Source organism: Schistocerca serialis, chromosome 2, assembly GCF_023864345.2.
Source record: "Schistocerca serialis cubense isolate TAMUIC-IGC-003099 chromosome 2, iqSchSeri2.2, whole genome shotgun sequence".
Lineage (NCBI taxonomy): Eukaryota > Metazoa > Arthropoda > Insecta > Orthoptera > Acrididae > Schistocerca > Schistocerca serialis.
The window spans coordinates 818037811-818326168 of NC_064639.1; the positions used below are offsets into that span (position 1 = coordinate 818037811).

Consider the following 288358-nt stretch of genomic DNA (forward strand, 5'->3'; position numbering starts at 1 on the left):
ATTAAATTCAATATTTCTTCTGTTACCCAAGGATTTCTACTAGCCCTCACCTTTTTACCTACTTGATCCTCTGCTGCCTTCACTACTTCATCCCTCAAAGCTCCATTCTTCTTCTACTGTATTTCTTTCCCCCATTCCTGTCGATTGTTCCCTTATGCTCTCCCTGAAACTCTCTACAACCTCTGGTTCTTTCAGTTTATCCAGGTCCCATCTCCTTAAATTCCCACCTTTTTGCAGTTTCTTCAGTTTTAACCTACAGGTCATAACCAATAGATTGTGGTCAGAGCCCACATCTGCCCCTGGAAATGTCTTACAATTTAAAACCTTGTTCCTAAATCTCTGTCTTACCATTATATAATCTATCTGATACCTTTTAGTATCTCCAGGGTTCTTCCATGTATACAACCTTCTTTCATGATTCTTAAACCAAGTGTTAGCTATGATTATGTTGTGCTCTGTGCAAAATTCTACCAGGCGGCTTCCTCTTTCATTTCTTAGCTCCAATCCATATTCACCTACTACGTTTTTTTCTCTCCCTTTTCCTACACTCGAATTCCAGTCACCCATGACTTAAATTTTCGTCTCCCTTCACTATCTGAATAATTTCTTTTATTTCATCATACATTTCTTCAATTTCTTCGTCATCTGCAGAGCTAGTTGGCATATAAACTTGTACTACTGTAGTGGGTGTGGGCTTCGTATCTATCTTGGCCACAATAATGCATTCACTATGCTGTTTGTAGTAGCTTACCCGCATTCCTATTTTCCTATTCATTATTAAACCTACTCCTGCTCTACTCCTATTTGATTTTGTGTTTATAACCCTGTAGTCACCTGACCAGAAGTCTTCTTCCTCCTGCCATCGAACTTCACTAATTCCCACTATATCTAACTTTAACCTATCCATTTCCCTTTTTAAATTTTCTAACCTACCTGCCCGATTAAGGGATCTGAGATTGCATGCTCCGATCCGTAGAACGCCAGATTTCTTTCTCCTGATAACGACATCCTCTTGAGTATTCCCCGCCCGGAGATCCGAATGGGGGACTATTTTACCTCCGGAATATTTTACCCAAGAGGACGCCATCATCATTTAATCACACAGTAAAGCTACATGTCCTCGGGAAAAATTACGGCTGTAGTTTCCCCTTGCTTTCAGCCATTTGCAGTACCAGCACAGCAAGGCCGTTTTGGTTATTGTTACAAGGCCAGATCAGTCAATCATCCAGACTGTTGCCCTTGCAACTACTGAAACGGCTGCTGCCCCTCTTCAGGAACCACATGTTTTTCTGGCCTCTCAACAGATACATCTCCGTTGTGGTTGCACCTACAGTACGGCTATCTGTATCGCTGAGGCACGCAAGCTCCCCCACCAACGGCAAGGTCCATGGTTAATGGGGGGGTCGAAATTCCTATATCAACGAATACAAAAATGTTCTAAAATCTTGGAAGGGCGATGTGCCTGCTGATAGTATTTACGTGCCATTTGATAGTTACTTTTCCACTGCAGACAACATTTTCGTCTCCGAGTGTTATTATTTTTGGGTTTCGTCCTCTTTGTATGCAACTCTTGTCACAGCTCTAATGCCATAACTGCATTATAACATTCATAGCCGCCCATATCATTTCAATTGAAGGCATATTGGAAGCTGTGCAACTACATAGAATTTGTGACGTCCTTTATGAACGGTAGCTCACGATGCGCTACAGAAAGCCACAAGCTGTGGCGCCACTTTAGATGCGTGTGTGAACCCAGCTTTACGCCAAATTTTGGCAACGGTGCTAGGCGCACCGGCCTGCACGAGACAAAGTTGGCAGGCAGCGCGAGCTGGACAACGCAGCGCGACACACGTCTCCAATGGTTCTCGCCGCCGACCATGTGGATCGAGTTAAAAGGACTCCTCTCAAACGCGCTCGTGAAATTTTGCTCATTCTTTCGTTTAGTGGTGTCTTTCATCCGTCTGCGAAAGACGCGACGATCCGCGAGTCGCGCCTGTACCGACCATTGAGAGATGCGACCTTTTGTTTTGCAGAATTTACGCGGCAGCGCATCGTTCTTATCACAGGAGTTTGTACTCTCCAGAATCGGTGATCAAGTCGTAACGCCAACACAATGCGCCAGGACGGACATTAAAGAGTTTGTTTGCAACATTTAGCGAAGTATGGCAAAATAAATTTATGTCACTGACAAAACAACTCTCATCAATTCCCGTCACCAAGCATCTTCCTTGGACATAGTGCGCGGGTGCGGCATTGAGGCCAATTCACTGAACGTCTGCACTGTAAGCGGCGATAACACACGCCCACGCTTCACTATCTACCACCATCTTGGAGAGTAATGCAGCGCAGGAAGGACGAAGAGTACATAGTCTACTTTTCTCAAAGACCATCAAGAGAGAGTCCGAACTTAACGTGCTTACCCGACGGAAAGGTTACCATGAAATTTGGTTGTCATCCCGTCCGTACGCAGTACTAAATCGTACGATGAAAATTTCTTCTATCATTGTAAAGTGAAGCGATTATTTTCGGGTTGAGTGCTCATGGACAAGTGTGCGTTACTTCTACAACTTGTTGTCAGTGTAAGAAATTAAGAGAAAATAAAATTATGCACGTGTTTTTCTTCATTATTCTTCAAGGCAACGCTGGTGTTTGAAAGAGCACCTGGACTACAAAACTTTATTCTGTAGCATTCAAGAGGCACTTCAAATTCCTAACTGCAGGATCTGTATCCCCTATAGCAACATACTTATGATGGCACTAAGCGACATATTTTTACTTAAGGACAAACTTAGTCCAAAAGACGCATTCAGAATACTATTAAAAAAAGTCATGTAGGCAATAGTACCCTGTAATTACTTCAATTTACATTTAGTTTTGGAAATATTTTTAAACAGTTTTTTTTCAGCCACACTCATACAAAATTTCAATAAATAATCACTGGTTTTGAAAGTGACCAGCTATTTCCTACACTTACATGTATACTCCACACACCCCTGTAAAATGCATGGCTGAGGATGCTCCCCATTGAACCAGTTATTAAGGTTTTATTCCCATTCAATTCACGCATGGAGCGCGGGAAGAATCCTTTTTTAAATAGCTACTTTTGTACTATAATTAACCTAATATTGTCATCACGAACTCTATGGGAGCGATATGTAGGGGGTTGTGGCACATTCCTGGAGTCACCGCTAACAGCTGGTTCTTGAAACTTTGTAATAGGCTTTCTCGGGATAGTTTAAGTGTGTCTTCAAGAGGCTGCCAGTTCCTTTTTTTTTTTTTTTCACCATCTCTGTAACACTATCACACTGGTCAGATACACCTGTGACCATTCGTGCTGCCCTTCACTGTATGTGTGCAATATCCCCTTTTAGGTCTATTTGGTACGGGTCCCACTCACCTGATTAATATTCCACGAGCGGTCGCACGACTGATTTGTAAACAGTATCCATTGTAGGCTGATTGCATTTCCCTAGTATTCTACCAATAAACTGAAACCTACCAGCTGCTTTATCTACGACTGAGTCTATGTGATCGTTCCATCCCTAAATTCTTCAGATGAACATCAAAATATCCACGGGTGTACTCCCGGTCTACAGTGTCCAACGGGTACAATATTTCGGCGATCATACATGTGGCCATCATCAGGTGAACTGACGGACTGAGCTTCTGTGAACGTGCCGGTACGGAGATCCGTACGCTATGGCAGATGTAGATAGCAGGTGACGGCCGAACAGGTAATTCCATATAGAAGTTGTGTGTGATGGTGCTGAAAAATAGACTATATCCAAACAAGCATATCTTCAGTGTTTACCAAATCGTTTATCACGCATTATGCCATAATGATTGTAATCGTCTGCTAGAGGGAGTATATTCCCAACAATATCTTAGGTGTCGATTAGAAAGGAGAAGGAGAATGTAAACACTTTGTTGTTGTGGGTTGAAATTCATGTTTGACAGATGTGATAAATGAAGTTATTTCGTGTTCTGAGAGGCTTATGTGGCTTATTAATGTGCGAGATGTGTAACCAAAAATAAGAAGTACTAAATAAGTAAATTAATACAAGATGGCCTTCCTAGAGGTATGATATGACAAGAATTGTTGTTTTCCCTCGGCCGTCGCGTAATCGAAGCTCATGTAATATCACTAATAACATTCCTATTAATTTCTCCAGTTCACTTGTAGGTGTGATGTAGCCTATATGACAATACAGATCGATGCCGGAACGGAAACAGTAATTCCTTGTTGCAAGATATATTTAGGGCAGCTTAAGAAATTGATTACTTGTTAATGTGTTCTTTTGTGGCGCTGTTAAAACTGCCAACCTTACCTATCGTGACAATGCAACAAAATGCTTTCTTTTTTACTGAAGGGTTTCTCACCATTTTGTATGTCGTTATTAATTGAAATCAAAATTGAAATATCATCCTATCCTTTTGAAGGAGCTATAAAAGTTCAACTGTGTGCAAAATGTTAACAGCAGAGATGTTATACAGAATATTTATTAATAAAAGCAGAAAATGGGAGAGGGGAGGGAAGGATAAAGTACTAGTGAAACGATAGATTTGTCATAGCGTGTGCATATGAGTGCCAAATTGGAATGTAAAAGACTCTTAATTACCAGCAGGAACTGCAGTATCAAATAAATCTTATAGATGCGCTCGACAATAACGTATTTCAGTTGAACGTGAGTTTTTAGATGTATTGTTGACTTTTCCATTCAGGTTTCAACCAATTTTTTTTTTTTTTTTTTTTTAAATTATAAGAAGTGTAGGCTATATTATTCTGTTCAGTGATCAGGTTCATTTTTTGTGTGTCAAGTATTAACATAGTGAATAGTTAGCTCTGTGTTACTAATTACAAATCCCTTGAGAGAATGTATGTACTGAGATACCTATGATGTTAATATCCCAAATGCTGGAACATCAGCTATCTTAAGATTCTGAACTGACAATGTAATTGTTACAAAAAAGGTAGCTATTAGACTTTTGTTGAGTAGGGATAATAATTGGGACTGCACACAATAATCCCAGAATTATAGCATAGAATATAACTGAGGAAAATGAGAGAACTTTCTCATTCCATTTTGATGGAACAGCATTATATGAGAAACTTAAACATTCTTGCATTTCAAATAAATATCCATCATTTGAGACAATGTTTCATAATCTGCCTGAATGCTTCCCTCTTTTCTAACAGGTTCCATCAGTTCAATATTTTCCATTATATGGTATTCTAGTGTACATTAGATCTTTGTGTTTTAAGGAGGCTGCAGTGTCAAGAGTGAACTACAGAGTAATATGAAGTATAGCTATGGATGAAAGGTGATAGTTTGGTTTTGAGATTGTAACACCAATATTTCGTGACAGAAAGGTGGTTTATAGAGACAGTCAGATAGCATGAGGCTTGGATTAAGTTTGAAGGTGGCAATTTGGTTATGAGTTGGCAAAGCCTGTGTATATGTCATAATACTAATTTTCGTTTGTGTATGGCTACTGCGTGCATTCCCTAGTTGCAGCTACATCCTCGATCAAAATCCCAGGTTTATCACTGTGGTCTTTATTTCCAAGTTGTTAACATGTTTTATGGCATTAATAACAAGAACTCTTCCAGCCCAAAACCATCTGTTCCCATGAAAATCTCATTAGGGTTTGTAGTTTAATGTGATAATGCGCTGTTGGGGGCAAAAATTGGCACACTCTTTTAGAGGTTTCCAATTCCTGCAGGATGTATTGCAACACTGCATATGCAGTACATGAAATGATAACATTTATATTTCAGTAGCACAAGTGGTTCTGAGGTACTAGGTATCGACCCAACCATATTAGTATGTGGTGTAGCCTCCACAGGTGGCAAAGCAGTCTGGAGGTCGTGCTGGCCAGGGATGTTGCTGACTGTGTTGCAGAGCACTTTGAGATACATGGGCGATGTCTAACAACATTGTGCTTATAATGAGTGCTGATTAGTGTCCCCTTCAAAAATACTAAAGTTGAACAGGAATTGTAGATTATCACACACCATACCCTAAGGCCTGCAGTGGGGCCAGTGTGTCTTGGACAAATGTGTTTTACGAGACTGCACTCACCAGGTCTACATTGTATGTGCTAATGACCATCACTTGCATGCAGGCAGAATCAGCTTTCATCACTGAAGGCCACAGTGTGCCATTCCATCTACAAGTGATCCTCCAACAGCACCAATTGAGCTGTGCACATCAATGCTGTAGTGTGAGTGGAAGACGGGCTAGAGCTGTGTGTGCACCTATAGTTCCACTACTAATAGCCGGTTAACAATAGTTCGTGTTGACACATCTGGGCTCACAAGGTCTCTTGTCTGTGCTGTGGTAGTTGTATGATTTGCTACTGCTGACTATACGGTATGACGAACCTGGCAGGCTTGTGTGCTGTGTGGATGCCTAGGACCATGTCTGTGGGTGTGAAAATATTCATGTGACCACTGATATCAGCATTGTTGCACAACTGGGAGAGTTTGTTTGAACTGTGCATGATTGATTTGTTTCCCTATTATTAGAAAAAAAATTATTATTTAACATTCCAAGAGGAAACTTCTCCACAAAATTTTTTATTTCTGTCCCACCATCAAAAGGTTCTAAAAGATTGGCCTTATTTGCTACAGCAGTCAACCGCATTATCAACTGTCTAGCACTGAGAATATCAGGCTCTCTCTCTTTGTCAATAATTTCATTATGTATTGCAAGTCTCGGCGGATCTGTTTACTTGAGTGGCAAAGTCAGCACTGGCTCAACCACCCCTATTTGTGGAGCATAGATAACTGCTTCCACATATGCAGCAGAAAAACAGTCTGTATGAATATCTGGTGGTTGTAGTTCCTTGCTGGTCATCCTTACATCTCCAACCTTCTGCTCTTCCATTTATCAATACCACAAAATTTTTGGGGGTTAATGCTTGATAGAAAAATTAAATGGGCCTCCCTTATGTGATACCACACTGTATCCTTTCTCTGAAGGTCATATGTATCTAAGTGGCACCTCATTTAAAACAGACAGAACAGTCTTTTTTCGTTTGTATCAGACTTTAGTCCAATCAGAACTTGATTATGGGGATATAGAATATTCGTGTGCATGACCATACTATCTTACATTGTCATAACACCATTCATCACCACCATCGCCATATGATCTGTGTTGCCACAGGTGCCTTTTGCTCCAGTCCAGATATGAGTTTAGGTGGGAGCTTCTGAACTACTGCTGTCATTTAGGTGTGATGTTCTACTCTGCAGATAAGCTTTCAGATTGTATTCTTTGTCCAGTCATCCACCTTATGCATACATTTTAGCACATTCTGCTTCTTTGCAGCCTCCTGGAATCTGCTTTTGTATTCTCTGTGAAAACTTCATTTCACATTACCTGTCACATTTCTAAAGACTGAAAGTCTTTCCTCCCCTTGGCTTCTTGCAAAAGTCCATGTCCATCTTATTTCATTTCTGAAGAACAGTACTCCAGCTTTGATCATTTGTCCAAGTAGTACCTTTAGGATACCATTTTCATTTACTCTTGTTGCTCTAATGGTGACTACAGTATAGGATGTGCATTTGTTGTCGATGGAGAGTGTTTTAGGTTTTGCCTTTTAGGCCAGTGCTTGATTTTTACTGTCAGGCTTTTAGCCCCTTAATCTGGCAGCATAGATTCTCTAAATGTATTGTGTGGCCAGATTCCCTCAGTTCTCCAGAACCTCTGTGCCCTTTAGTAAAGTGAAAGTAGGATTGCCATCACTCACCTGCTGATGCTGGTGCCAGCGTATCATTCATAGAGGCTCCTGGGCACAGCAACGTGTCGGGAATGGGGTTGCTAATGCTGCTGCTAATCTTTCAATTAAGGTACCTGGACCTTGTAGGTGTGAAGTCCGCACACATTACATCAGCATTGTTAGAAACATTCGATGGCTCTGGTACGAACAGTAGTTGCCTCTCTCTGTGTACAAACTCGGAGAGTTTGAAACCCCTCCCTCCCTCTACAACTTGGAAAATTTCTTGTAGCACATGTCCTCACAAGGAGATAATTTTAGCTGCTGTATCTATTGGGCACTGTCTTTTCAATCATTGTCATCTGATAAGTGACGACACACAGGGTTTGAGCTCGCTGTAGTGAACTACATATAATACTTCAATTTCTAATCCTGTATCAGTGTTTTAATCCTTTACGTCTTAACGTGTGTGTGTGTGTGTGTGTGTGTGTGTGTGTGTGTGTGTGAGTGATCTGATCTCTCGTTTTTATGGCAGATACACCATAAGTTGTAGAATACATTCTACTCTTTACTCACCTTAGCAATATGACGAAGAAGGTTTAATATTTGTGTGTGGGCACTGGTTGTCTTAAAAATGGCATGTTCATCATTAGTCATAGTTTTTGCCGTTAGTCGATGTAGTTTTACCCACCAACTAATTCCGTTTAGTCTCCAGTGTGTTAACTAACGTCAAGAACCAAACAGTGCTTTACTCAGAAACTGGCTCTTTGTATTTTATGATTTGGGCACTTATGGCCACAATGAATTTATAGCAAAAAGATTTAAAAACTTCCTTAGTTCATATTTTGAGTCTTCATCACATAGCATCAGATTTAGATCATAATTTTATTACATTTTCTAACTTTCATGTTAATGTGTAGTTTGCATTCAAGCTGTTTGTCTAGAATAATGAGTGTATTTATTTTGGTATGTGACTGGCAGTTTTATACAAAGATTCCAGTTTCTCACTTGTTGTTATTTGTTTGTAATTGTTGAAAACATGATTTTGTCAATGTGGTCTGTGGTCAGTATTTAATTTACTTACAAATGAGATGTAGCAAAGGAATTCCACCGAATGTTGAATTAATATTTGCCAATGGCTTTATTATGTGTGAAGCAATTTTTGTTATGACTGATGTTGGTGCTTCATTTACACAAACTGAAGTTTTTTAGTGTAGTCTTTTGATCCCCTTTTAATACTCCATATTCATTTATTGAAACAGTTTTCATACTGCTGGCAAATCTTTAATGTTGTGATGTGTGTCTACTTCTGAAGGGGTGTAAAGTATGAAATGCACTTACGAAATAATTATTTGAATTGTTTGACAAGTATTTTATTTAAATATTGATACAAGAAAATTGTAATTAATTGTCTGCTTTGTATGTTGATTTCAGTGGAGACGATTCAACTTTTTTGAGTTGATTCAAGATGTTGACAATGGGAAAATAGCTGAGACACTGAAGGTATGCCACCTGAATGGCTTTCTTTTTGTATTCAGCTCTGTACTGATTTAGCTAGTAATAGTTGGTAATAGAAGAGTTAAATTAGATCAATTAATTCATATTTGATAAGTATGGCATCTCTCATAGACTAAGAATATTGATCAGATTGGAGTTATGTTGTGTATCATTTTTGCAATGTTCCAAAGAAAATACGCACTAAACCTATACACCTATCTCTCCCTCGAACCCTCAACCCCACCAACATGAAGTTACATATAGTGAGTTTCTGGCTCCAAGAGGTGAAGTACTTGGTACTTCCAATAAAACTTATAAGATAATCGGTTGCTTATCATAAACTCAAAGAAACCTGAGATAGACATGCTCTTTCATAATTCAGATATGCCCGACTCCAGGAAAGCCAATGATTTCATAGACCGAAAAACTTTTTGTAATATGTTAGAGAAATTTAAAGTTGGTAAAAAGACAATGAAACAAACTTGTAACAGCAACAACAGCTAAATTTATGAAAGAACATTTTTAACTACGGGAAGTCAATGCAGGTGTCAGAGAAGGAGGTGATTTGTTTGAGCACGGTTCATTTTAGTGGTTAAAAAATGGTGACTATTAGTTGATGACTCAAAGAAGAAGAAGTAAAAAAGGAGTTCCGTATTCTGTATGAGGCCAGACCTTTTCTAAACTATCAGCATTTAATCAGCATATTTGCAGACCTATGGATTTAGATATTTAGGTGGTATTATTAAACTAAAGATGGCGGACAGTGCAGTGCGACATATTGAGAACACTCTTATGAAGATCGGAAAAGTGGCAGGAGGAGGAGGATATATGAAGAAGGAAATGAAGAATGAATTATTAGATGCGGTGAGTGAAATAAGAAAATGCTTAGAATCTTTGAAAAACGAAACAAAAGCAAAGGAGGAGGAGAACAGGAATCCTATGAGAGAGGTTAGGAACATCCAGCAAGAGGAGATGAGCGAGGAAGAAGACAGCTGCACTGCCAGACAACTAGCAACATCTATCGGAGAAACACAGGAAACAGCACGTAGCGGACAGTGGACTGCTGGACACTTAGTGACATCTATTGGGGAAACGCAGGAAACAGCACATAGTGGACAGAGGCAGTCAGAAGAGAGACCTACAGAATCTGAGAAGAACTTCAGCGGAGACATCTTCGGAGTGGGTAGCTCTCTGGAAAACGCAAAAAAAGACGAAAATAACACGGAAATGAGAGAATTGAGGCATAAAATGGAGGAGGTAACTGATTTCCTAAAAAACCAACTAGGGATGTTAATACAGGAGTAAATAAAGAAAACTCTAGAAAAGGAAAGTCACCTAGAACCAGGGAAAACCAAAACTGATGGAAACAACATACAAACTAAGTACAACAACAAAGTTAAGCCAAGGGGAACAACAATATACAGAAATCCTCTGCTCCAGCAACAAAGGCAGCCACAAGTCCAAATCAATGCACATGAGCAGCATAATAAAACCCGAAATCAGGTTAATGAACTAGAGGAACCAACTTGGAGTACTGTGGTAGGAAGAAGCTAGTACAGCAGAAGAAACCAGAGTAAAAATAAAACCATAATGGGTAAAAAAAAAAGAAGGAATGTAAGCATCAGAAACAACAGCATGGCTATATATCAGTAACTTAAAGAGAACCACCACAACTGATACAATAGTGAAATATCTCAACAAGAATGGAATACTGGGACAACTAGAATGTGAAGAACTGTGCACACTGGGCGACAAAAAAGCTGTCAGAGTAGACATTCCGTTTGAAGATCTACAAATCACACAAGAACCAGAATTCTGACCAGAAAACATAAAAGTATGTTGATTTCGTTTCCCAAGATGATCAATGAAAGATGGAGCAGAGCTCAACTAAACTAAGAAGAAAACCAGAAGAACAAGAAATAAAAGCAGTCTTGTGGAATACAAAGGGAATAAAAAGTGCTCTTAACCTAACACCAACAGACATTGTGCAAAACTCGGATGTTCCAATTCTAACATGAACCTTCCTGATAGACAGCTGGCAACATAAAGATTTCTACAATTTTCACCTAATGGCAAAGAAGGGAGAAAGAGGATGGCCCTTGGGAAGAGTATCTATCCTACTGAAACCCTAGATAACCCCCACAAAAAAAATTCATAAAACAAGAAAATAGTATGTTAGTAGAAGCATCAAACATAAATATAATTGCAGCCTATTTCCAACTGCACACAAATGCTGTAGAAATAATTGATGAAATAGTCACACTCATCAACCAATGCGACAGCTAACCCACCATTATTGCAGGCGATCTCAACTGCAGAATAGACACGGAGAACTATAAAACAAGATAAGTCGTTGAAACCCTAGAAGAAGATGGTTTCATGCTGCTGAACGATAGAAAGATACCTACACACACACACACACACACACACACACACACACACACACACACACACATATATATATATATATATATATATATATGCCACAATGGTAAAAGCACCATTGATAATGCACTAACAAGAGGAGAAATAAAAGGAAGTATTCAACCAATATGGCATGACTCCATGACGTCTATACGAAAACACATTCCAATGAAGATAAAAATAAATAATGTCACGCCACCACCAGCAAGAATGACCCTCCAAATCACACAAAGAAAACTAGATAAAGAAAAACTAACAAACCAGCAAGAACAAATAACACAAATAGAAACTTTAATAGAGGAAGGAAACCTTGAAAAAGCAACAAACAAAAATAGAAGACCTCCTAAAAAATTTAGTGATACAAACAAACCCAGAAACAAGGGCGGCAAAAAGATGGTTCGATGCTGAATGCTACAGCAAAAGGAACACTGTTCTAAGAACGCTCCACACATTAAGAAACCAGCATGACAAGGAAACACGAAAACTATACACAGAAGAGAAGAAAATCTACAAAAAAAAAGCTAATAGAAGAGAAGAAAAAAGAATACATAGAAAGAGAGGCAAAAAGAGAAGCGGATGAAGCAGAGCAAGACCACGAAGACTGGCTCATACACCAATTATAGACATGAAGGAATGGGAAGACCACTTCAGTAAAATACTGAACAAATTAGGAATCAAAACACCCCCAAAGAAAGAGAAACAACATCAAACAAAGGAAAAAGACAATGTATGGGAACCTCTAAATGAAGAAGATGTAGAAGAAGTAATAAAAACACTGAAGAGCAAGAAAGCAGCAGGACCTGATAATATATATAATGAACATATATAAAAGATGCGAAAGAGGCTCTCCAACATGTGTGAATCAAACTATTCGACAAATGCCTGGACCTTTGAAGAATTCCGACCTGATGGACACACTTGATAATAAAAGTTCTCTACATAGGTAGAGGAGACCCAATGGACACAAACAAGTACAGAGGCATAGCCCTGGAAAATACTCAGTTAAAGATGTTTTCAAAGATAATTATACAAAAAATCAAAGCCTGTGTGGACAGTCACCTCCCAGAATGACAAATGGGCTTCAGATCTGGAAGATCAACCCTTACGGCAGTCAGGCTTCTTCTAAACAACATCGACGAAGGGCTACAAAAGAAACAAATGTTCTACACAGTGTTCATAGACTTTACCAAAGCCTTTGACCTACTGGAAAGAGATTTCATAGTCCGAAAACTGGAAAACGCAATGGGAGAAGATAGTGTATGGGCAAGAATAATCAAGTGGATCCTCAAATACAACTTAATCACAATATCAGACAACCTCTCTTTTTCGAACCTCATTCTACAATCAAACAGAGTCTTACAGGGTGGCCCAATGAGCCCTTTGCTGTACATTCTTGCCACTTAAGAAGTACTGCGAATTGGAGAAAATGAAGATGATGTATACATATATGCATACGCTGACGACATAGCCATAGGATCAACAGATATACAGAAGCTGCAGAAAATCATTGAGAAAATAGATGAATGGTGCAGTGAACACAAACTACACATAAGCATAACAAAGACAGAAATAGTGTTTCTCAGAAAAGGAGGCAGAACACCCAAGAATGCGGAAATCAACATCAGCAGACAAAAAATAAAAATCTCATCAGACTTTAAATACCTGGGGGTGACATTGCAACCAACAGGCTAAACAAAAATACATCATAACGTGCAGCCCAAGCAATAATAGCAATACAGGACATCAAAAACATCCTACTACTCAGTCTAGAAACGGCCATGAAATTATTCAATGCAAAAATCTTGCCAATCCTGGCCTATGGGATGGAGGTTATATGGGACCATCTGACAGAAAAAAAATCCAAAAACACTGTTCTTGTTGCGGTCTTCAGTCCAGAGACTGGTTTGATGCAGCTCTCCATGCTACTCTATCCTGTGCACACTTCTTCATCTCCCAGTACATACTGCAACCTACATCCTTCTGAATCTGCTCCATGCTGCCCTCCAATACTAAATTGGTGATCCCTTGATGCCTCAGAACATGTGCTACCAACTGATCCCTTCTTCTAGTCAAGTTGTACCACAAACTCCTCTTCTCCCCAATTCTGTTCAATACCTCCTCATTAGTTATGTGATCTACCCATCTAATCTTCAGCATTCTTCTGTAGCACCACATTTTGAAAGCTTCTATTTTCTTCTTGTCTAAACTATTTATCATCCAGGTTTCACTTCCATACATGGCTTCTCTCCATACAAATACTTTCAGAAACGACTTTCAGAAACATCTATACTCGATGTTAACAAATTTCTCTTCTTCAGAAACGCTTTCCTTGCCATTGGCAGTCTACATTTTATATCCATTCTACTTCGACCATCATCAGTTATTTTGCTCCCCAAATAGCAAAACTCCTTTACTACTTTAAGTGTCTCATTTCCAAATCTAATTCCAGCAGCATCACCCGATTTAATCTGACTACATTCCAATATTCTCATTTTGCTTTTGTTGATGTTCATCTTATATCCTCCTTTCAAGACATGGTCCATTCCATTCAGCTGCTCTTCCAGGTCCTTTGCTGTCTCTGACAGAATTACAATGTCATTGGCGAACCTCAAAGTTTTTATTTCTTCTCCATGGGTTTTAATTCCAAATCCGAATTTTTCTTTTGTTTCCTTTACTGCTTGCTCAATATACAGATTGAATAACATCGGGGATAGGCTACAACCCTGTCTCACTCCCTTCCCAACCACTGCTTACTGCTTCCCTTTCATGTCCCTCGACTCTTATAACTGCCATCTGGTTTCTGTACAAATTGTAAATAGCCTTTCGCTCCCTGTATTTTACCCCTACCACCTTCAGAATTTGAAAGAGTGTATTCCACTCAACATTGTCAAAAGCTTTCTCTAAGTCTACAAATGCTCCAACATTTCTATGGAATCCAAACTGATCTTCCCCGAGGTCAGCTTCTACCAGTTTTTACATTCGTCTGTAAAGAATTCCTGTTAGTATTTTGCAGCCATGGCTTATTAAACTGATAGTTCGGTAATTTTCACATCTGTCAACACCTGCTTTCTTTGGGACTGGAATTATTATATTCTTCTTGAAGTCTGAGGGTACTTCACCTGTCTCATACATCTTGCTCACTAGATGGTAGAGTTTTGTTAGGCCTGGCTCTCCCAAGTGGTTCTAATGGAATGGTGTCTACTCCTGGGGCCTTGTTACGACTTAGGACTTTCAGTGCTCTGTCAAACTCTTCACGAAGTATCATGTCTCCTGTTTCATCTTCATCTGCATTCTCTTCCATTTCTATAATATTGTCCTCAAGAACATCAGCCTTGTTTAGACTCTCTGTGTACTCCTTCCACCTTTCTGCTTTCTCTTCTTTGCTTAGAACTGGGTTTCCATCTGAGCTCTTGATATTCAAACAAGTGGATCTCTTTTCTCCAAAGGTCTCTTTAATTTTCCTGTATGCAGTATATCTTACCCTAGTGATATATGCCTCTACATCCTTACATTTGTCCTCTAGCCGTCCCTGCTTAGCCATTTTGCACTTCCTGTTGATCTCATTTTTGAGACATTTGTATTCCTTTTTGTCTGCTTCATTTAGTGCATTTTTATATTTCCTCCTTTCATCAATTAAATTCAATATCTGTTCTGTTACCCCCCCCCCCTTTCCCCCGATATCTAGTCCTTGTCTTTTTGTCTACTTGATCCTCTGCTGCCTTCACCATTTCGTATCTGAAAGCTCCCCATTCTTCTTCTACTGTCTCTCTTTCCCCTGTTCTTGTCACTCATTCCATAATAGTTTCTCTGAAACTTTCTACAGCCTCTGGTTCTTTCAGTTTATCCAGGTCCCATCTCCTTAAATTCCTATCTGTTTGCAGTTTCTTCAGTTTTAGTCTACAGTTCATAACCAATAAATTGTGGTCAGAGTCCACATCTGCCCCTGGAAATGTCTTACAATTTAAAACCTGGTTCCTAAATCTCTGTCGTACCATTATATAATCAACCTGATACCTACTAGTATCTCCATGGCTCTTCCATGAATACAGCCTTCTTTCATGATTCTTGAACCAAGGGTTAGCTGTGGTTAAGTTATGCTCTGTGCAAAATTCTATCAGGCGGCTTCCTCTTTCATTTCTTCCCCCCCACCTCCCCCCCCCCCCCATCCATATTCACCTACTACATTTCCTTCTCTCCCTTTTCCTACTATCAAATTCCAGTCACCCATGACTATTAAATTTTCGCCTCCCTTCACTATCTGAATAATTTCTTTTATCTCATCATACATTTCATCAATATCTTCATCATCTGCAGAGCTAGTTGGTATATGAACTTGTACTACTGTGGTAGGCGTGGGCTTCATATCTATCTTGGCCACAATAATGCGTTCACTATGCTGTTTGTAGTAGCTTACCAGCATTCCTATTTTCCTATTCATTATTAAACCTACTCCTGCATTACCCCTCTTTGATTTTGTATTTATAACCCTGTATTCACTTGAGCAGAAGTCTTGTTCCTCCTGCCATCGAACTTCACTAATTCCCAGTAGATCTAACTTTAACCTATCCATTTCCCATTTTAAATTTTCCAATCTACCTGCCCGATTAAGGGATCTGACATCCCACACTCTGATCCGTAGAACGCCAGTTTTCTTTCTCCTGATAACAAAGTCCTCCTGAGTAGTCCCCGCCCGGAGATCTGAATGGGGGACTATTTTACCAGAAACACTAGAAAAGGTAAAATCAACTTACCTAAAAAGAGCGCTAGGTCTCTAAAAGACAGCAAGATCTAGACTACTGTACCTGCTAGCAAGTGAGACATTCCTAATTGAAGACATCAAACTTTGTTATATGATGCCACACACCAGAGCTTCCAGAAGTCAACTGAAGATCATGGAGGATAAACGAGAAAAAGTATGGCCGGAGTTCTATGGCACCAAAGCAATGACGAACCGCTCATGTACAGCACCAAACTTCGAACTGTGACATATTGTAACTAGATTATCTGTTCACGGCTTTCATCATGTTATTTGCAAAAACGACCCAACCACAACATCTGTATGTGAACTGTGTAACAAAGCCTGTGAATGATATCACGTAGAACTGTGCGGTAAAAGAGTGAAATCTATAAATGAATATGCAAAAATGTAAAATGTCAAGCAAAGTAACTGTATATGACTATTTGGCTGCAATTTTATTAAATAAAATTAAACTATTAGTACTAAATCAGTGATCAAACAATGAAAATTCTGTAAAACTACAGAGGACACACAAACTCATGTCTAGTAGATACAACAAAAAAATCTGAACCAGAAATGCAAAAGTACGGCAGTATAATACAACTGCCTGAATAGATACACTTTACGTTACTTTTTATGACAAAAGTGCCAAGAGTTCAAATTAAACTTTGAGAGAAATTTCTGGTATAATGTGAAATACTTACAGATATCAAATTAAGTGACTAAAAAATACCAAAACAGGAGAGGAAAGTTTGAGGACCACACTGATCCGGCTGAGGGAAAAAACTATACAAATGCTGAAAAGTAATGCTTCTTAATTTTTTTATTCTGCCCTCAATATAATATTTTTTTTTTTTTTTTTTATTATTTTTTTTTTGTATATATACTGATGCGTGTTGCAACCCTCTTCTGCTAGGAGGACTCTAAATTGTTGTGATGAACATGGCAGTGTGTGTAACATAACTATGTTGATGCGTTGACAACAGTGTGCTGTAGTCAAATTTAACATGGCAGAAAATGTGCCACCAACTGAAACCTATAGAAGAACGAAAGCTTTGCATGGTGCTGAAGGTGTTGACATCAGTAATGTGCAATGTTAGGTTCTTTGTGCTCATAATGAAGGACGTGGTGGTGCTAACGTTGACGTGCATGACAAGAGTTCAGAGTGGATGACCTCGTGTGACAACCAACAAGACTCATTGGAATCGTGTTGATGAACTCGTCAGAGAACATCATTGGATGACACAGATACAGCTCTCAGGTAAGTATGACATGTCGTGAGAGCATGTACAGGCCATCATTGCAGAACTGCAGTACAGAAGACTGTGTGCATGATGAGTGCCTCAAATGTTCACTTCTGAGGAACAGAGGAGATTGGATATGTGTCAACAATTTCTATTGCATTCTGAGTCTGAGGGTGATGAGTTTCTTAACAACACTGTTACAGATGATGAAAATTGTGTTCACCAATTTGTCTCCCAAAAACAAGAGATCATCAAAGGATTTCTGCCACGAAGGCTCGCTAATGCCAAAAAAGTTCAAGAACATGCCATCAGCAGGCAAAGTCATGCTCACAGTGTTCTGGGATGTTCAAAGTGTGGCACAGTTGGAATTATGCATAAAGGCACCACAATAAACTCTGCAAGGTACAGCGAGACTGTAAGAAAACTGAAAGCCGAATTCAAAGACTTCCTCCATACGTAGAGCAGCCTCTCCTTCAGCATGACAATGGCCCACCACAAACAAGTCCTGCAACATCTGCAGCAGTCCGATGCCTTGGGTTCACTGTCATCGGATCATCCTCCATACAGTCCCAAGTAGCCACATTTGATTTTCACGTTTCCAAAACTTAAAGAACGCTCTCTAGGCTGTGCTTTGATAGTGATGAAGTGATGCAAGCAGAGGTGAGGTTGTGGCTCTTTCAACAAGGCCAAACATTCTACAGTGATGGTATCAACAAACTGGTCTTTCATTGGGAGAAATTTGGTTCTTGCTAATGTGTGTCTATCGTGAAATAAATACAGTCGGACAATGGAAAATCCAGGCTGGAATAATGATAATACATTGAGGTGACAAAAGTCATGGGATACCTCCTAATATCACGTTGGACCTCCTTTTGCCCGGTTTAGCGCAGCAGCTTGATGTGGAATTGACTCAACAAGTCCGCTGCACAAATATTGAGCCATGCTGCCTCTATAGCCCTTCATAATTGTGGAAGTGTTACCAGTGCAGGATTTTGTACACAAATCTATCTCTTGATTATGCCCCATAAATGTTCAATGGGGCTCATGTTGGGTGATCTGGGTGGCCAAACCATTTGCTTGAATTATCCAGAATATTCTTCAAACCAATCATGAACAGTTGTGGACTGGTGACATGGCACATTGTCATCCATAAAAATTGCAGCACTGTTAGGGAACATGAAGCACGTGAATGGCTGCAAATGGTCTCCAAGTAGCTGAACACAACCATTTCAAGTTGATCAGTTCAATTGGACCAGAGGACCCAGTCCATTCTATGTAAACACAGTTCACAGCATTAGGGATCCACCATCGGTTTGCACAATGCCTTGAACCCTACCACCAGTTTTTACCATCTGAAATTAGGACTCATCTGACCAGGTCATGGTTTTCCTGTTGTCAAGGCATCCAGCTGATATGGTCGTGAGCCCAGGAGAGGCACTGCAAGCGACATTGTGCTGTTAGAAAAGACATTCGCATTAGTTGCCTGCTGCCATAACCCATTAATGCTGAATTTCACTGCACTGTCATAATGGCTACATTTGTCATATATCCCACATTGATTTCTGCAGTTATTTCAGGAAGTGTTGCTTGTCTGTTAGCACTCACAACTTTGTGCCAACACTGCTGGTCTCGGTTGTTAAGTGAAGGCCGTTTGCCACTGTGTTGTCCGTGGTGATAGGTAATGTCTGAAATCTGCCATTCTCAGCCCACTCTTGATGCTGTGGCTCTCGGAATATTGAATTTCCTAATGATTCATGAAATGGAATGTTCCACATGTCTAGCTCCGACTAGCATTCTGTGTTCAAAGTCTGTTAATTCCAGATTTGCGATCATAATCACTTAGGGAACCTTTTCGCATGAATCACTTGAGTACAAATGAAAGCTCCGCCAATGCACTGCCACACTGCCCCTTTTATACCATGTGTACGCAATACTACTGCCATCTGTACATGTGCATGTCACTCTAGACCTGAAGAATAAAATGTAGAATATTAATGAAATGTCTTTTATTCGAAAAGCTTTAAGACTTTTCACATAAAAAATTTAGAAGCGTTACTTTTCAGCACTCCCTTGTCTATGACATTAGGAAATTCTAAGGCTACATATGTAGTGTGTATAAGAGCAGACTCTCAAAAAGTGACTTAAATCTTGCCATATCAGTAAAAATCAGAATAATTGGTTTAAAGAAATTAATGAAGACCAAAACAAAATTGGCATTCATGATGAAATCGGTTAACGTAACTCAAAATCCAATTCTCTAAATCTCAAAAACAAATTTGCTGAGAAGCCCACTGGACAAAATGCAGCAGCAACTGAAAAATATAAGAAGAAACACATTGAAAACACAAAAATATGTTGGGATGCTAAGTAAGTTCAAACACGCGATGCTAAGTAAGTTCAAACACGCTCCTCAGTTGGCCGTATTGAGGAAACAACTAAAAAGAAGTGCTTGCTATCTTACCTGTGGAAGCTGAGAAGAAGGAAAGATACACAATAAGATAACTGGCAAAAGAGAGGGAGTATAAAAAATGGAACTGATTGTGTTTCTATTGAAATAGAAGTAAGGAGTATTTAATGATGGAATATTGATGGGAGAAAGGTGAGGTATGGAGTGGGGGCAGAGAGTGATTCTTTTTCTTTTTTTGGGGGGGGGGGGGGGGAGGGGGAGAGAAACAATGGAGGAGGTCATAGATAGCAAAGGTTGTGAAGAGGTATAAAAAAACTGTGTGGTGGACCTGGACTTATCCATCATGAGCAATGTTCTTAAGGGCTGAACTTTCCAGGCATCTGTCAAGATATTGTGGCAAAATGACTTTAGTCACAGCCTTTCTTTTCAGTATCCTTTCTTCCGGGAGTGCTAATCCAATAAGTATGGAGGAGAACTTCTGTAAAGTTTCTTAGGTTAGAGAGGTATTGGTGAAAGTAAAGCTGAGACATGAGGACGAGCAGTAAATTGTTTCGAGTTATCTTAGTTGGTAACAGCATTGTCTATGGAATGCAAAACTCTGGGTTTGAGACCCGATCTGACAGAATCTGCAGGGAAGTTTCAAAACCGAGCAAATTGTGCTGCAGAATTAAAGATTTATTCTTGAAGGTGTTCAGTCTATGTATGGGAAGAGGTGTGGGAAACTTATATCAAATGATAAACATGTTTTTGTGCCTAATAAAGTTAAGAAGTGTTGTAGAAGCTCATAATTACTGATGGGATCAGCTTGTATAATATAAAGTATTTGGATGTTTGAGCTGTGCTCCAAAAAATACATTTATTTTAACATGTAGTAACTAATTCAAAGTGTATGGTTTGACTGACTACTTTGAATATTTGAAGTGTTAATGTCTCTTTAAATGTCTGTACATGTTTGTTTAGGCTATTCTGAGGCTCTGTTCTTTCAATTCACAATATCTCTTCAAGAATTTGTCTTGTTATTTTGATACAATAATAACTTTACCTTGTAACAGTTGGTTCATCATTATTTGTTGATTTACTTACATGCATTTCTAAAAGAACAGTCACTGTTGATGGTCCAGAGCTCTATGAAATACTTCAGAATTAATTTGCTGGCTGCAAATATATTGACATCAATTTGATTTTGTAATTCTTATTTTCAGTATATTTGTAATTTAAAGTTATAAGAAGGCAGAATGTCTGGCCAACACTTGCCTTCAAGAGACAAAATTTTAAGTAGGCCTACTGCTAATAGACAAACATAAAATTACAAGATTATCTCATATCCTTCTGACTGGTAGTTCCTTCCTTATAGAGGAAAGAATGAAAAGTAGGGATATATCAGTAAGGAGGGATAAGTCACTAAAGCCCTCTGAGGTGAGGGACTCCCTTGTTTTGAGGATGCCGTGATACAGACTTGGGTTCATAATGATACTTTGCTTTATGTCATTGCGGTCTTGGTACTTAGTTATGTTCCATTCTGACTTTCCTTTCTATATGCTCACTGCTTTTTAGCTTGTTGTTGGAATATTTGCTGACACTCAAGTGGTTAATTTTCATAGAATCTGAGTACGTTTAATAACTTCCGCTTCTTTATACCTATTTTACAGTATTCTTTCCATACATTGTTATCTTTTTAAAGTATCCTTTGTTTTCAGTCCCAGTTGCACATTTTTTTATACAGTTTCAATCTTTCAATCTCCCTGGACCATCTCCAGATCTAAAAACAAAATAAAGCTAGATATGTACTTTCTATTATTTTACAAAATTTGTATGAGTATTTTATATAGATGTGAAATTTTTCATGTATATTTGTGTCAGCAACCTGTTTTGTATCGAAACCAGACTCAGTTGTGATATGCAACTATGGTCCATGTTTTAAATAGGCATCTGGTGGAGGTAAGGGAGAAAAATTGGACTGAGGAGGTATTGGGAAAGAGGAAGGAAGCCAGGGAGGAGGAGTGGGGAGAATGTAATGAGCATAGTGGATTTACGTTCGATAAAACATTGTATTAACTCCTGTAGAGTGCACCACTGCCAAGCAGAAGCGAATCCAATTAACTATAACTGTCGCTCCTGTTCCCTGCAATTTTAGTTGGTTCACGTAGTTTCACTTTTATAATGTTACTGTTTTATGCCTTTTATAAATTTATAATTCCTTTTAATATTTTAAGACATTTCATTCAATTTTAGTGACTTCATGTAATTCAACATTAATAATTTTACTATTTTATACCTTTTACAGTGTGCACAGGCATTGTTCTACAGTGTTAACATGTTATCGATAATTTTTATGCTATTTTACTCTTATAATTTCAGCGTAAGACTCCCTCTTCTACACAAGTTTTTACAATGTTTTATCTAATGTAAATTTGTCATGTTCACAACATCCCTCCCTTTGTTTTCACACTCTTAATGTTTTAATGATAACTTTTACATAATTTCACCTTTTAAAATTTAGTGTAAGATTCTTTTTTTCTATACATTTTTCTACGATGTTATATCGAATGTAAATCTGATGTGTTCATGACACGCCTCCTCATTTTTACAGACTGTTAATATTTCAACAAAAAAATTCATAATATTACTTTTTATAATTTTAGGGTAAGACACTTTTTTTATACAAAGCACAATAATGTTACTGACTGTAAATCCATTACACTCATCACATCCCTTCTCTTTCCCCTTCCTGCCTTCTTTCTCCTTTCCCAATACCCCCTCACTCCACTTTTACTCCCCTCCGCTCTCTCCATTTTGCCCCTCTCCACTCCCTCCACCAGCAGCCTATTTAAAACGTGGACCACCGTTGCTTACCACAATACTCTGATGTATGGTTCCGATACAGATACAATGGTTGCTGATGCAACTGCACAGGTAAACTCTGCAGCTGTGTAAAATTGTAAAGTAATAGATAATACGTTTAATGTTACTTTTTTCAGATCAGAAAGTGAGCCAGGGAGATAGAAACTAGTCATACTATGTAAAAACCTACAACTGTGACTGAAAATAAACAAGATTTTAAAATTGTTTTAAATATTATTAAAGTTTGCGACTCTTTTGTGGTGAATATGTTGGCAATACAGGATTTTCACTTACTCATTTTGACACCCAAAGAAGGATCCTTGTTCTAACGTGGATACCAATGTCTCTTTTTGTGCTGTTCATATGACACGTCATGTGGTCCCTCCCTTTATAATTAAGTGTTCTTTTACCAATATTCCAGGACAGAAAAATTACTGCATCTACTAGTGGCCATGGGCATCTTGTATTTGGAGACTCTGAAGGAAATATTCATTTAGTAAGCCGCTTGTTTCATGTGACTTCTTTCCGAGCACATGAACTGACTGTTAATTTTGCAGAGCAGCTACGGCATTCTGCTATACTTGTTACTGTTGGGGTAAGTGAAAGAGAAGTTTCGAAGTTTACCATTGGCAATTACTGTAAATTAATTTTTGTGTGTAACCATCTTCAAGTGTAATATGGAGAATGGTAAAGTATCACTGTTCTGATATGCCAAATTGCAGGTAACAAATTCTTTGTACTGTATAGAGTTGGACGTATAAAGATATATGGGATTGATCTTTACTTTCATCCTGAAGCATTGGTGATTCCTTAGAGACAATCATGTTGCAGAGAAACAAATGGGTGAAAAACAGGACCTGGCAGAAATCTGTGCATAACACAGAAGATATTGAATTTTATTGATGAAAAAGGAAAATATAAATATGTAAACTGTAGAAGCATGAATGACTAGGAGAAAGATAGATGCTGGCTGTAGGAAAACTAAAGAAACCTGTGAAGGAAAGAGAAGCATCTGTATAAATATTATGAGCTTAGGTTGCAAGCCATCACTGAGCAAATAAAGTAAGCCTGAAAGGTTGAAGGACACAATATAAGGGCTGTACAAGAGAAATGAACTTGAATACAGTATTGTAGAAAGGAAGGTGTAAGCAGATGAAGGTAATGGGAGATGTGGTATGGGAGAAAAATTTTTGAAGAGCACAGGAACACCTAAGTCAAAACAAGGTCCATGGAGTAGATGACATTCCCTCAGAGTTATTGAATCCTTGGGAGAGCGAGTCATAAGTAAACTATTCCACTTGGTGTGTAAGATATATGAGTCGTGCAAAATACCCCCTGACTTAAAGAAGAATGTAATAATACTAAGCTCAAAAATGCAGATGGCTATAGGCATGACTATTACTAAATTTTTGGTTTAACAAGCGTTTGCTACACAATATGGTAATAAGTTATTTACAAAGAATGGAAAAACTGGCAGAAGCAAAAATCAGGGAAGATGAGTTTCAGTTCTGTAGAAGAGTAAGAACATATGAGACAATACTGACCTTACTATTTTTCTTAGAAAATATGTTGATGAAAGAGAAACCTACATTTATAACATTTGTATATTTAGAGAAAGCTTATACAGTGTTGACCGGAATACACTCTTTGAAATTCTGAAGGTAAGAGACATAAAATTCAGGGATAGAAAAGTTATCAACAACTTGTGTAGAAACCAAACTGAAATTAAAGGAGTTGAAGGACAGAAAAGGGAACCAATAGTTGAGATGGGAAGGAGACAGTTTGAGAAGTGGTATTGGAAACCAATGGGAAGTTTGGAAAGGGAATTAATGTCCAAGAAGAAATAAAAACTACAAGGTTTACTGATGACATTATAATTCAGTCATTGATGGCAAAGGACTTGGAAGAGCAGTTGAACAGAATGGATAGTGCCTCGAAAATACATTATAATGTGAATATCATCTGAAGGAAAACAGGGGTAATGGAATGTGGTTGAACTAAATCAGGCGATGCTAGGGCAACTAGATCAGGAAATGAGACCCTAAAAGTAGTAGATGAATTTTGCTCTTTGAGAAGCAAAATAACAGATGATGGCAAAAGTAGAAAGTGTGCAAAATCCAGACTGGTAATGGCACGAGAAGCATCTCTGGAAAAGAATATAAATTTGAATGTTAGGAAGTCCTTTTGGAAGGTATTTGTCTGGAGTGTAGCTGTGCACGAAAGTGATACATGCGTGATAAGCAGTGACACATTCTCTTCATTTCCACTGAATATTGCACACATAGAACAGTCATATACTACATTTATTTGCATACTCCACATGCTTTCTTATGGTATGTGGCGGAGGGTACTTCTCACATCACATCATTTCCCTTCTTTTATGTTGCATTCGCAAATAGTGCATGGGAAGAATGAGTGTCAGTAAACCTCTGCATCAGCTCTAATTTCTCAGTTTTACTCATTCCTGTTGTTTTGTGAGGTATATGTGGGAAGAGTTGCTTGCCTCTTCCCAGAACTTACTCTCTAGGAATTTCAGTACTAAGCACACCACCTCTCTTTTAGTGTCTTCCTCTGGAATTTGTTGAGAATCTCTGTAATTCTGTTGTTCTTTACATTTAGAAATTTAATTGCTTATCCTTGCTTGAGGAGGTAGGCTACTTGATGTAGTACATCAAAAAATAACAGCTGGAGATTTTTTTTACTATGTATGAAAGAATTAATTCTTAATATTCCTGCATTATTAATAGCCACTCCATTGGTTTGGCAATAAGTCCTAATATTCCTACAGTTTTACTAAGCATCGAATGTAACAACCTGTAACTGTAATGTTCTTGTCCTGCATCAGCATTTAAAGGAAAATAAATAGCAACTGTATTGCTAGGAGAATACTGACCTAACAATTTATCTTAGAAGATTGGTCGAAGGAAGGGAAAACTTACGACAATATTTACTGGAATATCCTCTTTGAACTTTTGAAATCCAGTAGTAGTTTTATAGTTTGTCAGCACTGCAAATATTGCTTGGCCAATAGCCTGCTTTCATCTTTCATTGTCCGAGGGTGAAACAGAGGCTTATGTAAGTCAAAAGATACGTTTTTACACCATGCTGTTACAAATATATAACTGTCAAATCTTAATTCAAATTTCTTTTATATTCTTGGTTTTATATTTTATCTTATGCGACATTAGTTGTAAGTATTTTGAGATAATTATTGGACCTGTGAGCACATAAGCCTCCATGGCCTTTGTCAGTATCATGAAAATCTTTCAGGGTGTACTGCTTTATCATTAGCATGTTAAATACAAGGTGTCCATAAATAAAGTTCCAGTTCCAAAATGCTGTGGAAAGAGACCCACTGCTCAGAATGACTTCAAATCTGAACAGCACATTATTGATGCAGAAGGAAAAGTCATAGAACAAAACATGATTTAACAAAAATTTTACCAATAGGTGGCACTGTAAGCATTTTAACATAAATGGGAATGGCTACAAACGATAGACGAATCGCAATACAATGGTTATAGTTTGAGTTGCACATTACACCGTCCATATTATTCAGTGTGCACGAGAGCACAAGTTTGGTAATCAACGGTCATGGCGCTGTTGGGTAAGACCATCTGTCACAGCAAGATTGTACCACATTGGATGAGAATAATCAGTTTGTAATTGTCTTGAAGCCAAAAACCACATAAAAAGCAAAATGACATTGGTTTTCAATTTTCCTTAGGCCAAAAACTGAATAAAAAACAAAATGACATTGGTTTATAATTGTCACTAGACTGGCAAAAGACAGGTTCACTATGCTGTCCACTGTTTTCTGACAAAAGTTGAAATCGAGAAACAGCATGTTCCACAACTGATCAGTGTTTCTCGGGGGTCACGTTCAAAATGTGTTGCACAATGCATGCCTTCAATTCAGCTATATTCATAATTGGAGCACAGAACACATCATCTTTCAGATAACCACTCAGCCAAAAGTCACACGGATTAAGATGAGATGATCTGGATGGCCAGGCTGTAGGAAATGGACAGAAAATAATTATAGCATTTCAGAAATGCCTCTCAGTCAGTTCAGTAGCTGTGCAATTTGTGGAGAAGCACTGTCTTGCAGAAAAATGATTCTACCCACACATCCATACTGTTGAACGGTTGGAATGATGTGGTGCACAAAGGACTATCAAAGCATTTACCAGTGATGGTATAGGTAACAGGACTTGCAGGACTCATCATCTTGAGAAAAAAAGAAAAAGAAGGTCCTGCAATAAATGATGCCGTCAACCTGTAGCGGTGCTACCTGCTTTATTTCGTTTGTTGTCCTCAGTGTCAACATACTGGCTAAAAAAATAGGGGGTGAACGTGCAGTACTGTCTACTGTAAATGATGTAGCCGACAGATGCACAGTTGCGTTTCACAGTCTTTTACTTTCACTTTTCACAAGTTACTTGTTTAAATGATGAAATTAACATGTATCATTATGTAAACAATACTTTTGACAAAACTGTTAATTACTTTGGAATTAGTGAAGGGCTGGTTTTGCTAACATGTTTTCGATTAGAGCCAAATAGATACTTTAAGATTACTAGTATTTCATCTTCCAAATGTTTATAATGATCACACAATTTATCTTTGTTTGTAAGTCAACAATTGAATTTAAGTTATGAAACAATTACTGATTTCGCCCTATAATGAATGCTTTACCAGCAGCACATGATAATTCATAAAGAGAGTCATGCTGGGTGTCTCAGACGCAAACTGAGGAACAGCCATGTGTTGCGCATATCTATTGGTACGCATGTACGCATATTCTAGTGAAATTTGTGTCCCCCCCCCCCCCCCCCCCCCCCCTTCCCCCTTGCGTCAGTAATATGCCGTTCAAATTTGACGTCATTCTGAGAAGTAATTCTCTTTCTACAACATTTTGAAGCTAGAACTTTAATTATGGACATCTGATATTGTGTATTATATAAAACCAATTAGTTTTTTGCTGCACTGAAACTAGCATCATTTGAAGTAATTATGCTAATGTAAGATAGTATGGGTAAGTCATGCGATACCAGTACATTTTATTGCAACTGAATTGTGGTGTCTGATCCAAGGAGCATTTCATCTCTGAGGACATGCAGGCATTAGAGTTTCCACGTGCTCTGAGTACCTCTGTCACCAAAGCCAGTGGCAACCGGCAACAATATGTAGCAGACAGGGATCACAATTGACTTTTGCAGATTGTACTGCTAGTTAAGTGGACTACTCTGCAGCAAATTACTCAACAGTTAATAACCAAACATGAACAGTAATAGGGCAGATATGCTATCCAGAATCATACCTTCACTATGGCCTACAGGAGTGACTGCTCAGTGCAAACACCTGGACTGATGAGCTTTTCTTAATGTTGATATATACCAGTGGCAGAATATGAGTACATCAACCATGTGAGATAATGCTCTCCACTTGTCTGCATTGCATTATTCTGTCAGTTTGTGCAGGTACTATCAAGTGTAGATTGAAATGAGGCTACTGATAACTATCAGAAGTTTTCATTCGCCAATGCTAAAAACTATATACTTTATTTCAATATAGAAATGCATTGTACATGCTAAATAGGCAAATAAAAGAAGTACTTTCTCTATATATCATTAGGTACAATACAATATGGTTTAGATTTTAGCCTCTTCAAAGTATCCACCCTTGCCCTCAAACAGCTCTGCAAACTCTTGGTGTTCTGGAGATAAGGGTCATTCCATGTCAAGTGTCCCAGTTTAGAAGATGATCCCAGCTCGACCATCTTAAATTTTGATGAAATTTGTACAGGATGTACCTGAGGGCCCTACGTGAACTTATGCAAAGTTTCAGGCCCACCTGTAACTTGGTTTAGGTGCTAGAGCCATTTTCGTGAAGACCACTTTTACAGAGACCGAAAACTCTTGAAGAAATTGTCAAGTTTGGCATTCCAGTTTTCCTAATGTAAAAGAGCTAGACTCTTGCTTCTGGGTATAGTGGTACAACTTTATGTGCTCCACACACAAATGTTGCAAGTAGAGTTCAGAAAGCAATGCATTTGGCATAATCTCAGTTCAAAGTGGGTAACAAATCATGTCGCGAGAAATTTGCCCCATAGTTTAACGAGGCATAAGTAGTGGAGAAAGTGCGCTATGGACCTAGTCTTTTGCCAAACTACTGTCTGTCTGGGTGTTTTGTACATCACAAATTTTGGCCTGGCTTGTGTGTTTAGTTACTGTAAATTTGCTAAAAAACATGAATGTATCAAAATATACCCGTGTCCAAAGTCATGTTCTCAAAATGGACGCCTACCACATTACATTAATTAACACCATTCAACAGAGCACATTTCATTCTATTAGAAAAACTTATTTTCATTTTGGTGTCTCTTTGGGTAAGGTGCAAAAAATTCACCTGAACTATTGACGTTTTTGGTAATTCGGAAAATCCTTGCATTGGTCCATGGTGGCTATGCCACTACCAATCTCAAGACTGGTAACCCCATCGCCCAGGGGCCACGCCCGATAGCCATGCAAGGTCAGCCATGGATGGGTTTCTTTACTGCAGGTTCCCAAGTCTGAATGTGGGTATCTAGCAGGTCTCCAAGCCTGTTTTGGGTGTCTCTGTAGTTCCCAAGCCGTAATGCAAAATTCTTCAATTGTTAAATGTTTCAATTGTTTGATGATGTACAAAATTGTTGCTTCTGGCAAACTGTATTGCCGCCCCATCATTGAAGCAGCTGGGACTGGTATGACTGCAATTATCTGTTGTTCTGGGATCCAGCATATGTCTTTTCTAGTAGGCCAATGAAATGATTGAGCAGCTCCATGAGGTTGCATGAAATTAATCAAGGCATCTCTTTTTTTCACATGGAACTTCACAGATATTTCCTATCCACCATTTTCCATCATAAACACAAGCAACATACAGGCCAGGCTGTAATTCATTAATGGCAAAATGTTTAGTAGCAACTTTAGCAGGTCGGTTAACATTTTCTATAAAGGACAATGTATCATTTGGTACTCTGTTAATCTTAAGTCGCTTTTCATCAATTGGCACAAAATGGCGATGGTCTCTTGTACCAGACACTGTACATCCATCCTCAAAACATTTCTCTTGATCAAGTTTTGCAACTTCAATAATTTCTTCTTTAATATAAATAAATTCAATGCCATGAACATTATTTTTGCAATATTCAAACAGATCAGTTGCTGTTAAGATTTGATTGTCAATTGGGCGTTGAAGGCTAGCTCTTACTGCTAAACGCTTAACTGTGCCCCCAATTCCGTCACATAGTGATTTCTCATGGCTTGTTCCGAAAAAATTCCATTCTGCAATAATGCCAAAATCTTTTTGATGATGGCAAAGATTTAGGAAGCTCTTAAAATTTTTGTACTGTGCTGCAGAACCATTGCTAAAATAATGAATGTGCTTAATTTCTTTAAAAATGCGCTTAAGGGATGTGATCAAGTACATTAAAAACACGTGCACTGCAACTGTGTCATGTCGGAGGCAGTCACTGATTATGCAGTGGCTGACACACTTTTGGTCTTCATTACTTTTGTAGAAAATGACAAATGGATGTATTGTAGCTTGACTATTTTCCCAGTGGAATCCCTGCAATGTGTCTTGGACAATAAGGGAGCAATTTTCTGTGAAATACATTAACATAATCGATTCTCATGGTTTGAGACCTTCTTCAGTGAACTGCAAATGCTTGCTCTGATGCTTTGCAATGTAGTGGTGAGTAGAAAGGGCCAACAGTTTTCTATGAATTCTTCCACTGTCATTTCTCTGGTTTCAAGTGTATCTGTATCAGTGTGAGTCAATTGTTTGAACTGAATTGTATCCTCAGGATCAATATCTGCAAAAGCACTTTCCAAATATTCATTTAGAGCTTCTGTTCCTGAACATACTTCACAGTGATGCAGCATGTAATCCTGTAATCCTTTGTTTCCAAATTATAGACAATTTTGCTCAGTAAAATTTTGTAATCTTCTTTATTGGGCTATGAATGTAATGTGGTCGGTGTCCATTTCGAGATACATGGCTTTTAACATGGTTATATTTTGATACATTCATGTTTTTTTTTTTAGCAAATTTACAGGATGGTAGCACAGTAATTAAACACACAAGCCAGACCAAAATTTGTGATATACTAAACACCCAGACAGACAGTAGTTTGGCAAAGGACCAGGTCCATAGCACACTTGCTCCACTACTTATGCCTCGTTAAACTATGGGGCAAATTTCTCACGACATGATTTGTTGCCTACTTTGAACTGAGATTATGATGCATTCCTTTCTGAACTCTACTTGCAACATTTGTGTGTAGAGCACATAAAGTTGTACTACTATACACAGAAGCAAGAGTCTAGCTCTTTTACATTAGGAACAGTGGAATGCCAAACTTGACGATTTCTTCATGACTTTTCGGTCTCTGTAAAAGTGGTCTTCACAAAAATGGCTCTAGCACCTCAAACTAGTTACAGGTGAGCCTGAAACTTTGCATAAGTTCATGTAGGGCCCTCAGGTACATCCTGTAAAAATTTCATCAAAATTGAAGATGGTCGAGTTGGGAGCCCTAGGACACTTCATGTGGAACAACCCATAAGATTTTGTAGTTTTAAAAAAGGCTGGCAGCAGCAGTCGTAAACACATTTTCATTACCTAAAGTTTACAGCCAACCAATTTCATAATTTTAATGTAAGTACCTTAAACTGGTTTTGATACTACTAAGGATATCTTGTAAATTGTCTTCGCGGGTTTGCCACTGGATGATGAACCACAAATTCCACAGTATTTCCTTGCAGCAACTGTCTGACATCTTCAGTTGTTTGAACCTTGCTGGTTGCTAGGTACGACTGAGGGTATCCACACGTTGACGCCCCATATATAGAACATGCGTGAACAATGCGCAGGTGTGGAAATCGTGCATGTGTAATGATTTGCAGATATATGGTGCCATATTCAAATGCCCTCTGTCGAAAATCACAGAGTGGCCCTCCTGCGCGTGCGCTGTACGCTATGTTTCTTCGCACTCATGTTCTGTATACTGGGTGTAAACATGCGGATACCATCTGTCGTACCTAGCAACCAGCAGGGTTCAATCACCTGTAGATGTCGGACAGTTGCTCCGAGGAAATATTGTGGAATTTGCACAATGTCGTCCGGCAGCAAACCTGTGAAGGCTATTTACAACATATCCACTGGCAGAGCTTGAAGAGTCACATAAGGATATCTTCTTCAGAAGAAAGGCACCTTTAATGTTTAAATATAGTATAAAATAAGTGTCCAAGATACTTAATACTTGAGGACATTGAGAAGGAGAATATGGAATAAAACTGATACTTACATAAATTACGTGACGGTAAAATTGTGGATTTACAAGGTGAGATAAGGAGCTCAAGTCAAACAGTGGAAAATAGTCCATGGGGGGTTTTATTTCATATTTTATGCTGTTTACTTGATCTTCTTAGCTCATCATGTATATGTACAATTTTAACATCATGTAATTTATGTAAGTACCAGTTTTATTCCATGGTCTCCTTTCCAATGTGAGCAAATATTGAGTATTTCAGATGTTTCTTTTACAATATGTTTATACATTATAGGTGACTCCCTCATGAAGAAGATATCCTTATTGTTACTGAAACATGGTTAATGTTTTTACATTAAACTTATGCAAGTGTTTGGCTGTAAACTTTACATATTGAAGATTTTGTAGTGTTTTTGAAGATATTGCAATCCAAAATGTTTTTAAACTATTCCAAAGGTCTCCAACATTAGATGACCTCAGTTTCCTGACCTCCCTGCTAAGTTAATCCCATGAGAGTTCAAAGGGATTTAAGTCAGGTGACTGACTTTGCCACATCATATTTTTCAGTCCCTGACACTTTCTTTTCTATTGACGTACCCTCTGCACAACATTGAAGCTTATTTGGGATCATTGTCCCGCTGCAGAACAAATCCAAAACCAATAAGTCTCTTGCATTATTGATCAGTATCCTGTGTTATCCTTCCTGTCTTAATGTTCTGTTGATTCTCACCAAGTCACTGACTTTATCACCTGCAAAGTATCCTCACACCATGACCAATCCTCCACCATGCTTCATTGTTGGCTTCACTCACTGACTGTTCGTACGTTTAATGCAACATCAATGAACAAACATTCAGTGATGAATTCCAAATACTTCTGACCTAGAATTGTCCATGAATAACAAACAGCTCTAAGCACTGTGGGACTTAACATCTGAGGTCATCAGTCCTCCATGAATAACACCATGGACCATTGCTGCATGCTCCAGTTTTTATGTTGCTGTGCACATTGAAATCTTTTCTCCTTATTTTGTTTGTGTAATAAACATTTTTTTTATTTATTTTTTATTTTCTTTACCTCTAAGCAGCCCTTTAAACCTTGTTCATGAAGACGATGTTGCACTGTTGAGACAGAGGTTGCGGTTGCTCGCATACCATTTACTTCCTGATGAATTTGAGGTGCAGTATGAATCTCTGGCATTTGCTCTGTACTCACATGAACTGATCTTCCATGTATGACGTTACTCGGAGTCTTCCAGATCGCGAAACACTTGCGTTGACACCAGTTTGATGTGTTGCAATGTATACACCTCTGTAGATTGGGTTATACCAACTTTGGTTGCTATTGTCCTACTGAAGTAGCCTTTCTGTGGCAGAGCTACAATTAGAGCATGTTTTCAATTCCCATCTCCTGCTTCCATCCCATTAGGAGATAATATGGTATGAACCTGATCAGGTGTATAAACATACTGCTAGAGGCACACAGTGTACTGTAAACCATTGAAAACTGGTTGTTACACAGACAGCTGAATGAATGAAGCCTATTCAGATGGAATAGTCCTAGGTAAAGGCATGTCAGTCTTATGAACTCATCATTCTTACTGCTTCTCCCCTTCCCACCCTTCGCCTTGGCTTGCAGTCAGTGGTACCATCGCTACTTGCTGCTAGCCTAGCAGCTGCTGATGAGAGGCTGGGAGGCACGGGGAGTGGTTTGTTTGGATCTGATTCTCAGAGATTGTTGATGCAGTGGCCAGAAGATTGTTGATGCAGTGGCCAGAGACAACAGTCATGTGTGCGTGAGTTGTGTCTGAGTGATTGCATGAATGTGTATGCACTCTCATTTTGTGACAAATGCTGTGGCCAAAAAATTAGTTATGAGAGTGTAATTGTCTTTTCTGTGTGCCCGTCAGCGGCTCAGCAATCGTCTTTACGTGAGTTGCTACCTGTCCTCTTTAGTATTGATTCTCAGACTATTGGTGCAAGTTGTCTGTTGCGTAGGTGATCACTGCGGTCTCATTTCATCAACACGGTGTCTGTGACACATGAATAACTGGCCACATGAGTGGATATCCCTGACAGGCCAAAACTGCAAGCCATTTCTGTGGGTATGTCTAATGGATCAAGCCTGCCAATCTGAAGCCCATAGTTTCCCACTAACATGCAGACCCTGCCCATTGGATCTAGTCTCAGCAATTTGCCTGCAGGCCGGGTCTGTCTGTAGGTGTTTTAATGCGGCGGATTTTCATGGTTCATCCTTGGACGCAGGACTCTGGTGCTCCTCGGCAGGCCAGAGGCCATGGGTGATGGATTTCAGGAATTGTGGCTGTCTCACTGCAAGTACATTGTACAGTGCAGTGTTTTATAGACATCTTATTTATTGTAGTACATTTTGGCACTTCAAAAGTAGTTTATATATTAGAAATTATGGACAATAAGAAGAAGAAAATTGTGGCAGTTGCTGGTAGTTTGTACGCTACGTACTCATGTATTTCTTGAAAGAAAAATCACATAATACCTGTAGAATAATAGAGATAACACGGCAGGTAATAACCGACAATAACGAACATAGTAGAAGCGACATTTTATTGGTGGTCACCTATAGTACTGGTTTACACAACTCTTCCCCACCTTATACATTTTTTCAAGAGGCCTACTTATTTCTGAGGTTATTTCTGAAAGCAGTGGAGGTATTTTAAATCTGTCTTGTGAATCAAACAAAATGTGTGTTTTTGTCATCGCATGTGTTTCGATTTATTGAAATAAAATAACATCAGTGGTCTTAATGAAACATTTATACCATTTGGTTTGTTTTTTCCATCTAAAAATAGTTCATTACGGAAGATGTTGATGTTAGTACTTAAGATTTTTGCTCAGATGAAAAACAGAAGTCCTTACATTGTTTTGTCAACTTATGTCTTTGCTTACCCTTGAGATTTCAAAATTTGTTGGAAAAATGGTAAAACTTGTCTGGAAATCAGGGAAATATCAGGGAATTCCTCTTGGGGAAACTTGTGGCAATCCTGTTGATCCTTACATGTTTATACTTCTCTTATTATCATAACAGAGATATGATAGTTACCAGAAGAGGAATATGATAGAATATTCAAAATGAAATCTCTGTTTTAACCACAAATCCATTGTTATGATAATAAGACAAGTATAAAAATGTAAGGATTAATTGCCTCTATTGTTTGTGTATTTGACTGGTTATTCGCATGGAGGGATGCTGATGAGTTCATAAGACTGATATGCCTTTACCTACAATAGCTGTGATTTGTGTTGGAAATATTTTGACCAGGAATAGTATCTCCATCATCTTTAATCACATGTACTGTATAGGAACATACTGTCTGATAATGTGCAGGAGTTGTTCGCCTCCTGTGCGTGTCAGGTAACCTGGACTTTCAGCAAGACATAGAATGGTGTGGACATAGTTGAGAGATTATGGATTAAGATGGCTTCTAAATGCTTTCAATGTGCAGTGGAATGCATGCTGTGAGACAGTGAACCTTCATCACAATGAGTGACCTGCACACTACTACATAGGCTGTATCTAATTTAGTTGCCAAGGAGAGTATTTTGATGCTAGTAGAGGCCTTCCTGAAGGAGAAACAATGTGCTTTTTGTGTTTCTTTGTTTGGTACCCAGCTAAAAGTAAGAACATTCATGATATTCCCGTGCCGGTTCTTATAACAAAGATAACGAAAGAAATTCTAAATTAACCTCCCTAGCTAATGCCCTAGGATTGAATATAAAAATATTTGAAAGTAAAATGTGAAGTATCACACTACTATCAGTTTTGGGCTTTCCAAATGAAACTTTAACTGTATCCTGGATTACCATTAGCAAGTTCTGCTCTCTGAAAAATTGTCATTACAGCCCTGACATTGTTTGGGTATTCATTATGATGTAATTGATTCAGTCAGTATAGACAGAACTTAAAGTAGTAAAGTGTGGAAACAAGGCCCCGGGAGTAGACAACATTCCATTAGAACTACTGACAGCCTTGGGAGAGCCAGTCCTGACAAAACTCTACCATCTGGTGAGCAAAATGTATGAGACAGGCGAAATACCCTCAGACTTCAAGAAGAATATAATAATTCCAATCCCAAAGAAAGCAGTTGTTGATATATATGAAAATTACCGAACTATCAGTTTAATAAGTCACGGCTGCAAAATACTAACGCAAATTCTTTACATACGAATGGAAAAACAGGTAGAAGCCGACCTCGGGGAAGATCGGTTTGGATTCCATAAAGATATTGGAACACGTGAGGCAAAACTGACCCTACAACTTATCTTAGAAAATAGATTAAGAAAAGGCAAACCTACGTCTATAGCATTTGTAGACTTAGAGAAAGCTTTTGACCATGTTGACTGGAATACTCTCTTTCAAATTCTGAAGGTAGCAGGGGTAAAATACAGGGAGCGAAAGGCTATTTACAATTTGTACAGAAACCAGATAGCAGTTATAAGAGTTTAGGGGTGTGAAAGTTAAGCAGTGGTTGGGAAGGGAGTGAGACAGGGTTGTAGCCTATCCCTGATGTTATTCAATCTGTATATTGAGCAAGCAGTAAAGGAAACAAAAGAAAAATTCAGAGTATGTATTAAAATCCATGGAAAAGAAATAAAAACTTTAAGGTTTACCGATGACATTGTAATTCTGTCAGAGACAGCAAAGGACTTGGAAGAGCAGTTGAACGGAATGGACAGTGTCTTGAAAGGAGGGTATAAGATGAATTAGATTAGGAAATGAGACACTTAAAGTAGTAAAGGAGTTTTGCTATTTGGGGAGCAAAATAACTGATGATGGTCGAAGTAGAGAGGATATAAAATGTAGACTGGCAATAGCAAGGAAAGTGTTTCTGAAGAAGAGAAATTAGTTAACATCGAGTATAGATTTAAGTGTCAGGAGGTCGTTTCTGAAAGTATTTGTATGGAGTGTAGCCATGTATGGAAGTGAAACATGGACGATAAATAGTTTGGACAAGAAGAGAATAGAAGCTTTCGAAATGTGGTGCTACAGAAGAATGCTGAAGATTAGATGGGTAGATCACATAACTAATGAGGAGGTATTGAATAGAATTGGGGAGAAGAGGGGTTTGTGGCACAAGTTGACTAGAAGAAGGGATCGGTTGGTAGGACATGTTCTGAGGCATCAAGGGATCACCAATTTAGCATTGGGGGGCAGCGTGGAGGGTAAAAATCATAGAGGGAGAACAAGGGTTGAATACACTAAGCAGATTCAGAAGGATGTAGGCTGCAGTACGTACTGGGAGATGAAGCAGTTTGCGCAGGATAGAGTAGCATGGAGAGCTACATCAAACCAGTCTCAGGACTGAAGACCACAACAACAACAACAGACAGACAGAACTAGCTGTCTAGATGTTAAGCTACATTCTTTACAAACTAGTTAGTGCAGTCCTGTGATGAAAATCCCACATTATAAACAACAGTCAAATTGAAGCAACCTTCCTCTGCACCTAAAGTATGCATGCCACCTATGTCATGTGTACAGGTATAGATTTGTTAATAAGTTTTGTGTAATGTTTGCAGCATAGTCGCACTTTTTAAAGTTTTTAGTGTTTCACATTTTCTTTCTCGTAAGTATTATTTTAACACACACACACACACACACACACACACACACACACACACACTTCAATTAAAAGAGAACAGGCCCCAGAGAGAGAGAGAGAGAGAGAGAGAGAGAGAGAGAGAGAAAATTAAGCAACTATTACTTTCCTACCGTGTTCATAAAATCTTCCACACTGTAATAAGGTTTTGCTTATTGTGTACATTTCAGTGTTTGCTTCTGTAGTTTCTAGCTTGTAGTCCTGGAACTCAGTATGTTATTGCTAAGCTTTAAAACCACATAATACAGGGTATTTTCAGACAAGCTAAGTCCATGACAAGGCTACATGAAGCTTGATCTGCGCCTTGCTCCACATTTGTTGTTGTGTTCTTCAGACCAAAGACTGGTTTGATGCAGTTCTACACACAACTCTATCCTTTGCAAGACCCTTCATTTCTGAATAACTACTGAAACCCATATTCCTGCTTACTGTATTTAAACCTTGATTTCCCTCTACACAATTTACACCCCCCCTCCCACCCCACCTGCCTCCCCCCCACACACACTTCCTTCCAGTGCCAAATTAATGATCCCTTGATGCCTCTGGATAAGTCCTATCAACTGATCCCTTCTTCTAGGCAAGCTATGGGACAAATTTCTTTTTTCCCCCATTTAGTTCTGTACCTCCTCATTAGTTATTTGATCTACTCAATTAATTTTCAGCATTCTTCTGTAGTACCATACTTCAAAAGATTCTGTTCTCTTCTTTTCAGAACTGCTTATTATCCACATTTCCCTTCCAGACATGTACTTTAGAAAATTATTCCTGACACTTAAATTTGCATTAGATGTTATCAAATTTGTCTTTTAAAGAAATGATTTTCATGTTATAGTCATCTTCATCTTGGACAGTTTTGCACCTCTGGCCGCGTCTGTATGGAACCTCGGCCTCTCCATCGTCTTCTGTCGTGGCACCATCTCTCCGTCTTCAGCTTGGTCCAGTCTTTTCCTTTTTTCTGGACGCATTCCTCTACTCCTTTCAGTCATCTGTCTCTCAGTCTTCCTCTTGGTCTCTTTCCTTCCAGTTTCATCATTTGTATCCTCCCAGGTATCCTCTTCTCCTCCATTCTCTTAACATGTCCATACCATCTCAGCCTTGATTTCTCTATCTCCTCCTGTAATGGCTTCACCTTCGTTAACTCTCTGATCCTCTTGTATCTTAACTTGTCTGTCTTTGTCACTCCAGTACTGTTTCTCAAGAATTTCATCGCACTAACTTGTACTTTGCTTTTCTCACTTCGTTTCAGAAGCCAGGTTTCTGATGCATACGTCAGGATCGGGACATAGTATGACCGGTATATAACCTTTTTACTGATTTGGGGTACATCCTTGCTCCATGTCAGGCTTCTTACACACTTCAAAAATGCTTCTGCTTTTCTCCCCGGCTTGTTTATTTCTCTGTCATTTCTTCCATCTTCCTGTATACGGCTTCCTAGGTACTTGAAACTCTCCACTCTCCTCAATTGTTACCCACCAATTGGAGAGGGGAACAACAGGAACATGTTATAGCCAACCTGCATTTAATATCCTTTCTACTTTATCAGTGATCAGGTATTTTGCTGCCCAAATATCAAAATTCCTGTACTGCTTTTAGTGTCCTCTTGTTTCATAATCCTGTGCAAAGGAATTTCCTTCGAAAAGTTGTAGCTTCTCTAACACAAAGTGGAGCATTTCACTTATAAACAGACAAGGCATTGTAAGTAAAGGCTTTTGAATGGTGTTTTGCATGATTACCTATTATTTGTTCCTATCATAGTTGTGATGTTTTTTTCCTACAGTTTGAACTCTCTGAGGTAGTCTGATTTTCAACACCCAAAAATTTATGCCATATGTAACAACTGGTGTAAAATGCATGATAAACAATTTTCTTGACAGCTATGTCATTACATGATTTAGAACTCATTGCACAAACAAAACTGTTTAATTGCTTCACTAAGCACTACATGTAATCAGTCCGTGACAAGTTTTTGTTGGTACTAATTCCAAGAAATGTAACATAGTCTGCAGCGATCTGTTCTTTGCCCTCATAATTTAACTGGAATATACAGGGTATCCCATTTATCTTGACCACCCTAAATAACTGTTTGTCCAGATGCAAATTACAAAATGTTTCAAGAAAATTCTCTTTAGCCGTTTGGGGGACATCAATCAGCATGATTGCCTTTGTTGCAGCTTTGTTTTTTACAAAGCGGTATGAATTTTTAAAATGGCACCCTGTATTTTTTATTCAGTAATTCATTTCCTCTCCTAAAGACCTATTCAAAAATGTATCACAGTGTACCATTCTCTGAAACACAATGTTATTAATTACATAACACAACATTGACATTGAATATAATAGAGGGAAACATTCCACATGGGAAAAATATATGTAAAAACAAAGATGATGTGACTTACCAAACGAAAGTGCTGGCAGGTCGATAGACACACAAACAAACACAAACATCATCTTTGTTTTTAGATATATTTTTTCCGACATTGACATTGACATTGACGCTCCCAGCACTTAGGCAGGTACTCGGGGTAATGGAACACATCCACGTGCTGACGTTGACAGAGGACAAATGTAAACATAAGTAGAATGCACACCCGTCATTCTGTCAACCATCATCAATTGAAGAGTTGTGTGAGTAGAATGTACACCAACGAAGAGAAGGTAGAAATGTTTCTCATTTGTGGGGAATGTAAGTTAGCAGAACAGTAATTGCAATACTGTTTTCTTATGTACGGGTACATTTAGTACAGTAGTTTAGTCCTTTTTAATACTGTTGTGCAGAGTATGCATACAGTAAAGGCTGTCCTTCCTACAAGCTGCATCGACATAACGTTTCTTTTATTGTGTTGTTGAAGGTAAGCGAAACGCTATGCAGGCAGCAGAACTGTACAGAGAGCGATATCCTGACAAGAACCCACCTTCCCGATATATGTTTTCTCGTCAAAACGCTTCAGGAAATGGGAATTTTCAACCCACAACAATGCAATCATCGTAGCATTCGCACAGACGAAGCTGCCGAAGTTACTGTTCTCGCTTCCGTTGTTATGAATTCACATATGAGCACACAGCAGCTTGAACACGATATTGGCATTCATAAAACCATTGTACATCGTATTCTTACACATCCCCAGTTCCATCCTTACCATATACACCTTCATCAAGAATTGCATGGTGATGATTTCCAGAATCGTGTACAGTTCTGTCACTGGGCACTGCAGCAAATCCTCGCCAACCTGAACTTCTTCTCCAATGTTCTATTTATTGATGAATGTTCCCTCTCAAACAAAGGACAGGTAAATACAAAGAACATGCATTATTGGTCCAGCGACAAGCCACGATGGCTTAGACAGGTGGAACAACGACGTCAATGTAGAGTTAACATTTGGTGTGGGATGCTTGGTACTACAATTATTGGTCCTTATTTCATCAATGGTAGTCTAATCGGCACAGCATGTGCCAACTTCCTCAGACAAATTTTTCCCCCTCTTCTGGATGAAGTGCCGCTAAGAACCAGAATGCTTATGTGGTGTCAACACGGTGGATGTCCAGCACATAATGCCTTATGTGCACGCCGTGTTCTGAACCGAAGGTATCCTGCCAGATGGATTGGTCGAGGAGGAACAGTTACTTGGCCTGGTAGGTCTCCTAATATAAATCCTCTGGACTTTTTTCTTTGGGTATGCATTAAAGACGTTGTATATTGCAATATTCCAACAACTCCAGAGGACATGCAGGAACGTATCGTGCTTGCTTGTAATTCTCTTCACAGGCAACACTGGAAGCAGTAAATAATTCTTTCATTCAACGAGTCCACCAGTGTATCGGTGTCCAGGGTCAACACTCTGAGCACCTTTGAATGTTCTACTCCTGGTAAATGGTACAGCAGAGTCAAAGTCAATTTTGTGTTGTCTTTTTACTTGGTTTTCATTTGTTTTCTGACAACTCCATCAAGTGGACGAGTTTGTGATCCCGGCCTCAAAGTCAATGTTGTGTTATGTAATAAATAACGTTGTGTTTCAGTGAATGGTACACCGTGATACATTTTTGAATAAGTCTTTAGGAGATGAAATTAATTACCGATTAAAAAATACAGGGTGCCATTTAAAAATGTCATGCCGCTGTTCATATCTTTGTAAAAAACAAAGCTACAATGAAGGCAATCATGCTGACTGATGTCCCTGTGATGGCTAAAGAACATTTGCTTGAAAAATTTTGTAATTTGCGTCTGGACAAACAGTTATTTAGGGTGGTCAACATAAATGGGACACTCTGTATAGCAGTCTGCTTGATCCTGAAACATGCAGTTTGTGTTTTTTTTTTTTTTTTTTTATCTAATAGCAATATTATTTAATCAGATTTAAATTCTTGAAAAGTTTGTTTGGTAATCTTTGCTAGTTATTCATTGTTTTTACAGCAAGCTACTACTCCTGAATTGTTTGCACCTACACTTGTTTCTGAGGTTATCCTACATGGTGTGTCATTTGTGTAATACAGGAACAGTAACAGGTCTAGTGCGGATTCCTGGGATACACCTACTTGTGTCTCCTTCCAGTTAGAAAGTGCTCTCATGTTTTTGGTGTGTAAATAAACTGTTTTTTTTTTTTTGAGGTAGGATCGGAACCAGCTTAAAGATTTTTCATGAAAACTATAAGCAACCATTTTGCAAAGCAGTAACATATGTTTTACAATGTTGAATGATTTAGTGAGGTCACAGATTTTGCGGCGTGCAGTGCAGCTGTAGCGGTTATAAGCTAAGTACTGACAAACTTATTTGTGCTCTGTAATACAGTTATTAAATTTAATAGATTTCAGCGGTGTTGCATGCCATTTGTGGCGAAATAACAACTTAATAAACTTTTGTAATCGTTCGCTCGCTGTGTTTTTTAGAGTTTTCAGTGTGTTGTAGTCGTTTAGTAAATTTCTTGCTTTAGTTTTCAACTGATGTTTATTATTCTTTCTAGTGAAATATTTCAGTAAAACGTTCATTTAGTGTTTTAACTTCGCTTAGTGTTACAGTGGTCGTTTTAATTTTTTGGTTTTAACTAATAATTTTGTGAAGTTTTGCTAGTATTGGTATCGGCTGTGTTGTAGTAGTATTAATACAAGTAGCTGCTTTCTTAGTAGGCAGAGAATTTCGAGACCGTTATTGTTAGTTCTTAAATAGTTCTACTGGTGTAACTGAACTTTGGTAACGTAGACTTATAGTTTTTTTCAGTAACTGTAAAATTTTACCATGAGTGAAAAGTGTGGGCTCTGTCGTAGGTTTGTGGGTAGTGGATTATGGTGTGGGGATTTGTTCAGAGTATTTTCATTGGGGGGAATGCAGTGGGGAAGCCAGTGGTCATTTTAGGGAGATCCTCTCCTGGGAATGTAGAATCTGAAGTAGAAACGAGTTAATAGAGGAGCAGGAGCGTAAGATCTGTGCCCTTCAAGTGCAGTTACAATGCACAAAGGAGGAACTAGATAGGTTGAGGAGGGTGAAGGGTGGTGGGGAATGGGAACTGGCAGTTGGCAAGAAGGTAGCTAGGAAGAGGAGGTATTCAGACAGTTTTACTTTGCATACATGCAATAGATACGACCAACTGTCAGAGTTGAGTGGAGAGGAGCCTCGTGTAGCCATAGATGTAGGTAACTTGCAGCAGTCCTCAGCAATTAGGAGGCCTAGGTTAGTTGCAAAGTCTAGCAGAAAGAAGGTTCTGCTGCTAGGTAGTTCCCACGGTAGAGGTGTGGGCCAGCAGTTGCAGGAAGTGTTGGGGAATGAGTACCAGGTCACCAGCATTGTGAAGCCTAGTGCAGGGTTGGCTCAGGTGACTGAAAGCATAGGGGAGTTATGTAAGAATTTTACGAAAGAGGATGAGGTAGTGATAGTGGGTGGAGCAGGGAACAGTCTCGATAGGGACGGGGAATATGATGTCAGTGGTGACTTGGTTGAGATAGCTACTCAAACTGGTGGCACTAATGTGCATTTCATGCAACTGTTTCAGCGTCATGATCGGCCTCACCTTAATGCGGCTGTTAGGCGCGTTAATGTGGGGCTGGGGAGGGCACTGATGGCGGAGGGCATGGATCACATCTCTCTCAATGGTGCCAGTTGGGTCTATCAGTAGATGGGGATTCACTAGGCATGGCCTGCACCTCAATAGGTATGGGAAGGGGAGGCTGGCTAAGCTTATAGGTGACAGAGTAGTGGGTGGTGGTGGTGGTAGTGGTATCACTCATGGAAAAATTCCTGTAGTAGTTTGTGTTAGAGCTGCACCTTTTTTAGACTGAAGTCAGCTGATATGTATACCTGCATAAAGGAAGTGCCTCTAACTAAGGGCTCACCTCCAGAGGATATAATGTTTCCAAGTAGAGAAGGAATTAGCATATTTCATTAAAATATAAGAGGTATTAGAGATAAAGTTAGTGAACTGCTAATAGATGTTAACTCTGAAATTATTGGTAAATCAGAGCTCCACTTAAATAATTTGATAATTCAGATCCTTCCTTTTTCCAGGCTACAGATTAGCTGGCTGTTTCTCAAGGAGTTCCTTGCGGGGTGGGGGAGTGGCTCTGTACGTAAAAAACAGTATTTCATTTGAGTCCATAGACGTATCACGACACTGCACTGAACAGATATTTGAAAGTTGTGCAGCATTAGTTGAATTTAGTGAAACTAAACTTCTAATTGCTGTTGTTTATAGGTCCCCTAACTCCGACTTCAGAGCATTTTTGATTAAGCTAGAGGGGGTTCTTGATTCACTTTGTAGGAAGTACCAGAAAGTAGTTATCTTTGGTGACTCCAATATTAATTTTGTACATGATTGTGCAAGAAAGAGGATGTTGGTAGATCTCCTAAATTCATATGATCTGATGCACACTGTGTTTTTTCCAACTAGGGTGCAGGGGAACAGTAGCACAGTCATTGACAATATTTTTATTCATTCTTCATTACTAGATGGGCATTCTGTTAGTAAAAGGGTGAATGGCTTTTCAGACCATGATGCACAAATTTTAACACTTAAAGGTTTTTGTGCTCAAACCAATGTCGTATTTAATTACAAACTACGTAGGAAAGTTAATCCAACAGCAAACTTGTCAAGGAACAAGAGCGGCAAGATGTTTATAGTGCCTATAATATAGATGATAAATACAATGCTTTCCATAACACATTTCTCATGCTCTTTGAGAGTTGCTTTCCATTAGAACATTCTAAACGGGGTACTAGCAGTAATGGACAGCCCGGTTGGCTGGCTAGTGGGATAAGGATATCATGTAGAACAAAGCGGGAATTATATCAAAATGTTAGAAGTAGTCACAATGAAGCTACAGTAGCCCATTACAAACAGTATTGTAAGATGCTTAAAAATGTTATTAGCACGGCAAAAAATATGTGGTATGCAAATAGAATAGCTAATTCACAGGATAAAATTAAAACCATATGGTCAGTTGTGAAGGAAGTGTCTGGTCAGCAGCACAAGGTTGATGATATAAAGTCAGTTCGCAGTAATAATATTTCTGCTACTGATAAATCAGATATATGTACAGTATTTAACAACCATTTTCTGAGCATTGCTGGTGAATTAAGTAAAAATGTAGTTTCTACAGGGAATCATACAAATTTCTTAGCAAATGCCTTTCCGAGATTGGTGTCTGAAATATTCATCTGTGATACAGACAAGAGGGAGATTGAGTCAATAATTAAATCACTGAAGACTAAGGACTCTCATGGTTATGATGGAGTGTCTAGTAGAATATTAAAGTACTGTGCTGCACATGTTAGCCCTGTATTTAGCCACATTTGTAATTTTTCCTTTAGGAATGGTCAGTTTCCTGAGCGATTAATGTACTCAGTAGTAAAGCCGCTTTATAAAAAGGGAGAAATGGATAATGTAGATAATTTTAGGCCTATTTCTATGCCATCAGTGTTTGCAAAAGTTACCGAAAAGGCTGTGTATGTAAGGTTAATTCATCATTTTGTGTCACAAGATTTGCTATCAAATGTACAGTTTGGCTTTAGAAGTCGTTTCACAACTGAAAATGCTATATTCTCTTTTCTCTGTGAGGTACTGGATGGGCTAAACAAAAAGTTTCGAACGCTTGGCGTATTTTTTGATTTAACAAAGGCATTTGACTGTGTTGATCTCACAATATTGTTCCAGAAGTTGGACCATTACGGAGTAAGGGGAGTAGCTCACAATTGGTTCACCTCTTACTTTAGCAATACTTTAGCAACAGGCAGCAAAAGGTCATTATTCACAATGTTGATAACGGCTGTGATGTGGGATCTGAGTGGGGTACTGTCAAGTGGGGAGGGGGGGGGGGGTGCCCCAGGGATCAGTGTTGGGGCCGCTCCTGTTCCTTATTTATATAAATGATATGCCCTCTAGTATTATGGGTAACTCTAAAATATTTCTGTTTTCTGATGACACCAGCTTGGTAGTGAAGGATGTTGTGTGCAACATTGACTCGGTTTCAAATAGTGCAGTACATGACCTCAGTTCATGGCTTGTAGAAAATAAACTAACGTTAAATCACAGTAAGACTCAGTTTTTACAGTTTCTAACACATAATTCAACAAAACCTGACGTTTTAATCTCACAGAACGGGCATATGATTAGTGAAACTGAACAGTTCAAATTCCTAGGTGTTCAGATAGATAGTAAGCTGTCGTGGAAAGCCCACATTCAGGATCTTGTTCAAAGACTTAATACTGCCATTTTCACTATTTGAACGGTATCGAAAGTGAGTGATACTTCGACACGTAAATTAGTCTACTTTGCTTATTCTCATTCACTTATGTCATATGGTATTATGTTTTGGGGTAACTCTTCCCATTCTAGAAGGATATTTTAGGCTCAGAAACGTGCGATTTGGGCAATAAGTGGTGTGAGTTCACGAACCTCTTGTCGAGCTGTGTTCACGAGTCTGGGTATTTTGACATTGGCTCTCAATATGTGTATTCCTTATTGTCGTTTCTTGTTACCAATATTAGTTTATTTCCAACAATAAGCAGCTTTCACTCAGTTAATACTCGGCAGAAATCAAACCTCCATTTGGATCGGACTTCCTTAACTCTTGTGCAAAAAGGTGTGCAGTATACTGCTGCATCCATTTTCAATAAGTTGGCACTCGAATTCAAAAATCTTAGTAGTAATCCACGCGCTTTCAAATTGAAACTGAAGAGTTTCCTCATGGGTCACTCCTTCTATTCTGTCGAGGAGTTCCTTGAAAAATTAAGCTGATTCTCATTGTATTGCTGATAGTGTTTGCTTAAACTTATGGACTGATTTTCTTTCAGGTTCATGAACTTTTTTTTTATCTGTTATTACTTTTATGTTGTAAGTTCATGTACTGACACGTTCCATGACCTTGGAGATTTGCTCCTCAAATTGGTCCTACGGAACTTGACATGTAAATAAATAAATAAAATAAAAAACAGAATGTATCGGATTCACACAGCTTTTTAGCAAGACTGTAGTGTAAAAGACTGAGATTCACATGTAGTACTATATGATACATTTCATTAATAAACATCACAATAGTTTATAATTTTGTTACAATAACATTTTTTAAAGGTTCATGTCTTGTACTTATCATTTTGAAATAACATTAGGAATTATAATTGATCTGCAGTAGAAAGTACTTAAACAGGTTTCTGTAAAAAGATGAAATCAATTTTTCATTTATTTAGTCATCAGTCTTCTGTCTAGGTTGACACAGCCTACCATGAATTCCTCTCCTGCACTAATCGCTTCATCTCAGAGTAGCGCTTGCAACCAATGTCCTCAGTTATTTGCTGGGTATATTGGAATCTCTGTCCTATCATCCTGTCCCTTCTCCTTGTCAGTGTTTTCCACATATTCCTTTCCTGTCCGATTCTGCACATGAGCTCCTTATTCCTTACCTTATCAGTCCACCTAATTTTCAACATTTATATGTAGCACCACATCTCAAATGCTTTGATTCTCTTCTGTTCCAGTTTTCCCACAGTCCATGTCTCACTACCATGCAATGCTGTGCTCTGAACATACATTCTCAGAAATTTCTTCCTCAAATTAAGGTCTTTTCCTGATACAAGTAGACACTTCTCTTGGGCAGGAATGCCCTTTTTGCCAGTGCTAGTCTGCTTTTGATGTCCTCCTTGCTCCGTCCGTCATTGGTATTTGGCTGCCAAGGTAGCAGAATTCCTTAACTTCATCTACTTTTTGGCCATCAATCCTGATGTTAAGTTTCTCACTGTTCTCATTTCTACTACTTCTCATTGCTTTTGTCTTTCTTTTGTTTACTCTAAGTCAATATTCTGTACTCATTAGACATTTCATTCCATTCAGCAGATTATGTAATTCTTCTTCACTTTCACTCAGGATAGCAATGTCATCAGTGAATCGTGTCACTGATATCCTTTCACCTTGAATTTTAATTCCACTCCTGAACCTTTCTTTTATTTCCATCATTACTTCCTTGGTGTACAGATTGAACAGTAGTGGCGAAAGACTACATTCGTGTCGTACACCCTTTGTAATCCGAGCACTTCATTCGTGCTCATCCACTCTTATTATTACCTCTTAACTCTTGTTCATATTGTATATTACCCGTCTCTCCCTACAGCTTACCTCTGCTTTTCTCAGAATTTCGAACATCTTGCACCATTTTACTTTGTCAAATGCTTTATTCAGGTCTACAAATCCTATGAATGTGTCTTGCTTCCATTATCAACCACAATGTCAGAATTGCTTGTCTGGTGCCTTTACCTTTTCTAAAGCCAAACTGATCATCATCTAACACATCCTCAGTTTTCTTTTCCATTCTTCTATATATTATTCTTATGAGCAACTTGATGCATAAGCTGTTAAGCTGGTTGTGCGATAATTCTTGCACTTGTCAGCTTTTGTTGTTTTCGAAATTGTGTGGATGATATTTTTCCAAAAGTCCGATGGTATGTCACCAGTCTCATACATTCTGCATAGTCATTTTGTTGTCACTTACTCGAAAGATTTTAGAAATTCCAGGGGAATGTTATATATCCCATCTGCCTTATTTGGTCTTAAGTCCTCCAAAGCTCACTTAAATTTTAATTCTAATACTGGATCCCCTAACTCTTCTAAATTGACCCCTGTGTCTTCTTCTCACACATCAGATAAATCTTCCCCCTCATATAGGTCTTAAATGTACTCTTTCCATCTATACACTCTCTCCTCTGCATTTAACAGTGGAATTCCCATTGCACTCTTAATGTTACCACCCTTGCTTTTAATTTCACTGAAGGTCATTTTGACTTTCCTATATGCTGAGTCCTTCCCACAGTCGTATCTATCTTTTTCAAATTCTTCACATTTTTCATGCAGCCATTTCCTCTTAGCTTCCCTGCACTTCCTATTTATTTCATTCCTCAGCAACTTATATTCCTGAATTTCCCTTAACCTTTTTTTACTTCCTTCTTTGATCAATAAATTGAAGAATTTATTCTATTACTCATGGTTTCTTCACAGTTACCTTCTCTGTACCCATGTTTTTCTTTCCAACTTCTGCGATTATCCTTTTTAGAAATGTCCATACCTCTTCAGTGGTACTGCCCGCTGAGCTGTTCCTTATTGCTGTGTCTATAGTCTTAGAGAACTACAGTCATATCTCGTCATTCCGTTGTACTTCCACAACCCGCTTCTTTGCATATTGATTCTTCCTGACTATTCTCTTACTTCAGTCTACTCTTCAGTGCTACTATATTGTGCTCTGAGTCTATGTCTGCTCCTGGGCCTGCCTTACAATCCAGTATTTGATTTCAGAATCTCTCCTTGACCACGATGTAATCTAATTGAATTTAAGTGGTGGCAGGTTTTGAACCCGGGACTGAAGACGTTTTGATTACTAATAAAAGATGCTACCCCTAGACCATGGGTGTGATACACAATTTTCATGTTACTAGACTTCAGTATAATTTGGAACTTTGTTTCATGTATAGAATGATAAAGATTTGGCATTAGTTATGATTATTGTGCAGAGTTGAAATACTTAATTTAATTTTAATGAAAATTAGGTAATTATAAGAAAACTCATAACATTATTCTGAACAATCAATATGGTTTTAGTAAGGGTAGAAGTGCTGTGATGCTATTAACAAACTAATTTATTGTCAAAAGGATTTGTTTTATGTAATTGTCACAAAAAGCTTTGCAATTCATAAAGCAGTTGATTGAAAACCTTTTAATTTTCTGTTGACTCTGATGTCACATGTTAAATTATCTGTATTAATCTTTCTTCATTATGCTTAACATGAAACAGTTGTGATAATGCTCAAAATGTGATGCAGTGCCATGATTTTAAATAAGGGTCAGTGTTAGGCCAAAACAGTTTGTGGGTTGTTAGTGGTTATGAGGGAGTGATTCTCAGTTGCAGATGTTGAAAGGATGGAACCCACATCTGGCCATTGAGATTTAGGTTTTCCGTGAGTTCCCTAAATTGGTTCAGGTAAATGCCAGAATGTTTCCTTTGAAAGGGTACATCAGATTTCCATCCCCATCCTTCCCTAATCAGAGCTTGTGCTCTGCCTGTAATGACCTCGTTTTTGACAGGATGTTAGACACTAATCTCCTCCTCTTTGAAAGTGGAAGACCTATAAATAAATGAAGAATGTTGTGAAATTTTGTTGTAAGAAGATTATTTAAAAGGCAACATTCTCACTACCATGTGAGACTGCAGAATGTTACAAGAAAAACATCTCAGGTCATCTGCAGTGAACGAGAATCAAGGATACTCGCAATTCGGCAATTTTAGTATTAGTATGTTAATTAATTTTAGTATTAATTAATTAATTTTAGTATGAGGATAAGTCAGTTATTATCCACAAAGTAGTTATAAAATTTTATTGTAATCAAATGGGAAACTTACAAGAACATCATTTTTTGACATAGTCCCCTTGCATTTCAATGCACTTGGTCCATCGCTGTACAAGCTTCGTGATGCCCTCATAAAAGAAGGCTCTTGGTTGAGCTGTGAGCGAGGAATGCACTGCTTCTTTCACTGCTTCGTCCAAGGCAAATTGACAGCCCCTTAATGTCTGTTTGAGTGGACCAAACAAATGATAGTCTGATGGGGCAAGATCAGGACTATGTGGAGGATGATCCAGTACTTCAAATTTGAGTTTCTGGAGCATTTCAGCAGTGTGGGCAGCAGTATGCGGACAGGCATTATTGTGCAACACCTTTTGACAGCAATCCTAGGCATTTGCTTCGAATTGCAGGCTTTAGCCTGGCAGTAAGGACCTCACTGTAATGTACACCATTTATTGTTGTGCCCTTTTCCCCGAAATGTTCCAGTACTGGACCTTGTGTGTCTCAAAAAACCGTAAGTATCAGTTTTTTTGCGGACAGTCGGGTCTTGAACTTTTTATTGCACAGCGAATTTGGGTGTTTCCATTCCATACTCTGCTGTTTACTCTCCGGCTTGTAATGATGGATCCATGTTTCATCACCAGTAACGATCCTGTCTAAGAAGTTGTCCCCTTCTTTACCATAGTGATCCAAATGTTTTTTGCTGATGTCCAAGTGTGTTTGTTTATGTAACTGTGTGAGTTGTTTTGGGACCCATGTTGCACAAAGTTTATGAAATCCAAGTCTGTTGTGGATGATTTCGTAGGCGGAACCGTGACTAATTTGCAGACGATGTGTCACTTCGTCACTGTTTAATCATTTGTCTAAGAGAATCATTTCATGTGAACGCTTAATGGTTTCTTCATTTGTGGTGGTAAACGGACGTCCAGCTCCTCCATCGTGCGTAACACTTGTGTGACCATTTTGGAATTTTTCAATCCATTTGTAGACACTCAGTTGTGGCAAAACACTGTTCCCGTACTGTACCAAAAGTCTTCAATGAATTTTGGCCCCTGATATGCCTTCTGACCACAAAAAATGTATCACTGAATGGTGCTCTTCTTTGGTGCAAATAGACAGCGGAGCACCCGTGATTAACAGCATGGCAGTGATAACGAAACTAACCTAGCAGCTTGAAAATTGCAAAGATGTAAGAACAAATAAACAAAGCATGTGTCATCAATGTAAAATGACAGTATTATCAAAATAAATAAAAATATAACTAAATTGTGGATAATAATTGACTTACCCTCATATTAATATGTTAATTTTCTGCTCTCAAACTTTTTCTTATCACTTGCAAGTATATTAATAGAATTAGAGTACAGTGGAATTTGTGAGCTGAAATTTACAGATAATTCACATAATGTATGCAAGCAGGAACATTTCAAGGTACTTGATTATTTTGGTGATTCTATTGTTGATAGCAGCATGGTACTGTACGTCTCCTTTTTCTAAATCTGTGTTATTCAGAATAATGTTATGAGTGTTGTTATACTCATCTAATTTATTACACATTGTTTACTGAAATATTTCAGAAAAAATTGATAATATTGTTACTGGGCAGAAATTTCCTATGTCACCAGCTGCCCTTTTGTGGAGAGGTCCAGCTTCTGCATATTTGTCTGCTGGGAGAGCAACTCTCATCAAATAATTATTTTATTATTTGTCAGTGTTGGAGTGCAATATTATGACAACCTGCCCTTATTTATTTTTGTTGGAACTTCATCTCAGCCCATATATTTAAAATTTTCAAGATGGGATACTGGTACATGAATAAATTTAAGTTCTACTAATCTGTGTTGCACTATGTGGGTCAATCCATATGAAGTGGTTCAATAAAAATTAAATTGGTTGCTTGACCATTTTTAAATATTTTAATTTTTTTATATGTGGTTATCCTATAATTGAGAAGTTCAAAACAGTTTTTAAAAAAATTTTACATTTTACCTTTGCTGAATGGCGGCCATTTTCGTTTGTAAGCGCGCGGCGATGTTTCAGTTAGCAAAAATATGAATATCTCTGCACTGGGTTAAGTTACAACATTGTAATTGACATGATTGTTTTTAGAAAAGTGTCCTCTACAACATTGTCTATTGCACAAAATACCCTAAATTCAAAAATTACCTCCAAAGTTTGGTATCCAAATTTTCAGAAATTCACTTTTTAGGCCCAAAAATAACAAACAAGGAGTGATTTATGAGTGTCTATTTTTTTCCTATACTTAGATATCATACACTACTAGCCTCATATAGAGCAAGAACACTTACAAATGTTTCCTTAAATTTTTATGAATTTTTGAAATTTGAAAATTTTCATTTTTTCAAAGTTTGGGGTTAGTTACTCAGGTGGGACTGAATATAAAAATATGATTTTTGCAAAGTTTGTACATCTATATGATAGCAATGTACTGTAAAAATTTCAACATTGATATGTGACTGTGAACAAAGATATGAATTTTTGAAAATGAGGAGATAATTCACATTACTCTGCAACTGATCTTATGGCTGTTGCCTATTCATGTGTGATATTGGCGGGATATAATCAATTATTATTGAAGTAAGATACTGAATTATACACAAAAAGTGGAAACATCACTGAAATTAACATGTTACAATTTAGGTTATGAGTAGATAAGTCATCTGTTTTATTTGAAATTATAATTTTCTCTTGAATTATTCACAGATCTGTCTGAAGTTTGTAACAGTTTGCCATTCAGTTCCCAATTTAGGGTTTAAATGGGAATTTTTCTCACCACCTACTTCACTGTTGACAATCCACCACACAGATTTTGATTTGTTTATGCCATTGTGTAAATGAATTTACATTTACCATTTATTTGCATGTTTAACAACACTGTCAGATATTTTCCTGCATTTGTTTACATACATGAGAAGCTCTGCGTCATGGTTGTTCTTTACTTCCATGTGCAATTTTCTTTCGAATGTTAGAGATCTTGATGCCTGTAGTTATACAAAAGTTTGTTGTACTTAGTTTGTCAACTACTTTGATGAAAGGGAAACATCTCATTAATCCTGATACAAAAGCATTGTAATTAGTGCTTACTGAATGTTGATTGCTGAATAATGGGGAAGTTTCATTCTGTTTTGAGACAAATATATTCACGTTTAGGTGATTTAATGGCTCCAATGGCTCTGAGCACTATGGGACTTAACATCTGAGGTCATCAGTTTCCTAGAACTTACAAGGGAACCTCCCCATCGCACCCCCCTCAGATTTAGTTATAAGTTGGCACAGTGGATAGGCCTTGATAAACTGAACACAGATCAGTTGAGAAAACAGGAAGAAGTTGTGTGGAACTGTGAAAAAATAAGCAAAATATACAAACTGAGTAGTCCATGGGTCACATAGATAACATCATGGAGAGCGGGAGCTCAGGAGCGCCGTGGTCCCGTGGTAGCGTGAGCAGCTGCAGAACGAGAGGTCCTTAGTTCAAGTCTTGCCTCGAGTGAAAATTTTACTTTCTTTATTTTTGCATAGTTATTATCTGTCCGTTCGTTCATTGACGTCTCTGTTCACTGTAATAAGTTTAGTGTCTGTGTTTTGCGACCACATCGCAATACCGTGCGATTAGTAGACGAATGGATGTGCCTCTCCAATGGGAACCGAAAACATTTGATCGCAGGGTCATAGGTCAACTGATTCCTCCACAGGAAAACACATCTGATATATTCTATACGACACTGGTGACGGCATGTGCGTCACATGACAGGAATATGTTGTCGACCCACCTAACTTGTACACTTGTCGAATGGGTAAAAAGATTCTTCTATCTTGCCCGATTTAGGTTTTCTTATGGATGTGATAATCACTCCCAAAAAAGTGATGAAAACATAAGAGTTTGTCACATAAACTGAAAATAAAAGATCAAACTTTTCACTCGATGGAAGATTTGAACCAAGGACCTTTCGTTCCACAGCTGCTCACATTACCACGAAACCACGGCGTTCGTACGTTGTCAGCGTCCTTGATGTTACCTATCTTCCCATGAACTTCTCAGTTTGTATATTTTGCTTATTTTTTCACAGTTCCGCACAACTTCTTCCTGTTTTCTCAATTGATCTGTGTTCAGTTTTTCAAGGCCTATCCACTGTGACAACTTATAACTAAATCTGAGGGGGGGTGTGATGGGGAGGTTCCCTTGTTAGAACTACTTAAACCTAACTAACCTAAGGACATCACACACATCCATGCCCGAGGCAGGATTCGAACCTGCGACCGCAGCGGTCGCGCAGTTCCAGACTGAAGCGCCTAGAACCGCTCGGCCACACCGGCCAGCACGTGATTTAATGTCTTGACCATTTTCACTGTCTAGATTTTATATAATTTGTCACTGAGAAAAAATGACTGAATGTTCATATATTCACCAATCTAAAATTAACTTTTCTGTAGCAGCATAATTAAAACTGCTTAGAATATTACCTGTACATGTTGCAGTAGATGCTGTTATCATGGTATATGCACTAAAGTTTAGTATTAGGCTAGTTGTAGATAATGAGGCCTTCAGGAAAATGCCAAATTTGTTATCAGCTCTTATACCTTCGTAGAAGTAAGCACAAATAATGACATCTTTATGCAGGGTTTCTGTCTGCGAGCTACTCAGCAAGGTTCCAGATTATTGTGGAAATGTGCATGTGACTGAATAGCAGGGGTACAATGTATGCTAATAACTAGCATATGATATATGCTAATAATTAATAGGTCATATTCCAAAAGTTCTTTGCAGCAGCATTCAGGTTATAATTCCTCATTTAAGCAGTTAAAAGTTTTAATATTTATCATCTAATTTTTCTCAGGTTTGTTCTCAATTATGGTCTGACGTCAGCTGTAATTATCACATTTTACATTGTCAAAAATGAAAGGTGCAAATGTGTTTCTCAGCAACATGGTGAAGTAGATTACTCTGTTATGTGTCTGATTGATTACTTTTCAGAGTGATGAGCCTGGCATTAATCCAGTGATCAAAGTATGGAATTTGGACAAAACAGACAAGCAGGGCCATCCAACATGTGTGCGAATTTCTCGTGCAATACCAAACAACAAGCCAGAAAATGTTACTGCACTGTGCGTTCATGAAAATTTGAATTTGATGGCTGTTGGCTTCAATGATGGATCTGTAATACTTTACAGAGGTAAATACTGTGAGATATATTTTTTCTTATAATAAGGAAACAATGAGTATGTGATTAGAGAAAATTTAAGTATGGTTAGAGAATATTGTGTGATTATTCTAGTTTATTATCTTTTGCCACAGACATTCTATAAATAATTGGCAAGTTTTTATTATTATTATTATTATTATTTTATTACTTTTCCTCCAGCTGTAACTTTTTCTGCCAAAACACAGTCATCATCTTGAGTTTTCCTTATCATTAAATTTCAAGTAGCACTATGTCTTATCTGGTGTTAATTCTGAAATGTTATATTTTCATTATTAACTGTCTGTGTTGTTTCATCTCTTGAACATAAGGCAAGCAATAATACAATTAAAACTATTAACTAATGTCAGGACTTAGTATAGTCACGAAATGCTTTATACAGCAGGACAGCGATCTGCTATTCAGAATCATATACATTGTATGATACACTATAGTACAATTTATGCGAAGTGGTTACAGGTAGTAACAGAGTTCAACTGATAACAGTGAGCCTCGATCATGCTGTGAAAGACAATTGGGATTAAACAGATCAAGTGATAACTCTTCTAGGTCTGTCACCCACTTTCCTGTCTGGTGGTAATAGCACATACCTCCTTCTTTCATATGCACTTCATCATCGGACTGATTGACAGTACATTACAACATTACAAGCACATTTTCCATGTTCATTGTCAATATGCTTAATAATTTGTGTTGGGACTGTCGTAGATCATCCTGACTACACAATTGCTCCAATATCACTCTCTCTGGGCAACTCGCTGTAATTCGCCAATTTACACCACTGTCTCACATGCTTCTGAGTACTAACAAATTATTGTGTGTGGACACCAGCAAACACAATGCCTGTACTCTTTTATATTTATTATTACTCATTGATTTATAGCTACAGAATTATTCAGCTGTCTATAATAACAATAGTCACTTTCAGGTCATGTTATCATGTTTATACAGGCCATAGTTTAACACCTATATGTTAATTATATTCAGTATCACTTGCATCGATAGGTCATAACTTTAAAAAATTCTAAGTGTCAGATCAAGTGTGCACGGCATCCAGCCAGTCACATTTGACAAACTAGTTTATTGCTTGTACTTGACAGCTGCTCAGCTGGTACATTCGAAATCATTCTAGTGGGAAATTTCTATCGATAGAACTATGAGTACTGAAGTGTTCCATGTTGTGTATGCCAGTTAGATTGTAAAAAAGTTTTCAGCCACATTTGTTTGTTGATTCTTGTGTTTGCCTTAATTTGTATGGCAATCCACTGGCAGAATGCCTTCACCAGTGCAGCTTCTTCTATACTAGCTGAAATGTCATTCTAGAAAAAACAGTTTCTATGAAATGTTGTCCACTTGCTCTTCTTAAGAGATGTCTATTATTGTATCTTGTGTTTACATTTCAGAACACTTCAAGTACAGATCATTTACAGTCTTTTATGTGGACTAAGATTGTCTTTACACATCCACCAATACACTTGTACATCTAGTTACTGGATGTGGACTTAATTTTATTGTGATGTTATCGCTATTGTCACGATCTTCTAGATAAGCGAGTGTCAGTTGTCGTTAACTACCAGTCGTGTATGTAGTGAAGTTTGTAAGCCTTGTGATTGAGAACAGGTCACTGTGGAATACACACGGGACATCACTACCTCAACTTACATAGGAAACTATAGTTGCAGAGGACATGAATGTAGAAGCTAAGTGGAAATGCTAGTAATAACTAGCAAAAAACTTAATACTGTGTGATCAGATTTATTGGATATGTAATGTGCAGTGTACATTGTGTAAGACTGTTTAAAAAATTCTAGCTGTATTTGAAAACAAATTTGAGAACAACCTAAATATATGCTAAAATCCCATATTGACTAGGTCTGCTAGATCACCCTAGTGCAGCGTGGTGGCAGAAACAGTACAGATCTTGGAAAAAGCACACATTGTAATATTTTTTTATTGAGTCTTCTGCTCTTTTTATATGTCAGTGACAGATTGCAAGCAGTCCATTAAGTAAGACTGTTTAAAAAATTCTAGAAACAGTATTTAAAATAAGAATTGAGAAGAATATCTTCAACCATACATTCACCTTATAAAACTAGTTTGCTCTAAAGTACTCAAATTGCTTTCATTCATGCATTTCCCCTGCACAAAAGAATGTCATGGAATCATATTGGATGGAATACGCTGCATGACACCACAGTTCTCACTGACGCATATCGTCAACTGTATTTATTGGCACGTAAATCCAGCTGAATGGAGTGTAACCATGTGTGGAAGTGAAACATGGATGATAAATAGTTTAGACAAGAAGAGAATAGAAGCTTTCGAAATGTGGTGCTACAGAAGAATGCTGAAGATTAGATGGGTAGATCACATAACTAATTGAATAGAATTGGGGAGAAGAGAAATTTGTGGCACAAGTTGACTAGAAGAAGGAATCGGTTGGTAGGGCGTATTCTGAGGCATCAAGGGATCACCAATTTAGTATTGGAGGGCAGTATGGAGGGTAAAAATCACAGAGGGAGACCAAGAGATGAATACACTGAACAGATTCAGAAGGATGTAGGTTGCAGTAGGTACTGGGAGATGAAGAACCTTGTACAGGATAGAGTAGCATGTAGAGCTGCATCAAACCAGTCTCTGGACTGAAGACAACAACAACAACAAATCCATCTGCCGATTCTTCCCCATCTTTCTCAATTATGACGTTGTGTAACCAGCATATACATTCATGCATAGTGTCAACATTATCAGGCTTATCAATTTCAACACTTTTTTTGCAGCAGTTACCATTTACTGGTAATTATTCCAGACACATTCTATCACTTGTTGAGTCTTTGAGTGACACCTGTTGGAAGTAGTTTGTGTTGGTCCAAGTGGGAGTGGTCTTATCAGGTAAGTCTTCAATTCAGTTGCCTCACGACTGACTGGCCTCCAGCTGTGTTGAATGGGAGTCCGCTGCAGTGAGTGACCTTCATCAGTTGGCCATAGTCTTACAACCATAAGGACAACCTGTTAGATGAATATGGCCCCAGTGGACATAGAGGCTAAGAACACTGGACATTTCACAGCCCAGAAATTCTGGGTCGACAAAGAAAATCTCACCAAATTCAGCGACCTTTTAGAATCAGTGCTGTTAGAATAGAATATGCGAGTGAAAGGCAAGAAGATGTCTATCATTGGTGAGACTTTCTCTCAACAACCATCTTCCTGCTTGAGTTGTTTGTACTAAACTGCAAAGGCACACTGTTTGTGTGACACATAAGGAAAGGAATCAAGCTTAAAAGTGACTTCTGTAGTGGATTTCTAACAGGATCTGCCGTCCGTATGGCAGACTCTGGCTATATAAACAGAGAAGCATTTTTTGCGTGGGTGAACTAATATATTTTTTTTTTTTTGGGGGGGGGGGGGGGGAAATTAAAGCCAATGGGACCTGGAGTTAATAGCCACACTGATGCAATATTGATCATTGTTCTTGATTGTCATATTGAACATGAGTTTTGACTCAATGCCTTTCAACTCCAACCTTACGACAAGGCAGTTTTCAAGCCCATGAACACATTCTATAAGCAGTGTGCCATCAGTGAGTGTTCAGCCATCCACACTAGCTGTCAGTGAAAATGCACTTTGGGTCTCTCTTGAAAGAAGGCTGGAGATATTATGCCACAGTCCTAAATGCTATAGGAGTTTCCAGAGGGACAGGAATCTTTCCTTGAGATTGACTGGCAATTTTTTGAGTGAAGTTGATTTCTGGAACAGCAGTAATGACTAACTTCATCAGCCAACTTCATCACATGCAGTAAGAAGCATACCGGTACTGTTGCCTAAGAACATGAGCTGAAGCAGGGCAGAAATATTTGCAGTTCATAAAAGAATACAAAACATTGAGATTGAGAAAGGATTGTCTTTTTCTCCTAAGTCTTCTGAAGTGAAAAAGAGCCTTGATTGAACAAATCTGGATCCAGATGTGTGTGGATTTTGTGACAGGTCCTCAGTTGAACACAATAGCAGTCGATTTTGGGTATGGATTATATGCAAAAAACATGGACAGGAAAAGAAAAAAAACTTAGTTTTTGTTAAATATGCTTAATATTCACTTCATCACAAGCAGGAGACTCTTGATAGTCACTTTACCCAGTGGTTTGGGATGATGTGGATGATGCAATACTAGAGTTGGAGTCACCAACAATGGCGGCTGAATTTAGGATCGTTTTGCGCACCTATGCCACACATTCTCAGACATCCAATGAGCGTTCAGTAGTGTTCTGAGTGCTGTGTTGGGAATGTGTTTGTATTAAACATGATAGAGTGTTATTTACTCAATTTTTGTTCAATTTGTTGTGAGTCATCATGGCTGATGGTGCTGGTAAGCAACAAATTCTATGCAAGCAAGTGAGACACTTAATTTGTATAAAGCACAAAGCACATGTCTGTGCATACCACAACTCTCACCTGGAATCGACAACAATGAAGTCCCTGTCCGTTTCTCGACCTGCACGAACCACCATCCTTTGTGGAGCCAATTACAGTCGGAGGCAACTTTAGTGTATGGAGTATAGACTGGGATGTCTATAGATCTGCTGTGGGGGGGTGTTTACAAACAAACAGTCATGTAAAATACTTTTGAAGGCATTTTCTGAAGACTGGCTTGAGCAGCTAGCTTGGTAGACCTCCTGCAATGGAAATATCTTGGAACTTGTAGCTACAAATAGGCCGGACATTATCAACAGTGTCAGTATAGAAATGGGAATTTGCAGTCATGATGTCATAATCAGTCAAGAGAGCTAGGAGAGTGTTTCTGCTAGGTAGAGCAGATAAGCAGTTGTTAGCATCTCACATAGTGAGCTGACTTCACTTAGTGCAAGTGAGATGGGTGTAGAAGAATTATGGGTAAAGTTTAAGCTGATTGTAAATTGTGGTCTGGAGAGTTATGTGCCTAGTAAGTGGATAAAGGATGGAAAAACCCGCAATGGTTTGATAACGAAATTTAGAAGATGCTGAGGAAGCAGAGGCTGTTTCACTCTCGATTTGAAAGAGAACACACAAATGATGGTAAGCAAAGGTTAGTAAGATTCGTGCATCTGTGAAAAGATCTATGCATGAAGCATACAACTACCACTGTCACACCTTAGCAAAAGACCTGTCAGAGAACCCAAGAAAATTATGGTCCTATGTAAAATCAATAAGTGGGTCTAAGGCTTCCATTCGGTCCCTTGTTGGCCAGTCTGGTGTGGCAGTTGAAGACAGCAAAACAAAAACCAAAGTTTTAAATTTCACATTCAAGGAATCATTCACACAAGAGAACCGTGCAAACGTACTGTCATTTGACCTTCCGACAGACTCCCATTGGACGACATTGTAATAAGCATCCCTGGCGTAGAGAAACAACTGAAAGATGGTAGGCCTGAATGGTATCCCAGTTAGGTTTTACAAAGAGTACTCTACGGCATTGGCCCCTTACCAAACCTGCATTTATCATGAGTCTTTTGGCGAGCACAAAGTCCCAAGTGACTGGAAAAAAGTGCAGGTAATTCCAGTATATAAGAAAGGACCTGCAAAATTACAGACCAATATCCTTAATTTTGGTTTGGTGCAGAATCCTTGAACATATTCTCAGTTCAAATATATTAAACTTTCTTGAGACTGAATAGCTTATTTCTGAGAATATGGCTTTAGAAACCATAACGTGTGCAGAACTCAGCTTGCCCTTTTCTCATATGATAAATTGTGAACTATGGATGAAGGGCAGCAGGCAGATTCCATATTTTTGACATGGTGCTCCATTGCAGGCTGTTAATGAAGGTTCAAGCTTATGGAATAAATTCACAGGTATGTGAGTGTTCCAAGACTTCGTAAGTAATAGAAGCCGGTCACGGTGGCTGAACGGTTCTAGGTGCTTCAGTCCGGAACCACGCGACTGCTACGGTTGCAGGTTCGAATCCTGCCTTGGGCATGGATGTGTGTGATGTCCTTAGGTTAGTTAGGTTTAAGTAGTTCTAAGTTCTAGGGGACTGATGACCTCAGATGTTAAGTCCCATAGTGCTCAGAGCCATTTGAAGTAACACAACCCAGTATGTTTTCCTTGATGACGAGTGTTCATCAGAGACAAGGGTATCGTCAGGAGTGCCACAGGGGAGTGTGATAAGACTTTGTTATTCTCTATATACATAAATGATTTGGCAGACATGTGTGCAGCAATCTGTGGTTGTTTGCTACTGATGCTGTGGAGTACGGTAAGGTGTTGAAGTTATGTGTGTGCAAGAAGATACAAGACAACTTAGACAAAATTTCTAGTTGGTGTGATGAATGGCAGCTAGCTGTAAATGTGGAAAAATATGAGCTAATGCAGATTAGTAGGAAGAACAAACCTGTAATGTTCGGATACGGTATTACTAGTGTCCTGCTTGATGCAGTTAAATTATTTAAATATCTGGGTGTAATGTTGCTAAGCGATATGAAATGGAACGAGGATATGAGAACTGTGACAGGGAATGTGAATGGTCGACTTCAGTTTATTGGGAGAATTTTAGGAAAGAGTGGTTCATCTGTAAAATAGACTGCATTTAGGACACTAGTGTGACCTGTTCTTGAGTGCTGCTCAAGTGTTTGGGATCCATACCAGGTCAGGTGGAAGCACAACAATGAAGCAATTCAGAGGCGGGCTGTTAGATGTGTTACTGGTACATTCAGACACACACGTAAGTGTTACAGAGATGCTTCAGGAAATCAAATGGGAATCCCTGGAGGGAAGGCGACATTCTTTTCGAGAAGGGCTATTGAGAAAATATAGAGAAAGAGCATTTAAAGCCAACTGCCACAGATTATACTGCTGCCAATACACATTGCGCTTAAGGACCATGAAGATAAGATACGAAAAATTAGGGCTCATACAGAGGCATACAGACAGTCGTTTTTCCCTCACTCTGTTTGCAAGTGGAACAGAAAAGGAAATGACTAATATTGGTGCAGGGTACCCTCTGCCACACACCGAATGATAGCTTGCAGAGTATCTGTGTAGATGTAGTTGTAGATGTGAGTGAAGTGCAAAGACCAGAATTTTTATTTGTTTGCTGTGTAAATATAATTAAGAGCTTCATTCAGTTTGTGTACAGAGGAGACAATTGGTGTTTTTGAAACTATGCCGTATAGTGTCCTTTGTAAATGCATCGTAAAATCAAAAGTACATGAAAGACTCTATAATTTTAAACACTTGCTTCTTCTGTACAGCTTCCGTATTGGATGTGAGTTTTTTGGCTTTACTTTTGCTTTCCTCAGACGTACAACAACTTTTACTGTGTGCTTACATAACTTTGGTAAATAATTTATTTTTTTGTCTGTTTTATAATCCTTATTTTCCAAGCTGCTGAAATTGTTACTTAATTTAATTTAGTGTATCGTCTGCCACCTTGTTCTTAAATAAATCCACACAATTGATCTTCCTGATTTCCTTCCTGTCGAGCCTGTCACTTTCTAACTTGGTATTTGTTTTTACTCTGCATCATATGAGTCTCTGATGACTTGCAATTCAGAAATTTTTTAAGACTATTATATCCTATACAGTTTCTTTAATGTTTAATAAAATTCTAACAATTTAATTCTTAGTTCGGTTTTGTCTTTTCTGAGTTCATTTTTTGTTTATCTTCTTGATTATTGTGTTAAGAATAAATTTATTAAATGATGACTAACTGAAACCCTCAGCTGCCGACAGGTGTTGTTGATATACCTCGATGTGGACAGCTGAAAATGTGTGCCCCGACCAGGACTCGAACCCGGAATCTCCTGCTTACATGGCAGACGCTCTATCTATCCGAGCCACCGAGGACACAGATGAATAGCGTGACTGCAGGGACTTATCCCTTGCACACTTCCCGTGAGACTCACATTCCCAACTGTCCACAATTCTACATATGTAATGTACCTTGTAGACTCTTATGGGAATTGCCAAAGCGTGCGCGAGTAATGAGTGAATGGGCAGATGTCTACAAGGTACATTACATATGTAGAATTGTGGACAGTTGGGAATGTGAGTCTCACGGGAAGCGTGCAAGGGATAAGTCCCTGCAGTCGCGCTATTCATCTGTGTCCTCGGTGTCTCAGATAGATAGAGCGTCTGCCATGTAAGCAGGAGATCCCGGGTTTGAGTCCCGGTCGGGGCACACATTTTCAGCTGTCCACATTGAGGTACATCAACAACACCTGTCGGCAGCTGAGGGTTTCAGTTAGTCATCATTTATTCCAGGAAAAGCTGCACGGTCATCAGCAGCATTATGTACTTTCGAGAACAGTTACTGTCTTCATATATATAGTAAATTTATTGTTAATCTCTGCAAATTTTATTAATGTATTGCCTCTTTATCATATCTAGAGTCTTTCTACTTAAGAATCATTCTTTAGTTTTCTTCTATTTTTACATTATAAACCCTAGTTATCATCTTGTAGTGGAGTTTTCTGTCATTTATCAGAGTCGGTGTGTCGTAATAGCGATTGTCTACAACCTCTTTGGGATGTGAGCATGTTAGTAGATAGGTCTCAATGTTTCCCTGTTTGTTGTGTATGTGTCAACTATGCCATGGCTGTGTTTGTCATCACGTCTGCCATAATGACCAACTGCCACTGATATAACCTGCCAGTCCTCTATTGTAGCCAAGTTTATATGTTGATAAATGGGAGTGTTTATTAATGACTGCAGGAGTTTTTTTGTCAGAGACAACTGAACATACAAACTATCTAGTTACTGTAACTGCAGTTATTAGAACCCTCAAATGGAATGTAGAACTCTGATATAATGGGATATGAATAGCTCTTCCTGCGAAAGTTAACTTCCAATAACTAAGTCTGCCACCTGACGTATATACAAGTCTAAGAGTTCATCTTAGAAGTCTGTATTTACCAACTTATCTTCCAAGATGACTTCCTTCAGGACCACTGTACTGGCAGCAATACTGCCCATTGACTTCTGTAGACAGTATCTGATTCTCTTACTAGCTTGAACTCCTACAGTTGACTAATTGTGTCCCAGTGAAACTGGTTATTTTGTTACACAGATGAGTACACTTAGACTGCATGATTGGCTGCCGGTCAGGTTGATGAGCAGCTTGCTCATTAGGTCTCCTCATAATGTGATGTCTTCCGGTTGCTGATTGGCATCTGCGGAAGGCATGGAAAAGTAGTTCCAAAGACCATAGTGTCCTCTTGAGGCAGCCTTGCCTGTCAGCCTTCCCAAATTGCTGCTCCTGCAACCGGTAACACTTGGCTGTGCAGAGGGATGTCATCCGATGGGTGCCGAAGGGCATAATACTATGAAATTAACCGTAAACAATTGATCTAAAATATTACGTCCCTGCTCAGAACAAGATGGAACGCTGCTTCATGCGAGAATGTAAATAAGCGGAGCAGAGGTGAATGGGAAATCACTCTAGCAGTGTTGTGGGCTGCAAATGGAGAAATACACTGGTCTAAGCAACTTTGACAAAGGGCAAATTGTCATGACCCAGCACCTGAGAACAAGTGTCTCAGAAATTGCAGTTGCAGAAATGGCATGCTACTGTTGTGAGCATCTATAAAAAATGGCTGAAGGATGGTGAAACAGAATAGACAACAAGGTGCTGGACATACATTCTTCATGGATTTTGGAGGTTTGCCCACTCTGTAAAACAGGATAGTTGGTGATCTGAGGCATACCTGACAACAGGTGCAGGCAAATGTTGGAGCCACATGTGTTTTGGACCACACTGTTCAGTGCACATTGTCGAACATGCAGGTTTGCAACAGACAAGCCCTATATGTACCTGTGGGGACCCAGTGACACTGTCAGTAATGATTGCAGTGGGCCTAGGGTCATTGAGATTGGACTGTGTATCAACTGAAACATATTTCCTGGCGAGATGAATCACATTCCTGTTTAGAGAAGTTTGATGGTAGTGTCCAGTTATGTCATCATCCATCTGAAGGACTGCTGAAAACGAGCACAGCGCTGTGGTCGCAGGCCTATGAGGGCATTATTATGCTATGGAGTACATTCACTTGGGCTTCCTTGGAACCTGTAATAGTAATCTATGGCACCATTGCGGCCATCAACTACACAAATATTATTTCAGGCCACCAGCATCACTTCATGTTTCACATCTTCCCTAATGGTGATTGCAACTTCTAGCAGGATTATAAGTATCCATGTCATAAGGCCAGAATCATGCTACAGTAATTTGAAGAGCATGATAGTGAATGTACTTTGATATCTGGAACAACAAATTTACCTATCTGAATTCGATGTAGCGTGTCTGTGACACCATCAGGCACTAACTTCATTCTGACAAACCACTGGCCCATAATTTATGGAAATTGCATGACCTGTGACACCTGGTGCCAATCCCTCCAGAAACCTACCAAGGATTTGTTGGATCCATACCACACAAAATTCTTGCTGTATTGTGTACCAAAGGTAGACCAATATGCAATTAAGCAGCTTGTCATAATAATTTGCTCATCAATGCATGCCAATTATGTTTGGCCTTTAGGCTGTAGTCACACGTCTCATAAAGCTACTATGTTCCATTATATGTATATTTAACTCCTATTCCAATTGAAATATCCTGTCTTTGGATCCTAAAGTTATGCAATTTTTTGTTCTCAAAGAAATGGTTGTAGAAGCAGTTATGTTTCTAGGATATTTGTTTCATCTGTTTCATCAAATTTTGCGTAGAAAACATGTAACTGGATGATCTGCATAGCCTGAAGCCATTGCTTGAATTACCTCAGTCCATTATTCCCAATCTTATTTCACTCAGATCAGAATAGTGATGTCCCTGGAGTGTGCATATCCCAGTAAGGCTTCTTACAGTCCCACCTGCAGTACACTGACTTGCCAGAGACCTAAGAGTTTGACAGTGCATATGAACTGTGTTGAACTTTTGCAGACCTATACTCACAACAGTCTCAGCCCTGGCCCTACTGCTGTCATATCTCAGTGTATATATATGATGATCTCTTGCTGATAATGTGCCAGTTGACTCTTCACGCTGATATTATCATTTAGCAGCTGTTCATTCTTTGTTTGACCCATAATGCATGTAGTTGGTCTTAGACTTTCCTCACTCTCTGATGTGTGAGTTAGTAAGCAGCCGATCCATATTTGCTCCCTGTGCACTGAAGTGACAAAAGTCTTGGGATAGCGATGTGCGCATATACAGATAACATTAGTACCACGTACACATTACATGAAAGGGCAGTGTGTTGGTGGAGCTGTCATTTGTTCTCATGTGAAAAGGTTTCCGACATGATTATTGTGCAAGGTGGGAATTAACAGACTTTGAATACGGAGTGATAGCTGGAGCTAAAAGTATGGGACATTCCATTTCAGAAATTGTTAGGGAATTCAATATTTTGAGATCCACAGTGCCAAGAGTGTGCCTAGAATACCAAATTTCAGGTTTACCTCTCACCACGGACAGTGCAGTCGCTTATGGCCTTTAATTAATGACTGAGAGCAGCAGTGTTTGCATAGAGTTGTCAGTTCTAATAGACAAACAACACTGCAGAAAATAACCACAGAAATCAATTTGGAATGTACGACGAACACATCCATTAGGACAGTGTGGCAAAATTTGGTGTTAACAGGCTGTGGCAGCAGAAGACTGATGTGAGTGCTTTTCCTAAGAGCACAATATCACCTGCAACACCTCTTCTGGGATCGTGACCATATTGGTGTGACCCAAGACAACTGGAAAACTGTGGCCTGGTCAGATGAGTCCCACTTTCAGTTGGTAAGAACTGATGGTGGGGTTTGAATGTGGGGCAGACCCCACAAAGCCACGATTCCAAGTTGTCAACAAGGAACTGTGCAAGCTGGTGGTAGTTCTATAATGGTGTGGGGTTGTATTTACATGGAATCGACTGTGTCCTCTGTTCCAACTGAACTGACCATTGATTGGAAATGGTTATGTTTGACGTCTTGGAGATCATTTGCATCCATTCATAGACTTCACGTTCCCTAACATGTCATTGGGCCACAGTTGTTTGTGAGTGGTTTGAAGAACATTCTGGACGGTTTGATCAAATGATTTGGTCTCCACCCAGATTTCATGACTTGAATCGCATCAAACATTTATGGGACATAATTGAGAGGTCAGCTCATGTAAAAATAAAGAAAAAGACATTCCATAGTGTTATGCCCTTTGGCACCCATCGGACGACATCCCTCTGCACAGTCCAGTTTTACTGGTTGCAGAACCAGCAGCTACAGCCGTCTGGGAAGGCTGACAGCCAAGGCTGCCTCAAGAGGACACTATGGTCTTTGGAACCACTTTTCCATGCCTTCCGCAGATGCCAATCAGCAACCGGAAGACATCACATTATGAGGAGACCTAATGAGCAAGCAGCTCATCAACCTGACCGGCAGCATCCAATCATGCAGTCTAAGTGTACTCATCTGTGTAACAAAATAACCAGCTTCACTGGGACACAATTAGTCAACTGCAGGAGTTCAAGCTAGTAAGAGAATCAGATACTGTCTACAGAAGTCAATGGGCAGTATTGCTGCCAGTACAGTGGTCCTGAAGGAAGTCATCTCGGAAGATAAGTTGGTAAATACAGACTTCTAAGATGAACTCTTAGACTTGTATATACGTCAGGTGGCAGACTTAGTTATTGGAAGTTAACTTTCGCAGGAAGAGCTACTCATATCCCATTATATCAGAGTTCTACAGTCCATTTGAGGGTTCTAATAATTGCAGTTACAGTAACTAGATAGTTTGTATGTTCAGTTGTCTCTGACAAAAAAACTGCTGCAGTCATTAATAAACACTCCCATTTATCAATATATAACCTTGCCTACAATAGAGGACTGGCAGGTTATATCAGTGGCAGTTTGTCATTATGGCAGATGTGTCGACAAACGCAGCCATGGCATAGTTGACACATATAAAACACATAGGAAACATTGAGACCTATCTACTAACATGATCACATCCCAAAGAAATGGTACACAATCCGTAGTAAGATACTTTTGCAATTTTAGATGGCTGTAGAGGCAGCATGGCTTAGTATTTCTACATGGGACTTCCAATGGCTTGTTGATTCCATGACTTTTGCCACTTCAGTGTAAAGCTACCTCAAGATTGTCACCTTATGGTTATGGTTTAAATGTGTGGATTTGACACTTAGATGCACCCTGATTTGTTTCCTTTATTGACACTAATGTGTAATTAAGGCCCTTCCTACAAGCACTTAGGTGCAGTCAACTTTTGCCCATGTATGACATTTTTAATGACCAAATAACTTCTCTGCATGACTGTAATTGAAGAAGTGAGGTTTTAGGAAAACCATGACTACTGTTGGTATAAAGAAAGAAATACTATCTGGATCACTTACAAGATATATTATTTTGATGGTCTTTTTGGCCTAATAAATAGACTAACTTCGGAGTTATAACATTTTATTTTCCAAAAACTTGTGTAACCTAGCTTTACAATTCAAAATACTGTGTTTATCATCTCACTAATTTTACTGTATCTCGTGACAGTTTTACAACTATTGCATCACAAATTTCTAACAAAATTGGAGTATTATAGTTCACAGAAATCTATGTTAACTGCAATTTCTTCCTACCTGAACAACGAAATAGACATTACCCCTTAGTAAAAATTGGTATGGATATTCCATAGGGCTCTGTACTTCGGTCCTTATTTTTCATTGTGTCTGTAAATGACCTGCCCCATTGTGTATCACTGTCTGTAATCTGTTATGCTGATGGTACAACTTTACTCCACATCATGACATTCCAACTCTCGATAAGATTACGCAAGAAACTGTTGACATTGTCTTAAATTGGTCTGCAGCCAATAAACTTGTTTGCAATCCAGACAAAACCCAAAAGCTTATGTTAGGACTGTCTAAGAACTTAAAAAATAAATGTGTCAGAGCCTTAGCAATACATATCGACACCAAGCTCAGTTAGGAGAGCCACATCAACCAAGTCTGTAAAAAGATTTCATGAGTGTCCTTCCTACCTCATTTGGAAACTAAGAGATATGGTCAGTAATAAGTATCTCCATATGACATATTCACCCTCTTTGTCACATATCTCATATGGCCTACTCATATGGGGACATTCTCCTCATATGAGTAACATTAAGAAAAATGTTAACTGTATAATATGCAGGGATGTTTCTATAGAACACTTGTCACTTTTTTTTACCTGGGTTAGGGCACTAACAGCTGTGAATCTTTATATTGTGAGTCTGCGCTCTGTGTCAAGAACAGTATTAGAGAATATTGTATCAGGAAACAATTCACAAACATGACACTAGAAATGAGAAAAACATTTAAATTCAAAGGCACAGGCTACCAGTGACAGAAAACTCCCATAAAGTGAATGTCCTCAAAATCTTTAGTGAGTTTCCTCTTGCTATTTGATCCTTGCCATTTAAAAAATTCAAAATAACTATAATATAAAACAGTTCTATGATACGGACAATGTTGATACTAATATTTAAGATTTAGCTGTGAATAAGATACATAATTTGTATGAGCACATGTGAAATGAATATTAATTTTAATGCTTTGATTGCAAATGTATCTTCCTATCACTGAGAAAAACTATTCATTGTATGTGGTCAGTGGGAAATTAAGTCTCTGAATCTGAATTTACATATGCGGAATGCAGCTTTTCTGTTAGTGAAATCACAGTTCTGGAAGCATCAATATATTCCTTAAGTTTTCCTTCAAGTGCATGTAGGAAATACCATGAAATTTACCACTATGTCAGTCTCCTTTAAAGACCTTAATTATAACTGTCTATACATTTCAGTTTGAATACCTGGACATTAGTAAATAAATTAGTTGCATGTCTTAACCACCCCTTCTGTGACTTAACTGATTGTCTAGAGGTTGAAACTCCTTGTTAGTTGTATGATGGGTATCAGTGTCCATAGTAAATAGGACTCTGTTGGGTACATGAAAAATATAACACACTGAAACGTGGTCTATCTGAAACACTCTCTTGAGTTGTTAAGTTACAGCCATGGCCTCTCTTCCATCTAGCTATGTTTAAAGTTAAAGTACATGAAATTGAGATTTACCAAAGTACCCATACAAACTTTAAACAGCTCTAGTGGATAAACATAAATTAATTAGTGGATTGTTATGACCACCCCCCCCCCTTTTCCCACACACACATGCGCACACACACACACACTTCAAAATTTTGTTTAGCGCAATTAAATCATAGCATATTATTTGTAGTCATGGTAATTTTCTTAAATAGCCTCTCGTAGCTACTTCACTCTGTCCTTTTGTACCCAAATTCATTCCACGTTGTGAAAGGATGTGCATTGTAATGGAAATGACAGAATGCTATTAATTAACTAACTGTACTTTGGGACATCAGATAACAAGTCTTAATTAAACTGTTAACTGAAATATTTAATTGATTTTGATTTGAAGATCATTGTTTGATCAATAGCTCTTGTGTTCTACAAAAAGTATACTTAACATTGCTTAATACAGCTATAATTTATCACATTATTGTACAATCCTGGTTTGATTCATTGTCATGATACAAAAATTCATTTTTAAACTATCAAAAGCTGTTTGTTGTTGATAGCTGGATATTGTTTGAGTGAGTACATCAATTGAATGAGTGGAATCCCATCAGTACATGAAATATACTAGGTTTTCTTATGCTTCTTTGGTTAATTGTCAGGAGTAAAACACCTGTAATATTTTTTGTGTGTGAGAGAGAAGGCAGTTGCATTATCATCATTCACCTTCCTGAAGTGTGTTTTTATTATGAAATGTGAGAAAAATACTTTGTAAAATTAAAAAGGGATATGCTAATTTGAGATATTTATAAATTGTATTGCATTTTCCTAAATAAAAGCCTTCAGATCTAATGAAGTTTATCATTTGGCCACGAAAACTGCAACATCATGAAGGCAACATGCAACAAAAATCTGATTGACATATGGTAAGTTTACTACATGCTTGATTATGCAAGTAATGATCATTTCATTGCAACTGCACAAAGTGGGGGGGGGGGGGGTAATGTAAAATACATTGTGCATATGCACAGAAGGTTTCTCATACAAAAATCACATTTGAATGTTGTAACAAAAAAAATCAGGTTTTGAAAACATGATGTAATTGGATAGATAAAAAATCTACTCATTAAGCAGCAGTAGGAGAACTCACATATAAAAGATATTAAAGTTTGCCATTGGCTCCTTCTTCTGGCAGAAGGGTTGGGGAAAAGGAAGAGGGGTAAAGATAGAGGACTAATGAGGTTTAGGAAAAGGGGTAGAGTTCAGAAAAGGTGCCCAGAACCCTGGGTCAGGGGAGACTTATCAAACAGAATGAGAAGGAAAGACTGATTGTTGGTGACTGTACCAGACAAGATTTGAAAACCTGAGAGCTTAAAGATGGATGACAGGTACTTTTCATGTACTTCAACTTTAAACATAGCTAGATGGAAGAGAGGCCATGGCTGTAACTTAACAGCTCAAGAGAGTGTTGCAGGTAGACCACGTTTCAGTGTGTTATATTTTTCATGTTCCCAACAGAGACCTATTTACTATGGACACTGATACCAATCATACAACTGACAAGGAGTTTCAACCTCTAGACAACCAGTTAAGTCACAGAAGGGGTGGCTAATAGGACATGTAGCTAATTTATTTACTAATGTCCAGGTATTCAAGCTGAAATGTATAGACAGTTATAATTAAGGCCAGATGGATGGCGCGAACCAAGGATGTTGTAGTCCCAGTTCCCACCTGCAGAGTTGTAGGAAATTGGTGTCTAGGGAAAGAATCGAGATGGCACATGTGGTGAAACATGCATTGTGGTCACATCCGTCATGTTGTAATGCATTCTCTGACAGGTTATTGTAAGTTGCCAGTATACATCCTCTGCCTATACCCGTTCATCCTAACTGATAACTTGGTGGTGGTCATGCCATTGTAAAAGCAACTGTGTTACACGACATGTGGTATATGACATGTCATTTCACAGGTGGCTCTACCTTTGATAGTGTATGTTTCGCCAATTACAGGGCTGGTATAGGTGGTGGTAGGATGGTGCATGGGGCCAGCTCCAGGGCTAAGAGCCAAAGGGTAGGGTGATGGGAGCAGAAGGAGCATAGGGTCTGAAAAGATATTGAGGAGATTGGGAGGGTGACAAAAAGCTACTCTAGGTGTCGCGGGAAAAATGTCAGACAGAATGGACATCATTTCAGGGCACGATTTTAGGAAGTCGTAGCCTTCTCAAAGTAGCTGATTAATACATTCAAGACCAGTAAAATAATGAGTGAAAAGTGGTGTACTCAATTATATCCATTGAAGGCTGAGGTGAGAATGGTGGTGTCTCGTAAAGAGTCTGCAATGAAAAAATATGTTTGCCTTGAATCCCAAGGCTTTAAGGGAAGGAACATTTGACATGGAAAGGATGGAAACTGTCAAAATGTAAGTACTGTTGTTTATTAGCAGGTTTAATGTGAAGTGTGCAGCTAAACCTTAATGAGGATGAGGTCAATGTCAAGGAAAGGGGCGTGGTTTTCAGAATAGGACACTGTGAAATTTAATAGGGAGAATGTATTTAAAGATACCAAGCATTGTAACTGGTCAGCCTCATCTTCAGTCCATATATGGAAAAGATGTCATCAACGTTTTGATACCAAACAAGCAGCTGAATGAAAGCCCGTTTCAAGTGGCCCATGAAATGGTAAGCATACGAAGAAGCCATCCTGGTTCCCATGGCTGTGCCACTGATCTGTTTGTATGTCTGCCACTGGCTCCGAAAACTTGCAAAATTTTGATGCCTCTTATATGTGTATTCCCCTGCTGCTGCTTGGTGAGTTTGAATATTGGTTATCAGTGAGAAGATCATGTTATCGCTTGTGTAAGAATAACAAACATTTATTAGCATACGTCTGAATTTGTCAGGGGCACGATCGTGACCTTTCAAGATGGTAGTTTATCATTCTGCAATATTTCTGCTTGTGTTGGTCACCTTCCCATGACTGTCATGTGAACATGGAAGCCATGGGTTCACGAGGGCCATAATCAGTGCCATGCAGGATCTCAACCACCCCACACGACAGTGCCTGAGAGGACACACACATTGCTTGCTCTGCCATACAGGATCAAACAGCCTCGTCTCATACCTTGAGTCTAAAAATGGTCCTGTTTGCAATGAGACAAACATTCACACAGATAGTGCAGTGGAGTCTGAAGCACCGTGAACTGTCGGCATGCCAACCATTGTTGCGGCTTCCATTGACATGGCAGCACAGAGTAACGCCAACAGTAGTACACCCAATAACAACTCTGGTTACAGGAATTACACGTCTTTGTCTTTTCAGATGAGTCCTGGTTCTCCTGACAGTATCATGACACATGTCACCATGTATGTAGGCTCCAAGGAGAAGAAACATTTCCAGATTGCATTTGTCGTCTTTGTCATATGGACTCAGCACCTGGATGTGGGGTGCCATTGAGTTCCCATAACTGGGCCTGCAGGAATTATGTTTCTGTTATGTTAAGGCGGGTAGTTGTGCCATATCTTGAAGGTCTCCTGTGGCTGTGCCTGTGCCGCCCTGACTTTCCTTGATCTGACGGGTGTTCGACTCTTGTCTCGACCAACATATTCTCCAGATCTCTCACCCATTGAAAACATGAGTTTGCTGAGAAACAAGCACACCACCACGCTTCAGCCACTACAATTAACAAGCTTTGGCATAGAGTTGAAGCAGTGTGGAATGACTCACCGATCTTTTTGTCATCCAAGCTAAGTTTAACTCATTGCCCATTCGGGTTAGAGCCTTTGCCGCTGCTACAGGTGGCAGTTCTGAGCAATGAATTTTCTTGCTTCTATCCCCCAAATCACCTACATATTTAATCATGTGTTCTTCATAGTATAATGTGATGAGGTCTACCCAAAATATCCAAGAATTTCATTGTAAAAACCAGAAAACTATACTTGTATCCTAATGACCTCTGTCACCTTCTAAGTAGTCATCTGTGGCTTGTATGCAACAATCCCAGCATTGTTATCATTTTTGGAAGCACTCCTGGAAGACTGGAGGATGAAGGACTTGTTGCAGTTCCACTTGGATGTCTTCAGTTGAGTCAAAACGTCACCCTTTCAACGCGATTTTCATCTTGAGGAACAGATGGAAGTCATACGGGCTATAGCTGGTGACTAGGGAGGTTGGAGACTGTTGTCCTATTTTTTTTGACCAGGAATTCCTTCACAAGTGAAGTGTGTGCACATGTGTTGCCATGATACACCAATCAGTCTTGCTTTCTCCACAAATCTGGCCATTTGCATGGGAAGTGCTTGAACCACTCAAATGTTCTTGTTTGACTCAGTGCACTCTCACCGAATGCCTCTGGCAGCATGTGGTGGGTTTCAGCTATAATTTTCTTCAACTTGAAACAGAATTTGATGCAAATCTGTTGCTCATTCACGTTATCCATATCACAATTTGCAGCAGCATTGGAAGATGTCTCCTCACACACCATTGCAACTCGCAGCTGCAAGCACCAAAGAGGGTGCAACTTTTTGTCGCAGAAACTAAGATGTGTACCTCAAGATATCTAGTGGCAGAATGTTGTACTGTTATTGGTTCAACCAGTGCAATGAAATTCTCAGATTTTGAGTAGCACCTAATATGTGCAATACATAGTATTTTGTTATTTACTATCCTTCCTGGTGTTGCAATTTTAATGGCCAGCAGTGTAAATGAGTGTATACAGTGAAAAAAAATTCCTGTATGTGTTACTCAGGAACTAACAAGTCTCACTGTCTGCAAATTTTTTGCAGGTGACATAACAAGAGAGCGTACAAATAAAACAAAAGTACTGAAGGATGGAAATGCAACAGTAACAGGCTTGGCTTTTCGAACTACATCAAAATTAAGTCATCTGTTTGTTGTTACAACGAATTCCTTATTTTTGTACAATATCACTGTGAGAGATAAAGAACAGAAGGTAACTATAATTGTCTTCTACAATTTCGTACTTAATACTAGTAATTACATTAAAAAATTGTTCTGTGTGCGATCAGTTCTTTCTCCCATCCTTTGTTAGAATACTGCAGCTTAGAATGATATAATCCTTCTTTCATGGCAGAAAGAGCTGTTTAAAGAAACTTGTAACTGGAACTAACTTTTAGAAAAGACAATGCTTCATTTTGTGTTTGTAGAAGACATCATAAATCTCTTCTGTCAACAAGAGAAAATGAACATTCTTTATCGTTTTATGTAAAGTTGGAAAGCACAGTATGGAAAATAATATGATAAGAGAAGAGATGATTTAGCATCAAGTAGATGTGGATCGAAGGCACAAGGCTTTGGTAGCAGGAGAGGCAAAGTTGACAGACAACAGTACTGTTTAGCTTGATTGGCTAGCAAAATTTTGTCATGGAGGTGGCCCTCAAGTGAGAATCTTGATAGATGGAATCCTTGTGTGATCGGCGCCTGGCACAGAAACACTGACTCGGAGTGAACTGATCTGGTCTGGCTCATGTGCTGCCCTAAATACCTTTTGGTGCTAGGATACAGCCAGGTCTATTTTTGATCATGTCTCTTGCAGAAGAGACTAGGTCCATGTGGCCTGCAGCCTCCTGGTGGACACTTGTAGCATGGCCACCTGTCTTCCGCAGAACTGTCCTTGTGTGTTAGGCATCTTCGAATCACTGATGAGATGCTGATTTCTGACACATGCAGGCGTTAAGACTTTGTACAGCCCCCACCCCTTCCAGAGGGGAGGAGATGGCGAAGCTCATCTCTACATCCCTTTAGTAGCCAGATTCTGTCCAGGCAGCCCGGGCAATTGGGGGACGATGTGCACATCCATTGGTGTTGACCCCCCTGCGGGTCCGGGTATTAGAATAGGCCCACAGTATTCCTGCTTGTCGTAAGAGGCGACTAAAAGGAGTCTCACATGTTTCGGCCTTTATGTAATGGTCCCCTGTAGGGTTTGACCTTCATTTTTCGAAATTTTCCCAAAGAGTGAGCCAATTGGGGAAGGGCACTTTACATGGCGCATAGTGTCCATCATGCGCTGAAACCTCTTGCATCCTTTGTCGACGTGGATCTGCACTTCCGCTCATTCTCCAGCTGCTGGGTTAGGTCACCCTTCTGGGTGCGTTTTCCTCCATCCTCTGTGCAGTATTGCTTTCTGTGCTGTCATTGATAATGGACTCCTTAGCTCGTTTGCACCTGATATCCAGTGGGGTGGCCAGTCTGTTGTGGTGGGGCTGCCATGTACCCTGTTGGTTGTAGCCCCCTGATCACATAGCGATCGCTCTGCTGATGCCTGCACTGTTATCTAACCACGTATGCCAAGGAGTAGATGCCCGTCACCCTGGGGCATCAGGACTCCCGGCAATGGCCATCCTGTTGTTAGATGGCCTTTGCTGCGGCTGGCACCCATGGGGAGGGCCCCTGGACGGAGTGGGTGGCATCAGGGTGGATGACACGTCATGAAGCATAGTGCGTCATCTCTTGCTGGTGGTCAACCACCAGCAGTCTCCAAGTGATCAGGGTGTAACTTCAATGCTAAGAAATATGACCCCAAATCATTCCTCCCCCCCCCCCCCCCCCCCCTGGCCACACTATGGGAGGAATTTCAGGCTAAGGATAGCAGCGAAGTTTATTCACCCCAGTACCTCATATGTACGAGAGTTCATGGGGAATCTTTCTTGTCAATGAACCCTCAGTTTTTTGTGGAGCATTTGGAGGACAAGTTTGGGGAGGTGGAGGGCTTTTCCAAAATGTGATCAGGGGTGGTCTTGATCAAAACAGCACCCTCTGCCCAGTCACGGGCACTACTTGCCTGTGACAAGCTAGGGAATGTTTCTGTTTCCATCATGCCCCATAAGAGCTTAAATATGGTCCAGGGTATCATAATTCACAGGGACCTTCTTTTGCAGTCTGATGATGAGCTGCGTGCCAAATTTGAGTGGTGAGGTGTCTATTTAGTCCGGCATGTCCACTGGGGTCTGAAGGATAATCGGGTTGCCACCGGTGACTCCATCTTGGCCTTCGAGGGTGACACATCGCCCGAGAAGGTCATGGTGATGATCTACCGCTGTGACATAAAGCCAATTATGCCTCCCCCAGTGCGGTGCTTAAGTGCAGGAAGTCCAGGCACGTCTTCCCACTGTACTTCCAGCGTCACCTGTCGGGGTTGTGGACGTCCTTCATGTCCCAATACTCCCTGTGTCTTGCCTCCCATCCATGTCAACTGTAGAGAGCACCATTCACTTTTATTGCCAGACTGCAGGATTCTCCAGAAAGAAAGAAAAATAATGGACAAACTGACTTACACTGAGGCTAAGAGAAAATATGAGAGGCTACATCCTGTGCATGTGATGTCAACCTATGCCGCCGCTACAACAGCGGTTCTATCATCTTCCGTTCCGCCACGTATAGTTGGCTCTCAGAACTGTCAGACTCCACCTGCCCCCTTGATGGTGGGGAGCACTTCCCTCCCTGTTGCTCCTGCACAGCCTACTTCAGGAGCAACACCCCCCTCCCCGCCCCCTCCCCAACCATCGGGGACATCAGTCCCCACTTCTCAGCTGGAGAAGCGTAAGTCTTCTTTGGCTCCACTCGCCAGGAAGGGATCCCTTGGGTCACTCCCTTCCCAAGTTCCTGCCAGTGGGTGAAGCAACCACAGGAAGCTGTTCGTAGGGCTTCACTGTCCTCCTCAGTCTCCCAGAATGAATCAGTGAAGCCCTCTGAGCCAGACAAACGTAAGGAGCAGCAAGAGAAACCTTTAAAGAAAAAGACTCCCAAGAACCAAGGCACTGCAGTGGACCCACACCACCACTACCTACAATCTCTGTCTCTGAGGATGAGGTGGAGATTCTGGCATCCACGGAGGACCTAGATCTCGCTGTGCCCTCAGTCACAATGGATGTCGGTCACACAGGTACACATCTGGTGGCAGCAGGTGACCCTGAGGCATAGACTGCCTCATTGTGTGTTTCATGCCCTCCCAGTCTCACGTTAATGTAATCCTCCAGTGGAATTGTGGTGGTTTTTTCCGCCACCTGGCTGAGCTATGGCAGCTATTAAGCTTTACACCTGCTGTCTGCATTGCCCTCCAGGAAACCTGGTTCCCTGCAATGCGGAGCCCTGCCCTCCGTGGCTATAAGGGATATTACAGGAACTGTTGTGGCTATAATAGAGTGTCAGGTGGAGTTTGCGTCTATGGCCCGGAGTCGGTATGCAGTGAGCCTGCGCCCTTTCAAACCCCTCTTCAAACTGTGGCTGTCACAATAAGGATGACGCAGGAAATAACTGTCTACAATGTATATCTTCCTCCAGATGGTGCAGTACCCCTCAACGTATTAGCTCCACTGATTGATCAACTCCCTAAACCTTTCCTACTTTTGGGAGATTTTAATGCGCATAACCTCTTGTGGGGTGGCTCCATGCTTACTGGCAGAGGTAGGGAGGTCGAAAATTTACTGTCACAACTCGACCTCTGCCTCTTAAATTCAGGTGCCCTCACACATTTCAGTGTGGCACATGGCACGTATTCGGCCATTGATCTCTCGGTTTGCAGTCCTGGCCTTCTCCCATCTACCCACTGGAGAGCACTTGATGACCTGTTTGGTAGTGACCACTTCCCCGTGTTCCTGTCACTCCCCTGGCATCATGCCCACGGACACCTACTCAGATGGGCTTTAAACAAGGCAGACTGGGAAGCCTTCACCTCTGCTGTCACTACTGAATCTCCCCCGCATGGTGCCATTGATGTTGTCGTTGAGCAGGTCACTACAATGATCGTTTCTGCGGCGGAAAATACGATCCCTCATTCTTTAGGGTGCCCCCGGCAAAAGACAATCCCTTGGTGGTCGCTGGAAGTCACTGAAACAATTAAAGAGCATCAGCGAGCTCTACAGCGACAGAAGTGGCACCCTTCCCTAGAGCATCTAATAGCCTTTAAACGGCTCTGTGCTCGCGTTCGCCAGCTTATAAGAGGACGGAAACAGGAGTGTTGGGAAAGGTACATGTCAACTATTGGGTGCCATACGTCACCTTCCCAAGTCAGGATGAAGATCAGGTGTCCCTGGCATTAACATCAGTGGTGTGTTATCTACCGACACAAATGCGATTGCTGAGCACTTTGCTGAGCACTATGCTCGGGCCTCTGTGTTGGAGAACTACCCTCCAGCCTTTTGCACCCTCAAATGGAGGACGGAAAGGAAAGTCCTCTCGTTCACTACACACCACAGTGAACCCTATAACGCCCCATTTATTCTCATGGTCAGCCAGTCATGGTAATCTCCTCTCTTATTTTGATCTATTCTACATGTTTCTTGTGTGTCTCTGTGGTTTTCTTGTCCAATTTTGTCCATTTTAGTGTTTGTTTGCCCTTCCTGTAGAATGAGCCTCTTCATTACATCACACCTCCTTTGTAATTTTATCGCTCCCCAGCCCATCCCTCATTACCAGGTAGCATGCCATGTTAGATTGAGTGCTGGCGGGACACCCTGTTTAAAGAACCCCAAGTCATCTTTCACTGTATCTCATACAGCATATGTTTTTGGAGGTAGACAGAAAAGACATTTAATCTTACATCAAAGCAAGATTTTGCCGACTTTCTTCGATACTTTGACAACAGTGGCAGATTCACCATTGTCTTATCCTCTTAAGGTTGTTGAGCTCCCTTGACAGGTTTTCTTTAACTGATATTGCATGGGCTCAGTGGACCAGTGTACATAACATACCCTCATGCTGTGAAAGATGATGGCAGCTGGAGGCATGGGGATACATATCACTGAGAGTGTTTCTCCTGTGCACACTGTGTCTCATAGTGTCACGGTGCTCAACTAGGATGTCCAAAAAGGGGAATTCACCATTCTCGTCCACCACTGTAGTGAATTTGATGTTCGAATGCAGTGAATTCAAATGCTGGAGAAGCTCCTGAAGCCTCTCACTCCCATGTGGTCACACCACAAATGTGTCCATCAATATATTTGAAAAACAGTGTGTGTTTTAGGGCACCTTTTTCCAAGTTTTTTCTTTGAAGGCCCCATGCAGTATCAGGCAAAGATAGCCTACCAAGGAAACTCAACAACCTTAACAACATATTCAAGAAGAACGGATACAGTGGGAGGCTAACTGACATCCTTCCAGATGGAAGGTACAGATTCAGTGAATAGAACACAACAAGGAAATAATGACAATGGCGTATCTACCATATTCAGTGAGGTATCGAACAAAATTGGAAATGAAATGTAAACAAATGGAAGTGGTAAGACAGGCTTCAGCATTTTGGGAAATACAATTTGCCAATGTCTGATCAATAAAGACAGTGACTTCACCCTCAGTAAAGTATGGGACCCACAGCTGAGTCAACTGTAGTCACAACATCAATTGAGAATGACATCCATGTCTGAGGGGGCAGCAGAAAAATTAAGGAACTGGAGTTTGCACCCATTGTTTGGTGATCGTATTCCCCCACCGTTCCACTTGATGTAGCATGTGCAGCTTCTCCTGAAGTTGACAGCAAGGTATGCTGTCAAAATATTGTGTTATGTAAACAACTGCACTTGGCTGGACACCTGAGAACAGTTGATTCGCCAGGAAAGCTAAAGATCACACATTTCTTGTGTTATTAATAACCATTCAGCAGTTGCATTCCCAGTTGCTAAGTTCATTTTGTTTGCAGTTTACACAAATGGTATGAGTAATACTAACTCCAAAATGATTCTACTAGCAAATGATAAAATATAAAGGTTTGCAGATAGAAAAATTGACAACATTAAATTATTAAGATTAAAAGTGATAATAAATTTACTTGGAAGCATACCTCGTAACTGTGGGAAATCATAATGGAATCTTTCTTTGCGACAACAATATGGTTCATATTAGTGGCATGAAAATAAAAAAAAATAACATTTTATCTAGTTTAATTCTACAATGATATATGGTATCATACTTTACCATATTAAAATTTTCATAAATCAAAAATGTATGATTTGATTTCTTGTGTGAATTGCAGAATTCCTTGTAGAAACAAGTTCAAAGAATTGAAAATGTCATATCCTCCTCCTCAGTTTATTCATTCATAAATGCAAATGTGTGTAGACAATATACCATTTTTTTCTTTCAAGAACAGATCAGTTCACTAAATCAACAGTAGGAAAAAAATATGTAAATCCTGAAAGGCGCTTGCTTTGATCCAGAAAGGTATCAATTATTTGGTAACACACATTTTCAGTAATATATCAGTCACAAGAAATTCAGATACTATTAATTTACAATTAAGAGGAATTTGGATTTATTCTTTTCCTCTGTCAAATAATTTCTTAATATTACTAATTTACGTAAATTGGTAACAGTAATGTACGTATGCAGCCTACATATTTATGTGTTTATAAACAATATTTTATAAATCCATAAACAGAAAAGTGTAATTTGTTTTTTTTATTTTCTTCTTACAGATCATTCACCATCATGTCAGTTATGACTTGATAAAAACACTTTACTATTATCCATTTCTTAATGATTGACCCCTGACTTATATGCTCATTATATCGCATGCCAAACGTGGATGTGTTGTACCTTCCCAAAATCGTGGAAATGTCTACTTCTATTTGGTGTATGAATATTACATTTTAGTTGGAAAGGGGGCGACAGCATGCTCTTTTGAGCGTTTTTTTATGAGTGTCAACTTTGAGGAGTCATAGAATTCAGTTTATAATTAGGAGAATAATTCCCTTTGCACAGTTCAAAGGTACAACCATTTTCTACTGACAAGTGAATTTTTGTTGCTCTCTGATTGATAATTTTGTCCTAATAATGGTGGATGTGGATTTCTGCAGCTTGCCTTGTTGTAATGAGTTAACAAACAAAAAGTGTAGATGCAAGCTGTGTTGTTGCCTTTCACAGCAGTTATGCTTTTATGCACTTAACTATACATAAAGCACTAATATCGTGAGTTCAATTTATTTGCTTTTGTATCGTTATGCTCCCTGTGCTTGCATGTGCTATGTTTCCAGACCTCTAAACAGTATTTCCACTTCATTATTCATCATTGCAGTCTTTACTTTATGGCTTCCTGTCAGATAGGAAACGATCATGCAACCTATCTATGTTTTGTACTTATGCAAGACAGTCTTCGTGATGTAATGCCTTGTGCGTGTGTGAAACCATGTATCATTTATGGAGTTGTCAAAAGTCCATGGTGATCAGCAGCTTTCAGTGCATGTGCTTACTTTGGGTCTGAAAAAGAACAGGGCATGATCAGTTCCTATCACAGATGGTAAAGAGAACTTCTGAATATGTCAGTGTTAGTGAAAGTCAAGCAAATTTCGAGAGAGTGTAACTTTGTCTTGGATAACTGAAGAAGTGTACTGGTAGGTGACAGAAGTTTGCATTGGACGAGTTTGCACAGGGAACCATAAGAGGGAAAATCCTGGACTTCCGTGTGGAAAAAGTAGTTTCCAAAAGTAGCTGTCATATTGCAAAAGTTAGACTGAAGTGGAAGACTTTCTTGATGTGAATGAAATGACCCCCTGGTGTTCTATTCAGAAATTGGGCTCCAGAGACACAAAGTGGAACAAAAACCCTGTGCTGATGGAAAATAACCAAGTAGCAGGAATAAGAAATGAGTCAAACACTGAACGGACTCATTATTACACTGATGAGAACTGTAGCACCAATCCTTCCAGAAAGTTTTTATGGCGGGAGCAAAAATTGCCTTATGCATCATAAAATATTTATGATTATCACAGACGAAGTATTTGAGAGTGGAATGGATGGAAAGGAGGAATTCAAACACCATCCAGTTCTTGAAAAACAGATTATAAGGTGCCGCATTGGGAGCAAAAATGAATTTGAGTAAAATGCTCTCTTATGTTTTACTGGGCAACAAGGAGGTGCAGTTTATCATTCTGAGATGAATGCCTGACCCTACAAAGAGTGGTCTAGGAGTGTAGTGGTGTAGGAGTGTTCTCGGAAAATTACCAGACAGATTGGCCTCAGTATCACTCAGTGATAAAATTGAGGAAGGATTCTATTATTGAATGGATGTAAAACAATAATGTAGAGCTTCCATCAAACTCCCCATCATAGGCAGAATTTACTAAAGTAAGCCCACTGGAGCCCGTGCGACTTTACTTCAGGTCACAAGAATACCTTTTAGAAATGTACGACATTTGTGAGAAAAGTAATGAGGCTGATTTTTTATGTAACTTAAGTTTTTATTTATTTATTTTCAGACAATAGTATTGTCCCCTTCAAAGTAGTTCCCTTTTGCAGCTGTACACCGGTGCAGTCATTCCCAGTCTTGGTAGAGGCAATGAAAGGCTTCAGTTTGTAGGGCCTTTAACATTCAGTCACATTTTTTTTTAATGTTCTCCAGAATCACAAAATGATGTCTTTTAAGACATTTTTCAATTTCAGGAAAAGAAAAGATCAGGTGAATAGAGGGGCTGTGGAACAACAGGAATGACTTTTGAGATAAAATATCTTGTTACGGAACTGACTGGGGCGTTGTCATGGTGCAGCATCCACTTGTCTGCAGTGACATGTCTCACTTGATTCACCCTTTTCCTGAGCCTTTCAAGCACATCTTTGTAAAAAGCTTGATTGACAGTTTGCTCTGGAGGAACAAATTGTTTTTGCACAATACCCCTTCTGTCAAAACAGAAGATCAGCATTGTTTTGATCTTTGATTTGCACATTTGACCATTTTTTGATTGTGGAGGTGACTCAATGTGCCACTCCTCAGTTTGCTACTTTGTCTCAGGATCATATGAAAAATCCAGAATTGATCACTGTGGTCACACAAATGCTCCATTAATGGTCATTGGCCACCATGTCGAGAAGATCAATGCACACATTTCTTCGATTGTCCTTCTTCTCAGTTGTGAAGCTTTTCGGCACTATTGTAGTACAAACCTTCCACGTGTGCAAAACTTTGGTCAAAATTTGATGTACAGTGAAACTGTTTAACGGATCACCCATCATCTTTATTGTTAAATGTCAGTCCGATCTCACAAGAGCATGGACACGTTCGACATTTTTGATGGTTTTTGAAGCTGAAAGTTCACCTTCAAAGTGTTCTCAGCCTTCCAAAAATGATTTGTGCCAGCGAAAAGCTTCTGTGATTGATCAGAAATGTTTGCCATAGTCCTATTTCAACTTTTCAGTGGTCACATTCGCAGATTCCCAAAGTTTCGTACAAAACTTGATGGCATAACATTGCTCTAAATTCCGCTGTTCCATTTTTCACAACACACAACAAAAACACAGCTTCACTGATGGTGCCCTCAAAAATCATGTGATGGCTACATGGAGCTAAAACTCGGACTGAGCGTAAGGAAGGGATGAGCACACCGGTCCACACAAGTAGAACAACACAACATCACCATAGTGCTTGCAGTGTTATCAGTGTCATTACTTTTCTCACATACCTTGCATTGTACTCAGTTAAAATTAAACATCTGTTGTTTCCTTCGGTGTACTGTGAATTAAACACAATTGAATTTATTTGGGCATCTGTCAAGAAAAAGGTAGCAAAGGAGAATAAGAATTTTAAGATACACGATACTTTGCAGCTGTGTCCCACCACTCTGGAAAGTGTTCCCCAAAGTATCTGGAGGAATTTAGTGAAACTTGAAAATAGCTATGGACAAAGAACTCACTGTCTCGACACAGGAATAGAACTATTGTTGGTCCAAGTAGATGACTGCAGTAGCAACAGTGAGACCTCAACCTGCAGTGAAAATGATTAAGGTAGGTTTTATTTCATTCATCATTCTTTCCTGCAGAATGTATTTGAGCCACATGATTTTTCATTAGCGATTGAGATAGGTTTTATTTCATTCATCATTCTTTCTGGCAAAATTTATTCGAGCTACATGAGTTTTCATTTACTGTTAAAATGTACAATTCATTTCATGGTTCGTTTATTCAGAGCTTTGGGTATATTGAGTGTTCACTTGCAAATTCCTATGTTATTGTAGTGTATTTGTAACAGCAACTGAGCGCACTAATGCTGTATTGGAATGCTAGTACGAAGCTGCCATTTTTCACTGGTGAATAGGTGCTTGGTTATTGCACATTACAACAATGGCAATGCACTGGTATGACAACGTTGCTCCTCCACAGCCTCACATATATTGCAGCTGCTAACACAATTGCTTTACAAGCTCTTGAGTGATAAACATGGGGACCATTCATTGGTAATGACATACGATGTAACCAATTAGAATTCAAGCTTTACACCTGTTCTTTTTCTGCCTCAGTTGCTACAGTGGTAAGCTCAGTCTCAGAGTCTTGCATTTGACATATAGTGATGAAACGACTAACCAGAAAGTAACAAAAATCTGTACGCAAATAGAGCAAGGTTTTATCTTTAAACTGTGCAAAGGAAAAATTTCTCCTAAGTGTGTTCTGACTTCTATGACTCCTCAAGGATGACACTCACCAAACAATACTCAAAAAAGCACGCTTTCTCTTAAATTTTACTGCGTATGTCGTTACCATTTCAACTAGTGTAATATTCATACACAAAATAAAAGTAGACATTTCCACAGTTCTGACAAGGTACAACACATCAATATTTGTCAAGCGATGTATCCAGAATATGAGCTCATAGTCAGACGTCAGTAATTATGAAATTGATTGTAGGTGTGGTCCTATTGAAGGTGGCATGTCATTGTCTCCCTTTGAGATTAAGTACTGACATGGGTTACATGGGGTCCAATAGTTTCAATGTGGACTCCAAAGCACATTGCAGCTTGGTGTTTTTTCGCATTAACAAATCACTGAAATCATTCGGAGCGATGGAAAAAGCAATAAATGGCAAAAAAAAAGGTCTTGGGCTGACTGGGGATTCAACCCCAGATCTTCCAATTTTACTGTGACTCATACCCATTTAGCCATCAAGTTAAATCTAAGAATATCAGTTTTTATATGAAAATTGTATTCCATATCATGTTTAGTTACATGCACCACACCCATGATGATCTCTTCAGTATGAGTCTTAGGAGCAAACAGTGTAACTAATGTAACATAATGTAATTGTATAAACAAGGGCATAAATAAAGAAAATGAAGTATTAAGCCACCATTTAATACGTTAACAAGAAGCTGAATATTGTAGCTGAGTTTTCAAACTTGCATCTTCACTCATATTGCAAAAACAATTATGGTATCTTTGAAAATGGTTATCAGTGTAGAACTGTATTTTGATGTTAACAGTTATTCTTGTTTTGCAATATAAGGCCCCTTCTTCAATAACCAACACATGCTTTGCGTAGGTATAGGGTGAAGGTACTGTTATGAGAGGACGGTTAATCTGATATTTAGAGAATGGAAATGCCATCAGTTTCTATACATGGAATTTAAGATATAATTTTATGTTTTTAACTTTTCTTTTTCTAGGTCCTACTAGACAGCATGGGATGTAGCAAAAAATGTTCTGTATTTGCTGATGCCTCACAGGACAGCCATTTCATGATTGGCAGAAATGATGTAAGTCATATTTTAGATAATCTGTAATTGGTAATGCAGGTATTATTTAATTCATAAGTTTTGTACATTTTGTGCCTTATTGTATGCTGTCAGGCTGTTTATTGTTATACACCTGATGGGCGTGGACCATGCTATGCTGTTGAGGGTGAGAAGATTATGCTGCAGTGGTTCAGAAGCTACCTGGTCATTGTTGCCAAAGAAACCAAAACAATAACTGCAGTATCAACAGTATCTCCAAAGTAAGTCTGTGATTGTGGGTACTTACTATGAGTTGCCACGGTTTTGTGTAGTGTGAAGTTTAGTCAAAAAAATAGGGTGTATATTGTAACCTTATTTACTAATTATTAGTTAACAGGGACAGAAGGTTTCGCTTATGGAATGTGTTGGATCCACCACTCAGTTTGCGTAAATCATATCAGAAAACATTTCAGTGCCATCTATGGTGCTATTGTATCGGCACGCTCTGAAAGGTATGCTATCTGAACCAGAAAGCTTGCCTTTAGTAAGTATTTTAAGCTGCTTCGCTACACCAAATATAACTAATTTTAAGTCACTCGTTGTGGCAGTTGTTCTTGATTCAAATTCTGGAATATTTACTTCACCTTCTGTGGCGAAGAAATTTTGGAAAACTGTGTTTACCAACTCTGCTTTAAAGGTGCTGTAATCAGTAATATTAATGTTGGTATCACACAGTGAAGTTAGTGATTGTGTCTTGTTGCTGATGTACTTTACATATAATGAGAATCTCTTTGGATTTTCTGTCACATTTCAAGACAGAGTTTCATAGTGGAAGCTATTAAAAGCATCTTGTATCGAACCCCATGCTAAGTTTCGAGTTTCAGTAAAACTTCACTAATCTTGGAGATTTTGTGTTCTTTTAAATTTGGAATGCATTTTTCATTGCTTCTGCAACAGTGTTCTGACCTGTTTTATTTAGCATGAGGGATCAGTACCATCTTTTATTAATTTATTCACCCTAAGTCTCTCACCTCCAACGGCCTTGCTACAATGGTTTCCATCAGATCACCTAAGTTAAGTGCTATCAGGCTTGGTTAGCACTTTGGGGGGGGGGGGGGGGGTGACCATCTGCCAAGCATGTTGGCAAGCGTGGTGCACGTAGCTCTTTTGAGGGAAACTGAGGAGCTACTTGATTGAGAAGTAGTGGCTCGGGTTTTGTAAACTGACACACGGCCAGGAGAGCAGTGTGCTGACCACGTGCCCCTCCATATTCGCATCCAGTGACGCCTGTAGGCTGAGGTTGACATGGCAGCCGGTCACTACTGTTGGGACTTCGTGGCCTGCTCAGGTGGAGTTTAAGTTATTTTAGGTCTCTCAATTGGCTCAGACACTATTTTGTTGAATTCAGGGCATATCTGCTCTACACTTACATTGTCTGTTGTGAAGGAGTGGGGACTGTTTCTTAGGAAGACATCAAACAAATTTTTTGTATGCTCTCTTAAATAGATATATTCTGCATTTACTTTTGGTAGATTTGTATGTTGTGGTTGTAAGTCTCATTACAAAGACCTTGTGGTCACTAATCTCTGTATCCGTCATGATGCTCCTTATTTGCTCAGGATTATTTGTTATGAAGAGGTCAAGTATGTTTTTGCAGCCTTTTACACTTAACATATGGCACAATAAAGAGTAACATAACTTCCCCATTGCTTCACAATGATTTGTAAAATGCAGACATTACTACTAAATGCACTTCATTAATAACATGCATTTATCACTGTTGTTATCATTGTGAAGCAAATAGGAAGGGACATTGCTCATTATTGTGGCATATGTTACATTTGTCCTTGCTCCATTTGTAGACAGACGGTAAGCAAAGTGACTGCTTTTTACCTGTTTGAAAGTTCTTCATTTTTTCCTGTTGTCTAATGTTTCCTGATAAATGGCAAAGTTCAATCAAAACTCAAAGTCCTTGTAACTAAATACAACTAATTTCTGCTCTTCACACATGAAAGTTGAAGTTTACCAAAATGTTGGAGTACCACAATATCCCAGATATTCAACTCCAGCAAAATGTTAAAGGGTCACAAACACACAACTCATGAAATTTTCGTGGTAACAGAATGGCACGACCTTCTTGCCACACAGGAATGGAGCACCAAACCAAGAATCCAAGCAAAAGTCAAGGCAAGTAATCATGTCATCGAGCAATCAAGAGTTCAAGTGTTATAAGTGTCCATACACTGCGTACTCTACCGCCTCCAGATCCCACAACAGCTGTGACTTTCCAGAAGACAAAATGGCCAAGCATTTCAATTTGACCAATGTTGGCATAATAAATTACGCGTGGACTGACACATTTTTCACCCATCTTTTTGAGCCCTCACAAATTATTGTATATCTGATAGCTTTCATTGAAACAGTAAAACATATTTTGGATTTGCAGCTGAGTGTCATTTTAATCTTTGCACAATATTTCAACAACTTCCTTAGTTGTCTCCATTGGCCCTCTGGAAAACTTTTATTGCTCACTGTCTAGATTCCAACCTATCTGTGAACCATACATGCAGCATATTACCCTAGTGATTGCTTCATTGTTCTTTAAACAGTAAACCAAGCAGTAGAAATTATAACTGACATAAAGGCTGTAAAAAAAATTAAAAAAATGTAAGTTAGGGAAACAACTTAAGATAATACACATTGCCAAAAATACGTCTTAATATAACTTATCTGTTCGTTTGGGGGTGGGAGAGAGAGAGAGAGAGAGAGAGAGAGAGAGGGAGGGTGAGGTGGGGGTGAGGGGATTGATACACAGACAGACAGAACATTGAAATGTGTTCTGATGTGATTTAAGCAAACAGAGTGGTGCATCCCACACTTTCCACAAGCCAAAACTTCTATCACTGTTCTGGTTTCTTTGTTTGTCTTTCCAAGCGACTAAGTGATAGCTGATTTAATGAGCTTGATTTGCATGTAACAATGTAAGGAGTGCTGCTATAATTAATGTTGTGATGTAATGATGATGTACTCCTTACTCAATGCTGGCTTGTGGAATTCTGGAAGCTAAAAGTATGTTAGTGATTTGGTTCATTCACGAAAAGGTGCACGGAACTATTTACGAAAGTTGAGAACAGAGCAGCATAGTGTTTCTTAATCAGTAACTTCTGTGGTGGAACTACTAGTACAAAATATTCAAGTGATTACCTGTTAAATTAACATGGAAGTGCAGTATGACAATGGTTTCTTTTCAGTAGAAATGTGAATTGGGTTTAACTAGTGATACAAGAGTGGAAGAGGCTAGATATTGTTAGGGAGTGTGTTGCGTACTGAATGGATAATGAAAAGATGTGGTATTGATTTCTGTTGGTATTATTTCAAAGTGACATTTTCCACCTTACAATTGAGAAACTTTAACACCTGAGAAGTATAAGTGGCATGTGTTTGTATTAGAGACACAGTCAGGTTTACTTAGTAACGAAGCATGTTCTCTCTGTAAGGCTCCTTACTTGAGTCTGACTGCCATAAAAATAATCAAAATAATGTAAAAGGAGCATTACAGTTGTTCTGCAACAGGGTGAGATGCTTTACAGTTGTCACCATGAGAGGGACAATAATTTTACAATACATGTCTTTTTTCCATAGTTCTTGTCATCTGTTCAACATAAAACATGCTACTTTCACACAATATGTATAAACATAGCCAAAGCCTTGCAGACAAACAAAAATTACGTGAAGCTAAATGTAGCGTGAGGAGGGCTATGCGAGAGGCGTTCAATGAATTCGAAAGTAAAGTTCTATGCACTGACTTGGCAGAAAATCCTAAGAAATTTTGGTCTTACGTCAAAGTGGTAGGTGGATCAAAACAAAATGTCCAGACACTATGTGACCAAAATGGTACTGAAACAGAGGATGACAGACTAAAGACTGAAATACTAAATGTCTTTTTCCAAAGCTGTTTCACAGAGGAAGACTGCACTGTAGTTCCTTCTCTAGATTGTCGCACAGATGACAAAATGGTAGATATCGAAATAGACGACAGAGGGATAGAGAAACAATTAAAATCACTCAAAACAGGAAAGAGTATGCGAAGGAACTTGCCCCCCTTCTTGCAGCGGTGTACCGTAGGTCTCTAGAAGAGCGTAGCGTTCCAAAGGATTGGAAAAGGGCACAGGTCATCCCCGTTTTCAAGAAGGGACGTCGAACAGATGTGCAGAACTATAGATCTATATCTCTAACGTCGATCAGTTGTAGAATTTTGGAACACGTATTATGTCCGAGTATAATGACTTTTCTGGAGACTAGAAATCTACTCTGTTGGAATCAGCATGGGTTTCAAAAAAGACGGTCGTGTGAAACCCAGCTCGCGCTATTCGTCCACGAGACTCAGAGGGCCATAGACACGGGTTCACAGGTAGATGCCGTGTTTCTTGACTTCCGCAAGGCGTTCGATACAGTTCCCCACAGTCGTTTAATGAACAAAGTAAGAGCATATGGACTATCAGACCAATTGTGTGATTGTATTGAGGAGTTCCTAGATAACAGAACGCAGCATGTCATTCTCAATGGAGAGAAGTCTTCCGAAGTAAGAGTGATTTCAGGTGTGCCGTAGGGGTGTGTCATAGGACAGTTGCTATTCACAATATACATAAATGACCTGGTGGATGACATCGGAAGTTCACTGAGGCTTTTTGCAGATGATGCTGTGGTGTATCGAGAGGTTGTAACAATGGAAAATTGTACTGAAATGCAGGAGGATCTGCAGCGAATTGACGTATGGTGCAGGGAATGCCAATTGAATCTCAATGTAGACAAGTGTAATGTGCTGCGAATACATAGAAAGATAGATCCCTTATCATTTAGCTACAAAATAGCAGGTCAGCAACTGGAAGCAGTTAATTCCATAAATTATCTGGGAGTACGCATTAGGAGTGATTTAAAATGGAATGATCATATAAAGTTGATCGTCGGTAAAGCAGATGCCAGACTGAGATTCATTGGAAGAATCCTAAGGAAATGCAATCCGAAAACAAAGGAAGTAGATTACAGTACGCTTGTTCGCCCACTGCTTGAATACTGCTCAGCAGTGTGGGATCCGTACCAGATAGGGTTGATAGAAGAGATAGAGAAGATCCAACGGAGAGCAGTGCACTTCGTTACAGGATCATTTAGTAATCGCGAAAGCATTACAGAGATGATAGATAAACTCCAGTGGAAGACTCTGCAGGAGAGACGCTCAGTAGCTCGGTACGGGCTTTTGTTAAAGTTTCGAGAACATACCTTCTCCGAAGAGTCAATCAGTATATTGCTCCCTCCTACGTATATCTCGCGAAGAGACCTTGAGGATAAAATCAGAGAGATTAGAGCCCACTCAGAAGCATACTGACAATCCTTCTTTCCACGGACAATACAAGACTGGAATAGAAGGGAGAACCGATAAAGGTACTGAGGGTACCCTCCGCCACACACCGTCAGGTGGCTAGCGGAGTATGGATGTAGATGTAGATGTAGATGTAGATGTAGATGTGGCATACACCCGACTTTTGGAGCCCTAAATTAGCTTTCACGTAACTTAGTAGAATTTTTAATTTTGTTGGAGGGCTCAATATACAGGGTGTATCGAAAAGAACCACCCGATTGGAAAAAAAAAAAAATAATAATAATAATTACTATGTTATTTGAAATATGTGCATGAGAAACACACTGTTGGTAAAAATGGTGTCAGGACAACAGAAAGCGTATCATGTTCTACATTTTACTCAGTGCGGGTCAGCAACAGCTATTCAGTGTGATTTTCGTACCAGGTATCGTGTGAATACTCCTACAGCACAGAGCATTAGATGATGGCATGAACATTCCGAGAAACAGGTTGTTTGTTTAAAGGCAAATTGCCAGGCCATCCCCGAGTGTCTGACACAGACGTTGAATGTGTCCACCATAGGTTCACAAGGAATACTCAGAAATCCATATGCCGTGCAGCTCGATACCTCAACATGCCGTCGATGGGGCGTCTGGTGAGTGTTGCGTCGACATTTACAAGGGTTGAATGAAAAGTAATGCCTCCACTTCATTTATTAGGTTTGGATGGGAATATTTGAATAAATCAAATGCAGAAGTAATCCTCAGAATGTGGTCTTTAATTACCAATATTCACTTTTCCTGATAATCACCAGTCAATTGGATACATTTCTGCCAAAAATGAACAAGTTTCCTAAAGCCATCACGGAAAAAGTTGGCTATCTGTTTCCGCACAACCACAGTCTCACAGTTCTCTCAATGTCGCTGGGTCATAATGGTGTATCTATGTTTCGTCTCCTGTCACTGTTGTATGGAGAAAGGCATCACCTTCATTCTCGTAATGCAAGAGTTCCTGGCATATTTCAAGTCTGTGCGCTTTCATTTCAGGAGTCAGCATCCGGGGTACCCATCATGCACAGGTCTTACAGTAGCCAAGCAAAGCAATAATGTGACCCATATGTTCTTGTGAAATGCTGATTGTGCTTGGAATTTCTCTGTGAGTGATACAACGATCATCCTGAATCAATCTGTCAACATTTTTCTTGTGAAACTTGGTGGTTGCTGTCACAGGTCATCAACTTTTTGTTTGTCATGCAGGTCACATGTTCCCACCTCAACATCTTTAAACTTACTCGCCCAGCAACGCATAGTACTCACATCAACACAATCACCATAGACTGCTTTCATTCTTTGATGAATCTCCTGTGGGGTGACACCTTCTGCTGTCAAGAATTCAATAACTGCACATTGCTTAAATCACATTGACCGACCATCTGTGCAGGGTTCCATACTTTACACTGTAACAACACAACCGTTCAATGCTAAGGCTTCCTGCCAACTGGAGCTGTAGAGAAAGTGCTATGGAACAAGTCAGTACCTGCTGCACACCAATGCTGCCAACTGTTGAAGAGTTACAAAGTTGGAGCCATTACTTTTCAGTCAACCCTTGTACATATGAAACTATACAAAATTCAACTAATGCAAGCTCTTTGTGAAAGTGATAAACAACAACATGTGGAGTTTTGTAATTTCGTTCTTGGCAAGGTGAAGGATGTCAGTTTTCTTCCACCGTTAGTGTTTAGTGATGAGGCAACATTCCATTTAGATTGAAAGGTGAACCATCATAGTGTGAGAATATGGGGTATGGAACAACCACATGAAGTTGCACGATGTGAGAGGGACTCTCCAAAATGTAATGTGTTTTGTCAAGTTTGACAGGAAAATGTGTGGGGTCCATTTTTCTTTGCCAAAAACACTGTTACAGGAAGCACATATCTCACAGTGCTTGGGAACTCCCTTTTCCCACAGTTAGAGACTGATTTGAATGACTCCATTTACCAACAGGATGGGGCACTGTCACACTGGCATCTGGAAGTGGGAGAAGTTTTAAATCAAAGGATTACAGAATGATGGATCGGTCGGACTGTATAATATGATTCAGACTTAGATTACTGGCCTTCAAGGTCACCGGACTGGACTGTGCATGATTATTTCTTGTGGGAGTTTCTAAAAGACTCTGTTTATGTGCCTCCATTACCAGCAACAATGAATGAACTGAGACATTGCATAACAGCAGCTGTGAACACTGTAACTCGAGACACGCTCACTGCAGTGTGGGAACAATTTGAATACTGCATTGACATACACCGTGCATGTCAAGGGGGCATATTGAACACCTATAAAAAGGTATGAAAAAAAAACTTTTTGAGTTTCCTGTTAATAAAAAAACAATTCATTATATATGTTTATTAGTTTCAGAAATATAGGCATGCCAAATTGGATGATTCTTTTTGATACACGCTGTACATTATAAACCATATTTTTGAAGTTATACCATTTCCCGGAAGAATTTGAGAATATTCCTATCCCTCCCACCTCTCATGTCTCCAAGCACTGGTATTTTAGAACTTCACCATTTGTAATTTCCTCTTTAATATGTACATATGCTTCTGAAGTGATACTTCAAAATCTGTGCTAGTATCTTCCTTTTGTCTGTCTTCAGTTTCCCCATACATTTTTTTGCAGCTCAGTTTTACACTTTGAAAAAATGAGGTATCAATAAATGTAATTAGAGTAATAAGGTATATATTCTGCTGCACGGATGAATATCAAACATACCTTAAGTTTGTGTAGTTCACCTACAGGTGATATATACAATCTCTTCTTTCGGCACTACCTTATTGATTCATTTAGCTTGCATTGCTAGTAATAATAAATAAAAGAATCTGAGAGAATGTAAAAGTTCAGAGTTCCAGATCAATATGTTCTGTAAAGTTATGTGTGGAACACAAACACTGGAAGGAGCCAAACCACTCACATGCAGCTGAATAGTAGACAAAGATGTAAACAACATTGAAATCGTTATTGAGTTTCTGGACACTACCTTTTTTCGTAACTAACAGTCTGAAAATCATGCATATATGCTTGGCTGTATTGTCTCAGCTTGAGTGGGATGAGGGTTTGAGTGATTGAAAGAAATAGGGAGGCTAGAGAGTATGGTGGCTAGGATGGGAGGGCAGCCATACTATTTCGATAATATTGTTGTGATTAGTGAGAAGCAAATTTGAACTAGTATTTTATTATATTATTGCTGTCAGTTAGAGATTTCAAGCAGCTCTCTGTTAGACATTGCACTAAAACATTGACTGTTGCTCTTAATGTATAAAAATATACAAATAGGTTTTGATGGCATTTAGGACTGTAAAATTTGTTTTCCTTTGCATTTTTCAGTGAAACAGAAGCCCCACAAAAACAAGTGGTGACTATATTGGACATACAAAATAAGTTTATTGTGTTCACTGCGCCCATAAAAGAAATACAAACAGTGCTGGCTGAGTGGGGCTCCTTCTACATATTAGGAGCCAACAACAAGCTGTATCAGCTCATGGAGAAAGACCTTCAGTCAAAACTTGCATTACTTTTTAAGAAAAATCTATACGATGTTTCTATTAGGTAAGATGCATTTAAAAATATATGAAATTACTGCTTTCCTGTGATTATCTTGATTTGCTGTGTGCACTAACCATTTAGTTACAAATTAGAATGACATAATGAGGTTAATTATGAGTCTAGTACTGATGAAGTGCTAGAGTACTGTCCATGGTGTTTCATGTTTATGTGGAAAAAATGCTGAGCTGAGCTCCAGTTGTTCCTTATTATTTCATGTAACAGCATCATGCAATGTGTCAAGTGTGGCTTTTAGAATTCGTATTTGAAAATTTGTTTTATAAAAGATGAGGCTAGATAATATTAAACTGTCATTACTTATAGTTATTACTTTTATGTAGTTTCAAAAATAAACATATACACAAAATATAGGAATGAAGGTACCAACTCACCAGATACACATGTGCCTGCTCCCAACCCTCCCAGCTGCTGTCAGTGTGTAAGCTAGACATATGTATTAGACTACATGCAGCTCAGTGTGCACATTGACTTATGTATTGTGAGTGTCCCCCTTACTGTGATGAGTGGTAAAAGTCACATATGAGACTGCTAATCATGTATGTTGCATGCCATGTACATGGCATTTCTGTAAATAATATTCTATGAAGTCTCCTTTAGTTGTTTCAGCTATGGCATATTGTAGTTTTAATGAGGTCATGGTCCTCATCTTTCACATCTGTAACAGCAAATATCGGTTATTGGCACATGTCATCCTAGCCTCGTCATTCTTTAGCAAGCATGTGGTTAGAACACCATGCCACAGCTTATGAGCAACAGGATGACAAACTATTAATCAGCGTGTCATTGATATGCATGGCTGTCTGTCAGGTAAACGACTCCTTGCATTATTCAACAAAGCTGGCTATCACAGCAGTCTTCTCACATTTTCTCAGCACTAGTGGTCCACCTGCTTCAAATATGCTGTGTCTGCTATACAAAACAATAGATGTACTTCTGGATTGCATGTTGTAATCTTCTGCAACACTAGTGTTATGAAACATGCTCAACGTCTTAATTACTTCTTGTTTTTACTAGTTAAAGCTGCCTTTCAGACATTTTCCTCAGTTTATGGAAAACACTGTACTAACCAAACATGAGTTTGTAAACATACTACATGTGCAATGTAACTTGATCCTTTACAAAGTCAGTGATTGGAAAAAAGTTCTACATCCAAATGCTCATTAACAGTGACGGCACCAAAATGGTCAATGACGAAATGAAGACCAAAATACTAAATATTTTCTTATGAAATTCCTTCACTGAGTATGACCACTGCCTCTACACTTCTGTTTGTGCACTAATCTCTGTAAGTTTCTCATTACCGTTCCTGAACAACATGTATGTATGGGAGAATATTGTGTTTTTAAAATCGTCTATGGAAATGGAATCTCACCTGAAGCTGACTGATGTGTAGTGCATGGAAACACATGAAAGAAAATAGTATTTACACTAGCCTTTGAGCTCTTGCTCTGTCTCTAACAAGAGTACACACATTCACACACGCAACCACGCAGACAATCCATGCGGCCGTGGCGAAACAGAAGTTTGATTATTGAGAACAGTTGCCTGTAAACTGGAGGCAAGGAGGAGATAGCGCAGGGGTAATGTGAAGCTGGTCTTTCGACAGATGACTCAGCAGCTGCACAACAGGATGAAAGGGGTTCAAAGAATCTGGCAAAAGGTGAGGTGAGGCAGTGGGAAACATGCTAGTAGAGATTTATGATGGGGGAATTGTGAGAGTGCAGGATATCCTAGGGAGACAATTTCCACCTGATCCTGGGGAGACAATTCCTACCTGTATAGTTCAGAGAAACCAGTGCATCCAAATTGCTTGCATAGTGAAGAAGTTGTTGAAGTCATTTCTGTTCTGGTGTGCAGCATATTTGGCAACTGGATGGTCAAGTTTGTGGTTGGCCATAGTTTGGCCATATTTTGGCAGTGGCCATTCATGTGAGTGGATAGTGGGTTACTTACAATACCCATATAGAATGCTATCCAGTAATTGTAGCTTAGCTGAGATACAACATGGCTGCTTACACCTGTGCACCTGCCTTTCATAGGGTAGCATATTCCTGGGCCTGGGCTGTGATACGGGGCGATGGGTGGGTAAATGGGACAGGTCTTGCAACTAGGTCAGCCACAAGGAAATGACTCGGTTGCAAGAGTAGGAGCAGAATCGTAGTAGAGATGAACAAGGACATTCTGTATGTTGGGTGGCAGCAGAACACTACTTTGGGTGATGTGGGTCAGATTTCGCGTAGGCTATCCCTCATCTCAGGGCATTACAAGAAATGCTCAGAGCCCTGGTGAAGGTGATACGGGATGTTTAGAAGATTGCTGGTCTGTGACTGCTTAATGGGCTACTTTTGTCAGAGGAGGAGATGGCAAGGGATATTTGTTTATGGATGAGATGAATAGAATATTGTCTTGCAATAAAGCATCTGGTAAGGCTATCATTACATTTTGTCAACTCCTGCTTGCCACTGCAGATGTGGCATCCTCTGGTGGTGAGGCTGTAAATCAGATACATTTTGACATGGAATGGGTGGCACCTGTCAGAATAGATTTACTAGTGGTTGGTGCACTTGATATTAACAGATGTATTTAAGGGGCAATCTGGGAATTGGAGCTCAGCTTCCAGGAAGACAGCCTGTATAGCTGGGAAGGATCAGAGGAAGATGCAGAGCTAGTTCTTTTTGCTGATGGTACAAGTATAGTAATCACACCCAACAAACAAGAATCAGCTGAGGAAATTGTAAATAATGTCTTTCAGAAAATTATTAAGTGGTTCTCTGCGAATGGACTCTCACTGAATTTTGAGAAAACACAGGATATACAATTTTGTACAGTAAGCGGGATAACACTATTGATAAATATAGACTATGAACAGAAGTCTGTTGCTAAGGCAGAATATTCAAAATTTCTGGGTGTGTGCCTTGATGAGAAATTGAATTGGAAGAAACATATCGATGATCTGCTGAAACGGTTAGGTTCAGCTACTAACGCTATTAGGATTATTGCAAATTTTGGTGATAAACATATCAGTAAATTAGCCTACTGTACATATTTTTTATTCACTACTTTCATATGGCATCATATTTTGGGATAACTCATCATTAAGAGAAAAAGCATTCATTGCAGAAAAGCATGTAATCAGAATAATAGCTGGAGCCCACCCAAGATCACCTTGCAGACATTTATTTAAGGAACTCGGGATATTCACAGTACCTTTGCAATACAGGGTTATTACAAATGATTGAAGCGATTTCACAGCTCTACAATAACTTTATTATTTGAGATATTTTCGCAATGCTTTGCACACACATACAAAAACTCAAAAAGTGTTTTTAGGCATTCACAAATGTTCGATATGTGCCCCATTAGTGATTCGGCAGACATCAAGCCGATAATCAAGTTCCTCCCACACTCGGCGCAGCATGTCCCCATCAATGAGTTTGAAAGCATCATTGATGCGAGCTCGCAGTTCTGGCACGTTTCTTGGTAGAGGACGTTTAAACACTGAATCTTTCACATAACCCCACAGAAAGAAATCACATGGGGTTAAGTCGGGAGAGCGTGGAGGCCATGACATGAATTGCTGATCATGATCTCCACCACGACCGATCCATCGGTTTTCCGATCTCCTGTTTAAGAAATGCCGAACATCACGATGGAAGTGCGGTGGAGCACCATCCTGTTGAAAGATGAAGTCGGCGCTGTCGGTCTCCAGTTGTGGCATGAGCCAATTTTCCAGCATGTCCAGATACACGTGTCCTGTAACGTTTTTTTCGCAGAAGAAAAAGGGGCCGTAAACTTTAAACCGTGAGATTGCACAAAACACGTTAACTTTTGGTGAATTGCGAATTTGCTGCATGAATGCGTGAGGATTCTCTACCGCCCAGATTCGCACATTGTGTCTGTTCACTTCACCATTAAGAAAAAATGTTGCTTCATCACTGAAAACAAGTTTCGCACTGAACGCATCCTCTTCCATGAGCTGTTGCAACCGCACCGAAAATTCAAAGCGTTTGACTTTGTCATCGGGTGTCAGGGCTTGTAGCAATTGTAAACGGTAAGGCTTCTGCTTTAGCCTTTTCCGTAAGATTTTCCAAACCGTCGGTTGTGGTACGTTTAGCTCCCTGCTTGCTTTATTCGTCGACTTCCGCGGGCTACGCGTGAAACTTGCCCGCACGCGTTCAACTGTTTCTTCGCTCACTGCAGGCCGACCCATTGATTTCCCCTTACAGAGGCATCCAGAAGCTTTAAACTGTGCATACCATCGCCGAATGGAGTTAGCAGTTGGTGGATCTTTGTTGAACTTCGTCCTGAAGTGTCGTTGCACTGTTATGACTGACTGATGTGAGTGCATTTCAAGCACAACATACGCTTGCTCGGCTCCTGTCGCCATTTTGTCTCACTGCGCTCTCGAGCGCTCTGGTGGCAGAAACCTGAAGTGCGGCTTCAGCCGAACAAAACTTTTGAGTTTTTCTACGTATCTGTAGTGTATCGAGACCATATGTCAATGAATGAAGCTACAGTGAATTTATGAAATTGCTTCAATCATTTGTAATAGCCCTGTACATATACTCACTCATGAAATTTGTTGTTAATAACCCATCCCATTTCCAAAATAACAGTGAAGTGCATAGCTACAACACTAGAAGAAAGGATGATCTTCACTATTCTGGGTTAAATCCGATTGTGGCACAGAAAGGGATGAATTGTGTTGCCACAAGAATTTGTGGTTATTTGCCAAATAGCATTAAAAGTCTGACTGATAGCCAACGAACATTCAAAAACAAATTAAAAGAATTTCTGAATGGCAACTCCTTCTACTCAATCGACGCATTAAAAAAAAAAATTTGTAAAGAAAACTTACGTTAAAGTGACACGTTCCACATCATTACGAAATGTCATATCCATGATCTGTGGAACAAGTATTAATGTATGCATGGATGGATGGATGATGAAGTGGACTTGGGAGTAAGTGTTACAGAAATTAGTTTGGAGGTGTTTGTCAATAAAGGCTGAGGCTCATTTTGTGGAAGCATGTACCAGCCACAGTGAGACGACCAGTAAGGACACCTGGGCCGTTGGGTTTGTGGAGTAGGCAACATGTGGGAGTACAAGGGATTGCTGATGTGAGGAGGAAGATCGATTCAGGTGTCAGGTTTGGGGATGAATCTGGCACCTTGGGAAGCTACTGGAGGTCATGTTGGACTTCTGGGATGGTTTGTAGGCAGAGATATCACAAACTAGGAAGAGACCCTAAACTACATAGATGCTACAATTCATGACCACTGTGTTAGAGCCTTTGTTTGCAGGAATGATTATAAGGTTTGGATTGGTTTTCAGGTTACAGATTGTTGTGTGTCCTGTAAGAGTGATGTTGGATTCAGTTGGGAGGGATCTAGGAAAGGTAGCTGAGCCTGAGTTAGAAGTTGGGATTTCCTGAAAGATTGCCAGTGGATGACTGGGTGGAAGAGGAGGAAGATCATCGTTTGAGGGAGGTTGGAACTATTTTAAACAAAGTTCGATGTGCAGTTTTGATTGGCATCTCTCAGTTCCCTCCAGGAACTTCCATCGTTGAATCTCAGAATTTTAAAAGCATCCATCCATGTGATCACCCTCTTATAGTATCATCCATTGAGTTTATGTGGATACTCATGTGTTGTCCTTGTGCCATCCAACCAAACTCATAAAAAAAACGCTTGATAACCTTCATGCACAGAGGACCAGATTGCAAGGAATACTGTCAAAGGTGTCTCAAAAGCTCTGTTTTTCATAAAGGAGCTATATATTCTTTATGTTTAGTACCTTTATGGTTATACAAAATTACTTGAAACTTTCACAGACTCGGATGATTTTTTAAGGATTCCATAGTTCCACATTATATGGAATTTTGTTTAATTACACATATTAAATTATTTTTGGTTTATTTGTGTGGTAGTTGGCAGTCACAGAACAGACACAATTTTCCAACAAAACTTTCTAATGTCCCACCAGTTTTCAAGAGATAGCCAACTAATAAATTTGGGATCATCATTTTTACAATGTTAGATAGTGTGAGACACTATCTACTATAGTGTTATGAATAGGAGTTGTCATATTACATTTTGCATCAATCAGATCCAGTGCTATACAGGGTTTTGACTCTCAGTCGATAGTGGTATTCAAGATCTGCCTGACTGATCATTGATCTAGTTTATAAAATGATTTGAAAATCCATAGTTATAAATCTTATTGGTTATAAATAACTTAGGAATAAAAGTAACAACTCGCTTGGTAGAATAGGTGTTGAGTCATTGTAAGACACACAAACACAAGTGAAAAATTTGCTAGCTTTCATGTGAACTTTTTTTAATTTGGCATGTAGACTGGGGTGAGGGGTTGTGTCAGGTGTCGTGAATGAAGGGAAAAAAGAGGCAGGGAGGGGGAGGGAGTATAGGGGAATTGTGGCAGATTGCTCAGAGGAAGCCAGCAGGTATACAAGACAGGAATGCAGGAGGGAGAGGCAGGAGTAGCATGGGATAGGCATCTGACATATAGGCACTAGAACAGGCGAGTGCATGCGGTGCATGATAACCTTGACATGGGGGTGGTTTTGGAGGGAGTGACAGAAAAGAGGAAGGGAAGACTTTGGAGAAGGAAGTGTTGGTATAAGGTCTTAGCTGAGATAGAGTCAAGGAGGATTATGGGAAAAAGGATGTGTCGCAAGGAGAACTCCCATCTGTGTAGTTCAGGAAATCTAGGGCTGGGGATTAAGGGGCCAGATGACAATGGTTGTGAAGCAGCCACTGAAATTGGGTACATTGAGCCGAGCAGCTCAATACTGAAAGTTAGAAAGTGAGAAAATGTTTCTTACTCTCTGTGTATTGGTGTGTGCCTGTCACTGACTTGACACTTCTGCTATTCAGTGAGTGGTCTCTTTACTCCTAAATTATTTACATAAGCCGTATTTTATTTCCATATGCTTAGGACTGTCTACACATTTGATTTTGCAAAGCAGGGTGGTGTAGTGGTTAACACACTGGACTTCAGTCAGGGTAAACAGATTCCAAACCTCTATCCGACAATCGTCAAATTATTTCAGGTGCTCACCAAAATGATTTCTTCAGAAAGGCCACTGTTAATTACCTTCCCATTCTATGAGCAACAGGTTTAAGGCTCTGTTCTTTACAATCTTGATGTCAAAAAGATCTGCAGCTGTAATCTTCCTACTTTCCATGGAGCTGATGTAATTAAATTATGTTTTGTCCCAGATTTTCTGTTGCATATTTGCAAGGGACAAACCTATGTTTTAGTGTAATAGGTCCACGAGAAACTGGTGTCCATAACAATCTCCTATCATCTGAAGCAGTGAAAAGCAATCTTTCAAATTCTTTGCAGTGTATCATGTGTGTTTGTGATGCTATGAGGCAGCATTCACATTTCAGAATGAAATACCTACGTTAAGTCCACCTTGAGCACAAGAGTTAACTGTCGGAGACAGGGCATTACACAACTTTTTTCAGGAGCTTGCTTGTCATTAATAATTTTGGGATAGGTATGATGAGTGTGATACCTTGTTCAGTTAGCCTAGTGGACAGTGAAATACAAGATTTATAGTTTTATTTATTGTTTCTATCCCCAGAAATTTATTTTTATTTTTAGTGTTTTCATTTCTTTTACAGAATTGCAAAAAGTCAGCAGTACGATTCAGAAGGCTTAGTAGATATCTTCAGACAATATGGAGATCATCTGTATGCTAAGGGAGACCATAATGCTGCCATTGAGCAATATATTAAAACCATTGGTAAACTAGAACCTTCCTATGTTATAAGAAAGGTAACTTTATATTTTAGCTTATTTTATTCCCATAAGTACTAGTGCAAGGTACGCAGTAGACCATTTTGTCTTGGAATTTTGGAAAGTAATTAATATTTGCTGGCAGAAGTGAAGCTGTGAGGACATCTAATGAGTAGTGCTCAGATATCTCAGTGGCAAGAGCATTGACTGGACAAGGCAAGATTCTGGATTTGAGTATGAGCCTGGCACACAGTGTTAATGTGGCAGGTAGTTTCGAAAGCAGTGCACACTCCATTCTGGGAACAAACCCCTAGGGCAGAAGTTCCCAAATTTTTTTCTGATTGAACATTTTGAGAATCTTGATACTTTGGTGGAACATCTTGTTTATGTTGAAGGTTAATACAGTTTTTAAAAATGAGAAAATTTGTTTTATTTAGTGATTACTTCAATTTTATGTCATAACTAATCACACACAAACCGTAATGAAATTTTAAAAGTCACACACAAATCATAACGAAATTTTGAAGAAGTAATTAGTATCTTCAAAGTGTCAGAAAAAAACACTATGGAACTAATAGCTTTTTATGAAGCACTTATTCACTTCCGTTGTGTTTGTGGAACACAATTTGGGAAACACTCCCCCGGGGTGTGGCTAGGGCATTTCTCTGCAGCAACATATCCTCAAGGAGTGCTAGTCCCACAAGGTATGTAGGAGAACCTCTGTGAAGTTTGAAGGTAGGAGATGGGGTATTGCCAGAAGTAGAACGGTGAAGGTGAACTGTGTGTCATGCCTGGATAACTTGGATGGCAAGAACACTGTAAGCTAAAGACAATGTTCCAAGTATGGGCTCAGGTCTGGCACACAGTATTACTATGCCAGGCAATTTGGAGAACAGCACATGCTCTGCTGGAGAGTGGAAGATTTGTTCCGGAATAAAATATAATTTATCCCTCTGGCACCAGTGACACTAATGAAATAGGAACATATTTTTTATATAACCCAATTACCATCAATGTTGGAGACCTGTTTCTTTATTTTTATCATCATCATCATTACTATTATCTTCAAATTATGGAATTTGGCCGGTTTTAGACCACTTATGACCTAAGGTAAAGATTCAGTCTTTTTCATCTTGTCTTTCCAGAACTTCCTCAGGCATTTACTGATGGCCTGCCCCTGTTCATTTGAAATCACCCTCCTATGTTGTGTTATCTATTGTTGGATAGGGAATTTTGCATTATTGATCAATATCCTGAAATTTTCCCAGTCCTGTATGGTTCCATCTGTGATGTTAAGTTTTCTCAGATCCCTTCTTGTGTCTCCCAACCATCCCATGGAGTTTTATAATTTGGAAATGAAATTGATCATTTTGTTTGGTAGCCTACTGTCATTCATTTTGTGAAAATGGCTGTAAAATCTCTTCTATCTTATTGTACCTGTGACTGTTTAAGTTTTTTGTTATCTTTGTTCTTCTGTCTAAACTGGTTTTGGGTATTTTTCATTCTCTTATTTTCAATCATTCTTTCTCACCTCTTTCATTTGGTGTAAGGCTGAATCCATGTAGTGCTGATCCATATACTGTTGTGTAATGTCTAATTTTTGCCTGGGACAATACTGATCATTTATTACATTAGTTTTGGATGTATTTGTATGCTAATTTCATTTTTAAATATACTTGTGATGTAACCTGATTCATTTTATTGTGTCCATTCTACTAAATATTTGGACATATCAATTCTTTGTACATTTTTTCTTTGTTGTTCTTATATTCACCATACTCCATTTTCTCATATGATATTTGTTGTCTCGTTTTAGGTGCAATTTTGTGAAGCATTTCTGTCCTTAACCCCCCCTCCCCTCCCCCATAGAAGTTATTGTAATATCACCGACAGAAGTGGGACATTTCACTTGGACTCTTCCTTATCTCAGATGGATTTCTTCTATGTTTTTCCCTTGTAGTGCTTTATCCCACTTTCTGATGACCTTGTCTAATACCAAATTTAAGAGAATCAGTGAGAGCCCATCACCTTGCTGAACGCCTGTGTTAGTTTTGAAGTTTTCAGAAACTTCTAGGAATTTAAGTTTTGAAGTCATGTCTGTAAGTATTTGTTCAACAAATTATCTGGTGGTTTTGTCAATATCCACTTCTTCTAGTGCTAGGAATACAACCTCTCTATGGAGTCATAGGGTTTTTTGAAGTTAGTGAAGGTAATGACTGTCTTAAGATTCTGTATTGTTCTGATCCTGAGGATTGTTTCCAAATTAAAATTTTCCCTTGGCACAGTCGTGATTTATATAAGCAAACATAAAGAATGTGCACTCTGAAGCAATATTGGCATTTGATGATCCTTTTTTCCGTTAAAAATGGGAAGAAGGATAAAATTTTTAGTTTCTTAAAACTGTTCCAAATAAATAATTTTATGTCAGTGCCTACGATTTCCTGTCCTCTTATCCCTTTATCCAACTCTAGTCCCATAAACTTTACCTAGCAATGGGAAAAACATTAGTAATACATGGCACTCTGTGTAATGTCGATTTTGCAGAGTTTGCAGAATGAGTTCCGTCACAACTTTTACTCATGTCAAAACTGTTGCAGGAAATTGATGTCTACACTTAAGTATATTTTAACAGTATAGTGCAGAAAGTAAAAAAAAAAAAAAAACATTTTCTACAATGGAAAGCAGACTTGAATGAGAGCACAATAATACCTCTAACAGTTTAGTAACTGGTCTACAGCTGATACCAGACCAATATTCAACACACTCCATAACAGCAGATGCCATGGAAATTGTAAGCAATTATAACAGTTATAGCAACCTCCCCTCTTTGGACAATGTTATTAGTGGACCCGCACAAAGCAGTTGTACAGTTGAAATGAGACTGAGCATTTATAAAACCAGACAGGTAACAATCTCCATGCAGCAATGCAAATTTATTGATTACTGTCTGAATGCTAAGTAGACTTAAATTTCAAGTGCTCCTAATTCCTTATTACCTCAAGAAGCATTAAACAGCAAGTCTTCCATTAGTCATCATATACAGTAAACAAAAAGAATCACTATACAGACAATTATGTTAGCCCACTCAGTAGTGAGGAGGAGTGATGTGAAGAAAATATCAGGAGACTGAATCCTATAACAATAGGAAAACATCTTTATGGTTACCTTCAGTGTACGAGTGACATGCAGAAACAGGATAAAAATAGAACTCTCCAAGGTGGCCAGTTCACAAATGGAGTCTCCAAGAATCAATCCTTGTGAAAGCAAAATTATACACATTAAAATAGCAATGTATTAAGAACACGATCTGGATCAACTTTTTGATAAATGAATTACAAAGTGTAGATAAATTTCACATTACCTGCGATTGCACCAGTGATAGGAATACAAATGTGTCAGCAATTTTGTAACTCTACTAATTCTAGGTCGGTATTTGTAAACAGGAAATCCCTCAAATTTGAACTGATATTTGCAAAATAGACACCTTGCAGCTATCTCATATTGTGTCTTACAACCCTACCCCCCCCCCCCCCCTCTCCGTCCAGAATGCAGCATTTTTGAAGAGACAGGTGTAAAAGAAAAGGAGTAGCATTTTTTGTTGGGATACTGATTTCACTATTAAAAAGATACGTTGATCAGCTTCCATGATGCAATGGTGCATGTCCAATTAATGTCTTGACTCCTTTCCATATTTGCATTACATTTTCCACCAAGTTGAGTTTCAATTTTGAAACTCAATAGTGGTATTATTGTGTTCTCATCCAAGTCTGCTTTCCATTATAGAAATGTTTCTTTATATTCTACACTACAAAAAATATACTGTTAAAGTATACTGAAGTGTAGACATCAGTTTCTTCCAGCAGTCTTGAAACAAGTAAAGTTGTGTGGGAACTCATTCTGCAAACTCATCATCATTAAACAGTGTGAACTATTAATGTGACCAGTCCATGTGGAGGGTCCTCATGCACCCAAACTGTGATGGCCTCTTGACTATACGAGGAATGCACAGTCCGAGCAGTTACATACTCACTCATTCTGAAGAGTAGGTGCATGTCTGTCTCTGGAACTGGACTCCGGGCAATGGCCATAAAACTAGATGGGCATTGCCCTGGCCGGGTGGCTACCCTTTGGAGAACCCTCATTCTGAGAGTAGTTGGCATCATGGCAGACATCTCATGCAGTTAAGGGACCAAAGCTATCAGCCAGTGCCTGTGAGGTTCTGGCAGTCTCTTCAGACAAACTTGAGCTTCAATGTAGATAATTATGGCTCCAAGAACTTGCCCTTATTGGTCACACTATGAGTCAAAATCTAAATCAAGTGGACTTGAGAAACTTACTCCCCTCAGCTGCTGATTTGCACCCAAACTGACGCAGTATCCTTTGTAGCTATTTAGCTGTTGTTCATCTGTAGATAGTATCAAAAATGTTTTTTAATGTAACATATCACTTTGGTAAAGTGAATGATCATCTCCTCTGTAAAAAGGTTATATAAGTCTGGTGCATGGTGGAGGTACAACATACCGCTACCAGTCATTTCATTTCAAGTTCCACTTGCAAGTAGAGTAAGGGGAAAACGACTGTTTATAAACCTTTTTACGAGCCCTAATTTCTCTTATTTTAGCTTCATGGTCCTTAGGCAGAATGTACATCGGTGGGAGTAGAACCGTATTAAGTTGGCTTCAACTGCCAATTCTCTAAATTTCCACAATAGTGCCTTGTGAAAAGAGCTTTGTCTTCCCTTCAGGGATTCCCTTTTGAGTTCATGAAGCATCTCTCTAAACTTGCGTGGTGTCAAACCTACTGGTAACAACCTCTGAATTGCTTCAATGGTTTCCTTTAATCCAACCTGGTAGGGATCCCAAACAGTAGGTCAGTACTCAAGAATGGTTCACACTAGCATGCTATATGCCATGTCCTTCATAGGCAACCTACACTTTCCCAAAATTCTCCCAGAAAAACGAAGTCAAGTATTCACCTTCTCAACCCGATGTACTCATTCTATTTCATATTGCTTTATGACATTACGCCTAGATATTTCATTGATGCGACTGTATCAAGCAGCACACTACTAATGCTGTATTCGAGCATTACAGGATTGTTTTTCCTACGTATCTGCATTAACTTACACTTTTCTATATTTCGAGCTAGCTGCCACTCATTTCACCACTTAGAAATTCTGTCTAAGTCGTCTTGTACCCTCCTACAGTCACTCAATGACAAAACCTTCCAAACATCACAGCATCATCAGCAAATGACCAGAAATTGGTGCTCAATGAGTCGAGCAGATTGTTTATGTGTGTAGAGAATGAGAATGCCCCCATAACTCTTCTTTGGGGCTCTCCCGATGATATACGTGTGTCTGATGAACACTCGCCATTGTGGGCACTGTATTGAGGCCTGTTACTTAAATGTATTGCAACACTTATGCTTTCAAAATATACAAAAAAGACTCAAACTTTTTTAGTAATAAGTTGCTGTTTCCTCAAGTAACCAAAATAGGTTATTGCAATACCTAGGAGTTTTGTAGCAGGAAATGTAACATGCTTTTCATATACTTAACTCAGAAAGATTGATGCTGATTCTGGTTGTTGTTTGTGATAATTCTTAATTCTTTTTCACATTGAAAGTCCTGGATTTTTCTTTAGATAATTATATATATATGATGTGGAAAAGATTTCATACTTTTTGAATAAATCTTGACATACAAGAATGAGATTTTCACTCTGCAGCGGAGTGTGCGCTGATATGAAAAGTTTGGAAGGTAGGAGACGAGGTACTGGCAGAAGTAAAGCTGTGAGTACCGGGCGTGAGTCATGCTTCGGTAGCTCAGTTGGTAGAGCACTTGCCCGCGAAAGGCAAAGGTCCCGAGTTCGAGTCTCGATCGGGCACACAGTTTTAATCTGCCAGGAAGTTTCTTGACATCCAAGTTAAGCAATTTCCTTGTTTATTAACAGCTTTCATTTCCAACATCCCTCATATAGACCACAACTGCTGCCGTACAACAAATCAACAACAACTGAGTAACAACTGCATTGCTCTGGCCTAACACTGACTTGTATATTGATTCTATGACAGCAAATGATACTTATAGTATTGTTATGATTGGTGTTTCATGTAATTTACATTGAAAAATGATTAATATAAATAATTTCACATGTGACACAAAGGTCAAGACGAGATTTGTGAGTGTTTTTAAGCAATTGTTTTGTCAATTAAAATTTTTACTGTCATACGTTTTGTGAAATAAATCCCTGTAACAATAAATATACAAGTATGGAAAATTTCACCAAAACGGTTTGGCAGCAATTTACTGCCACCCCCTGCCACCTTTCTGGACATCGGTCTTGTGATCCCTTACTTCCTAAATTGTAGCTTAGTCACTATACAATGACCTTTGTGACATCACTTTACATTTATCCTTTCATTTCTTTGTCACCACCCAATGAACCATTTGATACATTGGGCTCTCCAAAAGGGCCAACTAACAATTTTATACCTCTGCCATCATCCTTCATCCCCATTCCATCAGACTGTATCAACAAGATTGTCAGTGACATCTCCCAGTGACCACAATGTGCTGTTGTAACTGCTATCACCTGTTATGGACCCCCATCCACCAGCAGCTAGTACCATAGTGGACCAAAGATGTTACAACAGCTATTCAGGACCATCAAATGGATCTGCAATATCTCAAGCAACATCTTTCATGTACCACCCTCATATTTTTATCTCTGGGTGAAAGCTCACTGCCTGATTAAACACAGGATGGAAGGAAGGAAGGAATCCTGGAAGGGCTTCATCTCCTCGTGGATGTATGCTTCTTCGTCCAAGGTGTGGTCTAAGCTCTGTAGTCTACCGGGCCACCGAAGATCAACAGCTTTTCTGGTTCTCCTCCTTCACAGCAATATTTCTACTGATGCATTAGTTCATGCTGTTCATCATGACGTATTTTGCTATAATGTCAGTGTCCTCTTCTTAGCTGACTACCATTTGAACTTCCCTCTATAATCCTGAGTTATGTGTTAAACTTTCACTGTCTAGGAATTGCTCTATGCTCTCGACATGTCACATGATATCGCTCCAGGCTCTGGTTCGTTTCATACTCAGATGATCATAATCTGAGTGCGACTGATGGACTCCATGTACCCAGTGTCTTCTACTGCATTAGGCTACAAGGTGTGTCCCTTCACAGTGGAGATATAGTGGCATCATCCTGATCCTTAAACAAGACAAAAACCCTGTGTCCATTGACAGTGACCAACAGAGTAGTCTCTCTAATATGCTATGCAAATTGGAAGGATCGTAGCCTGACAAATATGCTGGGCTCTTGAATCACGGGGCCTTTTGTTACCCTATCGTAGTGATACCCAGGAGGGGCAGTCCGCAGTTGACCATCTTTTAGCCTGGAAACAACAATGCAACAGATTTTTTCTAAATGCCAAATTTCATTGCAGTCTTTTTCACCTGCATAAGGCATGTTTCACTGCTTGATGCCATCATGTTTTACTTATGCTCCACGACTAGGACTTTAAGGCTCCCTACCGATTTACTCCTGTGCTGTATGTCTGTGACATTTTTGTTTGGTGTAGCCTTAAATTTAATGCCCATTCCAAGGAGTCATTCAAAGGACATCTGCTTGGACAATTTCCCATGGCTTCCAGATCCTCCCACAAAAACATAAGTCGTGTATTTCCGTCATTGTAGCCTGTCCACTAGGATATTCAGAGCTTTGACGTTGTTGCATAGTCCAGGTTTTTGAGACTTGTATTTGATAAAAACATCTCTGCCCATATTCATCAACTTAAGACTAACTGCATGGTGAAGCTTAATGCTTTCTGCTTCCTTGCCCACACCTCTCGGGATGTTGATCGTGCTACTCTACTCTATATTTATCATCTGCTGTTGTCATCCCAGCTCGGTCATGGTTTGCAGATTAATGTCTCAGCAGCACCTTTGGCTTTTAAATTATTTAGTACATCATCATGGAGTAAGATTAGCCACTGTTGTCTTCTGGACTATTCCCATAGAGTGTCTCCTCGCCAAAGTTGGGGTCTTACCTCTTCAGTTGTAATGGAACCAACTCTTGCTCTCTTACGGAATCACCATACAACACTTTCCTAATCAACCAGTTTCCGACTTATCAAATTCTTTCTTCATACAGGGGGTGCTTATCCCCCAGACGCTCACCCTGGGAAGGATTTTCCTACAGGAGTGCATCTCGAGACCCTCTCCAGACCATCCGCCAACGTTCCTTATTATGTTGCTCTCCATGTGTTCCCAAACACTCTCCAAGTATTTCCACGCATCTGGACCATGAATTAGGACCAATCTATGTCAAAGACATAAAGTTTCAGTTGCCCCCATGATCTTTCAGCATCTGTATCAGAGTGCTGAGATCACTTACACTGATGTCTGCCCCCGTTAGCTGAGTGGTCAGCGCGACAGAATGTCAAGACCCGGGTTCAATTCGCGGCTGGGTCAGAGATTTTCTCTGCTCAGGGACTGGGTGTTGTGTTGTCCTAATCATCATCATCATCATTTCGTCCCCAACCACGCGCAAGCCTCCGAAGTGGCGTCAAATCGAAAGATTTTCACCTGGCGATCTGTCTACCCCACAGGAGGCCCTAGTCACACAACATTTTATTTACTTGCACTGGCAACTCTAAAGCCACGAGCAGAACATGTCGTGTTTTTACAACTCCCTTCAGTCAGAAACAGCATTTGTGTCAAAACACGTACTGTTTTTGTATGGAGATAAGTCGTTACCAGACAGAGGCATAGTTTTACTGTACACAACTCCCTCAAACATACATTAATTTGCAGTGACTTATGAGTAGTCTCCAGGCTATTAATTAGTGTTACTCTTTTCACCCTATAATATCTGCTATCCACGATATTTCCTCTTACTTCAGTTGTACTACCAGCTCGGTAGTCTTTATGTGGGGCCCAAGTCAAGTGGGTATCTCAGGAAATAAATTGGCTGCCTGTGTGGAGAGAGAAGCAACTACTCATTCACTTTTATGATCCCAGGCATGGATTGAAGAGTGCAGATAAGATCCCTACTCAGTTGGAGGTGGAACAACTCTCATAAACCCCACTCTATCGAGGAGCCTACACTGCACATCCCTTCTCCTCCTGTTCTTCCCAGAAGGAATCCGCTATCCTGCATCATCCCAACATCAGTCAAACTAAGTTAACCCACAGCTTTACCCTATGCAACGATCTACCCCACATTGTGGTTGCAGAACCTTACAGACAGTAGCTCAATCCATGTCAAATGCTCCCTCCTCCTGGCTCTCGATTTCAAGCATGGTCTTGCAAATTCTTTGCCACTAATATTGGCAGACAATGTACAGAGAGGTGAACTGGTTCTTTATTTCCTCTGAGAAAGAGATTTCTATTCTGAGAACTGATGTTTTAAACTGCATTCAAGATGGGGTGGCTCGGTTGGGGTTCGGGAATCTCCTTCCACGTGCTATGCCCAATGCGTCCTCAACCCTGTTTCCTGAGCCAGCTGCCCTAGTCATTTCTCTTTCACTCTGTTTTTAATTATTTCTAGATGCAGTTAGCCTTTTTTTCTGCTGCAGCATATTTTACATTTTTAGGATTGCCCTTTTATATAGCACTTTGATGAGGGACAAACTTCAAGGCTTTCTCATCCTTGATACTAGCTGATGTCAAAAGAACAGTTGAACAAGTGATCATGCTCCCTCCAAAGAGTGGCTTCTATTCCCATCTGTAACATTGGGGGTTGGACATTTGTGGGAGGGTGTCTCCCATCATATACTGAGCCCAGGGAAACACTCGACTACATCCACTCACTTACCACTCTGATTATTTTGCACTTCCTTTTTGTGATTGTTGTTTTTACTGATGTTCATGAGGTTTTTAGCCTTTCCATTTTTACTGTTATGCTTGTTCTCCACCTGTTGTGAAGGAATTATTCATTCAGTTACTGTGTTATCCCTGCATCGGATCAACAGCAGTTGGATATGGGGGAGATGTGTCTAGCCCAGGGCCGGCCAAACACTGCACAGTGTGCAGACGTGCGGAAGTGCTGCACATGTGCGACAGCAACATCTGTTATTCGACATGTGTCCTAAATGAACGGCGGCGGCTCCTCTTCCCTGTTTATGTGGTACAAGCAAGAGCGCAATATACCCAGTCTCGTTTACCCCTGGTGACCGTAACCTTAACAGAGAAGTACTGAGAAATGGCAGGTACTGTGAAAAAGCAAAGGACAGTAGATCTATGTTCTCAGTCAATTCGATCAAGCATCAGTGATGAAAATCTCCCGCAACTGCTTGCGTTTGTCAGTGAGCCGTGCTTTTGTGCCCGATATTAACTATATCATTTCTCATAACCAGCGATAAACGTATTTGGATTTATTCCTTTCATAATTAAAAATTATTGTTTACTAACTGCGCATTATTGCCTCATTCTGCTCCATGTTACATTATTATCAGGAAAATTGGTCATCAAACAGATTGTTGTACACTTACATTTAGGCTTTTTTTTTTTAAATGTGTGAAGGGCTATGCTCAGCTGAAGTTGATAAAATGAAACATTCATCTAATTGTCGATTATTATGCAGATTTCGGACGGAACTGATGAAAGATATAGCAACAATGGTACAGGTGATCATTGAGAGGTCTGCGGTTGTCATTCTGTTCAGAGGTCAGTGAGACAGAAATTATGTGGCTGTAACTGAGGGCACCGAGAGTTAGTTATAGGAAACCTTGCATTGGTTTAATGTTATTTGAAATCATGATTAAGGTTCGTTGGAAGTCGCTAAGTGCTTTCTTTTTTTAAATACTAGATCAAAAACATTACGCGTATTTATGTGCCGTCAGTCAAGCTGCCTTAATAAAAATCCACGGTTGTTAACTGTATTACTTGTCTTACTGGGTTAAACTGTTAACATAAAAGTAGACGTCTCAATGAGTAGACTGTGACAGTATTTTAAATGTTTAATACGCAAAATACCTTCCCATGGCTGGCTTGCAAGCTGTGGGAAGAGCACTAGAATGTGCCGGTACAGAGTATCCCAGCAAGTGGATAAAGCAACATCTGTGCGTAGAAACATGCACTACATGAACGGTGATGGCTGCGGTGTGCACGCTGTGACCCGGAAGTTGCACATGTGCAGGAGCATCGCACGCGTGCAGAATTTCTGGCCAGCCCTGGTCTAGCCACAGATGAGTCCGGAGGAAGGGGTGTGGGGTGGGGGATATTGTCTGCTCTCTGGCCTGTAGATTGGCCCTGCCTATATGCTTTTATCTCTCATTCAGTTGTTTCTTATTCTTGGCACCAATATTGCTTTCAATATCTCAATTTTACCACTCCTACAAACTATCACAATTAATTCAATTTTATGGCTCATTCCACTAACTCTAGATGGACTCCCTATTCAGCAAGAGACTGATGACCTTGTTATTTAGTCCCTCAATCTCCTCAACCCATTTTTGCCGCAGTATGACAATTCAGTCAAATTTATGGCTCATCTCACAAACTCCAAGTGGACTACCCCTTAATTGAGAGACTGATGATCTTGTTGTTTAGTCCCTTAACCCCTCAGCCAACCATCCTGGCTAAATTTTTGGAAGAAATTCTAAATCAGTTGTATGAAGATCAAGAGGACCACCAAAACAGTGAACCTCCTGCCTCTTGACATCACTATAGTTTCTACAAAATCTGAAAGTTATTTACCAGATTCTTGCTGTAGTTTCATGATAAATTTATGCATTGTGAATGTCTTAATTATTTTAAAATGTATTTTTAATGAGCAGTTATTGCTAAATGTATTTTGCCGTAACCGAATCGCATGACAGAGAGACCAAATAAATATTTTTTTAAATTATTTTTACTGGTTCTAATCAGTGTATGAATGCTTCTGCTTTCTGTTTTGATTTCAGTTTCTGGATTCTCAGCATATTGATAAATTAACAACGTATCTGCAAGCTCTGCATAAACAAGGTCTTGCAACTGAGGATCATACAACATTATTACTCAACTGTTACACAAAATTGAATAATACAGAAAAACTTAAGGAATTTATCATGGTAAGTTCAATGACGAAGTTCTTCTACCAAGTGCACATCCTAATGCAGAAGTTCAGCTATCACAAAATGAAGAGCCTTAAGTGCTCTGTTGTTACGTATTTCAGTGACATTACACTAGCTACAAGATTTTTGTTTAAGCTTGAATCTTGAATATTGTTCCTTTTCAAAGAGGGTGGCAGAGAGAGGGGGATGTGATTAAATTGAATGGTCATGTGTAGAGTTTACCATTAAATACAAGGGGCTGTACCTCTAACAATATTGAAAATAAGGAATGTAACACTATAACAGATATATACACTTACATTAGTTAGATAACAGCCACTTTGAGAAGCTAATAATATTTTCAACAGTGAAAATTAGTTTTATCAAATGCTTTTTAGTGCAGGTTTCCAGCTATACTTGTCTGTTACACCAATGAAAGTAAATTAATGTTCATATGTTAATGCCTACTGTGTTGTTACTGCTTGAGGTCAGTGATATTATAAGACTTAAAACAACCAGGTCTTTTGCGTGTGTTTATTGGTTCTAGTGCAATATTTGTGATGGTTGTGCCATTGCAAAACAATATACAGTTTTGCACTGGAGTTGTCAGTAAAGGTAGATAACTCCACAGTTAGTTTTTACCTTGTTGGTATACTTTGATGGGGAATGTACAATAATTAATAGAATAAAGATAAGTTGGCACATCTTGCATTCTGATGTTGAGTTATTAATTATATCTGTCCATAGTATAATGCCTGACAAAATGCAGCTGTAGTGAAAAGTTGTAGCGAACCCTTTACTAGGTGGTGCTTCTTTCGTAGCATGCAGTCCTTTAGTAGCATAACATAAGTAGTAGTAGTAGTAGGAGATTAGTGTTTAACGTCCCATCAACATTAAGGTCATTAGAGACGGAGCACAAGCTCGGATTAGGAAAGGATTAGGAAGGAAATCGGCCATGCCCTTTCAAAGGAACCATCCCAGCATTTGCCTGAAACGATTTAGGAAAATAATGGAAAACCTAAATCAGGATGGTCGGAGATGGGTTTGAACCATCGTCCTCCGAAATGTGAGTCCAGTGTGCTGACCACTGCACCACCCTGCTCAGTAAATATAAGCACTTCATTTATATATTCTTCTCAAATTCGTTGGATAACAATATCCAGACAAAGATAGAGAGCATATTTAAGCTTGTCGTTAGCCCAAGTTCACTAAAATGAAGCTGTTTTAGGAAATACACAAGGTTTTTCACGTGGAGGTTGCATTTTCCAGTGGATGGGCAATGTAATCCATCACATGTATCGCCAGTTCATTGACGATAATAGTACGCCATGTGTGTGGCTGCAAATTTCTCCAGACCCTCTCTTCCCCCTCTTTCTTTCACCTGCAGAGCCATATTAGTCCTCTGGACTTAAAAAGAAAATTAAATGATGGAAGAAAACATTTTGTAAAGTGATTTATGACCGACCCATTTATATATAAGACCACACTGCAGTTTAGCATGTAGAAGTGCACGAAAAAGTCTTTGAATAGTGATGTTTGTTTTATGGTAAAGTGTGAGACACTACACAATTAATGTCACAAATAAATTATAATATTTTCAGACCAAAGACCGTGAAGTTGATTTTGATGTTGAAATCGCTATTAAAGTATGCCGCCAAGTATCTAGAGAGGATGCTCTTATGCTAGCAAAAAAACATGGTATGCATAGTTGGTATTTAAAGATTCAGATAGAAGATCTTCTGAAGTATAAAGAAGCACTGGAATACATAGGCAGCTTGGAATTTGAAGAGGTAGGGTAATTAGTGTGATTTAGTTTAATTTTATATTGTTACATCTAAGCAAAAATTAAGCACATGTATTCTAATTTTTCTTTTATTCAGGCTGAATCAAATATGAAGAAATATGGAAATATTTTGATCCAACATGCTCCAGATGAAGCAACACAGTTTCTGAAAAGATTGTGTACAGATTATAGACCAAGTAACAAACCTCTTGTTGATCAGGTAAATGGTCTGATACTATAATTGCCAAGTTCTGGTTCATCAATTACAATGTCTCAAGAAGATTGTGTGTTCTATTTTACAAGTATTCCACACAATTTTATAAATAATGTTAAGTAAAATTTTCTGCAGTGAATACGAAAAATGCTTGACACAAAAGTATCAACAATGTAGAAAAAGACAGGTTGCTACTTACCTTGAAGTAGACATGTCAAGTTGCAGACAGGCACATTTAAAAGTGTCTTTTAATTGTGCCTGTCTGCAACTTGATGTGTCTTGTGGATGGTAAGTAGTATTCTGTCTTTACCTACATTGATGATATTCATACCTGGAGTTCCCATTGTTTGATACAAAAGTGTTTATCAAATGCTTTATTATCAGATGACAATAATAATGCTTGGTTTTGCTAGTTGTTAGTTATTGTGATTGATATTGTTTAGAGTATGTTGGATGGTTCTTCTTCTTTGCACGTGGAACGAGCAAACCCAGAAGATTTCATTCATCTGTTCCTAAATAATTCTGAGAGGCTTGTGGAATTTCTTGAACATTTAGTGAAGGTGAGTACTTCTGCACGCACTTATGTGTGCGTGCTTTTTATAATGTAAATTTATGTGATAGTTGTCAGTCACAAGTGTTGCTTTACCACCTAATGTGAATTGCAAAAATAGAATTTACTGCATATAAATTACATTAAGATATAGATAAAGTCAGTTTGCAGTACAGGTTTGTCTTTCTGACAAGATGTCATATGCATTGCAGCAGATCAAACATCAACCTTCCAAAACCAAAAGTTACTTTTCCAGAGTCTGGCAATGGCTACATCAGAAAAAGTATGAAAAGTTGTGCCTAACATCTTGACATAAAATCCCCAGCTATTTCATTTTTATTATTTTGACAGAAACTTAAAATCCTGAAACTATTCAGACAACTTGGGACCAGAACTCGGAAAAAATAAAACCTCATTCATATCTGTTTTGATGCTGATAGTTAAGTGTTGGGCTGCTAGAGAACATCCAGTCCTATATTTTTAATCTGGCTGTCATGCTTTTTTGCTGAGATGATTGCCACCAGATATTGCATTTACTGCATGCAGCTTTGGATTCTTGACAACAAACGCCTGCTTTCAGACTTCGTCCTGTATTGCTGTTTTGGCAGTGCTACCAAAAATTGATGGCTACAGTGATTCTGAGTTTGACATTGAATTTAACTGCTCAGAAAATGGAGAAGAATATGATGTTATTTCATTGGAGACTGAAAGTGACAACAGTTCACCAAATGACTAACAAGTGCTCGTGAATGGTACGAGATAAATATATCTGCTGTTCTCCAGCCAGTCCCTCCAAGATTTCTGACACAGCAAACCACTGTGAAGTACATGGTTCAATTTCATACCTACAAAGAAATTTAAAAATGACTACGTTTTAGGATACTTTAATCAATATCCAACGCATGGGTATGCTCAGGATTGGTGATCCTCAAGCTTAAAATTGTATCTGCGACTATGCAAAGTATTCTGCTATTTTATGTAATTTAGTTGCACTTGCTATAGTTTATATTCTTCAGTTCGAGGCAGGACCGACATATTTTTTTTTGATCTTTTGTAAATCTGTCATCATATTTGAGTGAATTTCGTGACACTGCAGTATTCATTTTAAATCAAGTTCATAACTGTGTTGACTACAGTATTCAGTCAGCTGAGCCATATATGTCCTCAATTTTATTCAAAATGTTCGTTAATTATTTACTTAAGAAGCAATTCACAAGTTGTCATTATGGTCCCGCATTAGCTGTAGAATATTTCAGAACAAATGAGAATTTGACCCGGGCTAGGACACAGAACTGGATTTCCCGCTTGTTACAAGTGATCGCCTTAACTACCTTGGCTATCCAAGCATGCCTGTAGGAGCAGCCCAATTCTCCATTTGTCCTGGTGAGAGAAAACAGTGCCTCACTTTCTGTCAGAATCACAGTACTGTAGCTTGAGCACAAGGGAGTGAAGACACTCTCCCCTACACTGCCCTTCTCCCCAATACACTGCCCTTCTCCCCAATACACTGCCCTTCTCCCCAATACATTGCCCTTCTCCCCAATACACTGCCCTTCTCCCCTTTGCACACCTTGTCATCCCTTCACAGCTGTTCTCCACTTGACCACTCTTCTCCCCTCCACCGCCCATGCCCTCTCTCGACCGCCCGTGCCCTCTCTCGACCGCCCGTGCCCTCTCTCGACCGCCCGTGCCCTCTCTCGACCGCCCGTGCCCTCTCTCGACCGCCCGTGCCCTCTCTCGACCGCCCGTGCCCTCTCTCGACCGCCCGTGCCCTCTCTCGACCGCCCGTGCCCTCTCTCGACCGCCCGTGCCCTCTCTCGACCGCCCGTGCCCTCTCTCGACCGCCCGTGCCCTCTCTCGACCGCCCGTGCCCTCTCTCGACCGCCCGTGCCCTCTCTCGACCGCCCGTGCCCTCTCTCGACCGCCCGTGCCCTCTCTCGACCGCCCGTGCCCTCTCTCGACCGCCCGTGCCCTCTCTCGACCGCCCGTGCCCTCTCTCGACCGCCCGTGGCCCAACTCGACCGCCCGTGGCCCAACTCGACCGCCCGTGGCCCAACTCGACCGCCCGTGGCCCAACTCGACCGCCCGTGGCCCAACTCGACCGCCCGTGGCCCAACTCGACCGCCCGTGGCCCAACTCGACCGCCCGTGGCCCAACTCGACCGCCCGTGGCCCAACTCGACCGCCCGTGGCCCAACTCGACCGCCCGTGGCCCAACTCGACCGCCCGTGGCCCAACGCGACCTCCCGTGCACCCTCTCGACCGCACATGCCCCCCCCCCCTCCCTGGGCAGATCGTGTGTCCCCCCCCCCTCCCTGGGCAGATCGTGTGTCCCCCCCCCTCCCTGGGCAGATCGTGCGCCCCCCCCCCAATGACAGATCGTGCCCCCCCCCCCCCCCAATGACAGATCGGGCCCCCCCATGACAGTTCGCCGCCCCCCCTCCCCCCCGCCAATTACAGATCGGGCCCCCCCTCATGACAGATCGGGCCCCCCCCCCCATGACAGATCGGGCCCCCCCTCATGACAGATCGGGCCCCCCCCCCCATGACAGATCGGGCCCCCCCATGACAGATCGGGCCCCCCCATGACAGATCGTGCCCACCCTCACCCCCGGGACAGATCGTTAACCACCGGGACAGATCGTTAACCACCGGGACAGATCGTTAACCACCGGGACAGATCGTTAACCACCGGGACAGATCGTTAACCACCGGGACAGATCGTTAACCACCGGGACAGATCGTTAACCCCCGGGACAGATCGTTAACCCCCGGGACAGATCGTGAACCCCCGGGACATATTGTGCCCCCCTGGACAGATCGTGCCTCCCTGGACAGATCGTGCCTCCCTGGACAGATCGTGCCTCCCTGGACAGATTGTGCCTCCCTGGACAGATTGTGCCCTCCCGGACCACACTTGACCCCCGCGTATATACACATGCCTCTCCTCTTCTCTGCCAAGTAGACCTCTTCCTCCCTATGCACCTATCTTCTCCGCTACGCATCCCTCTTCTCTTGTCCCCACTCCTCTTCTCCCCTCATACTCCTCTTCTCCCCTACACACTCCTCTTGTTCCCTACATACTCCTCCCTACCCTCTCCTCTTTGCCCTACATGCTTGTCTTCCCCCCTAGACATTCTTTTTTCCTCTACATGCTCAACTCCCCATGTACACTCCTCTATCTCCCTCCACACTCCTATTCCTGTTCTACACTCATCTTCCTCTTTCCACTCACCTCTTACTCTTTCCACACTCCTCTTACTCTCTCAATATTCCTCTTCCTAACTCAATATTCTTCATTGTCCCTCAGTACTCCTCATCGTCCCTCAGTACTCCTCATCGTCCCTCAGTACTCGTCTTTGTCCCTCAGTACTCGTCTTTGTCCCTCTGCACTCGTCTTTGTCCCTCTGCACTCGTCTTTGTCCCTCTGCACTCGTCTTTGTCCCTCTGCACTCGTCTTTGTCCCTCTGCACTCGTCTTTGTCCCTCTGCACTCGTCTTTGTCCCTCTGCACTCGTCTTTGTCCCTCTGCACTCGTCTTTGTCCCTCTGCACTCGTCTTTGTCCCTCTGCACTCGTCTTTGTCCCTCTGCACTCGTGTTCCTCCCTCTGCACTCGTGTTCCTCCCTCTGCACTCGTGTTCCTCCCTCTGCACTCGCGTTCCTCCCTCTGCACTCGCGTTCCTCCCTCTGCACTCGCGTTCCTCCCTCTGCACTCGCGTTCCTCCCTCTGCACTCGCGTTCCTCCCTCTGCACTCGCGTTCCTCCCTCTGCACTCGCGTTCCTCCCTCTGCACTCGCGTTCCTCCCTCTGCACTCGCGTTCCTCCCTCTGCACTCGCGTTCCTCCCTCTGCACTCGCGTTTCTCCCTCAGTACTCCTCTTGCTCCCTCCACACTCCTCTTGCTCCCCTCTCTTCCTGCCTCCATGCTCCTCTTTCCCACTCAGTGCTGCTTTTCTTCGCTCCACACACCTCATTCCCCCTGCACGCTACTCTTTCCCCATGCATGCTACCCTTTCCCCCAGCGTGCTACCCTTTCCCCCTGCACACTATTTTTTCCCCCTGCACACTATTCTTTCCCCCTGCACACTATTCTTTCCCCCTGCACACTATTCTTTCCCCCTGCACGCTACTCGTTCCCCCTGCACACTACCCTTTCCCCCTGCACGGTACCCTTTTCCCCTTTCCCTTCTGCACATTCCCATCACCCCCATCTCTCTCACCTTGTCCCCTCTCACTCACTCCCCACTCACACCCTCTCCACTCACCCCCTTCCCACCCACTCCCCTCTCACACCCTCCCCACTCACCCCCTCCCACACACTCCCCACTCACCCCCTCCCACACACTCCCCACTCACCCCCTCCCACACACTCCCCTCTCACACCCTCTCCACTCATTCCCTCCCCTCTCACACCCTCTCCACTCATTCCCTCCCCTCTCACACGCTCCCCTCTCACACGCTCCCCTCTCACACGCTCCCCCCTCACACGCTCCCCCTCACACGCCCCCCCCTCACACGCCCCCCCTCACACGCCCCCCCTCACACGCCCCCCCTCACACGCCCCCCCCTCACACGCCCCCCCCTCACACGCCCCCCCCTCACACGCCCCCCCCTCAACGCCCCCCCCTCACACGCTCGCCCCTCACACGCTCCCCCCTCACACGCTCCCCCCTCACACGCTCCCCCCTCACACGCTCCCCCCTCACACGCTCCCCCCTCACACGCTCCCCCCTCACCCTCTCACACCCTCACCCTCTCACATGCTCCCCTCTCCCCCCTCTAACCCGCCCCCCTCTAACCCTCCCCTCTCTAACCCTCCCCCTCTAACCCGCCCCCCTCTAACCCGCCCCCCTCTAACCCGCCCCCTCTAACCCGCCCCCCTCTAACCCGCCCCCCTCTAACCCGCCCCCCTCTAACCCGCCCCCCTCTAACCCGCCCCCCTCTAACCCGCCCCCCTCTAACCCGCCCCCCTCTAACCCGCCCCCCTCTAACCCGCCCCCCTCTAACCCGCCCCCCTCTAACCGCCCCCCTCTAACCGCCCCCCTCTAACCGCCCCCCTCTAACCCGCCCCCCTATAACCCTCCCCCCTCTAACACTCCCCCCTCGAACCCTCCCCCTCTATCTCCCCCCCCCTCTATCTCCCCCCCTATCCCTCACCCCTCCCGCACACTCCCCCCACCCCCGCACTCCCTCCTCTCACACACTCCCTCCTCTCACACACTCCCCACTCTCACACACTCCCCACTCTCACACACTCCCCACTCTCACACACTCCCCACTCTCACACACTCCCCCCTATCACACACTCCCCCCTCTTACCCTCCACCCCTTACCCTCCCCCCTTGCCATCCCCACTCTTACCCTCCCTTCTCTTAACCTCCCCTCTCTTTACCTCCCCCCCTCTCACCCTCCCCTCTCTTTACCACCCCCCTCTCGCCCTCCCCTCTCTTACCATGCCCTGTCTCCCTCACCCCCCTCTCACCCTCCCCTCTCCCCCCCTCGCCACTCTCCCCTTCCCTTGTCACCTCCTCCCCTCCTACTCTCTCCCCTCTAACCCATTCCCCTGTAACACCCTCCCAACCCCTCCCCTCACTCACCCCTACCCCATCTGCACTGTCACCTCTCACCCCCCATCCTCTCTGCATGCTCCCCTCTCACCCCTCCCCTCTGCACACTCCTCTCTAACCCCCGCCTCTCTGCATGCTTCTCTCTCACACCCCTCTAGATGTTCCCCATTGCAGGCTCCCTCCCGTCCCACACTATTCTGCACGTGCCCACTGCAAGCTCCCCTTTACAAGCTCCCCTCTGCATGCTCCCCTCTGCAAGTTTCCTTTCACCCACTCTCTTCATTATGTTCCCCTCTCAACCTCTTCTTCCTGCATGTCCCCTCTCACCCCTCCCCTGCCACACCCTCCCCTCTCACCCCTCCGGTCTCACATGTCCCCTCTCACCCCTCCCCTCTCACATGTCCCCTCTCACCCCTCCCCTCTCACATGTTCCCTCTCATCCCTCCCCTCTCACCCCCTCCCCTCTCACCCCCTCCCCTCTCACCCCCTCCCCTCTCACCCCCTCCCCTCTCACACCCTCCCCTCTCACCCCCTCACCTCTCACCCCCTCACCTCTCACCCCCTCGCCTCTCACCCCCTCGCCTCTCACCCCCTCGCCTCTCACCCCCTCGCCTCTCACCCCCTCGCCTCTCACCCCCTCGCCTCTCACCCCCTCACCTCTCACCCCCTCGCCTCTCACCCCCTCGCCTCTCACCCCCACGCCTCTCACCCCCACGCCTCTCACCCCCACGCCTCTCACCCCCACGCCTCTCACCCCCACGCCTCTCACCCCCACGCCTCTCACCCCCACGCCTCTCACCCCCTCTCCTCTCACCCCCTCTCCTCTCACCCCCTCTCCTCTCACCCCCTCTCCTCTCACCCCCTCTCCTCTCACCCCCTCTCCTCTCACCCCCTCTCCTCTCACCCCCTCCCCTCTCACCCCCTCCCCTCTCACCCCCTCCCCTCTAACCCCCTCCCCTCTCACACCCTCCCCTCTCACCCCCTCCCCTCTCACACCCTCTTCTCACCCCTCCCCTCTCACACCCTCCCCTCTCACACCCTCTCCTTACCCCTCCCCTCTCACACCCTCTCCTCACCCCTCCCCTCTCACCCCCTCCCCTCACCCCCTCCCCACCCACGCTCTCCCCTCTCACACCCTCCCCTCTCACCCCCTCCCCTCTCACACCCCCTCCCCTCTTGCCACCTGCCCTTTTACCACCTCCCCTCTTGCCCCTCCCCTCTTACCCGCTCGCCTTTCACACCCTCCCCCATCACTCCCTCCCCTCTCACCTCCTCCCCTCTCACCTCCTCCCCTCTCACCTCCTCCCCTCTCACCTCCTCCCCTATCAACCCCTTCCCTCTCACCCTGTCCCCTATCAACCCCTTCCCTCTCACCCTGTCCCCTCTCACCCCCTCCCCTATCAACCCCTTCCCTGTCACCCCCTTCCCCTTCTCACCTCCTCCCCTCTCACCTCCCCCTCACACCTCTCCTCTCACCCCTCCCCACACCCCCCCTGTCTAACCTCTTCTGCCTCAACCCCTCTCCTCTCACACCATCCCAACTCACCCCATCCCCTCTCACTCCACCCTTCACAGCCCATCCCCTCTCACTCCACCCTTCACACCCCATCTCCTCTCACCCCATCCCCTCTTACCCCTCCTTCTCACCCGTCCCCTCTTACCCCTCTCACCCCATCCCCTCTTACCCCTCCTTCTCACCCGTCCCCTCTTACCCCTCTCACCCCATCCCCTCTCACCCCATCCCCTCTTACCCCTCCTTCTCACCCATCCCCTCTTACCCCTCCCCACTAACCCCTACCTCTCGCCCTCCCCTCTGACCCCTACCTCTCGCCCTCTCCTCTAACTCCTACCTCTCGCCCTCCCCTCTCACCCCTTCCCCCTGACCCCTTCTCCTCTGCCCCCCTCCACCCTGACCCCCTCTCCTCTGACCCCCTCTCCTCTGACCCCCTCTCCTCTGACCTCCTCCCCTCTGACCCCCTCCCCTCTGACCCCCTCACCTCTGACCCCCTCCCCTCTGACCCCCTCCCCACTGATCCCCTCCCCACTGACCCCATCCACCCTGTCCCCCTCCCCTCTCACCCCCTCACCACTCACCCCCTCCACCCTGACCCCCTCCCCTCACAGCCCATCCCCTCTCACCCCCCCTTTCACCCCCTCCCCTTTCATCCCCTCCCCTTTCATCACCTCCCCTCTCACACCCTCCCCTCTCAACCCCTCCCCTCTCATGCCCTCCCCTCTCACCCCTTCCCATCTCACCTCCTCCCCTCTCACCCCTTCCCATCTCACCTCCTCCCCTCTCACCCCTTCTCCTCTGCCCCTTCACCCCTGACCTCCTCCCCAATGACCCCCTCCCCTCCGCATCTCACCTCCTCCCCTCTCGCCACCTCACCTTCTCCCCTCTCGGCACATCACCTCCTCCCTTCTCGCCACCTCACCTCCTCCCCTTTCGCCAACTCACCTCCTCCCCTCTCACTCCCTCCCCTCCTCCTCTCTCACACCCTCCCCTCCTCCCCTCACACGCCCTCCCCTCCTCCCCTCACACGCCCTCCCCTCCTCCCCTCACACGCCCTCCCCTCCTCCCCTCACACGCCCTCCCCTCCTCCCTTCACACGCCCTCCCCCCTCCCCTCACACGCCCTCCCCTCCTCCCCTCACACATCCTCCCCTCCTCCCCTCACACGCCCACCCCTCCTCCCCTCTCACACCCTCCCATCCTCCCCTCTCATGCCGTCCCATCCTCCCCTCACCTGCCTTCCCCTCCTCCCCTCACATGCCCTCCCCTCCTCCCCTCTCACACCCTCCCCTCCTCCCCCTCACACCTTCCCTCCTCCCATGTCACACCCTCCCTTCCTCCCCTCTCACCCCGTCACCTCTCACCCCGTCACCTCTCACCCCGCCACCTCTCACCCCCCTCACCTGTCACCACCCTCACCTGTCACCACACTCACCTGTCACCGCCCTCACCTGTCACCACACTGACCTGTTACCACCCTCACCTCTCACCCCCTCACCTATCACCACCCTCACCTATCACCACCCTCACCTATCACCCCCTCACCTATCACCACCCTCACCTCTCACCCCCCTCACCTCTCACCCCCTCGCCTAACGCCCCCACCCTTCTCACCCTTCCCCTCATTATGTTCCCCTCTCACCCCTAGCCTCATTATGCTCCCCTGTCTCCACAACCCCATCTGCACGTGCCCCTCTCACCCCCACCCCCTCTGCACGCTCCCCTCTCACCCCCACACCCTCTGCACACTCCATTCCCACCCCCACACCTCGCTCTCCTCTGCCCGCTCTCCTCTGCCCGCTCTCCTCTGCCCGCTCTCCTCTGCCCGCTCTCCTCTGCCCGCTCTCCTCTGCACGCTCTCCTCTGCACGCTCTCCTCTGCACGCTCGCCTCTCACCCCTCCCTCTGCACGCTCGCCTCTCACACCCATCCTCTCTGCACGCTCCCCTCTCACCCCTTACCTCTGCATGTTCCCCTCTCACACCCCTCTTCACTCTCCTCTCCCCTCCCCTATGCACACTCTTCTTTCCCTTACACACACCAACTCTTGCTACACACTTCTACCCCCCATACATTCCCTTTCCTCCCACACAGTCCTCTCCTCTTAAACTCTTTGTTCTCATCCTCTTATTCCTCCCACTCACCACCACCACCACCACCACCACCACCACCACCACCTCACTTACAGTTTCACCAGTCTGCTTTTGCTTGTTGTGAAAGTGGTAGCAGGGGGAAGCTAATGTAAGTGCAGGACGGGGCGAGTTCAGTAAGCTGTGTGTGTAAGTTAAGTTAAGGTAGGTTGATTCTTGTACAATATTCACCACCCTTACACCCCATTACATATCTATAAGCACTTGGCCTCCTTGAGACAGCCACTTCACAACACAACACAGCATGTGCCCTGCCCATGTGCACTCACATGAGAGTTAAACATCTTGTATGGAAATTAATATAGAAATATCTTTTCATGCTAAGGGATATGACTGAAAATGACTGGGAATTTCAGTATAGCTACTTTGTGGCTAATTACTAATAATGTAGTAATCCACTCTAGGTTATTATATTATAAAGGTATACTTACCATAATTTTCACCCTTACCTATGGTATCTTTGGCATGAAGCCAGCAAATCAACCCAGCATTGATGAAGATGACATTGAATAGTAGTGTACTTTCTGGTTTTTACATATACAGTTTATATCATGAAATTATTCTAACTTTGACTTACTTTCTCCATTGATTAACCCAGTCTTCATATACTTTTAAGAGCACTGTACAGTCAGGGTATATCTTAGGTAAATGCAACATAAATTTTATGGGGGTGTATTGTAGTGTCTCTGCTGATAATAGTATTTTTTCAGGTCCATACAAAATGGAGCACCCTGGTGTACAATACACTGATTGAACATTATCTACACCTATGGGAATCTCTTTCTGATGTAACAAGTAAATGTACAGTAGAGCAGAAAGTTGTCCGCCTGCTACAAAATTCAGAAGCAAACTATGACAAAGATCAAACACTTATACTCTGTCAGATCCACAACTTTAGAAGTGGAATTTTGTATCTTTATGAAGAAGGAAAGCTGTAAGTACTTTGTAGCAGCAACATCTTTCAAAACTCTTTTAACCTTTACACTTTTTCCAGATAATCTCTTTATATTATTGTCATTACAAAAATCTATTTCCTTCGATTTATTGCACAAATCTACCCTTCATTCCATCGTATTAAGCATTTCATATTCTGTTACCTGCAAGATGATTGATAAGGAACTGAGTGAAATTGATGACACCTACTTCTATGAATATGGAAGAAAGCACTTCTGTGCCACCTATTTGTTGAATATAGTAGTTGTGTACATACAAGTATCATGATTTCAAATTTTCCTTGAAAGATGTAGAAAACTACCTAAATACTTACCATTGTTGAGTTATCAGCCCTTGATTAATTGGTGCATTCAAATGGAGGAACACTGCTCCATTTTCCCCAGAATCAAGAAGGGGATGTGTAAAGCCTGCAGTTAACACAGTCATATGACTTCTAGATATTACTTTAATTTTCACTTCATAAGCCAAGGCAACATAAACTTTCAGTGATAAAAATATCTGCATGAAAATTTGATGCTGTGTTATTTTCAGTAAATATTGAACCTGGGGAAAAAAATTGTTGGAGTTTGATTTTTTTCACACTTTCAGTTTCGCAGTGTAAATGTTTACAGTAGCTCAGTAAAAGTGTGTCCTGTAATGCCAATAATCAAGTCTCGTATATTTAAATTTCTGCAGATATTTTATGTTCTGAGTGTCCTTTGAGAAGAAGTTGTTCGCTTTTCATTTTTAAACTTTCTGTATTGATTATTGCTGTTGGGAAGTGAAAGGCTGTGAATTCTACTCAATTCACTCGTGAATAATCAACACTCAATATATATTATAAAAGTAAGTGTACAATATGTGTGCCACTAAAACGCATTTCTGAGTCCCAGTACAGTCAAGGCAGTTATATGGTGTGGTAGCCCTCTATCCCCTAGCCATGAAGAAGCATCCCATTTTTATCTGAAGTGCATGCTTGTGAAAATATAAGGGCTGGAATCTCATCACCTAGAAATTTCTAGAACATTTGAGAGCAATCAAGAACATTCGACAGCATTCTTCTAGAATGTTCCACAATGATCTGGGATGGTTTGGAATGTTCAGGAATAGTCTGGAACATTCAGAAAGATTCCAGAATGTTCGGTAACATCCCAGATCATTGTGGAACATTCAGAAGCCTCTTGAATGTTGTGGAATTTCTGGAACATTGTGGAGCATTTGAAGCCTGTCATGGGTTCAAGCGTCAGTTTCTTATCTGTGACGAAAGGACGAACTGAAAAAGTAGTGCAGTGAGAAAATAAAAACAAACAGTGAAGTGTGAGTAGTCAAAATGATACAATGACTGAATATAAATAAAAGTACAGTTTGGAAAGTATGCTTAGTGTATTTGTTAATAAAAAATTGATTTGATTTATATTTTAGCCAATGTCCAAATGTAAAAGAGGAAGAGATCTTGCCAGTTCAGAAGCAAAATGGCGAAAACAAAATGAATAGCGAAAAATGAAACAGACGAAGAGCGCAAAGCACATTTAAGTTTCCAGGGAATGACAATGAGCACTGTGAGAATCAGAGAAACGGAAGAACAACAAAATGAACAGATTGAAGAATCAAGAATAGTATCACAATCTTATAATAAAAGACTACAAACTCACACCAGCCGTGAACATCACCCTTAGAGAAGTGCACACGAGGACAAGTAAACAGCACAACCTAACAAATGAAGTATTCCGCTATGACCCGACTAAAGAATATAACAAATGCAAACACATGATAATCAGAACAATGGCTAACATCTGCCAATTTTGCAACATGAAAAAATTCAGTAGAAAACTCCAGAGTTATGTTGCAAGAATGGAAAAATTTTATTACCATCACAGGAAGCACCTATGAATGAATTTTTACATTACATGACCAATGAACTCCAGAATCAAAACACTTTCTTCAAAATATAAAAGCTGCAATACCTGCTTCTAAATGACTTCTTTTGGTGTCATTTCAGTCAACACTGACAGAGATGAAATTGATTGCTTTTTCCTTCCACGAACAAATCTACCACAACATGGGATCATTACTAACACTACCCAATGAAGATCATAAACTTCTGCAGTTATATTTCATTGGAAATGAAGAAACAGAAATTGATAAATGATGCATAATATGAGGGATGATGCACAATATGAGGGGATTGAAGTGAATAGTAGTCCAAGACATACAGAGAATCTTACACAAACACAATCAACTGATTCTCATATTTAAAATGGCACTAGACCAAATGATCTCTGATGGCTATAAAGTTATATTTCAAGCCAACAAAAGACCACCTGGAGAACATGAATGACAATTTCATGCATCTGAAATAGATGAAGTCACCATCGTAATTATGGACAGTGAAAACCCAAGCTGTGACATAATTGTACAATGAAGAAGAGGAGGACTACAACACATTGCAGAGACACACAGTTCATATGATGGCCTCCAGTATCCATTAATGTTTCTGCATGGAGAGGATAGATATCATTGTAATGTGAAACAAATATGACCTGAAACAGGCATAGAAACAAACAAGAGAGTCACTTCCAAAAAGTTCTATGCTTACTGCCTAATGATCAGAGGCAGTGAAACAGTCACATTATCAACACTTGCCATTTATTCCAACAATTCCTGGTAGATGTGTATGCAAAAATAGAAGCAGAATGGATGCTTTATGTAAGACTGAATCAGAAGAGACTATACACAGACAATACATCCACTTTCAAGATGCAATCATAAATGACAGAAACATTGATGACATTGCAACAATGGTAATCTGGCCCTCATCATGCACTGGAAGTCTGAAACACATTCATGAATACACTGAAGATGCCATGGCCTACATAAGAAAATATGTATGATGTGACCTCTTCATAACATTAACATGCGACTCATTGTGCGCAGAAATCAAAGAACAACTAAGATACAGACAAGCCCCCGTGCATTGAAATGTCATAGCCCGAGTTTTCCAACAAAAACAAATGAGATTTATAGAAGTCTTACAAAATAGATGCTGGATGTACACAAGCAAATGGCAAAATGAGGACTGCCTCATTCACACAATCTCGTATCGCAATATGACAGAATTCATCCCAGGGATATCAACAAAGTCATCCAAGCTGAATCTCCCAACCCACTAGAAGATATGGACATGTACAACATAATAGTGGACCATGTGGGCCATTAAACCCCAATTTGCCATGTGAGTGATGGAAAATATACAAAAAATACCAAAAATCATATTAGGACAATACGCAAATGTGGGTTGATGGCTATTCCAAATACAGAAGACAATCACCCAAAAATGGTGGTTTCATAGCAAAAATATGAATACGAGGCAGCAATGAACTGGAAATAGATAATCAGTGGGTAGTACCATGTAAAAAACTGCTTTCCAAAGTGATCCAAGCACACATAAATGTAGAATACTGCAGTTCAGTGAAATCCATCAAATATGTCTGTAAGTATGTGAACAAAGGCAGTGACATGACAGTATTTCAAGTAGCCACAGACTGCGAACAACAACACAGAAATGACGAGATCCTCATTTACCAAATGGGAAGATACATCAACAATAACGAGGCAGCATGGCAGATTTTTGGTTTTCCTATACACAAACATGAACCAGCTGTGCAACATCTTGCAGTACATTTGGAGAATGGACAGAGAGCTTATTTCACAAAAGACACCACCAGAAGAACTGCAAGAGAACTACCTCATAACAATACATAAACAGCTTTTCGCCAACTCTAGCAAATGGATCCATTCACGAAAACATTACTATATGTTGACAACCCTACCTATTATACATGGAACACAGCAAGAAAAATCTTTCAGCAATGAAAACAAGGAATTCCAACAGAAGATCATCAAGGTGTCTTGAAAACAGGTGCACTAGGCTGACTTTTCACCTTACATCTGAACAGCGCTGGATGTTTCTACCTCCTGATGTTGCTACACGAAATACGGGGAGCCCCAAGTTTCACAGATCTCAAGATTTTTGTCAGTCACCTATGCCAGACGTACAGAGAAGAATTCCAATGCTTAGGTCTACTGGAAAGTGACAACCACTGGTAATTAACTCTACAAGAAGCCTCACTCACAGCCTCAGCTGAACAAAATGAGATATTCATTTACCATAATTCTAACAATATGTAACCCATTGAATCTAAAACAGCTATGGGACTCCTTCAAAGAGAGTATGAGTGATGACATACTCTACCAAATTTAACAAGCTCATCCTGAACTAACCTTTTAATTCAGCAACATCCTCAATGAAACACTCATTCGCCTAGAATATAAATGTTTAGCAATAAAGAACCAGACCTTGGTACAACCTGGGATACAAGCACTACAAAAATATGCGTCAGTGTGCTAAGCTTTGAAATTGGAAAGGAAAAAGCTACAACATGAATGAATTACTTCAATACATTGCTCACAACAAACCACACGTCAATGACAATCAAAAGCCGGCCGAAGTGGCCGTGCGGTTAAAGGCGCTGCAGTCTGGAACCGCAAGACCGCTACGGTCGCAGGTTCGAATCCTGCCTCGGGCATGGATGTTTGTGATGTCCTTAGGTTAGTTAGGTTTAACTAGTTCTAAGTTCTAGGGGACTAATGACCTCAGCAGTTGAGTCCCATAGTGCTCAGAGCCATTTGAACCAATGACAATCAAAAGGAAATTTTCAACATTATTGTGGACCGGATGAACAACACTGGCAGAATTATTTACTTGGGTCCACCAGGCAGCACCGGGAAAATGTTTCTAATAAAGCTATTGCTGGCGGAAATACATCCTAAACAACACATCGCACTTGCACTGGCATCATCTGGCATTATAGCCACATTTATGGAAGGAGAACAAACTGCCCATTCTGCCCTACAACTACCATTGAAAATAGCCAAAGAACAATTCCCGGTATTTAAAATCTCGAGAGCATCTGGACTTCTGAAGCAAGGTAAAATTATATTCTGAGACAAATACACAGTGTCACATAAAAAAGTCGCTTGATTTCGTGGACAGAATATTACAAGATTTGTGAAGAACTTCTGAAGTGATGAGAAGAGCACTACTTGTACACTCAGGAGATTTTTTACAAACACTTCGTTATCCTGAAGTCAACATCAGCAGACAAGATCAATGCATGCTTTAAAAAAATCACATCTCTGGCCATTCATGCAATTATTATGACTAACAATAAATATGAGAGTTGAACTATTGAAAGCTGAAACAGCAGCACATTTTGCCCAAGAGCTTTTAAAAACAAGCGAAGGCACATCTCCTACTGACCAGACTACAGGCCTCATTAAACTCAACAGCGATTTCTGCAACGTAGCCACTGTTGAAAATGAACTCTTCAACCAAATTTAACCAAACGTTGTTTACAACTATACCAATCCGAACTGGCTATTTGAAAGGGCAATTTTGGCAACTAAAAATAATATTGTCAATGATATCAACTTTAATGTTCAAAAGAAAATTCCCAGTGAAGAGAGAATAAACTAATTGGTTGACACAATGGTACAACTCTCTGCATGTACCAGGAATGCCATTACACTGCCTTCGACTTAAAATTGGATCTCCGATCATACTACTTAGGAATCTCAACTCACTAAAACTATGTAATGGAACAAGGAAGATCATCAAATAGCAATGGAATAACATCATTGAAGCCTAACTTATGATTGGAAATTACAAAGGACACACACTATTTATCCCCAGAATACCACTGATCTGTCATTCCAATTTAAAAGACTGCAATTTCCAGTCAAATTAGCCTGCAGTTTACAGGTAACAAAGTGCAAGAACAAATTGCAAAATACTGCGGCATCAACCTCAAAGACTCTTGCTTTTATCTCATGGCCAACTATACGTAGTTTGCTCTCGAGTAAAAAATTTGTACATATATAATCGGATAACAAAATGAAAAATGTTGTTTACAAACAAGTATCGTAAATAGTTAGAACATGTTTTCAATAATTTTTTTTACCTCTTATGCTTTAAAGTTTATCCTTTTATTCCAACTACCACACAGTCTCGTATCAACTCCCAGAGCAAAGCCAGGTACCCCAGTTAGTATTCAATGACAGTAGTCATATTTTAATTACAGTATTACTGTATACTCACCTTTCAGTTATAGCTCACTTTTTGCCCATGTTTGCTTTCAGATAAATGAGTTTTGAAAAGATTTCTGTGTTGAACAAACACAATTTTCTTACTTTTTATCCATACATATTTTGATGAAGCTACATCACCATCAGAGGGCTCATTTTATTTTCTGTCAAATAACACACCAGGCGAGATGGCGTAATGGTTCGCGGTGTGTACTCGCCTTCAGGAGAGTGGTTCAAATCTACATCGATCTATCCATATTTAGGCTTTAAGTGATTTCTCTAAATCACCTCAGACAAATTCTGAGATGTTTCCCTTGGAAAATACATGGCTGGTTTCTGTCTTTAATCTTTCATAATTCGATCTCGTGCTCCATCTCTAATGACTTCTCTGTCAATGGGGGTGTCAAACTCTAATCTTCCTTCCTTCCTGTTGAATGACAGGAACAAATTCCATGATAATGTATGCTGCTTGGGTTTAATGTCTTTATATTCATAACATTTTAATAGCACGTACTGATGTTCAGGTAGATATCTGTTATCTGCAGTCACTCAGTGTTTTGGTAAAGTTTGTTACTTGCAATGTATAAGGATTTCTGTGTGGTTGCAGGTGACAAACAGTACCATACTTCGGCTATCCTGAAGATGACAGACAGCTTCACGAATATCAGTATGTGCTATGAAGTTATATACAGGATGATTATAAAGTTATATACAGAGTGATTACAATTAAAGTTAAACTTCTGACCACTGGTCAGAATGATGCCAAATTGCCACAGAATGTTGCCGGAGAAGTGGGAAAACATATGGCAAAAGAAAAAAATAGTGTGGAAGTTGATCAATGAGTCAGAATCTATAATGAAAACACCTGACATGTGCACAACCCATTGAAGTTGGTACAAACACACTGGGTACACGGCTTTTCTCCTTTCGCATCGGCGACGCTCACTGTAACTGACTCATTGCAGGATCACGCTCTGCTTGTAAAGCTGTATTACAAGGATGATGACTGTGCACATGTCACTCTGCAGAAGTTCTGGACACTGAAGGGTTTAAAAAAGGCATTGGTCTGATGACTGCTGTGGGTCTGGAGAAAATGATTCAGAAATTTGAAAAGATGGGTTCTTTTGGTGTGCAATCTGGTAGAGGGAGGAAACAAATTGATTTGATGTCAGTGGAAGCAGTGCAGGAGGAGATGAGTGGTGGTGTGCAAATTTGTAGTGCTTGGAGAATTGCCCAAACATTGGACATACCCGTAAGCACGGTGCATAAAATCCTATGAAACATCCTTCCTTGCTATCCATTCAAAATTACCCATGTGGACGAGTTGCTTCCTGTTGACATGCCAGCAAGAGAGATCTTTGCTTTAGAATTTCTCACTCACATGGAAGTGGACAATAATTGGCCATGGAAGATTTTGTGTACAGACAAAGCCCACTTCTCTGATAGGATACGTCAATACATAGAATCGTCTAATTTAGGCAATGGAAAATCCACACGCAAATCAAACAGTACCACTTCATCCTGAAAAGGTCACTGTGTGGTGCGGGTTTACAGCATCATTTATCATAGGGCCATATTTTTTCGAAGAGGCAGGTGCTTCCGGTCCTGTCACCTGTACTGTCACTGCTAAGTGCTGCGAGTGTCTTTTGTGCAACCACGTCATTCCAGCTCTCTAACAGTGTGGATGTGTGGATGGGATCACTTTTATGCAAGATGGTGCATCTCTACACATTGCAGATACAGTTAAGCAGCTGCTAAAGTGCCATCTCGGAAATGCTAGAATTATCAGCCACCATTTCCCTACAGCCTGGCCATCCTGATCATCTGATCTTAATCTGTATGGCTTCTGGCTGTGGGGCTGTCTGAAAGATATTGTATTCAGTGTTACGATTGCAGACTTAGCTGCACTGAAGGCACGCATTGTTCAACACATTCTAAACATGACCCTGGAAACACTTCGATCAGTTGTGGAACATGCTGTTTCTCGATTTCAACTTGCTGCAGAAAATGGTGGACATCATATTGAACATTTTTTGTGTCAGTCACACGGAAATTAATAATTCGATTTGACTTTGATGCTTTTTATGTAGTTTTTGGCCTCAAGACAATTACAAACCAATGTAATTGATGCTTTTTATGAGGTTTTAGGCCTCAGGACAATTAAAAACTGATTTTTCCCATCCTATGTGATATGAGCTTAGGTAACTAACAGTGTCACACCTGTACACCCATGCGCACTTAGTAGTACAGTTTGTTTAACGTCAACCATACACCTAAGTCATTGTTATATGATTCATTTGTCATTCGTAGTCAACCACTGTTAACTTATGATGCTTACAGTGCCCTCTATTGCTACGTTTTGTAACTATTTTTCTTCTGCCATATATTTTCCCCCTTCTCCAATAATATTCCATTACAATTTGATATCATTATGACCAGTGGTGTTATTTCTACAGCGATTTGAAAGTTTAACTTTATTGATAATCACCCTCTACTTTGTTAAAGTGTTATGAAAATAATGACCATAATCCCAAAACTATGTACAGGTTTATTCATAAATATCTCGAGAGCGTTTGAAGATGCTTGTATGAAAACCACAAGACATCCAGAAAATAGACATGTAGAGCGTAGAACACCTCTCCAAGTGTTTAATTCATGTCACAAATGCTCAATATGAGCACTGTTTGTGATGTGACAAATGTCAATACAGTAGACAAAATCTTGTCATACACATTTTAACCTGCCATGTTTGACATCAGTGATCATCCGACCTTTTAACTCTTCCTAGTTGAGTGGCAGCGGATGCTGGAACACATGATCTTTGACATAACCCCATAAGAAGAAATATCCTGGAGTTTCATTAGGTGACCATGGGCACCACTGAAGAAGAGGAGAGTGTTAATGAGAAGCACATGCAGTCTAATGTTGAGGCAGTGTGGCACTAAAGAAATTACAAACATCTGAAAGGAAGTGTGATGGAGCATCATCTCGCAAAATGAAATCTCCATTGTCTTGCTGTAATTATGGCAGAAGATATTGCTGCAGCGTGCCCAAGTACACAAAAGCAGTCTCTCTTTTCTGCCAAGAAAATTGTCCACGAACTTTTAAAGGTGTTAACTTTAGATGAATCATGAATTTGTTACACAATATTCTGTGCCACAGACATGCACCTTATGATGCTTTACATGGCTTTGTCACTGAGAATCAACTTCTGTGAAAAGCTGTCTTCATCCAGCAGTTGCTGCATATCATTGCAGAAGTCGAAATGAAGCTCATTCTTGTGAGTAGTCAGCTCATGTAACTTCTGCAGACAGTACGGATTTACACACAGAAGTTTCTGTAGAATGCACCAGTCAGTTGACTGTGGTACCCTCAGTTCTCCGCTTACATGTGTCATCAGTTTCTTAGGACTCCTTGAATGATTCCCACACACACTCTGTATTTCTGCTAACAGTGCTGACCGGCGTACTTCGTTCACACTACATGAGCAGCCAGTCTCTCTGATGTGGTGTATTGCCAATGGGTTGTTTTTTTTTGTTGCAGTTTTACATGATATTTGGTATGAAATTGTCACCGAACTCTCGCAGTTGACTTACAATTGAAGACCTGACATTGTCAGGTGAGGGAGACAGTGATTTGTGTTATTTATTATAAATTTTAATGTCTCAATCACAGTGTAATGTTGTAACTACATAGCTAGTTTCGGCTGGCTAGCAACCATCCTCAGATCCATGGAAACAAACAGAAAAGTGCCCTTCAGTTAATTTTAAAACCTTCTAACAATATTTAAAAAAACACATCCTTTCTAAAAGAATTAAAACATAAAAATAATGCAAATAATATTTACAGTATAATTGGTACCTATGTACAATTGCAATCACAACAGTATCTTTCCTAAGCATAGATTGTCAATACTAAATGGCAGCCAAAGCAGTATTGGCAGTCTACCCTTAGTAATGATAGCATTTGGTTAACACTATGTGAGGTCTGCTCAAAAAATTCCGGAACTTTGTCCACAAAATTTTTCTCCTCTTACTTTTTGCTTATTGTGCATGGTCTTCATCAAAATACTCTCCTTCACGATTGATACACTACGCCCAATGCCGTTTCCACTTACGCAAGCAGTCTTGGTATGCCTCTTGCTGGATCATGCAAAACGCCGTCTGTGAATTTTCTTATGTCTCATCTATCATTGCAAATCTTCATCCTTTCAACGGGGTTTTCAACTCTCGAGGTTAAAAAAAAAAGGTCTGCAGGGGCCAGGTCTGGAGAGTATGGAGGATGAGGCAGCACAGTGGTTTCATTTTTTGTACAGTTGTACAGTAGTCCTGCACCAATAGGGATGAATGTGCGGATGTGTTATCGTGATGCAAGAGCCATAAATTGTCTCACCACATTACAGGCCATTTCCTTCTCATATTTTCTTCCAGGGATCGCAACACTTCCCGATAGTACCATCAATTAATAGTTTGTCCCTGTGGCATGAATTCATGGTGAACTGATCCGTCGAAGTCAAAGAAAACTGTCTGCAAGGCTTTGACATTTGACCTGACCTGATGAGCTTTTTTTTTGTCTTGGAGAACCTTTCGCAATGCATTGTGAAGATTGAACCTTCATCTCAACATCATAACCATAGACCCACGTCTCATCACCAGTTATGATTTTCTTAAGGAGCATCATGTATTTGCATGGTTCAGATGCTCTTCAAAGATAGTGAGAGATAGATCTTTCTGATCTTGGGACTTGTGAGCCATGGGATGAACTTAGTGGAAACACAATGCATTCCAAACAGTCAATCTTTGATTGACTTGCACAATTTTGTTAACGTTCCGGACATGAGCGAAGGGCACACTGAACGAGGGTCATTTTTAACTTCCATCTTACCATTTTTAAATTAGGTGAACCATTTGTAACACCAAATATGGCATAAGCAGTCTTCACTGTAGGCTTTTTGCGTCATTTCCTATGTCTCCGTAAAGGTTTTCTTGAGTTTCACACAAAAGTTAATACAGATGTGTTGCTTCTTGACTCTGCTATCTCAAAATTCACGAACTGTGTGACGCAACATTCTACTCAACACAGCACTGAACAGTAGGTAATGGGATACAACAATGAAACGTCTGGCAGGTACACATTAAATACAGACGTGTGCAGGAATGCCAACCACATTTCGCTCCAACACACCACTGGCATGAAATTACGAATGTTACGGAATTTTTTGAACAGACCTCTTACATAGGTACCATTTATACTGCAATTACTATTTGTATTACTTTTTTATATTTTAATTCTTTTAGAATGTGTTGGTTTTATTAAAAAAAATACTGTTAGGAGATTTTAAAATTAACTAAATGGTCATATTTCTGTCTGTTTCCATAGATCCAAGGATGGTTACCATTCAACAGAAACCAGTTATCGAATTATAATGACATTACATTCTGACCAAGACCATTAAAATGTATTCTCTCTCACATTTAATTAATGCAAAGATACAAAATGCACATCTCTCTCCATTATACGCCATGGCCTGTCCGTTAGTGGTTCTGTATCTACACCACTGTGGTGCATGTTGAACTGAAACTTGGATAGATTCTCTATCTGAGGCATCTGCCTTATATTTGCCCCCCCCCCCCCTTTTTTTTTCATTCTGTCATCTTCTGAAGCCCCAAAGTGACTTAAGAATAATCCTGTATATTATCATGCAAGTTTTACCAGTTATAGAGTGAACCCACTGGCAGTAATGAAACTTCACCAAAACATTTGTGGATGAAAAAGAAGAGACTTGTATTTGCTCAAGGTAGAACTCTCTTCAAAATCTGTTTACACTTTCAATTGTGAGAGCTGAGAGGAACATCAGTATTGTATTATGCGCATCTCACTAGAACAACTGTTACTGTCTTTACCACCATCTTGTGCCCTATAGACATGTATTGTGAATGTAATAGCTGGCCAAAATTGAAACCTGTGCACTGCAATACAGAATTCTGTTGACTAGTTACTATGGAATGAATACACCTAGCTGCATACAGGCGTTGATAGAAGTCAACGGGGACAGTTGAAAACGTGTGCCCCGACCGGGACTCGAACCCGGGATCTCCTGCTTACATGGCTGACGCTCTATCCATCTGAGGCACTGAGGACACAGAGGATAGTGTGACTGCAGGGACTTTTCTCTGACACGCCTCTCGTGAGACCCACATTCCCAACTTATTGTCTCAACTTATTGCATCGTCTGTATGCAGCTAGGGGTGTTCATTTCATTGTAATTTCATTCTAATGAGCTGCATGGTCACCGAAGATACCATCTTTTTATATATATATATATATATATATATATATATATATATATATTGACTAGGGATTGATCAAGAACTTTTTATCCCAATCTGAAATCAGAAATACTGCTTGTTGTCTGACAGGTGGCTGATTACTCTCTACGTTACCTTTTCTGTTGCATTTGACAGTTTTAACAAAGAAAATTAAAAATTATTTCTCAGCAGTTCGAATAGAAAAGTATCTTGGAAGAATTACTCAGTCTGCATATGTTGGTTAGCTAACAGAGATGTATTTGCAACTTAGTAGCACTGAGCTCCTCTATTTAAGAACCCTCTGACATGTGGGTGGTGTGCCAGTTGTGAATGTCCATGCGCAGCTCGCCTTTTCAATATCAGGTTGACCATCTTTGCATGGTAAAATTGCAGAATGACATCAGCTACACAGAGCACAAAGCTTTCCTATAACTGCCAATCCATACATAATCTAACTGGGAGCAGCCATCTCAGCTGATAGGGGCTTGTACAGTTGTATTTCTACTGATTCATGACAGCAGAGTTCCAAAAGTTCGGAATATGGGCCCCAATTTTTGTTTCAGTATATTCCATCAAAAGATGAGCAGGAATAGTGTGTTTGATAACAGTGGACCTGTTAGCTTGGAGGAGATGAGTACGCAAATTGTGTTCCACAATGTGATCCTGAACAGTGTGCATCATTTGCCCTATAGAAGATGTACTCCACTCACACAGAATACCATGTACACCTGCCTTGCACAGCTCTAAATCGTCTATGATAGATCCCAAATGTGCAGAGATTTTTAATGGGGTATGAAATACCACTTTAACTTTATGTTGTTTTAATACTCTGCCTATTTTCGTTGAAGCATTTCTCATTTGTGGTTGATAAGCTTTTATTTTGAAGGCCCGATCCGTTTCCTTGTTTTGTCATTTGTACTTCTGTAGCTAGGGCTGCCACAAGTTCAGGAAATTTCAAACGTGTCATGGAAGTCAGAGAATTAAAAAAAAAAAAAACTGGAAAAAATCTTGCTTATGCACTGCTTCCCTGCTCCCTCATTCTTACTGCTTCTCCCCTTCCTACCATTCCCCTCAGCTTGCAGTCAGTGATGCCACCACTTCTTGCTGCTAGCCTAGCAGCTGCCGACAAGAGGCTGGGAGGGGTGAGGAGTGGTTTGTGTGGATCTAATTCTCAGAGACTGTTGATGCAGTGACTGGAGACAGTGGTCATATGTGCGTGAGTTGTGTCTGAGTGATTATGTGAGAGTGTGTGCTCTCATTTTATTACAAAGTCTATGGCCGAAAATTTAGTTGTGAGAGTGTGATTGTCTTTTCTACGTGTCTGTGTGTGACTCAGCGATCATCTTCGTGGTGAGTTGCTACCTATGCTCATTAGTATTGATTCTCAGAGTATTTGCGAAAGTTGTCTGTTGCATGGATTGATTACTGTGGTCTCATTTCATTAGCATGATGTCTATGACTCGTGAACAGCTGGCCACACAAGTGGACTTCCACGATGGGCCAAAACTGTAGGCCGTTTCTTTGGGTATCTGTAATGGATCAGGCTTGCCAATCAGAAGCCCAGTTTTATACCACTAATGTGCAGGCCCTGCCCGTCAGATCTAGTCTCATCGATCGGCCCACAGGCTGGGTCTGTTTGCGTGTGGCATAATGAAGCAGATTTTTGTCACAGACTCAGGACTGCCGTGCTCCTCAGAAAGCCAGAGGCCACAGGCAATAGATTTCAGGAATTGTGACTGTGTCACCACAAGTATATTGTACAGTGCAGTGTTTTTATTGTTCTAGTACATTTTGGCACTTTGTAAGTAGTTTGTATATAGAAAGTATGGACGATAAGAAGACAATTGCAGCAGTCACTGGCAGTTTGTATGCTATGTACTCATAATTCTTGAAAGAAAAATCACACAATACCTGTAAAATGAAATGATCATGTGGCCTTGATGGCCATGAGGCCCCATCCAGGGAAGTTCGGCTGCTGGGTTGCAATTTTTAATTCAGGTGATGCCACGTTGGCCTCATGGTGTGTCAGTAATCATGAAATGATGATGAGGACAACACAACACCCAGTCCACAAGTGGAGAAAATCCCCAACCTGACCAGGAATTGAAACTGGGCCCACTGCGTGGTAGGCAAACACATTACCACTCAGCTAAGCAGGCAGACACACAGTACCACTAAAATAATAGGCTTAACACAGTGGGTAATAACTGACAATAACGAACATAATAGAACCAACATTTTATTGGCAGTCACCTGTAGTAGTGTCTTACACAACTCTTCCCCGTCTTAAACACTTCTTTCAAGAGGCCCACATTTCTCTCAGGTTCTTCTGAAATCAGTGAAGGTATTTCAAATCTGCCTTCGACTCCAGGGAAATGCATATTTTTGTCACCAAATGTGTTTCCTTTTATTGAAATAAAATAACGTCAGTGGTCTTAATGAAACACACATACCATTTGGCTTGCTTTATCCATCTAAATACAGTTCATTACAAAAGATGTTGATGTTAGTATTTAAGATTTTTGCTCACATGTTTAGAAATGCAGGAGTCCAAACATTTTTTTGTTGGCTTATGTCTTTACTCATCCTTGATATCTCAAAATTTGTCAGGAAAGAATGCTGAAACTTGTCTGGAAATCAGGGAAATATCAGGGAATTTCACACTCTGTGCTTGCTAAGATAAATATCCATTGTTCTGGAGCACAGTCTGTAGGTATTCCAGTTCTGCTTGCAGGTTATCGGCATCTGCAATGATTTGAGCTTGGAGGATCAGAGTCATCAGAATGTTGATTGCTTGTGCTGGTCGGTGCCAATTAGTAAATATTGAATTGTATGAGTGGCCTTTCAAAATATTGTGTGTCCAAGTGTGCCATCATTCGCACATCGCACCAAAAAGGCTAAAATTAACACAGATTCTTCTTTTTCCAGCCCCATAGAAAATATTATGTTTTCGTGTATGGAGTTCAGATTTTGAAGGAAATCTCTGAAGCTGTCCAAAGCATGAGCCAAACTATAAAAATATCATCAACGTATCGCCAAAATACAGGGTGTACATAAAGTCCGGGAACACTTTCAGTTATTTATTGCACAAGAACCAAACATTGCACAGATATTATACATATGTCATTTTGAAGAGAAAGCCAGAAAGTTTTTTTTTTTTTTTCTTTTTTTCATGTATACCGCCACAGCATCGTTTGGTAATTTGCCAATAGTCAGCGCTAGTCACAAACATGGTGAGTTCAGGTGCGGAGCGAACTTTCTGTGTGTTGCAGTTCGACAAAAACAAGTGTGCTACAGCTGTTCAGTGAATATTTAGAACAAAGTACGGTAAGAAGTCACCAACAAGGAAGGCCATTTACCTCGGGCACAACAAATTCGTTACGACGGGTTGTTTGTGCCCGGTAAAGAACTATCAAAGTTTCTCTTCAAAATGCAATATGTATGACATCTGTACAATGTTTATCTCTTGCGCAATAAGTAATTGAAAGTGTTCCAGGACCTTATGTACACCCTGTACTGTTGGTCTTAAAACAACTGACTTGAGTGTTCAGTCTTCAGAATCTTCCATAAGCAACTGGCCACCAGGTGACACACAGGACTCCCAATGGTGACACTGTCAGACTGTTTGGAAAAAACTCATTAAGTATAAAGTTTGTCAAGGAGAGAGTGTGATCTAATAATGCTGTAACATCATCTTGAGACATTTTGCCAGTGAGATGTAATGAGTCCTCCAAAGGCACATTTGTAAAAAGTGAAATGACATCAAAACCTAGTTGCCACCATTTGGCACAAACAGTAGGCATTGTCGAGACCTTGATCCACGGAACCCATATCAGCTCAGACACTGTTAACCTTCAAATGGACCTCAAAGACCTACAGACTGTGTTGCTGAACAACAGAACTCAGCGAGTACAGATAGCACTACAGATGTACAGATGACAGAATAAGGGTGAGGATCAGGCCTTCTAAAAGATAACTTATCTACCATCCTATATGCATCACTCCCATAGGGATCGCAAAGTCAAGATCAAACTAATTACAACTTACACAAAGGTGTTTTTTGCAATCATTCTTTCCACACTCCATACATGAATGGAATGGGAAGAAGTCCTAATAACACCAACAAGGAGAAGTACTTTCTGTCGTGTATTTCACAGTAGTATAAAGAATATTGATGTAGATATACCTGACACGATGATTTCAGCTTTGAAAATAACCATACACATAAAGTAGTCCTCACACTTGAGTGGAAGGTGGCATTATTATAATTTTGATGAAGTTTCCATTGCACCATTTCCATATGAGATGCCTATGCCTATAACTTGTCATACAGAATATGTATTGCTTGAAGATACATTACTGAACTTCCTCTTACTACATCTCAAAAATCAAGTGGTCTCACATCAGGCATTCCACAGGTGTGCCCAGTGCTACACAGACCAGCACAGAAACTGTCAGTTTGAAAAAAGGCAGAAAAGATCATGGATGCTGAGTGGCAGCAAGTGTACTCAAATCAGTTTGTCATGAAATCTCAATATTATTTCGCCATTTGCTGCAAAACTCGTAGGAGTAACACCTTCACCCCAACCTCAGTTTGTCATGAAATCTCAATATTATTTTGCCATTCGCTGCAAAACTCGTAGGAGTAACACCCTCACCCCAGCCCGTATCACATCCCCCAACTCAGATCCTGGGTGTACTCTAGTGTGTAGAACTCATAAACTATGGCTTAAAAATGATATTGTGTTTCATGACAGCCAAATAAATTTTGTTTGTCACCTGTCAAACCACAATGTTAATTGGTGTCATTCAGCAACAGCCCATTTGTGGTGGCTGATAGTAAGAAACAATAAAAATTGTGACCATGTAGACTTTCCTGGTGCGATGATACATAATATTTTGTTGTTGTTTCAACCAGTCCAACTGATGGCCATCTATCTTCAGATGAAATGCTTCTGTTGAGATCAAGCGAGATGGTGCAGTGGTAAGACACTGAACCCAAATTCGAGAAGGCTGAAATTTGCTTCCAGATTAACTTTCCATGGTTTCCCTAAGTCAGTTAAGGCAAATACCAGGATGGTTGCTTTAAGGAGGACAGGGCTGACCCCTTTTCTTGTTCTTACCCCCATGCTTGTGCTTGGACAACTTCACAGTTCACAGGACAATAAATGATAATCTCCCCTTGCTTCTACTGAGTCAGTTTGAAATAATGGGGCAACTGAGTCAACACCCTTATATATGCCACTAAAACCCACAGCTCGTGCTCAGTAGCTGTCAGTGCTGCCCCTGATACAGTGTGTACATGTTGCACCACTATTGGTGGATCCTTGCAAAAGCACTATATTATTGTCGAAAATTGCCACTAAAACATCCTGCCAGCGGAGATGAAAGCATTGTGATCTGATGCAGACCCAAACTGCCTTGGTAACAGTAAGCCCCCATTCTCTCTTAATATTATTGTCTACTGTTGTTGTCGTTGTGGTCCTCAGTCCATGCTGCTCTATGCTGTGCAAGCTTCTTCATTTCCAAGTAACTACTGGACGCTACAGCCTTCTTAATCTGCTGAGTGTATTCATCTCTTCGTCTCCCTCTACGATTTTTACTCTCCAGACTGCCCTCCAATACTAAATTGGTGATCCCTTGATGCCTCAGAACATGTCCTACCAACCGATCCCTTCTTTTAGACAAGTTGTGCCACAAATTCCTCTTCTCCCCAATTCTATTCAGTACCTCCTCATCAGTTACATGATCTACCCATCTAATCTTCAACATTCTTCTGTAGTAACACATTTCGAAAGCTTCTATTCTCTTCTTCTCTGAACTATTTATCGTCTATGTTTCACCTCCATATACGGCTACACTCCATACAAATACTTTGAGAAAAGACTTCCTGACACTTAAATCTATACTCGATATTCACAAATTTCTCTTCTTTAGAAACACATTTCTTACCATTGCCAGTCTACATTTTGTATCCTCCCTACTTCGACCATCATCAGTTATTTTGCTCCCCAAATAGCAAAACTACAGCATCACCTGGTTTAGTTAGACTACATTCCATTTTCCTCTTTTTGCTTTTGTTGATGTTCATAGCCTCCTTTCAACACACTGTCCATTCCATTCAACTGCTCTTCCAGGTCCTTTGCTGTCTCTGACGGAATTACAATGTCATCGGCAAACATCACAAAGTTTTTATTTCTTCTCCATGGATTTTAATTCCTACTCCAAATTTTTCTTTTATTTCCTTTACTGCTTGCTCAGTGTATAGATTGAATAACATCGGGGATAGGCTACAACCCTGTCTCACTCCCTTCCCAACCACTGCTTCCCTTTCATGCCCCTTGATTCTTATAACTGCCATCTGGTTTTTGTACAAATTGTAAATAGCCTTTCACTCCCTGTATTTGAGCCCTGCCACCTTTAGAATTTGAAAGAGAGTATTCCAGGAAACATGGTCAAAAGCTTTCTCTAAGTCTACAAATGCTATAACTGTAGGTTTGCCTTTCCTGAATCTTATCTTCTAAGATAAGTCTTTGGGTCAGTATTGCCTCACGTGTTCCAACATTTCTACGTAATGCAAACTGACCTTCCCCAAGGTCGGCTTCTACCGTATTTTCCATTCGTCTGTAAAGAATTTGTGTTAGTATTTTGCAGCCGTGACTTACTAAACTGATAGTTTGTTAATTTTCTCACTTGTCAACACCTGCTTTGTTTGGGATTGGAATTCTTATATTCTTCTTGAAGTCTGGGGGTATTTCACCTGTCTCATACATGTTGCTCACCTGACGGTAGAGTTTTGTAAGGGCTGGCTCTCCCAAGGCTATCAGTAGTTCTAATGGAATGTTGTCTACTCCTGGGGCCTTGTTTCGACTTAGATCTTTCAGTGCTCTGTCAGATTCTTCACGCAGTATCATATCTCCCATTTCATCTTCACCTACATGCTCTTCCATTTCCCTAATATTGCCCTCAAGTACATTACCCTTGTATAGACCCTCTGTATACTCCTTCCACTTTTCTGCTTTCCCTTCTTTACTTAGGATTGGTTTTCCATCTGAGCTCTTGATATCCATACCAGTGGTTCTCTTTTCCCCAAAGGTCTCTAATTTTCCTGTAGGCAGTATCTATCTTACCCCTAGTGATATATGGCTCTACAGACTTACATTTGTCCTGTAGCCATCCCTGCTTAGCCATTTTGCACTTCTTGTCGATCTCATTCTGCGTGCTTCATTTACTGCATTTTTATAATTTCTGCTTTCGTCAATTAAATTCAATATCTCTTCTGTTACCCAAGGATTTCTACTAGCCTTCGTCTTTTTACCTACTTGATCTTCTGCTGCCTTCACTATTTCATCTCTCAAATCTACCCATTCTTCTTCTACTGTATTTCTTTCCCCTGTCTTTCCCCTTGTCAGCCGTTCCCTAATGCTCTCTCTGAAACTCTCTACAACCTGTGGTTCTTTCAGTTTTTACCCAGATCCCATCTCCTTAAATTCCTACCTTTTTGCAGTTTCTTCAGTTTTAATCTACAGTTCATAACCAATACATTGCGGTCAGAATCCATATCTGCACCTGGAAATGTCTTACAATTTAATACCTGTTTCCTAAATCTCTGTCTTACCATTATACAGGGTGTTACAAAAAGGTACGGCCAAACTTTCAGGAAACATTTCTCACACACAAATAAAGAAAAGATGTTATATCGTCATGTGTCCAGAAACGCTTAATTTCCATGTTAGAGCTCATTTTAGTTTCGTCAATATGGCTTCATTCCAACATGATCAAATTGTACATTTTCACAATCAACATGTGTTGGCTGATGAGAATCCGCAGCAGTTGTGCAATCACGTCATCAACACAGATTTTCTGTGAACGTTTGGGCAGGCATTGTTGGTGATGTCTTGATTGGGCCCCATGTTCTTCCACCTACGCTCAATGGAGCACGTTATCATGATTTCATACGGGGTACTCTACCTGTGCTGCTAGAACATGTGCCTTTACATGTACAACACATCATTTGGTTCATGCACGATGGAGCTTCTGCACATTTCAGTCAAAGTGTTCGTACGCTTCTCAACAACAGATTCGGTGACCGATGGATTGGTAGAGGCAGACCAATTCCATGGCCTCCACGCTCTCCTGACCTCAATCCTCTTGACTTTCATTTATGGGGGCATTTGAAAGCTCTTGTCTACGCAACCCCGGTACCAAATGTAGAGACTTTTCATGCTCGTATTGTGGACGGCTGTGATACAATACGCCATTCTCCAGGGCTGCATCAGCGCATCAGGGATTCCATGCGACAGAGGGTGGATGCATTTATCCTCGCTAACAGAGGACATTTTGAACATTTCCTGTAACAAAGTGTTTGAAGTCACGCTGGTACGTTCTGTTGCTGTGTGTTTCCATTCCATGATAAATGTGATTTGAAGAGAAGTAATAAAATGAGCTCTAACATGGAAAGTAAGCGTTTCCGGACACATGTCCACGTAACATATTTTCTTTCTTTGTGTGTGAGGAATGTTTCCTGAAAGTTTGGCCATAACTTTTTGTAACACCCTGTATAATCTGTCTGAAACCTTCCAGTGTCTTCAGGCCTCTTCCACATATACACCCTTCTTTCATGATTCTTAAGCCAAGTGTTAGCTATGATTAAGTTATGTTTTGTGCAAAATTCTACCAGGCGGCTTCCTCTTTCATTCCTTATCCCCATTCCACATTTCCCCATTACTCTTCCTTTTCCTACTATTTTTGTCTCCCTTCACTATCTGAATAATTTCTTTTATCTCATCATACATTTCTTAAATCTCTTCGTCGTCTACGGAGCTAGTTGGCGTATAAACTTGTATTACTGTTGTGGTGTGGCTTCGTGTCTATTTTGGCTACAGTAATGTGTTCACTATGCTGTTCGTAGTAGCTAACCTGTGATCCTATTTTTTTTTTATTCATTATTAAACCTACTCCTGCATTACCCCTATTTGATTTTGTATTTGTAACCCTGTATTCACCTGACCAGAAGTCTTGTTCCTCCTGCCACCGAACTTCACTAATTCCCACTATATCTGACTTTAACTTACACATTTCGCTGTTTAAATTTTCTAACCTACTTGCCCGATTAAGAGACCTGACATTCCCCGCTCTGATCCGTAGAACACCAGTTTTGTTTCTCCTGATAACGACATCCTCTTGAGTAGTCCCTGCCCGGAGATGCAAATGGGGGACTGTTTTACCTCCAGAATATTTTACCCAAGAGGACGCCATCATCATTTAACCATGCAGTAAAGTTGCATGCCCTCAAGAAAAATTACGGCTGTAGTTTCCCCTTGCTTTCAGCCGTTCACAGTACCAGCACAGCAAGGCCGTTTTGGTTAATGTTACAAGGCCAGATCAGTCAATCATCCAGACTGTTGACCCTGCAACTACTGGAAAGGCAGCTGCCCTCTTCAGGAAGCACATGTGTGCCTGGCCTCTCAGCAGATACCCCTCCATTGTGGTTGCACCTACAGTACAGCTATCTGTATCACTGAGGCACGCAAGCCTCCCCACCATCAGTAAGGTCCTTGGTTCATGTGTACTAAACTAATTTAAATCAACCCACGAGGTGCACAATACCAGCAATGGGATGCGGCGGGAGCTATCTGTGTTTCATCCTCGTGTAGCATTAATATTCCAAAGCAGCTGTTGTGGACAGTACAAACAATCTGACATACACTGAGATGACAAAAGTTATGAGACATCCAAATATCGTGCCAGACCTCCTTTTTTCTGGTTTAGTGCAAGAACTCGACATGGCATGAGCTTAACAATCGTTGGAATTCCCCTGCAGAAATATTGGGCCGTGCTGCCTCTGTAGCCATCCATAATTTTGAAAGTGTTGGTTGTGCAGGGTTTTGCGCATGAGCTAACCTCTTGATTATGTCCCATAAATGGTCAATGGGATTCATGTTGGGTGATTGGAGTGGCTAAATCATTCACTCAAATTGTCCCAAATGTTCTTCAAACCAATCGTGGACAATTGTAGACTGATGACGTGGCACATTGTCATCCATAAAAATTCCATAATTGTTTGGGAACATGAAGTCCATGAATGGCTGCAAATGGTCTCCAAACAGCCAAAGATAACCATTTCCAGTCAATCATCGGTTCAGTTGGACCAGAGGGCTCAATGCATTTCATATAAGCCCAGCCCACATAATTATGGAGGTACCACCAGCTTTCATAGTGCCTTGTTTCTTGGGTTCATGGCTTAGTGGTGTCTGCACCACACTCAAACCCTACCACCAGCTCTTACTGTTCAAATGTGTGTGAAATCTTATGGGACTTAACTGCTAAGGTCATCAGTCCCTTAGCTTACACACTACTTAACCTAAATTATCCTAAGGACAAACACACACACCCATGCCTGAGGGAGGACTCGAACCTCCGCCAGGACCAGCCGCACAGTCCATGACTGCAGTGCCTTAGACCGCTCGGCTACTCCCACGTGGCTCAGCTCTTACTGACTGAAATCAGTACTCATCTGACCAGATCACAGTTCTCCTGTCATCTGGGGTCCAACCGATATGGTCACAAGTCTAGGAGAGGCACTGCAGGTGATGATGTGCTGTTAGCATAGGCACTCGCATCGGTCGTACCATAGCTCATTAATGCCAGATTTCACTGCACTGTCCTAACAGATAAGTTTGTCCTACATCCCACACTGATTTCTGCAGTTATTTCATGTAGTGTTCTTGTCTGTTAGCACTGACAACTCTATGCAAACACTGCTGCTCTCGGTCACTAAGTGAAGGTCACTGGCCACTGTGTTGTCCACGGTAAGAGATAATGCCTGAAATGTGGTATTCTTAGCACACTCTTGATACTGTGGATCTTGGAATATTGAATTCCCTAACAAGTTTCAAAATGGAACATCCAATGCATCTACCTCCAACTACCATTCTGCATTCAAAGTCTATTAATTCTCCTTGTGCAGGCATAATCATGTCGGAAACCTGTTCCTTGACTCAGCTGAGTATAAATGACAGCTCTACCAATGCACTGCCCTTACATATCTTGTGTATGCAATACTGCCACCATCTCGATATGTACATATCACTATCCCATCATTTTTTTCACCATTTTAAGCTTTCCTACAGTAATATGGAATTTTGTTTACACTGAAATTGTGTAGGTGCAGATAATCTGTAACAAAGCTGGCAAAAAAGTAACGTCTTGGTATGAATTTTTTTAAATATTTTTCAAACAACAGAAAATCCAGGATGGAATGTTAAAATACTATGAGAAGGGAAGTTGCTACTCACAATATAGCAGAGATTCTGAGTCACAGTTAGGTGCAACAAAAAGACACTCACAATTAAATTGTGAGAGTCTTCTTGTTGTATCTATCTGCGTATCAGCATCTCCGCTATATGGTGAGTAGCAGCTTTCCTTCTCATAATATCATTAAAATAATTTTCTGTTTTTTCTGGGCATCCTCCAAGCACTGCAACTGCTCTACATCAACAAATCTACTTATCAGAATACCTATTGTGTAGAAACACAGGCTTTATGTATACAAGAACCTGTGTTGAGCTTTTAGTGACAGTGCTGACATGTTGCCTTCATCCATAATGCTAAGGATACCCAATGGCTGGCCAGAGTGGCTGAGCGGTTCTAGGCGCTACCGTCTAGAAACGCGCGACCGCTGCGATTGCGGGTTCGAATCCTACCTCGGGCATGGATGTGTGTTATGTCCTTATGTTGCTTAGGTTTAAGTAGTTCTAAGTTCTAGGTGACTGATGACCACAGAAGTTAAGTCTCATAGTGCACAGAGCCATTTGAACCATTTGATACCCAATGCATTGATATGGTAGATGACAACTCATTTAGGTACAGGTGTGGGTCAGTGAGCATAGGTTTACAATGAATTGTGTGCTCCAAAGTTTCATAGTTGGTTTTGTACACCAATATATCATAAATTAGTTTCTGTCACTTTCAACTTCCATTGCAAATTTAATGCCAGAATGAGTAGAATTTAAATACCTCAAAGTCATTAAAATGAATGTAATCTGCATGCCCAAATCATGAAGGTGTGCTTAATATACATCCAAAAACAGGTTGGTTTCGATGTTTTTGTCCATCATGCTTAGTTCTTAAAAACCTCCGTGAAAAAGTTAGCAGTTGTGAATGGTTGATTCTTCATAGTCACTCCATGTATCTGAAAACCTTGTCATTAAATTTCAAGTAGGTTAAAGTCAGAACATTGGCCTTTTCAGTGATCAAGCTCAAAGACTTATCAAGAGGAACTGACATAAAAAGGGATGTAACTTCGAAGATTACAAGCAGGCATAATGATTTCAGATGTTACAGAAATATAATGTTCACTATATTCAATGGAATAATGAAGAATTGCTACTAAATATTTTGCCGAGGTATATGAAGGTCCATCTAAGTTACTAAAAATGTGATGCTTTGTAATGTTATATAAATATTATATATGTGATGCTTCTAAATATTTTGCCACGATATAAGTAGGTCCATCTAAGTTACTAAAAATGTGATGCCCCCTCTTTGTGGATTTTTAGCACACCACAGCATGTTGACAGAACATGAGCACTTCTGCAGGCAGTAAGCATTTTTTTCAGAAATGAAAGATCATGTGATCTTTAATAAGTTGGGTAATTAAGGAGAAAATTCTTTTTACTAATATAACCATCATGTTCTAGTTGAGCTTGGCCTGTCTTCCACTGATAAAATATTGTATTTTGATTGCTGAAGGGGAGAGTTGCAATTTCATTGTTAAAAACAATGTGCATGCATTAACCAATTATTTAACAGCATTTTAAAACAGCATACAATTCTCTCTCTCTTTCCTAATGTTTATCCCATTGAATGGGGCCTGGTGTTTTCATAATTTGGCAGACTTATTTTTGTTTTAAATTTGTGGCCAGATGTGCTTCCTGTTGCTACTATTGTCAGTTAACTTAAGGGGGGCACTTGTACATGAATTGTGTAAACTCTGTTTTATGTCTGTTATCAAATTTTAACGGTCTGTGTGTCTTATTTCCTGAGGCAGAGATTGGGAAAAGGCCAGTATTTACATGAAACCACCTGAAACCACACTCAGGATAGCAGTTGTACCAAACTAATAGCCGTTAATCTGCCGCACAGATTCGACCCACATATGGACCACCTCCCTTCTCTCAATTTTGATGCTGTGCATTATGTAGTAACGGCCTACTCGTCTAATATAGAGTGCCTAGGAAGCTGTGTTCTTGGATCACTAGGCAACAGTTCAAGCAAATCATATTAATGGAGTTTATTACAGTAAGTTAAACCGACAATATTTAACTTTGCGTATTGAAGGTGTGTTGCAAGCAAATGGCGACAGGCAAATAAAATAATCAATGTCCTTCAGTATATACAATTTCAATCCAAGCAAAACAATTCAGTTCACAAGTCACTGCTATAGCATTTGTATGATGGCTAGTCTTCCACTTCTGCTGGGGCTAGGTGGAGCGGTACTTATATTCTCTTCATATAGAGGCTGCTCCTGTCTTGGTGTCAGCATACTATTGGCCGACGTCATCTCACAGCCCTCTCTGCTCTTCCATTCTTTATCCTCGTGTTGGCGCTTGTCGTTACACCGTAACACGTTAAGCTGTATGAGCATGTCAAAGCAGTGCAGAATCCATTGCATGAAAATAATTTTAATTTATTTTCCATTGATATAGTGTATTACAGTGTGAAGGCTTAAAATATTTTTCCTCAGTCCACCAAACAACAACAGAAAAATATAGCAAAACTAAAAATAAATTTGAAAAGAAATAGGGAAAACATGTTTCACTTCTAGCATTTATAAAACATGCTTGGTGCATCTGAATGTTACTTAAACTTCAGTTATAACTCATTGTGGAAGTTCTTTATTCGTGGTCACAGTTTCCTTATTCCGTTTGTCACTTCTTCATTGATTTTTTGGTAATTCAAGTACAAGTAAAACTGATTTTAGTTACAACACTGTATTTGTGTAATTACAGATATCAGCAGATTCTGCAGTACCACATACGGCAGAGAGATTACAAAGCAGTTCTCACAACATGCAGAAGATTTGGTCAGCAAGATCCTAGTTTGTGGGTTCAAGCACTCTGGGCGTGTACCAAAGATTCTGAAACTCCAAGTGACCTATTAGGAGAAGTTCTCAGCGTCATAGGTACTATACTGTAACTGTATTTTTATACAAGTTAATAATTCTGAGTGTTAAAATAATTGTTCAAATCACAAAGCTTCCTCCAACAGGATTTATTTTGCAATGTAATGTGCTCTGCTTTCATCCTGCTGTAAAGTAATGTATTGTGCAAATAAAACCTGTAAAAAGGTGTAATATTTTATTATGCATCTTATATGTTTTGCAAATTTTTTATTGTAGTACAGTTAGAAATTAGTTTTATTTTTATAATGGGGAAAAATTGTATTTCTGATGGAGAATACATCTGTCGAGTTGTTACTCGTTACCTTCTTTTAATCATTATTGTCACGGTGAGCAGTACAATCTTATTGTTTTCTGACTTGCAGAGAAACAACGTCTTCTGTCTCCACTTCTTGTTGTTGATGCTTTGGCCAGTTCAGGAACAGCCACTATTGGTGATGTTAGAAGTTACTTGCTCAGTGTTTTGCAAACAGAAAAGGAACTTACAGAGCAAGAACAGCAGCTCATCAACAAATATCGCCAAGAGACTGACAAAATCCGACAGCAGATACAATCCATGCAGACAAGGTTTGTTTTTTTCTGGTGTCAAGGAAAAAATGTTTTATAGGATGTAAAGACAAAAGTTTCAGGAAATTGATTTTGTGGAATATGAATAAGGAACTTTCAAGAAATTAATATTCCATTAAGTGTAATAAAACCTTCACCTTCCATTAAATTGTGTGCGCTGATACAAGGCCCAGCCAATAAAAAAATAGGTATTTTAGATGACATCAGCTTTCATTTCTTTATAATTGCATTCATAGTAGTAGCATTTATTTTATCATGTACCTCAAAACCACTGTAAGCATATTTTCTTCGTGACTTACACCTAGTGTTCCTTGATGCCGAGAAGCCATATGACAGCATGAAAAGAGGAAAGATCTGAGAGCGGCTGAGAAAGAGAAGCATGCTCAAAGGTTTGGTGAGGAAGGCTCAAGTGCTGTATGGACACTGTACTAGCTTTCTGTGTTTGAAAAAAGGTCATTTAGCCTGGTTTCAGACCAAAATTGAATTTTAGGAAGTTAGTCCTCTATCATCACTGCCGCTCATCGCTGTCATGGATGACATAACAAAGAACATTGGAAAATACCATCCATAGCTTAACACCGTGGCTTTATTGGTGATGTGTTCTGAGAGATAAGTGGGGCTGGACAAATGGATAGATGAATTCCAGATATACAATCTCAGAACAGTAGTAGTATCAGTGAACTGTGAGGAGGAAACAGCAAACATCAAGATACCCCCTGCAAAATGTGGAAAACTTTTCATGCTTTAGAAATATGAATTCTCAAGGTAATCTAGCCATGAAAGAGGTTGCAGATAGAATTCAGAAGCACACGTGCTTGTGTCAACATGTCAGACCACTTCTATGGATTCTCAAGGTGCCAAAAAAAATCAACCTTACTTTGGCAAGCTAAAGTACACACACACACACACACACACACACACACACACACACACACACACACATGCTGACACATGCACACATTGTGCCTGCTGAACACACAATGCTGCAGTTGCAGTTTAGCAGGTGGGCTGGGAACGGGGTTGTATTGGTTGTAGTGGGTAGAGGCAGAAAGAGCCAGGAAGCAGGAGGAGGAGTTGAGAATTGGTAGCAAGCAATGGAGAGAGGCAGCAGGTGTGTAGGATAGGAATGGGGGAGGGAGGGGTGGCAGGTGAATGGGAGAGACATGTGACCAATGTGACACATGGGCACTGGAGCCAATGAGATGTGGTGCTATATGAGAAAACGTGGAAGTGATGAAAGGACAGAGGAAGGGGAAACTGCTGGGTAGAAGTTGTGGAAACAGTGAGTCAGTAGAGGTTGAGGCCAGGAGGATTACGGGAGCGAATGATGTGCTGCAAGAATAACTTCGATCTATGTAGTTAAGAAAAGCTGGTGATCAAGGGAAGGCTCCAGAAGCAGTGGTGTGAGCCAACAATTGAACTTAAGTATGTTATGCTCTGGGTGGCCAACTTTGATAGTGGACATTCATTCTGGCGGACAGCTGGTTGGTTTTCACAGACATATAAAATATTGTGCAGAACTTTAGCAGCCCCTGCTTCAGATGGAATAGGATTAGCCCATGATGGGACTGGAGTAAGTTGTGCTAAGTGGGTGTTTTGGACAGATCTTGCACCTGTCTTTCACAAGGATATAGATCAGGGCTTCACAACATACGTGCTCGCGGAGCAAGCTGTGAGCAGCAAGGCGCGAGCATGGAGCAGCACGAGCACGCTAACCCCACTACCGGACCAGAGCGGAGAGTGGGGAGAGTCATGTGGGGCACACAACAGCTGCCGCCAGTCAATGTAAATCCGCGGCCACCTGCAGGGATATCACTCACGAATTATTATTGCGACAAATGAAACAAATAAAGGAGAATGTACATGTGCCACATAATTTTATTAGCTTAGTGTGTGCCTCTACATTTGTATTAATTTGTGAACTGTTACACAATAAAAAGTGTCCCTGAAGTGTGGGATTCTCGGTTATCTTGTACTTTTTTCCCTTTAAAATTGCATCTATGTTCGGAGTAATTGTTCTTGTGCATTGTAGGAGCAGCGTGCAGTTTAAATTTTGATCAGACAATGCGTTTCTCAGGCGCATCTTGTTACATTTCATTGTAGAGAACAGTTGTTCACAAACATACATGGAACCGAACATTGATATTATTGTAGCCGCCAGTTTGTGTAAACGAGGAAATCTATCCTGAGGGAAGTATCTGTAGAATTCCAAAATGATTTCTTGCTCTGAAATTTGTCTTCGTATTCTCTGTCACACTGCAGGTCAATAATTTCTAGTTGCAGCTCAGGACGAATCTCTTCAATATTCGCTGAATATGGAGAGGAGAACAAATCAAAATCACTGTCTAGTGCTGTCAGATCTTGAAAGCATTGATCAAATTCTTCCTTAAGGACAACTAAACTATGTGAATAACGTTCACAGTCTTTGTGAACATCTTGCATGGATGATAATTTAGGAAAATGAGCTAGATTTCCTGTTTCCAGCTGACTCACCCAAAGTGTTAATTTCATTTTAAAAGCTCGTATTCAATCTATGAAATGAGTAATTAGCATATCTTTACCTTGTAGTGAAATGTTCAAAGCATTCAGATGGCTAGTTAAATCTGCTAAGAACGCTAGATCACATTTCCATGAAGGCTCTTTCAATTCAGGAACACACATGTTATTTATTTCCATGAACATATTTATCTCATCTAATAGGCAAAAAAATCGATTTAATAATTCGCCACGACTAAGCCAGCGGACCTTGCTGTAATAAGGCAGGCTACCATACTGGCTTTCTACATCCTCAAGAAAGCTTTTAAATTGTCTGTGTTGTAGCCCATGCTTCCTTACATAATTGGTTGTATAAACAACAACACTCATCACATTTTTTAGAGTGATACTCTTTGCACATAAGTTTTCCTGGTGGATCACACAGTGAACGCCCCTTATTTCATTTGGCACAGTCAGTTTTTGCATTTTCTCCTTCAACAGTGCAACGAAACCTGATTTTTTTCCCCTGTCATCGCTGGTGCACCGTCTGTAGACGCTGAAACTAAAGAATTCCACGACAATCCTATATTTTCAACACTTTCTTCAACACTACTTAAAATATCACCTCCGATTGTAGTGTTCTTCATGGCTACTACATCGAGGAGCTCCTCCCTCACCTGAAGATCTCTATTAACACCTCTAATAAATATAGCAAGCTGCGCTGTTCCAGTGGTATCAACACTTTCGTCCTGAGCTATAGAATACGCCATAAAATCTTTACAGATATTTGCAAGCTGCCTCTGCACATCGTCTGCCATGTCCTGTATGCGACGCATAATGGTCATGTTAGATAATGGCACAATCCGAAACTGCTCAACTTGAGATGGACACAAATGTTCTGTTGCAACTACCAAACATTCTTTTATTAAATCGCCATCAGTGAAGGGGCGCAGGGATTTTGCTAAAAGCAAAGCAATTTTGTAACTCACTCTGAGAGCTGCCTCAGTTGATTTTTCTTCATCGTCCAGATCTTCTTTGGATAGCTTCCTTTTAAGTTTAATAACTTCCTGTGCACGATCTGGTCCATCACATTTTCCACTTCCGTAGTCCTTCGCATGGTACGACATATATTGTCGCTGCAAATTAAATTTCCTAAAAGAATTCAGCGTTTTGTGACATACTAAACATTTTGCAAGACCATCTTTTTCTGTAAACAGATACAATTCCTCCCATTGGGGGTTGAACTGCGAAAGCATGGTTGGGGTTACAACAACGGCGACTTGACATGATTCTTAACCAGCGAAGTGACTGTTGGAGCTGATCGTAGTACTTTACCGTTACACAGTCGGTGCCAATTCAATAGGCACGCTGCAGCCCTATTTAAACGTGCGCACGCATTTCCCCTCCCTCCCTACTCCGCGACCTTGCACCTGCTCGCGAGCACGTGCCTGAGCAGACGCGAGTACTCGTGCTCAAAACCGGCCAGTTGTTAAGCCCTTAGGAGGGGTGAGAAGAATTGTTGGTAGGTTGTCTTTCAACTGTGGGCACGATGATAAATAACCAAAGCCTGGTGAAGAACATGGTTCAGTTGCTACAGTCAAGGATGACATTGGGTGATGAAGGGATCACTCTTTTGCAGCTGATTGTGGAGGGTGATGGAAGGATTAGAGATGTATGAGGATAAGGCATATGCAATCTACTTGCAGACTTGATTTATGGTATAGTGCCTGTCTGTGAAGGCCTTTGAGAGACCTCCAGCATACTGAGCAATGGAATTTTCGTCAGTGCAGATATGCTTTCCGTGGGTGGGTAAGCTATATCAGAGCAATTTTTTGTGTGAAACAGGTGATAGCTGTAAAGATGCTTATATTGTTGGTGTTTAGTGGGCTGAATGTAGACACTGGTGTGGATGGAGCCAACAAAGAGGTGGCGGTAAGTGTCCAGGAAGGTGACATGTTGGGTTGAGGAGGATCAAGTGAATCAGACTGATCACACTGGAGAGAGATTCTGCACATCTGCTGCCTCACTTCCTCTCCTCCTGCTTCCCACGTCTTTCTCCCTGTACCCTCACCACCTGATAGATCCCCTACCCCAGTTCACCTACTCGCATTCGGGAGGACGACGGTTCAATCCCGTCTCCGGCCATTCGGATTTAGGTTTTCCGTGATTTCCCTAAATCGCTTCAGGCAAATGCCGGGATGGTTCCTTTGAAAGGGCACGGCCGATTTCCTTCCCCATCCTTCCCTCACCTGAGCTTGCGCTACGTCTCTAATGACCTCGTTGTCGACGGGACGTTAAACACTAATCTCCTCCTCCTCCAGTTCACCTGCTGAACTGCACTCCTGGCATTGTGTGTCCCTTCCAGCACACTGTATGTGCACAGGTGTGTGTGTGTGTGTGTGTGTGTGTGTGTGTGTGTGTGTCGACAACTCAACCCTTTGTTTTGGCAAGTGATCTCCATTACTCCTGCAGTAAAGGGTGAGGTGAAAGTCTGGATACACCCCTACGCAAGACGAATGGTGTAAGGAATCATAATGGCATCTTGTATGGGGTGTCAGCAGGTGAGGCCAGAAGTTACAGGAGCTATGGCGACAGCTGAGGCCATCTTGATATCCTCCATTTTGGATTTGGGTTACATGTTTCAAATGGGAAGGGGTTATGTGGCACATCATGTGCATATGAAACCTGTTTTAAGCTATCTTTATTTGTGTAGGAGTTATGACCTGTTAAAATCTAGGACACTTGTCAGAATCGGGATTATAGCATATGCTCAATATGACCTCCATTGCACTGGACACACGATTAAAGTCTTTTTTGCCAGTCCTGCTGCATACATTACAGGATCTGTGAGTCAACAGAGACACATGCCTCCTTAATACACTGGCAAAGATGGGCTATATTGTTGATTTATACCTCATACACAATTGATTTCAGATGTCCACACAGATAAAAGTCAAGAGTTACAAGATCAAGGGACCCTGGTGGCCATCCAGGTGGACCCCTCCTACCTATCCTGTGACCTCCAAATTGTTCATCCAGAAACTGTCTGACTTCAGTAGCATAGTGGGGAGGTGCATTGTCTTGTTGGAAGAGGATTTGGAAATCATCCTGTGGATTCATCAGCATTGGTAGCACATACCCATAGAGCATGTTAAGATGCCTCTCACCATTGAAGATTCCGACATTAAATGCTGGGTCCATGATTCTTGTGTCCCAGATCCCACACCAAACCATTGCTTTTCCTCCACCTGCATCTTTACAGGGCTCCACCCACGAGGAGTTTGCATCTGACCAATAACGATGATTCTGTTTGTTTATTTCTTTTTGCACATGGAGATTAGCTTTGTCACTGAACAATACTTATGTGAAGTTTGAATTCCTGTTACACTGCTCTTGAGCCCATTCTGCAAACTGCATCTGCGGATCAGGATCATCTGCTGAGAGATGGTATTGCAACCTTAACTTGTAGGAGTGCCATTGGTGTGTATACAGCACATGAAGGAGTGAACGGGAACTGACACTGGATATTGCTCATAACCAGTGCATATTGTGATGTGGATGTTTTACAAACAATGCAACTACTACTGTTGCAGTCTCCAAATCAGTGGCGGCTGTTCTTGGACGTCCACTGTGTGGCTTGTCCACCACAGAACCTGATGCACAAAATTTGTCCAATAACTTAGACACTGTCATATATGAAATGTCATTTCTCATAAGATGCCAGGCATTGAAGTTAGCAGCAATCCCTCTGGTACTTGATCCACCACTTATTAACACAGTTTCAATGTGTTCCTGCGGTGCAAGTGTGATTGTGGATCACCTGCGACAATAAACGGAACTGATCACCTCCTTGTAATTTCAAACTTTAACAGGCCAAAACTCCTACACAAATAAAGATATTTTAAAACAAATTTCACATGTGTGTTCCTGAGAAAGAGGGAGTTCAAAATGATGTGCCACATGACCCCCTTCCCATTTGAAGCATGTAATCCAAATCTAAGATGAAGGATATCAAGATAGTCACCGCTGTTGCCATAGCACCTATAAATTGTGCCCCCATGTACAGCCACCCCATTCCAGACACCATTATGATTCCTCTCACCATTCAACTTCTATAGGGGAGTATCCAGACTTTCGCCTCATCCTGTATATGTTATAGAAACATGCAACCTCACACAAAGAGTGGTACACTTGTCATACACGAAGTTCCTGAGGCCCAAGATCCAGGATATAAACCTGGGTAGTTTAAGAAATGAAGAGGTGAGAGAGATTGGTGATATCAAAGGATCACTGCTAGAGTGAGTCGAAATATCTGGACTCTTAATGATTTGGTCATGGTTTGGAACAAGTGAGAATGGCTCAAGTTAATTTGGAGAGATAACTGGAAGGGACTTCTTAGGAAGACCAGAAACATGCTGGATAGACAGTATAAAGATGGCCACTGCAGATAAAAGAGGAAGACTGGATGACGTTATTAACAATAGGCTATACTGTATGTTGACTGGAAGATGTGGAGGCTTGTGCGCAGCAGTGATATGAAAGAAATATTTTTAAAACTACTTGTTGGGCCAAATTATTTCTAAATTAAGTGCACTTACAATAAGCAAATGCTAGCAATGTTAGCTAGTTATGTTTCTTGTGCGAGTATAGTGAGCAACTGCACATTCAAGTTTCTATATTTTAACCAAAATGGCTTGAGAACTGCGCAGCTGTTAACATATACATCAGAAAACTGCAACCAGCCACACTATTTGTTCAATGAACTATTTATTTTTCTGCAACTAATTTCAGACTTCATATGGCAATGTACATTTTTGTGCAATTTCTCTCTCTCTCTCTTTTGAAGGTATTGCTTTATATGTAAAATAGCACACAATACTCACTCAGTGGAAAGTGTTTGCAGGTTGCAGGATTTTTCTCTCATAGACTTTGTTCCAGTTATTTCCCTCCTATTCTGAAGATGCTTAGATTAGAGAATGTATTAACTGCAAGTTTTATTTTGTGTTACTATTGAAGCATAATGTTCCTAAAGTATTCAATGAAATTAACTCCTTTGTGCAATTTATTTCATGGATGAAAAATAATTAAACAATATCCCATTAATTCTGTAATCAGAATGAAACTACATGAAAACAAGCTGTGCATGGAGGGAAAATCAGAAAAGAGATTTTGGCCTTTATCATACAATATGACTTTAAATTAAAGGTGTGTGTTATCTTAGTTCTGAAATACAATCAATCAAACTGTTGACCCTCCTTTGCAAGGAACCTTGACTGTTGGGGAAGACTAAATTATCTCAAGTAGTACTTCAAGTTATTTAAATTATTTTTGTCATTGTTGTTGTGATGATAAATCACATTAGTTATTTCTTCTAATTAATTTTCTACATATAAAACTTTTCTGTTTCCCTTTTCTTCACACTTCACACCTGATGTCCCTTTATCAACCGCTTATTTGTTGTATGTTTCTATTGGCTGCATTTTCTTCACAGTCTGTGAACATAGTCATTCCAGTTGCATTTATTTGTGGTGTATAGAACATATAATATAGTCAGATGAGACCATTCCCATAAATATTTCAGTGCTGTGGTGTTCCAAGCATCGCGCTGTTCTGCTTGCAACCACCAGTTGGAGCTACCTTCTGTTCATTTTCTGTGCCAGCACTCATATCACCAACAGTAAGTCATGCAACATAATGTAGTATTACATTTATGGCTGTTATTTTACTTGATCACACTTTTTTCCATGAACATAAAATTTTACAAGATGAGCTCATTATTTAAGTGACATAAAAATGTAATACTGAGTATCCATAGTTCTTCTACCATTGTTATAGTGTATTTATAATTTTGAACATCCAACATTCAGCTGTTTTCAGAGCTTTGCTGAAAATGAAAATGAGTGTCCAGCCTGTCTGCCAGATAACAAAAAAATACTGGATATAATCAAGTCACAGGTAATCAATGCACATGCCTCTCAAAAGGAATATAATATGATTAAATACCAAATTCAATTCTACTCGTGTGTGAAATGATGTTGTTACCTTCTTCAGGAGCAGAGTCGTGACCTTCACGAAATATTCCATAGCCAGCTAGAACGTGCTGAGGATGGTTTCTCATTAGTAGCAGATTATTTTGGGCGTGGAGTATTCAATAAGCTAACTCTTATAACTGATTCTTCTGTGTCAGAAAAGCCATCACTAAGTAAGTTCCCAGTTATATAAAATATGGTTGTTTTCTAGTCAATATAATCGTGTTCTTACTGAAGATGATACAATTAGGTCAAATTACAAGAGATGAAATAGGCAGAAATGTGATGCCACAGCCAAAATTTAGTTAGTTACAGATGATACGTCGGGTTGCAGAGAAGCACAACGAAGAGACAGTTACACATTAAGCTTTCGGCCAAAGCTTTCGTCACGAGGCTCAGGCCAGACTGAAACTGCAACTTGTCAAGCAGGAGGAAGAATTCATAGTGAAGTGGGGAAGGGAGAGGGATAGCTGGGTGTGGGTGCAGGAAGAGGGAAGACTGCTGCCTGGTGGAGCATGCAGGGACTAGATGTGGCAGACAAGGCCACTTGGTGCAGTGTTGGGAGGCTGTGATGGAGGGAGGGAGGGGAAGAAACGAAGTGCAAAGGAGAGGAGCAGAGGAAGAGAAGAGATCAGTTGGTGCACTGGCAGAGAGCAGTGCACAGTGAGGGCTGTGAGGTAGGAGGGGGGCACAAACTGTTGGCGGGGACAATAAGCTATCATAGGTTGTGGCCAGTATGATTACTGGAGCGGAGAATGTGTGTCAGGAATAACTCCCATCTGTGCAGTTCAGAAAAGCTGGTGATGGTGGGAAGGATCCAGATGGTGTTTGCAACAGCCATGGAAATGAATGCTTGTTATGTTCAGCTGCATGTTGTGCAACAGGGTAGTCCACCTTGCTCTTGGCCACAGCTTAGTGGTGGCCATTCATCCTGGTGGATATCTGGTCAGTAGGTTGGTAGCCGTACCAATATAAAAAGTTGAGGAATGATTGCAGCAAAGCTAGCACGTGACGTAGCTGCTTTCACAAGTTGGCCCGACCTCTGATGGGATAGCATAAGCCTGTGACAGCACTGGAATGAGAAGTGCTGGGTAGGTGGATTGGGCAGGTCTTGCACATAGGTCTTCCGTGGAATATGGCAAGGGGCTGGGATTGGGGGGCGGCATGGGGTGGACTACAATGATGTGAAGGTTGGGTAAGTGACAGAACACCACTTTGGGAGGAGTGGGTAGGATCTTGGGTAAATGTATCTCATATCAGAGCATGATGATAGGTAATCAAAGCCCTGAGTGTGTGGGATATATCAAGGGAATCTGCAGGCTTGGTCTGGGGATAGTGCCTATCTGTGAAAGCCTTTGTGAGACCTTCAGCATACTGGGCAAGGAAGCTGCTGTCCCTGCAGTTGTGCCATCCCCAGTTGACTAGGCTGTGTGGACACTTCAGTTTGTCTGGCCTAAGCTGCCAGAGATAGCAGTCATGTGTGAGAGATGAGCTTGTGTGTGTGTGTGTGTGTGTGTGTGTGTGTGTGTGTGTGTGTCTGTTTCTCTTTGCTGATGAAGGTGTTGGCCGAAAGCTTAATGAGTAACAGTCTTTTTATTGTGTCTGTCTTCAACTCAACATTCCATCTGTTTGGTGAGGAGCAATCTATCCTTTCCATTACTGTTAATTTTGCACCTACTGTCTTGGCCAGTTTGCTGGTGAAATACATGACAAATGACTCTTATTCCAACATGTCCTTTGCAGTTGTTTTGGTCCGGACCATGTCTTTTCCCCAGAAAGCCATCACTTTCAGAAATCTCAAAATTATATTGTTTACATAGACTGTTCCAGTGCTGAAACATACATTATATATATATATAATACTGTCTCTTAGATTTTAATACCTTTACGCACTCATGGTTTCCAGTTTTGGATAACATGAATAATATACCTGATATTGGACATTTTTATCATACTCCTTTTTTATAATTTCACCTTTTTTTAAATTGAAACTCCGCACGTCCTCCCACCAATCACAACTTCCATTTGAATTCACACTTTCAGCATTTGGCCTTCCTGAACATCCCCTCTGACAGACACTAATATCTGCTCTAGACTCTTTATGTTTTTCCAGTAGTCTGCTGTTAACTTCTGTATTGTTGTGTGGTGGTAGAGTATCATCACTTTTAACTATTTTACCTCCCTTTTTTTCGCATCATGTCAGTATTCACAATCGCGACACTGACATTATCCACAGACAAACTACACTCTCTCATTTTCCTAATTCCTCAAGTTTACTGTTCAGCAGTATCTTCATGTGCTTTCTGACATACGGACTCAATCCTCTTTTGATACTTTGACTTTCCCTTTTAAATATTTCAGTTTCGTTTTGTAAAATTCTTATCTCATCCCTACCTTCTTGTTCCTCGACAATCTGTGTTACCACAATTACTGTACTCAGCTCAGCTGAAAAATGAACTGTTTGAGCAGTACTACATCTAAATACTGATATCTAAATGAAATATTAAGCAACCTGAATTCTGTATTTGAAACTACTTGGGCACTAGATCTAAAGACACAGGTCCCCTCAGACTCTTTGTGGAAAAAGAGTCTCACAAACATCCTGGGACTGTCAGTCACCAATTTTATCACATCGCAGTAGAAACACACACACACACACACACACACACACACACACACACACACACACACACACACACACACACGACTGCAATCTCAGGCAAGTGAAACCGCACTGCGAGCAGCAGCACCTGTGGTGAGTAGCAACTTTCCTTCTAATAATATTGTTACGTTCCATCCTGGAAGGTTGTATACATGGAAGAACCCTGGAGATACTAAAAGGTATCAGATAGATTATATAATGGTAAGACAGAGATTTAGGAACCAGGTTTTAAATTGTAAGACATTTCCAGGGGGCAGATGTGGACTCTGACCACAATCTATTGGTAATGACCTGTAGATTAAAACTGAAAAAACTGCAAAAAGGTGGGAATTTAAGGAGATGGGACCTGGATAAACTGAAAGAACCAGAGGTCGTACAGAGTTTCAGGGAGAGCATAAGGGAACAATTGACAGGAATGGAGGAAAGAAATACAGTAGAAGAAGAATGGGTAGCGTTGAGGGATGAAGAAGTGAAGGCAGCAGAGGATCAAGTAGGTAAAAAGGCGAGGGCTAATAGAAATCCTTGGGTAACAGAAGAAATATTGAATTTAATTGATGAAAGGAGAAAATATAAAAATGCAGCAAATGAAGCAGGCAAAAAGGAATACAAACGTCTCAAAAGTGAGATTGACAGTAAGTGCAAAATGGCTAAGCAGGGATGGCTAGAGTACAAATGTAAGGATGTAGAGGCTTATCTCACTAGTGGTAACATAGATACTGCCTACAGGAAAATTAAAGAGACCTTTGGAGAAAAGAGAACCACTTGCATGAACATAAAGAGCTCAGATGGAAACCCAGTTCTAAGCAAAGAAGGGAAAGCGGAAAGGTGGAAGGAGTATATAGAGGGTCTATACAAGGGCGATGTACTTGAGGACAATATTATGGGAATGAAAGACGATGTAGATGAAGATGAAATGGGAGATATGATACTGCGTGAAGAGTTTGACAGAGCACTGAAAGACCTGAGTCGAAACAAGGGCCCCGGAATAGACAACATTCCATTGGAACTACTGACGGCCTTGGGAGAGCCGGTCCTGACAAAACTCTACCATCTGGTGAGCAAGATGTATGAAACAGGCGAAATACCCTCAGACTTCAAGAAGAATATAATAATTCCAATCCCAAAGAAAGCAGGTGTTGACAGATGTGAAAATTACCGAACAATCAGTTTAATAAGCCACAGCTGCAAAATACTAACACGAATTCTTTACAGACGAATGGAAAAACTGGTAGAAGCCGACCTCGGGGAAGATCAGTTTGGATTCCGTAGAAATACTGGAATACGTGAGGCAATACTGACCTTACGACTTATCTTAGAAGAAAGATTAAGGAAAGGCAAACCTACGTTTCTAGCATTTGTAGACATAGAGAAAGCTTTTGACAATGTTGACTGGAATACTCTCTTTCAAATTCTAAAGGTGGCAGGGGTAAAATACAGGGAGCGAAAGGCTATTTACAATTTGTACAAAATCCAGATGGCAGTCATAAGAGTCGAGGGACATGAAAGGGAAGCAGTGGTTGGGAAGGGAGTAAGACAGGGTTGTAGCCTCTCCCTGATGTTATTCAATCTGTATATTGAGCAAGCAGTAAAGGAAACTAAAGAAAAATTTGGAGTAGGTATTAAAATCCATGGAGAAGAAATAAAAACTTTGAGGTTCGCCGATGACATTGTAATTCTGTCAGAGACAGCAGAGGACTTGGAAGAGCAGTTGAATGGAGTGGACAGTGTCTTGAAAGGAGGATATAAGATGAACATCAACAAAAGCAAAACGAGGATAATGGAATGTAGTCGAATTAAGTCGGGTGATGCTGAGGGAATTAGATTAGGAAATGAGACACTTAAAGTAGTAAAGGAGTTTTGCTATTTGGGGAGCAAAATAACTGATGATAGTCGAAGTAGAGAGGATATAAAATGTAGACTGGCAATGGCAAGGAAAACGTTTCTGAAGAAGAGAAATTTGTTTACATCGAGTATAGATTTAAGTGTCCGGAAGTCATTTCTGAAAGTATTTGTATGGAGTGTAGCCATGTATGGAAGTGAAACATGGACGATAAATAGTTTGGACAAGAAGAGAATAGAAGCTTTTGAAATGTGGTGCTACAGAAGAATGCTGAAGATTAGATGGGTAGATCACATAACTAAGTAGGAAATATTGAATAGGATTGGGGAGAAGAGAAGTTTGTGGCACAACTTGCTTAGAAGAAGGGATCAGTTGGTAGGACATGTTCTGAGGCATCAAGGGATCACCAATTTAGTATTGGAGAGCAGCGTAGAGGGTAAAAATCGTAGAGGGAGACCAAGAGATGAATACACTAAGCAGATTCAGAAGGATGTAGGTTGCAGTAGGTACTAGGAGATGAAGAAGCTTGCACAGGATAGAGTAGCATGGAGAGCTGCATCAGACCAGTCTCAGAACTGAAGACCACAACAACAACAACCATCCTGGATTTTCGATTGTTTGATTTCTGCTAAACATCTTTGTCTCTACATGTTTAACAAGTAAATCGTACATTTTATTACATACATTTTGCTGTCTTACACAAACAGCATTATTACTTTTTTTTATTTTTTCTTTACTTATTCATGAGAGTCTCTTGCTGTCAAACACATTCACATTCATAGAAATCTTACTTCTCTGTGCTTTTATTTCAAAAAAATCCATTCTTCATTGCTCCATGGAATTCTTTTCAAAATATTTAATATTCATTCTCTCTGTCTGCTGCATTCCCCTCTCTTAATTACTCTAGTAACTGTTTGCTATACTCTGCTTTGCTGTGGTGCTCATAGATCATGCCATTTTGGCAGCAATATTTTACACTGGTGACTCTGTGGTAAAAATAAATAAATAAATAAAAAAGCTTTAGAATCTTGAGTGCATCCTGACACATTTGTCACTCATTTCCCGAGGGCGGGGGGGAACGAAAATTTTTGTACAATATTAACTGTCAGGGCAAAGTTTTACCTAACAACAGAGTACTGGACACTTTATAAAACCACTTGAAGTTAAAACAACCCACATGCTATACTGCACTCAGTGCTACACAACACAGCCCAGTCAACGAAGAGGGGAAAAAATTCATGTAGTTGCAGATTTTTGCACAGTGGTAAGGAGGAGTGTAATGAATAACATACTAAAAACCCTGATTGGTGGTTTGTGATTGTGTTGGTGGGGTGGCATTTAAAGGTCAGTTCTTATGTTTTTCAGCAATAACTTAGAAACTGCAGCTTCTAGATGAAAATGTCTGGCAGTACAAAATTAAAATACATTAAATTTCCTACAATAAAGATTCTGTTCACATTTTCTCTAGGACTAGTAGTTTCCACATTGCAGAGGTTGGAAAAATCATGGTTTATTAAAAATATTGTTGTAATGGTATGAAACAAATGTAGCTCGCCTTATGAGCCACTGGCGATGTAGTGCATTGACACTCCCGGGACGGAGATGCTTATTTTCCACAAAGTGTGTCAACACTACATTGAATACAGATATGAGTTGCTAATAATACAAATGCAAGAAAAGCTTATGGACAGATTCTATGTAAATTTCTGCGTACTGTTGTACACTGCTAGAGGGGAAATTGATACTTAGTCACCCTGTACAGCAGTTGTTGGGTTCTTCCAGGAGAGTCAATATCTTTCACCCCGAATAATGCTCCCTTTTCTGCTTACAGACAGACTATACCTCCCCAGCATTTTGTGTTCATTTCTCTTACATATGTAGACAATATCACAAAGCTTGTGTTCATATAGTGGAGATATTTCCAGTTTATTGGGTGGTTACTTATTTGCGGTTGTTAGGTGAGTTTTTATGTAAAATATGTTCCTATAAACAGTGGCAGAGATGTGCCTAATTTGTAGGTGTGATGTTGTCAGTGACCTTTGCAGTGTTGATGGGAAAGGGATTAGGCTGGTAACTGTAGGATCTTGCCGCTGTCAGTCATTGACAGGATATTGTAAAGCTGTGGAAATCTGTTGTAGTCACTTGGTGGTGAAATACTGAATGACCAGAAAGTTGCATCCCATCTCTCACCGTTAATTGCGCTACTGGTACACTGCATAAATCTCTTCCACTCAGGGACTGCTGACACTTAGAGAGTGAGCTTCACTGAGTAAAGTCACTTACCTCAGATCCAAAGTATATCTTGCAAGGTGGATGTCAATATGTCTGATGGAACAGGACTGATCATGTTTAAATCTAGGACAGTAATCTGCTATAATGTGTTGCTTGACTTGTATTGAAATATCTGAATTTCCTTAATTAGATAATTTACTTCTGTTACAGTGGTAGCCAATTTAAGCCTCTGGGCCTCTTCAGATGTTGGGAGAGCTGACACTGGAGTGATGCATTTGTAGCTTCAAGTTGTGAAAAGTACTCCAGCTATTGATAGTGGAGACCATGAAATCGACATTGTCAAATATAAATTGACAGCTTGTTATACTTGGGCAGACTCTTTGGTGTTGTAGACAGTTGACAGCTCCAGCTGTCAAGTTTTGTTAGATAATAGCTCTTTTAATAACTGCAAATAAGTATTCAGTAAACTGAAAGTAACTTCACTATGTACGTATGAGCTCAGTGAAGTTATTTTGTCTACTCATATGAGATAAGTGGACAGGAAATGTTGGGGAGGTATAGTCTGTCTGTAAACCAAAAAGTGAGCTACACCTGAGTTGGGAGAAGTCGTCTTTCCTGGAAGAATGCTACAATTGCCGTACAGCATGACTGAATTAATTATTAAGAATCACTTTCCCCTGTAGCATTGTAAACAGTCTGCAGAGATTTACATAGATTCTGTTCATATGCATTTCTGCTGTTAGTACTATTAGTATTCCACGTAGTGTTAACCCACTTTGTGGAAAATAACCCCCACCCCCACCCCGGGCGTTTCTGCACACTGCATCACGTGCAATTCAGCCGGCCATGGTGGCCGAGCGGTTCTAGGCGCTTCAGTCCATAACCGCACGACTGCTACGGTCGCAGGTTTGAATCCTGCCTCGGGAATGGCTTTGTGTGATGTCCTTAGGTTAGTTAGGTTTAAGAAGTTCTAAGTTCTAGGGGACTGATGACCTCAGATGTTAAGTCCTGTAGTACTCAGAGCCATTTGAACCATTTTGAACCTGCGATTCGTAAGGCGAACAGTGGAAGAGTCAGTATAACTTTGTGAAATACCCTCTAGTTGCTTTTTGTGATGTAGTGAGCTAGACAGACTAAGTGCCTACTCGCTCTTCATTCTGCACACCTATGAAGGAGGGCAGTGCGTGACCACAGTCCAGTGAGCTACCTTCCCTCATGCTTCTAGCCTCCATCCCTGCCTTCGCCCATTATTACACGCACCCGGAACACAATTTATCACTTAAGACAGTTCTTCTGCACTTATGTGTGGATCAGTTTTTTTCTTTATTGGGTCATTAATCTTGTGACTGGTTTGATGCACCCCGCCATGAATTCCTCTCCTATGCAAGCCTCTTCATCTCAGAGTAGCACTTGCAATCTATATCCTCAATTATTTGCCGGATGTTTTCCAATCTACATCTTCCTCTACAATTTTTGCACTCTACACCTCCCTCTAGCGCCATGGAACCCATTCCCTGATGTCTCAACGGATGTCATCCTGTCCCTTCTCCTTGTCAGCGTTTTCCATATATTCCTTTCCTCTCCGATTCTGCGCAGAACCTCCTCATTCCTTACCTTATTATTCTACCTAAGTTTCAATATTGGTCTGTTGTGCCACATCTCAGATGCTTAGATTCTCTTCTGTTCTAGTTTTCCCACAGTCCATGTTTCACTACCATAGAATTCTGTGCTTCAGGCGTACATTCCCAGAAATTTCTTCCTCAAATTAAGACCTTTGTTTGAAACTAGTAGACTTCTCTTGACCAGGAATACACTTTCTGTCAGTGCTGGTCTGTTTTTGATGATGCCCTCCTTGCTTTGTCTGTCATTGGTTATTTTGCTGCCTAGGTAACAGAATTCCTTAGCTACATCTGCTCTATGACCATCAGTCCTGATGTTAAGTTCCTCGCTGTTCTCATTTCTGCTACTTCTCATTATTTTTATCTTTCTCCGATTTACTTCCAGTCAATATTCTGTACTAATTAGATTGTTCACTCCATTTAGCAGATCATCATGTAATTCTTCTTCACTTTCACTCTGGATAGCAATGTCATCAGCAAATCATATCATTGATATCCTTTCACTTTGAATTTTAATTCCACTCCTGAACCTTTCTTTTATTTCCATCATTGCTTCTTTGATGTACAGATTGAACAGAAGGGGGGGGGGGAAAGACTACATCCCTGCCTTACACCCTTTTTAATCCAAGTCCGTCGTTCTTGGTCAAATATTCTTATTATTCCCTGTTGCCTCTTGCACTTATTGCATACTACCCTTGTCTCCTTATAGCTTACACCTATATTTATCAGAATTCCGAATATCTTGCACCATTTTACATCGTTGAACACTGTTTCCAGGTCAACAAATCCTTTGAACATGTCTTGATTTTTCTTTAGTCTTGCTCCCATTGTCAACCGCAATGTCAGAATTGCTTCTCTGGTGCCTTCACCTTTTCTAAAGCCAAACTGATCGTCATCTAACACATCCTCAGTTTTCTTTTCCATTCTTCTGTATATTATTCTTGTCAGCAACTTGGATACGTGAGCTGTTAGGCTGATAGTATGATAATTCTCACACTTGTCAGCTCTTGCAGTTTTCAGAATTGTGTGGATGATATTTTTGTGAAAGTCAGATGGTATGTTGCCAGACTCAAACATTCTACACACCAGTGAGAATAGTCATTTCGTTGCCACAACTCCCAACGATTTTAGAAATTCTGATGGAATGTTATCTATCCCTTCTGCCTTATTTGATCTTAACTCTCCGAAGCTCTCGTAAATTCTAATTCTAATATTGGATCCCCTGTTTCTTCTAAATCAACTCCTGTTTCTTCTTCTTCTATCACATCAGATGAATCGTCCCCCTCATAGAGGCCTTCAATGTACTCTTTCCACTCTCTCCTCTCCATTTAACAATGGAATTCCCATTGCACTCTTAATGTTACTGCCTTCGCTTTTAATCTCATCAAAGGTTGTTTTGACTTTCCTGTATGCTGAGTCAGTCCTTCGGACAATCATTTCTTTTCAGTATCTTCACATCTTTGATGCAGCCATTTTGGCTTAGCTTCCCTGCACTTCCTATTTGTTTCATTCCTCAGTGACTTGTATTTCTGTATTCCTGAATTTTCCTAAACATTTAGCACTTCATTCTTTCTTCAATCAGCTGAAGTATTTCTTCTGTTACCCAAGGTTTCTTCACAGTTACCTTCTTTGTATCTGTATTTTTCTTTCCATTTTCTGTGATTGCCTTTTTTAGAGATGTCCATTCCTCTTCAACTGTACCGCCTGCTGAGCTATTCCTTATTGCTGTATCTATAGCCTCCTTCATCACCACTACATTGCGATCTGAGTCTATATCTGCTCCTGGGTATGCCTTACAATCCAGTATTTGGTTTCGGAATCTAACTGAAATCTTCCTGTATCACAGGTCTTTTCCAAGTATACCTCCCCCTCTTGTAATTTTTGAACAGAGTATTCGCTATTACTAGACAAAATTTATTACAGAACTCAATTAGTCTTTTTCCCCTCTCATTCCTTGTCCCAAGCCCATATTCTCCTGTAACCTTTCCATTTACTCCTCCCCCTACAACTGCATTCCAGTCCCCCATGACTGTTAGATTTTCATCTCCCTTTACCTACTGTGTTACCCTTTCAACATCCTCATATACTTTCTCTCTCTCTCTCTTCATCTTCACCTTGTGATGTCAGCATATATATCTGAATTAACATTATCGGTGATGGTTTGCTGTCGACTCTGATAAAAACAGCCCTACAACTAGACATTCTCAGCCCTACCTTCCTATTCATAATGAATCTTATTCCTGTTTTACCATTTTCTGCTGCTGTTGACCCTATACTCATCTGACGAGAAATCCTTGTCTTCTTTCCATTTCACTTCACTGACCCCTATTATATCTAGATTGAGCACATTCAAGCTTCTGACATCCATGCCCCAACTTGTAGAATGTTATCCTTTCATTGGTTAGTCAATCTTTTTCTCATGTTACCATGAGAAAAAGACCCCCATGGCAGTCCCCCCTGGAGATCCAAATTGGGGACTGTTCTGGAATATTTTGCCAGTGGGGACATAATCATACACTTCAATTACAGGCCGCATGGCATGTGGATACACATTATGTGTCTTTAATGCAATGATTTCCATTGCATTCTGCATCCTCATTCCATTGACCATTGCTGATGTGCCTTTAGGGTCAGTTTCCCACCTCAAGGACAAGAGAGCGCCCTGAAACTCTGTCTGCTCCTCTGCCCTCTTTGACAAGTTCATTGGCAGAATGAGGGTGACATCTTATGCTGAAAGTCTTAGACTGCCAATCAAAATTTAAGCTGTGATGGATTTTGAACCTGAGACTGAGGACCTTTTGATTACTAATCAAAGACACTACCCCTAGACCATGGGTGTTATAGATGTGATATACACATTTAATATTTGTTCTTAACCCACATTATTTAACTGTATACATAAATTCTGTTCCATTAAAGCAATATTTTCAATAATCTGCGATTCCTCTGCGCCCTGCAACAAGCAAACTATTAGTCCTGCAGAAAAAGTGAATAGGACGTTTTTAATGGAATTTCATGTAGTTCAATATTGTCCTCTGAAACATTTCCACTAGAAGCTGCGGTTTTCAAGTTATTCAAGGAAAACAAATAAATGCCACCCCAAACACAGGCTCACATGACCAATCAGAATATTTAGTATGTTGTTCATTACACTCCTCCCTATCACTATACAAAAATTTGTCTCCACATGATTTTTCCCCATTTTTTCCTTTGCCAGCTAGACTAATGCACAGTTGACAGACATGCTACACACATGGTTCACAGAGACAATTGACATACATTTGAATGCTTTAATTAAGCACAAAATGTTACTTTTCTTTAACAAAGATAATAATTATGCTGTTTTTCCTTGCTTTGGGTATTTTATCGGTTTGCCAGCGGGGATTCATTGCATGTAGAAGCCCTCAGTGTAGTGTCATACCTTCACATTTTAAGAATTCAGTACTTTTTTTATATGTTCCAGTTGCCAGATAATTTAAACAATTATGAGCAAAAAAGTTTCATTTACCATGAAGATGTATCACTGCGGGTGTTATGATCATTGTTAGTCAAACAGATTTGCTCATTGTTAAATTTGTAAAACAATGCAAACGGCTTATTGTACATTCTGTGGGTAAATAAGGTGAGCTTTCCAGTTAATGGTAGTGTAAATATACTCTACTATTGACTGTACTATAGCACTGTACAAACTACTGACTTAACTGAAACCCCATCTGTCAGAGAAAAATGTACCTGATCTAGCAGGTTTGTTATTTATTTATTTTTTGTTACAAATACAACTTTGTTTCAGTATGTTTTTGATAACTGCATCATTCTTCTGCCAATACTTTTTTCTGTAATTTTTAGATCAACTAGTATGTAGTAATTCAGCTACAGGGTAGTACATTAGGGATCATAGAGAGAGTGCACAGTAGCGAGCTGCGATGTTGGTATCACAGATGACCCAGTCACTGATCACTAGCCCACCACTGCCATAACCTGTTGTTTTAGTTTGTAAATGGTGATTAATTACAGTTTTAAACAACAGGTATAAGTCTATTGAGGAGTTTTGAGAGTATATTTTGAATTGTTTTCATTGAAAAATTATGGTTTGCTGTGCCATCTCAAGTTATGCTAACCTCTGCAGGTTAGAAATTAAGTTTAATAATTTCCTGTGAATATTGGTATGAAAATAAAAAGGGATAAATGCTTATAAACATGCTAATTCATTTCCAGTTACTAATAGCTGTGTGTGATCAATACATTTTGCTCATTCAAGAGTATAAATTATATTGGAAAAGTGAACTGTTGAACTTTCTCCGAAATGCAAGTCAAAGCCTGGTGCTGTTCCAACTCTGTACCTCCCATCCTCCAAAATTGATATAGGGGGTAGGAATGAGCGTAATAATGAGTAGTAAATTCGGGTTCAAAAATGAAGTCTCAGCAAAGTAGTAGAATAGATTTTACATACCAATATATTATCAACTAATGGAACTACAAGTACAGAAAACATTAACCATGAAAACAGACAACATTGTTAATGCAACACTGCATGTTTTGCCAATAATTAGAAATTATGGAAAAAGAACCGTTTTTGAAAAGTGGTTGGGGGATCTTTTTCTGACTGGCAACAACATGTGTTTTTGAAAGGATGGTGTGCTAATTGGCCATCTGGAGATATTGCAAGGGGCGCATTTTCATGTTATATATCATATATTTGTGTTTAAATAAAGGTATAATTATTTGCTTATTTAATTACCAAATGAGTTAATAATAATACAGTATGACATGAAAAATCCCAGTTGCATTCACAATTGTCTACGAGTTACATGTACGCACAGTTGGGCTATTAGCTTCTGTGTGGTGTGTTGACATGAGAGAGTCAGCGATGACATCACTGCTCATAGCACATCTGTACATTACACCTAACATATTTTCTAGTAACCTCAGGTAAATATATGTTTTGTGTATTGCATTATTCCCATCTAGTCTTATCTAAAACCCATGGAAACATTACTTATAACTCAACCTGCAGATCTTCTACATGTGTGTCCAGTTGTTTGTATGAGGGTTCATTAAAATTAAGGTATTATTATTATTATTATTATTGTTATTATTATTATTATTATTATTATTATTATTATTATTATTATTATTATTATTATTATTTACTTGTTCCTCATTTCAGAGCCATCTGCTATCACGCAGCCTGAGACAACATTGGCATCAGGGACATATAGCACTGTTCCAGAAGGAAGATTAAGATTGCATGAAGGGAAACCATCCAAAACATTTGGTGAGAGACACTTTGCTCATATTCAAATGTACAATGTACATTCTCTTTTGCGGTATGCTCTTTTCTTTTTCAGTGTTCTCATTTACAATAGATCATCCCTCATTCACCTAACAAACTTTACCCTAACACATTACTATTTCTCCTTTAAAGGAAAGGAATATTACAAACAAACCTGCAGCACAGCCATTGGACCTGTATATCACCATACCATGCCAATCTGTTTACGAGCTATCTAGAGAAAACCTTCCTAGCTTCCCAAACCCCTGGTCTGGTTCATTGATGACATCTTCATGGTATGGACACCCTATCATTCCTTCACAACCCCAACACCTTCTCTCCCATCTGCTTCACCTGGTCTTCCTCAACTCAGTGTGCCATCTTCCTGGGTGTTGACACCCGCCTCTCTAATGGCTCCATCCACACCTCTGTCCACATATAACCCACCAACCACCAGTGGTACCTGCTTTTTGATAGCTGCCATCCCTTCCACGCCGAAACATCCCTCCCATACAGCAGTGCCACCCAGGGTTGATGTGTCTGCAGTGACAAAAACTCCATTGCCAGTATACTGAAGGTCTTACCAGGGCCTTCACAGACATGCACTATCCCCTATATCTATAACAGAAACAGATTTCCCATGCTATTTCCCCACACCCCATCAATCCTCCCGCCACCACCAAGGTCCCACTACAGAAGAGTGCCCCCTTCGTCACTCAGTTCCACCCCAGACTGGAACAACTGTCCACAACTTTTGTCAGAGCTTTGATTATCCATCATCATGACCTAAAATGAGGGAGATTCTACCCAAGATCCTACCCGCCTCCCCTATAGTGGTGTTCCATTGTCCAGTCCACCCTCCACAACATCCTTGTCCATACCTTGTGCCACTCCCAGGCCCCTGCTACAGAAATCTTGTTCCTGTGGAAGACCCTGGTGCAACACCTGCCCAATCCTCCCACTAGCACTTCCTATTACAGTCCTGTCACAGGCTTATCTTACCCGTCAAAGGCTGGGCCATCTGTGAAAGCAGCCATGTTGTATATCAGATACTATGCAACCATTTCACAGCCTTTTATAGTGGTATGATTACCAATCAGTAGTCCACCAGGATGAATGGCCACTGTCAAACTGTGGACAAGAGCTGAACATAATGCTGGCTGCTTCACAAGCCAGGCCATCTTGATCCCCCCCTCGACCACCAACTTTTCTGAACTGCACAGATGGGAGCTATCCTCATAACATATTATCTGCTCCTGAATATATTCAGCATCTGCCTGTCATAACTTGCTGTCCCCACACTCTCCACCCAACAGTTTTGACCCCCTCGTTCTATCATCTCCTCCGTTTTCAAATTCTCTCACCCTCTGCCAGTGTACTCACCCGTCCTATTCCCTTCCCCGCTCCTCTCCGTTTCTGCTTCCTGTTTTTCCCACCACATCCCAATACTGTGCCTGGCAGTCTCTAGTCCCTGCATGCCCTGCTAGACAGTTCTCTTCTATCTTCCCATCTGTATGCTGTTATCCCTTCCCTGCCCCACTCCAGATTGCAATTCACCTGACAGTCTCATTCTAGTCAGAGCTACTGGTGGTAGGGTTGTGTGTGCATGAGTTGTGCTTGCTTGTGCGAATGTGTATGTGTTTTCCTTGCTGGTGGAGGCTTTGGCCGAAGCTATAATGTGGAACACACTTGCTGTTTTGCCTATCTGCAACTCAACATGTCATCTTTACAGTGACTAGCAATCCATCCTTTTCCTAATATTGTTGATATTCTAATCTGATGTGTCCATTGTTTAAATGTAAGTTAATGTAGATTAGTAGAGGATAGACATCTAGAATAAAGTAACCCTTCATCATTTTTGTTAGTTTTTTCCAGTGATTGAATTTCGATTAATCGTATAGTTTCACATATTCACCTGCTTTGATCTAGATCCAGGCCTCTAATCTCTGCAAATGTTCTGTAGAATTCAAGACACAGATTAAGAAAAACTATCTCATACCAAGTAATTAAGCACTAAATTGTCCCTCAGGTGACATGTGAAAGGTCAGTTATAGTTATTAGCTGTTGAGCAATGGGAACAGTTGCTTATTTTGGCCCAGCTTTCCAAATTATCAGGTACGTCTTATATTGTCATAATTGTTTTCGTTTTTCAGTAGTAAGATAAGTAACAGGCTATGTCAAAGATCAGATGTGCATAAAATTTTAAATGGTCCAGATCAAACACTTATTGTATGAATTTGATGTTACATTGAAGTGTCTTACAAGGATACTGTATAATTCCAGTCAGCACATTCTTTCAGAAGACTCAGTTGACATTCATGATTCAGTGCGAATTTAAACAAACCTATTAATTACAAACAGTATGAAATGCTGAAGTCTCTGTTAATTATGTGGAAAATTGACTTTTTTTATTTAGATCAGTCACTCTCATTGTTTTCTTATAATAATACAAATAACTCGCATGAATAAGAAAATAACTGCTTGTAAGTAGCTTTAAAAGTCATGTTGTAATATATATGATATCACTGATTTAATTTGGCAAAAATAATTGTGTTTCAGTTAATGGGCTCTCTAATGTGATCCCAGAGGGAAGGATGCGGTTGGATGAAAGTAAACGTTCTGATAAGCAGTACAGTTCTTCATTAGAAGCAAACCTTACACAGCCTGCTGACAGAACACCACCCTACAGACGTTCACCTGTTCCAGGATCACCAGCAATGGCTAGCCACAGTCTAAAATCTACACCACGACATTCGCCATCTGCTAGAGCAACACCACCTTTAAAAGAAACAATGCAGTCACAAACACCAAGGAACCCATTTGATGAACCTCCTTCTGATGTTTCGAAGAACCCATTTGATAATGAAGATGATGAAGAGTATGATGCAAGTAAAAATCCTTTTGTTGGGAATGATCCCACAAATCCTTTCCTTGGAAGTGATGATGATGCAGTTCTAGAAGATGATGACTATGATAAAAATCTGAACCCATTTGCTACTTGAAGAATTCTTTGTCTGTTTAGAGTTACAGTTCAACTGATGTGCAATGCTCTTTTCTGAAGATCGCTCCAGAATGAGAAACTGGATTCTTACTGTGTCATTAATATTATGAATAAATTACAGCCACAGTAGTTTCATTGTTAATTGTGCTACCAATTAGTTGCACGTGAAATGTGTTTTTTCTTGACTCTCATCCTGGCTGTGGAACATTTTATACAATTTTTCAGTTCCTTTTCATTAAAGTGAAGTGATAATTTGTATGCTGCTTTCAGGAGGCAACATTATCTCAATTACAGTAAAAGTTATAATTTGAACAAATGCCACAAAAATGTGCAGAACATTAGTAGGAAGAATACAATTAAAAATCAAGAGTGGATAAGATTGGAAAGGAAGAAGGATTGAGATGTGTTTTGACAGTTGTAATTTCAGCCTATGTTGACACAAAACTATAACAGTTGTAATTTCAAACTATGTTGACACAAAACTATAATTTATGTTTCTTATCTTTTTTCATTACTGTCTCCATTTATCAAGAAGAAATATAATTGAGATTTTTTTGTACCAGTTGCAGTAGTTATTATTTTTGATTTTCCCTCTCTGTTCTCATACTGGCATTATAATTTCTTGAAGATTTCATCCATAGTTTCAGTTTGGAATGATCATGCCAGAGAGGAGCTATAGTCTACAAAACCCTATAGAATATTATCTTGCTTATTTCAGTGGTTTCTAAGTAAGTTTTAGAATAATGATTACTTCCATATCTAGTCTAAATGAACTCTGAGATTTTCTCAAGTAATAAGTGTCTATATCTGGCATATACCATCCTTACTTTGAGCAGTGTTATGTCGAATATGAAATATAAACATACAATTTTTTACATAATTTATAATGCTTGAGTTGGAAGTTCTCTATTTGTTTAACAATACATGGATTGTATTGCTGCAGAGATTTTTACTAAAATTTAGTAAACTATTTTCATTTGTTATTAGTGATATAGAAGTGTGTCAGTATCTATAATGAAGATGATAAAGAGGCAGATTTCTGCTTCATATTTGTCAACTGTTTCTTTTGTTCCAAAATATTTTTATTTCTTCTACAAGTTATTAATATATTTGCTGTTGGCTCAACAACTCTACAGAGTACCATCTAGTAGCTAATGAAAGTAATTAAAAGACTGCAATTTATCGTAAAGACAAAATTTCATAGTACTCAAATATCGTGGAATGTCAGATGTACCGCCATAAATGCTACATTGTCTCAGCAGATAAATTTGCTGCTAAGGCTGTAGTACCTGTGAACAGTGAGGAAAATTTGAAAGTAAAGCTTCAGAATGAAGTGGAATGACAGCAGATGTGTACATAAATCCATCACTGCAACTGGAATTGTGAAACTGTTTTGCCCATAATTTGACATAGGAATGTAATTATCAAAGCACATTAATAAAATGTGAAAATCAGTGCATAGCTGAAAAATGTTGAAATCCTCTTTTCAAATCTCACATTTCAATGAAAGTGAAGAAGAAATATGCATACAAGGTATTACTGACGTAAGACACAAAAAAAGATGAATGAAGTGCTGTCTTTGAGAAGTAAAGGTTGCTTAACCTCCTAAGAAAGTTATAAGAGGAAACAAAACTATTCAGATGTTAAGTAATGTGGGACATTTGGTCAAGGGAAAAACAGTAGGGCAGGATGATATAAATCAACGATGAGCTTTTCAGTTAGTTTTATTCAGTGTACATGTACGGCTGAAACAGCGTTCTTTAAACATTACTGATAATTCTACACAAGAAGAGACCCCTAGAAAAATATTTATAGTGCTATATTCTTGCTATCCATTTGTGATTCTTAGTAATTTCATGTCAGAGTGGGGGTGGGGCCAGTTTTACATGTTAACAAGTGTAGTTTACAAAAGAGACAGTGGTGTGATTGGGCTTCATCATTTACAGAACTGGAATCTTTAATTTAATTGGCATGTGGTGTGCATACCATGCAGTAAGTACCATGTTATATTAGTAATACATCTGATAATTAAACAAATTTTTGTTGGTACATGAAGAACATGCAGTAGTCAATAATAATGTGTTGGTTACAATGCCTTCTGAAGTGTGTAATTATTTTGAAGATTTGCATATACTTATGAGAGGATAATGTTGATGTTCCTAGAAAATTGATATTTCAATTTCTTAGTCTCTTATGTTACACATGGATCACCATACCATTCACACAAAACTAATATATGATGTAAATCACCTTCTGATATTGAAGTGCATGAACAACTTAGTGGGTTTCTAACACACGTTATCTGGAGTTGGTTGGGGGAGATTCTGTGTGAGTACCACATCCTTAATATTGCTGTTAGCGAACGTCCCTAGCAAGTGCTGTCTGTAAACCATAACCTTGTGGTGGAAGCAAGTTCCATCTAAAAGTAATGGTGCCCTCTGTATATCATGTTTCTTCCCCCTCTAATTTCCATGTGTTATTTGTTGTCACTTTAAGCTGAGGGGCATGGGTAGATACATTGTAATTAGGGTTAAGTAAGTGGCCATTTAGCATTGTACCTTTTATGCTAAGAAATCCATATACTCATTTTGTTGGAGGTCTTGGTGCAATGGAATTAAGAGAATGTATACTGAAGTTCCACGCTGCCATAATTCCACCACCTTCTGCATCATGTTCATAAGGTGAACCATGTTTTACCTTCAAATTTCAAGATTTGGTACAGTCAAAGCAGCTTGATGAAACCGACACCACACATGTTGGGCACAGACTGTATGACCATTCTGCTTTGGGATCAGGACAGAAGAAGTCACTATCCATATATGGTTAATCAGTCACTTTTGACATGTTCGGCAGTATTTTCACCACATCTCTTCACTTCATTGTGACAGTTTTCTTGAATGTATTGTTAATATTTGACATTTTGTCTCTAATAAACAAAAAAATCAATAGCAGCTTGTCACCTTGTTGGTCTTCTGATGCCTGTGCTAAAAATAATGGTTATTTATGCTGACTTGCAGTCTACTTGTTGTGATGACACTCTGCTTCCAGCTGTGTTCAGGACAACAAATATGTGGCCTAGTGGTCTAGCAGAAAGTACTTAGGAAGAACACAATAGAATTTGAAATTTGTTATGAGGCACTTTATGGAGACACAGCTTCACAGCAAATATTAAAATAAAAAATGTTTTGGGTTCACACAAGATAAATTCTTATGGTACATTATTGCAAGGGAGGGGATCTCACCTGACACAGATGAAACTGAAGCAAAAAAAGCAGAGTATTCAGTGCCCAAAAACAATGAGACTGTTGTGAGAATACCTCGGTCTGATAAATTTTTGTAAGCATTTTGTAATTGTGGTGAGCTCCTCTCTGTGAACAAACAGGAAACAAAATGTCATGGATGTGGGATGAAGAAATGGAATGGGAATTTCAGGCACCAATTGCTGTGTCAGTACTATCACACATGGGTTTGTCAAAGAAATTTTGTATGGCAACACACAGTGCAAAGACTGGACAGGACTTAGTAATTTTTGAAGATGTCAAGGAAGGTGGAAATACAATAAAGAAAACTATAGCTTCCAATAACAGGTTATTTTCAAAATGCAACAGAATTGCCCCATAACTGTGCTGGAAGTGCTCTATAATGGAACAGCATCCTTACATAGAAGTTTGTAGTCTTCAATGGCCAGTGTCATTCAGACAAAATAATTTTGAGTATGAGGCTGCGTCGTTATAAAACACTAAAGTAACTGAATTGCTAATGTTTCGACCTGTTAACAGTGGTTAACACAGTATCATTACATGTTTGAGTGTAGTATCGTTGATGTCAGCAATGCAGTGTAGCATGCACAGCAAACAAAGAGCAGGTGGCATTTGACTGTGGGTGGACATGCAAAGTGATGGTTTTTATAATGAATATGTATTTTGTAATATTAAATTAAACAATGAAAACTCCGAGTAGGAACATCATCAATGTAGAAAAAGATAGACTGCTACTTACTCTAAAGAAGACACTTCAATTTGCAGACAGGCACAATTAGAAGACACCGACATACAGCTTTTGGCCACACCCTTGGTCAGTAAACAAACACACACACACCACAAGTAAGCACACCTCATGCACACAACTGCCCACGACTGCCAACTCCAGTATCTCATGCCAGAATGCAACATCAAGAGGGATGCAAACAGCAATCTGGAAGGGTATGGGGAAGGGATAGTAGTGTACGGGTGAGGAGAGACGAACACTGTCTGGTGGAGTGTGCAGCGAATAGACTACCAACAGGTGTAGCATCAGGAGGTTGTGGGGCAGGGAGGTGGGGGAAAAAAGGAGAGGAGCAGTAAAATATGGGTGGTTGCATGGGCAGAGGGCTGCAAATAAAAAGAGTGGGAGCCAAGAATGGGGAAGAAATGATGAGATAGAGGGGGTGAAAACCGTTGGGTGGTGGGTGTGGGGGCAGTATGTTACCTTTGCTCGAGGCTGGGATAATTACAGAAGTGGAGAATGTGTTGTAAGAATAACTCCTATCTGCGCAGTTCAGAGAAGCTGGTGCTGGAGGGGAGGATCCAGATCAGATGGCTCAGGTAGTGAAGCAACCATTGACATCAAGTGTGTTAAGGTCAGCTGCATGTTGTGCCACAGGGTGGTCTACTTGGCTCTTGGCCACAGTTTGGCAGTGGCTGTTCATCCTGGTGGACAGTTGGTTGGTAGTCATACCGATATGAAAAGCTGTGGAGTGATTGCAGCAGAGCTGGTAAATGACATGGCTGCTTTCACAGGTGGCCCGGCCCCTAATGGGGTAGGATAAACCTGTGACAGGACTGGAATAGGATGTGTTGGGTGGGTGAAATGGTTAGATTTTGCACCTGGGTCTTCCACAGGGATATGATCCTTCTGGCAAGGGGTTGGTATTGGAAGTGGTGCAGGGATGGACTAGGATGTTGTGGAGGTTGGTTGGACAACAGAACACCACATTAGGAGTGTGGGAAGTATCTCAGGCAGGATATCCCTCATTTCGGGGCACGATGATAGGTAATCAAAGCCCTGGCGAAGGATGTGGTTTAGTTGTTCAAGTCCTGGATGACAAAGGGGACACTCATTTGTGACTGGGTTTTGGGGGTGGTGGCAGGATTGGGGTTGTGAGGGGAAATGGCATAGGAGATCTGTGTGCTGACTAGGTCTGGGAGATAGTGCATGTATGTGAAGGCCTTGGTCAGACCCTCGGCATATTGCACAAGAGAGTTTTCATCACTGCATATATGCTGTCCCTGAACAGCCAGGCTATATGGCAGGGATTTTTTGGTGTGAAAGGGATGACAGCTTTCAAAATACAGACACTCTTGGTAGTTGGTGAGTTTAATGTGGACATAGGTTTGGTGGAGCTATTAGAGAGGAGGAGGTCAACATCTAGGAAGGTGGCATGCTGGGTTGAACAGGACCACTTGAAGCGGATGGGAGAAAAGGTGTTGAGGTTGTGAAGGAATGAAGATAGGGTGTCTTGCCCCTGGGTCCAGATCAGGAAGATATCATCAATGAACCTGAAGCAGACAAGTGGTTTGGTGTTTTGGGAGGCAAGGAAGGTCTTCCCTAGATGGCCCATAAAAAGGTTGGCATAGGAGTGTGCCATGTGGGTGCCCATTGTTGTGCCCCAGAATGGGTTACATAGCTTCCCTTCAAATGAGGTTCGGATGAAGTTAATAAGGTGTGTGAGGAATGAGGTTGTGGGTTTGGAGTCTGAAGGACATTGGGAAAAGTGGTGTACAATAGTGGTAAGATCATGAGGATGGGGGATGTTGGTGTATAGGGAGGTGGCATCAACAGTGACAAGTAGGGATCCAGGATCTAAAGGGGTAGGGATGGCTGGGAATCGGTGAAGGAAGTGGTTGGTGTCTTTGACATGGGAGGTGAGATTACGAGCAATTGGTTGGGGCTGTTGGTCAATGAGTGCCGGAATTCTTTCAGTGGGGGCACAATAATTGGCCATGAAGGGGCGTCCAGGAGTGTTGGGTTTGTGGACCTTGGAGAGCATGTAGAAGATGAGTGTGCGAGATGTCATAGGGGTGAGGAGGGAAATGGATTCAGGGAAGATGTTCTGGAAAGGGGCTAATGCTTTAAGCAGGGATTGGAGTTTGTGTTGGACTTCTGGTAAAATTTATATGTGGAGGAGTCAGACAATTGGCAGAGGCCTTCTGCCAGGTAGTCACTGAAATTCATAACAGCAGCTATGGAATCTTTGCCTACAGATAGGATGATTGGGTCTGGATTTGTTTTGAGGTTGTGTATGGCCATTCTTTCTTCTATTGAACGGTAGGTGTTCTGAGGAATGGATCTGGAGAAGGATGGTGACGGTAAGTTGGAGGTAAAGAATTCCTGGAAGGTGATCAGTGGGTTGTTAAGTAGGAGGGGGGAAGGATCACAGTTGGATGGTGGTACGAACTGGAAGAGGCAGGGTTCAGTGTTGGAATTAGAGTGGTTTTGGTTGGAGGGATTGTCAGCAAAGAAGTGCTTCCATTTTAGGAGAAGGAGAGTAGGTCTTTGATAAGTCCAGAATGGTTAAATTTGGATGTAGGGCTAAAGGTGAGGCCTTCAGATAGCACTGAAACTTCTTTGGAGGTGAGGATTTTGCTGGGAAGGTTAACAACAGTGTTACAGGAATGTTTTGGCTCTGAATTTGGTGGGGGCTTGGTAGTGAGTTTTGGGGGACTGTGGCAAATTGAAAAGGCCAGCTAGGCTGGGTTTAGCTGCTATGAGGGGTAGACAAGTAGGAACACTGTGGGTACAATAGGGGGAGGTAGCAGTAGGATCTCAGCAGGCTAGAGAGCAAGGGATTCAATTTCAGAGATGTGATGTATGGAGTAGGGATGGCAGAGTAGTAGTAAACTGCAGAGGGAGTGGAGATGGTTCTGGGATGCCTGTGCCGTGGAGATGTGTTTGCAGTACCAGGCTTGTGGGTGCTAGGGACTGGCGGAATCTGAAAATGTGTAGGTCACTGTGAAAGGAGGGGTGGGATCCAGAGAAAGGAATCTTTACAGTTAGGCCATTTGAGGGGATTCCATGGTTTAGGCAGCATACGAGAAACAGGATGTGTGACTGAGTTTGAGAGAGGAAAAGGGATGCTCTTCTGAACTGGTGCAGAATGCTGGAGCAAGGGTCCATTGTGGCAGGAATGGTGCAAAAGAAACGGGAATAACGCAGAAATAAGTAAAATAGGTGTTGATGGTTGTGAGAGGAGCTGGATAAACAAAAATATGTGTATGAAGAAATATGTAAAGACACGCAGAAACTTGCACAGACATGTTCAGTATCCTGAGGGTCTCACCACGGCCTTCACATACAGGCACTATCTCCCAGACCCAGTCTGCAAACAGATTTCCCATGCCATTTCCCCTCATAACCCAAATCCTCCCACCATCCCTGAAAACCAGCCACAAATGAGTGTCCCTTTGTCACAAAGTACCACTCCGAACTGGAACAACTGAACCACATCCTTCACCAGGGCTTTGATTACCTATCTTCGTGCCCTGAAATGAGGGACATCCTACCCGACACACTTCCCACTCCTCCCAGAATGGTGTTCTGTCGCCCACCCAACCTCCCCAACATTCTAGTCCACCCCTATGCCAATCCCAATCCCTTGCAACAAGAATCATATCCCTGTGCGAGACCCAGGTGCAGAACTTGCCCAATCCACCCACCAAGCACTTCCTATTCCAGTCCTGTCTAAGTTTATCCTACCCCATCAGGGGCCAGGACACCTGAGCAAGGAGCCAAGTCATTTACCATCTCTGCTGCAATCATTGCGCAGCTTTTTATGTTGGTATGACTGTCCATCAGGATGTACAGCCACTGCCAAACTGTGCCAAAGAGCAAAGTAGACATGCAGCTGAACATAATACACTTGATTTCAGTGGTTGCTTCACTAGCCAAGACATCTGGATCCTTCCCTCCACCACCAGCTTTTCTAAACTGCGCAGATGTTTCTTACAACACGGTCTCCGCTTCTGTAATTATCCCAGCCTCAACCTACCGTACCACTGTCCCCAAAGCATCCACCCAACAGTTTTCACCCCTTCTGTCCTATCATCTCCTCCCCATTCTCATCTCACACCCTGTTTATTTGCAGCCCTCTGCCAATGCATCCACTCATCTTTTCCCACTCCTTTCCCTTTTTTCCCCCACCTCGTTGCCCCACAACCTCGCCCCTTGCAGGTCCGGGGGTTAGAATAGGCCCTAGTATTCCTGCAGTTTTAAGAGGTGACTGAAAGGAGTTTCACACGTTTCGGCCTTTATGTGATGGTCCCCTGTAGGGTTTGACCTCCATTCTTCAAAATTTTCCAGAAGAGCGAGCCAATTGGGGGAGGGCGCCTTACATGTTGCATCATGTCCATCGTGCATTGGGATCTTTGGCCCACTTTCTCATCATCACGTTGCAGTCCCGGCCATTCTCCATCTCTTGGGCAAGGACACCTTCCTGGGTGTGTTTTCCACCATGCACTGCTTAGCACCTGATATCGAGCACGGTAGAAAGTCTGTTGTGGTGGGGCCACCATGTACCCTGTTGGTTGTAGCCCCTGACCACACAGGGATCGCTCTGCTGATGCCTGCACTGTTAACTCCCCACATTTGCCAAGGGGTAGATGCCCGTCCCCTTTGGGCATTGGGACTCCCAGCAATGGCCATTCTACCAGGTGGCCTTTGCTGCGGCTGGGTGGCACCTGTGGGGAGGGCCCCTGGTCAGAGTGGGTGGCATCATGGCGGATGACACACAATGAAGCATAGTCCATCATCTCTTGCTAGTGGTGAAACACTAGCAGTCTCTAAGCGTTGACGAGCTCAATTCAACGCACAGAAGTATGACTCCAAATCGTTCCCATCGATGGCCACACCATGGGAGGAACGTCAGGCTAAGGATGGCAGAAGATCTTATTCAGCCCGATACCTTGTATGTTTGAAAGCTGATGGGGAATGTTGCATTACAACGAAGCCTCAGTTTTTTGTTGAGCATAGAGAGGACAAGTTTGGGGAAGTGGAGGGCTTGTCCAAAATGAGATCTGGGTCAGTCTTGATCAAAACAGCATCCTCTGCCCAGTCACAGGAGTTACTTGCTTGTGACAAGCTGGGGGATGTTTCTGTAACCATCACGCCCCATCAGAGCTTAAATATGGTCCAGGATATCATATTTCACAGGGATCTTCTTTTGCAGTCCAGCGATGAGCTGTGCACCAATTTAGAGTGGCGAGGTGTACATTCCGTCCAGTGTGTCCACCGGGGTCCAGGAGGTAATCAGGTTGCCACCAGTGCCTTCATCTTGGCTTTTGAGGCTGATACATTGCCCAAGAAGGTCAAGGTGATGGTCTACTGCTGTGATGTAAAGCCCTATATCCCTCCCCCGCTGCAGTGCTTTAAATGCTGGTAGTTCGGCCATATATCTTCTTGCTGTACTTCCAGCGTGACATGTTGAGACTGCAGACACCCATCACTTCCCAATACTCCATGTGCCCCACCTCCCATCTGTGTCAACTGCCGAGAGCACCATTCGCCTTGCTCGCCAGACTGCAGGATTCCCCAGAAAGAAAGAAAAATCATGGAGTACACGACCCGGGACCGACTGACCTACACTGCATCTAAGAGAAAATTTGAATGTGTGCATCCTGTGTGTATCACATTGTCTTACGCCACCGCTACAACAGTTCTGGCACCATCAGCTCCACCAACGCAAGTCACCTCTCAGATCTGGAAGACTACATCTGCCCCCTTAATGGTGGGAGGCATTTTCCTCCCTGTTGCTCTTGCACCACCTGCTTCGGGAGGAACAGCCCTTCCCAACCATCGGGGACGTCCGTCCCCACTTCTAAGCTGGAGAAACCTTCCCAGGTTTCTGTTAGTGAGAAAGACGACACCCACCAGTGGCTGAAGATCCCAAAAGTAGCTGGTCGTAGGGCTTCACACTCATCCTCTGTCCCGGAGACTGAACCAGTGAAGTCCTCCGAGCCAGGGAAACCCAAAGAGCAGCGAGAGAAAGATAAAAAGAAAACCCCCAAGACAAAGGAAATTGTGGTGGGACCCACACCACCGCTAGCTACAAGCACTGTGTCTGAGGATGGGGTGGAGATTTTGGCGTCCACTGTGGACCTAGATCTCGCCAGACCCTCAGACACAATGGATATAGACTGCTCAGGCACTAAGTCAGTGGCAGTAGGTGACCCTGAGGCGTAAACAGCCTCATTGAATGTTCCATGCCTTCCCAGTCTCACGATGTCATCCTCCAGTGGAACTGCGCTGGTTTTTTTCACCACCTGGCTGAACTACAGCAGCTGTTAAGCTTTACACCTACTATCGGCATTGCCCTCCAACCGTAGCGACTGTAATAGAGTGCTTTCCAGAATAATAGAGTGTGAGGTGGAGTTTGCATTTATGTCTTAAACTCAGTCTATAGTGACTCTTGAAGCTGTGGCAGTCAGAATAAGGATGACACAGGAAATAACTGTCTGCAATGTCTATTTTCCTTCAGATGGTGCAGTACTCCTGAATGTATTAGCTGCACTGATTGATCAACTCCCTAAACCTTTCCTACTTTTTGGAGATTTTAATGTCCATAACCTCTCGTGGGTTGGCACCATGCTTACTGGCCGAGGCAGAGATGTCGAAACGTTACTGTCTCAGTTCGACCTCTGTTTCTTAAACACTGGGGCCACCACACATTTCAGTGTGGCTCATGGTAGTTACTCAGCCATTGATTTATCAATTTGCAGCCCAGGACTTCTCCCATCTATCCACTGGAGAGCACACGATGACCTGTGTGGTGGTGACCACTTCCCCATCATCCTGTCACTGCCCCAGCGTCAGGCCCAAGGATGCCTGCCGACATGGGCTTTAAACAAGGTGGACTGGGAAACTTTCACCTCTGCTGTCACCGTTGAATCTCCCCCACATGGTGACATCGATGTGGTGGTAGAGCAGGTGACTACAACAATTGTTTCTGCGGCAGAAAACGCAACCCCTCTCTCTTTAGGATGCCCGAGGCGTAAGACAGTCCCTTGGTGGTCGCTGGAAGTCGCTGAAGCAATTAAGGAGCGTCGGCGAGCTCTACAGCAACATAAGCGGCACCCTTCCCTGGAGCATCTCATAGCCTTTAAATGGCTACTTGCCCGTGATTGCCAACTTATCAAACGACTGAAGCAGGAGTGTTCGGAGAGATACATCTCGACCGTTGGGTGCCATACGTCACCTTCCCAAGTATGGGCAAAGATAAAACGTCTTTTTGGGTACCGGACCCCAACAGGTGTCCCTAGTGTTACATAAATGGCGTGTTATCTACCGACGCAAACGCATTTGCCAAGCACTTTGCCGAGCACTTTTCTCGGGCCTCTGCATCTGAGAATTACACCCCAGCCTTTCGCACACTCAAATGGCGGCTGGAAGGGAACCTCCTCCCATTCACTGCATGCCACAGTGAATCCTATAACGCCCCATTTACAGAGTGGGAGCTCCTCAGTGCCCTTGCACATTGCCCCGACACAGCTCCTGGGCCTGACTGGATCCACAGCAAAATGATTAAACATCTCTCATCTGACTACAATCGACATGTCCTCGTCATCTTCAACCAGATCTGGTACAATGGTATCTTTCCATCGCAATGGCGGGAGAGCCCCGTCATTCCGGTGCTCAAACCCAGTAAAAAACCTGCTTGATGTGGAAAGCTATCAGCCTCACCAACGTTCTTTGTAAGCTGCTGGAACGTATAGTATGTCGGCAGTTGGGTTGGGTTGCATCCTAGAGTCACGGGGTCTGCTGGCTCCATGTCAGGGCAGCTTCCGCCAGCGTCACTGTACCACTGATAATCTTGTATCCATCGAGTCTGCCATCTGAACAGCCTTTGCCAGACAGCGACACCTGGTTGCTGTCTTTTTTTACTTACATAAAGCATAAGATTTACCTGGTGATATCATATCCTTGCCACATTGTATGAGTGGGGTCTCCGGGGTCCGCTCCTGATTTTTATCCAAAATTTCCTTTCGCTCCGTACTTTCTGTGTCCAAGTTGGTGCCTCCCATAGTTCCATCCATATCCAGGAGAATGGAGTCCTGCAGGGCTCTGTATTAAGTGTCTATTTTTAGCGGCCATTAATGGTCTAGCAGCAGCTGTCGGGCCTTCTGTCTAACCTTCTCTGTATGCAGACGACTTCTGCATTTCATATTGCTGCTCCAGTACTGATGTCGCTGAGCAGCGCCTACAGGGGTCCATCCACAAGGCACAGTCATGGGCTCTAGCCCACAGCTTCCAGTTTTCAGCCGCAAAGTCATGTGTCATGAACTTTACCTCAACGATGATCCATTCACTGTAGTGGAGACATATCGATTCCTAGGACTGGTTTTCAATGCTCGATTGACTTGGCTTCCTCATCTTCGTCAGCTTAAGCCGAAGTGCTGGCAGCATCTCCAGAGCCCTTGTCCAATCCCGAATTGACTATGGGAGTGTGGTTTATGGTTCGGCAGCCATTTCAGCATTGCATTTACTCGACCCTGTGCACCATTGCGGGGTTCGACTAGCGACGGGACCTTTTAGGACAAGTCCGGTGACCAGCATACTGGTGGAAGCTGGTTTCCCTCCACTGCAGTTCAGACGTGCACAACTGCTCGCCAGTTACGCAGCACACATTCGTAGTTGCCCTGAGCATCCGAATTACCGCCTTTTTTTCCCGCCTGCAGCAGTCCATCTACTGCATTGGCTGCCCAGGTCAGGGTTAACGATTGCAGTTCGCGAGCGGTCCCTTCTCTCCGAACTGGAGTCTTTCCCTTTACCACCTCTACTTGCGGTCCGTTCACGTATGCCTCCATGGTGTACGCTTCGGCTGCAGCTTCATCTGGACCTTTCACGTGGCCCTAAGGACTCCATTAACCCTGTCACTTCCTCTCGATTCTTGACGTGTTCCGGGGCTCTGAAGTAGTTTACACCGATGGCTCGATGGCGGATAGTCACGTTGGCTTTGCCTACGTTCACAGTGGCCATATTGAACAGCATTACTTACCTGATGGCTGCAGTGTATTCACTGCAGAGCTGGTGGCTATTTCTCGTGCACTTCATTGTCTCCATTCATGCCCTGTGGAGTCTTTTCTTTTATGTACTGACTCCTTGAGCAGCCTGAAAACTATATTTTGTAATACTGGTATGATGGAGATAGTAATAACACAGTCTAACACAGCAGTTGTGACACTTAGTGTCGATTTTGTTGCCTACTGCGCTAGCATCGCGCCAAGTGGCCAGTAAGTTAAATTGTTGAGTTCGGTGCAATCATGAAAGCGAATACTAGTCATTTATTTTGGCTTGTACAATGGTTTTTACAAATGACAGCGTAGCGTTGCCCAATAAATTTCAACAACAACAACAAGAAGAAGAAGATACCACATGTCTTTTTTTTTCGGTTTCCTAAGTACCCTGAGAGGTATATACGATTATGTTATTAAACTGTATCATCAGGATTCACTTGTAAATTACATTTATATTGATGATTAATGTTTCGTTTTGGGAGTAGAAAATGGCTAGTGAATAGTAGACAAGATCATCTTAATGTAAAAAAGACCCTGTTTACCTCTATAGTAATGTTAAGTTTTATCCGCTACACGTGGAACAAAAGCAGTTCATGAATGCAGACAATAATAAACTCATTTGGAGTGCAGTTAATCACATTGTTTGACGTTCCAAATACGCCACCTCAACTTACGATGAAGGTGAGACTGCCATAAAGGTTCGACAATCCGTCTAAAGCTGTTAAACACTCCTATGGCACAGAAGTAGCCAGTTCAACTCTCCATATAGCAGTGGCATGAATCGTCAACACAGACGATGAAGTGGTAAAATTAAGTGCAGTTATTCGTGTTTAGAAAAAGCGTATGGAGTATCAGAATGTGGAGATCGCTAGACTTAGTGCAAAACTGTTATGGGGCAAGGAAAGTGCTTATCATTTTAAGTACAGACAGCAACAGAAACTATATCGGAAGGAACAAGTGAAGAAGGACCAACAAATTTTGAAGACTATAGGATCCCAATATTTTTAAAAAAGATGCCCTTGGCTTGTTAAACCAGATTAGCATGTAATCTGCAAAATGAAAAGACAAAATTAAGCCGTTTGCTCTAAATTAATTATATTCGTATTACAACACTCAGGCATACAGGTTTTGTCAGAAGGTTTTATGTTTCCATCAGTATGTACATTACGTAAGTATGTGGAAGGCATACAAATAAAATATGGGATAAGTGACAATATGTTCAACCTTTTAATGCAGAAGGTACAGCATTTCTCCGATACTGATGAACTAGTGCGTATGTCACTGGATGAAAAGTCTCTAAAGGCAAATGCAACATACAACAGCACTTCTGACAGTGTTACTGGTTTTGAGGAAATGGGGTTTATACTCGCAGTATATTTCTCCCACTATTTGGCAGTTGCTTGTCCCGCTTAGAATAATATAAAGAGGAAGGTCATACTAGTGGCGCAACAGGCAACAATGACTAAAACACTGTAGACCTAAAGAACGACAAATGGGGCGTCGATCCCTTTTCCATGTAGAGATGGAACAAAACCAGTTCATGAATTCAGACAATAATAAACTCATGTGGAGTGCAGATAATCACATTGTTTGATGTTCCAAATACGCCACCTCAACTGACGATGAAGGTGAGACTGCCATGAATCCGTCTGTGCTTCTTATGTGGGAATCTATGTGTTTGTATTCCGTTGATATCAACGTGGTAAGCTGCAGTTCCATCCAACATCACAAGTGTTTCTTGACGAATGTATCGTAACTTTCCACTGGAGTCAAGACTTTTATCCCTTCTTGCGCTTATTTTAGAATCATTTTTAAAAAACATTTGTGTCTTCTGATATAAACACACTCTTGGACGCAAAAAATAATTCGAATGTTTCGTAAATCACGTAGGAGAGGGATGCAATACGAACACTATGCTTACGACACATCTGAGGTTCTCCTTTCTCGCCGCTTGAAGTGCTAGTGTTGCTCCAGCTGTCAAGCTGTAACAACTTTCACTGCAGTGAGTGTCGCGACTGTTATGTTAAGCTGTGGCTGTACTCTCATCCGACAGGGCCTCCTCAAAGTTCCGTGAAATCACTCCCCTCTGCCTCTCAGTACAAATCTGAACAGGTTGGGTGTTCATTTGACTGCCTTGTGAGTGCATACAACACAGGAACTATGGTCAGTTCACCACCTTGAAAACACTTGTGAGATTTTTTTTTCTGCTCATCTGCTTCAGAATGTAAGGATTTATTTTTGTCATTCCCCTACAATTTCCCCATATATGGACTCTTTTCCGTACTTTAATATGTGTGCATTGCTTTACATACATTTTTTGTTCCACGAATTCTATTTTTCTTCCTGCTTTTGCACATTTTCATTTAAAGAACTTTCTGTTGTGAAAAGTAAAAACTACTACTATTTTTAAAGGGAACGGGAATGCCTTATGTCTGATGATGTACATCGAATTTTGGATGAACTGGATAGGAAGGAAGCAGAGGGGAAACTTCTTGAGAAATATACAGTGTGAACCACTCACTAACTGTTGCCACCAAGAATAACTCCGGAAGTATGATAGTAGCTAAAAAGTTTGTGGGACATATGTTGCATGGGACAACGGGGGCCATAATATGATGTTGCTTTTTTGTTGCTAGGTGGCGTCGCGTCAGAGATATGGTCAACTTAGTTTTTTTAAATGTCTGCTATAGTTTGGTACTTATTTTCTGATAGCAGCTATCGAGACAAATCCAACAATGTGTAACAGTAAGATCAACGAAGGTCACAAAGGTGGCATGAACGTCCATTTACAGAAGGTGCTCGAAGTGATGACCATTGGTATCAATGCAGCGCTACAGTCTCCTTATGATGAATTGAGTGATATACCTTATCACATCGGCACTTATCGAAGCACATGCTCTGACAATTCTCTCTTGCATATCTTCAGGTGTAGTTCAAACGTCTTTATAAACAATGTCTTTTACTAATACCCACAAGAAAAAATTCAGAGGCATAAAGTCTGGCGAACGAGCCGGCCACAACACATCTCCTCCGTGTCAAATCCAACAATTTGGGAATTGTCTCTGCAACTCATTTCTAGCCATCAGCGAAAAATGTACCGGACACCCATCGTATTGATACCACATTCCGTTCCTTGTTCCTAAAGGTATTTCTTCCAATAACAGACCTAGTGTTTCTTGCAGGAATGTGGTATACTTCCTATCATTAAGATTCCCTTCGATGAAATATGGGCCTATAATTCTGCCCTCCAGACTCCCATATCATTCATTCACCGACCATGGTTTTTGGTGTGCAACTTGCCACAGCCATCATGGATTTTCAGTTGCCCAATAATGTATGTTATGCAAATTAACATTTGCATGGTTCGTGAATGTAGCCTCGTCAGTAAGTAAAATCAAATTAATACATGTGTCATCCCTCTGAATCTGAAGTTGAGCCCATTAGCAAAATTCAAAGCAACACATACAATCTGTACCACTTAATTCTTGATGGAGACTGACATGGTAAGGATGTTATTTATGGCGATGCAGAAATCCTTTGCTGGATGTTTTTCAATGCATTAAAGATACAGTTGTTCTCAGTTTATCATACACATATTTAAATGTGCATTGGGTAGGGTGAGTACATTGAGGATATCTTGCCTCATATAAGTCTCTAGCTCTCACTGAATTTCGTTGGCATTCTCCATAAATGAGAGGCATATGGACTTGTTCTTGGAAGGAGTACATCATTCACATTTGATTGATTCGACGATACTAGTATTACCGTTTCTATTAGTGTTGTATTGCGAAATTTAGAATGGTGTTTACAAGTCAATGGCACGTTAGGTGGATACGCCATATTCGGCGAATATTTACTATTTGCACTATATATCAGAGAGAATTGTCAGAGGATGTGCTTCGATAAGTGTCAAAGTAATAAGGAATACTTCTTAATCCATGATAAGAAGATTGCAGCACTGCACTGATACCAATGATCATCACTTCGAACACCTTCTGTAAATGGACGTTCATGCCACTTTTTGACCTTTGTTGACTTTCAAAGACCTCACTATAACACATGATTGGATTCGTCTCGATAGCCGCTATCAGAAAATTAGTACCAAACCATAGCATCCATTAAAAAAAAAAAAGTTGACCTTCATATTTCTGTCGCGACCCCACCTAGCAACAAAAAGCCAACGTCTTACAATGGCCCCCATTGTCCCATGCAACATTTGTCACACAAGCTTTTCAGCTACTATCATACTTTCAGAGTTATTCTAGATGGCAATAGTTAGTGACTCACCCTGTATTCAATATGTTATTTCTAATGACCCAGATTATGAACAAGAGAGGATTGAAGAGGATTTACATCTAAGTGACTCAGAGATTGATTTGGAAATCGGTGAAGAAGAAGACGTAGGTCAACAAGAGTTAGCAGCAAGTGATCTGAGATTTTATGTAGGTAGGGATATGGAAACTATTTGGGTGAGCAGTGCCAGTTTTGCTGGCTCAAAAACAAAGCAAAAAAATAGTCAGAACATTACCAGGTCCTAGAAGACAAGCTAGAAAATGTAAAACTCGGCTGGGATGTTTTCAGTGTATAACAACTCCCGAAATGGTAGAAGGGATCTTAAGCTACACGGATATTTATATTGAAAGGAAAAAACTGGTGCGTCAAACCTTAGCCATAGGAAACAATAATTTTGAGGTACGCCATAGGGATTACAGACCAACAACAATGGCTCAAATGTTAGCATTATTTGGTGCTCTGTTTTTGATTGCGGTGAAAATGGGAAACCGCGCCTATTTTCTCGCGTATTTCAATAGTAATTGCACAGATCTGACGATTTTGCGAGCCAAGAGGTTGGAATGTCAAGCAACGGACAAAATTGCTCCTCTCCGATAAGTGTTGTCTTCTTTTACTGCCCCCCCCCCCCCCCCCTGCGGGTTCGGTGGTAAGAATAAGCCCGCAGTATTCCTGCCTGTCGTAAGAGGCGACTAAAAGAAGTCTCAACTGTTTCGACCTTTAATGTGATGGTCCCCTAAGGGGTTTGAACACTACCTTTCCAAATTTTCCGTTAGTGCGTACCATTTGGGGAAGGACGCCTTACGTGATGCATCTTAAATCCATCTTGCCTCAAGATCTGGCACACCCGATATTGTCATGGAGTTGGACTTACATCGAGCTTCCGGCCACATCTGCTCCAGTGTGTTCCGGGTAGCATACATTCCCTCCATTGTGCACTTCCATCTTTGCCCTCGTGATGTACATGGATATTTCGACACCCGACATCCAGCCAGTCCGTTGTGGTGGGGTCGTCATGTACCCTCTTGGTGGTAGCCCCCTGACTACACAGGGATCGCATTGCTGATGCCCGAGCTGCTACCTCCCCACGTATGCCGAGGAGTAGATGCCTATCCCTCTGGGGCATCAGGACTCCCGGCAAAGGCCATCCTGCCAGGTGGTCTTTGCTGTGGCTGGGTGGTGCCCGTGGGGAGAGCCCCTGGTTGGAGTGGGTGGCATCAGGGTGGATGACCCGCAATGAAGCGTGGTACATCATCTCTCGCTGGTGGGCCTCCACCAGCAGTCTCTAAGCGATCGAGGTCTAACCTCAACGGGAAGAAACATGATCCGAAGATCATTTCCCTCCCTGGCCACTCCATGGAAGGAACGCATGGCTAAAGACAGCAGTGGAGATTATTCACCCCGGTACCTTGTCTGTACGCAGGTTGATGGTGAATCTTTTATGCCAACCAAGCCTCAGTTTTTTGTGGAGTATTTACAGGACAAGTTCGGGGAGGTGGAGGGTTTGTCCAAAATGCGCTCTGGGTCAGTGCTCATCAAAACAGCATCCTCTGCTCAGTCATGGAGGTTGCTCGCTTGTGACAAGTTGGGGGATATTTCAGTTAGCATCACGCCCCATGAGAGTGTCAACATGGTCCAGGGTATTATCTTCCACAGGGATCTTCTTCTGCAGTCCGACGGTGAACTACGCGCCAACCTAGAACGACGAGGTGTTCACTTCGTCCAGCGCGTCCATCGGGGTCCAAGGGATAATCAGGTAGCCACTGGTGCCTTCATCTTGGCCTTCGAAGGTGATGTCTTACCCGAAAATGTTAAGGTGATGGTTTACCGTTGTGATGTGAAGCCATATATCCCTCCTCTGATGCGATGTTTTAAATACTGGAAGTTCGGGCACATGTCATCCCGCTGTACTTCCGGCATCATGTGTCGAGATTGTGGACGTCCTTCGCATCCCAATACTCCATGTGCTCCACCTCCTATCTGTGTTAACTGCAGAGAACACCATTCCCCCTGCTCGCCGGACTGTAGGATATTCCAGAAAGAAAGGAAGATAATGGAATATAAGACCCTGGACTGCCTGACCTACCCCAAGGCTAGGCGGAAATATGAGCGGCTACATCCTGTGCCAATGCCATCAACTTATGCTGCTGCTATAACACCCGTCCGATCTTCTCCCATGTCGTCAAGTACAGTTGTCTCTCAGCTATGTCAGAATTCACCGACCCCCTTGATTGTGGGGGGCACTTCACTCCTTGTTGCTCCTGCTCCCTCTACTTCAGGAACAACACCACCCCAACCATCAGGGACATTAGTTCCCCCTTCCCAGCCAGAGAAGCGTGAGACTTCTTCGGCTACTCTCGCCAGGAAGGGGTCCCTTGGGGCCCTCCCATCCCAGGCTTTGCCCAGTGCCAAAGCGGACACCCACAAATTTCTGAAGCAACCACCAGTTGCTGGTCGTAGGGCCTCATGGTCGTCGTCCGTCCCTGAGACTGATCCAGTGAGGCCCTCCCAGCCAGACCCACCAAAGGCACAGCGTGCAAAGCAGTCAAAGAAAAAGGCTCCCAAGCATCCTGACATTGCGGTGGCACCTGTCCCACTGCAACTATTCAACTCTGCATCTGAGGATGAGGTGGAGATTCTTGTGTCCGCTGAGGACCTGGATCTCGCCAGTCTGTCAGACGCGATGGATAGCTGTTGCACAGGTAGTGACTCGGTAGCAGCAGGGGCCCAGGAGGCGTAATCTGCCTCCCCAGTCCCTTCATGCCTTTCTCAGCCATGGACAGTATCATCCTCCAGTGGAACTGCAGCAGTTTCTTCCACCACCTAGGTGAGCTCCAACAACTTATCAGCCTTCACCCTTTCTTCTGCATTGCTCTTCAGGAAACTTGGTTTCCAGCAATGCGAACCCCTGCCCTCCGTGGCTATCGAGGTTATTATAAAAGCCGAGCAGCTTATGATAGGGCGTCTGGTGGCGTCTGCATCTATGTCCTTCACTCTCTTCACAGCGAGTCTGTCCCTCTACAAACACCTTTAGAGGCTGTCACTGTTCTGGTGTGGACGCCACAGGCTGTTACCGTCTGCAGTATTTACATTCCACTGGATGGTGATGTAGCGCAGCATGTCCTGGCTGCGCTGATAGCCCAATTGCCGCCACCTTTCCTGCTACTGGGCAACTTCAATGCCAATCAGCCTCTGTGGGGTGGGTCAGTGGCAACAGGTCGAGACGCCACCATTGAGCATGTATTCTACATCTACATCTACATGACTACTCTGCAATTCACATTTAAGTGCTTGGCAGAGGGTTCGTAGAACCACAATCATACTATCTCTCTACCATTCCACTCCCGAACAGCGCGCGGGAAAAACGAACACCTAAGCCTTTCTGTTCGAGCTCTGATTTCTCTTATTTTATTTTGATGATCATTCCTACCTATGTAGGATGGGCTCAACAAAATATTTTCGCATTCGGAAGAGAAAGTTGGTGACTGAAATTTCGTAAATAGATCTCGCCGCGACGAAAAACGTCTTTGCTGTAATGACTTCCATCCCAATTTGCGTATCATATCTGCCACACTCTCTCCCCTACTACGTGATAATACAAAACGAGCTGCCCTTTTTTGCTCTCTTTCGATGTCCTCCGTCAATCCCACCTGGTAAGGATCCCACACCGCGCAGCAATATTCTAACAGAGGACGAACGAGTGTAGTGTAAGCTGTCTCTAGTGGACTTGTTGCATCTTCTAAGTGTCCTGCAAATGAAACGCAACCTTTGGCTCGCCTTCCCCACAATATTATCTATGTGGTCTTTCCAACTGAAGTTGTTCGTAATTTTAACACCCAGGTACTTAGTTGAATTGACAGCCTTGAGAATTGTACTATTTATCGAGTAATCGAATTCCAACAGATTTCTTTTGGAACTCATGTGGATCACCTCACACTTTTCGTTATTTAGCGTCAACTGCCACCTGCCACACCATACAGCAATCTTTTCTAATTCGCTTTGCAACTGATACTGGTCTTCGGATGACCTTACTAGACTGTAAATTACACTATCATCTGCGAACAACCTAAGAGAACTGCTCAGATTGTCACCCAGGTCATTTATATAGATCAGGAACAGCAGACGTCCCAGGACGCTTCCCTGGGGAACACCTGATATCACTTCAGTTTTACTCGATGATTTGCCGTCTATTACTACGAACTGCGACCTTCCTGACAGGAAATCACGAATCCAGTCGCAGAACTGAGACGATACCCCATAGCCCCGCAGCTTGATTAGAAGTCGCTTGTGAGGAATGGTGTCAAAAGCTTTCCGGAAATCTAGAAATACGGAATCAACTTGAGATCCCCTGTTGATAGCGGCCATTACTTCGTGCGAATAAAGAGCTAGCTGTGTTGCACAAGAACGACGTTTTCTGAAACCATGCTGATTACGTATCAATAGATTGTTCCCTTCGAGGTGATTCATAATGTTTGAATACAGTATATGCTCCAAAACCCTACTGCAAACCGACGTCAATGATATAGGTCTGTAGTTAGATGGATTACTCCTACTACCCTTCTTAAACACTGGTGCGACCTGCGCAATTTTCCAATCTATAGGTACAGATCTATCAGTGAGCGAGCGGTTGTATATGAGTGCTAAGTAGGGAGCTATTGTATCAGCGTAATCTGAAAGGAACCTAATCGGAATACAATTCGGACCTGAAGACTTGCCCGTATCAAGCTATTTGAGTTGCTTCGCAACCCCTAAGGTATCTACTTCTAAGAAACTCATGCTAGCAGCTGTTCGTGTTTCAAATTCTGGAATATTCCATTCATCTTCCCTGGTGAAGGAATTTCGGAAAACTGCGTTCAATAACTCCGCTTTAGCGGCACAGTCGTCGGTAACAGTACCATCGGCACTGCGCAGCGAAGGTATTGACTGCGTCTTGCCGCTTGTGTACTTTACATACGACCAGAATTTCTTTGGATTTTCTACCAATTTTCGAGACAATGTTTCGTTGTGGAACCTATTAAAGGCATCTCGGACTGAAGTCCGTGCCAAATTTCGCGCGTCTGTAAATTTTAGCCAATCTTCGGGATTTCGTGTTCTTCTGAACTTCGCATGCTTTTTCCATTGCCTCTGCAACAGAGTTCGGACCTGTTTTGTGTACCACGGGGGATCAGTTCCATCTCTTACCAGTTTATTAGGTATGAATCTCTCAATTGCTGTTGCTACTATATCTCTGAATTTGAGCCACATCTCGTCTACATTGGCAAAGTCAGTTCGGAAGGAATGGAGATTGTCTCTTAGGAAGGCTTCTAGTGACACTTTATCCGCTTTTTTAAATAAAATTATTTTGCGTTTGTTTCTGGTGGATTTGGAAGTAACGGTATTGAGCCTAGCTACAAAGACCTTGTCATCACTAATCCATGTATCAGTCATGATGCTCTCTATCAGCTCTGGATTGTTTGTGGCTAAGAGGTCAAGTGTGTTTTCGGAACCATTTACAATTCGCGTGGGTTCGTGGACTAACTGCTCGAAATAATTTTCGGAGAAAGCATTTAGGACAATCTCGGAAGATGTTTTCTGCCTACCACCGGTTTTGAACAAGTATTTTTGCCAACATATCGAGGGAAGGTTGAAGTCCCCTCCAACTATAACCGTATGAGTGGGGTATTTATTTGTTACGAGATTCAAATTTTCTCTGAACTGTTCCGCAACTATATCATCGGAGTCTGGGGGTCGGTAGAAGGAGCCAATTATTAACTTAGTTCGGCTGTTAAGTATAACCTCCACCCATACCAATTCGCACGGAGTATCTACTTCGACTTCACTACAAGATAAACCACTACTGACAGACACAAAGAACTCCACCACCAATTCTGCCTAATCTATCTTTCCTGAACACCGTCTGAGACTTATTTCAGGCTTTAGCCAGCTTTCTGTACCTATAACGATTTCAGCTTCTGTGCCTTCTATTAGCGCTTGAAGCTCAGGGACTTTCCCAGCACAACTACAACAATTTACAACTACAATTCCGACTGTTCCTTGATCCAAGCACGTCCTGTATTTGCCATGCACTCTTTGAGATTGCAGCCCATCCCGTACTTTCCCGAGGCCTTCTAACCTAAAAAACCGCCCAGTCCACGCCACATAGCCTCCACTACCCGTGCAGCCGCCAGCTGAGTGTAGTGAACTCCTGACCTATTCAGCGGAACCCGAAATTGTATTGGCACAACTTGATCTTTCCATTTTAAATGATGGTGCCTTCACACATTTCAGTGTGGCGCATGGCACGTACTCTGCCATCGACCTTTCGATCTGCAGCCCTAGCCTCTTACCGTCTGTCCAATGGAGGGTGCATGACGACCTGTGTGGTAGTGGTCACTTTCTGATCTTTCTGTCCCTGTCACAGCTTCAGTCTTCTGGGCGGCCTTGCAGGTGGGCTATGAAAAAGGCTGACTGGGACTTGTTCTCCTCCACTGCCGCTACTGAGCCTCTCTCTAATGACAACATTGATGCGGTGATTCACTCGGTCACCACCGGCATCGTTACTCGTTACTGCCGCAGAATCTGCCATTCCCCATTCTTCTGGGTCCCCTCGGTGGATGACTGTGCCTTGGTGGTCCCCTGAGATCGCCGAAGCGATTAAAGATCACCGGCGGGCGCTACAGCATCACAAGCGACATCCCTCCATTGAACACCTCATCGCCTTCAAACGGCTGCGTGCGTGGGCCCGCCGCCTTATCCGCCAATGCAAGCGGGAGTGCTGGGTGCGGTATGTGTCCACCATTGGCCTCCATGTCTCTCCGTCACAGGTCTGGGCCAATATTCGACGCTTCTATGGCTATCGAACCCCTGTCAGCGTCCCTGCGCTCTCACTGAATGGAGCGGTTAGTACTGACTGTGACGTAATTGCCAACTGCTTGTCAGAGCATTTTGCTCTGAGTTCCGCTTCTGCGAATTACCCACTGGCCTTCTGCTCCATTAAACAGCAGATGGAACGTCGCAGCCCTTCATTTCGCACCCACTATCCTGAATCCTACAATGTTTCATTCAGTGAGTGGGAATTTTACAGTGCCCTAGCCGCTTGCCCTGATACCGCTCCTGGGCCAGATCGCATCCACTGTCAGATGCTGAAACACCTTTCAGTGGATCGCAAGCGACGCCTCCTCGATCTTTAAAACCGCCTCTGAGTCGAGGGTGAGTTTCCGTCGCAATGGTGGGAATGCATTGTCATCCCCATTTTGAAACCTGGCAAGAACCCTTTGGAGGTGGACAGCTACCGCCCCATCAGCCTCACCAACGTTCTTTGCAAGTTGCTCGAACGGATGGTGAGCTGGCGATTGAGTTGGGTACTCGAGTCTCGGGGCCTCCTGGCTCCATCTCAGGGTGGGTTCCGTAAAGGCCGCTCTGCCGCCGACAATCTGGTGAGCCTGGATTCCGCCATCCGTACGGCCATTGCCCGCCGTCAGCACCTCATCGCTGTCTTTTTTGACATGCAGAAGGCGTACGATACGACGTGGCGCCATCACATCCTCTCTTCACTTCATGATTGGGGTCTTCGGGGTCTGCTGCCAATCTTCATCGGAAATTTTCTGTCGTATCGTACCTTCCGCGTGCAAGTTGCGGCCTCCCATAGTTCCTCCCGAGTCCAGGAGAACGGAGTACCACAGGGATCTGTCCTCAATGTCTGCCTATTTTTAATTGCAATAAACGGGCTCGCTGCAGTGGTGGGAACTTCTGTCTCAGCTTCGCTGTGTGCTGACGACTTCTGCCTGTACTATAGCTCCATTGGCATTGCAGCTGCTGAACGTCAGCTGCAGGGCGCTATCCGCAAGGTGCAGTCTTGGGCTGTAGCGGATGGTTTCCAGTTTTCGGCTGTCAAGACCTGCGTTATGCATTTCTGCCGGCGACGAACAGTCCACCCTGAGCCGCGGGTTTATCTTGCCGGCGAACTTCTTGCTGTGGTGGAGGCACATAGGTTTTTGGGAGTTGTTTTTGATGCCCAGTTGACTTGGCTGCCTCATATTTGGCAGCTTAAACAGATGTGTTGGCGGCATCTAAATGCTCTGCGATGCTTGAGCCACACCAGCTGGGGCGCCGACCGATCTACCCTCTTACGGCTCTACCAGGCATTAATCCAGTCCCGTCTGGATTATGGGAGTCTGGCTTATGGCTCAGCATCCCCATCTGGGTTTGGGTGCTGGACCCAATACTACACAGCGGGATACGACTTGCCACTGGTGCCTTCCGGACCAGCCCTGTGGACAGCATACTTGTGAAGGCAGATGTCCCTCCACTGCGGTTACGGTGCCAACATTTATGGGCTGCTTATGCTGCCCATGTTTTTAGCTTGCCCAGGCATCCAAATTATCGTCTCCTGTTCCCGGAGTCAGTCGTCCATCTCCCAGATTGTCGGATCCAGTCTGGTTGTACGGTCGCTGTCCGCGTCCGAGAGCTTCTCTGCGAGCTTGGGGTTTTCCCTGTCCCACCTCCTTTCCAGGCCCCTCTGCATACACCCCCATGGTGTGTTCCTCGCCCTTGCCTTCGGCTCGAATTGGCACAGGGCCCGAAGGACTCAGTCCCTCCAGAGGCCTTCCGCCTCCGCTTTTATTCCATCCTAGCCATGTATCAGGGCTCTGGCATGTTTTACACTGACAGTTCGACGGTTGCTGGTCGTGTCGGTTATGCTCTAACTCTAGGGGACCATTCCGAGCAACGTTCATTCCGGCTGGCTGCAGCGTTTACACTGCTGAGCTGGTCGCCATCTTTCGTGCCCTAGAGTATATCCGTTCCTGCTCAGGTGAGTCCTTCGTTATCTATAGCGATTCCCTGTGCGGTTTACGAGCTGTCGACCGTGTTTCCCTCGTTCTCGTCTGGTGATGGCTATCCAGGAGTCCCTGCATACTCTTGCCCGTTGCGGCCGCTCTGTGGTCTTTCTGCGGACCCCAGGCCATGTTGGGATACCCGGCAATGAAAATGTTGAACGCCTGGCCAAACAGGCCACCAGTAAACCAACCCTAGACATTGGCCTCCCGGCGACTGCTTTGCGGGCAATCTTACGCCGCAAAATTTTCTAACTATGGGACACTGAATGGCGCAACCTGCCCACGCCAAACAAACTCCGTCCTATCAAGGAGACGGCGACTGTGTGGCGGTCATCCATGCAGGTCTCTCGCAAGGAGGCTATTGTCCTCTGCCGACTGCGCATTGGGCACACTCGGCAGACGCACGGCCACTTATTTCGCCGTGAGGACCCCCCTCTATGTCACTGCGGCTCCGTTTTGTCTGTGGTCCACATTTCGTTGGAGTGTCGCCTTTTAGCTGTGCTCAGGCAGACGTTAGCGCTGCCTGATACGCTCCCTGCCCTTTTAACTGATGACTCTGCCATGGCGGACTTGGTTTGCGTTTTATTCGGGCAGGGGGCTTTCATCACATGATCTAAGTGTTTGTCTTTATTTTGTGTCGAGACTGGCCTCTGGCCTACGGTTTTAGACTGAGTTTTTAATATATTTCTCGGTGGTTGGCTTTTCCTTTTTTTTCTCTATGATCGGCCAGCCACCGTCACACTGTGTGATTTTAATTCGTTTTGTCTGATCTGTGTCTGTGTCTTTCTCGTCCTGTGTCGTCTGCCGTCTTTACGGTTGTTCGTTTTTTGTTCTCTGTGGGTGTTTTTAGTTTTTGGAAAAAGGGACTGATGACCGTAGCAGTCTGGTCCCTTTAATCTCACAAACCAACCAACCATCTTTTACTGCAAACTGCCAAACACCGTTCAGTTTAGAGGAATTACTCATGATGTTGGTAGCGTATAGAGGATGCTGTCCATTCATCCAGTATATATTTTAAAAAAACATCCAAATATGGGTTAAAATGTATACATTGTGTGACATACACATTTTTTTATACATACAATTTAGATGTGTACTGCGGAAAACAAATTCCAGGTCCTAACATACCATCCAACAAACTGCATGACTTGGTGGCTAGATTGGTTGAATGTATAGAAGGGACAAATAGAAATATAACAACTGATAATTATTTTTCAAGTTACCCATTGGCAGAATACCTCCTTGGCAAAGGCCTAACTTTTTTTAGGTACAATGAGAAAAAATAAAATAGAAATTCTCCCCAAATTCGTGACAGTAAATAGAAATGCAGTGGCAGGAGACGTACATTTCTGGACATCTAGACGACAAAACTGTAATTCAATCAAAGGTAGGCTTGATACTGTTGACCTCATGTGCTTTCGAATTTTCACATCAAGAAAGACGCAAAGGTGGCCTGCGTCTATATTTTTCTGCTTACTGGATTTGGCAGGAATAAATTCGTTACAGATTTTTCAATTCAACACAGGTACTGCGAGAGACAGCGAGAAGGCCATTCTTACATGAGTTAGTTTTTGAACTGATGAGGGAAAATCTGAAAGAAAGAGCTAAATTGAAAAATGGCTCCAAGCATTATAGGACTTAACATCTGAGGTCACCAGTCCCCTAGACTTAGAACTACGTAAACCTAACTAACCTAAGGACATCACACACCTCCATGCCCAAGGCAGGATTCGAACATGCGACCGTAGCAGCAACGTGGTTCCGGACTGGTGCGCCTAGAACCGATCGGCCACAATGGCCGGCTGCTAAATTGAAACATCTACCAAAAGATTTGTTAGTGTTTTTATGAAAGTTCAGAAAGAATGATGTCTCTCACAAATGTTTGTGATATTTAGTTTGTAATTTTTCAACCAAAAATATTTTTTATAGACCAAAATTAAATTATTTTGTGGTGAGCTAATATAGTGAACAATTCTCCTCCTAAGTTTTATAGTATACATTCACAAAACATCGAATTAGAAAAACGTTCTTTTGGTCTACCTTTGTCCGCCCCCGTTAGCTGAGTAGTCAGCGTGGCGGAATCCCACGCCAAAGGCCCGGGTTCGATTCCCGGCTGGGGCAGGAGATTTTCTCTGCTCAGGGACTGGGCGTTGTGTTGTCCTCATCATCATTTCATCCCCATCTCCGATACGCAAGTAGCCCAGTGTGGCGTCGATTGCAATAAGTACTTGCCGTCGGCGGCCGAACTTCCCCGATTGGGAGACTCCCGCCCCACAATGCCGTACGCTCATTCCATTTTTTTCGTGTACCTTTGTATAGTTCATCGATGAATAAACAATTTTGATCGAAAATGTGTTTGAAATATTCTGTAAGAATTCCTTGTCGATATTTTTTGGAAATTTGGAATTTAAAAAATGAAAATCTCAAGAGATTGTTGAAAAATATTAGGCTGTAGAACAATCGCCTGCGCGAACGATTACGTGACTCCGTCTAGCGCGAACGCATGAAGGTTGACGGTTATTAGTAAAAAAAGCTCACAATTATAATTGGCAGGAATAATATCCCATCTTCTCAAACGCAATGAAGGCCTTATTGTATACATCAGACTAATGGTACCATAGGCATATTTTGTTGTATATGCCAACGAGTGGTTGCAGGACTTGAAACCAATGCAATTAGAGAAGACAACACAGCACCATGGTGAGTGCATCAGCTGTTAAATATAACTGGGAGCAACGTTTTTTAGAAGTGAACAGGAGCGGAACTCTGAATCGTGCTAATAATTTTAATTTAGAGAAGAAACTCGTAACCTACGTAGAGATTTCAGTTGTTATGAACAGTGACCGCAGTAACCTTTATTACCATAGCCGTTACAGAGCAAAACGGTGGTGTTATAATTAATGAAGTACAACAATCAGACGATTTGATTAATAAAGAACAGAATTTTGAATTTGAGAATGCCACAGTTAGTATAACATAAGATAGTGGCATTAGTGATTTAGACTCAACAATGCATAGTTCAACCGGAAGTTGGTCAGAAAGCTAGGACAGGTATTGTTAACAATGATTTACTGTTGCAGATATTACAAAAAATTGAAAATACGTGTCAGGAAACTAACAAATCTAATGGAGAAATGAGTCAATAAACTAAAAAATCCACCAAGAAATTAAATAAGATAATTAAAAATCATCAGGGAAATAAAAATTTCACAGTGTTGTGAAGGAAGCATGCACTACGTTATTGGAATTCAGTTGGCAGTTAATCAAAGGAGTGATGAATTCCGAAAATAAATTAACATAAATTAAATTCAAGATTTCAAGAGGCAGATTACCTAACTAAACATTCGAACTATAATATGACTAATGTAGGAAATGTTGAGATGGCAACCATGGTTAGTGACAATACAATTATTCCATGTAGTAAATGTGCGGAGCCAGAAGCATGTGAAACAAATGATGTTGAAATGGTATCCGAATAGTCGAAGATTTTCTCTCGTATGCTGTTGCATGTGGGATGCTTGTTTGGCAAAAGCTATTTGAATCGTGTAAAGTTACTGGTACTCAGTGTTGGGCAGACTGTCAAGATTTTGTCATCAAATGCAACTGAACTGGTAGAAGGCACAGCGGTTTAAAAACAATTATAATCAACTTACGGTTGCATACAAAATGGTACTGACACGTCTGAAATTTGTGGCTCTAACGAGTAATCACGAATACTTAGTCTAATCTGTTGCACTAGATCCTTTTTATTTTATAAGACGTGTAAGTAGAAGACTTGTAGCGAAGTATAGAACCAGAACTGTGTGTAATCGCACCGGATAGATACCGCAAATAGTATTAAATGAGAGATGATGGAGACCTGACAGGTTAATGCATTGTAGCCTACAGAAAACAAAGGTGGTGCTTCGAAGTATTGCGAGATTTAGTTTACAGACAACACAGTTAATAGGACGTTGTTATGACTGTCTAAGTAACTGTATTAGTTTGCTACAAGGAACTATATGCTTTCCAAGAGGTTACAGCAGAACAAGAACAGTAGTGCGTGTAGCGAGAGTTTCATTTATGTGTAGGCAGCTAGGAATGCGTGGTCTCGCATGCACAGTGCGACAGTGTGTTGTCAACGTTCCTGTAGTATTTTTGTATTTTGATCTTGGTGATACGGTTTCGTACACGGAACGAAAGTGTCGCCCCGGCTAGTGGCACACTGCACTGCTCCCTGGCGGCAGTATTTCGAAACATGAACATTCTGTCGCAGTTTTTGTGCAGTAATTGTTGTTATACTCCATTCGATTTAAGTGGGCTTTTATTTTATTTCTGAAAAAAGTGAATACAATGGTCGGTAAGTACAATTTCGTAGCTTCTTGAACTACAAGAACAGCAACCTATGTTTGATTTTCCGCAGCGGTGTGTGTGTGTGTGTGTGTGCGTGTGTGTGTGCAAACTAGAACGTACCAGTTACAATAAATGCGAGTCGTATAAACTTCGTAACTTGTGCGACCAAGCACTGTATAAATTGTGGATTATATTCAGGAAGTAGCTCCAGAGAGTGATGTTGTAGCTATTAAACTAAAAACTAGTTATTTGAAATGCCTACATCAGCGGATACAATATGGTAATAAAATCCTGGAAGAGTGGCGTGTCTGCAAACGATATTTACATTGCAGCTGTTGATTAATCAGCCACTGCATAAGGCATTTTAGTATCTGGGCGTTATTTCTTTTATAAATGTATTTGTTTCCCCTGATTTACCCCTGTGGGAAATCTATTTTTGGATCCGAGAGTTCTGGAACCTGTACAGAAAATTGGAATGCAGATCAACATAAACATCGTTTCCGCCGTTTTTATTGCTCATGAAAACCACACATTGCATGTTGTACCACAACACAGCGAGACCTTCAGAGGTGGTGGTCCAGACTCCTGTACCTCTAATACCCAGTAGCATGTCCTCTTGCATTGATGCATGCCTGTATTCGTCATGGCATACTATCCAAAAGTTCATCAAGGCACTGTTGGTCCAGATTGTCCCACTCCTCAATGGAGATTCAGTGTAGATCCCTCAGAGTGGTTGGTGGGTCATGTCGTCCATAAACAGCCCTTTTCAGTCTATCCCAGGCATGTTCGATAGGGTTCACATCTGGAGAACATGCTCGCCACTCTAGTAGATCGATGTCCTTATCCCGAAGGAAGTCATTCACAAGATGTGCACGATGGGGGCGCAAATTGTCGTCCATGAAGATGCATGCCTCACCAATAGGCTGCTGATATGGTTGCACTAGTAGTGGGTCTAACAAGGGAACCTCCCCATCGCACCCCCATCAGATTTAGTTATAAGTTGGCATAGTGGACAGGCCTTGAAAAACTGAACACAGATCAATCGAGAAAACAGGAAGAAGTTGTGTGGAACTATGGAAAAATAAGCAAAATATACAAACTGAGTAGTCCATGCGCAAGATATGCAACATCAAGGATAATGTAAGCATATGTGCGCCGTGGTCTCGTGGTTAGCGTGAGCAGCTGCGGAACGAGAGGTCCTTGGTTCAAGTCTTCCCTCGAGTGATAAGTTTACTATCTTTATTTTCGTAAAGTTATGATCTGTCCGTTCGTTCATTGACGTCTCTGTTCACTGTAATAAGTTTAGTGTCTTTGTTTTGCGACCGCACCGCAAAACCGTGCGATTAGTCGACGAAAGGAGGTGCCTCTTCAATGGGAACCGAAAACATTTGATCGCAAGGTCATAGGTCAATCGATTCCTCCACAGGAAAACACGTCTGACATATTCTCTACGACACTGGTGACGGCATGTGCGTCTGACAGGAATATGTTGTCGATCCACCTAACTTGTACACTTGGCGAATGGGTAAAAACATTCTTCTACCTTTCCCGATTTAGGTTTTCTTGTGGATGTGATAATCACTGCCAAAAAAGTGATGAAAACATAAGAGTTTGTAACATAAACTGAAAACAAATAATTAAAATTTCCACTCAAGGGAAGACTTGAACCAAAGACCTCTCGTTCCGCAGCTGCTCACGCTAGCCACAGGACCACAGCACTCCTGAGTTCACTGTGCCCTTGATGTTGCTTATATTCCACATGGACTACTCAGTTTGCATATTTTGCTTATTTTTTCATAGTTCCACACAACTTCTTCCTGTTTTCTCGATTGATCTGTGTTCAGTTTTTCAAGGTCTATCCACTGTGCCAACTTAGAATTAAATCTGAGGGGGGTGCGGTGGGGAGGTTCCCTTGTAAGTATGACTAAGTCACCCCACTCCAATGTTGAAAGATGTATCTAAGATGGCGGCGATGACGTCATCCAAGATGGCGACCTGTAGACTTGGCAACAGCGCATGGCATCATCCAAGATGGCGGCCATGACGACATTCAAGATGGCGGATTTTGGCGGGAAGATAGGTCAACTGGGCTACCTCCACTAACCTAACCCTCCAGAAAAAAATTGGCTGGAAATTCAAATTCCAGCAGGATAATGCGCCACACCAAGAAAATGGCGGGAAAATAGACCATTTGGGCTACGTTGACTACCCTAACCCCCAACCCCATAGAAAATAGCGACAAGTTCAAATTCCAGCACGATAATGGCGGGAAAACGGCACTTGTCTTTATTATTATTTAAAAAATATCATGCAGGTACGTGTGCTACGAGATCTGGACACCAACTGGCTTAGTTCATATTCTCGTCAGCAGAGTGTGCCACCCTTACATCAGATCATCACGCAACTACCGTTATTCAGGGTGTCTGCACCCGTCTGTGTTCTTCACTGGGTCTGGACTCCAACTGACTTAGTTCATATCGCTGCCACTAGAGGTCGGCACCACGACGTCAGATCATAGCGCAAGTACAGTTATTCAAGATGGCTGGACCCACTGCGTCTACCACCACAAGGTCCAGAGTCTACTTCATATCGCTGACACCAGAGGGTGCCACCTTGACGTCAGAACATGATGTACCGTTATTCAAGATGGCTGCACCCAGTGTATCCACCACATGTTGTAAGATTGTACACTTGGCCTACCTCCAACTGATCTAACCCCCTCCCCAATAAAAATCGCGCGAAGTTCAAATTCTGACATGATAATTCGGCACACCTACGATAATGGCAGGAAAAATGGACTTGTCTTTATTCAAATGTGTGTGAAATCTTGAGGGGCTTAACTGCTAAGGTTATCAGTCCCTAAGCTTACACACTACTTAACGTAAACTATCCTAAGGACAAACTTTAAGTAGGCTGTTTAAGTTTGTATGTTGGTAACGCCACATAGCGCTCTATATGAAAATTATTGACTGTGCTATATGCAGTCTGTGGCTGGTTTGCATTGTTGCAATTTGCTATTGTAGTGTTGGGCAATTGGCTGTTAACAGCGCGTAGCGTTGCGCAGTTGGAGGTGAGCCGCCAGCAGTGATGGATGTGGGGCAGAGATGGCACAGTTTTGAGAGCGGAAGGTCTGGATGTGTGTCAATCAGAGACAGTAAATTTTTAAGACTGTATGTCATGAACTGATATATATATATTATGACTTTTGAACACTATTAAGGTAAATACATTGTTTGTTCTCTTTCAAAATCTTTCATTTGCTAAGTATGCCTATCAGTAGTTAGTGCCTTCAGTGGTTAGAATCTTTTATTTAGCTGGCAGTATTGGTGCTCGATGTATTGCAGTAGTTTGAATAACGAAGATTTTTGTGAGGTAAGTGATTCACGAAAGGTATAGGTTATTGTTAGTCAGGGCCATTCTTTTGTAGAGATTATTGAAAGTCAGACTGTGTTGCACTAAAAATATTGTGTGTCAGTTTACTGTTGATCAGAATAAGTAAAGAGCAAAATGTCTGAGTACGTTCAGTTCTGCTCAGCTGTTTGAAAATAAAATAACGTAAGGGGTTTACCAGCACAATCATTCATTCATTTTTCTAAGGGGAACATTTCAAAACACAAACACCCATACCCGAGTGAGGACTCGAACTTCCTCCGGGACCAGCCGCACAGTCCATGGCTGCAGCGCCTTAGACCGCTCAGCTAATACTTGTCTTTATTATTTAACCAATTTCAAGCAGATGTGTTCTCCACTGCGTCTGGACTCCAACCGGCTTAGTTCATATCGCTACCGCCAGAGAACGCTCTCCTGACGTCAGATCATGACATCAGATGATGACGAAAGTACTGGTATTTAAGATGATGGCACACTCCGTGTTCACCGCGAGCTCCATAGCCCAAATGACTTGGTCCATATCGTGCCCACCAGAGGGCGAAGCCGTAAAGTAGCGTGATGACACAAGATCGTCTGCTATCTCTCCTCTCGCGCGCACGCGTTATGACCGGACACGCGCCTGGCCACCGGCTCCTGGGCATCCGACCAGTTACGTCACACACCCTCGGCCGCTCCCTCCATACACGCTCCAGACATAGTCTTTCGTAAATATTCTAACACTCACATCCTGCATCTAACTTATTAATTACCCAATTACTTAATTCTATTTCACTTTTAATGTACGACATCTATATTCAATTAACAAATTCAAATTTTCACATTTTCCCACTAGGGGAGCGCTGTCGTCCTTCATGTCATACCACTCCCCCATTAATAGAATGCTGCTGTCCTATTGGCTGCACCAACAGTCACGTCACTCTATGTAAGAAAATTGCAGGAAAGAAAGGACACTTGTACTAACCTCAGCCACCCAACCGCAACCTCTTTTTAGGAACCGGCGCCAAGTTTAAATTCTTGCACTAAAGAAAGCTTGCTTGCACTTTCGCTACCATCCTAGGAAATTTTTTGCAAATCAAGCTCACCACCACTAACCTAAGCGTCCAGGACGCAACCTCTTCCTAGGGGCTGCTGGTAAAAAGGACTCAGCCCGCACTAGGCTGATGGAGAGAGGAAGGAATGTACGTTATTTATTTGGGGGCATTTTATTTAGGAATTGAGGATATGCATCACAGAACACACGCACTGACAAGCCCCACAGCATACAGACCTGCAAACCACTCCTACATAACTCATTTATAAGGCTCTACATACACACTTGCTAATTGTAAACCGTCAATAATAACCCATTGCACAGCCTACAGACATCCGATCCACTCGTAAATAATCTAAAAGACTCTGCTTGCTAATCGTCAACTGTAGAAATCATACACCAGTCTTTGTTTAAACGATTAGGGGCAGCACCACAACCCAGTGTATTCGCCACTGAGTCCAGTGTCCAACTGACTTAGTTCATATCTATGCCACTAGAGGACGCTGTAGTGACATCAGGTGATGGCGCAAGTACCATAATCTAAGATGGCACCACCTAGTGTGTTCACCACGAGCTCCAGACCCCAGTTGTCTTAGTACATTTCGTCGCCACCAGAGGACGCCTCCGTGACACCAGCTGATGACGCAAGTACAGTTGGCTCTGAGCACTATGGGACTTAACATCTACGGTCATCAGTCCAAGTACAGTTATCCATGATGTCGGCAAACAGTGTGTTCTCCACGGGGTCTAGTACTCACTACCACCAGCAGAGGACGCTGTCGACCGCTAAACCCGCAAAATTGTCTCCACCTTATCAAATACATACCAGACTGACAATTATATTCGAAGCCCTGAATATATTTACCAATGTAACTACAATTACATATCACCATTGCTACTACAGTCTGACACCAATCATTGTACACGTAATGTCTCCTCTTGATGACTGTGCCTCAGTATCTATAGCGCTTTTTTTTTCTAACACACTTTTGTACAACACAAAACATTTCCTTTTTTCTGCCTCGACTTGCGATGCCTGTGTCACGTTCTAAGCAAATAATTTTGTTACTGTAACTAGGATAATATGTGACACACGTTGGATGATTTCAAATAAAAGACATTTACAGCATAAGGAAAGTAGAAGACTTTGGCTGCATTGTGGAGAGTTTCCAAACTGATGTCTGAAAGCTACTGACGACCACTACAATTAAGCTCTTCTGTCACAATGACGGAATAGATGATGGTTCTGCGTTCCATTTCGAGTGATTCCTCATTCTGCACTCATGTAAGGAATCACTGTTTTCACTGCTAGCAACACCCAGAAGCTGTCACCCATCCACAAAACTCATTGTGCGCGTGAAATCTTATGGGACTTAACTGCTACGGTCATCAGTCCCTAAGCTTACACACTACCTAACCTAAATTATCCTAAGGACAAACACACACACACACACACACACACCCATGCCCTAGGGAGGACTCGAACCTCCGCCGGGACCAGCCGCTCTGTCCAGGACTGCACAAAACTCATTCCCCAGCTCAAACAAGACTTGTCAGTCAATCATTATGCGGTAACCAACAGCGCACCAATGCACGGATGGGGTGGAAAAGACGCTGTACTGTAATATTAAGCAACACAGTTGATAGCGCGAACATTTATAGCAGTTTTACACTAACTCCAACACTGTCCAATCATGTGACAGCATGTTTCTCCAATTTCAATATCATAGCTAAACAAACACTTCTCTACTTTGCGAGTATAATTGCGAACATGGATAGATCACTGCTGAGCACACCCATTAACTCTTAATTATCGAACACATAAATCATCAAAGTATGCGAGACAGCGCTCTATGTATTTCTATCACCTCGAGCATAGTGTGTGATTTACGATCTATCTCTCAGCGTAAGAGAGTCACAGAGCATTCTTCCCATCTTAGGGTAAAAGACCAACCTCACACAGTCATTGACTAACCCACCTTGCAGCACTGTTAGAGAATTAATCTTCAAGTGATCAGAAGAAGAGTATTACACTCCATGTCTCGTGAATGAATATACCTTTCCAAGTCCGAACCCATGCAAGCGCAAGAGATTTCTCAAGATGTGACCATGTCGGGGAGCTTAGCACTCCTTATCCATGTATAGTAACAGATTTCAAAGTGCTGTAATGTAATATCATACAGTTAAGAAGAACAACAAAAGACTTATTTTTATACGCGATGGAGTTCGAGACTAATTGAGTTTGGTACATTTTTACCTAAATCAATGAAGCTATCAACTCTAAATTGTTGTTCTAGAGTCTAAGATCTGTAGCTGGAAGGTAGAAAACATAAACACACACACTCCTAAGACTACAACATTCTTCACTTAAAAACAGGCTATAATGCTAGATCGAATACCTTTCCGTCCTATCAGACATACATCCTTCTTCACAGTTTCTCTATACGCTGAACTATCTTATCGAATTGTAAAACAATATAGCTTTGCGGAGACGTATAGTGTTCACTATTCACAACTGATCATGATTCAGGAATTATACAATGCCTGCATAAGGCTTACATAAAATGATAGTCAGTAGCGGGTATACATCCTACTAGGAAACAGATAAACGCGTAGCAGCAGCGTCCAACATGTGAAAATTACAAGTCATTCCGTCACTAACTCTGTAAACAGCGCATCAGTAGGGCAAATGTGTGTACACAGGGATCGCAGTGCATTACAAGCTCTTGCCGCTAAGTTAGTTATAACCCTGAAGTCTCGATTTTACACCCAAGATAGGGGTGATCGCATAAATCAAAGCTCCTTTAGAGGAGTTTGTCTAATTTCTTCACATATGAGATGGAAGTCCTCTGATGACATATAGTGCAGCCTCAATGGAAAAAAACAGCCTGCTTCCCTCATTCCCCTCGTTTCGATGTCAATGTTTTCTGCGATTCATTCTGTTGCAGCATGCTTGGTCCCATATACAAATTATTCGGCGCGAACCAGAAGATAGCAAAGTACTTCCTCAATTTCACCGCATTACACCCTATATTCGGTCAATTTATACCTATTCCCTGGTCACTTTTCGCAATTCTATCGGTTTGAGGTCAGATCTATATATGCGATCATGACATAACATCTCGTTCTGTGTCCTAAAATTGATTGTAAATGTAGCACAGCTGCCACCACCTAGCCCAAATTCATTGATCGGGGCGTATAATATAGCACTGCACTCGACTGTATCCAGCCACCTCCATATTCGGAGAGTGTTTGCTTTGATCTCTGAATGTCTTCCCTTGTTGAAAGCCCTTCCTGGCACAAAGTAACAATGTGGATGTGATCGAACCTCAGTATTGACTGTCTAGGCATGGTTGAACTACAGACAACACGAGCTCTGTACCTCCTTCCTGGTGGAATGAGTGGAACTGATCGGCTGTCGGACTCCTCCGTCTGATAGGCGTTGCTCATGCACGGTTGTTTACATCTTTGGGCGGGTTTAGTGACATCTCTGAACAGTAAAAGGGACTGTGTCTGTGACAGAACATCCACAGTCAACGTCTATCTTCAAAAGTTCTGGAAACTGTGTTGATGCAAAACTTTTTTTGCTGTGTGTTACTAGATCAGATATGTGTTTAAGATCAGAAAAAGTCTAAAAATACCTTCTTTGCGCTGTGCTATTCAGGAAAGCGCTGTAACATTTTCTATTAAAACAACTGTTTCGTGCACGTGACAGAAATTAAGAATAAGAATCAATCATAAACATGAGTTGCATTATCCTATGAGGCATATAACATGGTGGCATGTATTCAAATGAACATACAGGGAAGCCCGTAGTGCCATCTCTTCTTACATCTATGATTTCTATTTTGGCAAGACATACCTTGGAATGCAACAGGACAACACCTAGAACCATGGGAGGCAGATGTCATTGGACGACCCGCTTCCTGTAATTGTCAGCACAAAGGTGGATGTGGATCAGCTATTACGATGCTACAGTGCCACTAGAGATATTCAGCTGTCACATCCACTGCAACGCATCTACAGTCCTCTGCAGCATCAATATCACAGCCCTTTGCTTCAAGAAAGTATGTAATGCTGCATCACAAATAAGTAAAGGCGTGGATTAGGGGAATTGTAAATTTCGAGCAGCTACAGTTGGAAGGTATTAGTTAAGGAACCGACTGGCCATAGGATGGCAGGCACGGGCAATGTTGATATTTAGCAAACGATTCTGTGTAGCACATTTATGATACTGCTTACAGGTGACAAGACACAGCCCGGCAGTCATTTTATACTATTGTAAAGTAATCATGGCAGCATAGGACACTGACATGCTGTGAAGAACCAATATGTTGCAGTTACAACAGCACCTAATGACCTGTGTGTAGAGGCCAAAGCGGGCTGAGGAAAGCTGACATTATAATTATTAAAGAGCACCTCACTTGTCCCCTCCTGACGAACTATGCCAGGGGTATAGGTAAAAGAGGAGTAAACAAGTGAGCTTGAAGGTTCAAATCAGGCAGTCGTGTCGCCATTCTGTCCATGTCTAGAACTGAAGAGTATGATAATTGTTTAAGTTGCAGGCCAATCACAACGAGCTTCTGGTGATGAGTATCAGCAGCCAACCAGCCTGCGGAAACTACTGCCAATCTCCACTGCATGAACAAGCCATAGCTGTGAAAGGGTGGGTTGCACCTTGGAGCTGCACTGGCACAAGGAGCGAGAAGACTGTTGGCCTTCACTCTCTGGGCAAAATCGTTTGGCAGACTGCAAGCTGCCTTCCACAGGGATGGGGCCAGGGTACAAACTGCCTCCCAGGCACAGAGCTGTCTGCAGTCACTGGCTGAGCTGCCCTGGCTGGATGGCTGTAGCTGCTAAAGCTCACTACAATGATGGTGAATGGCTTTTTCCCTTCACCTCCCTACAAGCGGTCCACGAGTTGCGCTTGAGGGAGCAGTAAGTTACATCATGGGCTACCAGCGCAACTAACGCAGATGGCAGCCACTTAGCCAGCGCTTAGACCAGAGCTGTTTTAGCTTCCCTGTCAAAATCAAATCATATCAAATCAAATAAGTCCTCATGTTAGTTCGTCCATTACCTGCACCTACCTGTGAACTCGTTGCAGCAGATTGCCAGTAGGAAAGCTGAGCAGAAACGTACTGTACTGCAACTTGCTCCAGGCTGCATACAACATAACTATTCTAAGAATCTTGAAAAGGTCTTAATTTTGAATGGAAGGTGGAAATGCTGGCAAAACTTTGGCATATTCTGAGCCTTGAGATGTACACGTTCACTGCAAGCCCTCGCTAATCTTAACACAGTCATGCTCAAACCCTTTCATTCACGTCTGCAAGTTTAAGGTAACATATTACCCGAAACCTGAACACCTACTAAGTATGGATTGTTCTTAAATTAAAATACTCAACACACTATTGAGTTTACCAGAGTCTAATGCACTAAAGGTAATCACCGATCTGCTCAATATGCCACGTGGAATTACTGTCTTTTGTCATACACAAAATTACTTAAAACATCCGTACTTTATAAAATAAAACACCAGAATAAATTTGCCTTCACTTTAAAACACTTTTGAAACATGTAGCACAACTAAAACCGGTAAATTATAACTTCCTTCAGAGCTCATACTACACGCGACCATATCATGGAAGTGCTGGGCTCTGACCCCTTTAGACTGCTGTAAGCATTCTATACCTCCAAGGGAAAAGATGAACGGAGAATACTCCATTCTGACTGGTCAGTTTTCTTTAAGGCCAATAGAAAAATATTGCTTTCATTATTATTATTTTCATGACTATTCAATCAACAAATAACACACTTTCAAATTGTACTTTTCCTCAAAACAAATATTTAACATACTAATATTTTATTGATACTTTATGTTATTAACTATTTTCATTTGCACACGAATTAGCTTTCCTTTTATCAAAACTTACTTGTGATACAAAATTCCCTGTCGTCTGCATTCACACTGTCTTAAAACTTTCTCACACTAGTTCGTTCAGTGTTCATCAGTAGAACAATGATCTACATATTTACTTTAGACCACATTTACGCACCATTCACACTACTAAAAGCATATACAAAACTGTACAAACGTAAATAAACAAAAAGCCTTCAAGAAATAAACAGAACAATTCACAAAACGTTCTCTTGACCTGTTTGTTGAATGTTTCTGTGCACTACTGGACTCTGGTTGTCAAAATTCTTAACTTCATTATAGCTCTTTCTGTTTGGTCTTATCCATTACTGTCCTCTAGCACATGAAAATTAGAACTACGTACTCGACTGAATCCTCTTCAGACCTTCTGTCACTGTGCACACATGAGTCTTTCTCCCAACACACAGGCTCTAGACAGGAGCTATATAAGGCCTCACTCACATGCAGGTATGCTTCTAATCTATGATGATGTCGAACAGAGAGACTCGGATACAACACTTCACATACAACAAAGTGAAGCAAGACACTTCAAGCTTCACAGTGTTTTTTCTTTTCCACAGTCATGAGGCCAAAACGACAATGGATACACTTTCCTGTTTCACCTGGACAATACTCAGGATGTTTACGTAAAACACTTCTTGACCAGGACAGAAGAAGCAAGGCAGTTGGTCCACATACAAACCCTGGACGCCCAGGAGAAGGACCACGAGTGCTACAGTGTCAAACACCAGAGAGATATAGCATGGGAGATTTGGTTTAGAGTTTTACGCCAATGCAGAAACTAGGACTATTCGGAAAGTTACTAAAGCGCTATGTAGGCCATTTGTCCCTCGTTGGTTCAAATGGTTCAAATGGCTCTGAGCACTATGGGACTCAACTGCTGTGGTCATAAGTCCCCTAGAACTTAGAACTACTTAAACCTAACTAACCTAAGGACATCACACACATCCATGCCCGAGGCAGGATTCGAACCTGGGACCGTAGCGGTCGTGCGGTTCCAGACTGTAGCGCCTTTAACCGCTCGGCCACTCCGGCCGGCGTCCCTCGTTGGAAATCACATATGAAGGCAAGGACTATGGGCCATCATCAAGAAGACAGAAGGGCAGAGACGTCGTCCATGTTCTCGACGTGACAATATATCTATATTTTTAATTTCCCAAAGATGCAGCTGCCAGAAGCAAAACATTGATTGCCAGAGACAAAATGTTCGTTGCTACAACACAAGTAGACTCGTTTACATATTATGTCACACATTGTGAAAATCAGTTATTAGCTAAGAGCACATAGGGCGTGTATCATTTAATAAACTGAGTTAAGACCTGCACTACCACATAACGCCCACATGAATTATTTTAATTGGCACCTTAATGAAAAATCGCCAGTGGGAATATAGATCGCACACGTGTAAACACGATTTACTGTCCCCCGAAAGTGTATTGGAGGTACAGCCGAATGCAGTGGGTTATTATGTTCAGTGATGCTTGTGTAAGATTTCTGTGGAAGTGGAAACCCAGGTAACTGTCTTGTGCAGTTCGGAGAGCCAATTGTGATACTAGTAGTGGCGCAAGTACGTATCCACTTTGTTATATCCATGGACAGAGATCACAATCTCTGATACAAAATTGTTTTTCCCGTAGTTATGAACACAGTAAGTAAGGTGTTGTCAGTTATTTGTGATTTAGGTATAATTGACAAGAATGGTTCCAGTGAGGAAAGTGTTGGTATGATGTTTCTTGAGGCCTGTCGACGTACACGTAATATTTCATTGTTGAAAACATTCAAACTTAAATCGGCGTGCCATTTCTGCTAGTTGACAGTTCGCCTGCAATTAGGAACGTGTTAAATCCAGTGTTGCAAATATTGTTTATGATAGCGCTAAGTTAGATAGCCGCTGTTGCCGTAAAGCAATGAACAGAACCTGTTATTTTTTCATTGACAGTCTTGTATAAGATCTGCACGACGTATGCCGTCCTTAGCAGACACTGCACTTTTCATATTGTGGCAATATATAAGTTAGTTTTGTTTCTTCCTTAAACACTGTTAACATATCGAACTGCTAGAAACAGTATGCGTGACAAAACAGTTGATCTTGTACGTCTTTAAAAGGTCGGACTATGCCTACGAATTGATATTCCGAGCAAAATGTTGACAGATAAAATCTAAATCACTGATTCTAGTTATAGCGAATTGAATGTGTTGAAGTATTGGCACTATTTGTTTTGGTCGTTTGCGACTTGATAGTGCCTTTGCGCCAAAAAGTACTATTGTGATTGAACTGTTGCCTTACAGGCAAACCATGAAAATTGCAAATATGAACCACTGACGGTTTCATTTTAAAATACTTACTTCTAATACGATGTTTATTGGTGCAGCTATGTATTGAAATGGTTGAGTATAACATAAAAATCTAATCTTATCACATGTTATTTCTCAAGATTCGCAATAGCAATTCCACATTGGTTTAATTTGCTTGCACCCATTTGAGCGTATTGTATTATATTAAGTAACTCCACGTGGGCATCAAAGCAATCAGTTGGTTCATACTTCTTACAACCGATTACTACAAGATTGGAAGCTGACAGTTACTCATTGAAAACCCCATTACATCTTACCCCACACCCCCACTTTGATTACCAGTTTGTCACTAATGAAGCCCCATCTTCAGATCACTTTGCTCAAATATGTGAAAATGGCAACAGTTGACTCAAGCCACTGTTGATTTGCTTTAATCCATGATCATAGCCTGGAACAAATGTATGACATCATCTCACCCACATCTATCCTTAACCCCGCTGATATCTCATTTTATCATTTATTATAGTGTTGTGTGTAAATAGCTTCTTGCTTAATATTTATCAGGGCAAACTGCCACTTCCTTATGCAGTCAAAACTATCCAAGATTTATTGGTAATTACTTTCCCCAAGGTAAGTTAATGATGAGTACTGTACTCTCCTTAAGGATTGTCACATATTGACAAGAATACAGTTTTATTGGCACCTTAGGGAGACTCATAATTGGTACACAAAAATGGTCAGAAGGAAATATAAGTTTAAAAGGCTATGCTGTATTTGTGGATGTTGTTATAACCATTTATAATGGATGACACAAAATTAATAACTTTTGCGTTACACTTTATCTCTATTTTAGAGGTAAAAATACCCATGTGCTGAAGGCTGCATTTGCTATAGAGCTACTTAGATACATGCCAGTGACAGGATATAATAATAAAAAGAACCTTTAATAGATATTACTCTATTATGCAGAACTGGAATACAAATGTGAAAGTAACAAAGTTCGGTTTTGTGTACAACAGTAGCGCCCCCCACACCCACCTGTGACAATGAATTGTGGCTAGTGAACATTGCTGGAGGTTGGAAAATAACAGTAGCATAATTTTTATACTGTGTAAAGGCAGAATGGAAATACCATTGAAATCAAAAACATCTAATTTACCCATTGGGAGTGAATAACGCCAATATTTGTCTTGAGTGATGTGGGAAAACACAAACCGTGTAAACAAAACTGAATGCTCTTTAACTGAAATACTGACAAAAAATATATATAACTTTAATTTTGAGTGGAACCAAGTTTTCACAATTCACTTATCACATTTATTCTGTCACAGAAAGCAAGCCGTGTACAGCTGTGGAGTTAGCTGACGCTCTCTCTGAAAGTGTTGAAAGGCATAATGTAGCACCACTTCAACTTTGGCAATGCCTGCTGTGCAGAAGATTTTGTAATGTAGTGAAATTAAGTTTAATTTGGACAGACATGCAAGACTTTATAAAGTTTATAACAGATAGGAAAAAAGAATCCCATTGATCTTCCGAACAGAGTTATTGTGAGTGAGGTGTGGGTGCAGAATGTCACATCAAAAGTGAAAGCAATTGATAGAGTGGGTGGAAGGCACAAAAACAAGTGAAATCTGTTGTAAAAACCATGCTCGGGGATTGTTCTCATTGGTTACCTTGCACTTGTGCAAACAATTCCTAATAATAATATGCAAATGGACCTATTTTTGGGAAAATCGGTCTGTTGACTTGGTGTTGCAATTATTCTTCTGTTGTGGAACAATAGAAGGAATAGCTTTACACAACACACTGTAGAGGAAAATTTTAATTATTTCTTAAATACATTCCTGTAGCACTTTGAATCTCGTTTTTCCATAAAACAAGTAAGGGTAAAATAGCATTAAAGTAAGAACTATTGATGACCAAGTACTGGGATTAAAGTATTTTCTACTGGTTTCTATGTAATTCACATAAACTGCAGGCTGTGCGGTGTAGCCGTGCAGTCAGAGGTGCCTTGCCACAGTTCGTGCAGCTCCCACCGTCGGAGGTTTGACTCCTCTCTTGGGCATGGGTGTGTGTGTGTTGTCCTTAGCGTAAGTTAGCTTAAGTAGTGTATAAAACTAGGGACTGATGACTTCAGCAGTTTGGTCCCATAGGAACTTCCTACCACCACAAGTTGCAGGCAACGCTTGAAAGTTGTGGTATTGTAAAATCCTCTAGCCTGTTAATAAGAAAGCAAAACACATACACTGTCCTATAGTTTTGTGCTGAATGGTGTAGGAGCAAAAATAAGTAATTGCGCTAAAAGTAAGGCAAAAACAGTTTAGAACAATATCAAACAAGAAACAAATAAAAAATAGCAAAACAGTTGCCGTTCAGCCCCATAAAGCACTGGCAAGAATGGTAACTCCAACAAATTATTGGCAACCAAATTTGACAATTACTTCCTCACACTGACAGCAAACATGGATAAACAAACAAATAATTACAGATGCCTCCTGAGTAGTCCCCACCCGGAGATCCAAATAGGGGACTATTTTACCTCCAGAATATTTTACCCAGCAGGATGCCGTCATCATTTACCATACAGAAAGCTGCATGCCCTCAGGAAATATTACGGCTGTAATTTCCCCTTGCTTTCAGCCGTTCGCAGCACTAGCACAGCAAGGCCGTTTTGGTTAAAGGCCAGATCAGTTATTCATCCAGACTTGCCCCTGCAACTACTGAAAAGGCTGTTGCCCCTCTTCAGGAACCACATGTTTGTCTGGCCTCTCAACAGATACCCATCTGTTGTGGTTGCACCTACGGTACGGCTATCTGTATCGCTGAGGCACGCAAGCCTCACCACCCATGGCAAGGTCCATGGTTCATGGGGGATTAAGTGTGAGATTGAAACTTAAAAATTGTTTTCTGCGAATCATGTATATGCCTGCTGAGCCTTTGCCATATCTGTGTTTGATATGGTTTATGACAATTAAACCTGCAGTGGCATAAACAAAACTTTGGGACATTCTCTTTCCATTTGTTATTACTACAAATGGCTGAGCATCATATGTTTGAAACTTTATGACGTCAAAATCTGTGACTCATTAGTAATCTCCCCATTTTTTGTATGCAACTGGCAAGTGACACTTTTCTGTAATTGTTAGCATTAAGTTTGTCTCTCGTTTTATGTAGTGGGTGTATTAATGCTAGTTTTCACTATTCTGGCATATTTTCTGTTTTCCAGATGTTCTCAGAAAACAAGTGTAGAGCACTTGTAATAGTTCTGACTATTTTGTTGATTATTTATTGCAGCCTGTTAGAATATTGGTAGGCATAATGACTTCCAGGCACAAGAACACAGTCAAATGAATGCCATTTTTTAATAATAGCTTTTCTCCAATTACTTGGGTTAATGTCATAAACAGTGCTGAAGATCCTTAGTTTGCTATCCATAAGGGAATGTTGGTTGATGTGAAAAATACCAAGTTGTGCCATGCCTCACAGTCTGTGTTAAACTGTAGGTCCTCCTGTAACTGGTTGGTTGGATAAGTCAGTTCCAAGGTTGAGTGGTGTGCTACCTCCAACAGGTCCATGCATAGTAACTATGGTGTTCAAACTAATCTTTGTATTGATGATGGCTTTACTTTTTTTAATAGAAGTTTTAGAATGGTCTTAGTTCAGCTTTAGCCTTGATATTGTTGAAGTATAAGGCTGTCCCATCTTAGATGTGAAGTTAAATCTCTTATCTCTAACCAGCACATGATTCAAAGGCCAAATTGCATTGATGTATTCAGGGGTTGACCCAACTTAAGCTGTTTTTATGTGCGTAGTCAGAAGTTCACTCCTCAGTTTTAGGAATGAGATAGTTACACTTTCCTCTTAAAGTCTCTATCCTACCTGATGGAAGGCTACACTTGTGCCCTGCCACCCCGCCGCCATTCCGACACCCCAAACCCAACTTTCTCCATCAGCCTGTTGCAACAGTGTTAAATTAAGTAAGCATCATATCTGTTCAAATTATTTCCATGTGACTTCTTGACATATCCAAATCACTCTCGCTATTTGATAGCACATTGGCCACATGCATGTCAGTGATGAATGCAACACTTCTACAATGTAGTGTGTGTTGTTATGAACAATTAAAGGAACTTATGAAGATTTTTTTAATATCTCTGAAATACAATGACTCAGTCTGTTCAGTGTAAGATGTGAAATTATGAAAGGATAGTGACTTGTCAGGCACAATATTGTTATTTTGATAATTGTCGACCTTATGGCAGTTATGTAGGTTATGTATTTTACCAGTCTAACAACAGTTTTAATTTCTTTGTACTGTTTGTGTTCACAGAATGATACTTTACCACTAGATGAATTGAAGATCCCTGTGTTTAAGGATGGGACCAGAAAAATGGTTCCAGCATTGGTAAGTACTTATATTAGTTTTATTTTTTCAGACCTACATCACACTTGAAAAGCCACCTACTGGTATGCGGCAGAGAGTATCTCTAACTGATCACCCTACCCTGTTCCACTACCGAATGGCATCTGAGAAGAATGATTGTCAGTAGGCCTCTGTATTGGCTCTAATTTCTCGAATTTTCATGGTTGTTACACAAAATGTATGTGGGAGAAAGCAGTATGTCATCAGACCTTTCCGGGAAAGTGCTCTCTCAAAATTTCAGTAGTAAACCTCTCCAGGATCCACAACACTTCTCTTGTAATGTCTGCCAATGGGGTTTGGTGAGCATCTCAGCAACGCTCACGCGCCATCTACATGATCCTGCAATGAAACATGCCGCTCTTCATTGAATCTTCTCTATCTCTTCTATCAGTTCCTACCTAGTAAGGAACCCATATTGATGAACAATACTCAAGAATCAGTCGAACAAGCACCTCGTGAGCTGCTTCCTTCACGGATGAGTTTCCTTCGTATGTGCAATATGTTACACTTATTTACAATTAGGATCAACTGCTAGAGTCTGCTCCCCTTTTCAGTCCTCTGCAGGCCATTTTGCAAATCCATACTATGGCACTGCTACTTTGTTATAGACAACCACATCATCTGTACACAGTCTTAAAGAGCATCCGATGCTTTCTACTGGATCATTTATGTAAACCAAACAACAACTGTCCTCCACTCTTCCTCATCGTACTTCAGAAATTACGTTTACACCTGGTGATTTTGTTCTGTTAAAGAGTGACATGATGAGTTCTGTCTGCAAGGCAGTCTTGAATCCAGTCACAAATCTGATCCAATATGTGATTCGCTCGTACCTTTTTCACTAAACGTCCTTTCAGGATGGTGTTGGTTGCCCTCCTAAAGTCAAGGAACACATCATCAACCTGAACACCACTGTCTACAGCACTATTGGTCTCATGGAGGAACAGAACAAGCTGAGTTTTGCAAGATCTCTGTTTGCAGATTTCATATTGATTTTTATAGATGAGATTTTCATTCTCCAAAAATGCCATTATTCTTGAGCTTAAAATGTGTCATATTGTGTGCATCTGTCCTGCAGCCCTTCTTGAAAGTGGGAATGAGGTGACCTTTTTTTTCAGTTGCTGGATACCCTTCGTTACTCCAGCAGTCTATGATAAACTGCTGCTAGGAGAGCAAGTTATTTTGCATAATCGTCATAGAATTTTACTGGCATTTCATGTGATGCTGATGCCTTCCCACTAGGAAGCAGTTGTAGTTGCTTTTCTATTCTGCGATCGGCTATCTCAATATCTGCTATTTCGATTTCATATGATGATCTAAAGGAGGGACTATGTCAAGATCTTTTCCAGCAAAACCATTTCAGAAGACCAAATTCAGTATTTCTCTCTGTATCTTCTGTTTTGGTTCCAGTATGATCCCTGAGTGAATGAATAGGTGATTATTGATAAGACCAAAACTTCTTAGGTTTTTTACTCAGATCGGTTGACAAAATTTTACTTTTCAAGTCATTGAATGCTTCTCCCATTGCTCTCCTTATGCTCATTTTCACTTTGTTCAGCTTTCTTTGTCAGCCAGTTTTTGACTTTTCTTGAATCTGCAGTGAAGTTCTCTTTGTTTACAGAGCAGTTTGCTAACACAGCTATTAAACCATGGTGGCCTTTCCCATCCTTTAAGACGTTGCTCGGAACATACTTGTCTCATATATTGAACAATGCTTTTGAATTTTTTCTTTTTGTACTCAATATCTTTGTCCTCATCACTGAATATTTGATGCTGGCTACTCAGATACTCTGCAATCTATACCCAGTTACTCTTCCTAAGCACAAATATCTTATTACCTTTCTTAACGTTCCTTGTACAACCCATAGTCACAGTTGCTATCACAGTCTTAACAGTGTGAGCATTACTAATGTGTAGAGACCCAGATATTTAATGAGATATGAACATGTAAAATTAAAATAGGTAAAGATATGTAGAAAATTAAGTAGAAGCACGCCTTCCGTAATCCAAATCAGAGTGCAATTAACCGCGTATTACAGCACTAGAACATGATTTTTACAGATTATTTAATTCCTGTCTTCATCTTTTATGTAGTTTGGATTAGAATATTTTCCAAAGGGAAAGGACTACTGAGAGTTTGGGGAATTATAATTAAAGCTATGTCCCCACTGAGTGATTTGTCGTATGGACTTGTGCCCAGTATGTGCAACCAATGGGATCTGGCACAAGTTGCAGGTTCCTGCAACAAGTACCTATGACACCGACACTAAATTTCCAAGAAATACTCTGTTCTGCCACATGTGCCTGTATCCATTTGAGCTTCGAAAACATAGCACAGATCCAGAATGAGATTTTCACCCTGCAGCGGAGTGTGCGCTGATATGAAACTTCCTGGCAGATTAAAACTGTGTGCCCGACTGAGACTCGAACTCGGGACCTTTGCCTTTCGCGGGCAAGTGCTCTACCAACTGAGCTACCGAAGCACGACTCACGCCCGGTACTCACAGCTTTATTTCTGCCAGTACCTCGTCTCCTACCTTCCAAACTTTACAGAAGCTCTCCTGCGAACCTTGCAGAACAGTTTTAATCTGCCAGGAAGTTTCATATCAGCGCACACTCCGCTGCAGAGTGAAGATCTCATTCTGGAAACATCCCCCAGGCTGTGGCTAAGCCATGTCTCCGCAATATCCTTTCTTTCGGGAGTGCTAGTTCTGCAAGGTTCGCAGGAGAGCTTCTGTAAAGTTTTGAAGGTAGGAGATGAGGTACTGGTAGAAGTAAAGCTGTGAGTACCGGGCGTGAGTCGTGCTTCGGTAGCTCAGTTGGTAGAGCACTTGCCCGCGAAAGGCAAAGGCCCCGAGTTCGAGTCTCGGTCGGGCACACAGTTTTAATCTGCCAGGAAGTTTCATAGCACAAATCCTTGATACATTTTCTAGTGAGCATGTGCTTTCAGTTCAGAGGCAGACCTCTGGTGTTGTGGACAAAAAGTAATATTGTGAAACTAATCAAAGAATTTAGCAAAAGATGTTCATTATGGAATCCTACATTCCACAATTATAAAAACTCCAAATCAGATGCAGTTCACAAACTCATATCTTTATTTGGTTTTTTGAATAAAGAATTGGACAGTAAAATTCGTATTGAAGTGGTATGTCTGTGATTCACTGCTCATCCAGGAGAATGTAAGCTAACCGAGATTGAGTTTATCCACATTTGAGGTAATCTAGAGCATATTTATTTTATATGATTATCACAAATGTTTACCTGCATAACAGTGAAAGGCTGTGCATGGGAAAAAAGCATTTTTTGATGAATATGATACTTATCACAGAACTACCTTTTGACACTAAACCCAAAACTCCAGATTGCTTCCAAACGTTGTGTGTCAATAGACCCTCAACCAAAACACTGATTTAGTTCATGCTGTGTGCTGTCGTCCAGTAAACACGTGTAAATGGTAATTAAAAGTAATGCCAGAACTGTGGAGTACAGAAAAAGCATATCTGTGGGCTCTGAATGGGAAGAAATCTGATATGTGAATTGGTAGAACATCAGGTCGTCATACTAAAGGTCCCGGGTTCGAAACCCAATGGTGGTGATTTCTTTTTTAATAATTTACATGCAAAATTGTTATATGGGAGAACATGTAGAAGGACATTTTCAGACTTGTAGCAGCGTTCTTTTGACAATTTGCTTTTGCTTCATTAGTTGAAAGTAGCAAACTTACAGCGTATATTTATATAGATAACATCACACCTAACAATATTATGAAAAGGGAGGTTGCTGCTCACCATATAGCTGAGACGATGAGTCACAGAGAGGCACAACAAGAAGACTAGCTTTTGACCAGTAAGGCCTTTGTCAAAAATAGATGACTGAGACACACACACACACACACACACACACACACACACACACACACACACACACACACCCCTATCTATATAAATGTACTCTATAGGTTTGCTACTTTCATCTAACGAAGTGAAAGCAGACTGCCAAAAGGACATTGCTAGGAACTCCGAAACATACTTTTACATGTTAGAAAAATGTTCTCCCATATAATAATTTCATGTGTGAACTGTTAAAAAATAATCGCCACCAGTGGGTTTCGGACTCGGGACCTTAAGTATGACAATCTGATGCTGTTCCAACTCACCTACCAGAGATCTTCACATTCAGTGCTCACAGATGTGCTTTTCTTGTACTCTGTAGTTCTGGTATTACTTTTAATTACCACTTACACATGTTCTACCAGACAACAGCACAAACTAAATCAGTATTTTAGTTGATACTCTGTCAACACAGAATGTTTGGCACAGATCTGAATGCCTGACGTCTCGAGGTTTGCGTGTAAGCAAACAAATACTGTCTTTTCACTTGTCCTTCAGCAGTCACAAAATATGCTGCAAACCCATCTCTGACTTGCTTATCATCTTTGATAACATTTCTACTGATCCTGAATAGCGGGATGTAAGTGAGGGATGGTCTCCATCTCCCAGGTTTTAAGGTCCCTCTTTGTAGGAATCAAAACTACCTGGTGGTGAATAAATTAGATCTTTTTAGGAAGTTGTGAAGACAAGCACAACACAAAGTCATAGTAGTTGCTTTATGAGGATCGATGTGAATAGGTTTTCTTAGAACGTGAAAAACAGACTACAGGATTCCAAAGGCATTCTCAGTGAATCGTTGGGCTCTTTTGCCTTTGTAATGGGTAGGATTTCGTGCCATGTTCTTGAAGTGCAAAGACATCACCAGCTATCATTGAATTGGGAATGGACAGAGCTCTTCCAGGCAGAGGCTCTGGTTGTGGTATGTACAGCTCACTCGCTTGAAGGACTGTGTTAAAGGTTGTATGGCTAAACACACCTCCATCTAAAATACATTCTTACACTACCACAGCTGTATTAAGAAACTGGTAATAGACATCCACTAATGCCTTTAACTCAATACTGAAAGTGTCTTTATAGTTGTCGTAAGTGCTTCCAGCATGAGCAGGATTAATAATTTGCATGTGTTTTCCATCTAAGGCCCCTGTGTAGTGAGGAAAGTTCCAGTGAATCTCAAATTCTCATGAAATTTCCTTCCATTGTGCTTCAGAATATGGTGTCTGAAAAAAGGAAACAAAAAATCTGAGGAATATTTTTCCTCATTTTTAGGGTACATTGGAAGAGAGAGATGTGAGGAGACTGTCCTCAGTATATCAATACCATTGGCAGACAAAGCAAGTACTTTGAGTACTCATTCAGAGCCCCCTTACATATCCACCACGCAAGAAGGCAAAAGTAATAAAACAAATGTCTACTAATGATATAATGGGAGTTTTGAGGTGCGCAAATGACTAAATCCTGAGGAACTTTTACCTTGTTTGCAAAGTTTGTTGAGTGTGAACTGATAAACTTTCACAAAAAAAAACCTTGCTATTCTTCAGAAGAGGATAAAAGACTTGATTTTTGAAACAAGAGTTGGGGAACTTGAAGTATTTGACAGCGAGTCTTCGGCAAATGCAAGTGCAACAGCAGAATTAGACTTTTCACTTGTAATTAATATAAATGAGGGTAGCCGGAAAATGTTTACATTTTAACCAAGGAGAATTGAATTTTGCTATTCAAATCTTAATCTGAAAAGCCAAAGAAAGATGCTAGTTGGGGAACTGCATAGTATTTGGTTTTTATAATCGGGGAATGTAGAAATTCTTCAATCTGTTTTATGCTATTGTAATTTATGGTAATTAATTTGAAATAAAAGAGCAATGAAGATAACAATTTCCTAACTTAATTTTTCTTTGAAGCACCTTATTATAGCCTGACAAAGTTTTAGTAGTATTTTGTTGATTTTAGGTATGGACATCCTTTGCATGTGCATTAAGGAGCTGTAGGAATCTCCAATAGCTAAAAAGTGTAATATAATGGCAAGTCGTCACCAGGGGTTACACCTTCTGGAAAATTGGTGTCTTTTAATGTGTAGTATTGAATTGTCATATTTAATAGTCCAAAGTCTGTCATATATTATAAACAAAAGTTTTGAATTAACCTTTATGTCTTGAACTTTTAGGTCACTCATCACTGAACTGTAAGTTCCAAGACTGTACCGTTTCCAGTGAAAGTTATACACCCACTACATACATTTTCCTTTTTCAGAGTATTCTCCCTTTTTACAATCATATTAACAGCACACACATACACACACACACACACACACACACACACACACACACACACACACACACACACACAAAAGAAGTTCTGTTTCAGATGCCATGTTTCGTGAAACTGACTGGCTACAAGTCACCAGTCAGAACACTCACGTTGGCTACTTTTGCTGGGCGCATGTCCCTGAACTAGGTTGTGATGGACGTGCACCTAGATACTTCTCTCCACAGGTTGTGGCAGGTAAAAATGTCCACGACAAATCCCTCAGTGTGACCATAGGTTAAGGCTAAAAAAAGCATTAATACATGTAATTTTGTGCACAAATATATCTAAAACACATAGAAACATAATTATAGGAATATATGTAATGATAAAATGAAATTAATCAATGCTAGCAACATAGTTCATGAACATTTACACTTTTCAAGTGCATAGGAGCAAAGAAAAGAATACTTAATAATATACAAATCTGGGCTGTACTGATGAATGAGTACAGATCAGTAGAATTGAGATGTATTTCTGTGATGACATATTGTGCCAGTATGTACTGACTGAGTAGCTGTATTTTCAGCATCATATCAAGCACTTCCCATTATGAATGTACTGACAGTTTACAGTTTTTTAAGAGTCAGTTTAAATATGTTGTATGAAGTTAGAGATATTGATATTGTAGTTAACCTTTTGAAGGGTATTCAGAGACACCCTTTAAAATAATGATACATATTTCCTTAGCTAATTGGATAAAACTATCTAGTAGGGATTAAATAGTGCAGGAAGTAGTGAAATAGCATCTAGTAGAATATTCCTCAATCCCTTACTGTAACTTGTAAAATTTTGATTTTTGTGGTTTGTGCGCATAACACTAGATCCTATATTGTGTAATGAATGTTTGAATGGCGTATTCTGAAATATGACATCTAAATGACTGAAAATCTCATTTAAAATGCTTGATTGAAAATAATAAATTATCAAAGCATGTAATTTTAACGTATTTTCCGTCATAATGAATGGTTACTGGGGCAATGAGTGAAAGAGAGAACTCTGTTAAACACAACCACTCAGTCACACAGCTATAAAATATTTCAATCTACTATTCACATTTCAAGAAATGTGACCCCATTGTAACGTTGTGTGAGTAATTAAATAATAAATACAATGCTATTCCAGTTTCTTTATACAATTTTCATGTCATCATGTGGGAAACAATGGTATACAGGTTGCAGGCAAATTTAATATCCCAGAAACCTGCAGCAATATTGGTACAAGAATTTTAAGTGGTCTTCATGCAAGCAGCACATTTAACAGAATCTTTTCATCCAAATTTGTTTTCCCATTAATCAAACCTCTGCAGGATAATTTCATTTGCAGATATGTATGGGACTAGTTTCAGTAGAAACTGTTGAAGATTGACAAAGCAATACAAAAGGAAATTGCAAAATTGTTTACAAAATGTGTGTGGAAAAGGAAATTCCTCAAATTGTGACACTGCTGTAATTATTTCACTTCGCAGTGAGGTCCTGGGGGGCATTTAGACCCTGAAACCAATATGTTCCATAGAGATGTCTTAGTATATCACGAAGATCATCGAAACCAATGAGTTCAATAACTCAAAAGCAGCTGTAGGCCATCAGTACCAATATTTAGGAGAGGTGCCTGCCCAATAGTGTTTGGTAAGACAATGTCCAACTGAGAAAGACAGCTCAATGTAGCCCATACATTTTATTTAGTCTTTTGGTCAGTAATGTGGCTCATTCTGAATCATACAGGAGTTGCTGCATAAGAAGTGATTCCAGTACTGCTGTTCATAGTAAATGGTGCACTGGCATTCAGGTTTGAAGTGGTGACTAGTGACAAAGACTTCGCAATCAGAGGAGGACCAAACTTTTTTGTGTTGGCAATATTGTGTCCACATGTCTGACAGCCTGCTTGATCAGATGTGAGTTAACCGCTATAGAATTGGGAGTTTTGTTTTGTGGTCAAGAGAGGCATGCCAATTAATGTGCCCCAGGTAAGAATACAACAAAACAGTCATTCAGACTTGAATCAGCACTACTTGGTTCTAGTCCACCGATAGTCACAGGCAACACACTGGAAGAGCTTGTACAAGTATGAAATCATTATGGCCATATCTGTGGAGAGTGGTACAGCTTGAAGATGGTTCAGGACACAGGTCCCAATAAGACAGAAGTTCTTAACTAGACAGATATAGTGTGGTTGGTATGGTTGATATGGAGAGATGATCTCCATTGGATAGTCTGCAGACATGGTTGGCATAATCTGGTTACACTCTGACAGGTCACAGGTGTTCTCAGCATTAAGCCCAACATGGAGAACTCGGACGAGATGCAGAATGAAGACTTGCATGCGGTGCAGAAGGAATGACTGCGCTGGGGAGAAGACATACTTTATAACTGCCCAGCACAAGGATGCTTCTACAACAATCAACAGGCATGTGGTGTGTGGAGGGTTAATCAGTCCTCGCAGTAGTATCGTTGTTTGCAGCATAGCTGGTGCCACATGTTGCTGTGGTGGCAATGGCAGATGACGTTGACGATGATACTGTGTGCTTAAGTCAAACTCAGATTGTTATCCTGCCTCTCCGATGGTGGTGTCGCCATTAGCCTGGAGAGCGCCAGCCTGCAGTACATGCTTGTATTGATAAATCGTAGGTCCCATGTCAATACCATTGATTACAACAAGAAGAGGTGGTGAAGCTGGCTTTGAGGCAATGCAGATGCCACTGGGAGGTGGTGCCCCTTGACCAGTGAGCTAGCATCAGCAAGTGCAGTGGGCGATGAGAGGCGATGCCCGATTGACAGCAGCCGCCCAAGATGCGACAATGCCAACAGGCCATATGATGTGGCACTGATGTGGCCGGCAGGAAGGGCACAACAATCAGGGACCTTGAAACAAAAGATGGGCAAGGTCATCATTGAGGATGGCAATCCGGCACTGGGAGATGGCAATGCTGATGGGATTGGGAGTGGCCCGGGGATTTGCAGTATGTCATGAGGTGAAAAAATAGAAACGGGAGGAGGAAATGACACAGAAAATGAAACTGCAGGAATGGTGGATGTAATGGCGGTATCAAGAGCAGCTGTGGCGATGGTGGGAAGGCTGTGCCAGTGGCAGTGGAAGCCGTGACAGTAGCAGAGGCAGTGGCTGGGGACTTGCTGGAACCCGGGCTGGAGACTTGCTGGAACCCGGGCTGGAGACTTGCTGGAACCCGGGCTGGAGACTCGTTGGAACCCGTCAGGGGTGACAGAGGAGGAGTTGTCTCAGCAGCCATCCAACCTGACACCAATACAGTGACAGGGCCAGTTTAAGTGGCATCCAGGGACTCATCTGAACCTACAAGCTGCATTTGGGGTGCCAGAGGAGAAGGCATGCCTGCCCTGACACCAGGGTGGCAACAGTGCTTGCTACAAAGGAGATGGCAGCAACAGGGTTGTGTGACATTGGCAGAATGTTGTGGACTACGCTGTAAGGTGGCAGGCCAGTGGGCATTGGCAGGAAGCCAATGGGCTTGGCCGGGAGGGTGGTGGGGCTGTCAAATGTCGGTAGAAAGCCGAGTGTGTCAGCCAGCTGTTGATTTGCAGGTCAGACGTCAGCCAGGTGCTGGTGAGCTAGGGTGGAAGTGATGGGCCAGTGGTACAGTGATGAGGAGCTGATGTTCTTGACCAACTGGTGATGGGCTGGTGGGACATCAGTAGGCTGCTGATGGGCACTGCTGGAAGCTATGTCAATGATGTTGCTCAGGAGATGCAAGCAGGTTAGCTTCTGCAGAAATTTGTTGTTCCGTTGCTACAGCAGCAGCAGCAGCAGCCCCACTAATACTGTGGTAGGCACTGTAAAGAATTGAGACATATCTGTGCAACGAGAAAGAAAAAAATCATCAACCTCCCTAAGTAGTGCGTGAAAATGTTTAACTAAACTAGGTGAGCAAGCACAGTGTGAAAAAGTCTGTCACTGGTAGGAAGAAATCCACTCCTTTGTTGCCAAGTTTTGTGTCATTAGCGAGGGAGCCTGTCAATTAATGTGCACAGTTGTCAAGGATAAATGAACTTTATTTACACCAATAAATGGAACACAACAAAATGGTCATTTAGACTTGAATCACCACTACTTGGTTCCAATCCACTGATAGTCACAAGAATTACACTGACAGATTTCATACCAGGGTAGCGTTGGTGTGGCCGTACCTGTGGAGAGGGACAGAGCTCAAGGACAGACTAAGAACACCCCACTGAGGCGGAAGCTCGTAACCAGTCGGAGTTAGCTTGGTTGGTGCAGACGATGTGGAGTGATGAGCTCTGTCGGATAGGTCATGTATGTGAAGTGATGGTGAGTCAAGCATTGACAGTCTGCAGTTGTGGCTGACATCGAGCTCAGCTTCGAGAACTCGGACGAGATATGGACGGAATACTCGGTTGCAGGTCAGAGCGAATGACTGTGCTGGGGCAGAGGGAGCTCTGATTGAGGGAGTGACAGAATGGGTCAGCCCATGTCCTGGAGCAACTCCCATGTGAACTGGTTCTGATTGGCTGGGTGGCGTCCTTTATACCCAGTGGAAGTATACTGCTACGACAATCAACAGGCATGTGACCTGTGAAAGAAAAATTGGTGCCCATGATGGCATTGCTGAATCTGGCATCCCATGTTAGTGTGACGGCTGTGCAAGATGTAGTCGACAACAGTGCTGTGAAGTTCTTTTGTTGGCTGACTGTTTTCGTGCCTCTCCCACGGTGGCCTGGAGAGGTGCTGGTGACAGTACAAGCTTGTGCTACTTATGGTTGATCTCAAGTGCATACCATAGGGAGTGTACTACTAGTCCATACAGTCACCAGCAGCAGCCCCACTAATACAAATGTAATGTATTGCGAATACATAGAAAGAAGGATCCTTTATTGTATGATTATATGATAGCGGAACAAACACTGGTAGCAGTTACTTCTGTAAAATATCTGGGAGTATGCGTACGGAACGATTTGAAGTGGAATGATCATATAAAACTAATTGTTGGTAAGGCGGGTACCAGGTTGAGATTCATTGGGAGAGTGCTTAGAAAATGTAGTCCATCAACAAAGGAGGTGGCTTACAAAACACTCGTTCGACCTATACTTGAGTATTGCTCATCAGTGTGGGATCCGTACCAGGTCGGGTTGACGGAGGAGATAGAGAAGATCCAAAGAAGAGCGGCGCGTTTCGTCACTGGGTTATTTGGTAACCGTGATAGCGTTACGGAGATGTTTAATAAACTCAAGTGGCAGACTCTGCAAGAGAGGCGCTCTGCATCGCGGTGTAGCTTGCTCGCCAGGTTTCGAGAGGATGCGTTTCTGGATGAGGTATCGAATATATTGCTTCCCCCTACTTATACTTCCCGAGGAGATCACGAATGTAAAATTAGAGAGATTAGAGCGCGCACGGAGGCTTTCAGACAGTCGTTCTTCCCGCGAACCATACGCGACTGGAACAGGAAAGGGAGGTAATGACAGTGGCACGTAAGGTGCCCTCCGCCACACACCGTTGGGTGGCTTGCGGAGTATCAATGTAGATGTAGATGTAGATGTAGTCACCATCGGGAAAATATGTTCCCTAGAACAGGAAAAGGTACAGATAAAATAAAAGTTTCTGTATGATTTTCAACCTCCTCTCTGTAATCAACAAGATATTCACTAAAATTATCATCTATTATGTAGAAAAGTATTAGATTTTAATAAGGCAAAGGAACAAGCTGGCATTAGGAGTGAATGTAGCACAGTCAACAGTTTTCTAATCATTAACAAAATTATAGAATTGAATAATGACTATGAAGTGCCACTTACACTAGGATTCATGGATTTTGAGAGAGCTTTTGTCTCTATTTCAACAAAATTTTTACTAACTGCCCCTGTAAAATAAGTCAGTGATTAAATTTGCGGTATCATACTAAGGTATATGCCAGTGCTAAAACACCAATTATGCAGTAATATGATAGTGGTGATTTCAGAAATGACGGAGAAGTCATGCAAGGAGATTCAATACAATTCAAAGTATCCTCAGTGACCCTAGAGGAAGTCTAGAGATCCCTAAAACAGGAATATGTCAAAGAAATACGTCAAAGAACACATGTTTTATGCGACAGTATGAACTGTGTACTTTATGGTGATAACATTGTACTGTTTGCATCTGGTACAAATAAACTTCAGTAATGAGTGTAGAACATCCTATATTAAGTAGAAAGTAGACCTGAAGGGCACATATAATAAGACAAAAATGATGTAGTATGAACACATACAGAGAAAATTGTACCATGTGATAGTGAAGTCATTGAATCGGTTGATAATTTTAGTATTTAGAACCATTCAAAATGACAACCAGATGGACAACAAAAGAAATAAACAGAAAAGTAAAAATGACTGGGAGATCCTTTAATCAATTAAATAGGATTTTCGAAACAAATCTTCCAGTGTGTCTGAAATGTGAAGTCCACAAACAATGTATATTACCATTTCATACTTAACAACAGTGAGACATGGGTTTCTTAACACAAACACGATTCAAAAACTGAAAGTTATATGGAAAGCTCTTCACAATGTGCCTTAAAGTGTGTGGTGCACAGTACATTTACCTTTTCATGCCTTTCCTGTTCCAAACAAAATGGTGCACGAGTGAAATGACAGTAAGTTTGATGAAAATCTTTATAAAGTTCTCTTGCTTACTAAATAAACCTATGATGAAATATACTGCTCCTCATTGGATTGGCTCTTGTCTTCTCTATTAATCCTACTTGGTGAGGTGTCATACTGCTAAGCAGTATTCAGGAATTGATCAAACAAGTGATTTGTAAGCCATTTCTTTTGTGGATGAACTACATTTCCTTGGGATTCTTCCATTGATTGTCAGCTTGGTGTTGAGTTTTCGTACAACTTGTTTTATGTGATGGCCTCACTTTAGGTCATTGAAGATGGATACCCTAGATATTTTAAGATTATCATCGTTTCCAGTGATATGTTGTCATTAGTGTAACTGAGCAGTAGTGAGTCCTTCTGCCTGAGTATGTGCAGTATGCTACATCTGTTTATTTCGAAAGTCAAGCACCACTCCCTGCACCAAGTGTAAATCTGCAGCAGGTTTTCTTGCATCTCTCAGCCGTTAGGTGTTTTGACTTTCAGAGAGATATATTGATACATTATCCACCAGTGTCGGTTGGTCACAGCCAGTGTGCTCCCTGCCACCGTTGGATAAGCAGCTGCAGCAGCAAGTCGTATACCCCTAGCTTACTTATCTGTTACATAGTTTAATTCTTAAATTCTTTGCGTGTTTTTGGTACTTGCATTGTTTAATTCATAAATTTCGGGCGTATTATAGTATTTGAGAGTTGTAGCATCGCGCTTTAGTGTTTACTTAGTAGATTCTTACTTAAATTGCGTGTGAGTTTCGTATAGGAGGTGTAATTACGAGTTTGTTACTGTAATCGTAAATTCAAGCAGATTGTAGCGCAGTCGTTAGGCATTTGTACAGGTTAGTTAATACATTCTTTGCGTGTTTTCCTTGCGTTATCTAGGCACTGACTCGTGTTTCAGTAACTGTTGTTCAACATCGATTAGAATGGACAGGGACTGTGATTGCTGTGTTCGGATGAGGGCTGAGTTGGCATCCCTTCGCTCACAGCTGCAAGCGGCGCTGACTTCGGTCGCGCGGCTTGAGGCTGTTGCCAATGGGCACCACTGTGGGGGGCCGGACTTGGGTATCACGGGGATGTCAACCTCGTCCCGTCTGTCCCCAGATCGGTCTGCCACTGTGGTTGCCCCAGTTGCTGCCCGCAGTGGGGCTGAGCCCTCGCCTGTGGTTGATTAGGAGGTCGTTCCAAGGTGTGGCAGGCAGCGAAAGACGTCCCCAGAGGCTGATCAGAAAGCCTCCCCGGTGCGTCTGACAAACAGGTTTCAGGCACTGTCTCTGGCTGAGCCAGATGCGGCTGCCTGTCCTGTTTCAGAGGATGATTCTCAGTCTTCAGGGTCCGGGCAATCACAGAGGGTGGGCTTATTGGTAGTTGGGAGCTCCAATGTTAGGCGCGTAATGGGGCTCCTTAGGGATATGACGGCTAAGGAGGGGAAGAAATCCAGTGTGCACTCCATGTGCATTCCGGGTTGAGTCATTCCTGATGTGGAAAGGGTCCTTCCGGATGCCATGAAGAGCACAGGGTGCAGCCAGCTGCAGGTGGTGGCACATGTCGGCACTAATGACGTGTGTCATTTTGGATCTGAGGAAATTCTCTCTGGATTCCAGTGGCTATCTGATTTGGTGAAGGCTGCTGGTCTTGCTTACGAGATGAAGACAGAGCTCACCATCTACAGCATCATTGACAGAACCGACTGCGGACCTTTGGTGCAGAGCCGGGTGGAGGGTCTGAATCAGAGACTCAGACAGTTTTGCGACCGTGTTGGCTGCAGATTCCTTGACTTGCGCCATAGGGTGGTGGGGTTTCGGGTTCCGCTGAATAGGTCAGGAGTTCACTACACTCAGCTGGCGGCTGCACGGGTAGTGGAGGCTATGTGGCGTGGACTGGGCGGTTTTTTAGGTTAGAAGGCCTCGGGAAAGTACGGGATGGGCTGCAATCTCAAAGAGTGCATGGCAAATACAGGACGTGCTTGGATCAAGGAACAGTCGGAATTGTAGTTGTAAATTGTTGTAGTTGTGCTGGGAAAGTCCCTGAGCTTCAAGCGCTAATAGAAGGCACAGAAGCTGAAATCGTTATAGGTACAGAAAGCTGGCTAAAGCCTGAAATAAGTCTCAGACGGTGTTCAGGAAAGATAGATTAGGCAGAATTGGTGGTGGAGTTCTTTGTGTCTGTCAGTAGTGGTTTATCTTGTAGTGAAGTCGAAGTAGATACTCCGTGCGAATTGGTATGGGTGGAGGTTATACTTAACAGCCGAACTAAGTTAATAATTGGCTCCTTCTACCGACCCCCAGACTCCGATGACATAGTTGCGGAACAGTTCAGAGAAAATTTGAATCTCGTAACAAATAAATACCCCACTCATACGGTTATAGTTGGTGAGGACTTCAACCTTCCCTCGATATGTTGGCAAAAATACTTGTTCAAAACCGGTGGTAGGCAGAAAACATCTTCTGAGATTGTCCTAAATGCTTTCTCCGAAAGTTATTTCGAGCAATTAGTCCACGAACCCACGCGAATTGTAAATGGTTCCGAAAACACACTTGACCTCTTAGCCACAAACAATCCAGAGCTGATGGAGAGCATCATGACTGATACAGGGATTAGTGATGACAAGGTCGTTGTAGCTAGGCTCAATACTGTTTCTTCCAAATCCACCAGAAACAAGCGCAAAATAATTTTATTTAAAAAAGCGGATAAAGTGTCACTAGAAGCCTTCCTAAGAGACAATCTCCATTCCTTCCGAACTGACTTTGCAAATGTAGACGAGATGTGGCTCAAATTCAGAGATATAGTAGCAACAGCAATTGAGAGATTCATACCTCCTAAATTGGTAAGAGATGGAACTGATCCCCCGTGGTCCACAAAACAGGTCCGAACTCTGTTGCAGAGGCAACGGAAAAAGCATGCGAAGTTCAGAAGAACGCGAAATCCCGAAGATTGGCTAAAATTTACAGACGCGTGAAATTTGGCACGGACTTCAATGCGAGATGCTTTTAATAGGTTCCACAACGAAACATTGTCTCGAAATTTGGTAGAAAATCCGAAGAAATTCTGGTCGTATGTAAAGTACACAAGCGGCAAGACGCCGTCAGTACCTTCGCTGCGCAGTGCTGATGGTACTGTTAGCGACGACTGTGCCGCTAAAGCGGAGTTATTGAACGCAGTTTTCCGAAATTCCTTCACCAGGGAAGATGATTGGAATATTCCAGAATTTGAAACGCGAACAGCTGCTAGCGTGAGTTTCTTAGAAGTAGATACCTTAGGGGTTGCGAAGCAACTCAAATAGCTTGATACGGGCAAGTCTTCAGGTCCAGATTGTATACCGATTATGTTTCTTTCAGATTACGCTGATACAATAGCTCCCTACTTAGCACTCATATACAACCGCTCGCTCACTGATAGATCTGTACCTATAGATTGGAAAATTGCGCAGGTCGCACCAGTGTTTAAGAAGGGTAGTAGGAGTAATCCATCTAACTACAGACCTATATCATTGACGTCGGTTTGCAGTAGGGTTTTGGAGCATATACTGTATTCAAACATTATGAATCACCTCGAAGGGAACGATCTATTGATACGTAATCAGCATGGTTTCAGAAAACATCGTTCTTGTGCAACACAGCTAGCTCTTTGTTCGCACGAAGTAATGGCCGCTATCGACAGGGGATCTCAAGTTGATTCCGTATTTCTAGATTTCCGGAAAGCTTTTGACACCGTTCCTCACAAGCGACTTCTAATCAAGCTGTGGGCCTATGGGGTATCGTCTCAGTTGTGCGACTGGATTTGTGATTTCCTGTCAGGAAGGTCGCAGTTCGTAGTAATAGACGACAAATCATCGAGTAAAACTGAAGTGATATCAGGTGTTCCCCAGGGAAGAGTCCTGGGACCTCTGCTGTTCCTGATCTATATAAATGACCTGGGTGACAATCTGAGCAGTTCTCTTAGGTTGTTCGCAGATGATAGTGTAATTTACAGTCTAGTAAGGTCATCCGAAGACCAGTATCAGTTGCAAAGCGATTTAGAAAAGATTGCTGTATGGTGTGGCAGGTGGCAGTTGACGCTAAATAACGAAAAGTGTGAGGTGATCCACATGAGTTCCAAAAGAAATCTGTTGGAATTCGATTACTCGATAAATAGTACAATTCTCAAGGCTGTCAATTCAACTAAGTACCTGGGTGTTAAAATTACGAACAACTTCAGTTGGAAAGACCACATAGATAATATTGTGGGGAAGGCGAGCCAAAGGTTGCGTTTCATTGGCAGGACATTTAGAAGATGCAACAAGTCCACTAGAGACAGCTTACACTACACTCGTTCGTCCTCTGTTAGAATATTGCTGCGCGGTGTGGGATCCTTACCAGGTGGGATTGACGAAGGACATCGAAAGAGAGCAAAAAAGGGCAGCTCGCTTTGTATTATCACGTAGTAGGGGAGAGAGTGTGGCAGATATGATACGCAAATTGGGATGGAAGTCATTACAGCAAAGACGTTTTTCGTCGCGGCGAGATCTATTTACGAAATTTCAGTCACCAACTTTCTCTTCCGAATGCGAAAATATTTTTTTGAGCCAACCTACATAGGTAGGAATGATCATCAAAATAAAATAAGAGAAATCAGAGCTCGAACAGAAAGGTTTAGGTGTTCTTTTTTCCCGCGCGCTGTTCGTTAGTGGAATGGTAGAGAGATAGTATGATTGTGGTTCTACGAACCCTCTGCCAAGCACTTAAATGTGAATTGCAGAGTAGTCATGTAGATGTAGATGTAGATTGTTTACGTATGTAGTGAATAAAATGGTTCTGTTGCACGGTCTTTAGGTACTCCTTGAAGATAGTTTTTCATCAGATGATTTCAACCTAATGAGAACACTGTGTTGAATTCTGTGTACTAGGAAGCTCTGAATACATTCACAAAGCTGGTCTGATATTATGTGAGCCCGTATTTTCTTCACTAAGAGACAATATGATATATGATATTGTATCGTATGCCTCCCAGAAGTCTGTCTTTGACTGCAGCCAGTAATTCATCACTGAACTTTTGAAGGGCTTTCTGTAACATAGAAATACCCATGCATGCACATATCAAGTACTCTGGTATGCAAGGAATCAATAACTCTGTGTAGCACACTCTTGACCTTTTAAAGAGGTGAGGGGGATGCTGTAAAAGTCCACCTGTGACAGCAGATCTCAAGAAATCAAATCTAAGATCATCTTAGGATCTGGTTTAAGCTCTCTGCTTAGTTCCAAATTGGAAGAATGTGACTGATTCTGGATGTGTTGTTGCATGTTGTGAACTGTTTACACTCAGTATGCTTCTACCATATCAGGTAGCCATCTAAAGTGGTTGGATTAGTAAATATAACCAGCCACTGCAGAATGGAGAGGTGTAGCTGTGAATAGACATACAAAAGAGGATTGTAAAATAGCTCACCTTACAAATATGTATTTTTCGTTAGCACACACACACACACACACACACACACACACACACACACACACACAAGCATTTTCTTGGTCTACGACACAGCTGAAGGTTATTTATCCCAGAGCTACGGCACATCTGAGTTTTAGTTGTAACTAGCCTTCTTCCCGCGACATTGCCTGCTTACGTATACAACGTACCATATTTTACGGACCAGAAGGTACACTTTTTTTTTTTCCGAAAAATTGCCTCCAAAATTCAGCTGTGTCATTTACTCATAATTAATATAATAATGTCCAGTGTTTGATTTAAAATTCTCACCATTCTTAAAAATGGCCATATATTGATGCTGCAGGAAACCTCTCTTTATCTGGCAACATTGGATTCAACTGGCAGCAGCAGTGCACTGATGCACTGAACATGAGTTGCGGGGATTCACAATCTTCCTAACATTGTCTCCCTCCCACCCCACCATCACGAACTTAGAACACTGTCTAGCCTATGATGTATCATCACAGTCTACGGTGCCTGTGAACTTGAATTGAAAGTGATTTGTGTTATTGGTAACAGTACAATATTTTTGTTAGTAGCAAATTCATAACGGAAAAAATAAAAGGTATTTATGTGATGCAGGGTATAAATTGAGAGTAATAACATAAGCAGAACAACAGGGAAGTAGAGCAGCTGAGCAGTAATTCGGCCTTCCACCAACAGAAAAAATCATTTGTGATTGGTGGGCAGCTAAAGAAGAACTGAAAAAAAATGAGGAAGATTAAATGTGCCATAGCAGACTGAATGCAAAATGACCAAAAATAGATGATGTATTGAAATGGATTCTAGGACATTGTCAAAATGGCCTTGGAATTGATACAAAAGTGATTCAAATACAGTCTTGTAAGCTAGTGCTACAGTGGTACTTAACAGACTTTAAGGGTTGAGTTGGTTGGTGCTATAGGGTTATGAAGTGTCATGGACTGTGCATGCAAACAAAAAACAAAATATCCCAGAAAATTCCACAAGGGTACAAAGAGAAAATATTATTTTTTTCAATCACTTTGTTATTCAACATTGAAAGAAAACCAAGGTGGAACTAGGCCAGATAGCGAGTATGGATGAAACTCCTCTGACATTTCATGTGCTGAGTAACAGAACTGTTGCCATGAAAGGTGCTAAAACCTTAACTACAAAAACAACTGGACGTGAAAAAATTCACTACACTGTTGTCCTTTCTTGTTTTGCTGATGGTACTAAACTCTGTAATCATTTTCAAAGCCAAAACAGGGCCAAAGCCTTGACAATGCTTAGGTGGATAAGGCTGGTATGTAATTATGGATTAACAGAGTGTGTTAGGGAAGGAAAGGTACTTTACTGAAGAAGAGCTCTCTCTTTGTGCTAGATCAGTTTAGGAGTCATTTGGAAAATTCTGTGAAAGAGACATTGAGACAGGAAAATACAGAGGTAGCTGTTATTCTGGGGGATCTTACTTCACAATTTCAACCTCTGGATGTCTTAATAAATAATCCATTTATAGTGTATATGAGAGAGAGATGAAAAAATGGATGAGGGATGAAACCCAACTTGAATTAATGCCGAGAGAGCTTTAAAAGGACCTAAAATCAAACAAGTGTGTCAGTGGATAAAACAGTTAGTAAAACCTTTCAAGAAGTGCTGCATAAATAACAGTCTTGATGGCAGTCAAGGTCATCTTATATATGAAGAGGATAAAGATGACGATGCAGAGGAGGAAGAAGAAGAAGAAGAAGAGAGGTGAGATGATGATTTTCAGGGGTTTGAAAGGTCAGTTCAGCATTATAAAATAAGTTTTTTTTTTTTCTGGCTTTGCAATGTAATAATAAAAATGGTAAAAATGCAGTTTTTTTCAAAAAACTGCTTAAAAATTAAGATATGTCTTACAGTCCATAGTGTTTTATGGTTCATCAAATATGGTGTATTGCACTCATCTCCTAAACCCCTATATTGGTCCATCTTCTCCTCGCCCCCTCTCTCTGGCCATCTTCTCCTTCCCCCTCTCTCTATCCATCCTCTCCTCATCCCCCTCTTTCCCATCTCCAATCCTTCACCACTCTGCCTATTTTGTACTCCCCCCCTCTCTGCGTCCCTCTTCCTCCCCCCTCTCTGCCCGTCTCTTGCTCCCCCTCTGTGCCCATCTCCTGTACCACTCTCCGTTTTCGTATTCTCCTCCCCTTCTCTCTCGCCCTCAGGGGGCTCAGCATTTAGTTGCTGGGTATGGGCTTGGCGACCCCGGGGTCCCTGAGCTGGGGACTGGGAAGCGCCACCAGTCCTCAATACCGGGGATCTTGGCTTAACTGCCTGTGTCGCGAGGATGGTATAAACTTCTACAAAAAAAAAAAACCTCAATCTCGAGGTGTGCTGCGCGCCGAGGAGACGCATGGCTGTTGAGGTAGAACAGTTGCTAGCGGGCGACCTCTGGGGAACCTGCCACCCCCTGGTTGTATTAGGCTTACCCAGCCAAGTGGGGCTCTGTCTTGGTGGACATTCCTTCCCCTAGCTGCTCGTGGGACCACCATGAAAAGAAATACGAATAGTGCGCAAGCATGAGTCTCTAAGAAAGGAAAGTTCAATGCTTTACAGTATGACCCCCAATCCTTCCGTTCTCTGCCCACACCAGGGGAGGAACGGCGGTCTAAATTACCTGGTGAGACGTATTCTCCTTGTTTTCTGGTTTGCAGCCGAACAGATGAGGATTCATTTCTGACCACAAAGCCTCAGTTTTTTGTGGAAAATTTAGAGGACAAGTTTGGAGAAGTTGAGGGCCTGTCTAAACTGAGGTCTGGAGCAGTCCTCATACAGACAGCATCCCCAGCACAGTCACAGGCATTGCGTGCTTGTGACAAGCTCGGTGATGTTGTAGTCTCCATTACGCCTCATAAGAGCCTCAATATGGTTCAGGGACTTATTTTTCATCGTGACCTGTTGTTGCAGTCTACTCCATGCAAATCTGGAACGCCGCAGTGTCCACTTTGTACGACGTGTCTTCAGGGGACCTAGAGATAGTAGGGTCGTCACCGGCACCTTCATCTTGGCTTTCGAGGGAGACACCCTGCCCGAGAAGGTTAAGGTGATGATATATCGATGTGATGTTAAGCCTTACGTCCCTCCTCCCATGCGCTGCTTTAAGTGCTGGAGGTTTGGGCATATGTCATCGAGATGTGACGCCAACCCTACCTGTCGGTATTGAGATTATGGAGTATAAGACCTTGGACAGGCTCACTTACACAGAGGCTAAACGCAAGTACGACCGACTTCATCCTTTGCGCATTTCATCGACGTTTGCTGCAGCAGCTACAATGTCGCCATCCCTGGCGACGAGCCCCCAAGCTCAGCCACTGTTTGCGGGCCCTCCAGCCTGGGCGTCTATTCCTGCCCCGCCAGGTAGTTGGGGGAAGACGCTGTTCCATTGCTCCCCTGTTATCAACATCGGGAGTAACAACCCCTCCTTCTTTTGGGACTTCAGTCCCCACCTCTGCGCCGGAGAAGTGCCCGCCTCCTCCAGCTCCGCTTGTGCGGAAGGGATCGCTTGGTGCCCTCCCTTCCATGGTTACTGTCCCTCCAGATGTCAGCCAGTGGCTGAAAAAGCCGCCACCTGAGAGCCGTAGGGCTTCCAGGTCTTCCTCGGTCCATGAGACTGGGTCGGAAAAGCCCACCCAGCCTGATAAACTGAAGGACAAACGCGACCCTACCAAAAAGATGAAAAAGGAAAAGGAGAAGGATATAGAGACAGAAAAGGAGCTAATCACTGCACCTGAAGATGATGTGGAGCATCTAGCGTGCACTCAGGAGCTCGATGTTGCTCGACCCGCAGCTCTTATGGAAGTTGATCAGGCTACTTTGCAATCAGTGGCAGCGAGCGCTTCTAAGGCGTAACCTATCCCCACCCTCAGGTTATTTCACGTCTTCACAGTTGGATACCATTATCCTTCAATGGAATTGCCGTGGTTTTTTCCACCACCTTGCTGAGTTGAAACAGCTTTTGTGCAGTTTCCCTCCCACTTGTCTGGCCCTACAGGAAACCTGGTTTCCTGTTCGACAGACCCCCTCCCTCTGTGGCTGCCTGGGTTACTGTAAGAACCGCGCAGAATACAACAGGGTGTCTGGTGGTGTCTGTGTGTATGTTCTTGCCACTGTTTCTAGTGCCCCAGTGCCACCTAACATGGCTCTTGAGGCTGTGGCTGTTAGTCCGGGCAGGAATGGAGCTTACCATCTGTTCCTTCTATCTTACCCCGGATAAGGTTGTCCCTCTTGCCAACCTAGCTGCCTTGTTCGCCCAGCTCCCCCCGCCATTTCTTCTTTTGGCAGACTTTAATGCCTACCACCCTTTATTGGGTGGGGCCCAGATCTCGGGCCAGGGTAGGAACGTTGAGGCTCTCTTGGCACAGCAGAACATTTGCCTCCTTAACACTGGTGCTCCCACATATTTTGTCTTGACTCATGGCGCATACTCGCCCATTGACCTCTCTCTTAAGGCCTGGCCAGACAGAATCCGGCCTGCCGTTACGACGGACGGCGCAGTGGGAGGCCGGGCCTGTCAGCGGCCAGGGACGCCACACAGGCAACAGCCGGCCGCAGCGACTCTTGATGCGTCAGCTGTTACATTGTGGAAGCGGCTGAACACCATTATTAAGCCTGCATGCGTTGCGCGATTGTCTTGGCGTTAGACGATTTGGAATCTTCACGCGGAACACGTTATCTTTATGTGAGGGTGTTTTTTTTTTATTTTTTTTTTTTACGAAATGGCACCAAGAAGAGATGTTGGGTGCACAACATTAATAGCAAGAGAGAAAGCTTAGGAGAATACCATCGTCTGTGTATTGATCTAGAGTATGATGAAGATAGGTTCTTCAAATATTTTCATATGTCGCGAGAATGTTTCGAGGAAATGCATCGCCTGATAAAAAGGTAGCACCGAGAAGTGCACAACGAACTGGAGAAAGCCAATTGATACAAGGCACAGACTAGCCATTTGTTTGAGGCAAGTTTTACCATTTGTGGCCTCTTTGTGTTTCAAATAGAAGTCATACAAATTATTCCATTTCAGTTTTGCTGTATCATATGAAAGGTTCGGCAGAAGAAAGTGCTATCGCACAACGTAGTTACGAGTGGAGTGATAAATTTATCTGCAGTGTTTACGAATACAGCAAACGATAGTAACATCTAGTTCCATATGTCCCGCTAGAGAGAACCTTCTACTTAATAGATTGTTTTGTTTCATTGTATTCATAACATTGTTATTGACTTTAAACAAACATATCTTTGGTTGTTAAATTATCTATTTGTTCTATCGGCATAATTGATTTTAATCTTTTCCAGATACTTGACTACAGGCGACAGTCACCAGACCATAGCTTTTTCTTTTCGGTTAGGACGTTCAACAGTCTCAGAAATTGTGAAACAAGTGTGCCAGGCAATATGGACTGTTCTACAGCCCAAGTATTTACCTACTCCTGCAACAGAGATGTGGAAGAAATCTGAAGAAGGATTTCTAGAACTTTGAGGGTTTCCGAACTGCCTTGAAAGCATAGACGGAAAGCCTATCAGGTTAAAATGCCCGAAGGATAGTGGATCCCAGTTCTTCTGTTACAAACAGTTCTTTTCGCTAGTTTTCCTGGCAATTGTTGATCCATACTACCGAGTTTACAGTAGTTGATATTGGAAGTTATGGACGTCACAGTGACAACTCTATTTCTGAGAATTTAGCTTTCTATCAAAAGTATTCTACCCGCAAATCAGGATCGCGTGCATCACACAAAAAGTTGTATTCTCTCACCTCCTCTATAAGTCTTTCTTTGTGCATGCACTACGAGCTGCAAGACAAAAACCTCCTCACGCTGCTGCTTCCAGTGTGACCGCAGAGCAGTTGAATGTGCCAACAGAGGCAAGCAGCCCCTCCGGCTTGCGGCGAATCTGTAATCTGTGACAACCTGGCGGCGGTCGGTGCGGCAGGCCACATGCCGGTGTGTCAAAGCTGCACTCTGTGTGACCGCTGCCATACAGTAACGAGCGATTCAACAGTGCGGCCTGCCGGCTGCGGTTCAAGGCCACAGGCCGGACGGCCAGGCCGCATTCTGTCTGGCCAGGCCTTTAGTAGCCCAGGTCTTCTTCCGTACCTCAGTTGGAGGGTCCACGACGACCTCTGTGGTAGCGACCACTTTCCTATCCTGGTTTCTCTTCTTCAATCCCAACCCCCTGACCAGCTGCCACGATGGTCTCTTCGTGGAGCTGATTGGGCAGCCTACACCTCAGCTATTATGGCCATTGCTCCGCTTCCTGGTGACATTGATTTGGCAGTGGACGAGGTCACTATGGCCATTGTTTCTGCTGCCGAGGCAACTGTCCCCTGCTCTTCAAGTACCCTAAGGCGTAAGTCAGTCCCTTGGTGGACACCAGAGATTGCAGAAGCTATCCGGGACCGCCAGTGAGCCCTGCAACGACACCGGCGTCATCATTCCGTAGAGAATCTGGCCGCCTTTAAACGGCTGCGGGCCCGGGCTCGGCGGTTAATCCGGCGGAGCAAACAGGACTGCTGGGAACGATATGTTGCCACCATAGGTTCTCGCACCTCCCCATCTCAAGTGTGGTCGCAGTTTCGGCGTGTTTTTGGCTTACGTCCTCATGCGTCTGTCCCTTGCTTTTCTCTTCGGGGTACACTTTGTACTGTCCTAATCGCCATCGCTGAACATCTGGCCGAGTACTTTGCTCGTATTTCCGCAACAACAGGCTACAGCGCAGAATTCCGTGCCACTAGAGAGCAGGCTGAGCGTACGCAGTTGTCATTTCGCACGCACTGTTGGGAACAATACAATGCCCCGTTTAGTGAATGGGAGTTCCAAAGCGCCCTTAAAGCTTGCCCTCTCCAGGTCCAGACGGAATTCACTACCAGTTTCTTCGCCATCTCTCAGCGCGCTGTCAGGGTGAATTACTTGCCCTGTTTAACTGCATCTGGACGGAGGGCGTTTTCCCCAACTCGTTGGCAGGATAGTGTTACCACCCCTGTGCTTAAACCTGGTGCAGATCCACTGGTGGTTGACAGCTATCGCCCTATCAGCCTTACCAACATTTTGTGCAAACTCCTGGAACAGATGGCGAGTCGTCGGCTCGTGGATCCTCGAAGCTCGGTGCCTCCTGGCCCAGCAACAGGGGGGCTTCGTCAGGGCTGCTCAGCGATCGACAATTTAGTCTCGCTAGAGTCAGCTATTCGTACAGCTTTTACACGGCGAGAACATCTAGTTGCTGTTTTCTTTGATCTTCGGAAGGCGTACAGTACCACCTGGCGCCATCATATCCTTGCTACCCTGCACGAATGGGGCTTAGGGGCCCACTTCCGATTTTTCTACGGAATTTTCTCTCCAATCGCTCCTTTCGGGTTAGAGTTGGCACGTATTTTAGCTCTGCTCGTATTCAGGAGAACGGTGTCCTGCAGGCCTCGGTTCTCAGTGTTCCTCTCTTTTTGGTGGGGATTAATGGTCTTGTGGCTGCGGTGCACTCATCGGTCTGTTCCTCTCTATATGCCGATGACTTAGTCTTTATTACAGTTCCCCAAGCATCAGTGTTGCTGAACGGCGGCTGCAGGGAGTTATCTGTAAGGAACATTCTTGGGCATCCAGCCATGGTTTTCAGTTCTCAGCCTCTAAGACCCGAGTGATGCATTTCTGTCATCATCGAACGGTCCACCTCCATCCAGAGCACTACCTTGCCAATGAACTCCTTCTTATTGAGGAGACGCTTCGCTTCCTTGGCATGCTGTTTGATGCTCAGCTCACTTGGACACCTCATCTTTGTGAGCTTAAACAACGGTGCTGGCGCCACCTCAACATCCTTTGCTGGCTCAGCCACACCGTTTGGGGGGCTGCACAAACAACCCTCCTACAGCTCTATAAGGCCTTAGTCCAGTCCCGTCTCGACTACAGGAGCGTGGTGTACGACTCAGCAGCACCTTCAACATTGCAGATGTAGTCTACACTGATGGTTCTGTGGTCGATGGATGCACTGGGCTTGCTCCCTCTCTCTCCCCCTCTCCCCCTCTCCCCCTCTCCCCCTCTCCCCCTCTCCCCCTCTCCCCCTCTCCCCCTCTCCCCCTCTCCCCCTCTCCCCCTCTCCCCCTCTCCCCCTCTCCCCCTCTCCCCCTCTCCCCCTCTCCCCCTCTCCCCCTCTCCCCCTCTCCCCCTCTCCCCCTCTCCCCCTCTCCCCCTCTCCCCCTCTCCCCCTCTCCCCCTCTCCCCCTCTACCCCTCTACCCCTCTACCCCTCTACCCCTCTACCCCTCTACCCCTCTACCCCTCCTCTCTCTCTCTCTCTCTCTCTCTCTCTCTCTCTCTCTCTCTCTCTCTCCCTCCCTCCCTCCCTCCCTCCCTCCCTCCCCCAATCCCCTCTCCTGCCAACCTTCTTTCTGTCCACTGTCCATCTCCTCCTACTCTCGTCTCCCTATTTTTCTCTTCTTGCCTTATCTCCATCTCCTACTTATCCCATCTCCCTATTCATCTCATCTTATCGTCTCTCTGTCTCCTCCTTGTCTTTCTTGCTATACATCTCTTCCTTCCCTCCTTTCCAAGCTCTCTGTCCCTCCTATCCTTCCCCCCTCTCTCTGCCCTTCTCCTTCCCCCCTCTCTCTGCCCTTCTCCTTCCCCCCTCTCTCTGCCCTTCTCCTTCCCCCTCTCTCTGTCCTTCTCCTTCCCCCTCTCTCTGCCCTTCTTCTCCTTCCCCCTCTCTCTGCCCTTCTTCTCCTTCCCCCTCTCTCTGCCCTTCTTCTCCTTCCCCCTCTCTCTGCCCTTCTTCTCCTTCCCCTTCTCTCTGCCCTTCTTCTCCTTCCCCCTCTCTCTGCCCTTCTTCTCCTTCCCCTTCTCTCTGCCCTTCTTCTCCTTCCCCTTCTCTCTGCCCTTCTTCTCCTTCCCCCTCTCTCTGCCCTTCTTCTCCTTCCCCCTCCTTCCCCCTCTCTCTGCCCTTCTTCTCCTTCCCCCTCTCTCTGCCCTTCTTCTCCTTCCCCCTCTCTCTGCCCTTCTTTTCCTTCCCCCTCTCTCTGCCCATCCTCTCCTTCCCCCCTCTCCTTCCCACTCTCTCTGCCCCTCCTCTTCTCCCCCTCCTCTTCTTCCCCCACGCTCTCTGTCCATCCTCTTCTCTTATCTACTCAACCTTCCCCCACCTGTGCCCATCTGCACATGTAGCTCCTCCCAAACAGATCGATAAAGCTCCAACACAACTGTCGTGCTCAACATGATTGAAATTGGTCCAAGGTTTTGGGAGATTGTGGACGTACATGCACTCTACTTTATATATAAAGATTTGTTTCTCTGTTTATAAGGACATCCCATTCCAAATTTGACAGAGGATTATAGTTTCATTTATCTTGGTCAGTTTAGGAAAGCATCTCTACCTCTAACCAAACCAAAGTCCCTTATCCTGTTACTGTAATACTATTTAACCAATGGATCCAAATCTAATGGCTTGAACATGAAAATTCCCATTCCAGATGTCACACTTTCCTCCACAAATATTTTAAAATCTACGGTTCCCACCAATGTGTATTTTTTTCATTAAAGAACTCCTGTAAGACCATGTGAGTGAAAGATGTTTTGTCCTTTGACAAGTCACTTCATTGAATGAAAAGTTCTGTTTCCTTGCTGCATCAGATTTGGATAAAATCCCATGCTTTCAATGATTGCTTCTATCATCGCCACAGGGGCTAAATCTGCCTTGTGAAATGGGTGAGGCTTCCACTTGTATGCCCAAAGAAGAAATCTGATTAATTGGATTACATTGTGGTAGTGGTGTATGCTGAAGTGGTGCATTGTACATCCATAGATTATCCTCACACTTACTGTTCAGCATCACTTGCAGCTCCATCACTTACGTCAGGTGGTAAACTATGGGAAGTCTTCCTCTGTGCTCTTTCTTTTTCAGATGCTCATTTCCGTGCATTTCTCTGTTAAACATTATCGCATAGTCTGATTTCAACTGCTTTCCTGATCACAAGAGACCCAATAGTTGAATGTGTTAGCAAGAATTCTTGTTTGTTAAAACATAATCCTGTGTTTATTTAACAGGCTGTGCTTGGCCACCCCTGACTTTTAGAAAAATCAGCTGCGGCCGAGCACAGCCCGCTAAGTAAATATAAAATTATGTTTGAATAAACGAGAATTCCCACTTGCACATTGATCTATCGGGACTGATTGGGAACATCCAACTTGTATTTTCCATTGTTTACTTTAGTTAATTGCATGTTCTATGGATTGTGATTGCGACCTCGCGCTATTGTGCAGCATGAGGCAGTTTTACAATTACAGCAGTCTCCACATTATCCAAGTGGGTATTATCTGGCATGTGGATTAACCACACATACAGGGTTATTACAAATGATTGAAGCGATTTCACAGCTCTACAATAACTTTATTATCTGAGATATTTTCACAATGCTTTGCACACACATACAAAAACTCAAAAAGTTTTTTTTAGGCATTCACAAAGGTTCGATATGTGCCCCTTTAGTGATTCGGCAGACATCAAGTTGTTAATCAAGTTCCTCCCACACTCGGCGCAGCATGTCCCCATCAATGAGTTCGAAAACATCGTTGATGCGAGCTCGCAGTTCTGGCATTTTCTTGGTAGAGGAGGTTTAAACACTGAATCTTTCACATAACCCCACAGAAAGAAATCGCATGGGGTTAAGTCGGGAGAGCGTGGAGGCCATGACATGAATTGCTGATCATGATCTCCACCACGACTGATCCATCGGTTTCCCAATCTCCTGTTTAAGAAATGCCGAACATCGTGATGGAAGTGCGGTGGAGCACCATCCTGTTGAAAGATGAAGTCGGCGCTGTCGGTCTCCAGTTGTGGCATGAGCCAATTTTCCAGCATGTCCAGATACACGTGTCCTGTAACGTTTTTTTTCGCAGAAGAAAAAGGGGCCGTAAACTTTAAACCATGAGATTGCAAAAAACACGTTAACTTTTGGTGAATTGCGAATTTGCTGCACGAATGTGTGAGGATTCTCTACCGCCCAGATTCGCACATTGTGTCTGTTCACTTCACCATTAAGAAAAAATGTTGCTTCATCACTGAAAACAAGTTTCGCACTGAACGCATCCTCTTCCATGAGCTGTTGCAACCGCGCCGAAAATTCGAAGCGTTTGACTTTGTCAACATGTGTCAGGGCTTGTAGCAATTGTAAACGGTAAGGCTTCTGCTTTAGCCTTTTCCGTAAGATTTTCCAAACCGTCGGCTGTGGTACGTTTAGCTCCCTGCTTGCTTTATTCGTCGACTTCCGCGGGGTACGCGTGAAACTTGGCCGCACGCGTTCAACCGTTTCTTCGCTCACTGCCGGCCAACCCGTTGGTTTCCCCTTACAGAGGCATCCAGAAGCTTTAAACTGTGCATACCGTCGCCGAATAGAGTTAGCAGTTGGTGGATCTTTGTTGAACTTCGTCCTGAAGTATCGTTGTACTGTTATGACTGACTGATGTGAGTGCATTTCAAGCACGACATACGCTTTCTCGGTTCCTGTCGCCATTTTGTCTCACTGTGCTCTCGAGCGCTCTGGTGGCAGAAACCTGAAGTGCGGCTTCAGCCGAACAAAACTTTATGAGTTTTTCTACGTATCTGTAGTGTGTTGTGACCATATGTCAATAAATGGAGCTACAGTGAATTTATGAAATCGCTTCAATCATTTGTAATAGCCCTGTAGTTTTTCGGTTTTTGAAAACTTGAAAAATATAGCGTGAAGTATCCTTCTATAATTAGAATGAATATTTTGCATTTGGAAAACAACTTTTTGGTTGTGAAGATGTATATGACAAAAACATCCATGAATGGTTAAATAGCGATACCCGTGAACTATAATGGAAGTAGCTAAATGACACAAACATAGTGAAAAAAGTATGTTAGCTAAAGGGAGAGAGCAAAGACAGGCTGATCAAGGGATTTATTATCATGCACGCTGAGGCACTACAGTGCATTGATTTTTTATTGGAGCATACAGGGCAAAATTAGTTTGACTAATACCAATGTTTTGATTCTCTGGAAAATGAGAATCATCATCACCAAAAAAATTAAAACAGAAACATTAAAAAACTGAATGACTGTTTCCTAAAAGTAGACTGAAAGACGTGATACCAAATACTGTGGGTTTTAGTTTAATTTTTAAACAATTTTTTTCAGTTTCCGGAGAGGAATGTGCAAGTAATGCAGTGAGCTTTCAAATGTAATATGTAGCATGTTTTGATAATATGTCTATGTGTAAGTGTGTCTGGCAAAAACTTGTGTATTTTGGATTATCTAAGTTTTTCAGTTGTCCACATAGTCTCAGGTCTACATTAATCTGGATAATTGGGCACTTGCTGTGTAGTATGGCAACATGCTGAAAATGTGTTGGATTGCCATAAGTTGTATTATTATTATATTATTATTACACATTGAGAAATTCTTCTGTGAATAGGAGAAGTTCAAAGTAAATGTGATTTCAGTTTGTGTTTGAAGTTAATTGTATTATTTGTTAAATTCATTATATCATTCAATCTTCCTGAAATTATAAACTTTTGGCTTTCTGTTTCTCTTTCATTAGCACAAGGGTTGGGCGGAAGAGAGAAAATTCATCTACTTTAAAACTCCACCACTTCCCAACTCAGATGGCAAGTATCTTCTTGGAGAAAGGGAATCCTGGCTGGATGTTGTAAAGCTATACAATAATGATATGGAATGGCTTCTCAACTTAAAGCAACACAGGTAGGTTGCTGCATCACATAATTTATTGCTCTAAAAGACCAGTTTGCTATTCTTTCTTTCTCCAGATTTTGATTGTTCTATGATACTTCATTGAAGAGAGTAGCCTACAATTAGCGACAAAGATAGCAGATTTCTAATGTATACTAATTTGATACAGAAATTGGTGATTCTAGTTATCTCTTGTCCACAGATTTTGGTCACAGATCATATATTATGATTCCACAATGCCAGCAATAGTATCATTCTTACAAGAAGCAGTTCCATTTTATGCACTGAAAAAGTACTTTCAGGATGATGACATGTGGAAAATGTATAAGAAAACATATGGCCTTATATATGCCATTGTTAATCGTTTAATTACGAATAGAGAATCTGAGGTATGTCAGGTTTTTTTGTTTTGCTTGTTGATTTGTTAGATATGAGCATAGTGTAGAACTATATATATATATTTAGTAGTTTTTTTTAACTAGAATAAATATAGGTGACTGTGAACTGGTTAATTTTAACAAAAGGAGAATTGACTTGAGAAAACTATAAAGTTATGAGACATGTAGCTGCTGGCTCACTCCATGTAGTTGAAGCTGAGTCAGAACACTTCATGAGATCTGTTACCCAGTGTAACATCTGACGTATTTACCTTTTTCTTTTAATCCGGTTGCCGTAGTTTATTTTCTTTAAATAGAGGTCCTGCTAATCAGTGCCTCTGAAATCCTGTGTGTAGTTGATAAAAGGCTTGACTTCTTCATGTTCTGCAATTCTTATTGTTACTCATACCACGAAAACACACATCCACTACTTTCCTTTTACAGATATATATTTCCTTGAATGGGTGTACAGATCATTAGCATGACTTGTGAATTAGAGTAGAACACAACTTTTGTACAACATATGCTTCGAAGACTCAACATGACATTCCAGTTTCCAATAAATTTCATTTGTCAGAAAACCATTATGTTTTTTGTTCTCATTCTTGGAGAGTGTGGCTACTCTCTGATGATCAAGCAACGTAAAAGGCCCTGCCCACATCTTGGTGTTTTTGTGGTATTCCACACCTCCCGTTTAATGTCTGCACAATGGAAACAAACACCCGTGCACAGTATATGTTCTGCGACATACTCCCTGCTTAATAGTATTCTGCCACTATCATCTTTCCATGTACTACACAAGGAGTGTGAAATGTCATTTACCTAAACGGCATGTAACACTTCACATTCCCCCAGTTGAAAGAAAGATGTCGGGACCTATCACAACCTCAAAAGAAATTGATTTCTCATTAACATACAACAATAAACAATGTAGTTACATAAAAACACTAGATATTATTTCATTTTTAATAACAGTCTTTTCAATTTTGTACTTCACATCATACGAGAAAGCGTTGGTCTGTTGTTAGACACAATAAAAAACACCAAACACACGCACAAATTTCAAGCTTTCGCAACCCAAGGTTGCTTCATCAGGAAAGAGGGAAGGAGAGGGAAAGACAAAAGGATTCGGGTTTTAGGGGAGGGGGTAAGGAGTCATTTCAATCTAGGGAGCAGAAAGACTTAGGGGGAAAAAAGGACAGGTATACACTCGTGTGTACACACACACACACACACACACACACACACACACACACACATACATACAGACACAGGCAGACATGTGTAAATGCCAGGCATTTACTTCCTGGCAGATTAAAATTGTGTGCCGGACCGAGGCTCGAACTCGGGACCTTTGCCTTTCATGGGCAAGTGCTCTACTATCTGAGCTACCCAACCACGACTCACGCCCCGTCCTCTCAGCTTTACTTCTGTTTTAATCTGCCAGGAAGTTTCATATCAGCACACACTCCGCTGTAAAGTTAAAATCTCATTTTGGAAACATCCCCCAGGCTGTGGCTAAGCCATGTCTCTGCAATAACCTTCCTTTCAGGAGTGCTAGTTCTGCAAGGTTCGCAGGACAGCTTCTGTAAAGTTTGGAAGGTAGGAGACAAGGTACTGACAGAAGTAAAGCTGCGAGGACGGGGCGTGAGTCATGCTTGGGTAGCTCAGATGGTAGAGCACTTGCCCGCAAAAGGCAAAGGTCCCGAGTTTGAGTCTCGGTCTGGCACACAGGTTTAATCTGCCAGGAAGTTACACATGGTTTTTTATATTTATTTATTCATTCTACAATGCATTGCCTTCAGGCCAATATACTCTAGTTTTTTTGTTTACATCTTTTGTATGCACATAGTTAGTTACCTTTTACTCTTTTTCACATTATTATTACCTGAGGAGTTGCTTGTCATGTATATGGCTCCTATTTGGTCTCTAGAGTCAAATATCAGTACAAGCTGTAGTCAACAAGTGTGGAACATTCATGGTTCAACCATTCTCATCTCTGTCTCGTGAGTCTATTCAATTATAGAACTAGTTTGGAGAAAACTGTCATATCATGACCACCACTCATTATACAGCTTCATACTTCTTTATTCACTGCACTTACACTCCTTCTAAGGCAGTTACTATGTCAAACCTCTATACCATTATCAATGTGGGTGTACTCTTACTTCCCATAAAAAAAAAATGATACAGATTATTCCTTAATGGATGCACGTATATCAAGGTATAGACCATTCCTTCTATGGATTCGTCTAACCTTAACTGTCGCCTAGCTACTTTAAATGATACAGGTCATTCCCCCCACAGATTCATCTGACCAAGGTATAGGCCATTCCTCCTACGGATCCGGCGTACCCTTTTCCTCTCCTGCACTTCGTCCACGATTTGGGTATGCCCCATCTTAACATCATTAGTAAACTTGGTTACTAAACCTGTTTACTATCTTTTCTCACTCTAAACGATAAGTTTAATGTCAGCTTTCCACTGACATTACTTGCTTGCTCTTAATGTAAATACCTTAACTCCTCTCTTCTTTTATTCTTCCTTACTTTCATTTATAATATGTATAACATCACTATGTACTCATTCTTCTCACGCTTGTTAACTCTTAATATCTTGCTTCTTATTCAGCTGTGTATGTTAGCATGCCATCAGCTTGTCTTGTCTTCCTTCTCCAACCTGGACTCTTCTCCCCTTCAACGTGTGGCGTGACTAACATGCATTTACTTAACTCTAAAAAAAAAAATCCTGTTAGCCTGTTGTCATTGTCTCACATGAAATACTCGTCAGTGCAGTCCTGCTGTTGTAGGTTGTAAATTCTAGTATATTGACTGTAAAAAGAAGAGATCCTGTGATAGGAACTCTGCATATGGACAGAGGGATGATAGACATGGTACTCCTAATGCGGAACAAAAGAAAGGAAATAGTGAAAGACAAGTATGTGTAGACCGAAGAAGAAAAGAAAATTCCTCCCTTACCATCCCCCACACCAAGGCCCCATCTGCTAAGGTTACTTCATCATAGCACCAAATGAAGAAGTTGTTCCCTACAGATCAGACTTGCCGCATCTTCATCACCACAGACACCATGAAAATTGATCCTAACAAACCCACATGAAATGCAATGGAAAAGGCAAGTATATTTATGTAGGTAATCATCAATGGTTAGTATAATTTCTGTGGTCTGTCTAATCATCGGTCATTTCTTAATAGAGGAGATATCACACCCATGGTTAACCTCCCTTAAAAAAAAATTCAAATACAAACCCAACTATTCTATTCTTCTTTCCTTATGGTAAAAAAATTACAAAATCATTAACTTCTTATTCTAAATTCCAGAATATTTAGCTTACTGTATTCGTAGCTTACCCAAAGACCCTGTGAGTTAAAGTATTTCTCTGCAAGTGTCATAATGCTAAAACCACCATACAGTAATAGAGCTAAACTTGTTCTTATTCGTGGTTTTTCATGTACTACATGTACATCTTCAAAAGTTTTCTTAAAATTTTAATTTTTAGTGTAAGTTTATTAACTAAGATCACAGCTTTCGTAAACATACCAATGCAATTATTGTTGGTACTAGCTGCTACATGTACAGGTGTTGGAGTCATAATTTTTTTATTTTATTTATTTATTTATTCTGGAAGAAGTTGTCATAGAAGGTATAATATTAATAAAAGATAATAGAAAAGTCGAAGAAGAAGAAGAAGAAGGTAGAAATTGGTTCCAAGAAAACTAAGGCAGAAATATGGAAACAGTTTAGCTTGGACAGCTGGTGGTCATCAATCAACCAATTTTGCAAAGGGCACGAACTCTCCTGGGGCCTTAAATCTTTTAATCGGATCTGTATTGTACAATCCTTTATCTTGCTCTGTGCTTTTTCAGGGTCTATTAGATATTACTGCTTTTGCATGTGTTATATTCTGAATTTGAAAAGATTCACTGTAATGCTGAAAAGTTTGTTCATTTCCTTCTTTAGATTCAAGCTATGATGAAAATCACATACTAATACCAAATCATTTATTTGAAAGTTTGGTACAGTAACCTTACCATTAAAAGTACTGACTCGTTTTTTGTGCCAGTGTAATCAAATTCCCTTGTACCTTCTCTTGCAACTTTTCTAAGTCAGCTGTCGATGAATTCGGCCATGTAAACAAGTTCAGCAAGGTTCTCCTATAAAGGTTCTACTCACAATTTCTACAGGAGCTAATACTGTTGACATGCAGTAATTTATTAAGGATTACTTGGAATCCCGGCACCAGTTGTGGCCCGGTATTGTGCCTCATAGAAAAGCATGCTCTATGCAGTCATCCTAGTTCCTTCATAACACGGTCACAAGGATTAGTTTGTGGGCTATACTGGTATATAGTTACGTGTCTTACCCCTTCCCAAGCAAAGAAGTCCTTAAAATTGTGGCTAATAGCCATTATCAGTTAATAGATGTCATGGTTTACCCATATCTTGAAAATACTCTTGCAAACAATGCATTACTATAAACAGGTGTGTCTCAATGACAGCGATAAGTGCACTGTACTTTGTCATACAGCAGCATCCTTGCAGTGGTGCTCAGCTGCTACTGCGTCCCTGCTGCTGTCAGGATTCCGAAATCTTCTTGTGTAAACCTACTGAGAAATTCTTTTCCTCCAAACCCACTGAGAAACTACTGTGTCATAGTTAAAACATTCTTTTGTTTATGTGCTGATGTCATTTACTTGAAACATAAATTTAATTGAAGTTGCTGTGATAGTTGTACCACAACTGTATAAGTATGATTTGCTTCTAGTTTCTCCTTTTGTGTAATCCTTGTGCTCCTAGCAACACATTTTAATGTATCACTTGTTAAATTTCAAGATTTTGCAAATTAAAAGTTCTTTGTTTTCTTCCTTTGTGCTCCAGTGTACTGTGTCCTGTCACAGTTGCCAAGTGAATTGTTTTTCTTGTTGGTGTATGGGTTTATGTAGCTGTTGGCTTGCTCCTTGTAGTTGAAGCTGAGTTAGAACACTTAATGAGATCTGTCACCTGACATGACACATGACGTATTTAACTTTTGCCTTTAATTACGTTGCCGCAATTGATTCTCTTTAAGTAAAGGTCCTGCTAATCAGTGTCTCTGGAATCCTGTGTGTAGTTGAGGAAAGGCTTGTCTTGCACGTCCACTACTTTCCTTTTAAAAACATATATTTCCTCGAATGGATGTACGTATCATTAGCATGACTCATGAATTGGAGTATAACACAACTTTTATACAACATATGACCTGAAGGCTCAACATGACGTTCCAGGTTCCAATACATTTCATTTGTCACAAAACCATCTTGTGTTTTGTTTTTATTCGTGAAGAGTATGGTTGCTCTTTAGTGGTCAATTCACTGCCAAGCTGTGACGCCAAAATCTAAAAGGCCCCTCCCACAGCAGCCGTTTATTTATTGTCACATATTAGCATTTTCTTATATTCCACAACTCCCATTTAATGTCTCCACATACAAAAACAAACACATGTGCACAGTATATGTTCTGCAACATACTCCCTACTTAATAGTATTCTGTCACAATCATATTTCTTTGTACTACACAAGGAGTGTGAAATGTTGTTCGCCTAAATGGCATGTAGCACTTCAGTGACCCAATCTGGAATATATTCCCAGCTCAACCATATTCAGTTTTGCTGAAATTTGTAAATAATGTACCTAAGGATGCTACATGGTCTTCTGTCTAGTTTCAACTCCATTTGTAATATACTGCAGGTGGTAGAGCCCTTTTGTCAAGTGTTGATTTCTTCGTAACTCTAGTATGGCAAGCCAAGGTTCATGACTTCATGCCATCTGGACATAATGTTTTGCGCAGAGTACAGAAGTGACGTAAACGAAGATCAGAAGACTATACCCATGGCATTACTTCTCTTTAAACTTACTGAAAGATTTTGTTGTGATAAATTTTACCTTGTTGTTTTAACCAAGAGTAGGTAGTGAATTAAATGCATTGAAAGCATGCTAATTTGTCAGTGAATTTTTTTCTGGTGTCAGAAAATTAGTGAGTTATGAACTTTCCTACAAAATTATTCATGTGTTATCAGCCTCTTTAAATTAAAATGTTCCAAATTTTGTATATCTTTAACACCAAGTATCTTAAAATTGACACCTCTTATATTATAATTGTGAATGCCACTGAAAAGAGTGCATTTGAATTTATCATAAACTCATTTTGTTGTCATTTCTGCTAATGTACAAACATTTAGCTTACATTTGAAAACAAAAAGAAAAAAAAATATATGTATCAGTCCATGTTGGTCACTTGTGGCATAATGATGCATTGTGAACCTCTGATGCATGAGTGTGAACCTCTGATGCATGAGTGTGAACCTCTGATGCATTTTGTAACACCACATTGTACCTTTCACAAAATTTGGAAAATTTGGCTTCAGGTAAATTTCAGTTTTGGTAAGCAATGAACACGTCTTTTAAATCACTCAGTAGCAAATACTTTTGTTTCTGAACTTTCTGTCTTTTGAATGGAAGCACATTATTTTTAGCCTGGACATGTCCAGTAACCTTTTGCTTTGTGTTTTCTGGAAGCTTCTTTCCATGTTTGTGTTGTGGATGTACCAGTATTTCTTTTTTCCATATTCAGTATCCTTGCTTATTTTGTCACGATTTCTGAAGAACAAAATTCTTCTTGAGCCTTTTTAATATATCAGCTGAGGAGAATTAAGATTAAAAGCTTTTTTAAATTATATTTTGATTGGATATTTTTTCATTTCATTTCTTTATCAACTGGTTGTAATCTAAAAAAATTAAGACCTTGTTTGTTTGCATTAATTAAATCAAGTCAATAGCTGTTACAAGTTTCATAAGATTTACATCTTTAACCTGATGCATTTTTTGATTTGTGTATTATCTTTTACCAGTTTCATTGAAATTTACATTAAGGCATTGCAGCTGTTTGTAAGCTTGTATTCATATCTTCAGAAATGTCAGTCTCATCAGCTTCATGTTGTTGCTGTGGAATTAACATCTATGGTGTCTTCTGTTTGTGGGAAAATCTTTCCTTCATGATGAGCACTATTTTTGGCCATGTCATATGAAACAAGTCACTAAAAAGGAAGCCAGTAACCTTTATTGGAGTTATAAACTTATTTTTAGCATAATTCAGTACAACATAGAACCTGTAAGGCGACAATGCTCCAAATGCTTTTTGTAAAATGGACAGGGGACAGAAATCTTGTTAGCCACTTAATTAACAGACATATTTAAATGTGTCGATAAAACCCTAAATTAAGCCACATTTTACACCTTATCTGAAATGATACTGATATGAAAACATATGTTTTTAATAGTCTTAACTGCTCTCTTTTCATTGATGTATGCTACAGCAACTGTAATTTTACAACACGTGGTGTCAGATGTAGGCAAAATGTGGTACATTTAGTATTTTGGGGGAATTTAGAGGCTAATAAATAGTGAACGAAGTGAAGGCAGACAGACAATGCACTGATAAACGATCGTGTTTCCAGACCTTTCGGTCACTACCTATTCCCCATTAAAACACGGGGAGAATTTCTCGTTACAGAATTTTTTACGATTTAGAGAGAGATTGCTCCGTGGACTTTTTCTGATCTCCATGCGTATTATTTTTGCATTTCGAAAAAAATGTTGTGGTAAGTAGCGGGATCCTAACTCCGTTAGTACGGGAACGGTGGCTTGCCAAACTTTACATTTCCGATTGCCAAGAAAGTAGCCCTTGTGAAAATGGTTCTAGTACCTACACCAAATTACAGATGGAGAAGAAGTTAATTTAGATCACTTTTGTTCATTCTTCACAAATTTCCACAGAACTGAATGTCATTCAGCTGGAGTCCCAAAGTCATTTGACACGGGAATGACCCAACTGTGAAAATCGTGGCTGTAGATTAGAGTGAAAGAAACTACAGAAATGATTAAGGCTGTATCAGATTGTGAGCACATGTATGAGGGGAGTTCAGTAAGTAATGCAACACATTTTTTTTCTGAAAGCAGATTGATTTTATTCAGGATTTCAATACACCATACTATTTCCCACTCTTTTGGTTACAAAACCCTATTTTTCAACACAATCTCCATTCAATGCGACAGCATTACGCTACCTTACCGGAAGGGCGTGTGCGCCTTTACGGTGCCTCTCTAACGGCTGACACGGAAGACGACATCTTGTTGCACGAGTGAGCTCACCACTATCCTGTGGAGTGCATCCTTCACTGAGCCAAACAGGTGGAGGGGCTTTACGGTCTTCTGTTAGGTGGTGAGCAGCTCACAGGGCACAAACCTTTGGAGACCCCAACCCGTGGACAAGTGTGTCACGACTGTCAACAGACATGTCCAGTTGACCGGCAAGGTGTCTCATTGCCATCCGTCGATCACCTCGAATGAGAATGTGCACGCGTTCCGACATTACGGGAGTCACACCTGTACGCGGCCGGTCGGCACGTGGGAGATCGGACAAGTTTGCGCGAGCTCGTTACGGTGGTGACAGGTGCCTCGCCCGACAATTTACCGTGCTTTTGTTCACTGTTACATCTCCGTAATTGTCGTACGAGTGCCTGCGAATATCTGTGATGCCCCGGTTTTCCGCTAAAAGAAACTTGACGACGACTGTCTGCTCGGAATGCACCTCCGTTACGGACACCGTTTTGAAGGCTGTGTACAGTACCGCCACCTGTTGAAACTTCGTGAAACTGTACGGACTGGAGCAGGAATATTCCACACTTTTTTTTATCGAAAATTAATTGAAAAAAAGTGTTGCGTTACCTATCGAATGCCCCTCGTATTTGTAGACTTTGCGACATCGGAGTGCTCTCCCAGGTAGAACATAACAGAGAATCAGTTTCGGCTAGAAAGAACAAAATGAAAAATGCAAATAAAATTAAATACTGAAAATTAATCATGAATATATTTATGTATTATGAATCCGTCAGTTATTATTTCTAATAATTAAATACGTATGCAACAAAATAATCACCATCACCACCGTAATCACCACCACCTAAAAAGAAAAAGAAGAAATCCTCTTCAGAAGGATCAGATACTGACCAAATTTTCAACTAATCAAATTTGATACATACGTAATATCGCAAGAGGATTTTGTTTGTATTACCTCGACAGAGGCATTATATGCTTCTCAGTATCCGATGAAGGATATACATCATTTCTGTCAAATTTTTGATCTACAAGAGAAATAAATCGAGCTATGGTAGTTTATCTACATGACAAACATAATTCAATGTGTATTTGTTTCTTCTTGCAGGATGAATACATGTCTGAGAAACATCTGGGTAATCTCATTTATGATAATTACATTTTCACTGTCTCCATGATGCTCGACCTTTGTTTAGTGTACGGTGAAAGTAACAGATCTGGTCTGCAGAGTGTAATATCGAGAGCACTGAAAATACAGCCTCGTTATCTGGATGATTTGAAGGATACAGTTTCTGTCTGCTCAAAGGTGAGACACAGTTTCTTTCAAATGGCATTCGTGATCTTCTGGTACTATTATACAGTTCTGGGATGGTACCGTGTTAAGTTGTTGTTAAATAGTCTATTTTACTGCGTATCTCCCTCAAACCAACTACTGTAGATGCCAATATCCAGTCCATTCGTTCACTCCACGTGTCTTTTAGCACCCATAAAGTAACAAACTTGTTGATTTTATATCTTCTGGGGAACAGTTCATCAATTCTAAACCAATCGCATCAAATGATGTACTGTAGTCATGTGAAGTTGCAGTGACATTTAAATCATTTGACAAGCTCAGCTCACAATTGTGTGCTTCACTGTACGAATGCATAGAGTTCAATTTCTAGCTTACAGATGGCTCTTCAAAGTTAATCTAGTTCTGAAAGTGGTGGTGAAAGGGACGATAATGACGAGTTTGCACAAACCTGTTCAGAAACTGTTTGTACTAAAATGCGGATGAACCAAAGTAAATAGGACTGGGGAAAATTTGATAATGACCCTGTTATCTTTACCTTCAGTGTTTACAGTGTGGTTTGTGAAATAAAAACATGAATCACAGGCAGCACTGAACTACACATTTCTTCAGGATGTATGGGGCCATTGTTAAGACTGATTTGTGATGAGACCATTGCTTTCATGAGAAAACAGTTGTACTGTAAAGACAGAAAAACTCTAAAAGATGATAAGTGCTTTGAAACCACTCTGGATGAAATTAGAGCACATTTTTGTATTAGCTATTCAGATCTCAAAGGTGCAAAAATTTAGAATCCAATGAAACTGGAGCAAAAGATATGTTTGGAGACACCTGTTTTTCATGAAACAATTAATAGAGATGGGTTCACTCTTATTTCACATTTTTTGCATTTAATGTATGATGTAGATAGAAATGCCGTGTGTCTAGGGCCTCCCATCGAGTAGACCATTTCCCTGGTGCAAGTCTTTCGAGTTGACGCCACTTCGGTGACTTGCGTATCGATGGGGATGAAGACAACACAACACCCAGTCCCTGAGTGGAGAAAATCTCCAACCCAGCCGGGAATCAAGCCCGGGCCGTTAGGTATGGCATTCCGTCGCGCTGACCACTCAGCTACCAGGGGCAGACAATGTATGATGAAAAGGCAGATAAATCTGATAAACTGAAAAAAAAATAGGCTTACCATGGAACATTTTTCTTCAGATTTTTTCCAGTTATATTCTCCTTAGCAGTATAGAGCTCTAGATGAAAGTATGATGAAATTCATGATTCAGTCTTTCATATGTTCAGTGCAATAGAACTGAATGTGGAACATTTGGTGTAAAATTATACAAAATTTTGAATCTAGTTCTGGCTGCTGTCTCTCTCTCAAAATTTATGCTCGTGACAATGTGATGGATACTACCTTTCTGGACATTACAAATGTAGTGCCATACATGTCTATCCTGTCACTTGTTGATCAGTCTGGTGTGGAAACAGAAGATAGCAAAAAGAGAGCCGAAGTTTTAAATTTCACGCATAAGAAATTGTTCACTCAGGAGGGTTGAACAAACTAACTTTGTGGAGGACATAATATCAGGCATCCCTGATTTACAGAAGCAACTGAAAGAGTTGAAAACAAATAATTCACCAGATCTGAATGGAATTCCAGTTTAGTTTTCCAGAGAGCACTCTACAGCATTGGTCTCTTATTTTGCTTGCTTTTATCGTGAATCTTTCACCTGTCACAAAATCCCAAGCCACTGGAAAAAAGCGTAGGTGGACTCCTGTACATAAGAAGGGTAAGAAAACAGACCCACAGAATCACTGACTAATATCTTTGACATCAGTTTGCTGCGAAATTCTTGAATATTTTTTCAGTTCAAATATAATGAATTTCCTTGAGAGGGGAGAGATTCTGTCCACAAACTAGCATGGTTTTGAAAGGCAACACTCGTGCAAAGCTCAGCTTGCCCTTGTCTCAAACGATAGCATGTGAACTGTGGATGAAGGCCAACAGGCAGATTCCATATTAAGCATTTGACACAGTGTCCCGAAGCAGAGGTTAACGAAGGTACAAGCAGACTGAACAGGTTACCAGGAGTAGAGCTGACAGATCAAAGGACGTTGAGTAAGGGAAGATGGAAAGGAAAAGTGCTCAAGAAAAAGAAGAAGAAGAAATAGAAGAAGAACTGACTCTCCAAATGTAGGTGAAAATGACTGAATGGAACAGCATTTCCATTCTGAAACTTCCTGGCAGATTAAAACTGTGTGCCGGACCGAGACTCGAACTCGGGACCTTTGCCTTTCACGGGCAAATGCTCTACCAACTGAGCTACCCAAGCACGACTCACGCGCCGTCCTCACAGCTTTACTTCTGCCAGTACCTCGTCGCCTACTTTCCAAACTTTACAGAAGCTCTCCTGCGAACCCTGCAGAACTAGCATCCTGAAAGAAAGGATATTGCAGAGATATGGGTTAGCCACAGTGTGGGGGATGTTTCCAGAATGAAGTTTCATATCAGTGCACACTCCGCTGCAGAGTGATAATCTCATTCTGGAAACATCCCCCAAGCTGTGGCTGAGCCATGTCTCCGCAATATCCTTTCTTTCAGGGGTGCTAGTTCTGCAAGTTTTGCAGGAGAGCTTCTGTAAAGTGTGGAAAGTAGGAGACAATGTACTGGCAGAAGGAAAACTGTGAGGACGGGGCGTGAGTCGTGCTTGGTTGGGTAGCTCAGTTGGTAGAGCACGTGCCCGCGAAAGGCAAAGGTCCCGAGTTCAAGTCTCGGTCCAGCACACAGTTTTAATCTGCCAGGAAGTTTCATATCGGTGCATACTCCCCTGCAGAGTGAAAATCTGATTCTGCCAGCATTTCCCTTCATTTACGTGCTCCTGTAGCTGTAGCCCTCAGACCTGTGTTCTCAGTTGTAAGTGAAATAGTGACGTTGGTGATTGCACACTTCACTTTTATATTGTTTAAATTATAATGTAATAAAAGTCTTGGGTGTTATTATTGTAGCTCTTCATTTACTTGGATGATCCATGTACTGTCAGACAAATGTTTTTCAAATGCTTCTTTGATTGGCCATTTCTTGTATATTATGACACACACACACACACACACACACACACACACACACACACACACACACACACACACCTATACTAATAATAAAACTCTCGTGTCTGTCTGTTTTAAACACAAATTTCCTAAACTACTAGACAAATTTGCATGGGATTTTTCACAGGAAAGAAGATATTGTAATTTAAAGTTTTATCTAAACCGTCATGTTTGTCTGTTTGAATCTGCTATCTCCAGAACTACTGGACAAATTTTCATGGAGTTTTCATGGGTAACTTAAGCACAACAACAAATAGGTTTTATTTCTTCAAAATCAGGTCACGGAAAGAAAGTTACCATAATTTAAAGTTTTAGGTGTCTGCTCAGCTTAGTATTTCAGTTGCTTACCTTAGTGCCTAGTGACATAATCATGGCATAGTACCTGAAAGAACAAACACATGGTGCTTCTTTTATCTTTGTGACAGAATTATATTTGGATGTTTATGTCAGGGACAGAATTACGTGCCACAGTCTTATCTTTACGAGTACAAACTAATAATTGAATTTACTTTACTAGAATGTAAGGATATACTGATTTTGCTTTGTGTATTAAAAACTTAACAAAACCACTTCACTTCTTTGGTAGGTTTTATTTTATTTGGCTTCATGGCTAGGAAAAACAAATTTATTGACAAAGTAACACTGTAAGAGTTTTGTTTTTACCGAGGTACAGAACCCTAGAAAGGGACAGCATGCAAAGGTCCTTCTTTAACTTCCATTGTGAAGCACAGGCATATTACTAGTCCAAGAATATGTTGTGATACTCTTAAAATTCTTTATCTGCTCTTATTCTGTTTGTTCCTTCTTAAGTATAATTTGAACATAAAATATTCCGTATTTCCTTTTCTTCTCTGCCTTGAATGCCTTCAGCACCTTTCCTTCTGTTTAAAATGAGCATATAAATCTAATAAAGACACACTGCCATAAATATTTTTAAAAGGTGACTGTCAACAGCTGTTAAGTAATGTACAAAATGCATATTTGACTCATCAGCTGTTTTTATTTTAAACCCAAGTATTTACCAGTTTCGGTCTTGGACCATCTTCTCGGATGAAGGGTTAAAATTGTTTAAGCCACCACATTGATTAGTCGTTACTTAAAATGTGTGTGCATGCCATGAATGTAAATACAGGGCTATTACAAATGATTGAAGCGATTTTATAAATTCACTGTAGCTCCATTCATTGACATATGGTCACGACACACTACAGATACGTAGAAAAACTCATAAAGTTTTGTTCGGCTGAAGCCGCACTTCAGGTTTCAGCCACCAGAGCGCTCGAGAGCGCAGCGAGACAAAATGGCGACAGGAGCCGAGAAAGCGTATGTCGTGCTTGAAATTTTTCTTCTGCGAAAAAAAACGTTACAGGACACGTGTATCTGGACATGCTGGAAAATTGGCTCATGCCACAACTGGAGACCGACAGCGCCGACTTCATCTTTCAACAGGATGGTGCTCCACCGCACTTCCATCATGATGTTCGGCATTTCTTAAACAGGAGATTGGGAAACCGATGGATCAGTCGTGGTGGAGATCACGATCAGCAATTCATGTCATGGCCTCCACGCTCTCCCGACTTAACCCCATGCGATTTCTTTCTGTGGGGTTATGTGAAAGATTCAATGTTTAAACCTCCTCTACCAAGAAACGTACCAGAATTGCGAGCTCGCATCAACGATGCTTTCGAACTCATTGATGGGGACATGCTGCGCCGAGTGTGGGAGGAACTTGATTATCGGCTTGATGTCTGCCGAATCACTAAAGGGGCACATATCGAACATTTGTGAATGCCTAAAAAAACTTTTTGAGTTTTTGTATGTGTGTGCAAAGCATTGTGAAAATATCTCAAATAATAAAGTTATTGTAGAGCTGTGAAATCGCTTCAATCATTTGTAATAACCCTGTATATGAGACAGGACTTTAAAAGCAAACATAGAACACTAAATGTATAAAGAAACAGTATCTGAACTAACAAACCCTCTTGATTTTCCCATACTTAGTTTTTAGAATATCAGATGCCAGGTTGTTGCCAGATGTGTGTATCGCCACCGCCGACACCAATCTCGAAGAAGGTAGTTTTGATACGGGGAATCTGGCACTGATTTACAATGTGGGTGAAACTATGACCTATGATATTCATATAAACAAAGATAAAATAATTCAATTTGCTAGCAGTTCTGACTCGTCTGAAGTTTTGTCAAAGTGGAAGTCTATGAAGACGTCTACATATGCAGAGCTGGATAAAGCCATGTTGGAATGGTTTCGCAGAAAAGAGCAGAGGGCACACAAGTATCTGGTCCAATATGTGCCGAAGAGGCCCAGTTTTTCTTCAAAACCTTGGGAATTGAAGGAGATTTTAATGCACCTTCCAGTTGGCTACAAAGTGTAAACAGTGTCAGGATATCCAGGAGGTTGCTGTCCACGGAGAAAACTTAAATGCAGATAATAGAACTGCTTCTGATTTTTGTAATGATTTCCAGGAGTTTATTGCACAAGAAAATTTAGAGCTGGTGCAAGCATACAACATGGACAAAACCGGACTGTTTTGGAAGTGTCTGCCAACAAAGATTTTAGCTATCGAGGCAGGGATTAGTGCGATTGGTTGTAAATCAAGTAAGGAAAGGATAACTCTGCTGTGTTGTGCTAGTGGTATGGGCTCACATAAAGCTAAGCTTGGTATAATAGGTAAAGCTAAAAAACGGTGCTATTTCAAAGGAAAAGAAATGCACAGCTTATCTATTCTTTATTTTCAGTAGAAAGGAGCCTGGATGGACTGCCCAGTATTTCAAACATGGTTCCATAATGGCTTTGTGCCACAGGTGTGACAACATTTAACGTTAAACGGTCTACCAGTAAGGGCTGTATTGTCACTAGACAATGCACCAGCACATCCAAATGAATTTGCTCTGAGATTGGATGATGGGATGATATTTGTAAAATATTTATCCCCTACTATGACAGCCTTAATTTAGCCATTGGATCAGGGTGTCATTGCTGCCGTGAAGAAAATTTGTAGTGGAAATGTGCTGCAAACCTTATTGATGAGGGCAGCAGTCTTCAAACTTTTGGAGACAATTGACAGTGCATGATGCCATTTATGAAGTGTCGAAGATGTGGCATAAGATAAAACAACCAAGTCGTGGAAAAACAATCCAAAAATTGATGATATTGGTGATTCTAATGACGAAGAAGGCTGCTCATTAGCAGTGTTACCTCCTGTTTTGAAAAGTTCTCCAGGATATGAAACTATTGACAAAGAAAATATTTCTGAATGGTTTGACATGGACTACACAGAGTCAGGTCATGAGATGTTGAGGGACAGTGCTATCGTTCAGCGAGTACAAACGTAATCCAAGGTGGTGAATGACAGTGACCAATATGACAACAGTCCTCTAATTCCAGAAACAGTAATAAGTCATGCATCAGCAGTTCAGTGGGTTGAAGGGATACGGGACTACCTGGAATGGCAAGAAGGTGCTTCAGTTTGTGACAAGTTGATGTTGCGTAAAATTCATAGTGCAATATGTAAAAGACATCCCCCCCTCCCCCTTTTCCATTTAAAATACTAGAGTTTTGTTGTATTGACTTACAATGATAAGCCTGAACAATACTTAATCCCCTAGTGTAATTAGAACTACTAGAGAGAGTATTAGCTGTAAGTTAATTATGTTTGCTCTTTAATTTGTGTGTCACAGGATAAATGTTTTATGTCTGATTAACAAGGAAAACTGAAGTCATTTAAGTAGCCCAATCTCACTGTTATCAGCTTTTCAAATCATATGCTGTTACAAGAATTCTGTTATTCACTTTCTAAATTTTCCTCATTTATTATTTACCAGTTATGCATATGTTTTAATGGGCATTGCATATAGTTTATAGGCAATTGTTACAGGTGTTGAAATCTGTTGAAGCGAGTTTCGGTATACACCATGACACAGAAAATGAACCTATTAAACTGACTGAAAAGAACAAACTCCAGCAACGAACAATGTCATTGAGTGTTTTTGAAGATGTTGTCATTCATATATTGGATACAGCCATAAATTTAAGAATATTTCTGGACATCTGTAGTCCTGCATGTGTGGCATTCCATGAGCTTCAATTTGAAACACAGTACGTAAAATCTTGTTTTCCCATAAAATACTATTGTTTTAAAAAATCCCTGCAAAAAATGCAGACTTAAAAGTATAAAATAGTAGCTATTTCATTTTCTTCATTTGCTTATTTTTTTCTGTTGTACGACTTTTTAAATAATCATGTATAAATTTGAGTGTGAAGACTAGCCTAAACATTATCAAGATAGCAGTTGTCTTTCTAATACCTCAAGACTTGAGTTAGTAATAGAACAAAAGTACTGCATTGCCTGTGAATGAGAGATCAGCATCTGGTCCTGTTGCCTAGTAACTGCTTGAATTGAATGTGCTTTATCCCACTGCATTGATTGAAATTCCATGTAGCATCAGACTATGTTTAAAGACAATGAAATCATTGTTACATCTCAAGTTTGAGTTGTTTTGTTTTTGTGACTGTGTGTGTCAGTATGACAGTATAATTCGAGCAGGTATGTTACAATACAGGTTTAATGTGGAATTTTCATAGTTATGTCCGTAGCTATTCTTCATATCAATATTAACAGCGTTATGCCCTTAGTTGTATACTGATAAAATATCAGGAACAGAGATGTGAAGATATGTTAATTAACATTACTTCTTCATGGTTGTGATGTCTATAATGTATTGTCTAAACAAGTATATGAAAGTAATAGATTTGGCAGCAAGAGAGAAGGCATTTTTCTGTGATCTGTGAATTTAAGTTTCAAAAATGTTAGTCCAGAATTTCAAATAATTTTTATTAAACTAGCTATCCATTTTGAACTAATGCACAAATTTTCTGATGACTGCACATTTTAACTGTTAAAATTGTAGAGCACTTTGGTAAAGGTCTCAGTGAAATTGTATCATAAACGCGGTTAGCCAACTCTGACAAAGAAGAATAAGGCTAAACATTTATGATGGTAGAATCGTTAAGTCAGTAATTGGAACTTTACATGTAAGTTTAGTATTACAAGGAAGTGTAGTGTCCTAGTTATCTTTAATGATGCGTTTAGCAAGTCAGTTGGCAAAATAGTACTGTAACACTTGTGGGGGGGGGGGGGGGGGGGGAGGGGTTATTAAGAGGACTGTATCCGAGGGAGAGTATTGGTTTAATTGTATTGTGTACTGACTATACCTGTAACATGAGCTGCTTGCATTTAATCTTGTAGTGAAAAGGAAAAATCTGTTTACTGAGTTCATTTAATGACGAAATATATGCCAAGAAAAATTAATATTTTACCTGGTTTTCCTTTATTCATATTGCCTATTAAAATTTCCTCTCAAGATCTGCTAGCTTCTCTGTACTTTAGTTGAACTAATCAGTCCTATCCTTTTAAAATTAACAGCTCCTCCCATTTTCATTTTAAACACTTCGCTTAATACTTCTATGTGACTACATCTATGAAGTATCCCAAATGGAAACTGTACTGTATTTTATGAACACGTGTATAATAGGATAATGTATATGACCCTACAAGATCATTGTTTCCAAATAGTTCTTCAGAGGCACCCAGAATTTTTTGAACATTTGAATATTTGTTGCAAATTTAAACTATGTCTGCAATTGTACACGAGTTTGGAGGGATATTTTAATTTTAAAACTTTTTCTCCTTTGTGATACTGGCCTTGGTTCTGAGCCAATTGCACAGTACAGTTTGTTATGGTTAGTCACCAGGAATGTCAAAACAGCATTGGCACCCTACCAATTTGCTGTTTTGAATCATATTTCTTGCTATATATATCCCTTGTGTGAAACATAACTGAAGGCAAAAAAGTAACGTCTGTCTCAATTTTCAGGCTTGTAAAATTCTATGAGTATGCCATACCTGAAGTGTATGAAAACTTGGAGATTTTGGTAAATAAAGAGGGCTGCAGTTCCAAGTATATGGAGCTAAAGACAAATTTGGATATAATTCGTACTGAATTGCTGAAATCGTATAGGTATATTGTTTCTTCTACAATCAATACAGTCATGGAAGAAAGGTAAAGATTGTGTACTTTTTACTTTGGAACAAAATTGAATTACATTGATTAAATGATTTATATTTTTCTGTTGAAATTAATTGTTTTATTTGTTTTTGAAAGTTATGATTGGCTAAGACAGATTTACATGCTAGAATCACTACTCAATATTGCAGTAATCCAGAGTCTGTCGTATTCACCATACAGGGTGATTCGAAAAGAATACCACAACTTTAGGAATTTAAAACTCTGCAACGACACAAGGCAGAGCTAAGCACTATCTGTCGGCGAATTGAGGGAGCTATAAAGTTTCATTTAGTTGTACATTTGTTCGCTTGAGGCGCTGTTGACTAGGCGTCAGCGTCAGTTGATGCTAAGATGGCGACCGCTCAACAGAAAGCTTTTTGTGTTATTGAGTACGGCAGAAGTGAATCGACGACAGTTGTTCAGCGTGCATTTCGAACGAAGTATGGTGTTAAACCTCCTGATAGGTGGTGTATTAAACGTTGGTATAAAAAGTTTACAGAGAATGGGTGTTTGTGCAAAGGGAAAAGTTCTGGACGGCCGAGAACGAGTGATGAAAATGTAGCACGCATCCAGCAAGCATTTGTTCGCAGCCCAGGAAAATCGACTCGCAGAGCTAGCAGAGAGCTGCAAATTCCACAATCAACTGTATGGAGAGTCCTACGAAAAAGGTAAGTTATGAAACCTGAACGTCAACTACCTGAGGCGATGGATCGGCTGCCAGGCGGCCTGTGACAGAGCACTTCATCACTGGCCTCCAAGAAGCCCTGATCTTACCCCCTGCGATTTTTTTCTTATGGGGGTATGTTAAGGATATGGTGTTTCGGCCACCTCTCCCAGCCACCATTGATGATTTGAAACGAGAAATAACAGCAGCTATCCAAACTGTTACGCCTGATATGCTACAGGAAGTGTGGAACGAGTTGGAGTATCGGGTTGATATTGCTCGAGTGTCTGGAGGGGGCCATATTGAACATCTCTGAACTTGTTTTTGAGTGAAAAAAAAAAAAAAACCTTTTTAAATACTCTTTGTAATGATGTATAACAGAAGGTTATATTATGTTTCTTTCATTAAATACACATTTTTAAAGTTGTGGTATTCTTTTTGAATCACCCTGTATAATTAAAATCGTGTAACCATTGTAAAAACAAGTGTAACATGACGTACACCTTAAATTTATGATTCATTGATTCGCTCATCAAGAGTTTCGGTCCCCTCATCATGGGTGTTGGTCAGTGAAAGTGATCAAGTCAATAAAGCACTATATTTTTAATAGTATCTTTTTTGATAAAATGAGAAACATTTGTAGAACACATATTTTGTCTGTAATTACAAAAGCTATTTGCAACTTAAAATTGACTCCTATTTTCTACACAACTTTTTCCCTAATGGTAATAGTAACATTTATACTGTTCAAGTCAGTATGACCCTGTTGTTGTTGTGTTGTTGTGGTCTTCAGTCCAGAGACTGGTTTGATGCAGCTCTCCATGCTACTCTATCCTGTGCAAGCTTCTTCATCTCCCAGTACCTACTGCAACCTACACCCTTCTGAATCTGCTTAGTGTATTCATCTCTTGGTCTCCCTCTATGATTTTTACCTTCCACACTGCCCTCCAATACTAAATCCGTGATCCCTGGATGCCTCAGAACTTGTCCTACCAACCGGTCCCTTCTTTTTGTCAAGTTGTGCCACAAACTCCTCTTCTCCCCAATTCTATTCAATACCTCCTCATTAGTTATGTGATCTACCCATCTAATCTTCAGCATTCTTCCGTAGCGCCACATTTCAAAAGCTTCCATTCTCTTCTTGTCCAAACTATTTATCGTCCATGTTTCACTTCCATACATGGCTACACTCCATACAAATACTTTCAGAAACGGCTTCCTGACACTTAAATCTATCCTTGATGTTAACAAATTCCTCCTCTTCAGAAATGCTTTCCTTGACATTGCCAGTCTACATTTTATATCCTCTCTACTTCGACGATCATCAGTTATTTTGCTCCCCAAATAGCAAAACTCCTTTATTACTTTAAGTGTCTCATTTCCTAATCTAATTCCCTCAGCATCATCCGACTTAATTCGACTACATTCCATTATCCTCGTTTTGCTTTTGTTGATGTTCATCTTATATCCTCCTTTCAAGACACTATCCATTCCATTCAACTGCTCTGCCTAGTCCTTTGCTGTCTCTGACAGAATTACAATGTCATCGGCGAACCTCAAAGTTTTTATTTCTTCTCCATGGATTTTAATACATACTCCGAACTTTTCTTTTGTTTCCTTCACTGCTTGCTCAATATACAGATTGAATAACATCGGGGAGAGGCTACAACCTTGTCTCACTCCTTTCCCAACCACTGCTTCCCTTTCATGTCCCTCGAGTCTTATAACTGCCATCTGGTTTCTGTACAAATTGTAAATAGCCTTTCGCTCCCGGTATTTTACTACTGTCACCTTAAGAATTGGAAAGAGAGTATTCCAGTCAACATTGTCAAAAGCTTTCTCTATGTCTACAAATGCTAGAAATGTAGGTTTGCCTTTCCTTAATCTTTCTTTTAAGATAAGTCGTATGGTCAGTATTGCCCTACGTGTTCCAACAGTTCTACGGAATCCAAACTGATCTTCCCCGAGGTCGACTTCTACTAGTTTTTCCATTCATCTGTAAAGAATTCGTGTTAGTATTTTGCAGCCATCACTTATTAAACTGATAGTTCGGTAATTTTCACATCTGTCAACACCTGCTTTCTTTGGGATTGGAATTATTATATTCTTCTGTCTCATACATCTTGCTCCCCAGATGGTAGAGTTTTGTCAGGACTGGCTCTCCCAAGGCTGTCAGTAGTTCTAATGGAATGTTGTCTACTCCTGGGGCCTTGTTTCAACTCAAGTTCTTCAGTGCTCTGTCATACTCTTCATGCAATATCATATCTCCTATTTCATCTTCATCCACATCCTCTTCCATTTCCATAATATTGTCCTCAAGTATATCGCCCTTGTATAGACCCTCTATTTACTTCTTCCACTTTCCTGCTTTCCCTTCTTTGCGTGGAACTGGGTTTTCATCTGAGCTCTTGATATTCATGCAAGTGGTTCTCTTTTCTCCAAAGGTCTGTTTAATTTTCCTGTAGACAGTATCTATCTTACCCCTAGTGAGATAAGCCTCTACATCCTTCCACTTGTCCTCTAGCTGTCCCTACTTAGCCATTTTGCACTTCCTGTCGATCTCATTTTTGAGACGTTTGTATTCCTTTTTGCCTGCTTCATTTACTGCATTTTTATATTTTCTCCTTAGTATGACCCTAAAAGAATTAATACATTCTGTGGAGTTTACTGCCACATTGTCTTGATAGTGTTGATAGCATACAGCAGAAATAAGCCACAATTTTGTTTTTGTTTACTTAAGTGAAAAGCACCATTGCTAATTTCAAAGTTAGATAATCATTGTCAGGCCACTTGCATACATTCATCAAAACATATGTGTGAGTTGCTATGCAATTACCGCCAGAAACATTGGTATTCATCATTTTTCTGTTATGAACAATATTAATGTTGTGCTTCATGTTTTCACATACACACGCTGTGGTCTTCATTATTGTTCATGTTTGTTGGGTAACAACACAATTTTTTTCAATAACGCAACCAGAACTAAATGGTGGTTCATTGCTTTACAGTATCAACATACTGTATCACATAACAATCACATTTCAACAATAATATCATTATTTGAAACAAAAGAGCATTTCACTTGTATATTGTGAAGAATTTTATTTTCATGTAACCACACACATGTTATCAACAACTGACTTATTTTGCATTATTGGATACATGAAATTCTGTTGGCAAAGAGTCCCGTGGGTTGCTTGACAGCTGTAATATTGTAATTTATTTCGTGAATAGTCATCACGATAACAAAAAAACCTACCTGTTTTGTTGTTGAGGTATATAGTTGGAAAGGCAAATCTCAAAAATCTTTTGGGATAAGGAAAGGGAGCGGAATATATTTTTGGTGACAGTATTATTAGAAACATCTTGTGTGCTTTGATAAGAGATTATAGAAGAAAGTCAGTACACCGACAGATTCTCAACATTTTGTATTATTTCGAAAAATTCGGTAAAAGTAATTTCCAAATTGTATAATACTGGATGTAACGTGATTGTCAATACTATTTTGGAAAATTGGGTACAAATCATTCCCAGGCTGTTTAATCCTAGAAGTAATCTGTCGATGAATGGTTATTAGGGTTTTGAAGTCAATGTCCATTGAGACAGTAAATTCCAAGTAAACCAGCAAAATATGAGATAAAAATATGGACACTTTGTGGTACTGGAGCTTCCTACATACAGGAAGTGCAAATTTATGTACACAAAACAACAAGAACAGCATCAGAAAAAAATAAAAATATGATAGCTGTGCTTGATCTTACCAGTGACCTAAGAGGTGAAACTTCAACTTGTTATGACTTTCCTCTTATGATTTAGGACAGCAGCTGCTAAAAATAAATGTAAGGCTATTAGGCACTACATGAAAGACAAGTCGTAACTTCCACAGCAAATAACTAACAAGGAAGTTCGTAGATAGTCATTTTACTTCACAAGGGACACTGCTGTGGTTGGTTACATACCAAAGAAAAACAAAAATGTTATATGTGCAAGTTAGTTAGTTAGTCAGTTAGTTAATTATATGTTCTAGATACCATTTGCATGCTTCTTTTATCAAAATGATGTGAAATGAGTCAGTTTACATTATATGTATATATGATTATTGTTAACGTTAATGAACACATTATCAGTTTTTTCCTACTCACGCGGTCATTCTTAAAAACATGGTTTTTTTTTATGATAAAAATTTTTATTGGTGCATGTTGATCTCCCCTTTGAGCCACTGATGGCTTTAACAATGGGTAATACAAGTCAATTTTTCCCTGTAGTGTTGTAGGTATGTCCATCACTATTCTTTTCAAATTGCAGTGGATTGTTTGATGAATTTCATTAGCAAAAGTATGTAATGTGACAGCACAGTTAAAATGCCTAGCTCCTTGAAGAGGCACCTACTTGACATCTGTTGGTGGACACCACATATTATTCTTACTGCTGTCTTTTATCCAATCAGTACTTTCTTTCAAAGTGATGAGTTATGCCAGATAGTTAATACATCTACGTACATACCCACAAGCCATTATGCAATACAGCAATGAGGGAAAAATGGCTTTCTATATGCCTCCGTATGAGCCGTAATTTTTCTTCTCTTGGCTTTATGGTCCTTATACAAAATGTAAATTGGCAGCAGTAAAATTGTTCTGCAGTCAGCTGACCCAAATGCTCATTTTCTAAATTTTCTCTATAAGAATATTACCTTCCTCACAGGGATTCCCATTTGAGCTTACAAAGCGTTTCCATAATACTCGCATTTTGATCGAACCTGCTAGTTACGATTGTAGCAGCAAGCCTCAGAATTACTTCGATGTCTTTCTTTCGTCTGATCTGCAGGGGTCCCAAACACTAGAGCAGTACTCAAGAATGGGTTCCATTAATGTACTGTATGCAGTTTCCTTTATAGAAGAGGTACACTTCCCTAAAATTCTCCCAGTAAACTGAAGTCAACCATTCATCTTCCCTTCTACGATCCTTACATGCTCATTCCATTTCGTACTGCATTTCAATGCTACACCTAGATATTTAATCAACATGACTGTGTCAAGCAACACACTGTTAATGCTGTATTCAAACATCACAAGTTTGTTTTTCTTACTCATCTCTATTAATGTGCCTTTTTATACATTTAGAGCATGTTCCCATCCATCAGACCAAATAGAAATGTTGTCCAGGACATCTTGTAGCCGCCTCCTGTCACATGATGATTACACTTTCTCCTACACTACAGCATCATTAACAGTCGTGGATTGCTGCTCATCCTCTCTGTCAAATCATTTACACGCATCAAAAAAAGTTTTGCATCACCTCAGTTCCAAGAGTTCTGGGCGCTGTACAGAAAATTGGAATAGAGATCAACATAAACATCATTTCTGCCCTTTTTATTGCTCATGAAAACCACACACTGCATGTTGTACCACTATACAGTGAACCTTCAGAGGTGGTGGTCCAGAATGCTGTACACACTGGTACCTCTAATATGCAGGAGCATGTCCTCTTGCGTTGATACATACCTGTATTCGTTGTGGCATACTATCCACAAGTTCATCATGGCATCGTTGGTCCAGATTGTCCCACTCCTCAATGGCGATTCAGCATAGATCCCTCAGAGTGGTTGGTGGGGCACATCGTCCATAAACAGCCCTTTTCAATCTATCCCAGGCATGTTCGATAGGGTTCATGTCTGGAGAACATGCTGGCCTCGCTAGTCGAGTAATCTTGTTATTCTGAAGGAAGTCATTCACAAGACGTGCGTGATGGAGGCACAAATTGTTATCCATGAAGACGAATTCCTTGCCAATATGCTGTCGATACGGTTGCACTATCGGTCGGAGGATGGCATTCACGTATCGTACAGCCGTTATGGCACCTTCCATGACCACCAGTGGCATACATCGGCCCCACATAATGCCACCCCAAAACAGCAGTGAACCTCCACCTTACTGCTCTTGGTGGGCAGTGTGTCAAGGCGTTCAGCCTGACTGGGTTGCCTCCAAACATGTCTCCGATGATTGATTGAAGGCATATGTGACACTCATCGGTGAAGAGAACATGATACCAATCCTGAGTGGTCCATTCGGCATGTTGTTGTACCCATGTGTACCGCACTGCATGGTGTCGTGGTTGGAAAGATGGACCTCGCCATGGACATCAGGAGTGAAGTTGCGCATCATGCAGCCTATTGCGCACAGTTTGAGTCATAACACGACGTTCTGTGGCTGCACGAAAAGCATTATTCAACGTGGCGGTGTTGCTGTCGGGGTTCCTCCGAGCCATAATCCATAGGAAGCGGTATGCGCTGCAGTAGTAGCCCTTAGGCGGCCTGATCGAGGCATGTCATCGACAGTTCCTATCTCTCTGTATCTCTCCATCGCTTTGGTTCACTCTGAGGCACCTGGACACTTCTCTTGATGAGAGCCCTTCCTGTCACTAAGTAGCAATGTGGATGCTATCGAACGGCAGTATTGACCGTCAAGGCATGGTTGAACTACAGACAACATGAGCCGTGTACTTTCTTCCTGGGGGAATGACTGGAACTGATCAGCTGTCGGACCCCCTCTGTCTAATAGGTACTGCTCATGCATGGTTGTTTACATCTTTGGGCAGGGTTAGTAACATCTCTGAACATTCAGAGGGACTGTGTCTGTGATACAGTATCGACAATCAATGTCTATCTTCAAGAGTTCTGGGAACTGGGGTGATGTAAAACTTTTTTTGATATGTGTATATAGATAGAGAACGAGCAGTGCCATCACATTTCCGTGGGCCTCTCCTGATGATACCTTTGTTTCTGATGAACACACCAGGACAGTGTATTTTGTTCTATTACTTAAAAAGTAATGGAGCCACTCACACACCTAGGTACATATTCCGTTCGCTTGAATCTTTGTTAACAGTTCTGCAGTGGTGCACTGCATCAAACACTTTCCAAAACTCTAGGGTTGTGGAGTCTACCTGTGGCCCTTCATCATGGTTTGCAGGATATCGTGTGAGAAAATCACAAACTGAGTTTCACATGAGTGCTGTATTCTAAATACATGCTGAATTGTGTGCAGAAGCTTTTCTGCCTCAATGAAACTTATTATATTTAAACTGTGCTCAATAATTCTGCAGCAAACTGATGTTATGGATATGTAACTTTGCCGTCTGTTCTGTTAACTTTCTATGTATGGGAGTCACCTGCACTTTTTCTCCGGTCACCTAGGACTTTGTGCAGGGAAAGAGATTCACAATAAATGCAAGCTAAGTAAAACAGAATTGGGATTCTGTGCAGATTTGTCTACTTACTTGTTTTCAACTCTTTCAGTTGCTTCTCAATGCCAGGGTTGCATACTCCTATTTCCTCCAATTGGGATTCTGTGTGATGGTGAATTGATGGCATGTCTTTACAGTCATCCTGTGTGAATGAGCTTTTAAATATCTTCTATTGCCACACCAGAATGGTCAACAAGTGGATTGATAATGCCTTCTACCTGCTTACATCCTTTTACATGAGAACAGAATTTTCACAGTTATCAGTAAGTTCGTTCACTAATGTATGACGGTGGAAGTTGTTGTAGGCATTGTACATCAATATTTTTATAGGTGCATGAATTTCTACTAATGCTTGCCTGTCGACAATTCACATCCTTTTTGAACCAAGAGTGCAATAATCTCTTCTTCGACAGCATTTTGTTATTAAACCATGGTGGGTCTTTTCCATCTTTAATACACATACTCGGCACATACTTTCCTAGAGTGCAATTTACAATCGGTTTAAACTTTGTCCATGAGTCACCTATGTCCAACTTATTTGAACCAAATGATGTCCATTCATTGTTTAAGCAGGAAGCTAACAACTGCTTGCTGCATATATATAATAGAGGGAAACATTCCACGTGGGAAAAATATATCTAAAAACAAAGATAATATGACTTACCAAATGAAAGGGTGGCAGGTCGATAGACACACAAACATACACACAAAATTCAAGCTTTCGCAACCAACGGTTGCTTCATCAGGAAAGAGGGAAGGAGAGGGAAAGACGAAAGGATGTGGGTTTTAAGGGAGAGGGTAAGGAGTCATTCCAATCCCGGGAGCGGAAAGACTTACCTTAGGGGGAAAAAAGGATGGGTATACACTCGCACACACACCCATATCCAGCCGCACATACACAGACACAAGCAGACATTTGTAAAGGCAAAGAGTTTGGGCAGAGATGTCAGTCGAGGCAGAACTACAGAGGCAAAGATGTTGTTGAAAGACAGGTGAGGTATGAGCGGGGGCAACTTGAAATTAGCAGAGGTTGAGGCCTGGCGGATAATGAGAAGAGAGGATATACTGAAAGGCAAGTTCCCATCTCCGGAGTTCTGACAGGTTGGTGTTAGTGGGAAGTATCCAGATAACCCTGACGGTGTAACACTGTGCCAAGATGTGCTGGGCGTGCACCAAGGCATGTTTAGCCACAGGGTGATCCTCATTACCAACAAACACTGTCTGCCTGTGTCCATTCATGCGAATGGACAGTTTGTTGCTGGTCATTCCCACATAGAAAGCTTCACAGTGTAGGCAGGTCAGTTGGTTAATCACGTGGGTGCTTTCACACGTGGCTCTGCCTTTGATTGTGTACACCTTCCTTGTTACAGGACTGGAGTAGGTGGTGGTGGGAGGGTGCATGGGACAGGTTTTACACCGGGGGCAGTTACAAGGGTAGGAGCCAGAGGGTAGGGAAGGTGGTTTGGGGATTTCATAGGGATGAACTAAGAGGTTACGAAGGTTAGGTGGACGGTGGAAAGACACTCTTGGTGGAGTGGGGAGGATTTCATGAAGGATGGATCTCATTTCAGGGCAGGATTTGAGGAAGTTGTATCCCTGCTGGAGAGCCACATTCAGAGTCTGACCCAGTCCCAGAAAGTATCCTGTCACAAGTGGGGCACTTTTGGGGTTCTTCTGTGGGAGGTTCTGGGCTTGAGGGGATGAGGAAGTGGCTCTGGTTATTTGCTTCTGTACCAGGTCGGGAGGGTAGTTGTGGGATGTGAAAGCTGTTTTCA

At 41.2% G+C, this 288358-nt stretch overlaps 2 protein-coding genes and 2 non-coding genes across 9 annotated transcripts in view; 2 read left to right on the forward strand and 2 right to left on the reverse strand.

Moving 5' to 3' along the window:
• Positions 1-3882: 3882 nt before the first annotated feature.
• On the forward strand, positions 3883-181692 carry LOC126458065 (vacuolar protein sorting-associated protein 11 homolog). The gene is made up of 21 exons (XM_050094866.1): positions 3883-4079; positions 9157-9225; positions 23295-23468; positions 55621-55819; positions 75659-75825; positions 87251-87340; positions 87434-87579; positions 96044-96265; positions 103933-104086; positions 115963-116109; positions 117693-117881; positions 117972-118094; positions 118532-118648; positions 128575-128798; positions 155262-155434; positions 155797-155998; positions 164055-164150; positions 164341-164428; positions 164525-164675; positions 178023-178130; positions 180687-181692. Exons 1-21 carry the CDS (start codon positions 4065-4067, stop codon positions 181127-181129), a joined length of 3297 nt encoding a protein of 1098 aa, XP_049950823.1. The 5' UTR covers positions 3883-4064; the 3' UTR covers positions 181130-181692.
• On the reverse strand, positions 117121-117192 carry Trnav-cac (transfer RNA valine (anticodon CAC)). Its single transcript has one exon. It is a non-coding gene; the product is annotated as a tRNA-Val (tRNA).
• A 41781-nt stretch (positions 181693-223473) lies between the features above and the next one.
• The window catches only part of LOC126458067 (activating signal cointegrator 1 complex subunit 2), a 158974-nt gene continuing 94089 nt past the window's right edge, over positions 223474-288358 (forward strand). Inside the window, exons 1-7 of one of the 6 annotated variants that reach the window (XM_050094873.1) lie at positions 223474-223540; positions 228599-228673; positions 259511-259671; positions 259862-260048; positions 269312-269509; positions 276487-276707; positions 278486-278671. In XM_050094873.1, the coding sequence (XP_049950830.1) occupies positions 228659-228673; positions 259511-259671; positions 259862-260048; positions 269312-269509; positions 276487-276707; positions 278486-278671 (968 nt within the window). In that variant the 5' untranslated portion in view covers positions 223474-223540; positions 228599-228658. The other 5 variants (XM_050094870.1, XM_050094868.1, XM_050094869.1 and 2 more) reach the window with 5 other exon arrangements.
• Trnas-uga (transfer RNA serine (anticodon UGA)) lies at positions 271745-271819 on the reverse strand. The gene has a single exon. It is a non-coding gene; the product is annotated as a tRNA-Ser (tRNA).

Bases quoted from the DNA above. Each gene is read 5' to 3' on its own strand.
- LOC126458065 (XM_050094866.1), top strand. The intron at 9,226-23,294 runs GTATGCCACCTG...CCAATATTCCAG, and splicing joins AAATAGCTGAGACACTGAAG to GACAGAAAAATTACTGCATC. The intron at 116,110-117,692 runs GTAAGTTCAATG...TAATATTTTCAG, and splicing joins AACTTAAGGAATTTATCATG to ACCAAAGACCGTGAAGTTGA.